Source organism: Chionomys nivalis, chromosome 13, assembly GCF_950005125.1.
Source record: "Chionomys nivalis chromosome 13, mChiNiv1.1, whole genome shotgun sequence".
NCBI classification, from domain to species: Eukaryota; Metazoa; Chordata; class Mammalia; order Rodentia; family Cricetidae; genus Chionomys; species Chionomys nivalis.
The window spans coordinates 57,785,789-58,042,178 of NC_080098.1; the positions used below are offsets into that span (position 1 = coordinate 57,785,789).

General features: G+C 42.4%; 1 protein-coding gene and 1 non-coding gene across 5 annotated transcripts; both read left to right on the forward strand.

The window, feature by feature from the left end:
- Positions 1-106,379: 106,379 nt before the first annotated feature.
- Positions 106,380-241,310, forward strand: Hivep1 (HIVEP zinc finger 1). 4 transcript variants are annotated; one of them, XM_057787314.1, is made up of 9 exons: positions 106,380-106,481; positions 109,775-109,917; positions 178,584-178,637; positions 205,269-211,216; positions 214,659-214,789; positions 215,464-215,639; positions 218,891-218,992; positions 237,745-238,250; positions 239,692-241,310. In XM_057787314.1, the coding sequence occupies exons 2-9, from the start codon at positions 109,878-109,880 to the stop codon at positions 240,814-240,816; spliced, it is 8,082 nt and encodes a 2,693-aa protein (XP_057643297.1). In that variant the 5' UTR covers positions 106,380-106,481; positions 109,775-109,877; the 3' UTR covers positions 240,817-241,310. The 4 variants fall into 4 exon arrangements, with proteins under 4 accessions (XP_057643297.1, XP_057643296.1, XP_057643298.1 ...); XM_057787313.1 differs by lacking the exon at positions 106,380-106,481 and adding an exon at positions 106,751-106,891; XM_057787315.1 differs by lacking the exons at positions 106,380-106,481; positions 109,775-109,917; positions 178,584-178,637 and adding an exon at positions 178,693-178,959.
- On the forward strand, positions 184,784-184,928 carry LOC130886287 (U4 spliceosomal RNA). Its single transcript, XR_009058260.1, has one exon. It is a non-coding gene; the product is annotated as a U4 spliceosomal RNA (small nuclear RNA).
- Positions 241,311-256,390: the final 15,080 nt, after the last annotated feature.

Sequence of the window (256,390 nt, forward strand, 5' to 3'; positions counted from 1 at the left end):
CTATATTCACCAGTGAGGTGAGCGGGAGAGAACAATGGGATGAAATCAAATGGGCTGTGGACAGCAGAAAGTCCTCCTAGCGTGTTCTTCTCAGTAAGCACTAGGCAATGGGCATCTCTCGGGACAATTGGTATAAACACCTAAAGAGTGGCAAGGGAGAACCTGCCACAGGAAGCAGAAGTGGGCGTGGGGGGACCCACTGTTACACCAAGGCTGCCCTCCCCCACACAGTCCACCGGGTGTTAAGCCTGAATGTGAGAAACTTCTATGCTTTGAGTTTTGTCCTCACACGGTAAGGGGCATTGATGATGTCTACTGCGCATCCAACGATGAACTGATTGGTACCAAAATCCCAATGAAGGGTTAAGTGGTACCCACTAACAGCATATCCTATGGCCAGAATCAAGAGTCTCAGTTGGTACTGCCCTGGTCTGCAAAAGGAGGGGCAAAGTGAGTCCTGAGGATGAAAAGGTTTTAAGCAACAGAAAAAAAAAAAAAAAAGGAAGAAAATTCCAAAGAAATAAGATGAAAGGAAAGCGATCCCCAAAGATCGGTGCGGGCGCGGTCTTCCCTGTGAGCCAGCTGAGCAGGGTAAGCTTCCTGTGAACATTGAACACGGCGGGGCCAGTGCGGTCAAGCTACACCTATCTGCTGAAACACAAGGAGCTGGAGAGCCCGTGAAGGAAATCAAGGACACAGGATCTCTTGCAACTCATATAGCAAAGGTCTGTATTGCTCTCTGTACCCCCTGATTTAAACAAAACAAAACAACAACAAAAAAAACCTTTCAACACCCAGAAACCAAACAGTGTGCTTCTAAATGTATGGGTGAAAAAAAAACCCACAAAGAAAATATGAACACCCAACACATGAGCAGAGATGAGAAGTGAGAGGGTGGGGAGGAGCAGAAATGAGGGATAGCTGACGGATGATGGATGAGACAGGTTGGCCGTCAGAAACAACCTAGAGGAACCGGTGCAGACACGAGTTCAGTTGTGTAGTTCGTCACCATGGGAGGCCACCGTGGGAAGCAGAGGCAGGCTGAGAGTTCTGAGAGGAAGCGTTAGTAGGGGGAAGACAGAAATAGAAAGAAAAACTAGAGGGGGTGCTAACCAGAAAGAGACTAGACCAGAGGAGGGAGGTGGAGGTCTCGGGCAGCTGTGAGATGCCCAGCTGGGCCCTGTTCCTGCTACCCGGTCTCCCCTGCTTTCTTGCTGGTTAGTGGGCATTGCAAGTTTAACAATGCAAGGAAAGTTCTATGTATAACTGGCCCACAACTTTAGATTTGTTTTTTGTTTGTTTGTTTGTTTGTTTGTTTGTTTTTGCCTTTTGGGACCCTAAGTTCTCTTTTCAAGACTTGCAGGTGCTTGAAGATTACAAGTATTACTACAAGACATGAGAGGGGAAAATCTGAGTGGTTTAATTAGAACTCATCGTCAGTTATGTGAGCTGTATGTGGTGCTTTATGTGTTTCTGTGGGTGTGTACACATTGGCGCATGGTTTTATGTGCACACGTATGTGGAGTCAGGTGTCTTAATCGCTTCTTATAATGGGAGAGATGTTTTTTTCACTGAACCATCACAGAGGCCACTGACTTAGCAAGGCTGGCTGACCAGTGAGCTCCAGGCATCTCCATTCTCTTGGTGCTAGGATTAGAGACTCTCCTGACATGCCTGTTTGTTGTTGTTGCTGCTGTTGTTTGATTGATTGGTTGGTTGCTTGTTCTTTTGAGATAGGATTTCATTGTGTAGTTTTGGCTACCTGGACCATAATATATAGATCAGACTGGCTTCTAACTCACAGAGATAATGCCTGCCTCTGCCTCCTGAGTGCTGGGATTAAAGGCATATACCACCATGCCCGGCTGCATCTGGGTTTTTATTTGGTACCAGGGACTTCAACTCAAGTCCTCATGTTTGTATGACAAGCATTTTACTGACTGAGCTATTTCCCCAGAGACAATTTTTTATTTTATAATTTATTCTGCACCCCATTTCTTCTACATGACTTTTTTCAACTCCTATCAAATACCCAGTTGCTCAAACCAGACTAAAGACTTCCCTGTCTGTGAGTAAGCAAGCTCCTCTCTATGCCTGGATGACTGGAGATCCATTCCTTTTACTCAACAGTGTAGCGATGGCTGAGCTTTAAAAGTCAGTGTGGTGAGGTTGAAACATTTACTATATATCATATGCAGTAAATAGTATAGGCATGTGCACAATTGCACAACTTTTCTCTTGTATTTAAGTACGTGTATATCTAGATATATGCAGAGGTTACTGTGGTTGTGACATCTGTGTGATTCTAACCAGAGTGAGGATGATAACACTATTAGCCTGGTGACTACAGACAACTCCCGAGCTGAAGGAGGCACTTAGTCACCAGTGACTACACACAACATCTGAATCAGTGAGTTCAGGCACTCCCATGGCTGTGCATGCACATGCAGAGACAGAGCTACACACACACACACACACATACACACACCACAGTGTCTATTTTCAGCTCATCTGCAAAAATTTCTAAGAAACGTCTCAAAACTCAGGACATAGCTGTTAGGAAATCACAACATCTTTCTTTGGAGATGGAATGTAGCCCAGGGTAGCTTCATATCTGTGCTCTTTTTGACTGTTTCGTGGGTGCTGGGCTTACAGGTGTGTGCCACCATGCCAGACTTTTAATGTTTGTTTGTTTTTGTTTTCTTTGTCTATGCCTATGCCATGACTCAGTGGTGATGGAAGTGAGCTTAGGTCCTGCAGAAAGAGCCATTTTCTCAAGCATATTTTCTGGGTCTAACCTTTCTACCAACCTTCCTGCATCACTGCATAGGAACAGGCAGAAGGGCTGTCACCCCACTTTCCTAAAGTTGCTCTGGACTGGGGAAGAAAGAGCATCAGGCTACTGCGGAACATTTTCTGTTTCTGCTTACTATTCCATGTGCACTTTCTGCTCCCATTGGTGACACGCACGGAGAAATGTGTCTCAAGCACAACTTAAAACATCTCCGCTGGGGCTGAGGAGAGGGCTCAGCAGCTGCGAGCACTTGCCGTTAAAGCAGAGGATTAGGGTTCGGTTCCCAGCACCGTCTGGTAACTCATAAATGCTTGCAGTTTTCAATTAAGTCAGGAAATCTGATACCCTCTGACTTAAGGATATCAGGAATGAATGTGCTCCACAAACATAAATGCAGGCAAACACACGTATGAAAATTATAAAAGTAAAACTTGATCTATTTTACAAATCCATGCTGCCAAAAGAGATCAGATATAGAATTTGAGTAAACACCACCATTATTAATAGGCACACATTACTAATTATTAGCACACACTAATAATTAGCATTATTCTCATTTAATAGGCACTTTAAAAGACTAACAGTTATTCTCAAATATTACAAAGGTGGATCAGCAGCTTAGAGGAGGAAGTGAGAGATGACTTAGCTCATCAAACCAATGGGAAGCTGCTGAGACGGTGCTTAGCTTAAGCAGAATCCTGAAGTGTTACAAAGGTCAGGGAACGCAAGCTGAGTTAGCCAGCTGTCAGTCTTTCCTCCTCGCAGAAAGAAGGAAACAATCTAACTATTAGATGAAGTCAGCATTTTTTTTATTCTGCTCTTCTGTGGTTTCAAAACTTTTGGGGAATGGTTTGCCTTTCTTTTTCCTAATAAAAGGTTATCTTTGTATAAAGTAAAATGCAATTGCCTTGATTTTTTTTAAGTTAAAAAGGTTACATTTTCTGCTTAAATTTTAAGTGGAGAGAGTTTCCTTTAAGAAAGATTTTGAACCTTGGGGAAAAAATTCTGATGTAAACCAATATTTTTATACTTTAAAATCTGTAACTGAACCCATTTTGTATTTAATCCTGGGGTGGAATGGGTTGCTAAGGCCTTGAGTTATGAGTTTATATAAGCCCAGCTAAGGCAATGATTAGAAATGAAACAGAAATTCCAGTAGTGTTCTCCAAAAAAAGAAAAGAAAAACTCCAATAGAAAAAAAAAATCCTCCTAAATAGTCAGAGGTAAACATAGTAATGGCGAGACATTTTGTATATACAAGACAAGGCCATGTAATACACAGAGGAAAAACACAAGAGTATAAATAGCAGAGGCATGAGAGACAGAAAAACCAGCACTGAAATCCCTCTGTTCTTACTGTAATTTTCAGCAAGTTATTTGTCTCCATTGAGACTTAAATTCCTTGTCTGTTAATGACATAACCATAACTGCTCTGTGATATTGTAAAGATTAAATAAATGAAAGACTTTGGTATTAAAGTAAAGCGGATGTTGGGGCAAAGTCAGTTTTCTTCTTACATGATAAATAGGGAGTAGCTACATAGTTACGGGCTCGCCCACGTCCTTCCACACACCCTTGGCGTTTTTCTTCTCTTATCAGTTAGGACTGCATTCATCCTCAACCACCAGGCAAGCATCCTAGCGATTTTCTCACGTAACGAGACACGAGTTGGAGCCATTTGAACTTGAAAATTAAGCCCTTCCTGATCAGTTTCTCCTTACATCTCCTTGGCTATTATCTGCCCAAGTGACTGGGCCAAGGAATTGAGCATTTAAAAGTATTTCTTGGTAAGGGTGCTCGCACAGTGAGAACAAATTCCCACAAGCTGTCTGTCCTCTGATCTTCCCCTGTGGGCGAGGAAATAGGCAGCTATACACACATTTAAACAGGAAATTGTCTGTGCAGAGGGATTTTATCACTGGTTTTTCTGCTGCCCCGATGTCTGCGCTGTTCATAGTCTTTTGGTTGTGTATGTGGTGTGTGTGTGTTTGTGTGTGTATAGTGTTTATGTGTGCAGTTGTGGGGGGGTATGTGTGTATGTGTGTGTACCATATAGCTTTGCCTTGTATATACAAAAGTCTCCTCCTTACCTTGTTTTCCTCTCAATATTGAGGAGCTTTTTCTTCAGGGTTTTCTTTCAACGTAAGTCACACGGTGTGTAATCCACCTATTTTGAGTGTATAACTTACTGGATTTTAATTCACTGACAAAGTTATGCATTCATTGCTACAGTCACCACAAAAGATTTCCTTCATAAGATCACAGTTTTCTCTTTTCCATTTTACCGTTCAGAAGACATCCAGTGGCCAATCGCCTGTCTGCGAGACTTGTCGGCTCGTGGGGCCTTCACGAATATGGAGCTGATGGTATGTGGCTTTCTGTGACTGACTTCCTTTGCTTCCAACTTTCCAAGATTCATACATCTTGTCACAAATGCTTACTAAATTTTTGTCAAATAATATTCCGGTGTGGATTCCCATATTTTGTTTATTTACCAAGTGATAGACATTTAGATGACTTCTACTTTTTAGATGTTAGCTTCTATGAGCATTCATGTGTAAGTTTTATATAGACATCTATTGGGTCATACAGTCAGTTGGCAATTATGTGTCTAAATTCCAGGGATTTCTGTACTGTGGTACAATTATTAGAAGATGTTTCTCACCATCTTTTGCATTATCACTTGCTTAAATATTACATTTAGTCTGATGAGATTCTAGTGCATTCACTCTCTCTTATGGTTGCTATTTGGGTGATATGCCAGATTTTAGTTCTTTCATATTCAATCTGCTGTGTTTTTGACTCTAATACAGTGGTTCTCAATCTGTGCATCATGACCCCCATGGGAGTCACATATTAGTTACCCTGCATAGCAGATATTTACATTACAAATCATAACATTAGCAAAAACAGTTATAAAGTAACAATAAAATCATTTTATGCTTGGAGTTACAACAATATGAGGAATTGTATTAAAGGGTCGCAGCATTAGGAAAGTTGTGAACCACTTCTCTAATGTATGTTTCTTGCATATGGCATACAAGTAGATCTTGTGTGTGTGTGTGTATTATTTAATATGTAGAATTTAATATTATATATAGTTTTAAATCTCAACTGACAATCTCCATCTTCGGTTGGATTATATAACCCATTCATATTTAATGTAATGATTTGTATTTATACTATATTACATATGTCTAATTTCTTATTGCTATTATTTGAGCATAGTTTCTTTTATTTCTTCAAATATATTTCTATTTGCTTTGAATTCTGACATAGAACTCCTCCTCTTAAATGCAGGTTTTGATTCTTATATTTTTTCCTAGTTGATTGATTAAAAAGTCATACTTTTCCTCTTTCTTAGCCTCTGAACATTTTATTTAAAACAAGACATTTTATCGAACATCTTGTAGGAACCCTGATTACCATCCCTTCCCCTGAATTCTTAGTATTTTATTTAGTTGGAGTTTTGCTTGTCTAGTTATTTAACTGAATTGCTTCAGCAATCTCTATTTCCCCTGCCATGTACTAGTGTGATATTTCTCTTCAAAGGGCCCAACCAGGAGTGCAGACTCACCCTAGAGTGGCATTGGTTTAGTGGGCTCTCTTCAAGTTATCTTGAAGATAACTTTGTCTTTCTGATGAGTTTCTACCTTGCTTGCTTCTGTTGGTATCACAAGCCCATCTCTAACCCATGTCTCTTTTCCACACACCTTAGATTATCTATGATTGGATTCAGACCCACTTGTAGAAACAGTCTCTGAGGCCAGACAGGCAATGATGTGTTTTGATATGCAGGAATAGTCTTCTGGCAAGTTTTTTTCCCTGTCTCTCACTCTCTCAACTTCTAGCTGGTCTATAGTTTAATCTGTTGGCCATCACAGGATGTCCACTGGGGGATGACCAGCCATCCCCTAATCATTTATACCATCTATTTCAACTGTGCTCTTGGGCCCAAAGAGGAGGTCCGCCTCTCCTCTCAGCAGAGCTACACAGTGGGGAATGCTCTTCACCAGAGGCCGATGGTGGCACACTCCCCTGGAATGGCACTCCCGTCTTACAAGAAGGGGACTGGATGCAAGAAGTTGTTTCTCGGGTTGCTTTTACTGGCTACAGATTTTTAATGTAATAGGGTTTTGCTCTTTGTAAATATTTCTAGAATGAGTCAGAGGTGGTGGATGAGTTCAAGGTACCAGTCCTTTCCAGAAACAACAGGATTCACGTGTAAACTCACAGGGACCACAGCTGTGAGAGCCCCTTTCTCAAAAAATAAGGTGGAGTGCAGCAGAGGAAAATACCTGATATTAATCTCTGGCTTCCATAGATGCACGTGAGAGGTAGTCAAACATACACTCACACACACACACACACAAACAGAGAGAGTGGGGGTAGGGAGATGTGGATTTTCAAAATAGGTATAAACAACCAACAGACACATGAAAAATGTATTAAATCAAAGCTATATTGAAATTCCATCTCACCACTGTCAAAATGGCTACCATTAAAAACTCATGTTGGCAAGGTTGTAGGGAAAGGAATATACTTACACAGAACAAAGACTCCTGCTCAACCATGATTCTCATGGAAATTCTGCTCAAACAGCCAAACTACAGAATCAGTTTATATGTCTCTCAGTAGATGAAAAGAAAACTGGAACCTATAGAAAAAGAATGCACATGCACACACACAGAATCTGTGGTATATATACTTATGCACATACACATGGACACACATGCGCATGCATGCACATACACAGAATCTGTGGTGTATATATTTATGCACATATATACACATAAATATGACATGAAGGTAAAGGGGGAATTACTGGAGAAGAGAAAAGAGATTGACAGGAGGAAGATAACAAGAAAGAATGGGGTATGAACATGCTAAAGAAGTTGATATATTTGACCTGAAAATCTTACTATGAAGCCCAGCATTTTGTATGATAATTACACAATAAAAAATATTAAAAATAGGCCGGGCGGTGGCAGCGCACGCCTTTAATCCCAGCACTCGGGAGGCAGAGGCAGGCGGATCTCTGCGAGTTTGAGGCCAGCCTGTTCTAGAAGAGCTAGTTGCAGGACAGGAACCAAAAGCCACGAAGAAACCCTGTCTCGAAAAATCCCCCCCCCCAAAAAAAAATTAAAAATAAAGGAAGAATGGAGGGCCAGTTGTGTTGGCACACATCTATAATCCCATGTCCCCAGGATTGAATATCAGAGGATAACATGTTTGAGGCCAGCCTGGGCTACAGAATTAGTTCAAAGCCAACCTGAGCTACAGAATTAGCTCTAGGCCAGCCTGGGCTACAGAATTAGTTCAAGGCCAGCCTGGGCATTTTGGTGAGATCCTGATTGAAAGCGAAGTTTTGCTTTTAAGGTCTCAGGCTGGAACTGAGAAGTGGAACACTTGCCTAGCTTATTCTAATCCTTGGGTTTAAACACAGGTACCAGAAGTTAATGGAAAAGGAAAACAGAAAAGCAAGCAAATAAAAAATGCATAGCAATTACTGTCACAGATTGCACAAATCTTTCTGTATTCAAGGGAAAAACAATTGACTATTAGACTTTTCAAAGTCTTTGGAACATTTCTTTCCCCCAGATTTTTCTTTGTCCAAAATAATCTATTGGTTATATACATAACCTTCGGCTCTATAGATAATGTCTAAATGTCTATAGATTCCACCTTGAATATCTGTATCATATTGTCTGAGGATATGAAAGACCCCAAGAGTCCACTTTGTCAAACGCAAATCACATTATATTTGCATTAATATCTCATTTTCTAAAACCTTTAAGGTTAAAAGTAAATGATATACATATAAGATCCCAGGAAATAATTAACTAGAGTAAGAGTTGTAGGTGTTTGTGGGTACTCACTTAGGTAATGTGCACTGAGGAGGTTAGCATCCGTCTGAGCTGTGCAAGAGGGGCTCGGCACATGGCAGTATGATTTATAGGTCATCTTCACAACAGCTGTACTTAGAGGCGGTCCAGGAAGTGCCCAGCTGTGAACTGTGAGCTATATTGTTATTTCCTAGGCAGTAAACGGGAGAAAACTGCAGATGAGGCAAGCTTCATGTCAGGTGTGTGATGCCTTGAACAAAATAGGACACATAGGAACTCCATTAATGGAAGATTATAGAAAAAGGTAAGAATTTATAGCAGAAAACGAGCCAAACTGTGGTTGTCTCTGTGAGTGGAGGCAGCGATTAACTGGGACCAGCAGAAGAGAAATGTCAGGAGAGGGGATCGTGTTCGTTCACAATGATAGTGGTTGGGGATTTGTAGAGGGCTCAGCAAGAGGACCTGAGTTCAAATCTCCAGCAATGGGAGGCAGAGACTGGGGCTCTGGGAGTTTGCTAGTCAGCCAACTTAGCCAAAACAGCTAGCAAACCTTCTCTCAAGGGGATAGGGAGTGAGCAATAGAGGAAGGCATCTGAAGTCCTCATCTGGCCACTGCACACCACATTAACACACACACACACACACTCACACAGTTGTGGCTGTGACTATGGGGGCATGACCATTGGTCAAAACTTAAAATATATGCAATCTATCGTCACTTTCACAGAAAAGAAGAGATTGTATACTCCAATGAACCCCAATCTACTTAATATTTATCAGCATGCTTGGGAGGAAGCTCACTACTGTCTACAATTTCACACTGATTCTATAAAACACATTAATTCCATAATATGCGGTAGCAAAATCAAGTCCGGTAATGTGCTAGTGGTGGGATCCTGGAAGCATGTACAGGTCTTTAAATTTCATAATGGTTTTGAGCTTTTAATACCTTATCCGAAGGCAGAGGCACTGGGAGGAGAGCTTTCAGAAGGATAGCCAGACAGTGGACCGGAGTGCTGCATAAACTTTATTCCAGGGAATGGCATAAAATATTTCAGACCAGCAGAAGCATCATCATGGTTTGCAGTGGAGAAGGCTGTGAGGATATGTCACAGTTCAAGCTGACGCCACGTTTGAGAGGATTTGACTGAGTAGGGGGACAGCTTCGCAGCTTCAGCTGGAATTTTGTAAATAAGGAACTGACATATTTATCTAATATTAAGCTAAAAATCGCACACAGAAAATTTGCGACATGAACAAATGCTCACAAAGTGCTGCTGTTGGTAAGATTTCACATATGTGAATTTAACATATATCTTGAAAGACAAAATTAAGCATCAAACTCATGAAAGAAATTGAAAGTGTTTGAAGCATTAAACATTTTAATTGAATCTAAATATATGGCCAGACTGAATTTTTAAAACATCCTTTAAAATAACTGATAAAACTTGTTAGATTTAACAAGAGAATAAAATGTGTAAGCTGAGCATAAAGCCTAAAATCACACTTTAAAACCCACCTTGAAGGCTTTTTTCTTTTCCTTCCAAAAGCTCTTATCTGTGGAAAGAAGCCTGGCTCCCACAATATTTTTCAAGGAATAGTCGGTTCACTAAGATAAGATGGCGGTAGCTTGCTTTGCAACAGATTTCTCAAAGTTCATAGAAGGTAACCATCAAATCCTCAGCCAGACTATCTTTTAAAGTAGTAGATCTGCATTTTATAACTAAGACAGACATCCCAGGACTTTGATATGGCATTTAACTCTTCTCGTTCTGACCAGACCTAGCGGTGGCCCAGAAAACACCTGTAGACAGTGGTCCGTGAAAGCATTATTGTGTCTCCTCGAGGAAAAGAACTGACCTACTGACAAGGGCAGCGTGAAGAGCTAATCTCAGAAGCAGCACGGTAGATGGAAGGCTCTTCATACAGAACAGGACTCGCTAGATCACTAATGGAAAGGCCCGAGACTCCCTGCTACATGGTGCTGTCAAAAGACAGCCTGGTCTACGTGGGGTTTATCTATCCACAGCTTAACTAGCCCACACTCTCTCCAGGAAGAAGCCGAGGAAGTAAGGCTGAGCCGCACTCTTCTTCCTGTTTAGCTTCCTTCCGTGGACTTTGTCTGTTGTTGCTGTCGTTGTTTTAGATGACAGCATGAGCCTGGGAGACACACGCCTGTGGGATTTGTTGTTAAACAGTCTTTCTGCTCTGAGGACCCCTACTTCTGCTTCCACAGTGTTTTTGCAGAGAATCCAGAAGAGGAAATCCTTTTTAAAATGTTTTAAGTCAGCATAAAATGATTTTATATTGTAATAGATTTTATGTTGAGGTCCTTGGATGTGTGTCGTAGTCCGTTCTAATCCCTCCCCTCCCCCTCTGCCCCCACCTTTGCCCTGCTATAGCTGTCTCCTTTCTTTATCCCAGTTGTCACTCACTTAAGATTCACACCACGTGCATTCCATGGCCTCCCTTATGGGCTCTGTCCTCTCATGATCAAGTTTGAGTTTCATGACCTGTGCACACATACGTATGCGTATATACTGGACATAATTTTAAATCTAGGTTCTGCGTGTGAGGAAAAACACATATGGTGTTTGTCTTTTTGAGCCTTGCTTATTTTAACATAATGATTTCCAGTTCCAAACAGTTTTTTTTTCAAATGTCATGATTTCATTTTTCTTTATTGTTGAATAAAATTCTATTGTGTGTATTCTGTATCTATTCTTCTGCTGATGTATGCCTAGGCTGGCTTCTTCATCAGCTGGCTGCTGTGAATAGCAAAGCAATCCGCATGTGTGCAAGAAGCATAGGGGAGAAAATTCTCGAGACACAGTGAAGGTTGAGTACCCTTTGTCTTGCAGCTTGGAACACAAAGGATTTCATACCTTAGGATTTTTTTTTAATTTGGGAATACTTGCATAAACATAATGAGTATGCTAGAAATGTGATCCAAACACAAACAGACTCCGTTTGCAGAGCAAATGCACCTTATAGACATAGCTCGAAGGGAATGGTGAACAGTGATTTCAGTTCACCCCTGTTTGTCTATTGCCTATTATGAGAACTAGACTTTGGAATTTTCCACTGGGGCATCATAATGGTCTCAAAATGTTTCATATTTTGCAGCATTTTGGATTAATCCTTAACAGACACTGGGTCTATCCTGGAAAGAGTTGTGTCTTGGGTTATATTATGAAACAGGTGATTAATTGTTACATCAGTGTTGGTGTTAGGGAGTTCAAGGTCACATGTGTAAGTCACCAGCGATATCTTTACAGCCCAGGAATGGTGGACTGGGCTCCTTTGCCTTTATTTTCCCAACACTTATCCTTATGCACCCAGGCCACTTTTACTTCTTCTGGCTTTGTATTGAGGCAAAAGCAATTAGACCTCGGAACTACTCTTATAGTGAATAGAGATCAGAAAGTGGTCCCTACCTGTGGGGGTCACCAGCCAAGGCCAACTATCAAAGCCAAATACGAGCATTGCAGAGAGAGAGAGAGAGAGAGAGAGAGAGAGAGAGAGAGAGAGCTGAAAGAGAAAGCAGAGACCTATTTATTTATTATAAATTTCTGCCTCGAGAAACCTGCTTGCTCTTTGGGCTGAGGAGGGAGGAAGACTTGATTGGGGGAGGGGGAGGGAATGGGAGGTGGTGGCGGGGAAGAGGCAGAAATCTTTAATAATTAAATAAATTAATTAATAAAAAAAATTAAAAAAAATAAATAAATTTCTGCCTCCTCCCCGCCACTGCCTCTCATTTCCCTCCCCCTCCCCCAATCAACTCCCCCTCCCTCAGCAGCCTGAAGAGCAGTCAGGGTTCCCTGTCTTGTGGGAAGTCCAAGGATCTCCCACCTCCTTCCAGGCAGAGACCTATTTTTAAAGCATTCTAAGGAAGCATCATTTTGAACTGCCTTCTGGAAACAGTTGGGGGAAGAGAGGTTGAGGGAGTAGGGAATCTGGGACCTCTAGAAACAGCCACGCTCCGGGACAGTAGATACAGCTCGTTATTCGGAGCACATTTCACATTTTAAAATGCCCACAAAAAAGCCAATTTAGATTTTTCAGGCATTTTAGGTGCAGGAAATCTTTACTTATTGTAACTCCTATCTCCTGTTAGATTTAAATTAACTCTACATATGCTCAGGGAGGCCTAGACCAAGTTACAGTGTTGAGTCATCAACCCACAATGCTTTGCTATTTTCCTCATCATTTTTGTGCAAGAAAAAAAAAAAAACTTTGTGGTAGCTGTTTTTAATTCAGTGTGTTCCAAAGCATATTTTGTGGTATGGGGGAAATGATTTTAACAAGCATTACTTCTAGTACACAGGGTTTTTTTTTTCTTTTTTTAAAATTGTTTTTATTGAGCTATATATCTTTCTCCTCTCCCCTCCCCTTTTACCCTCACCTCATGGTCCCCATGCTCCCAATTTACTCAAGAAATCCTGTCTTTGTCTCTAGTAGACAGTTTTCTAGGAATGGCTGAGTAGCCCACTTGTACAGCTTGGTCCTTATTCAACGGTCTTGCCCCTCACCCCCAAATCACCATTCTCCCTATCAGCACATGTGCTTTAAGATGGAGGGACTTCCTCTCCGAGTTTCCCAATGGGATCACATTGATTTGTAGGAAGTAAGTAGACTTCCTGGACCTGGTCATAGTGATAAGTTTATAATCCATAGCCAGCAGTACCTTAGCAAGCCCAGAGTGCCAAATATCTTCCCTTCCATGAGCTTTGCAGGTGTGAAGAATTAACACTTGTGCCTGTTTGAAGCATCCAAACAGAACCTATGGGCGCCTCATACGTAGTCCAGTTTAGGGTTAACTATAGAGGAGAGAATGGCAGGATTCAGTTGGGGTGATGTGCTAAAGTGGGTTGTGGCTAAAGATGCCTTTGTCTGTCAGCTTGCACATAATTAAGTCATTACATTAATTTTTGAACACACACACACATCATTGCTGGGCATGAAACCCAGGACCCTATGCATGCCAGGCCAGTCCCTATCTCTGGACCACATTAATAGCTCCCATGGTTTCATTGGATTTTTCCTTGCTGTCTGTCATTGTCTTTTGTTTCTCTACTAACTGAAAGTAATCATGTCATACTCAAAATATTGCTTTTGTACTCAAAACTCCACCCTTTCAAACATTTAAGATCTCGTCTCCCTCTATCTCTCTTCTCTCTCTCTGTGTGTGTGTGTGTGTGTTTGTGTGTGTGTGTGTGTGTGTGTACACATTAGGAAACCCTTGAAATTTTCTTGGAAGAAAAGGATCTAGTCTACAGTAGGACTGGCCTCTATAGCTCAATGTTGACAAGTGTGATCCAGGGTCCCTTCATATCAGAATTGTCCATGATTTTTGGGTGCACACCAAAAAAAGTCCCCATAGCTGAAACCTTCAACCATAGACGGGTGGTGAGTTTTAACTAACTCCCAGGAGACTGATGTGCAGAAAGTCTGAGAGCCCTTATCCTAGATTGACCCTATCTGATGTGGGATTCCCCTCTGTATGCTGTGAATACCATTGGTTAATAAAGGACTGCTTTGGACCTATAGCAGGGCAGAATTTAGCTAGGCAGGGAAAACTAAACCGAATGCTGGAAGAAAGAAGGATGGGGTCAAGGAGAAGTCATGGAACTAACACTGGAGACAGACGCACCGAAAATTTGCTGTGAGATGTGTTAGTTTGGGATATTAGTTAGCCAAAAATAAGTTTGAGCTATTGGCCAAACAGTATTGGCAATAATATGGTTTCTGTGTCTGGGGTCTGAAACGAACAAGCAGCCAAATGGCCTCCTCACAACACTTACCAGTAGTAGCATCCAGGAAATTATCTACACAATGTTTTCTAGCCCTGAAAAAAATCTATTTTCCTAATTTATGGGTCACATAGCTGCTTGTAAATATAAAAGTCATGTAGGTAACTGCATCTCTCCTTGTTGGCATTGAACAAGACACCGGGGAAAATGAGGGACTTTCAAAAACAAATTCTGTACTTTATGATTCATTTCGAATGTTTTTCTTTCTTTTTTTGAATGTTTTTCTTTAATTGAGCTTTCTTAATTTTGGTCTCATGTTAGCATCTTAAAAACACCACCATGTAGGCCACACTCCAAAAGCATGAGTCTGGTGTCTCCCAGGAAGCAATACAGACATTGGTATGGAATCACTGGTATAAATGGGCTCAATAGACGTCATAAAGAGTATTTCTAAGATTGCTGAAGCAAAGTTCATTATCAAGAGCTGAAAATAACATGAAAGAAGACAGAATCCATTGAACTTGGGTTCTTGTTCATCTCCTTTGCCCAAATTAGTAGCATCATTGTCATTCTTTTTACTTTTACAATCCTTCTAAAATTTTCATAATGTATTAATATATGTGTATTTAATTTGCCATGCCCTTTGAATCAGTGAAAAGACATAGGAAAAGAGCTACCCTTTTCTCTATGCTTTGCAGAACACCAAGGGAGTTAGATGGATAAGAATCCTGCCAGGCGCCTAACGACTTTAATGAGATCAGCAATGTAAGACTTCTCAGGTAACAGTATCGCCCAGAATACGCAAGCAGATCCTTTCCCTTGGTGGATGAATGTCACTGCATCAAAGCCAGACTGTGGCTGGGTTAATTGATTCAGAATGATTCTTGTTGAGCAACTGTCATCTCTAAGGGAATATTGATGTGATTTCCTCACTTCTGTCACGTTACATCAGGTAAGAATTATGCTGTATAATGGGCTCAGGTGCTCATCTGAATTGTCTGCCATAAAACCCTCATGTGTGAGATGCCTGTGAATTCATCTCATCCCAGGGATGAAAATAACGGCACAGAATGGTGACAAGAGCATGAAGGGGTCACTCTACCCACTACCAACAACAAAATATCCTGTCTAAAAACTGTTATTGGTTCCTCGGTTTGTCAATTAGCAGCCCTGTGCTCCTATGGCAAACATCTCAGGCGTAGTGATGAGCTAATGAGAAAGACAAGATAGAATATGGTGGTGTCCTGTTGGTGTGAACGGACTACCTCAGCTGCCAATGTGGAGCCAGATGTATATCAAGGTGTAACACTATACATGCCTTGACTCAGTCATTTCTATTGCTGGGAATTCAACCCAGAAGAGATAATACCGGCTATAAAAAGATTACATGTACATGTAAAAAATGAAAAGATTATATACCCAAGCCTTCATTGTAGCACTGATTCCATTAATAAAATTTAAGAGCATAAATACAGCAAAGGATATCTAGGACACAGATTATAAAAACATCAGAAGGGCTGATAAATATCTAGCATTGAGAAGAAGCTAACAAATACAACTAATTTAATACAAATAAATATTATAGGACCATGTACATAGTCGTGTTATATTTATGTAAGATTATAGACATACATACATACATACATATGTAGAGTGGAGAAAACCTCAAAAATGATTTAATTGAAAACAATTTTTCAAACAGGGTCTTGCTATGCCTCCAAGACCGTACCCAGACTACAGGTCACAGACATGCGCCAACATGCCTAGCCCTTTATTGTACCTTCCCATGTTGCTTGATCTTTTCTTAAGCCAGGTACATTCAGCAATTTCACAAAACTAATAAAGCTATTTGAAAAAAATTAATGTGATAAGAAACTCTGCATGAGTATAAATGACTGAGGGATTCGAAAAGGTCTTAGGATTGTGCCACCCACCTCTCCGCGATGATGATAATGGTGATGAATGAGTCGATGGCATAATAATCACGCATGGCCAGAAAACACTAATTTACAATTTGGGAGGCGAGGCAATAGCAACACTCGGTGCCTGGAGACAATAGTAATAAATGGAATTGAAATTAAATAAACAAGCGCAGGAGAATTTGCAAGCAGATCACTTTCTGGGAAAACGCTACATGACATTTGAGAAATGTAACGTTAAGACTAATGCACAGGATTTAACACCAGTATTCGGGGGAGTTTGTGTTGGCCTGCGGAGAGCTGTGCAGAGGAAATGAACGCGAGAGGTGATTTTAAATGTGTGAGGCAGACAGCTTGTTGGAGAGGAAGTCAAGAAGAATATTTCACAGAGTCCAAAGGAAGGAAGAAGACTATTTTGCCTTGGGAGTTCCAGAAAGGAAATGTGAACCGAGGCTCCATTATCCTTGCTGTCAGGGCCTCCAGACGGGGTCTGTCAAGTAGTCACACGCACCTTAAAATGCTTTGGCAGGTACACGCTGCAGAAACAACAGTGAAAAAAAAGATCACCTCCAGCAAAATCTCACTGGGGAATGCCTGGGGAAGCCTATGTTCTTTATCCAACCGCAGAGATATGGCTGTGTCCACAGCCAAAGCTGGCAGGAGTATTCTCAGTTACAGTGGGGCTGGCTGACAGGAGGCAGATGCTGTACCTGTTAATACCGTGTCAGCTTATCCGTGTCAATCAACTCTGTCCTTCACCAGTCTGCTCCAAGACCCGGAGATTTTTTGTTGTTGTTGTTTTTTAATATGCCTTTCTGTATTGCATGACAAAATTACAGCTCTAGGCAGGGGATAGGAAAGTAGTTCCTGGGGCTGGGGATCAGCTCAGCCAGGAAGCCCATGTTAAACAAACAAACCCTACCAGGCATGTGACTGACCTGATTTTGAGCAGGTCTTATGCAGGAGGGGCTCGCAAGGTCCCACTGAGCAGCTATGGCAGTTGATGGCTACAAAGGAAAAGAGAGTCGTTTTTCTTCAGGGATTTGGCTCCTGCTGCTGGCTCTTGCTCTGGTGGATAGCCCCATATCCATGCACATATAGGGGGCACTAGACTCGGTGGGTTTTTTTTTAAACAGCCCAGTGTTAAAAGGACATGAAAGACATGAGGCTGGAAAGGGGATGATTGTGAGGAGGCATGTCCCAAAGGAATTGGGTCATGGAGTAGGGATATTCAAAATGCATAGACATGTATGAGAGGCTCAAAGAATAATTTTTTTAAAAGTCAGGCATGCTGAAGGGATAATGGCAGGTGGAATCCTGGTGATTACTGGCCAGCTGATCCAACCTAGCCTGATTGAGAAGATCCAGCTCAAGGAGAGACCCTGCTTCAAATAATCAATGTGGATGCAATGAGGATGTTTTCTGGCCTCTATTACCACGTTCACACATGTGCAAGCTCATCCACACAAGTGTGTGCCTGTGTACATGCACACACACACACACACACACACAGAGAGAGAGAGAGAGCTTTTTTCAGCCGCTGATGAAATGAAGACAATTCAGAGCTTCCTTATCAGAGAATAGACTACCGATGAATGAAGACAGAGCAAATCATTTGGGTGTAATTCTATAATAAAAGGCAATCTTCTGGCTAGGGCTTCCCACAGAACAGTGGCGGGAAGGTGTGCGTTTCAATGTGCAACAATTTAATGTGATAATCAAATGTCAATAGACAAATTAAAAATTTGGATCCAAGAACAATGCTTTCTGTTATTATAGGCATAACTAGGCATTGTCAGCCTTCCACTCTGGTTAATAAACTCCTCCACAAGGGTTGAATTAAGCCCCTTTCACTTTGGCAAGCAAGGGTACCCGTGAATCATGCTAGGTAAACTCAGTAGAGAATGATAGAATAGAGGAGACCCTTGGCAAAGAAAGCAAATACCCAAGAAGTGGGAGGAGGAGTTGAGAGTCAAGTGCTAATGGAAAGAGGGACACCAAAGTGATGAGTTAATGTTTGGGGACTGAACTTAGACACATACATAGACACACACACACACACACACACACACACACGTCAGCCACTCATGCCATGAATTCAATTAGCGAATGATTAGAAACAGTCAGGAAAATACTACCCTAGCTAAGCTCAGAATACTTCAAAAATAATTTTGTAAAGAGTATCATTATCCCTTAAAAATGCATTATAACCAAGAGTGGCATTTCTGCTATATTAGCTATTCTAAGTCATCTTGGCATGCTTTAAAATTTATGAAAGACTGGATGTTCTGGTGCAAACCTGTAAAACCAGCACTCAGGGTGCTGAGATGGGAGGATAGTCATGAGTCTAGAATATGTAGTGAGTTACAGGCCAGCTAGAGCCATATAAGAAGATTGTTCATTGATATCATAAATGAATGAATGAATTAAAGTATAGCAGAGAAGGTGTCAAGACTCTACACAAACACTACATCATTTTCTAGAAGGAACTGGGCAGCAAGATGGATTTCAGTGTCTTACAAGGGTCCCAGGTCAACCCGCCATGCCCATGAGGGATGACTAAGTGACATCGTCCTGACCATGTTGTTTTTAATTTTCCTGTGAAGCAACTTTGAGATGATAATCACACTTCCTACACAAAAGGTCCAAGAAATTAAGTTTATTGATTTACAGAGTATAATTCTAAAAGCTTGGGGTTAAAGAAAATGAGACCATCCAAGATTGGCATTTTCTTTAGGCTTATGTTGGCTGTTATGTATGTTTCAAAATTAATCCTCTTCTTATATTTTTTTAATCTTTAGCCCAGATTTTTGTTTGCTTGTTTGTTTTTTGAGACAGGGTTTCTCTGAATAGCTTTGGAGTCTGTCCTGGAACTTGCTCTGTAGACCAGGCTGTCCTCAGACTCACAGAGATCCGCCTGCCTCTGCCTCCTGAGTGCTGGGATTAAAGGCATGCACCACCACCTCTACCCCAGCCTTTATCCCAGATTTTAAGTTTATTTCAAGGAATATAGATGTCAATTTTCTCTAGACTTCAAGTAACTCAGCAATACCAGAAAGTAATTGTTTCTGTTTTCTTATTATGTCTCCTTATTTCCTGCTATATTACCTATAAAATTGGATGGGTTGGAGAAGAGGTTAGGTGGTTTTTAGCCACCCTCCTCCTAAACATAGATTTCATTTAATTAACAAATATATGTGTTTTTATACATATATATATATATACTGAATAACCTGAATAACACATGTATGCTAATTAAGTTAATGTAAGCATGTACACACACACACAGACACACGTAGCTCTGGCTATTCTGGTACTCTAGATTCAGTCCAGGCTGGTCTTGAACTCTCAGCAATGTTCTTGCCTTAGTCTCCCAAGTGCTTGCGATTACGGGTGTGTACCACCACATCCAGCTAACAGATGTTTATTGAGTTCTGGGTGTGTCCTAGCCATCGGCACTTGGAAATGTTTGGGAACAAAGCGAGACCCTAATCACTAACATCTCAATACACTGTGAGCTAGTTTACTCGAATCCAAGTTCACTTTTTGTAAAAGTCTGCTAAAATGTGAAAAAAATACAATCACTTCAATCTATACCGCATCGAGGAGTTTGTTCCATTTCTGATTGCAGAGATGATGACCTGAACAAGCTCTTTTGGTTAGCTACACATCCTAGGCTCCTCGTCACCTAGATCTGGATGGCTCCCCAAAAGGAGGAAGACATGCATAGTTCAGTGCATCTTCACCTTCACGGTATCTTAGTGGAGACTCGTGGCATCCTTTCTTTAAGGAGGTGTGGAGAGCCCAAGGAGCACTCTGCTTCTCGGGATTCTACTCAGGGGAGAAAAGAAGGCCCGGCAACATCCCTTCATTTAAATGTTTCCTAGAAGCCAGCAAGTTCCCCACTGACTGTAGAGCTGGATAAGGGGTATATTACCCCAATTTTTCTCTCATTGGCCCTCTATTTTCGTGGTTAACTGACAACTATCTATAAATGAGAATAATTTGCCTTCAGGGTCCATCGCTGGAGGAACTGCTCTCAAGACCTTCCCAGGTTCAACCCAAACCTTCAAACTCTTAAATCCCTTCGCTAACACACAGCATAGCAGTTGCAAACAACATGCATGATTTCCCCATGTTAAGTTATCTTCGGTTACTTACAAAACCTCACATAACACACGTGTGTTTTCAGCAGTTGTTATACTGTATTTTTGGACAATAATAGCATGGAAAAACCCTGCAGATGTCTGGTACTGACAATTATTTTTCCAAATACTTTCAGTCCTTAGCTGGTGGGATTTGCTAACAGAAACCCATGGATTTGAAGCTCCAACGATGCCAGATTCAGTCCTCATGTAACATAACTAGTTCACGCAAAGGCAGACCCCACGGTGAGGTGTTGCATTCAGACAGGTTACTGTGGAAAGAGCGCGAGACGCAGTGGCCACCATTCTACCAAGCTCACTCATCATGAGAAGCGAGGTCTCCTCCTTCATTCAGACCAAGGCTGCCTGAGACATGCTCTTACTAACAGAAAGCTGCTGAAGTCATACCTGGCCAATTTGCTTTGCAATTTGATATGAAATGTCCCCCATGTGTGTCCGTGTTTAGACCCCAGCTGTCATGGCAGTTTGAAGATGCAGAAACATTAGGATGTGGGCCTTATTAGAGGAAGTAGGTCATCTGGGCTTCTTCTTGAGGTCTGTCTTATTTCAGGCTCTTCTCTGTCCCTGTCTCTGCTGCCTGGTGCACAACTTCTGACACATCTGTCCCCTCCCCAGTGGTATACACGCCTCACCACAAGCCCAGAAACAACCAAGTGACCCAGGACTGAGGACTCCGAAACCATGAGTCAAAACAGACCATTTTTGACTCATGGTTTTAATCACAGCTCTGCAATAGTGGCTGATACAGTAAGGCCCCTGGAGGCCAACAGCCACTTTGTAAGGAATCTAGACTCATGTACAAAAAATAAAAGAAAAAAAAATGAGGAGCTATGTAAAAAGAAAGAGATCACATCAAGGGACATCTAAGTGTCAGATACCAACACAAGCATTTTGAGATCTTCCAGTCCTCCGGCTCTCAGTTGAATGTAACTGAGCAAGGGACCTAATGTCACATAGCTCTAAAGACTGCCTAGGCCAACCCTGATGGAATTTCTGACCTACGAAACTAAGGAGAGACGATAAACCGTCACCACTGACCATGACATGGCACGTGCATGACGGAAGAAGAGCCACCCAGTTCATGCACCAATGGTCCGTTCCTGGGCATCTGTTCCCCACAAGGGTGGATCTCCTAGCGTAGCAGGCCTGCTGCACTAGCCAGCAAAGAGAAACCACGTGCAAAGAAGTGAAGGCTCCCTGGTCGCTGGAGGGCAGGTTAGTGTGTAGTGAAACAACAGAGTCGCAGGCAGAGAGACGAGTGAAATCAGAGTGGCAGCACCTACAGTGTCTGCTGCCTGCATCCCTTTAATTGGCCTACTGTGGTTTCTGTTCCAAGGCAAATCCTTGTGTCCCTAGAGATTAAAACGTGTTTTCTCTGCACACCTGACCCCTTGAAGCCTTTAAGCCATGCATTTCTTTCCTAAAACATTTAATCTGTTCATTCCATTGGCCAAAGGGAAACAAATTTTAACAGCATTAACACTGGGGTGTGTGTGCATGCATGGATGTATGTGTGTGTGTGTGTGTGTGTGTGTGTGTGTGTGTGTTGGGAGAGAACAGAATTCTAAAGAGAAGCATTAATCCTTTCTCCCAAGCCCTTAAAGTCTGTAAACAGGCAGCAGCCCATGTGGCCACAGCTAGCACCCAGCCACACGAAGGAACCCCCCTGTGAATGTGCCTTGTGCGGTAAGAGCACTCCCGTCTGAGAAGGAATGCTGGGATTTTCTTTGTTTTTCTGTTGGTAGTGATGAGGTCACCCAGAGGACCCAGTCTCTCCCCTTGTTGCCCTGGTAATCAAAAGCACATAATTAACTCTGGCTAGTAACAGCAACACATGTGATTCTGTGACCCAAAAACAGGTTTTTTTGTTTTTTGATTTTTTTTTTTATCCCTGAGAAAAGCTCATTAGACCATATTAAATTCAGAACAGCTTTCAGTTCACACAGTGGGCACTGGGATGATCCTAAGTGAGGGTTTTAACCTAAGAATTCCCTAAACAGAGAAGAGAGTTGAAACTTTTTTTTTTTTCAAAGTAAAGAACTCACTCAAATAGTGATTGGGCTTCTGAAATCACAGAAAACAGGCACTGAGTATGTGGTAGGGAAGCCATGGATCTGGGATGTGGTTGGTGTCTGGGGAGAGGAGAGAAAGAAAAGGAAGGAGGGAGGAGAGGGAGGGGGAGAGAAAAGGAAGAGAAAAAGAGGGGTGGGCAAAAGGAGGATGGAGAAGGCAGGAGGGGACCAGGGCTGCTGTTGTGGGATATTGCTACACTGTGTGAAAATGTATGGCTGTGATTGGTGTAATAAAAAGCTGAATGACCAATAGGTAGGCAGGAGGTGTAGGCGAAGCTTCCCAGCACAGAGAGAGGAAGTAGGAGGAGATAAAGGAGGCACAGAGAGACTTGGAAGGAGTCGGGACATACAGAATGAAAAAAAGGTAAAATTCACGGGGCAAAACATCGATTAATATAAATGGGTTAATTTAAGTTGAAAGAGCTAGTGGGACAAACTTAAGCTAAGGCCGAGCTTTCATAATTAAGACTTCTTTATGCAGTTATTTGTGGCCCAAAGAAAAATCCCAAATACAGGCTAGGGAACAGAGAAAGGGGAAGGGGAGGGGAAGGGGAGGAGAGGGAAATGGTGCCGATCACTGCTGTTGGATGAGCAGAGCCACATCACAGCTGATGTGCTGTTTCCTGTCACCTGAATAGTTGGCTCTGATCACTTTCGCCAGCCATAAGCTGGGATTTTTTTTTCTTTCTTAAGGTTCTGCAATTCTGAGACCTATTCATTCACTTCTGGGACTCTTTTCTTGCTTTAAGAAAATTCTGGAAAAGAAAGAAAGGAAGAAAGTAAGTTCTGAGTAGCTTGAAGTGGTGGCGCACACCTTTTATCCCCGCACACGGGAGGCAGAAGCAGGTGGTTCTCTGTGAGTTCGAGGCCAGCCTGGTCTATAGAGTGAGTTCCAGGACAACCAGGGTTACACAGAGAAACCCTTTCTCAAAAAACCAAAAGAGAGAGGGGGGAGGGAGGGAGGAAAGAAGGAAGGAAGGAAAGACAATGATGAGAGAAGTAAGCTGATCAAAGCCCATGCACTTTCTTAGAAGAGAAAACTGATTGGGTGGGTTTGGTTTTTGTTTTTAGGTTTTCTTTGGTCGTTTTGTTTTGTCGTTTTGACACAAGGCCTCACTGTGTAGCCCAGCCTGGCCTTGAAACCGTGATTCTCCTGCTTCAGGCTTCTTAGTACACACCTGGCTGGCACAGTGTGAGCTCAAAGCCAACCTGGGCAGCTTAATGAGACACTGCTGTCTCAAAAAGAACAGTTAGAATTAGTCCATAAAATAAACACAGTGGTTTTGAAATAAATATAATTAGTGAATTAGCTACTTTTTTAAAAGTATGCTCTGCTACAGATCAGTAGTAGAGATGTGCACAAGCCTCCATTTCCATCATTTGAGCCCCGTTTTCCCAAAAGAACAAAGTCTCTCAAATCATTCCAAAAAGGTTACCTATTGTGTAGACAGAGAGGGCAGCTGTGCATAGGGAAGGTACTGGCAGGTGCTGCATGAGCCTGCATCCTAAGTCTGCAAAAGGATGCTGATGGGTTCTTCGGGGACTCAGCAAAGGAGAAGGTGGTTTCCTGCATCTTGTGTTTGAGATTGCACGACCTACTGCCAATTTCTTTAGATCCAGCCTGTGCCATAGTCTCTGGTTTCACATACTTCGTCCCTTACTTTCAAATGCACCCTGGAACCTGCATAAGTACTCTCCCTCACCTCTATAAATGAGTGTGCTATATTCGAAGAGATATTCATTGCCGGGTAGTGCTCTGGGCTTCTCTCTCTCTCTCTCTCCCTCTCTCTCCAACATCATGGCAACATGTGCATGTAAATTCTGCTAGTGTCTCAATCTTTTTAACCTGTGGACCCAAAATGGGGCAAGAGTTCTGTGAGTTGCATTTTGTGAAATTAAATTCAAATCCGTCTCGATGCATTTGGAGAATTTAGGGGGCAGAAATCCACAGACTGTATGTTGGAATCCTGAGTGATAAAATGGCCAAAGAGAGCTTCTGGACTCCATACCCCTCCCCCCACCCCCCACCCCCGAAGGCAGTAGGCTGCTGGGAGCTTGTATTTCAGCTAGAGAGGAGAGGAGAGCGAGGCAAAGCTCTGAGAATAGCAGTCAGATGGCTGCAATGGGCCCAGGTGCTATGGAGAGACAGTGAGGGCAGAAAGTGGGGCCAGGCAGCCTGCTAACTCAGCTTCTTGCTGACGTGCTGGAGAGAAAGCCTTGGAATCTCCAGCAACAAGACTGGGGACAAGCCGGTTGTCAGAAGCCAAGGATAGCCCTGGTGAAAGGAGAGCCAGTGAGCTCTCAGTCTTGCTGTGATCCTGAGTCTTGGCAAACAGAGTTTTCGACTCGGCTATCAGGTATATGACCATCCCTCTGTCTATTATTCAAATTATATCAGGATGCTTAGAGTTTCCTCCCAATTTTAGAATAACAATTCTCTTGATTCCCTGAGTTTCTCAGGGTCTTTTTTTTTGCAGAAAGAAACAACCTGGGAGACCTGGGCTTCCTAGAAACTTTAGATTTTCTAATGTGTTCATAGTTATTGGGGAAAGTTACCGATTTCTAGTTAAATTGATATCTCAGATGATAAGTAGTAAATAAATTTTAACATGCATTCCAAATATTATTCTGGAAATACTTATCTAGATAGTTTTTATTTTGCTATGGTTTTACTTAACATCGTCTTTTTCCTTTAAGATTATTGGAAGGTAGTAGTCAGTTAAGATGTTACTTCAAGTCTAATTTGAATCTTGGGGGGAATGATAGGTAGTTTACATAAAAATAGCATTTAACTGAATCTTTAAAAATTTATTAGCATATACTCATTGTATTAAGTAGGGCATAGCATAGCATGGCTATAATGCCAACATTCAGTGGGCCGAGGCAGGAGGATTACCATGAATTTAAGATCAGGAAAGGCAACGTAGAGAAACCCTGATTGGAAAATTGATACACACACAACAACAACAAGCCAGAAACAGTGATGAGTTGCTTTGTGACTTTCACATCCTGACATAGCATGCACGTTGTCCACATTCACCCTGTGAGCGTCTCCTATCCCTCGACCCCTCCCGTTAGTCTCCTATTCCTTCACAAATAGTACTCACATCTAGAACATAAAAAAAACTCAAGATACTAAACACACAAACAAACAATTCAGTAAGTAAATGGGAAATAAAGAGAGCAGACTGTCCCCAAAAGATGACCACCAACAAATGGCCAGGAAATACATAAAAAGCTGTTCAACATCTTCAGCCATCAACAACACACAAATTAAAACTATGTTGAAACACTATGCATGCCAAACATTTAGAAAATAACAAAAATGCTGGCCAGGCTATTTCAGGGAGAAAAAAAAAACTGTAGTAATTCTACTTAATAAATCTGGTGACCACATTTGTGCACTGTGAGTAAAAGAGGGGACTTGGGGGCACTAAATTATGTACAGATTTGAAATTTCAATATAACGGCAGTCTTGGGTTGACAGAGGTCACTTGAACTCTGCAACTTCAGAAACCCCAGCCCACAACATGTCTGTCTCCAGCCTGTGCCTTATAGGCATCGCCGCCAACTCAGGTCTGTTGGGATGTTGACATCATCCAAAGATCTTTCTGTTTATTTCCTTGGCTTCACATGGTCTTGATGGCAGTCTTTCAAATGACACTGTTGGGTGTCTTTGTGAGCCCATCTCTTCGGCGCTCATTTTAGAGTCCCCTTTGCTTGTTTTGTAGGGGTTGGATTTTAGGTCTCTAATTTCATCCAAAAATAGATGTTTAGAAAAATGTATAAACTTCTCAAATTAGACTGTGTCAGAGCCTCCGTGATACTATGTTAATTTCTTAGTTACTTTGCCTGTTTTCTGCATGCTATAATGGAGTTCTAAAAGAGGAATCAAAGAATAGCAAATGTGTCTTTCATATAAGAGTCCCTTTTAATATATTTATTCGTTCTTAGAGAATTTTGCAGATGTATACAGTACATTATAATCATATCCACCCTCATTTCCCTCCTCCGACTCCCCTCTAGAAACCATCAAATCATCCCCCTCCCAACTTTACATCTTTTTATAGGCACATATTCCCAGCAGCTGAGAGTCCACGAGTGGCCACACCCTCAAAGGAAAATGACTCTTCCTTCCCCTCTAACAATGGGGTGGGGCCTTTTGAATTCCCACCCCCCCACTCTACCCCACCCTCATCCATGCTGGAATTCTAACTGGCTTGATCTTGTGCACGTCATTTGCACCAGCCCTGTCTTGTTCCAAAGACAGTGCTTTATTTACATATCGCCCCTCCATCTCTCAGCTTTCAGAATCTTCCTGCCTCCTCTTCCACAGTGTTCACTGAGCTTTAGTGAGAGGTTGATAAAACTGTCTACTTAGGGCCCAGCACTTATTCAGTTTCTTTCAGCATTGTTTCTAGTTAGGAGTCTCCACAGTACCCTCTGGCCACTGCAAAAAGAAACTTCCCTGAGCAAGACTGAGAGCAGCTCAGCTCTAGGGAATAAACAAAAGTATTTAGAAGGCAATTTGACAAGACCATTTATCAAATAGCAATAGTAGGTCTCCTCCTGCCCAGGGCCTATGGTATCCCAAGCCATAGGCTTTTGATCAGGTTATATAATTCCAGGCCCCTTTCTGTGGAGCAGCCTCAGATTTAATCAGAAACCAGTTGGTTACCTCATAACATGCATACCACCATTATACCAGCAGGTACATCTTGCCTGGCAGGTTGGTATTGCAGTATCCAGGGTCTAGCACTTAGTAAGACCATTATTGTCCTTTTTCCCTCAGTGGTCTGCGTAGAATCTTCTGGAATTAGGAAAACCAGCCAGCAATAAGAAGAAAGTTTCCTGGTGAGTTTAAAATTGAATTTTTTTATGTTCTGCAACCAACAAGTATGCAGGGTGTTTGCCAATAGGGTCCTCTCATCTAGTTACGATGTAAACCAAGAGCAGTGATAATAGTCTGTGCTGGTTTGGAGACCTCTGAGCCTTCCTGACCAATTACTGCTAGAGCATTATTCCATGGCTTCCAGTAACTGTTGTCTTCTTGGAGAATCATCCACAGGAATCCTTAGGCAACCATTTAATTTTGACTATAGCCTTCAGGTATACAAAGGCCTTTAGAATATTCTTGAATGTGATACACAATTATCCTAAAAACACAGTCATTTCCATCAAAATTGGCGACTCATAGGAAATCAGAAAAATTAACCATGGCATGGCAATGCATGCTTATATCAAGGCCAAGCTCAGTGAGCTGAGCTCTCATCTCACAAGAAAGTACGTGAGAAAGAGAAAGCATAAAAAAACAGGTAAATTAGTCAAAATTATTGTCTTAGTGATATATAGAATATCCCATGAAGGATCCACTGAAAGTGTTTATTTCTGATTTTGAATTTAAAGTTGTAGGTTCATTTTTTTTACTGAGCATTTTTAGATAGAATTTAAAATATTATGGTATATAGTGTTTTGGGCTTTGTAAATCTCTTCCTAATAGTACTAGAAATTGGCTTAAAATGTACTATGATAGAAAATAAAAATGATTATAAAAGCAATATAAGATGGATAATGCCAGTAATAGAAAATGAGGAAAAATGTTGAACAGAATAAGCAGAAATAACAGAATGAGCTTTTAATATATTAATTCTATTCAGCCATTTTTGAGAAATGAATGGAAATAAGTTATGCAATTTTTAATGGATTCATGGTTGTAATGGAATTAACCAGTTCGCCATTCTGGATATATCAGTTTCTTAATAGCATGATGTATGCAGCCATTTGCTTGGCTTTTTTCCTCTAAAATATTTGAGGTGTCATGTTGTACTCCATATGTGTGTGCAAGTGGCTGATCAGAGGTGGTGTATCTGTGTATTGGAATATGCATCAATTCAGGCATATGTGCAAGCAAGAATGATAATTACTCTTGTGTGTGTGTGTGTGTGTGTGTGTGTGATAATAGATGTGAGGTCGATAATGAATACTATCACCATATTCATTGTGGTTTGTATTATATAAGTTAATAACTATAGTTAAGGAATACTAAGGGAAACTAGCTTGGTGTATACAAGGGCAAACAACAATAAAAGAGACCCTTTCTCAAACACATCGGAGGACCACACACACACACACACTATACATACACATCATGCGAAAGAATATTTTTAAATTTCAATTTCTGAAAATAATACTTCTCTGTTAGTTTATGAGCTTGTGGTTTGGTTTTATCCTTGCTTTTCAGACCTTAGTGTGAAGACCCAGCTACCTGCTCCTAAGGGAGTTATTTCACCACAAACACTGGCGAATGCAAGGAGATGATGACTCTCACTGCCTTATCCTCCTTCCGTTTTTCCTCTGACGCTGCATCCTGCCACAGGAACACTCTCTACTCCCAACTAGAATTCCCAGATCCTGGCCCACCCTGCCACCTCCCCTGGGTGGCACATGTCAACCTTCTATTTCTGCCAGCTATCCTTCATACCCTTCCTCCACTATCCTCCTCTTCCACCATCTGCACCAAGTCACCTTTAGCCAAAGGGTTTCCTTACCCCGTGACTTAGGGTTTCCTTACCCCGTGACTCTGTGTCCTCAGTCTGGCAGTCCAGCCATTTCCGACTCAAGGTGGGTATTAACTATTTGTCCCAATGCTGGTACAAAATGCCTCTCAAATACCATTTAAAGACTGAAAAGTTTATTTTGGTTTACAGCCAGATAGGATACAGCCTGTTGTGGTGGGGAAGACATGACTTTGGGAGTTTGATGACTTTCTACCCAATGGGCTGCTAACACCCTCCAGCACCATGAAAGCCAGACAGCAAATAGGAAGCTCATAGATCAGTTTCTGTTTGGTTTCATGATTCTCTGCAATGAAGTGTCTGGTGTGGTCAGAAATAGAGTCTTATCATCTAGTTCTGGTAGGCAACGAAGAACAGTGGTGGTAGGTAGCCTACATTGTTTTGGGGGCCCCTGAAGCCTTCACGATCAACAACTCCTAGGGTGGTATCCTGCTCCTTCCCTGGCATTTTCACTTAATAGCCTCTGATTTCTGGGGGCAGCAATATAAGTAAAATACCATGTAAGGTATTTACTTTATTTTTTTAAAGATTTATTTATTTATTATATATACTGTATTCTGTACCAGATCTCATTACAGATGGTTATGAGCCACCATGTGGTTGCTGGGAATTGAACTCAGGACCTTCTAAAGAACAGGCAGTGCTCCTAACCTCTGAGCCATCTCTCCATCCCAGGTATTTACTTTAAATATACATTGATGATTGATTGATTGACAAGGCAATTGATTTTTGTGGTGTTGTATGGGTGTAGACCACAGCATGAGTGTGGGGGTGAAGACCCATTCCACCAGATGGGTCCCATGGAAAACTAGGGTCATCAAGCTTGGCAAGGAGTGCCTTTACCCACGGAGTCATCTCACCAGCCCTTAAATTATAGTTTTAAATCAGCTTACAAAGTTGTCGGTTTCTGTAGTGTTTTTCATTCATGCTGAATATTGGTTAATCTTCCCCAGGCTTTAGTGGGAAACATACTATCAATATTTTGCTACATGGACACATGATCACACTCTCTCAAATGTTTATATTTACGTCCAAAAGTTAGTGCCCTTCTCAACCTTGGTCAGAGAAGTTTATTTTTTCAGTGAATAAAATTAACGCAAAGACTCAACAACTGGTCAAATGTCCTGAGAATGGGTGACTAATAGAGCTCTTAGTCCTGTCTGGAACATCTACATCACCTCCTCCAAGGCTCAAGGAACATTCTAAAAGAGTTGTAGGATGGGGAGAAGCGCTGTGAAATGCTGCCAGCTCGACAAACATGGCCACTATGTCCACAGACTCTCAGAACTGGTGTTTACCTACACAGGACCGATTCAATATTGAGCCCATCAACAATCATTCTATCACAAATGTAGGAGGGACTTACAAGGCCCCACCCCTACCTGAGGAGCAGTTAATGGTTGCTATGGCACTGGGAGTTACATTATCAGTGTTGGAGTCACTGGAAAGGGACCCTTACTCGGGTAAATACCATCCCCGGCCCCCAGTGCTCATGAAAACAGCTCTAATTAAACATAACAGGGAAAGTAGAGGAGGACTTCTTGTTGTTTGTTGTTTTCTTATTCTTGGATTCTTGGGGGGGGCCGCTATCCAGACCCCAAATAAATCAGAGACTGAACTCCTACTTATAAATTCCTGACCTTAGCTTGACTTGTTTCTAGCCAGCTTTCCTTAACTTAGATTAGTCTGTCTACCTTTTGTCTCTGGGCTTTAACTTCTCTCTCTTTTTGTATATCTTTTCTTTTCCTTCTTATTCTTATTCTGTGTCTGGCTGAGTGGCTGGATGACTGGCCCCTTCTTTTCTTGCACCTTCCTTTTCTCATTCCTTGATCCCCCTTCTCCTAGACTTTTCCTTCTATTTATTCTCTCTGCCTGCCAGCCACGCCTATCCTTTATCCTGCCTCGCTATTGGCCATTCAGCTCTTTATTAGACCAGTCAGGTGTTTTAGACGGGCAAAGGATCACAGCTTCAGAGTTAAGCAAATGTTACATAGAAGAATGCAACACATCTTTTCATCATTAAACAAATATTCCACAGCATAAAAGAATGTAACACAGCTTAAAATAATGTTCTACAACAGGGAGCTGGAAAGAAGAAAGGGTTCAGTAGGATTGCAAGAAGGACGAGGGGATATTGACGGAAGTTTACTATACTATATAGATACACACACACACACACACACACTGGGAAAGAACGATTTAACAAATCAGAGTCAGGCTCTGTGTAGTGGTAAAATCAACAAGGCACAGGTGGGATCTGTTGAGTGTGTGAGCAGATGTCAGACAGTGTGAGAATGAGGGAACACACAGGGTTTCCAGAACAAACTGGCACAGCCCCTGAAGACTCACTCAGTCCAAGGCCGTGACTCACTGTTTTCAGTAGAGAAGAACTGGCTGGGTGTGGTCGGGCACTAGCCTAGGCCAGTGAGAACCTGATTCTGTCTCCAGGAAAGGAGCTTCTTGGCTGAGGCCGTCCTTTGCTCCCTAGAATGTTCCAAGGTCGGTATTCTTAGAGTTGGAATTCTTTATTTTTTTTTATTGAAATGATCATTGTGAACTTTAGAACTGCTTTTAAAATAATGAGTGTGGTAGTTTGAATAAAAATGACCCCCATAGGCTCATAGTGAGTGGCACTATTAGGAGGTGTCGCCTTATTGCAGGTAGTGTGTCACTCCCAGAGGGCTTTGAGGTTTCAGATGCTCAAGCCAGGCCTAGTGTCTCTCTCTTCCTGCTGCCTGAGGCTCTGTATGTAGGACTCTAAGCTCCTTCTTCAGCATCATGTCTTCCTACATGCCACCAGGCTTCCCACCATGATGATAATAGACTAAACCTCTGAACTGTAAGCCAGCCCCAATTAAATGTTTCTTTATAAGAGTTGTTGTGGTCCATGGTGTCTCTCTTCACAGCCATAAAACCCTGACTAAGGCATTGTGATAAAAATACGATTTCAAAAGATTTTATGTCTAGAAACAAAACTGCTTAGATTCAAGGAGTTTATTTCATATCTTAAGTTCTAAATTCAAAATGGGGAAATATGATTATTATCTCCAGAGTTGCAACAGCTAAAGAAAATATCTGCATGTTCACACAATAGCATATACACATTCTCACAGTTTTTCCTCACAAAAAAATAAATTCATTTTTAATTTTATGGCTATAAGTGTTTTGTCTGCATGTATGTCTGTATACCATGTGTGTGCCTGGTGTCTGCAAGGCCAGAAAAGAACTTTAGATACCCTGAGATTGGCGTTACAGATTGTGAGCTGCCACGTGAATGCTGGGGATCAAAACTGGGTTCTCCACAAGAGCAGTCAGTGCTTTTAACTCATAAGTCATCTTTCCAGCCCCTTGGAAACCCTTCAGTGTTAACACAGAAACAAAACAGCAGCGGCACAAACTAGAGAGTGGTCACCTGATCTAGTGCTTAGCGACGCTCACACACACATTCATGCCCAAGGTGTATTTCCGCTCCATCCTCCATGCTGACCACAGGATGAACGAGCACAACAAAGTTCCAAGCCCTCAGACCCCTTCACAAGAGAACATGCTGATGTGTTTTCATATCGCAAATCCCATCAATCCAGATGACAGAGCATAAGCCAACTGGATGTAAAGAATTGGAAAGATCATTACAACAGAGAGGAGTACACCAGAGAATCAGCAAGTTACCTCTTTAGAGAAAGCAAAATAAATGTTTGCCATGTGTATCTCATTAATGGTGTTGTGATTTTATAAAATAAGCAATATTTTCCCTTAGAGTCAATGTGTTTACAACATAGTAACATGTATGTCATAATACTAGGAAACTACATTATCATCCTCTATGAATGTACATGCACACACACACATACACACACAAAACCATTTATTTTCATACAGTCTTTTCATTACTCACATAATCAGTGACAAAAGTACTTGATTCCAAGCAGATCTCAAAAGTGAAATGCTCCCGAGTCAGCGTTCCGCCAGCTGCGGTTGCAGCCGTGGCTGCGGTTGCAGGCGTGGTTGCAGGTTGCAGCTGCCGTCATCTTGTTCTTCCCTTGTGTATGACTATGTGAGTGTGGACTATGTGTGTGTCCGGTATAGGCCACAGCAGGCCATCCGGTGTCCTGGTCTACTACGCTGTGCCTTCTTCCCCAGAGACAGTATCTCCCACTGACCCTGGAGCTAGGCTCATGGCCAGCAAACCCTGCAATTCTCCTGTCTCCATCCCTCCTCCGTGCACAGGAGGTCTCCAACTCTGCCGATTTTTCCAACACGGGTTTGGGGTTTGTGGTCCTGCTGCAGGACACATTCTAACACACTGGGCTGTCTCACCAACACTAATATTTATTAACTTTTATTAGGCCCCCATTGGTATCTGACATTTATTTCATGAGAAAAGTCTCCCATGGCCCCAACTCCAGCAGTTCATGAGAACTGTTTATTCCAGCCGTGATCACTGTCCCTAGAGAGCGTACCCATCCTTTGCCTACCGTCATCTGTACTAAATCTCTAAATTCTTTATTTTACTCCTGAACAGTGAGGTTGGTTTTTGTTGTTTTTAAATAAAAGGTTGCTCTTTTAAGAATGACGAGGTTAAATTCAGTTTATGAGCACTACTTAACACATAAATATTTTGCAAAAATAGACTATTCTGATGCAGCTTTAACATATGCTTCCCAAAGCCCTCATAAAAATAGTATTAAGAAATTGTCGGTGAGGTGTGTTTATAAGAATAAATATTCCTCTCTATAATACACTGTTCTTTGAGATCCATAAAAAAACGAAGGAAGTGAGGGTATAGAGCCTAGAACTTCCCCAAGCTTGGCATGTTTAGGACCCCAGGACGTTTTCATGGTCAAAGCTGTTCAATAATAATGTCAAGATTTTATGTACTTTTGTAAATTGCATTGTTTGGTCTACTGAATAGAGAAACGCAAGCTCTCTTCTCTCCAGCAAAACACTAAAGAAATTTTAGACTGTAAAGTAATGCTTTTCTTCTCCCTCACTGTTTTGGTTTTGGACATTATCTTTCATGAAAACACAACTGTTATTAATCCGGTGGTTTATTATTGCTATAAATGAATTTATTGCCTATTGAAAACATGTCATCTCTGGTTGAATTTCTAGAATAGTAACTATTGATAGATGCAATTTATATTGTCTTTGGGCTGTTCGTCTTTTTTAAGTCCATAGATTTCCTGAGAGCAAAACCTTGGAAGATTGTTTAACTACACAAATGGCTGGGTATGTTTCTGTCGATTTGGAGATCTTTTCAAATACAGATGCTTTTTTTTCTAAACGGTGTTGCAAAAAGATGTTCTAAATGACTCAGAGGGGGAATAGTCCCTGTGGAGGCTTGTAGGCTTGTAGATTGGTTATCAGTTCACTGCACCTGGCCCTGTCTCTGCCTGAGTTTCCCTTCGACTTCCCCTCTTGCTGCCTCAGAGACAGGAGAGGCTGCAGAGGCGAGGGCTCTCGGGTCTCTTGGAAAAGGCTTGTCCCAGGTCCTAAGGCTGTCAGGGCTCCGTCGGTTTCAGCAAGTCTTCCAAAGGAGTCCCACTGTCACCCTCTGCCTATCTAAAAACGATCATATTTGATGAATGGAGCCAAGGCAGTCATTTCAAAAGACATATCTGATTTCAGATTACATAAGAATGATCCGGGATGCCTTCTAAATGTAGAGCGTTTCCCAGACCCCACCTTTGACCTAAAGAATCCATGACATAGAGATTAAAGAAAACAAGCACCCCCAGGATTCTCTATGAGCACTGTCTCCGGGAAACCACAGTCAGCACCCAGAACTGTAGGGGAAGCCATGACCAAGACAGCATCTCATGCCTGCTTTGAACTCAGGTCTGGAGGGAGCCCAACAAAGCAAAACAACCCTGAACAAAGGGACATGGTTCAAGAACTTGAGAGCCCGGGGAGAGTCGGTCACAGGGATGGTGACAGACTGAAGGAATGGGGTAAAGAAATGAAAGAAATCCTAAGCCAATAGGAAAGCGCCGGAAGTTAGGGGTCCAGAGTGCTAGACTACCAATATTTTTGACCCAAGATTTTACTGCGAGCCATTGCTAAGCTCCATGTAGATTGGGTAAATATCCCAAAGTCCAGCATTAGTGAAGATCCCAGGGAAACATAACAGAGGGAAAGCTCGAAGTCTAAAAAGTAGAAACTAAATAAACACTAAATAAACACACATATGAATAAGCACAGAAGAGCCACGGGAGAACTCAGATAGAAGTTCTGAAGTGAGCAAGGTCCTTACCTGCAGGTCTTCAGAGGCAGAACTCCTGCTCAGGTGTGCCCGCCCCTCCTGACCTGGTAGTTCGGGAGGCAGAGAGCTGGAGGGAGACTCTCTGGGTCTGATCCATCAGACACCATCTGTTGGCTGAGCATCTAAACAACAACAACAAAAACCAGCTCAGCCAGGAGCAATCTGGGGCCATGGGGTCTCTTTCGAACTCTTTTCTCTGTTTGAAGTACCACAGGTTAGTCAGTGGTGTTTGATGAAAAAGACTAAGGCACAGCCAGGGGCTAAATGCAAAGTGTCCCCCCCCCCCCCCCGCATGTCTCTTGTTTAACAGCAAGTTGCTTTAAGAAGGGTTTGAGGTGGTAGCTCCCTCTGTTCCTTGGTCCCAGAGCGCACTGTGAGTCACAGTGCGTTCATATACCGCCAGTTTTAAAGCTAACACTAACACATTTCAGCAAAGGCCTGATGAGTTTGAGCGAGGTGGTGTTTAGGGTAAAATCTAGTTTACTGAGTTGACTTTTGGTCACCAAAATATTTTCCACTTTCACTTCTTTCTACTGCACAAACAAGATTAGGGTGCTCAAGCGAGTCTTGTACAGGTTTTGCAATACATTTCCAAGTACAGCTCTGTGTGGCAGAGAGCACTTAAAGCACCGTGGGCAGCTTGATGAAGAGGAAGGAGGGGCTCTGTGCGGTTGCATCCACAATGTCTTTGCAAATCCCCCCCCGCCCCCCCCCCCCCCGCCGCACTTCCGCCCCCAACCTCCGGTTCTGAAGGGGAGAAGGAAAAGGAAGAAACACACCATGCGCTTTTCAGAACCTAGACTCTGGTATTGAGCTGCAAGCTCGTCTCCACCGGCCTGGGCACTGCAAGAGCTGCAGTTCAGTTCTGGGAGCCGTGTGATGCTTTCCTCTGGGTCGGATCTGTTTAAGACGCTACTTGCCCAGTGCTTTCAGCGCGAGCTCTTCTGAACGCTTGACTGCACGTCCTCGATACACTGTTTCTCTCTCCAAATCAATGCTTAATGTACTTTACGTATTTGCAAAGGCATCTGCCATTTCATAAGCCAACGCATCATCGGCTAACTGGTTGGTCGGAGCCATTAGCATCTTACTTTATCCGTTTTATCTTTTGTGTCTGTTACCTCAAAGGTCCATCGCGGGTGGACCTGTGCCACAGACAAGGGGTGTGGGCAGGTGCTCTGCATGAGAGCCTGCTTGAACTTGAATGTGACTTTGGTGAGTGAAGCCCTCTCCAGATCATGCGTTGAAGATGAGGCCGGCAGTACAAAGGGACCCCAGTCGGTGTTTGACGTGTGGGAGAGAACATTGATGCCTGGAAAACCCCGCAGCTGTTCTGCCCTGTGATCTGAGGATGAGGGAGAAACTGACTCCGTGAACTGTCACGGAGAATTAGTCCTTGTTCACTCTGAACTGAATTTCCTTTACTGTGTGTTTGTATTTGATATATATTTTTATATTAGGCATTTGAAAGGCAGGGAGAGATCGCCTCTATCCACGGGTCCCTCTTAGTTCTCGGGTAAAATCTGGGAACTTAGTCTCTACAAGACTAATTATCAGGAGAATCTACTCAAGCGTTATTACATTTGCATAGACGTGAATATCTCCTCAGGAGAATGAAAGTTGAAAAGACCTAAAGACATATCCCTTTTATACTTTGAAACAAAGATTGATAAATTTGTGAAGAAAGGACAAAATAACTGCATCTTTGGTAGAGTCGTAAATTCTAGGGATGTCACCGAGGCTGGTGGGAGATGGAGGTGACTTTGTCAGGCTGGTTTATTAAGCTTTCTCACAGTCCCAAGTTGTAGTCTTTGGTAATAAAGGCCACTTTCCCAGTTTGATATAGGAAGACATGCCTCCCCAAAGAATCTTGCTTGCTTCATGTAAATGGCCCTTTTAGAAACTGTTGAAGTGACTTCGCTCTGATTTGTTCATTTATCTATGGAAAACCTAGCCTGCTATATGATCTATTAATTTTCTAATGAATGTACAGATTTGATTTGTGGAGTGGTCTAGATCCGGGGTTACGGCTACATCAACACTATGTCTATGTATTTTATTTCCTTATATGCGTATTTGTGAATTCATAATTGGCTTGAGGGTAAAGACAGTTGCGCCAATTAACTTACCTTTTGTGTTTCTAGATCTCATAGGCAGAAGGAGATGAATATATGTTGAAAGAGTGTTAAATCGTAATGGCTGTCACATGGAAGTGGAGCGAGTTTTAAGTAAAGCCTATACACTATCAATCTAAAATTTAAAATATTAGGGAACACATTTCAGAAGAAATGGAGAAGTTAAGATACAGCCGCTATAAACTAGCTGTGAATTAGACATTGAGCTTCTTGTGAGGCAGAATAAGGAAAATCTGCCTGCATATACTGGACTAGATCTGGTGATAATGGTCCTAGATTTTAATATATTTGGGTTACTAATAAATTGTTTATGACTGTATAATTTCACTATACAACTTTTCTATCTACAATTATACATCTTGGAATAACTTACACTGATACCACAGACAAAATACTTTTTGTCTTTATAATACACCAGGTACATAAGATAAACAAATCAAAGACTCATGAAAATAAAAGTTTGTCTTACCTAAAGTGAAAATTCCACTTACATCCAGCTCCATTGGGTTATTTACTTCCTTGTTTGAGATTTTAAACTCTACATCCCAAATGGACTTGGGGCAAACCAAAAGTCTACCTCTACCTTCTACTCATGAAATCAATAACAACAGACAAACAAAAAAATCACAACAAACAAAATCGCCCAGCCTGGTGCAGTTGAGTTGGCTAATAATCTTTGGGAAAGCGAGTGCCCTCTGCACAGTCTCCCTCAAGGGGTGATGTAGAATAATTCCCGAGTGTGTAGAAGCCAAACTGAGCTAAAAGTTCAGTTGCTGATTAAGAACAGGTAGGTAGGTTTTGCTGTTGTTTGGTTTGGGGTTAGGCGGTGGTGCTGGGGATTGACCCCAGTGCTCAGGCGTGCCAGACAAACCTATATCACTCTGTCAGTGAACTCACCTAATTCTCTGGGACTCCAGGTTTTAATCATCTTTCCTTGAATCTCTGACATGTGTGTTGGTCGACTCCAACCTCATTTCATGTAAAAATGATTCGTATGAAACCTGCTTCTTACCAATAAACAAAGACCACTGTACCTCTCCCATAAGAGCTGAACGCAGATAAGTGAGATTCCGTATGTGGGCTACACAGTAAGAGCACAGAGTTATAATTATGGTCCTATAGCTTCCAGTGTGGACATCACTGAAGTCTGGGTTGGGAAGATGCTTTCTTATAATCACACTGGTGTAATGAGTCAAGCCCACGCAGGTGTGACTCATGACACTGGCTGCTGAGAGTCACTTAATTTTTGGTGGTTTTGCTCTGTAAATGTATTTAATTTTAGAAGTCTCCTGAATTCAGTGGCTCAAATAAATCTGTATTGCAAGACTTATTATGCAACTTGATATCATTTTTTTAAAAGTGTTTTTTCAATAAGAAGCATGAACTCATGGGGACGATCTATAGATTCACTATCCACGTGTTTGTTATCATCACAGATATCAACACAGGTCTATGTGTTTACTTCATTTTCCAGAATATTCTTTTCTGTCTTTATTTTCATTTTATCTGAGTAAGCATATTTAAATAGCTTAATGGTTTAAGTGATTATCCATGCTTTTGAAGCTTTTCTGGGAATAAAAAGATATATACACACACACACACATATACATACATACATATATATATATATATATAGTCATCTGGTTTGACCATTGTCAAAACAAAATAAAACCCCTACTCCTCACTAAGTTGTTCAATGGGCTGCACCAGTATGTTTAGAAACAATTGGCAGCCATCAGGTTTTAGATTAGGCTTGAGGCTAAGACAAGTCAGCGAGGAGATTACTAGACAACATTTGGCTTCAGACAAGATGAAAAAGCAAACTTTCTCGTTCAGTGGTTCTCAACCTTCGTAACGCTACAACCCTTTAACACAGTTCCTTGTGTTGTGGTGCCCCCCAAACATAAAATTATTTCATTAGCACTCCATAACTGTCATTTTGCTACTGTTATGAATCCTAATATAAATATCTGATATGCAGGAGATCCGATGTGCAACCCAGGGGGTCATGACACTCAGGCTGAAACCCGCTGTTTCAAGAGAAGGGCAAAGACCATGGAGTTCTGAGCCCATGCTGTCTGTGATTCACAGGAAAAGAAGGCTGGTGGCAGCTGAGGACCTCTCGCTCCTCAGGAGCGACTTCTTCCCTCCCGGGGTGCCCTGCTGACGTGCTCAGAGCAGAAGAGCTGTGGCACCGAGATGGTAGAGCCTTCCGTGAGGAAGAAGGTGTGGAAGACTTGAGAGTTTGTAATACCCAGAGGCTGAAGGAAAGACAGCTTTCCTGGCTGTGATGAAATCTAAATGGACCTCTCCTCTGTGGGAAGAGAAAGTCATGAAACCTGGGTACCTTGAACTATGCATCCTGACCAAGGTTCTTTCCCTCTGGGTCTCCCAATGTCTTCTCTGCTTCCTTATTCCTTCTACATATGTGGGGAAGATGGGCCAATACCCCACTGAGCCAGCAGTTTCTTCCAGCTAGGGGGTAACAACTAGTGTTGCCAAGGTTTTTGTTGCATTTTTTAATGTTAGGTATTTTACTTTCCTTCATCTATTTGCTGATGTCTGACAAAGAACCTAGTTTCCTTCATAAAAATAAAATTAAATCTTACCCAACCATATTTCTTTCTGCATTTTTAAATAAGGGGGTGCCCCCGAGAATTGGTTCCCTTCACGTGTGTGTAAAGAAGAGATTAATACCAGTGCTTAAACATGCTTACAGCCTGTTGCCCAGATGTGTGATGCAGATTTATATTTCTTAATTGGAGTTATTAATCTTGATACTCTGTAAGTCACAAAGGGTATTTCCTTGGCTATAGCAAAGGAAAAAAAAAGCATTGTTTACAGTGTTTATAAGTCTTAGCCTCATTTATAAAGATCACAAGCTTATGAATGGCTAATATTTCTAAGAAATCATCTCATTACAAGTGGTACTCACATTACCCTTCAACATATCGACTATGAGAATGTGTGTGTGTGTGTGTATTTCTAGAAGTTACTGAAATGCAAATCTTAAAGGATTAGTACATTATCAAAGTATTAAAGTATTAGTACGGTAGATACAGAAATATTCCATTCATTCTGTTCTTCTTCAGCCTCTATAAAGAGAATAATAAACATGGCTTGTGGCCAGTGGATGTGAGAGCAAATGAAATATGTCACTTGCAGTCAAAGGCAGGAAAGACTTTGAATGATCCTTTAGTCTTACTGAGTCTACAAAGTTGGCCAATGTGTCCCAGGGTGCAGAGATTGAAGCTGCCTCCATGGCAACCACACCTCAAAGCAGTATCTCCAAAGCAATAGTGAACGGCATAAGAGTGAGAAATTCACCTTAACTATGTGAAAAGTCTGAGATATGGGAGATGTTTGTTACTGCAGCAAAGCTCAGCCTGTCCTGATTAATACAGCCACGAGTTAAGAGTGTTGAAAGTCAACCAAAAATCTATAGTTACAGTCTTCTACCATCCCGATCTTGAAGTAAATCTAATAGCATATATTCAGGATCAGCAAACTTATTATATAAAGGTCAAACAATAGCACTTTAGGGTTTGTGGGTCTGATAGTCTCTACCACAACTTCTCATCTCTGTCTTAAAAGATTTCAGAGAGCCTTGATAATTTTAGTTAATAGCATTTGATATTCTCATGGTATTTTAATGTTTGAATAATATTGTATTTATAAACAAATACTGGGCAGGATTTGTGCATGGGTCATGGATCCCTGACCTCTATCACATGGCACTTACTGTTAAATGTAGTAACACGGTGGACGTGTTTCTGGGATTTTGTTAACAAAGTACAACTGGATAGTTTGCTATTGCATTTTATTTTTTAATTCCCTCGTGGTTCTGGAAGCCAGAAACCCACTTTCAAGTCATTGACAGAGGCGATGTCTTCCAAAGGCTCTAGAGGTCCTTCTGTTCCATGACCTGTCAAGAATCTCTTGGCATCCCTTGGTTGGTGGACATGTCACTCCAATCTCTCATCTGTAGACAAATCCTCTATTGCCAGTCCTCTGCATACAGTGTCTCCAAAGTTGTTATGGCTGGCTTTGAACTCACTCTGTAACCCAGGCAGGCCATAAATTTGCCATTCTTCTGCCTCAACATCCTGGATATGTTAGATTCAGACCTGCACACCATGTTGACTGCCTTCCCTCCTCTTCTTAAAAAATCCAGACTACAGGGTTAAAAGTCTCCCTCACTTGCTTCTGGCCTCATCTTAACTAACTGTATTGGCAATGACCTTATTTCCAAATAAGGTCTAGCACTAAGGGCTAGAATTTCGTTAAGTCCTTTGGGGTGTATAATTCAATCTATAGCTCTTGGTATCTTTCTTTCTTTCTTTCTTTCTTTCTTTCTTTCTTTCTTTCATATTGGGAATGGAACCCTTGAACTCATACACACTAAGCAAATGTACCACACCTCTGCACCCAAATCTACAAAATTATAAGTGGTTTTTATACAAGCTCATAGGTCTGTCTTTTCAAGACAGGTCAATTAATCAGTTTTCTTGATAAGATTAAAATGTCAGATGTTAAAAGATCAGTTAAATGAAAACCCTTGCCCATAATTAAATAAACATCACTTTGCAACGCACTTTTACAATTCAGTATTATTGTTCAGGATCCTACTTCCTCCAAATCATTGATTGATGCTTTGAATGAGAAAATGAGATTTGATTTACATATGTTATTTCTTGAGACTGTTATTAAAGCACAGAGTTGATGAAATGATTATTCCCTAGCATCTGAATGTAGACATCTATAAGCATTTGTTGAAGGGAAAAACCCACAATTTCCTTGACAGATTTTGGAACCTTAAAAGTCTGAAAAGGCAGGCAAGTAATAGATCTACTTAGTTTAGCCAAGGCCTAGAGGGTGATCAGAAGACAGGAGCACCAAGACCCAGGGAGAAGGGGGAGGCACCTGAGTTGGGTACAAAAGGTGGTGATGACTTGAATGGGATGCAGGAGCTCAACTGACATAACCAGAGGCAGGAAACCATGTAGATGCATGAGCTGTAGCTATTTCGTTTGAATTAAAACAGTCTCCCCTGGAGGGAAGAGGCAAGCTGCTAAAACTCAAGAAGCTAAGAAAGCTTCATTGCTCTGGAAGCTTCTGTAGTTACAAGATTCTCAAGCCTGACCCTCAAGATTAAAGGGCAATCCTCAAGGTTATAGAATCAGTAAACAATTGCTAGGCAGGAGGAGACTCTCCTACAGAGTGGCCAGCAAGTCGCTCAGGGAACAGCATCTGGACCGCTTATATGAATCAGTTGCTTAGAGCAAAGAACCCTATGAGGAACCTCTGCTTCTCTGAGAAATCCCATCACTGGTTCACCAAGCCAGACCTGGGCTTGTTTCTTTCACCCATTATCAGTGCTTTATTTGAAGTGAATAGACATGAGCTCCCACCTCCCCAGGAAAAGTCTGGAGGCAGGGTATCAGCATGATGGGAGGGAGGCATCAAGAAACACATGGAGCAAAAGAGGAGCCATGATTGCAGAATGGCTGAAACTGCTACAAAGGGCTTTGAATGCCACCTTGAGAAGAGTTCAGATGTCAGTCGTGAGCTTCCGAGCAAAGGGCAAAATCCGAATATGTGGCATGAAAGACAAGATAGATGATGCTGTCAACTGGGAGAGGCGTTACAGAACAGGCAGTGGGCAACGTGGCCAGGTTGTATATTCAAATCACAAAGCAGTCAAAAGGATTGCAGTGGGTATTGGGCAACTGGAATTGTAAGATATCTTAGTGCACTTCTGTTGCTATAAAAAACACTTGAGGTTCAGGCTTTGTGCAGAGAAGAGGATCTTAATTTTGTAGACCAGGCAGCTCCATCTGTTTGGCTTCCAGGGAGATTGTCTACTGTGCTGCCTGGAACTGACATCATACAGCAAGAGCCTGGGTACAAACTGCAAACAGAAAAGGGGGAAGAGACCAAATTCATGGTAGCCTGGTTTTCTAAGACCCCCTCTTTCAGGAAACTAGTCTGCTACTCTAAGAAAGGCATGGGTCTCTTAGGGGGTGGGGTAGTATTCTCATCACCTAATTACTTCTCTTTAAAGACCACGCCCACTTCAGTTCCCTTCCAACAGGGACAAAGCTACCAGAACATGAATCTTCTGAGAACAGACCGCATCCAAACCCCACAGAGACAGAAAAGCCTGAGGAAGAGAAATGAAATCCAGGAGTGAAAGGAGAAAAAAAGCAGACCCAAGCACCAGGAAACAAAGTATCCAATTCTAGTTGTAAAGTTTCCAATTCTAGTTGTTACTGTTACAGAGGATGCTAATTTGTTATTTTGTCCCTGGATCAGTAGTGCTACTGAGCTTTCTACCTATGTCAGAAATGCCTGAGAAAAACCAACTTACAAAGAGAAAGGGGTTATGTTGGCTCTTAGTTTCAGAAGACTCCATCTGCTCTTGTTTGGGCTGTTGCTCTAGGACCTGTGGGGAGGCAGGAAAGTGTGGCAGAGTGACGCTGTTCCTCTGGTGACTGGGAGTTGAAGGGGTAAGTAGGAGAAAGCCAGAGATAAAATACCCCCTTCAGAAAAACCTTCTACCTCCAGTCTGTCCTATATATGGGATGTGTATATGTGTATATGCTGTGTATATGTGAGTGGTGCCTGCCAGTGTGGCGAGTGTTTTACACTACTTCATTTGCTCACCTGTTAATGTGCATCAAGTTAGTTCTGTCTCTTGTGAATAGTACTGCCCTACCCATGGATGCCAATTGTGTGTTTATTAGGGGCTGCACCAGTTCTCATTCCCAGGTACAATGTACACAGGCTCCTTTACCCCTCACCCTCCAGACATTTCTCTTTTATGTTCTTGATAATGGCCACCTGATTAAAGCAAGGTATATTCTCAATGTGGTTTTAGTTTGCGTTGCCCTGAGCAATGATACCAAGCACCTTATACTTCTTATAAGCTCAGCACTTGCTACCAAACTATCAACTTGAGTTGAATTCCTCGGGCCCCACATAGTAGAAAGAGAAAACCAAAAACTGTTCTCTGATCTCCTCACACATTCATGGCACTTATGTGTATGGCTCCACATATATAAACAAATAATCTCATTTAAAATAAGTTCAAGTTTAAGGCCAACCTCTGGGCTTGTCTCCTCACTGTGGTGGCTGCAGCTTTCCTGCTCACTGCATACAGCACTGACCATGGCTGCAATGGCTTTGATTCAGATGTGGCCCAGGTCTAACTCTCAAATATGAACATGCTGTCTCTTGAATTAAGAAATTCTGTACTGCGGAGAGCGGAAGAAGCCCTGTGTGAGAAGTCTTGGAGGAGTCTGTGCTGTTGACTTGAGCACAGGCATGTGGAGGGCCCCAGAGCTTTAGACCCATGGAGGAATGGCACCCCAACCCGCATTTATGAGGGGATGAGGCTCAAAGAGAAATGGCAAAGCCTTCCTGAGGTCCATGTGTGGATGGTGGTGGTGTTTACAGAAAGTGTCCATCATAGCTTTCTCCTCCTCCAATCAAGGTTAGCTAACCTTGTCTCCTTGATACAGCTGTAACCATTAAGTCCTGACTCTGTAGGAAAAAACCTTGCTGTCTTGTTCAGCTGTATGTAATAACCCCGCCTCCCTATTCAGCAGTCTGCAATAACCTGCCTCTCTGTCCAGCTGTATGCAATTAGCCCGCCTCCCCATTCAGCTCTATATGATAAACACACTTTGTTTCTGGGGTGCGGAGGTTTCTGCAATCCCAGCTTTCTGTCTGTGTGTCTGACTGCCTGTCTTTCCTTCAACCCCTCACCACGCCAGATATGTCCCTCGTGGCATGCTGGACATGGCAATATACAAATGGCTTCTAAGTTGTGATGGCTGTACTTAAGACACATTCATCAGAAAGCATAATTTGAATTCTAAATTTGTGTCTCTTCTGAGGCTGGTGATAGACTTTGCATTTCTTTCTCATGACCCAATGCAACAGTAGGTACCAGCACCCCCAGTCAGTCATATGACCACAGAGGACCAGCAATCCACAGTATTCTGTGTTGCTAAGTGATGATATTCTTTTTTTTTTCAAGACAGGGTTTCTCTGTGTATTCTTGACTGTCCTGGAACTTGTTTTGTAGACCAGACTGGTCTTAAACTCACAGAGATCCACCTGCCTCTGCCTCTCATGTGCTGGGATTAAAGGTGTGTGCCACCACATCCATAAGTGAAGATATTCTGAAATTAGATGTATTAAATGTGTTTCAAATTGGGTTGTTTTCAACTTATGGATTTATTGATATATAAATCTATTAAAAGGGGACATACACCTGTACTCAGATACTTTATATCCAGAAACTTAAGCAGAAGAATCATTTATAGTGTGTGTGTATGTGCCTGTGACCTCCTGTGTATATTTGTGTGCACCATGTACATACATTCAGGTACCTATGGAGGCCTTAGGTGCTGGGAGCCTAACTGGGTCTTCTGTAAGAGCAGCATTCTAATTAGCTTTTCTGTTGCTGTGATTGAACAAAAGCATTTTGGAGGGGAACAGATTTGTTTGGCTTACGCTTTCAGGACACATTCATCATTGAGGGACGTCAGGGCAGGAACCTAATAGGAAGGATAGCAGAAACCCTGGAGAAAGCTGCCTACTGGCTTGCTCACTGGCCTACACTCAGCTAACTTTCTTGTACAGCCCAGGCCTGCCTGACGATGCCACCCACAATTGGCTGAGGCCTGCCAAATCAATCATCAACAGAGACAATATCTCACAGACTGGCCAGCATAAGCAATAAGTGCTCTTACTTGCTGAGCCAGCTTTCCAGTCCCAAGAAATATAGTTTGCACATCCATACATGATGCACTGGGGCACTTCAATACATCTGTACATTATGCGGTGGCTGGATCCGGGCATCTGGTATACCTCAGGTATGTACCATTTCTCTGTGCTGTTCTAATCCTTTCTGTGTCAGTCAGCTTCCCATTACTGTAACGACCTTAAAGTGGGGAAGAGTTTTTAGCTCACAATTTTGGAGGTGTCAGTCCACCTTGCCTTTGGACTTGGGGTGCCACTCCACATCGTAGGAAAACACAAGGAAACGAAAGCTGTTCACCTCATAGCCAGGTCCCTCCTCAGTCTCCACCACTTCCCAATAGCACCATGCTAGGGGATGAGCTTTTAACACACGGGGTTTTAGAGGCAAACTAACACACCTTTTACCTCTGTTGTGAAATATTCATATAAGTGTTGTCCCTGTAGCTATCCTACTGTGCTAAAGGATATTTGAAGTTACCCTTCCTGTCCAAGAGCACCCCTGCATTTTAACAGCCTATATCCTCTCTTCTTCCTGCTGAAGGAATTTCATATACACTTTTATTTAGTAAGTTTTTGTCATGATTTCCTCTGATTTAAGTTCATAGAAAATGTGATGTGTACTGGTGATTTAACTCAGTGCAAAATACTTACCTACCATGTACCAGGCAATAGGTTTGAACCTCATCGCTAAAACACATGATATGTATATCTATATATCTATATATAAACACTATATATATACTAGTATATACACAATGTACATATACACATGAGAATATTATTCAGCCTTTTAGAAGGAGAGCCTGCTGTTTAGAAAAACATGAATTCTAGGAGTATTATGCTAAGTGAAAAATTCATAAAGAGGAACACAAAAACTGGTTGAGTACGCTTATGTGTGGAACCTAAAACCATCCAACTCATTAGAAGGAGATGGTAGAGGAGATGAGGAGGTGGTTAAGAAAGGGTATTGCCTTTGCAGAGGACCCAAATTTGGTTCCCAGCACAGACATTGGATGGGTCATACCTACAACTTCAACTTCAAGGGATTAATGCCTCTGGCCTTTGTGATTTCCTGCACTTATGGGTACATACTCATACCCGTACACACATAATTTAAAATAAGAAAAATCAGCTAACTAATTAAAAAGTAGACAGCCAGGTGGTGGTTTGTGGTTGTTGGGGGTAGGGAGCTATGGAATATGAGGTTAATCAGTCTTGTAGGATAATCAAGTTCTTTAAATCTCATGTACAAAATGATAACTGTATATATATATATCAATGCACACACACAAAGTTGAGAGATTTCTTGTGCTCTCAGTACACAGAATAAAATCATGATGATCAGAAATGACAAATGGGTTAATTAGCTTGATCTAGTTAACCATTTACAGTGCATATATAACAATGTACATCAAAGATATACATAATTTCGATTTATTAAGCATACCTTCATGGTTGAGCTGGGGAGATGGCTCTGTGGGTAAACACTTGCTGTGCAAACATAACGACCTAAGTTCAAATCAGCAGCACCCCTGCGGAAGATGCCCTCTCATCTGCACGCACACATTTTTAACCTCCTGCTGCTGCTGCAATTTACGTGTTGTAGGGGAAGGGACCCGAGGATTGCTGGATCTTGTGGCTACCAGCCTTGTTCCAAGTTTGGCGAGAGACCCTATTTCCAGGGAATGGGGTCAGAGAATGGTAGGGCAGGATGCCAGTGTCTTCCGCTAATCTCCATGCATATGGACATGTTCACCCAAAGACATGCGGAGCACATAATATACATACACACACAAGTGCACACATACACCTTCATCAAAATAGGAAAAAGTTCAAAAAGTAATACCCTTCATAGAAATACGTAGATGGCTTATTGTATTTAACTCTCTTTGAGTTATTGTTGACAATAACCAAATGCCTGCTTTAGACTGACCATTAAGCATTTGTCCTTCACAGGCAGAGTATGTAGACAAATCTGTGTGTGATTTGTTATAGACAAGAAGGCCACAAAAATAAAACTTATTGAGTAATGTAACTCTTTTCCAAATTATTTAGCTAGGGCTCTGAAAGAGCATCCATTGGGTTAAACTAAAATCCCATTATTGAAGGCTTCATTCAGCACAATGACCTATTCACTCAGCAATAAATATTTAATAAGATCCACTTGCATCAGTTACTATGGTGTCCAAAGTATAGCAATATTCATATCCATATAGCTTTTGTAATAAAACCACGCTACCTGCATGATATATACTAAAGCCCACACATTTCTTGGTTTAATTTAATCTCCTACCAGTCTCAGTAAAATGCATTATTGAAATATTATGCCTCATACTGGATGTCTGCTGTGTATTTGCTAGACATGACAGGGCCATTGCATACATGAACTTGCATGGTGGCTGGAAATGCAAGGACTAGATCGAGCCAATCAAAATCCCAGCATTGATGGGGGGATTTCCCGAGGTTCCACCCCTGACTGAGAGGCTATTGACACTGGCGGCCACTGGAGGAGAGAGAAGGCTTTGTTCTGAGATATGACCCCTGCGCGGGGGCCTGTGCTCCAGGAGACAGTCCTGCATCCACGCACATACAGGCAGTACTAAGTGGACCCAGTGGATCTGAAAACAAAGTCTCTGTGAAGTTGCAAAGGAAAAGTGGTAGGTGGGAGATGGAGAGGAATTAGAGGGTAGATTTGATGAAAATGCATAACAGGCATGAATGAAAATCTCAATAAAAGCTGCTTGATGACGAAATGTTTCACTAGCTAAAGCTAATCCTCCTCCTGTGTACCCCAGCCTCACTCTGCACTCAATAGTACCCCTTAGGGTTGGCTTCGTGTAGACTTGGCTAAACAAATACATTAAGTGCATACAAAAGAAAGGATGGCTTTGCCCAATTTTTCTGTAAATTACCTGAAGGCCATGTACAATTTTGTAAAGAGTTCTGGGAGCTTCTGCCCAGCTGCACTGCCCTGGGTGGCAGAGATACCTTTCTCTTTGTTTCCTAAGGACTAAGCTTACTTAGCTCCCTCCATCTTATCTCTGCCTCACTCCTGAGGGCTCTTATGTAGCCCTTGGTTCCCACTGCCTTACTTTCATGCTGCCCCGGGTTGTTGGATGAATCAGAAAAGAAATGTTTCGTATAAATCATGTCCCATAAAAGTGAACCTTGAGAGATTAACAAAGTAAAATGTTCCTGCCAGCATCCCGTTTACCACCAACTCAAGGCGCTGATTCAGGGTCCTGGTTGCTGTGGACGTGGACTGAACGTCTGCATCCCTTACAGCTTCTCTTCTAAGACCTAACTGCAGCAACCTTAGGAATGTGCTTAAATCATGAGACCTCTGCCCTCAGGGACAGGATTAATGGCCTATGAAGAAGCCTGAGGGCCCAGGCCGGGCAGCTGAAGTGGAAGCTTTAAACGTTTGGTTACATCTGCTTCAGACAGCAAGACCCTGCCTCGAAAACTAGAGCAAATGGGAACTGGGAAGATGGCTCAGTTGCTAAAATGTTTACTAAGTCATCATGAAGGCCTGACTTCATACCCACAGCACCCGTGTAAATAGCAGGCATGGCCACGCATGCCAGTGATGTCAGCAGTGGGGACAGCAGAGGCCCTGAAACTCACTAATCTAGCCAAAGTGACAAGCTCCAGGTTTAATGAGACCCTTGGAAAAAACAAGGTGGACAGAGTAAAAGATACCCAACACAGATGACTGGCCTACTCTCTCTCTCTCTCTCTCTCTCTCTCTCTCTCTCTCTCTCTCTCTCTCCCTCCCCCCTCCCTCCCTCTCTTCCTCCCCCCCCCCCCGCCCTCCCTCTCTCCCTCCCCCCCCGCCCTCCCTTTCTCCCTCCCCCCTCCCTCCCCCTCCCTCTCCCTCCCTTCCCCCCCCTCTCTCTCACACACACACACACACTCATACCTATGCATGGGCATTCACATGTACACATGCACATATGAATATATACAAGTAAAAATACATACAGAGAAGAAAAATTATATAAAGTGATTTGAGTTATCCCACTTACTCCCTCAACCATTCAAGGACATGTATAGGGAGCTATGTTTGGGGAATGTAGCCTCACTGAACATGGAATCTGCCAGTACCTTGACCTTGGACCGTCTCCTTCCAGAACAGTATATAGTATCCTTCTGTTATTTATAAATGACCGAGGCTAGGCAATTTGTTGCAGCCTCTCTCGTGGATTAAGATACTGGATATCCATGGGCTTGAGGCAATGGATGAAATACCACTGGGGCAAACTGTGTACGACATCTATAGTAACAATTCCATGTGACAAAATACGCATGACATCTATAGTAACAATGCAGTAAAAATGATGGCTCTTGAATGCTGATTCTTAGGTGGGAGAGGGAAAGTGTTAAAGGAGGTGACTGGTCCAGTGCTTGGGAGGAGAGGAGGGGAAAATCTGGCAAAGCAAGAAGGCTTCCACAAGGCAAGGCAGTCTCAGAATCCTGGGAGAATCCTGGGGCGAGAATGAGAAATAAACAGACTCACTGTTGAGCAACATCTCTAGACTGTCGTCATTCCTGCTAAGAGGCTTACACTAAACCCAGCTGGGCTAGCCCCAGGGAGGGGGGAGGGCAGCGTGACACATGGGAAGAGGCTCATTTCTTTTGACATCCTCCTCCACGTCACTCTACAGCAACTCATGGATAAAGCATGAAGTCTTTCCTCTAAGTAGGAGTTGTATGATTTCCTAGATAACAGAGAAAAAGCAAACCAACTTTGTAAAAAAAAAAAAAAACAACAAAAACTCAAAACATACACGCAAATACTATTTTATTAACCTAGCATTATTTTATTAAGACAAGTCATTCACTGTAAATTTGAACAGACCTAAACCAAGCAGAGTATGTTGGGACACACCTGTGATCCTTGCTCTAGGGGGGCTGAGACACAAGGACTGTGAGCTTGAGGCCAGCCTGAGCTACCTAGACTACTCAGTAAGACGCTGTCTCAAGGGAGGAGGCAGAGAGCTAAAGAGAGAAGAACTGGAAACTGGTGGTAACAGAACCTCCTTGTGTTCGTGGGATCGGAACACAACAAAAGCCAAAAATTCAGTTAATTTGAAACTTGACCTGTATCAAAGGATGTAGGCATTCTATACCATGAATTCCAAATTGCTCATGGGCATAGAGACACTGAATCAGAACTATTTTTGCATCACAGCCTGGGCCAGATGCCAACTGAAGATTTTGCTAAAAGATGGTGTGTTGATCTGGCTCAGTCAGCCACAACAAAGTGCTATAGACCAGGTGGCTTAACAGAGGTCCACAGCAGAGAATTTAGCTGTGTAGCTTTCATGAGGATTTCTTCTTGACCGTAAGCAGCCACCTTCTCACCAAATTTCCCGGCGGCAGAGAGGCGAGGGGAATTCCTTTCTCCTTTTCTTATAAGATTACAATCCTACCAGATTTGGGTCCCACAATACAATCATTTAATCAGAACTACCTGCTAAAAATCCTGTTTCCAACTACCTTGGGAAATACTGCTTCAGCATACACACTGGAGAGAGCCACACCACCGTTCAATCCCTAAACAAGTTAGATAATTGCTCACCATTTTGATGGTTTTTCAAAAGCAGTTTCAAGTTTTCAGTAAAAGCAACACATAACTGTTTAAATAGTACCAAGAAGTCAAAATAATTGGACGTACCTTATACTCCCATACACATAGATAAATTTTTGAAGTTTCACCCCACTTCATTAAAAACCTAGAGCTAAAAATATATTTGATATCCTGAGACTAAGATGCAACTTCTTGACTCTTTTAAAAACCTGTATGGCTATGGGCACGGCTTGCTTCATCCCTGGCACAGCCTTGCATAGCCACTGAACACCCTGGGGCCAGATAAGACTTTAGATGGTGTTAGGGGTGTGGCTCAATGGTAGAGCATTTGCCTAGCATATAACAGGCTCTGTTTTAATTCTTACCAGGGAAAAATAGACAAGAAACCCCTAGGATAGGAGACAGCCCCTTCTCTATTCATCTCCCATAAATACCTAGGACAAAGTGTAGCTCAATTTGGGCTATCTGGTTTCCTAGTCTTTTCAGGAACTTTGGAAAACTATTCTTTAAACTGTGCCCACATTCCCCACCTCTTATTCAAAGTTAAACAGCTTTTTTTGAGCCAGCGAATCTCATGGGATGTTAGTGTCCCTGAGCTGTCACAGAGACTCAGATCACCTAGGCTTGTGGCTGTCCCTGGTGTACATCTTCTGACTGATAACTCACATCCTATAACAGACACCAAGAGCCGTTAAAGGTAACTTACTTCATAGGGAAATGTGCTATGGCCTGTGCATTTAGCTATTACTAAGTCCTCTTGTGGATAGCCACTGCAATGTGGATGCTGACATTCAGCTTCCTATGGGCCAAAAAGGCTGGGAGACTTAAATAAAATTGAGTGGACTCAAGTCATGAGGCCAACCAAAGAATGGATAAATAATAAACATATTGATGAAAATAACCATAAATATTCCTTCAAAAATTCTCATACACTTCATTGTTTGCTGGAATTCTTCTCATTATCTTATTTATTTATTTATACAAATGAGTACATAATATGAAAGCCTAACATTTCCTCGGCTCTAGCTATATAACCATAAAAATAGCAATTGAATGCAAACAAAAATACACCGTCAATAAGCTGAAAATTAAAACGGATCTGCTAGCTGTGCATTAAGATGATTATACAAGGTGACGCAGAGTTGCCTTTATTCCTCAATTATGAAAACCTTAATTCTTTCATGTTTCAGAATTAGATATTCATAAAGCACTCAATTATATTTGATATAATAAAAGTAGGTGTTAAGTAACATTTTAGATAAGATTATATGCATTGAAAATATACTTTGTCACATAAACTAAACTATAGTGTTACAACTACCTTTTATGACTATTGGCTTCTTTAAAAATTATGAAATAAAAAAAATATAAATGCCAAAAGATAAATCTCAGAGACCAGTTTAGTGTATTTTTTTTCTGTCTCATTTTTTAAGGGTTTTTCTATGAAACCTAGGCTAGCCTGGAACTCATGCTTAGGTCAGGCTGGCACTGAATTCTGAATTCTCCTGTCTCAGCCTCCAAGAGAAAGTGTGCACGCCGCCCCATGCCACTCTCTTCTCTGTCTTTCATTTTCTTGGTTTTTCAAATTTAAATTGTTACTTGACAATTTCATAGGGTATACAATGGATTCTGATTACCCCCCCATCTCCCTTCCTATCCTTATAAACCCCCTTCTTCTCCCCACCTGTCCCTTTCCCAGACTTGTGATTCTCTGTGTTCTTTGTGACCTATGTTTAACCAGGGACAGCTATATGACAAGCAGATTGGAACCGTTCCTTGGCGCCTGGTTGGGTTATCAGTGGGTACATGCCTAAAGGTAATAATTTCTCCTGTCCCTGGATCGATCAATAACAAATAGCTCATCGGTGAGGGGCAGAGTCTTCTAAGGCCCTCCGCACCCATGCCTGACTATTGACAGGCCCGCTGCTGACGTGGGCATCCACAGGGGCTGTGAGTTTCTGATTGTAAATGCCTGTCTTGCCCCAAAGTCATTATTTCACGGCCCTCTCCTTGTCTTCCAACTCTCACATCCTTTCCATCCTCTCTTCGCAGTGCTCCCTGAGCCTTGGAGGGGATGGCACTAATGACTTGTTTATGGCTAGCGCTCATCTATCACTTAATTCAGCACCTTTCGCAGACACAGATCTCTGCACTCACCACCATTTTCTGGAAAAATAAAGCTTCTCTGTTTAAGACTGAGGGCAGCATTGATCTATAATGACTATTATTAATGATCACTAATGGTGATTAGCATTAATCATCATGGCTACATTAATTATAACTATAATATTTAAAGAGCAGCTCAAGGCTGTATCAGTTTAGTTAAGCCACAGTATTTTGTTCCCCACTCAAGACTATGAGCTCCCCTATCATGATTTTGTTTTGTTGTTTTTAACCAGGTGTCTAGTAGTAGGCATACATGTCCTCTCACAGTCTGGGTCTCAAATCCAATCAGAGAGCTCTTGGCTACCCCTCCAGCAGTAGTGAGCCTATTGTACAAGTGGGCCCATAGTGTTTCACAGATTGCTCTTAAAGACTGAAGGAGCCACAGCTGGCTACTTTTGTTCTACTTGGCCATCTGTTGCTCTGGTAAACTCCACAACCAAAAGCAAGTTGGGCAAGAAAGGGTTTATTTGGCTTACGGTTCCAGATGGAGAGATGTCCGGCCAAGAGCTCAAGTAGCCACTGAAGCAGAAACCACAAAGGAGGAATACGGTTTACTGGCTTGCTCCCGCAAGGTCAGCTACCTTTCTTCTACGACCCAGACCCACCTGCCCAGAGAAAGACAGCACTGCCCACAAAGGGATGGGCTTTCCTGCTTCGATGGGGCATGAAAATGCTAAACAGACATGCCCACAGGCCAATCTCACTGAGGCAATCCCCCAGTTGAGACTCCCTGAGATAGGGGGGCGGGGGGGGGGAGGCTGTGTCAGGTTGACAGCTGGAGCTAATTAGGGGACTCCCCTAGCAGCCCGCAGAGCACCTTCCAGGACTCTTTCTTTGAAAATGCACAATTCTGGAGGGAGAAAAGGAGAGCTGCAGGTTTATGAGCTTATTATACTCCATACCTACCCCAAGGTTTTCAATAGTCTAGACTTGCCTGGGGGTGTGTGACTTTCAGCATTGAAACTTGGAAGGTGCCATGCAAGTGAGGTCGTTCTCTCAGACAAGGTTTTCTTCTGCTCAAACATGTGTACATTTTAGGCAGTAGCTCCTCTTGTGTTCTTCACCCGATTTTTCAAATTTTGGTGAAACTACAGTGCATCCCCTCTTGTCCTCTGTAATGCTCTGGACTGAGAACTATGTCTTATCAGAATCTTGGTGTCATTTCCAGGGCCCTCAAGAGAGAGGTTACTCAGAGGTGGGGGTCTGTTCATAATCTTAAGCCAGAAGCAGGGAGGATCTTCCGAGTTTCACATGTCAGTGCTCCTGAGGACAGTGAGGATGCTGTCCCAGTTCTGGCAGCAAGCCATGCTATGTACCACGTGGATCCCACACGGCCTTGTTGCTTGTAAACCATATGCCCAGATCCCGCTAGCTTTACCAGTCACACTGGAATGTGTTGGGATCAAAGAGATCTTGAATCATACAAAAACACTGGATTCACCATTCAATGTTTAAAAATAAGTCATCTTTCTACATGACACCAAATAATCATATTATTAAAATATGCACATAAAATGTAATGCTCATTTAAAAAATATCCCCTTGAGTTCCTAAGCATATGTTATCTGCCAAGTTAAGAGTAACTTCTCATAGGTCATTTTAGGCCTACATAGTTATTATTATTTGCGAAGAACTCTGTTTTAATATCTGGAAAAAGTAATAATCTTGAGCTAGAGATGATTTGAAATATGCTGGAATCTTCACTACTCTGTTAAAAGCATTAATGGTGTAAGAACAAGCCACTTAGGATTGCTTTGGAGATGAGCTTTCTAAGAACTGTCCTAAACAAGACCACAACATAACAAAGAATGCTCCCTTGCCCTCTCAGACCCAGGCAGTCAACACCTGTTTTCATTTTACATCCTGAAGTACCCTCCATGTTCTCCCAAATACTTTAATTATCCCACCAGATAACCAGATGTTCTTGCCATAATATAATTTCTTGTTCCAAATACAAAATTTATCCAAAAGAGAGACGACGGGCAATGCAGGAAAGTTTACAGGTCTCATTTCAGAGTATAATTTAGATAGATACACCGAGACCTCAGGGTTCCCGTTCCCTGTCAAGCTAAAGAGAAACTGTCTCATCTTAATTAGTAGATGTGAAAGTGAGAAACACCAATGACACAAATCTACTTGGAGGATAATGTTTTCTCTCTCTCTCTTATTATTGCAAATTTTGTGTTTCAATCAGCTCGTTCCAACTCTTCACGGTTCTTTTTGGTTGATTTTTCAAAAATAATAGGATCTGGGTTTATTTTTGTCTTAAGTTAGTTCATTTCTTTTATTAAAAACAATTTCACTTTCTTGGATCAAAGCAAAGAAAGACTACTTTCTTGTCTTTGATAAATGGAAAAGGTGATTCAGTAGCACAGCAACCATGGAGAATTTGTGCTTTTCCTGGAAAAATTGTTATTAATGTCTTCTGCAACCTGAAGACTCCCTTCAAGAGGGGCAGATTCAATAGGAAGAATCCATTTCTAGGTTACTTAAATAATGGCTCTTTGATGTTCTGAGAGAAAGCACTGCAATGGATCTTTCTTCTGTTTTTGGTTTTTGAGACAGGGTCTCACTCTTTGACTCTGACTGTCCTGGCACTCACTGTGTAGACCCGCCTGGCCTCACCCAGAGATCCACCTGCCTCTGCCTTCTGATTGCTGGGCTTAAAGGGGTGCCCCACCATGCTTGGCATGGGTCTTCTTTTTAATCAAGAAACTCAAATGTAATTTCAGGTCCCTTAAATCACACAAAGCAGGAGCAGAGTTCCTTCATCTCTAATTTTAATGCCTATAAATATCTCAAGTCAGGATAAAGACTGGAACTAACTCATATCCCCAGAGAGCGGTCCTGGTTATAATCACCCTTTATATTCATCTCCACTTAAATATTTTATTATAGCTGACAGGAAGTGAAAAATATATAGCGAATACAAATGGCAGTGAAGAAAAGCAGAGAGCAGCTATAAAATCAGAAACTGGAAAGATGCAGGCTGTCTGGAGAGCATGCAGATAACCCTTGTGCTTGCTCTAGGTGTATGGCAGTTTTTGAACTTCTGGTGGGTGTACAAAGCTCCTGTATCCTACAGAAGAATCAGGCTCCATTTGGCTGCTTTGAAGTACTCCTCAAAATCCAAGGCAATGGCCCAGTTCATCTTTTGCTGGGTCTTTATCCTGCTGGGATGAAGAATACATGAACTCCACTGAGCATCCAGGTTAAGATTTCGGAATTAAACATATTATTACACATAGTGGAATGGCTACCATAGAGTGAGTTATTTAAGATTTATAGACAAATGACCCCAGTGGGGTTCCAGGAACCAATGAGTCCAGTTCCAAGTGGTGGCCTGCAAGTATTTTCCTACACAATTAGCAATCCCTGTGAGAATTAGGCTTAGCTTACAGTGTATGTGCATGACGTCAGCCACAGCTAGCCTTCTCGAAAGGTCACACTTAGCATCATCTTACAGAAAACCAAGGCCCGTGCTTCAGTTTCCAGATTCTTGTAGACATAGCCACACTAACAATGGGGGCAAACAAGCTCCTTCTCTTCATCCCAGTACTGGTCCTCTGAAAGAAAAGTGCATCCTAAACTGTCATTAAGCTAAGACCCCAAAACTCTCCCTAGCAAGGGGAGAAAAGACACAGAAGAGGGGAGGAGTGCAAATCAGTGTTCTAGCATGCTGCCCAATTTCACTTTGCAGACTTGAAAATAAATTGCCTTGCAGAACACTGATGCTCCTGTTCATTGTGACAGGAAGTTTCAGGTTCTGTGGCCTCATGACAGCCATGAAAGGTGCTGGTGACATTCATGGGAGACGGTCAGGATGGAAACCACCTGTGGGGTCTCATGCTTATAATCCTAGAACTTGGGAGACTGAAGCAGGAGGATTGCCAAGAGTTGACGGACAGCCTGAATGGTGAGTCTGTGGCCAGCTTCATTTAGAGAGCAAGACCCTGCTGAGGAAGGTTTGGAAGAAGAGAAGGAAGGTGGGAGAGGGAGGAGGAGAGAGAAAGAAGGACAAGGATATAAAGTATTTTCTTTATATATATTTCTTTTAACAAGCTTATAAGTGCTAGTAATGGCTGGCGAAGTGACTGTATCCATAATTGTAGAAATGAAGTATGGTAAACGAGTATAGTGTTCTTCCATCTCCCAGAACTGTCCTGATATCACATGCAGAGTGTGTGTCTTTGACTGGCTTTGGGCCCTATTAAATACATGAATCATGGTGACTGGAAGCTTGACCTTTTTTCAAATGCACAAATGACTTCATTTATATTGACATAGGGCAGAAAAATGAGTGGGGGCCCCTTCTCAGCAGTGACCTGACCACATTTCCTGCCCTTGCTACTTCCACCTGTGAAGCGCACAATACTGAATTTTCAATCCTGACAGCTATGGTTTTGCTTTTCTGTCTAATAGTTTGCTTCTTCCCTTTGGCAAAGTGATCACGTGGAGCCGGATTTTCTCATTTGCAGAATATAAGAATTACAGAAAATACCATACAAGGGTTTTTCTAACTGAAATGTGTCCACAGAATTATTTAACACCATATTGGGGTTGAAAATATTCAAACACGTGTGACGGGTGAGGCTTGAGTTGTTCATCTTTGTAGGAACATGAGACACAAATAAGGGAGAACGAAGACTAGAATGACCTCTATGGTATTGAATGGTTGCTAAAGAGAAAGAAATTAATATGGATTAAGATTCTATTATAAGAATATCTCCCTGTTAGTTGATTAAGTAGGGGATTGCGAATGCTTAGTTTGATTATAAAATCCATACAGGGTAATGAACAAAGACTGTGGTATGTACATGTGCATAGACTAGGATCCAAGCCTCTAGTTCTAGCTATGGTTCAGAAGCTCTAGAAACAGTGACAACCCAGTAGCAACTAGCAAGCCAAGAGCACAGATACTGTTCTAAGCATCAGTTCCTGATAATAAGACATCCAGAGTGCGGCAGAACTTAAAAGGCAAGCCCAGAAGTCCTGCGATGCCGAAAAGAGCAAAGATAATGAGAGGAAAAGAAAACTCCTTGGAGGTGTGCCCATATTTGAAGTTTATGAGGGCTGAAACATGTGATGACTGTCAGATACAACCAGCGAATCAAACAAGTACCCACTAGTCCATGTTTAAGCAGCCAACAGGGAGTAGGAAATACTCTTCCTCATGATAGAATCTCAATTAGTAATGGGAAAGAAATGGAGATTAGAAATATCCTGAAGGCATACAAAAGAAAGATTTAAAGATGCTAACATTAGTGGGCAAAACCATAGGAGGGATAAAGATCTACTCTTAACTCATCAAGAAGGAAAAATCCCATGTTTATAGTGAAAAACCAGTAAACACCAACGTAGCCAAGTCACTGAAGTTTACATCCACAAGAAGGCACCCCAACGCATAGCATCGCCTGACATGATACCTAAAGAGGACATAGCATCGCTTTGGCACTCACTCCAGAAAATAGTGGATGGTGTACAATGAGGGGCAGTATACAAAATGACCAGCAAGTACTTTTAATGAAAAGTCTTCAGCTTGGCCTGGGGAGGTGGACCAGGGGGTAGGACGCTCATACCCCATACATAAGCACTGAGCATCAATCCCCAGAGTCACACCAAGAAAGTGTCAAGAACTTCAGTTGTCAAAGATTGAAAGGGATTAAGATAGGACAGTGTGGTATCACATGGCTCTATGTTTGGGTCCCAAAAGGAAATCAGACAGCAGTGGAAGAAACTGGAAGCTGGAGACATATGGATAAGGTTTGGTGGTAATTCTATTGTACCACTATTACCTTGTTCCTTTCCATCATTATACTGTAGATAAGTAGGATTTTTAGAGAAGAGGAGGTTGGAAATGTGTCTCAGGAATTTCTTTCATGTTTTCTAAGTATAAAATCTTTCCAGTTTTAAAATGAACAAAAATAACACAATTATAAATATCTACAGATTTTTAAATGATGATACTATTCAATTAACACATAGTTACTGAATGAATTCCTTGTGCTGGGCAGCTTGCTAAAAGACATCTATCTAATGTTTCTACACACATTTATATTTATTTTAAGTATTCCGTATCACTGATGGTAAGGTGGGAGTTCTAATAGTCAAAAAAACTCCAAAGAACAGACATTTTTATTTGTAACGGTGACATGGTCATAAGAGCGATATAGTAAAACACTTTTCACATTGATCTAGTAATACTACACATTTTCAGTATAAAGCCCCCACAGAATCACACGGGGGACTTTGTAAGTTAACCCTAAAATTTATATGGATGATGAAATACCTAAGATTGTAGAAAGATTAGTAACAGATATTAATAAAGATAATATACTTTCAATGTATAGTATTTAAAACAGTGTGATGGAGAATAAGAAGAGATTAATGGCTTGTGATAGAGAACCAACCAGAACACATTCATCTCTCTCTGTGAGACTTTAGCATTGCATGCTGAGGGCTAGCTATGTAATAATTGGTACTGGAATAATTAAAATATTTTGGGAAATAGTAGGTTCATTTACTAACTAAGCAAATATTTAAATTTCTGTATATCTTTAAAATGTATAGCAAATTCCACCTGCATAAAATTGATTTCTAATGAAATAAAAAGTTAAATAGGCTTTAGGTTTATAAAAAGTATTAGGATAAGGCAGGTGAATCTCTGTGAGTTCGAAACCAGCCTGGTCTACAGAGCTAGTTCCAGGACAGGCTCCAAAGCCACAGAGAAACCCTGTCTCGAAAAACCAAAAAAAAAAAAAAAAAAAAGTATTAGGATAATACAAGAGAGAATTGGGAACTGAGAAATAAGACTATGCGTGGTGGCGCATGCCTTTAATCCCAGCACTCGGGAGGCAGAGGCAGGCGGATCTCTGGGAGTTCAAGGCCAGCCTGGTCTACAAGAGCTAGTTCCCAGATGGGCACCAAAGCTACAGAGAAACCCTGTCTCGAAAAACCAAAGAAAGAAATAAGACTGTACATAAAAAACCAGAGGAGTGGTTGGAAAGATGGCTCAGCAATCAACAGTGTATACTCCTCTTGTGGAGGACCAAGTTTCATTAACAGCATCCACTGTGGATGAGCCTCAACTTCTGCTAATTCCAGTTCCATGAAATTCAAAGGCCTTCCCTGGCCTTTGCTGGCAGCTGCATTTATGTGCTAGTAAACACACACACACACACACAAATATCTCTTTAAAATTTTGGAGGAGCTGAGCAGGTAGTGGTGAGCACCTTTAATACCAGCATTTGGAAGACAGAGCCAGGTGAGTCTCTGAGTTCAAGGCCAGCCTGGTCTACAAAGGAAGTTCCAGGACAGGCTCCAAAGTTACAGAGAAATCCTGTCTTGAAAAACCAAAACCAAACTAAACCAAAATGAAACAAAACAAAAAATCTGGAGGAAATATTTGAGATACAGTGAGAAAATTACAGACTCACTGGACATTGATCGTGCATTTGAATTTTTTATGACTTATGGAGGGAACTGGGCAGTGGTGGTTAACCCAGCACTCAGAAGGCAGAAGCAAGTGATTCCCTGTGAGTCCAAGGCCAGCATGGTCTACAGAGCAAGTTCCAGGACAGCTAGGGTGGTTACACAGAGAAATTCTGTCTCCTCAAAAGAAAGGGAAAGAAAGGAAAGAAAGAAAGAAAGAAAGAAAGAAAGAAAGAAAGAAAGAAAGAAAGAAAGAAAGAAAGAAAGAAAGAAAGAAAGATCTACGGCAGGGGTGGGGGGAGGCTAGAAACATACAGTTTTCTACCCATCTGCCAGTTGCTCAAATTAGAAAGCCAGGAGTCATTTTTGCTATTTCTCTTCATTTTTCATCACTTTGAGAAAAATTATGTCATCAATTCAACTTTCAAAATATCTCTCAAATCTTCTCACTGCCTTCTACGGTCAGTGCCAAGACCAATGTCCTGAAATGCGCACATCTCACAGAAAAGACACAATGAGCTGACCTCTGTGCCACTCCTGCCCTGAGCACCCAACCACAAGGGCAGCTATGTGATCTTCAGTGTTACTCATTCTGTAGTCTGTGTGTGCATTCTTTCCTATGCTGTTTAAGGATACTGCCCCACCATGACCTTCAAACTGAAGTTCTTGCCATGAAACACCTTCGCTTCTCCAGATTCCACATAAGCCTCACCTGCTTGCTGAACTAGCTTTTCTTCCTTTCTGTCCTTGCATCTATATCCAGTATTCATTTCTCATCACCAATTTTGTCCTCACTGATTCTTCTCATCAGTCATACCTCAGCTTAAACTGTCTCTCTCTCTCTCCTCCTTCTTCTTCCTCCCAACATTCAATTCAGTTTTCCCCACCTACCTATGATCTGCCCTGTCAACAGGCCAAGGCAGTTTCTTTATTCATTAACCAGTGAAAGCAACACAGAGACAGAAAGACCTCCCACACCACAGTTGCTAATCAATGCTTCCTTGACCACACTGTCAGCATTTTTATCTCAGGTAACAATTACAGAAACATGTAATTACCTACTCCTTTGAAGATATGCCTATTTAATGTAGATTTCTCCTATTATATAGATTCTAAGAAGGTAGGTAACATGTCTGCTTCCTTCACAACTGTGCTCCTAGCACCTAGCCTTGACATATAGTGGTTATACAATAGATGAGTTTTGTTGGCAGAGGTTTCTGTCCTGCTAGTCTTACAGCCTTTCAGTCACAAAGAAACACACAAAGGTCTACATTAATTATAAACTGGTTGGCCTATTAAGGCAGGCTTCTTATTAACTCTTATAGCTTATATTAGCCCATAATTATTATCTGTGTTAGCCATGTAGCTTGGTACCTTTTATCAGTGAGGCATTCTCATCTTGCTTCCTCTATGTCTGGGTGATAGCTGCAGATTGAATCTTTCCTCTTCCCACAGTTCTCTTCTCATCACCACGCCTATACTTCCTGTCTGGCTACTGGACAATCAGAGTTTTATTAAAATACAAGTAACAGATCTTTACAGGGTACAGGACGCTTGTCCCACAGCAGAGTTTGGTAAATATGCTTGTATAATTGGGTCAAGAAATACTTCAAAAGGATGTAAATACCTACTAAGGTAAATACTAATAGGAATAACTATTGTTTGTTCTATTTAATGACAGAAACCATGTTATATGGTTAGCCCTCTAGGGAGATGGAATGACTCCCCAAACAATACAGCAGGATTGCAATGTGGCTTTCCACCATAACTGCTCTGCTGTTAATGGCTAGAACAATAACTTGTAAATGCAGACACTAAGAATAGCAGCTGATCAATACTGAATAAACTCATGACAGGTTTATGTGTTCATTATAAAATACAACAATTAAGTCAACTTGATCTTTTCTTTTTTCAGAAGTATGTGGCTTTGAATTTAGAGCTTCATGAATGTCTGGCAAATTCTCCAAGTTTTATCCATGGTCAGTTGGTCCACATAGGGTCAGCAGAAAGAAGCCAAGAGATTTCCAGTAAGTAGATGGCTTGAGAGTTTGGATAAAATCCAAGCCCCAAGCACTTACATCAGAGTCATCTAAAGAAAGCCAAGAAAGAATGAGATTATAACCAAGAAAGGCCAAGTCTAATCAATAGATCTCCATCTGGACAAATATGCTAAAGGAAAGAATGGCTTAAATGGAGCTTTAAAAGGAATTTAGCAGAGTAGAGGGCTAGATTTTACCAATGTTAATCCCATACTGCCTGATAGATCACCAGAGGACCTAGCTCTGAAGGCAAAGGTGACCTCTTTCCCTGTTTGTGCAAATCTCTCTTAACATTATCTCAGATTCTTTCCTCGAATTCCACATATATGTGCAGACTTCCAACTACTAATAAGACTTTGACATTAGAAATGAGTGTCTAGATTGCAGACAAATGATTACATTTCAAGTCTTAAATCTTAAAGTAGCCATCAATCTTTTATAAATCTGAATAACATTTATCTCTGAGAAGCTGAACTATGACTGAGGAAATAAATACAACAAGATGGTAATTTCTAGGCTTTGTCATTTCCTGTGTCTCAATGCATAGACTTAGAAAAATAGAAAGTCAGGAACAGGGTTATGAGGAAATGGCTACTACCATCTTAGGGCACACTCTGAGGAGATGTCTTTGTAACTGTGCTAATTGTCAATCTTCCCAAGACAGGGATGGTGAAATATATGAGGGAAGGGAGAGTTAAGGGATAGCAAGACAGGGTAGGGTGGACGTGGTGAAAGTATGACACAGCGGTGTGAAGAAATGTCATAATGAAAGTCACACACAAGTACCATTACTCTGCACCTGTAACTAAGTTTAAAATCCATGAGAGGCAATGCTTACAAAGTGGGGTTAGCAGTAAATAATGAGCCACAATGGAACTTATCTCCCTGTTGGCCACTGGGGAAAGATGGACAGATGTGAAAGTTTCCTTTACACTGTGTGAATATATGTCACTGGGATCGAGTTAATAAACAAGCCACATGGTAAAGCTAAGCACCTCCCCATGGGCAAGTTGACTCAGGATGAGGAGTAGGGTCCCAAGAGCCTGTAAAAGAGTCAGAGACAGCCCCTGTCTCACTGTTAGGAGTCCCACAAGGGGACCAAGCTACACACAACTGCCACATATGTGCAGCATACCTAGGTCGACCCCATGCAGGCTCCCTGGACATTGTTTCGGTCTCTGTGAGCCCCTGGGAGCCCAGGTGAGTTGATTCTGTGGGTTTTCTTGTGTTGTCCTTGGCCCCTCTGGCTCCTACAATCCTTTCTCCTGCTCTCCTGCAGGATTCCTTGAACTCTGTCTAATGTTTGACTGTGGGTCTCCATTTGTTCCGATCAGCTGCTGGATGAAGCCTTTCTGATGACAATTGGGCTAGGCACCAGTCTGGTCCTAGGAGATGGCCAGTGAAGGCCTGTATTTGCAATTGGGGTCAATCTCCATGTCTTTACTTCCTGATATGAAAGGTGGGGTTACAAGTATGTGTCACCATGTTCTGTTTTAGTGTGTGTGTGTGTGTGTGTGTGTGTGTGTGTTACCACAATTAAGAGCAAAATGTTTTAGTCTAGTGTGATAACAATGTAATATAATCCAAGTGCTTGGGAGTTGGGAGACTGAAGCAAGAAGATGGCCAGTTTGAAGCCAGGCTGGGCTACATCAAGAGTCTCTATCTCAAAGCAAAAACAGAAAATATTTTCACATGACATAGCCCTCTTCCTCCTTGTAAACAGTTAGCAGGGCTAAGTGTACTCACGCTGCTGTACAAGCGATCGCTAACCCATCTCTTCCATCTTGCAAGGCAGATACAGATCCGTTGAACAACAGCTCCCTGTCCCCTATCTCCAGACCCTAAGCAAACATCTATTTTCCACTTCTTTTTGTTTGCCTACTTCATGTACCTCGTGTATTAGTGGAATCATACAGTGTTGGCCTTCTCCTGACTGGCATGCACTGTGCTTTTAATGATAACTCCCCCTCCCTCCACGACCTCAGCTCTATCTCCCTGTGGCTGAGAAGCAGCAACTGTGAAGACATAATGGCATAATCATAATGGCAGCTCTCTGTCCCTTTGATACACCAGTCAGTGATGCTTTCCAAGGGAGGACCCAGGACTAGATAGGCCCAGCAGATCTCGGAATGCCACATCAGGAGCAAGTGTTAACACTTGGGCAATCAGACCTCTCACCCTCTTAGAGCACCCTGCCTCTCTCTACTTGTAAAGGCGCTGCACTTGTGGTATAAAGGCATTCTCTCCCAAGGTGGTCAGAGAGTCCTCAGATGAGAACCCCGGTTAAATAGCTTCCCCTTTCACAATATCTCCCAAGAGTTCATCCTCAGAAGGTACACAGGCTGGCATGTGTTTCTTCAAGGAAGGTCGATGATGCAGCAGTATAGTAGATGCCCTTGCAATCTCCTTCATCAATCTGAGCTCACCAACATCTTCCAGGGATTATTTCTCAGTACCTGATGGTTTCTCTCTCAACTGCCCCAAGTCTTTGAGAGCACAGCCGTGTCAGCTTACCTAGCCTGCATGCATGCCAGTCATCCGCGAATACATGTGGGGGATGTTATCATCTCTCCATAGGGGTGGGAGGTAGATACCCCACCTGCCCTGGGCGTTGCTCCTCCCTTTGCATTCCTTGACTGGGAATGTGGAGTGTCCCAGTGTCCGCATTTGTGTTTCCCAGGATGACTCAGTGAGCCTCTTTCCCAAGTTTTCCCTTTGTCTCAAGTCCCTGAGGAATCAGTCAACAAACACGAGAGTGGAATTTCAGTTCTAGCCATTCCTCCCTTTCTTATTTGGAACAGAAGTACACCCTCAGAGCAGAAGTCTGTCCTTGGAGCAGATGTCTCCTTGGAACGGCCAGCGAGACATCGTTTCGACAGGAAGGTCTTGGGTAAACACGACTCCGAGTTAAACACCTAATCTGCCATAGCATGGAAACCCTCGATTCCAAAGGAACGCGCCAGCCTTGCTCGACAGCCCCCTGGTAAATGCTGCAGACACTGAGTCATTTCAAACAACAAACAGCAGAAATTAAATTTGGACTGCAGTGTACATGTCATTGTTGGCTCTCTACAGAATAAATGCGGTACAAGCTGAGCAGACCTAAAAGGCAAGTCATTTCCTCTGTTTCTGCTGAGCCACCTGTAGGTCTCTGTTTACGGGTCCTAAGCGTCACCCTTGGAGCACAATCAGGGGGTCCACAATGGGTCTGCATGCCTTTCCCATTTATACCACTATTGAAATAAATGAGGCATTCACGGGAAATAAAACAGTAAATGCATGTTACACATCGGTTTATGAAAGAAGCAGCGCTATTCATCCAAAAGAGAAATACCCACGCTGAACTCATTAGGAAACGATGAAAACATGGTTTTGTCGTGCTTCTAAGCAGCGGTTCCAGTGGAGGTGAGTGGAAATTAATCAATCATAGGCAATCAAGCAAATGCCCTGCTGGACATTTCCCCTTAGGGAGCAGCAGTCTACAGAAACATGGCAGACAGACTATAGAGTGGGAGAGGAGGAGGGGCTTCGGAGGCTTAGGCGTCCTTAAGTACACAAGAAACTCTAGAGGGAAAAGCCAAGACTTAAGCCTAGTCCAGGGCAAAGGATTCCACAGCAAATACCTGAATACCTGCACCTTTGGTTCCTCAAGGAAGTGCATTTCTGGAGGCGATGGGCATAGCATGAAGGAAGAAAAGCAGTTCTACCAGAGGATGCTTCTAAGTGATAAAGAAGTTGGTTTTGAGTCAAAATTGCTTGAAAAATTACCATGCTATCATCTGTACTGATAAATATCCCTTCCATGGCAACTATGGAAGAGAAAGCAGGGAGCGGGGCTATCAAAATGAATGATTACCTTCCATTTCACAGAAGGAAGGAAGCTTTGATAGAAGGGAGAGGGGGGACCTTTTTTCCTTTAGTCTGGACTGTTTCCATCTTCAGAATGCCACCCCAACCGTTCATTCTGCATGTCTGCCTTATCTGTCACTAGGTGTGCCTGTGGTGCCTATTTTTAGAATGGAAGATTCTGGAGGATGAAAGTCTGATTTATTCACGGATCATGCAGTAGTCTTTGTGGGACAGAACTAGAAACAAGCATCTTTGTGCTGATCCTAGGAGCGATGGGCAGTTTGCCACGTTAGGTGTGGCACTGTCACCAACATCCCAGGAGCCTGCCAGAGGACAAGGATGCTGGGTACCACAGGCAGTGCCTTCTGCAGGTATGGATGACATCTTGAGATGTTTACCTCTTAGGGAATGTTGAATCTGACCTGTCAGTGAAGTCCAGCACTATCATTAGAGGATATAAATAAATATAAAAACATATGCCAGGTCTGCCATCTTTCAATACCAACATCTTAAAACGTTGACCTTTTTAAAAACTCAGTTTCAAAATGGTCAAATATTACATAATGTGGCATATGACCGAAGCATTTTAGGACATAAAAGTATTGTTTCGGCTTAGTGCTTTGTGTTTGGGTAGCATGTAAAGCTTTGGATGAATAAATATGGCAATAATATTTTCTCAATGACTCACACTTTGTTTAGGGACATCAATTACTTTTACAGAAAGTGATAACTAAATGTAGACAACTCACCTATGAATCTGTATATCTTTACATACAGCTAGGTCTAATACAAAAAGTGTGTGTCCACAACCCCAGAGACCCTAGACAACAAAGAGGACTCTAAGATGGAGAAAAAGACAAGATCTCCTGAGTAAATTGGGAGCTTAGGAAGTGGGGAGGAGGGGTTGAAGGGGAAAGGGAGTGGGGAAAATATATAGCTCAATTTAAAACAATAAAAAAAATTAAAAGTAAGCCGGGCGGTGGTGGCGCACGCCTTTAATCCCAGCACTCGGGAGGCAGAAGCAGACGGATCTCTGTGAGTTCGAGGCCAGCCTGGTCTACAAAGGGAGTTCCAGGACAGGCTCTAAAGATACAGAGAAACCCTGTCTCGAAAAAACCAAAAAAAAAAAAAAAAAAAAAAATTAAAAGTAAAAAGAAAGTGTGTGTTCATCTTTACTTTGACATAGGCCTAAACATGTCTGTTTTAACACAGCGGTGTGTATAGCCATGTAAAAGGTACACAACTCTTCTGATATGTAAGAGAATAATATAGATGCATATATGTTTGTCAGTAGTTACTTTTCTTGATGCTCTGACTAAATACTTGGCAAATTGGCTCTCAGTTTGAGAGTACAGACCTCATGGCAGCAGGAGCATCATGGCAGCAGGAGCAAGAGCTGCTGGCATATTGGTAGTGTAGTCAGGAAGCAGGAAGAGGGATGGACGCCCTGCACCCCACTTGCTTTGTTTCTTTGTGTTAAGCCTGGAACTCTAGGCCATGGAATAGTGCCCAAACTCAGACTGGGAGTTCCACCATGCACCAAAGAGAGATTCCCCACTGAAAATGCCCTCAGTCTCACCCAGATGTTTGTCTTCTGGGAATTTCTAAATTCCATCAAGATCCACCGTTGCGATCCGTGTCTTTTTATTTCTTACTTTCTGCAAAATTATTAACACATCTACTCTATCAGAGTATAAGTTCACTGAGCAAGAAGGGCCTTGTTCTCATTTTGGGAGAACATGCATCTGAGTTTGTGTGTGTAATCAGCTTTGGGTGCCTGTGATAAATTCCTGACATAATTGTTTTGTTTAAACAGAGTTTATTTTCATTCTCGATTTGGAAGGTTTCAGCTCATGATTTGTAAAAGCCGTTGTTTTTGTGCCTGATGTCAGGCAGTACATCATGACGTAAGATCCTGGAGGTGAGTTTCTGGTTTAAGTGACTGAATGATTTGCCGAGATACTTGCTGAAGTGAGAATAGACATGCCCCGCAGAAGCAAGGATTTAAATATGGTAATGAGCTCATTTTTCACAGATAATAATAAAGATAATGTTGCATAGGCTGCTCCAAGAGTAGCCCTAAAGCTGGATTAACCCAAGTCAGCACTATTAAAATACATCTTTGGCATCTGTCTCGCTGTTATGAACACAGAATGAAATCTTTCATACACACACACACCACATTCTTACACCACTCTCATCTCAGAGAACAGTCTCTGTGGTTCCGTGCAGGTGGCTACAGGCGCTGTCAGAGTAGGAAGCAGCTGTGCTGAGCTCTGTGTCTTTGTCAAAGGTTGTCACCTCCTCTATGGTCAGAACACCACTGTGCCTGTGACCTTCGTCAGCTTGCTGAAGTAATTGCCGGCCACTTCAGGTCTCTACAGAGTTCTAGTTCCTTGACCTGCTTCTTGATGAATCTTTAATATTTCTTGGCCTCTAAGTCAGAAAGGCAATGAAAGTTGGATCTTTCTTTCATGAGCCTCCACTAAATGTGGATCCTCTGACAAAGGACAGGTCCCAGCCCCAGGTTCAGCTCTGCTCAGTGGGCTGAGAGTTCTGAGTTCTGAAGACACAGTTGCTATTTCCTTGCCTCCAGAGAAGGATGAGCTGTGTGGTTTGTGTTCTGGTCCTTTCTAACTTAGCCATTTGCCAAGACTGAAGTGTTCAAAGATGTCAATTTTTGAAAACCATATTTTTAATTACACATTGATACTGAAGATGGTGTTTTTAGAGAAGACAAGTACATTCAAATATAAGTTATTTTTCAGCCATAGTTTCTGCCAAGAAGTTCATGAAAGTGATTATTTTCATGCTAAAATAACTCTAGCAAATGGCAAGTGAATAGCACACTGGTTTTATATCACAAAGGAGTTCGTATGTGGCATTTAGGATGCTGGACAGCACACAAGCCCCAGGAGGTCTTTACACAAAGATCAATGAACATCTTTCCCTTTTCCTTGTTCTCCTCTGCCCTCTCCCCCAAGACAAAAGAAGTCAGTCAAGGGGACCACACTCAAAACTGAAGCCCTGGCTCTCACACCTCTATGTCTTTGAACATAGTCTGAGCGTGCCTGTGGTTTCTGAGGCAGTCAAGACGTGAGTACTCTAGACAACAGTGACATTAGCCCTTTCATTTGGTCCCGTCTATGCCATTTCTGACTGAATATACCAAGATACTCTAGTGCTCTGTGTTTTCTGTCATTACTGTCATTTACCCATCAACCTCTTCCTGATCGATACGTAACATCCTATTCTTCCCATTGAACTCATCCATGGCCCTTGCTATCCCTCAACTTCATAGTCATATAATTGACTAGTCATATCCTGTGTAGTTCTTATCAAACACTATTGTGCCTATTCCTTGTGGTTATTTCCTAACTGGCTCTTTGAGTCCCCAGAAAGTAGCCAAAGACCAAACTCATGTCAGATTTTCAGTATACATCCACTGAATGGAATGAACTGAACTGAACTGAAGATATATTAGTTATTTTTCTCATTGCCGTTATCAAACTCATGATAGACACAACCTAAGGGAGTAACAGTTTATTTCAACTCATGATTTCAAAGACTTCTAGCCATCTACTGGGAAAGGCATGGTGAAGGAACTCACGTCACAGAAGACAGAATGCAAAGAGACGTGGACTACATCTGGGGCTAGCACAAGATACAGCCTAAGGGACAGCCTGCTCCACAGTGACTTACTTCCTAGAGAGATCCTACCTCCTATGTTTCAGCACAATCAATAACACCATCATATTATGAATGCATCAAGGATAAGTCTATTAATTAGGCCAGAGCCTTCATGATCCAACTGATACATACAGAGGCATGCCGTTGTAGGAGGCTGCTAGTTTGTTTCCCGACTGCCTGGCAGCTCAGACCCAAAATAACCACATGGAAACTGTTTTAATTAAATCACTGCTTGGCCTATTAGCTCTAGTTCCTTCTTGGCTAACCCATACATTTTAGTTTAATCCATTTCTCTTAATCTGTGTATTGCTGCGTGGCTGTGGCTTACCGTCAAGGTTCTGTCTGGCATCTGTCTCTGGCAGAGCTACATGGCTTCTCTTGATTCTGCCTTTTTTCTTTTAGTATTCAATTTAGTTTTCCCGCCTAGCTCTACTCCACCATATCAGAGACCAAGGCAGTTTCCTTATTCATTAACCAATAAAAGCAACACATAGACAGGACTTCCAGCACCAGCATGCTTCATTATGTCCATGGCGATTAGACTCTTGACACAATCAAGTGGCCATCGATATTAACCATCCCAGAAAGGTGACTTGAGTGGTGCTTCCTTCTTCAGAGCATTTCAACAACTCATGGGGAGAGGTGACAATTTCATCTGCTGATGGAGGAAGGTCATTGGTTAAATAATAAAGAAACTGCTTGGCCCTCATAGGTTAGAACATAGGTGGGTGGAGTAAACAGAACAGAATGCTGGGAGAAAGAGGAAGTGAGCTCAGATGCAGGGCAGCTCCTCTCAGAGACAGACGCCATGCTCCCCTCACCCGGGCAGACGCGATGAAGCAAGCCGCCAGGTCAGACATGCTGAATCTTTCCCGGTAAGACTGGTGCTTCACAGATTACTAAAAATGGATTAGGCAAAATATGAGAATTAGCCCATAAGAGGCTAGAGCTAGTGGGCCAAGCAGTGTTTAAAAGAATACAGTTTCCGAGTAATTATTTCGGGTGTAAAGCCATGCGGGCAGCCTGGTGCGGGGGACACAGCCCCGCCGCTCCTATTAAAACAATCTGTAGACCAGAAAAAAATGGTAACAATGAACACACTCGTGCTTCTGACACATAGGGAAACACATATGGCCAAACAGCATGACACCAGATAGTATGTAGTAGAAAGAAAAGAAAAAAAAAACACAAAGTTCAGGAGACTAAGACAAGAGGATCTCAACTTCAAGAACACCTTGGACTACACAGTGAGTTTGAAGAGAGCCTAGGCTACACAGTGGGACCCTGTCTAAAAAATATAAATAAATAAGTCAATAAAAGGCAAAACCAGGAAAGAATTGGAAAGAGTAATCATTTAAATATCAGTGAAAGGCAAAACATCATCTACTTATACCAGGTGAAGTCTGACAGCCTTTAGGTTTTACAGTAGGAGGCTCTTTCTCATGGGGATGGCAGGAAAAGCCTTGGGGCAGCTGACTCTTATCTCTCAGGGCAGAAACAACAGCTCTGTCACCTTGGCCTTTCCTTGCACGTCCCTGAAGTACATTTTACACTATGAGTTTTCTGTGGCTTGTCAGCTTCCTGTTCTCTTCTGCTACACTGATGTCCATGTGGTCGTCTTTATTTCACATTTACCAATTAGACACTTAGTATTCTCTCCTTTTAAAAAACACATTTTGTTATTTGTTCATGTGTGTGCTGTGTGTGTGTGTGTGCGAGTGTGTGTGTGTGCACACGCGTGCACGTGTTTGCACTATGTCCTCTCCTGCCACGTGGGTCCAAGGAATTGAGTTCAGGTCATCAAGCTTGACCTCCAGAGCCTTTACCTGCTAAACCATCTCATCAGCACTCAGCATTTTCTATACATCGTTTTGAACAGTGAATTCAAACATAAAGACAACAGGACTTATCCATCACTTTATACATGCTGCTTAAGAAAAAGTTTAAATTAGTAATAACTCAAGTAATTTTACGCTTTAAAAGCAATCATACTTTAGCACTTTCTGAAAATGAAAACTTCTAACTAATTTTAAGCCTTTTTAGTACCTTTATTTTACTCACAAGTTTGTCACGGATACATACACACACATGCACACGCCCGTGCACTCACACACAGAAAACATCTAAACAACAGCATCAATATTAAGACTACTTAGCCATTTGTCTTGTCATACTCTGTAGTAAGAAACTACTTGTTTGTTTCCCAGCCACCAAGACCCAAAATAATCACACAAAACTGTATTAATTGCCACACTGCTTGGCCTATTAGCTTATGCATATTTTTAGCTAACTATTACATCTTTTTTTTTTTGTATTTTTTTTTATTGAAAAAAAAATTTTCCGCCTCCTCCCCGCCTCCCATTTCCCTCCCCCTCCTCCCACCCCTCTCCCCTCCCCCTACTCCTCTTCTCCTCCCTCTCCAGTCCCAGGAGCAGTCAGGGTTCCCTGCCCTGTGGGAAGTCCAAGGTCCTCCCCCCTCCATCCAGATCTAGGAAGTTGAACATGCAAACTGTCTAGGCTCCCACAAAGCCAGAACCTGAAGTAGGATCAACACCCCGTGCCATTGTCCTTGGCCTCTTGTCAGCTCTCATTGTTCGCCATGTTCAGAGAGTCAGGTTTTATCCCATGGTTTTTCAGTCACAGTCCAGCTGGCCTTGGTGAGCTCCCAATAGATCGGTCCGACTGTCTCAGTGGGTGGGTGCACCCCTCATGGTCCTGACTTCGTTGTACATGTTCTCCCTCCTTCTGCTCCTCATTAGGACCTTGGGAGCTCAGTCAACCCATCTTTATTATTCTGTGCATCACCACGAGGTTGTAGCCTACTGGCAAGGCTTCAGAATTTATCTCCTCCAATGGCTACATGGCGTCTCACTGACTCTGCCTACTTTATGTGTGCTTAGAATTCCTGCCTTATTCTATTCTGCCCTGTGATATAGGCCCATCTTCTTTATTCATTAACCAAGCACATTTACAGCATACAGAGGGGAATCCCACATCAATACTCCCTAGACAGTACAGTACAACGACTACTTATACAGCCCTGCCTTATATTGAAGATCACAAGTATCCTCCAAATGATTTAAAGTCTAGGACAGTGGTTCTCAAGCTTCCTAATGCTGCGATCCTTTAATACAGTGCCTCATATTGTGGTGACCCCCCACCAACCATAAAATTATTTTTGCTGCTACTTCATAACTGTAATTTTGCTACTGTTATGAACTATAATGTAAATATCTGATGTTTAGGATATCTGATATGTGACCTATATGGGGGGGTCATGACCCACGAGTTGAGAATCATCAGTCTAGGAATTTGGTATCTGCTGGTATTCCTGAAACCAGTCTGCACAGATACTTGAAAACTATTATCAAATTGAAGAACAAAACCTTAAAATCCTATATGATGTAACTATTTTCCTCATTAATGTTAGCACATTTTATTCAGAATTGATCAAACTCTTAGATAATTTAGATTTTTCATTTATATTATAAAGGTGACTCTTAAATCCTGTTCTTAATTGTTTCATAGCAGGTATTAAGCTTACTAAACTTGTACTGATTTTGCAATTTTGCTATTTGACAATTTCACCCATGTATATAATGTACTCTGATTACTGTCTACCCCACATCCTCCCTCCACAAGTCTCCTTTCTGGATTCACGACTGTGAGGCCTTTTGGTGACCCACTTATAACCAGGGCTATCTGGGTGTCCCCTGGACTGGAATCCCCCTTGGGAGCCTGGAAAGATCATTAGTGGGTGTGTGACTGACAGCTATGACTCTACCTCTATGACTGTCAGTAGCAAATAGCTGAGCAGTGAGGTGTACCCCCCCACCCTGAAGTACTTCTCCACCTCCACCTGTGCATCTGATAAACTTTCTCGTGAATGCTTTTCCAATACCGCAGTATTTTTTAAAGATTTTATGTAGTGAGTCTTTCTCTGATCCGCCAGCCAGCTCCCAAATAATAACATGGAGACTTCTTAATAAGTATGAAAGCTTAGCCTTTAGCTTAGGCTTGTCCCACTAGCTCTTATAACTTGAATTAACCTGCTTTTATTCATCTACATCTTACAATGTGGCTTTTACTTTTCTTTCATTCTGTATGTCCAACTCCCTCCATGTCCTTTGCACCTCAGTTATCTCCTCCTACTTCCTCTCTCTGCCTGGGAGTCCCACCTATACCTCCTACAAAGCTATTGGCCGATCAGCTCTTTATTAAAGCAATCACAACAGCATATCTTAACACAGTGTATAAGTATGCCACAATAGTTTTATTCATTTTATTTTACATGTATGGTGTTTTGCTTGCGTCCATGTCCTTACACCACTGGTTTGTAGTGCCCACAGAAGCCAGGAGAGAGCATCAGATTCCCTGGAACTAGAGTTACAGATGGTTGTGAGTTGTAATGTTGGGACTGGCAATCCAACCTTAGTCTTCCTATGTGCCTCCTCCAGAAGAGCAACCAATGCACTTGATCAATGAGTCATCTCTCCAGCCCTGCTACAATAGAATTGTTATAAACTTTTTGCTATAAACGTAGTGAAAATTTCTTTACATGTCACGTGCTTTTGAAAACTTTGAATGCACACTTGAGTTACAGTTGTTGATAAGACTCATGTTATTTAATTGGGCAACAATGTTCTTCATTGCCTTGCTTGCACATCTGAGGAAAGAATTTACTGATATTCTGAGCCCAGGTCTCCTTTCTTACCTGGGCCTTCAAAGAGTTTTGGAAGGAAGCTAGTCACGTATTATCCTGGCCATAACACTTGCTGAAAGTTGAGTATTTCAGCCTCCCTCAGCCTCCTTTGTTTCTACTCCCTTGCCCTTATGTCAGACTTCAAGCCCAATGTGTCGGAGGGCAGCTAAGGCTCTGACTAAAGTTGAGATTGAGATACACCGGGTTTGTTGGGTAGACTTCTGTGATTTGCCCTCATTTCTGACTGCAGATTATGTCCTGCTAACTGTGTCTCTGTAGGAATACTTCCCAGGAGTAAGCACACTCTGCTTGAAATATGTTTATGAATACAATATGCTTGAAGTGTGATGAAACTGACTGCAACATTGTAAGCAGAGAGTGTGATTCTCATCAATGCCTAGCCATGAAAAACACTGAGGTTTTTTGTTGTTGTTGTTGTTGTTTCCAGTACCATAAGCAAACAACTGAGATAATGTAAAAAGAGGAAACATTGCAGGAGTACCATTCAGTGGGAGAGCATTTGTTTAGTAAGGTCCTGGCCTTGGTTCAATCGCCAGCACTATACTAGAAGAGGGGAGGAGGAGGAAAAGGAGGAAGAGGAGGAGGGAAAGAGTAGTAAGAAGAGTTTATGGTTGCACAAGAGATCAGAGTCTTAGAATGCCAGTCACCTTGGAAGGTAATTCCCCCCCTCCCCGTGACTTAAAATTTTCCACTTGGACCTACGCCTTAAAGGCCTGTATGACCACCTCAAATCGTGCCAAGCTGAGGACCAAACCTCTATCACAGGGCCTGTGGGAACATTCCAGATCTAACCACAGTATGAAAAAATTAATAATAACCTTTGTGAGGTAGTTCATTACATGTCATCGTTAAACAACCATACCATAAACCATTTGTTGCAAATTTTTATAGAATATAAAATATTTGGACAGTAAGAGGCAAAATCTAACCAAAAGTACTTACCTAATACTGAAACATTTATCAAAGAGATAAGTGGTTGATAAGCCACAGGATTGTTAGATTTTTCCAGCTAATAAAAGGAGTGAACATATTATCAAGGTGAAAAAGATTTTTTAAAACTTTTTCTTGCCCTTTGTCACGAACTACAAACATCAGAGCAGAAAGAATGCATTCGCGACCATCAGGACACTTTATTGAAATAATTCAGTTGATTCAGAGTGTCTTAGGGCTAGCTAAGGTAGACAGCCTGAAATGCCCTGGGTTTTCTAATCCCTGGGGGAAGGAATGTGAGGAATGTTTGAAGTTCAGGTGGGACTAAAGAGTCACGTGACACTGACACCAGGGAGTGGTAAAGTAGTGGGGAACTCTTCTTTATCAATCATCTCAAGGAACCCTCAGTGGGCAAACAGCAAGTTCAAGGCTGCTTTGTCATTCTATGAAAATAATTTCAAAATCCGTTGTGCTATAAGGCAGCAGCAATCTCATGACAAATAACAGAGAATCAGGTTCTGGAGTGCTCATAGAAGTTTATTTTGGGGGACTTCCACGATGTCTGTGATATTTACCAGCTGTGCTTTCTCATTCGAAATAGGGATCTACTATGTCTCTCATTCTGCATTCCTTTGTTAAATGCTAGCTTGAAGATTTATTGAACTGGGTTCCGAGAAAAATCTAAATACAAACAAGTTCAACAAGTTCTTCTGCTTAGGGACGTTTTCTTAAATATAAAGATGATTGGTTTTCATATTCAAGATGTTTTTGTTTGTGTGGCGTGTGTGTGTGTGTTTGTGTGTGTGTGCTCACGCGTGTGCGCTCACATGCAGAGGCCAGAGGAGGACACAGAATGGCTGGAGGCATTTATGTTGAATGTTCTCCTTGATTGCTCTGCCTTGACACTTGGCCTCTCATGGAACCTATAGCTCACAAAGTCTGGGCTAGAATGGTAGCACCAAGCCCCCGTGGTCCTTCCATCTCTGCCAGGACCCACTCCTCACCAGCACTGGCATTACAGGTATGCTCGGCTTTTTAAGTGGGTGCTGGGATTCAAACGCTGGTCCTGATGCTTGCTCAGCACCTGGTCTTACTGGCCCATTTCCCCAGGCACATACTTGAAATTTCATGTTTGTATTAGAGGGTTGGGAAATTGATCTTCTTTTTTAAAAAAAGTCTACCAATGGTTTCAATATCATTATTAAACAGTATAAATATCTCCTGTTGCTAATAAAGTTACTGTAGCATGTATGAAACTCTGGAGAATGTCTGATACCCTTCTAGGGCCTTGCCTCTTCCACCAAACTGTTTTAGTCTTCGTATTTTGAAAGCTATTTAAAAATACCTTTTCATTATTAGGGATTTTTTTCTGGATTATTGGAATCTATTTTCCAAGGTAAGCTTTGAAATCATCTGTTCTACATAATTCAATATTTTATTAGAGCAGGCTGGAGAGATGGCCCACTGGTTGAGAGACCCAGGTCTGATTCCCAGCACCTTCTTGGCAGCTCACAAGCATCTATAACTCTAACTTCCTCTTCTGGCCTCCTTAGGTACTGCATGCAAGTGGTATACTGCCATACATGTAGATAAAACATCAATGCACATAAAAAAATTTAAAAATTTCTGCTAGAAGTCTTGTAATTTGTAATTAATTAACAAGAACTGTTATGTTAATAACACTGAATCTTCTTGGCTAATGGAGGCAGTTTGTAGTTGTTTGTATTGCTTGGAAATGCTCCAAATGTCTTCACACGATGTCTGGGCATTTATGATTAAGAGGCTATCAAAGTCATTTATTTTTGTTTTGGAGAAACTGTTTTATAAGGAATGCATCTATGTGTGTTTCATAAATGGCCATTCATTCAACTTTTATATTTAAATAATTTTCAGGTGCAAATATTGGTACATTCTTGACAACTTTTTAACTTAATTTTCATTATATTGGCTAATATTTACCAGGCTGTAGTAATTGTTTAAACTAAGCATTTGTGAATTTGATAGTATTATCCTGTCAGAATGTAGGAAGTGAGGAAGAAAGAGGAAGGAATGGAGACAGGAAGAAGAAAGGGAAGAATAGATTTTTTTTTTTTAATCTCGGTAGCTATATATTTATGTGTATATATACATATACATTCAATACAAAAACATATTCTCCAGCTTCCCTAATACTTGACTAGCCCTGAATAATAAACTAGACTGTGTGTTTGGGAGGACACTTATTGAATGATGAAATTTTAAAAACAATATGTATCTATTTCGGTAACAGACTTCTTACTAAGCCATCGTTTGTTCTGAGAATAAACCTTACTATGGTAGTGACTCATTGCTCTGTTAATGTATCTGGGCTGCTGATTTTCTTTAGGGCTTTTTCCTCCTCTATAATCACCAGCGAGATTCAGCTGAAGCCTTCTCCCATTGTGATAATTTTATCAGGTTTTGGGATGAGGTTAAAATAAACTGGGAAGGTTTCCATCTTTCTTTCTACTTGCATATTTTAAATTGCAAAAGAAATCTGTAATTTCAGAGTCGAAAATAACATCCATAAAATCATCTGGGTTTGGCAAATTTGGGGAGGTAATTATCATCGTTTTCAATTTTATTCAGGGTGGATCATCTACATATTGAGCCAGTTAGGGTTATTTATATATTCCACACAGACCATCCACTTCATCAAGGGTTGCAGGGGGAAATGGCTCCTATTGTTCACCCTTGCAGCACCGCCAGTTAAAAAAGGTTTGAGTAAGAACATCCATTGCTTATTCTAGCAGCGTGACTGCAAAACTGGCTGGCCTGCACTGTAGCCTGTGATACGCAGACTGTTTTTATTTTATTTTAAAAATTACATTATTTTATTTGTGTATGTGTGTGGGGAGGGAGGGAGAGAGGGAGGGAGGGAGGGAGGGAGGGAGGGAGGGAGGGAGGGAGATAGCATGTATGTGGTAGGCAGAAAACATCCTGTAGAAACTGTTTCTCTCTAACATCTGGATTCTGGGGATCAAAGTCAATCCATAAAGCTCGGCAGCAAGAGCCTTTACTTCCTGAGCCATCTCACCGGCTCCCTGTCTTATTTAGTTTTCGTTTTGTTTCTTAAAAAGATAAAAATCTCAATATATTGCGATTATTTGAAAAGACTTGCTGGTTAGCATCAAGGAGGGTCAACACTCCGGTATATTACCTAGCTTAACAATCGTGTACGTGTGCGAGACATTGTGCAATATTCTAGCGTGTGCAACAGATTGTGTGAGGATCAGGGTCCTTGGGGGCAATTAACATGTGCATCACCTAAACTATCTTTCATTTCTCTGAGGGCAAATATTCTAGTTATTTTGAAATGTACAGTGCCCTGCTAACTGCGGGGTATTAGAGCTCCGTGCTCGCGAAGCCGTGTTCCTCCTCATCTTCTACCTCTCCTTACTCTTCTCTGATGGCTAGTGTCAACTGTCAACAAGACAGACTCTAGAATCATCTGATCAAGGTGGGGCCCTGCGTGCTAGGAAGAGATTGTCTTGCTTGCCTTGAGGAGGGAGGACCCATACACACTCCCTGACTGGGATCCTGGCTTGTATAGATGGAGAAAGAGGGCTGGGCGGCAGGGCAGTTCTGCATACATCTCTCTGTTTTCTGATTGTGGATGGGTTGTGACCAGCTACTTCCCACTCATGCTGCCTTGACTTCCCCACTACGATGGGCTGCACCCAGGAACAATGAGCAAGATAAACCCTTTCTCCCTAAGATGCTCTTGTCAGAATATTTAAAACAGCAACAGGAAAAGAAACTAAGATGTCGTTCCAGGATCCAGTAGCCTTTATGCTCTTCCCTACAGCAATGGTATCAGCTTTCTGAGATTCTTTACATAACTCCGTGCAGTACTGGTCATTCTGGGTCTACCTCATTTAGTTTAGCATGGAGCCTTTCAGGTCCGTCTATGCTGAGTCAAATGACAAGATAGTGTCCCGAATGGCTCAATAATATTCTCTCTCTTCCTGCGTGAGTGCGTCTTTTGTCGCATTCTACTTACAGATTCATTGTTTAGGAGCATTGGTTGATTCCACATGTCGGTTGTTTTGAATGGCGATGCCGTGAATACAGGAGGGCAGATGCTTCTGACATGCTGACCTCATTACTTCATAGTAGAATTGCTGGGGTCACATGGCAGTCAGTTTTCAGAGGAATTTCCATACCGGCAGTATTACTGTAAGTCTCTATCAATTAGCGTCCCCATTTCTTCTCAGCATTTGCAGCCCATCATCTCCATCAAGGTCACTAGGCGCAGTGTCATATACCCATAATCCCAGCATTGGAGGTAGGGGGCAGACTCAGGGAGATCCCTGAGGCTCACTGGCCAGTCAGGCTAGCCAAACACATGAGCTCCATGATCCCATCTCACAGATGAAGGCTGAGAGCTAGTGAGGAAGACACCTGACACCGATGTGCAGTACGGCTCTACATATATGTACAAGTACACATGTGTACAAACTAACAAGTGTATAAAGATGCATTTCGTGTATTCAGGAAAATACCACTGATATCAAAAGTTATCTTTCGGTTTCATCAATAGCATCACAATGCTATGGCAACCCAATACTAGCCTCCACTCCAACCACTCTTGAAACTATGATTCGCTTTTTTTTTGTTTTGTTTTTGTTTTTGTTTTTCGAGACAGGGTTTCTCTGTGGTTTTGGAGCCTGTCCTGGAACTAGCTCTGTAGACCAGGCTGGCCTCGAACTCACAGAGATCTGCCTGCCTCTGCCTCCCGAGTGCTGGGATTAAAGGCGTGCGCCACCACTGCCCGGCTATGATTCGCTTTTTAAATAGTCAAAAATTGTATTTTATCCCAGTTTGTTTCTCAACATCTTTCCCCGCTCTACTTCAAACAATCTTCCCCAATATTTTCAATATTTATTTATTATTTGTTTTTTACAAAACTATGGAAATAATTTTTCTATAACAAGATAGACATATGAATTGAAAGCTATTTTTTTTAATTATCAGTGAACATAAGGCTTTATGTGTCAGTTGCCTCTTGGATAGAGCTATGATTGCTATTGTTAGTCCATAATTAGTCAAAACAACAGAACCATGTCACAAAACTTTATAAATAATTACTAAACAAAACTCAGTGATTAGAAATAAAGCTTGATGAGATGAATGAATGGGGTCATATTACATATTACTTTTATGTATGCATAACTAATTATCATTTGAATAAGACAGGACTTTTGTCAATTGGGCTCATATATTCCACATTGCTAAATGTAAGCCCCGAGGAGCTTTGTTCTTATACAAAAAGATGGAAGGTTCAGCAATGTTGCTGGCAAGATCAGCACCTTCTAGATCATAAAACCGAGGGGCAAAAGCAGTTTGATCCTATCTTGATAGTGCTAATACATTGGCTCGGTTTTATTAACGGCAAAGTATTGGTGTGCTGCCTGGTCATTAGAACTCTCTAGTTTGGATTCTACTGGTATCTGTGAAGTGATCAGCGTCTCAGTCAGGTTTTGCTGTGTAACAACAGAATGTCAGTGGCGCATGACAAGAACTTTGATCACAAAGACATCATTTGCAAATGTCAAGTAGTGGTCTTGGTCGTCAGTGTTTTGGGACATTTTTGGTCTGTATATATTTAGCTAAATGTTACTTAGTCTCAATTATTTAAAATAATAAAATTACGATTCATTGAGATGTGATGAGCATGGGGAATTATCATGAATATATTTCATTCTCAATAGAGATTTTAAAGTTCTTTTCTTTTAGAAATGCTTTTAAGAATTTTCTAAAACCAATGCCCTTTGAATGGAGCTAGTGAGATGTTCTTTAAGCTATATAAATTTTTTTTAAGTTACATGTTATGGATAGTTAAAGTACTTGCTGTGTACAAGTCTGACACACAGGTACTCTGCGACACATGTGACAATGTGGGAACACCCTCATAAACCCAGTGTAATTTTCTTTTTCCCAGCAAATGCACAGATAAACAGAGGTGCATTTGCTTTAGATGTCAGGACAGTGCAAGGTGAAGCTGCCATGGCTCCCTGGTGTCATGGTATTGTGATAGAAATAGAGAGTCCTCCATTCCAACGCCACACCCACTTATGCCCACATTTATCAGGCCAAAGAAAGTCAGAGCACCAAGCCCAGTGTCCATGGGACAGGATGAATAAATATTCGTATCACAAGTGGGGGAGGGTCGTAGTGGGGTGCTTCTTGAACAGTCTAAGACACTATAGCTGCTGATTGTTCTAACAAAGGGTAATTTAACAAGAAGCTACAGACCCCTTGCCAGGCTTCAGCAAAGCACTGCCTACTCCTCTCCAGAGTTCCCTTTCTTCCCACCGTGGAGATCAGAAACTACCTGAGTCACAGACTGAGGGCAAGATGGATGCCAAGATTCAAACCTCCCTGGAGAGAAGCATCTGCATCTCAAAGCACTGAGATGTCAGAGCACCCCGATCAATTCAAGGCATTTTGTTTGGTTCAGTTTTTCTAATGGAACAGGATAAGGCTTATGGACATTTTCAAAGGAGAAGCCTAAGTTGGATTCAGAGTTCTAGGCCAGCCTGGTCTACAGAGTGAGTTCTTGAACAGTCAGGAACACACAGAGAAACCCTTTCCCCACCCCAAAATAAAACAAGGTCTAGACCATAGGGAGGAACAGGCAGATGGCACCCATCATGCAATGGTTTGACAATGGTAAGCTCAATCTACAATTACACTTCCCATTTTGATCTGTTCCCAATTAGCAGTGTGAGCTCTGACCTGTAGTATGCACTTCTCAGCGTGACTCTCTTAAGGACGGGATTTACTACCTCGTGTATTCACAGAGCTGTGCAGCTAACACAATCCAATTTCAGGACAGGGTTTCTCTGTAGCTTTGAATCCTGTCCTGGAACTAGCTCTTGTAGACCAGGCTGGCCTCGAACTCACAGAGATCTATTTGCCTCTGCCTCTTGAGTGTTGGGATTAAAGATGTGCGCCACCACCATCCAGCCCAGTTTCGCTATCTTAATCCCATGCCATGCCTCTTGAAACTCATCTTAGCCTTTGGCAAACAGTAAAGTTTCTGCTTCCAGTCCCTGCATTTGGCTTTTTGACCTTTCATGCAAATATGTTTCTTCCACACTTGTGGCTCTTCCACCGGATGAGTTTGAAAAGTTCTTTCTTATAGCCTTTTACAGAAAAATAATATTTCCAAAATTAATCTTTATCTTATTTTTATTTGTGCTTGAGATGTCTTACAGATAACAAAACAAAGATTTATGTTTAATCCAGTTTGGGAGTTGTTTTTTTTTTTTTTGCCTTGGGTGTAGAACACCCATGCTTGATTCTTTGATTATTTATTGATTTTATTTAGCGGGATCACTATATAGCCCAGGCTGGCATTCAGCTTAGGTTCCTCCTGCCTCAACCCCGAATGCTAGGGTTATAAGCATAAACCACACCTCCATACTGGAATTCTGATATAACAAGATTTCACTTATTGCTGTCACCTAGTTTTCTTTCTTCTTCATTATGACATGTACCATTTTTTTCTAAATATTTTTTGTGCTGAACAGCTTTCCTTCTTTCCTCCTTTCCAGAAGTTCCTGATAACAAGCAAGCTTTTAATAATTATTTGCTAACTATTTGGAATATACCCATTCCGTTCAATTTCCTGACGTTACTTTAAGGGTGAACACATATTCATTCATCAGTGTGGGTAAGGCTGGCTTATAATTTGATTCTCCTATTCTTTTTATGGTTCTTTCTCGTGGTGGAGGGCACTGAGGTTCTCAGGGCCTCATTAAGTGAGAAACAGGCCCCTTTTCTGCTCCTTTTAAAAGTTTGGGAAGACTAACAGTATCTTTTTAAATATCCTGGGATTTTATTTGTTGGACGGACTTTAGACTATGGATCTGTTTCCCTAAGACACAATACTGTAAACTTCTGTCTTCTTGTGTGTGTGTTTTTTTTCCTAGAAATTAGGACATTTTGCTGACACTTTCAGAAGCGTTGAATTGCTTTCATTCATGTTGCTATGATCATTGTCATTTTCCAGACGAGCTGGACTGTGCTTTGTGAGTCTTGCTTTACTGATCTTATTTCTTCCTTTGATTTATTTTTAAAGAAATCATTTTTGGCTTTGTTGATATTCTTTATGTTATGTTTCTATTAATAATCTACCTTTTATTTCAATAAAAGATGCTTCTATTTTCAAGATTGGGGCTTAATTCATTGATGTCAGTCTTCTTCATTTAAATAAAGTATTTGAAGCCATACAGCTCTGTGTGCCATGTTAACCATATTTATAAGTTGGTGTGTGTGCTGGCGAGTTTTATGTCAATTTGACCAAAGTATAGCCATCTGAGAGAGAACTTTGATTGCAAAAACAGGCTGTAGGCAAACCTGTAGAGCATTTTTTTTAATTAGTGATTGATGGAGGCAGGCCTAGCCCATTGTGGATAGTAGTATCCTTGGGCTGCTGGTCCTGGATTCTGAAAGAAAGGAGGTTGAACAAGCCATTGGGAGAAAGCCAGTAAGAAGCACCCAAGTTCCTGCCCTCTTTGAGTTCCTGTCCTGACTTTCTGAAGTGATGGACCCTGGATCTGGAAGAGTAAGCCAAATAACCCCTTCCTCCCCATCTTGCTTGGTCTTGGTATTTCATCACAGCAATAGTACCCTAACTAAGACAATATGTAACACCATATTTTTTATTTTCTAACTTTCTTGATAGAGTCATTAGGACCAGTGTGCTATTTTGAACTAATCCAGTAGACTTGTTTCTTAACTTCCTCATTTTCAGTCATATGAGGCTTTGTTTTTGTTTTCCTATTTTGAGGATTTTGCTACCATGTGTTTGCATGGAGTCACAATTCATCCAAATGTGTCAGGCTGACCTTGTGACCATTGCCATATCCCCAGAGTGTTCCTGCGTATTTGAAGGACTTACATCATCGATGTTTGCACATTAAATCCCTCTCACTCATTGTGAATGTTTAGCTTTCTATATACTGGCTGGTGTTTGGTCTGCTGGTTTTATTATTAAGAGAACTAAAAACAAAACAAAACAAATTAGCGAACAGAAAACCCCTTTTAGTGTGGTTTAGTTTAGTGGGAGATTAGTAGGGTCTGCTTACTTTGCTCTACATATTGTAAGGCAATATTGAATGGTGAGTTTAAATTTTATCATTGATGTGTACCATTTCACAGCTAGTAAAAAGACTAGATCTTTTCCTTAAAGACTAATTTGACAGAAAAGGGCTTAGGAATGCCGGTTTGGGGGAGCTGACAGTGTGCGGCCTATTTTTCTATTGTTTCGTTTTCAGTCACTGAATGCGTACCCCTGATTTCATCTGTTTAAGCTGCTTGCTGCCCCCTTTATTCAGACTGACGTCTTTATCTCTTAACTGGGCTACTCAGCCTAATTCATGTAGCTATTAATATTTTGTTTCACGATCTCCATCTCATTGAGTGCTGTATTAACTGCGTGATGTGCTTCATGGCCCCTTTCGCCATCTCGTCCCTTCCTCTGGACTGAGTCTGAGAGCCACTCTTTGTCTTCCCCTCTGTTAGTTTGAGAGCGATATACTCATTTGATTACTCTTATAGTGCTTAGTCTCAAGGAAGAAACAAGTATTCCTAACTTATGAAAGCCTAGAACCAACCACTTTATTCTCCTTAACGGAAATGCAAGAACTTAGAACACTCTCATTTCACGTATCTTAAGAGTCTTCACTTTTGATTATTGCATGTTTCCGTAATAGGCACAGTTTGCTTAGAAATTATATGGAGATGTAGATCAGAGAACTTCTTTTTCCGATAGTCTATTTTTTCTTTCAGTTAACAGACAAGTGGGTGATAAAAGGAGATTTCCTTTATTGCTCCACCTTAGTTGACTTTTTCTGAATAAACAGCTCATTTCAGGAATTTGCTATTGTTTTCAGTTGGCTCTGCCCTGTCATTGATAGTCGGGATGGGTTACTTAGAAACCTGACTATACAAAGCTGGAAACCAGTATTTCTCTCATTGCATAGTCTTTTGCTTGTATTATTTTTCAAATCCTCCCATCAAATTCTAGATTCTGTTTCTCTACTTGCTAGTCTTGCTACTTGCTCTGACAAACAATATCATAATTAGGTTCACTTTCTATAAGGGAGTGACTAGAGGATGTGGGACAATCCTACTGAAACCACCTTATGGCTGCCAGGCCCAGCTAAGCCCACAGCCAACCAGGCACACAAATGAACCCAGTAGAAAGACTAGAAGGACCAGAGAAGTCCGCCTTACAGCATTAGCCCACACGACTGTAGCCTAAGCAAACAGTTATTTCAGGCTACTGCATTTTGATGTTGATATCGAGCAAAGGCGGACTGATAAGTCCTTGCTTATTCAAAACTTTTACTCTGAAGAAAGGAGAAAGGAACAATTCAGATGGTTTTCAGGTTTGGCAGATTAGAATTCTAGCTGGTGGCTGGGGGCTGGGTGGGTAGGGAGGCAATAATAAGTGAGGAGAATATCACCCACATGCTAAAGCTGCCCTGTGTTGATGGCCATTTTTCTCAATTAGTAATTCTTGGAACAAAGTGCTCTCCAGCATTTTAAATCATTAGTGAATCACCATGGTGGTTTCATTTTGTGGGATATTGCTGGCCATTGTCTTGTTTTACTTAATGTCAAGTTCTTTGTTTGGTAATGCAGTAGCCAATTATAATACTAAAATTGCAGAAAAATGTGTTTTATTTACAGCCCGGGCGGGGGGTTTCTCTGCATAAATAAAGCAGAAATTTTACGTATTAGTGGCCTGTATGGTAGAAATTTGGACAGTATGCTGGGAGGGAGGAAAAAGCTCCAGACAGCTGTGTTTAACAGCTATGGGGGGAAGGGAGGGCGAGGATTATAAAAATGAAAGCTGATACTTGAAGTATAAAACTGAGATTCTAGAAACAGGACATGGAGGGGGGAAGATTTGTGTGATGTTTTGGTTATGCTGAAGACAGGAAGTTTCAGGGCTTGTTAGTCATCTTCAGATTTGCCAGGATAGAATAAAATCAGAAGGAAGTGACACTTTGAAACCACACTAAGTAAGGTCTGAGGTCTGCGTGGATTCAAAATCAAGTCATAATTTGGCTTCACTGCACTGGTCTACAAAATCATAAAATACATTGCATTAGTGCTATCCAGTATAGTAACGTTAACGCTACACATATTTTAATGGTATTTCCGATATTTCCAAAGGTGTGATTTAAACCAGCATTTACATTAAAAACATATATGATTTAACTAAAGGAAGAAGCACTTAGCTAAAATAATAATCAACATAACAGTATTCCCCAGAGATCATATCTAGGTATAAAAAGTACCACTAAGTCTGCATAACTATTAATGATAAAGCTTGATATAATTTTGCGTGTGACTGTCCTCAGCCTTGACCTATTTTTTTCTTTTGAGTGACAGGTCTGTTATTAAAGAATGTCAAGTTAAAGCGTTGTCATTTCACATTAAAACGAAGATCGCTGACCCTTCCTTATTTCTTTCCCCATTACCATGGTCCCATATCCTGAGAAGGAAAAGGAAGGAGTCTATGACCACGCAGAAGAAAAAAAGGCTGAACAAAAACTACATTTTCCCATTCTATGATGAGGGGAAAAACGGTTTAACTAACACATAATTGGGCAAAGGCAAATTCTCAGGCTGGATAACCTAGACACAAGCAGAACATTACACAAAGCAAATTCACCCCCACCCCTTCTTAAACTCATACAGATAGCTCCCCCATCCAAACTGTACATGTGTCTGCCGGCAGGCGAGTACAGGTAATTGCCTCCAGGTGTTTGCCTGCAGGAAGTCATTGAAATTCAGTGCCAGCTACAGCAGCTTTCTCGGCAGCAAAATCTAACCTGCAGGAACCTCGCAGGCACAGGTACACTTCAGAACAGCAAAGACAACTGGCTGCAGAGTCCTAGGCCCACTACGCCAGGCTGACAAGGAACAGACAAAAAGGAGGAAGTGCTCATTAACCAAAATTTAAGGTTAAAAACAGATGTGCCCCGGCTTTTAGAAAAGTTTTAAAAATGCTGCTCCTCTCCCAGAGAAGATATAAATTAAGAGCGTAATTACGCTTCTCTTGAAGTGTGGCTTCCACACACAATCACGCTTTAGAATAATTTCTTGCTGAACAATAAGACTCATCCTCTGGGCCCTGGGACTGGATACTGCCAGACATTCGATTACAGGCGGCAGACCAGCAGCTTTTAGCTTAATTCTCCCACTCAGGTGACGACACACATTTTGAGAGGCACAAAGAAAGCTACAAATGCAAACTAAATATGAGTATACAATGTAATCAAAGTTTAGTAGCGAGAACCAGGTCAGGGAAAGAATCTTCAGCTGACTGTGCGGAAAGCTAAGCAGCCCCCTTTTCTTATCTTTTAAAAAGGAATTTCAAAATGGAGATTCATGAATGGGCATTGGGTTACTCCGGAAGTTGCATTGCAGGTGAGATAAAAAGCCAGCCAGCTGGGGGCCGGGCGGTGGTGGTGCAAGCCTTTAATCTTGGGAGGCAGAGGCCAGCCTGGTCTATAAGAGCTAGCTCCAGGACAGGCTCCAAAGCTACAGAGAAACCCTGTCTCAAAAAACAAACAAACAAACAAACAAACAAACAAACCCACCAGCTGGACCTCAAGACCCTCTTCTGGTCTCTTGGTAACAGATCCTACAGTCTACCAGCGTTGAAAGGATGACTTCTGAGAGTCAGACACACAAGAGGGTACCATGGTCAGTGAGGTTGAATTTACAACTACGTGCTGAAACGTCATTTTTTAAATCCTTTTGTAGTCTGGAATACACAAACACATACACTAACTCTTTTCGGAGTAATTTGACTAGTCCATGAGGACAAATCTGAAAACACTGACTGTAAAGACTTCAAAAGAAGTGTAAACCAGGCCAGCTTGCAGGGAATTTCCCGGTCAGTGCAGACCGGCTTCCAGCTCTGACTCAGCTTTTGGGGTGCTATTCCTAGTGAGATGGAGGTTACCAGGATCTCACATAAGAGGAAGAGAATTGGAGAAACAGCAACAGGAAAAAGCAGACAGTATGAGGAAGAGTAAAAATCAAAACCTGCCATTAACATTCCAGAGTAAGATGTTTACAGGAAGAAGAAAGGGGTGTTTAGAAAAATATTAGGCAGGTGTCCTTAGATATTAAAGATAGAATTGTAAAAATGAAGAAATTCAAGGAATGTGTTAGAAGACAACGTAGAGAAAATTTTCAAATGAGAAGTGAAAGTAGAAAATTAGACAAGAAAAGAAAAGAAAAATGGTGACGATGCCCAGGTGGTATAATGTCTGATTGCTTCCTGAAAGAACCCAAAAAAAGGTGGGTAAGAAAATGATGGAGGTATAACTTGAAAATATTTTCCCCAAATGAAATAACACTATATTTTAAGCCAAACTTTGACCAAGGGAGCCCGAAATATAATAATAAAAATTTAGGTATGTCACTGTGAAATTAGAATATGTGGATGAAGAAAACTGACTCTGAGCACTGAGAAAAAAGGCATCTCACACGAACAATGGAGATTCAGAGCATCCGGGAACTACTCAACAAGCCATGGGTTCCGTCCCTACAAAACACTGGGCAAAAAGTCTTCCTATCTTAGAATTCTCTCTTCAATGTAAGTGTAAGTTAAACCTGAGCATCAGATGAAGGTAATCTTGAAGGAAAGTCTTCAAGAGTTTTGTTTTCCATGAATCGAATCTTTTTCTGAGAAGGCCCTGGAGGGAGGACACACCCAAAACAAGGGGATAAACTCCGAAGAAAAAAGGCATGGGTTTCAGGTGATGGCTGTCTGGTAGGGGAAGAGAGAAGGCAACTGTCAGGATGGCTGTGAAAGGGTACCCCCAAAACTAGCAAGTCAGACCTTAGAAGCTTGGATAGAAAACTAGGCGTGTTTGCTCACATTTGTAACTCTAGCACCCAGGGGAAACTGAGGTAGGTGGAGTGGCACTTCAAGACCAGCTTGGATGACATTGTGCAATTCCATCACAAGCAAAACCAGAGATGTTCCATAAGGCAAGATTAATATTATATGCTTCAAATTTAAGTGTATTGATATGCTTAGCTAATAGGATGAATTAATAAATGCATACTTATCCAAGTAAAAATATAAATCAAGGGTTTTCTTTAGGAAATTGAAATAAGAGGAAATCATAGTAGGGTGTGCGGATTGGCTTGGAACCATATCCTCAGCGACATTCATGGTCATGGGGATGACACTAAATACTGACTGATGATTCAATCAAATGATGCTCCACAGGGGCACATGGATGTGTGCTGGGGATTGAGAATGTGGATGAAAGTGAGATCAAAGCTGTTTGAGAGTGAGACGTCACCGACAATATCTAATATTCAAAAGTCAAAATTCAGAAGGATGCTTAGGTTATATTGAACATATGCAAATATACAATGACTGGCTTTAAAGAACTGAAAGCTTTTGCTTCTTGGAATGAGAGACCAGAAGCTAAGAGATAGCATTTCATATCATATCTTACAATGACATAAGTCTCTAGTCCAACCTCCCTAGTGCTGTGACACTTTAATTCAGTTGCTCATGTGGTGGTGACCCCCAAGCATAAAATTATCATGTTGCTAACATAACTATAATTCTGCTACTGTTATGAATCGCAATGTAAATATTTGATATGTAGGATATCTGATATCTGATCCATGTGAAAGGGTCATTTGACCTCCAAAGAGGTGAGAACCACTGCTCTAAACCTTCAATCATCTGAAGACAGGGACATGGAAGACACAGTGTAGAATGGTAACCTCTCTGACATGTCTGCGTTCAACTTGAATAAAGGAATATCTATTTACTACAAAATGCTTGAGGATAGAAAGAGTTACAACAGAACAAAAAACTTTCTGGGATAGCAGGAAGCCTTTCTGGGATAAAAAGTACAATAAAGAAATGAACAAGATAGGAAAAATTCTTGTATTCTGTCTTTGAAGATTTTATTGGATCAAACTGCATTGAAAGACAACAGTTTTTTTTGTTTGTTTGTTTGTTTTTGGTTTTTTTTGAGACAGGGTTTCTCTGTGGTTTTGGAGTCTGTCCTGGAACTAGCTCTTGTAGACCAGGCTGGTCTCGAACTCACAGAGATCCGCCTGTCTCTGCCTCCCGAGTACTGGGTTTAAAGGTGTGCGCCACCGCTGCCCGGCCGAGAGACAACAGTTTTATAAATACCTTTTTAAATGGGGATGGGGTGGCTCATTCAGGAAGTTGTAAAAGCTTGAGGACCTGAGTTCAAATTCCTAGTACCCATGTAAAAATCTAAGCACACACCTGTAACCCTAGTGTTGGGTGAGCAGAGACTGGCAGATTCTAGCAGTTGTGTGGCCAGGCAGCCTTGCTGCAAAAATGGATTTCAAGTTTTGTGAAAGACCCTGCCTCAGGAGATAAGTTAGAGAGAAAATGAGGAACATGCTCTATGTCGCCCTGACACATATGATAACTCAGGTATATGTGCATCTGGAGGCACACACATAAATACACACAATTACACAAATTCTACATATATCACACATGGAAAAGGAAAATAAATAAAGCTTCATTGTTTTAAGCAGTTTAGGTATAAAGTACTGAGAATCCATGTTGACAGAGGTTTCTGTCACACCAGGTCCCACAGCCTTTCAGTTCCAAAGAAACATACAGAGGCCTGCATTAATTATAAACTGGTTAGCCTAATTAGCTCAGGCTTCTTATTAACTAACTCTTACATCTTATATCAACCCATTATTCTTGTCTGTGTTAGACATGTGGCTTAGTACTTTTCATCAGCAAGGCATTCTTATCTTGCTTCCTCTCTGACTGGGTGATGACTCCAGATTGAATGTTTCCTCTTCCCAGGATTGTCCTGTTCTTGTCACCCCACCTCTACTTCCTGCCTGGCTCTGGCCAATCAGCGTTTTATTAAAATACAAGTGGCAGGATAAAAGACCATTGTCCCACAGCACTAGCCCAGCTAGCTCAGTCAGTAGAGCATGAGACTCTTAATCTCAGGGTCATAGGTTTGTGCCCCACCTTGGTCACCAGATAATGGCAGAAGATACAAAATAATCCCACCCTAGTTCAGAATTACATATAATAAAGGGTTATTTATTTAGGGGAGGCTCACAGATCACTGTCCTAGATCACAGTCCTCTGCAGGAATGGGGAACAGGAACAGAGTGCAGCAGCCGGAAGTGAGAGCCAGAAGCAAGAGAGCGAGCACAAGCTTTACAGCTGCATTTATTGTATAAGAAACCATGCCCAAGTGGGCTGGTATCTTAAAGGCTATTGGCCAAAGGAGCTCCCACAGCAAATCCATGTGTACCCCTTTCTCCTAGCTCTCATTTTACTCTTGTGATAACAGTTTTGAGTTGATACAATTGATGAAGCAGCATTGATCCATTATTACTACTAGTTCCTGGTTTAGATTAGAGTCGCCTCTTGTGTTACACGGCTCAACCAAGTGCATTCAGTGTATCGTTTCCACTGTCTCATCTAGAAAATTATTTTAATTCATTGTTTGGTAGTTGATCATCATATTAGAAAGATTAAACCAACATGTAGATTCTGGATTTGTGACTCTGTTTTTATTCAAGATTCAAAGCAATCATTGAAGGGACCGTGTGTGTGTGTGTGAGAGAGAGAGAGAGAGAGACAGAGACAGAGAGACAGAGACAGAGAGAGAGACAGAGAGAGAGAGAGAGAGAGAGAGAGAGAGAGAGAGAGAGAGAGGGAGCATGCACGCATGTGCGTATACTACATTTTGGAAAGTTTCTAATCTATAGGTGCTGACCATGTCTCAATGTTTTCTCAAAAAGCAATTCAAAATATTTTTTTCCTAATTTTTACTAAGATGTAATGCTCTGGCAAATAATCACACAATTTTTGAACAGATAAAGTAGAAAGAGACAAAATGTACACATTGAATTTGTTCTCAAATTGATTACTTACAGTGAGAGCCAGCACATCCAGCCTGTGCTGTAGGATGGAGAGAGGCCTAGAACAGAAAGTCTAAATGCTGTGACTAAAGACTACTGAAGCTTCCTCTAGATCAGAGGTGTTATGTGGTTTTCACCATACCACCTTAAGAGGAAAAACTGTCAATTAATTAAGGAGCCCGTAAGAAAATGGATTAAAGATGGCCTAAAAGTTGAGTTTTATAATTAACTTTTTATTATCACAAAGTACATGATTATAAAACTTGTCTACAAACCATAGATTCTTTAGCCTAGTTTGTACTCTACTGATATGATCCCAAATCATCTCTTTAGTAGTAGGCACTAAAGAGCAAAAGGGTTTCACCCAAACAGACAAAAGTAGATAATCAATAGAATATTACACATTTCCTTGGATGGAGAGGTCATAGCTGATATATAGAATTGGTTGTTAATTAGGAAGGAAGACAAATGGGAGGGTATCTATAATAGATGCATGAATTGTCTATACCAGAATGAAGAAACAGAAGATGCCGGTCATAGCAACACTGAAGTGATAGGTGAGTAGTTAATGTTGTGAGTCCACAGCATCCTCTACTAAAGACCCCTATGCTAGAGTGTGTTTCCAGGATAGCAGTACTGGTAGTGGGAAGAACCTTTATAGCATGGGGCTTACTGTAACAAAGTTAGGTCACTAGGGGTGCTGCCTTGAAGGAATGGTACTTGAGGATCCAGCTCTCTCTCTCCTCACTTATTTTTTCTTGGCCACTATGAGAGGAGCAGCTTTGATCTGCCAAACACAGTCCACCATGATGCTGTCTCACCACAGGCCCTAAAGCAACAGGCCAACCTACTGTAGAATGTACCCTCCAAAGCCCTGAGCTAGATTGAATCTTCTCTCTTTTTAAGTTATTAGTTGAGTGTCCTGGTTAATCATGAATCATCCTTCTGGGGGGAAAAGGAACATTCGTGATCTTTTGGTTGTTTTCTTGAGGGGTGTGCATGTGCATATGTATGTGTGTGTGCGTGTTTGTGTGTGTGTATGTGTGCCTTAGCTGCTTTGTATAAAGGCCACTGCAATCCATTTGAAGTTAAAGAATCAATGGTTTATTGGTGCTGCATCAAAGATCAGCAGTAAGAGCCACAAAATCAATGCAACTATGTAGCTATCTGAGAGGAGGCCAGCTTTCTGCATGGCCATATAGAGCATGGAAGAAGGCAGGGTTCAAATGTCAAAGGTGAAAGCAGGCATTGGTCACAGGGGCAATGTGGAGGCAAAAGGGAGGGAGGGAGGGAGGGAGGGAGGGAGGGAGGGAGGGAGGAAGGGAGGGATAGGGGAGAAGGGAGCGAAACACAACTGCAGGCAAGATGGATGGAGCCACGCAGGGGAACAAGGTCCTCATTAGGGAAGTGGCTGAAGAGAAGGCTGGACATGATCTGTTGGATCACACTGAGGTTTGAAATCTAGCTGCAGAGCATGGGCTTTGTAGTGTGAGGGAAGGGAGTCACAGGATCAAAGCATTATTGGAGGAGATAATTAGGGTGGTGTGTCTGGTTAAAAGAAGCTAGGCATGTTTGGACTCTGGCCTTCTCTGCCAAGTTGATGTCATGGTGGACAACTGCCTTCTCCCCCCAGATACCCTTAGATGTTAATATTGGCAGCACCAGAGGGCCTTGGGAGCAACCTGCTACTGAGCCTTTTATGAAATGTAATAGAGATGTGTTTGCTTTTCATCTTTAGCTATCTTTTGAAGAAGATTGGGAAAAAAATTTACAATGTGTCACATTAGGTCTGTACAAATTTTCTAAATGCCAGAACAAAGCCTGAAGCTGGAGGGTGAGAAGGGAGGGGAGGGGGGGCTGGTTCTGAGAAAAAGCAGGCTTGGAAGGCACTGCTGGAGCTGAGGTCAGAACTGCAGGATGTAGGCGGCTGTAAAGAGATAATTCTGATTGCAATTAGTCAAGAAATCTAAATTCAAGAAGCCAGGTGTTGGGGCAATAAGGTAAAAGAAAGTAGTATTTCTCATCTAAAGATGAGAACACTTGTAAATATTAATAGAAATAATTATAAGTGGATTTGAGGGCAGATGTCTCATCACGTTCACATAATCTAATGTATGTAATCATTCTTGGGGTTAGGAATAAGCTCTTTACTTCAAATGAAGAAGCAAAAAAGAAAAAGGAAACAGCACAGAGGAATGGCAAGTAGGTACAAGTGAGGCAATAAAGGCTTCCTTAAAAGGGCACCTGGGGGCTGGAGAGATGACGTAGCCACTAAGCAGTTCATGCTTGTAGGGATTATGGGTTAGGTTCCCAGCTCCCATGTCGGGTGGATTGTGATTACAGCTCTAAGGGATCCAACACACACACACACACACACACACACACACACACACACACACACACACACACACACACGTCACAAAGGCTAAAGGGAAAGGTCTTTAATTAGATATTTATGCAAATAGTTACTTCCAGATCACTTAATGAGCACACTGTGCTCCTCCGTAGAACCTCTCTAGGAAGCAGGTCATCATTACAACCTATGTTACCCATGAGGACAATGCAAAGTGTTTATTAACATATTTCAACTTAGGTTGCCAATCAGCAACGTATCTGGGTTGGAATTTGGCCATGGAAGTGGCATTAAGATATCTTTCTCTTTTCTGTAACATCTAGAATAACATAGTAGACTGCTTCTTTTTACTCAGTTGTTACCCAACTGGTCAATAGTACATGCCATGGTCTTAACATTGCCATATATTCTGCCCCTTCCCCCAAGCAGGGAAGCTTCAGGAAAGTGTCAATAGCAAGAATACCAACCACACTGTTCAACTCCATCCTGTATTTCCAAAACACCTCAGAATTTCTCAATCACTTTTTAATTTTATTTTTAGTATTTGTATGTTTGTTTTTGTAGTGCTGTGTATCAAACCCCGGGGTGTGCACACATTAGGCAAGTATTCTACCTACTGTGCTACATCCCCAGCCCCTGATTTCTCAGTTAAATACTTCCTATTCTTACTCAGGCTTCCCAAGAGTTTGAGAGCAGATGCCCCGAAATAATTACATGGAAACTGTATTCTTTTAAACACTGCCTGGCCCATTAGTTCCAGCCTCTTATTGGCTAGCTCTTACATATTGATATAACCCATTTCTAATATTCTGTGTAGTACCACGAGCTGGCTTACCAGGGAAGATCTTAATCTGCGTCTGTCTGGAGTGGGAGAATCATGGTGACTCACTGACTCGGTTTCTTTCTCCCAGCATTCTGTTCTGTCTACTCCGCCTACCTAATTTTCTGTCCTATCAGAGCCAAGCAGTTTTCTTTATTAATTAACCAATGAAAGCAACAGATAAATACAAGACCCACCCCCATCATTTCCCCTTTTTCTGTTTAAACAAAAAAGAAAGGCTTTAACTTTAACATAGTAAAATTACATATAACAAAATTGACCTTAAAATCCATACCAATGTAAATTATTCATATCTATATCAGACTCCAAGGTGATAGACTGAGGATTGGCCTTTGAGGGTCATGAATCATGAGCCGCTGTCATAGTATTTTTTGGTTGGGAAATGTCGTGTTTTAAAAATTAAGACAATCTGAGATTTTTTGAGAAGAAATCTTAGAGGTTTTAATGAAAAAAAAACTTGCGTGAATTTTTTTTTTTATTGTATCCAAATGGCTACAGGATTATCAGTTACTCACACTAGAAACCCCCAAAGAATGCATGGTTATTGAGACAGTAGAAAAATATTTTTGGAAGAACCATTCCCCTCTTGTACACCATTTTGCTAAAAGAGGACTATGCCCTTAGAAGTGTAAAACGTCGGGAGAGGTATCAGCAGGCAACTTTTGCCTTACTTTCCTGGAAGTCGCTTTATTTTGTTCGCTGTGGTGGACTATGGGACTTTCTGAGAGAACACTGTCAGGAAACTGTTGTACCATCCCAGCCCGGGAAGGGGGAGGGGACTGTTGTGACTCTCCTGTTACTATGTTACTATGTGAGGGATGGAATTTTACAACCAGAAGGATCCACAGCGGTCAGGAACCACAGTTGTATTAGTAGCAAGTCGAAGACAAATGTGTGCATGTCTTGTTACTCTGGCTCTGAGCACTCCATACTGAGACTGTGCCAACAGTTGCTGCTTGCAACAATATTTTTTATAATTACCAGCCCTCGTGTGTGCACTCCATTAGTAGCCAAAAAACCAAAACCAAAACAAAACAAAAAGACCTTTCAAATAAGATCTATACTGTCTTAGGTTAAATAGCCATCTGGCAGGCTGAACCCCCCCCCCACGCCCTAACCTTATTTAGATGTCTTATTTTAACCCTTGTTACATTTATTTTTATCATCTCCCATGAATAAACTTCCACCTCCTCTTGCAGAAATTAAAATAGCTGAAAAATTTAAAAGTATTAGAAACAGATAAACACTGTCCACGAGCCATGACTGTCTTGTCATTAGTGGCTAGCCTCTGTCTTCCCTCCTCCAGCTCATCTCTCTAATGGAGTGTTAACACTCGTTTCATTTTGTCAGCTCTTTCCATGAAACTCTTGTTCTCCAAGTTGACTTTGATTTTCTTGGCTTCCTTTATACCAATACCCAAAGACATTTTGGCATAATTCAAATTACCACAGTGGAGGGAGGGGGGGAGCCAATGAACCCCAAGTCACAAATTCATAACCGTGGCTTCTCTAAACAGAAGAATTGACAAACTAGTACAGAATAATACAGTGGAGAATTAGGCAGATGGAAAAACTGATGGCTGAATGGTTGTTTGCCTGAAGCAATTCAGTTGCAAAAATCTGATTCAATGAGTGGGCATGTGGGATCGGCTTTGTAGAACCCAATATTGAGAGTTGGAAACTGTTGGCCTGGGAGGTTTGGGAAAGGGCAATCTCAGCGAGGTCTAAAGACACCGGGAGTCTTACCTATGGATGTATATTCCAGCAGCAGTGTCGACTTTTCAGCCCATCTGAGCAGATCTTGTCTGCTGGACCTGGGATCCGAGGCCCTGAGGGCATGGGGTGGACCACAGTCTTATGTTGCAGACAACCTCACTTTAGTTTTAGAGGAAGCATCATCTAAGGAAGGTTGTTTGAGTTTAGAAAGACATGGTGAGAAAAACATGATCAGAAACATGTAAAATAAATGTAAGTAAGCACATGCTAAATACTACCAGAACAGCCCTTTTCCAGAACTTTCTTAGGACAGACCAATTTAAACACAATTGCCTGGCGCATACTATAGATTCTACTTGTGAAAGCAAGGCAGAAAGCCATATCCAGATTCGGGGTTCACTGACCAGATTGGGTTCTAAAGCTATGTTCTAACATCCGACAAGAATAAACATCTCATAAATTTAGTGAAAATGTGAATGGTTGTCACAGGAAGCATGGGATCACATCCAAGAACAATCCAGGGAACAAATGCACCTGAGGTAAAAGGCCCTTGCCTCTCTTCCTGGAGCCTCTCTTATGGTTCTGCAAGACACTGCTCACCATGGGGCATTCTGACCACGTTCCGACCCAGCAGTGCAAGCACTAGGAAGTACTAATTGCTTCATGCTTTCCTTCCATTCCTCACTAAGAATGGGTTTGCTTTTTAAACCTCTTAATCCAACAATTAGAGCAGCCAGAGAGAAAAGGTGAGGCGTGTGGGTTGAATTAGGTGAGATCTCCACACACACACACTTTAAACTTTTATCCACAGTGGTTTTTTCTTACTTTTTAATGGACAAACGCTTCCTCCATTCCTTCTTTTGGCATCTCTCCATTTCTCTTCCATTCGCACAAAATGCTAAGCTGCTAAAACTCTATCAAAACACAGTAGGGAGAACTTTTGTTTCTACAATTGAGAATAAAGATTATAAGCAAGCAAAAGGCAATACAGTGGCTGGTGAGAACCGGGACAGAGCGTAAAGGAAAGCATTTGGGAGGAGCAAGACAGTCTGCGAGTTCTCCACTCGTGTTCTCTCAGTACTTTGCTGGTGACACTGTATACTTTGGGGCTATTCTGAATTCCAGCGGCCTCCTGTGCAACCTGCGTGGAGCTCTTTAAGCTCTGTTATATAACTTTGAGTCCAGAAATGGAAGTTTAGACAATGTTTATAAAAGGATGATGTGAGAGGAAAGAGCTCATTTATATTGACGGGGAAGATGAGCGGCATGAGCGGCATTCAGATTCCAGCGTTCTCTCATCCCACAGACATTTGTTCCCACATTGTTTTAGGTGGGAACTGAAACAATGGGGGACCAACCAGCTCCACTCATTCCAAGCCCTGTATTCTAGTTTTGTTTGTTTGTGACAGGGTTCTCTGGGTAGCCCTGCCTTACCTGGAATTAGCTCCGTATACCAGGCTAGCCCCCGGACTCACAAAGATTTGCCTGCTTGTACCTCTGGAGCTATGGGATTGAAGTTGTGCATGCCTACGTCCCGTTTAGGCCCCTGTATTCAAGGGTTGAGAAATAATATACATGGAAACCAATTAGATAATTCTAGTATGTTAGATATTACAAAAGAAATTAATGGCGTGATAAGACAGAGTTTGTATATGGGAGGAGATAGGCAGCCATTAGATAGGATGATGTTTAATTTACATGTATTCAGGGAAATGAGAACCCCTTGGTCATTTGGCAACCCATAAAAAAGATTTATTTACCATTGCACCTGTGTACACAGAGGGCTTTCCATGAGGAGGCTGATGCCCTTTCTGAAGAATGTTAAGGTGTAGAGTACACAACACTATTTTAGGAGTAAACCGGGTGTGGTGATACACACCTTTAATGCCAACACTCAGAAGGCAGAAACAGGAGGATCTCTGTGAAAATGAGGCCATCCTTGTTTCCCTATGGAGTTCCAAGGCAGCCAAAACTACTTAGAGAGAACCTACTTCAAAACAACCAACCAACCAACAAAAAGAGTTTCTTAGTAGTAATTTTTCCCAGTAGCAAAAGTCTAGAAGAAAGTCCTGATCTTTTTGAAAGCAGGCAGCACCCCCTTTCTAGGTTGCACAAACTCCACTGTTCAGGATCCTTTAAAAAAAAAAAAAGAAGAAGAAGAAAAAACTCATCGTGGCCTAAAGATTAAACAATCTTTAATCCCAGCACTGGGACAGAGGCCAGAGGATCTCTGTGAGCTCTAGGCCAGCATGGACTACATAGAGAGACAGTGTCTCAGATGAAACAAAAGAACCTCAAAACAAAACTCTTGCAAGCCACAGGGCTGATTGTGTCTTCCACTACCCTTGTTCAGGAAAGCTACTGCCCGCAGAGACTGTATATGGAAACGGGGACGTTATAAGCAATTGAAGTTAAAATAATATCATAGATGCGAGCTTTCATCCCATAGGATTAGTACTTTAGCACATAGTTTAAGGGTGTGGTCCATCTCAGAGGGGAAGACACTGAATCTGTGCTAGTGGCAGTGTGCAGCCAAGACCCCTTGCCATCTTACTGCTCTCAGAAAAGAAGCCAATAGAAGGTAGGTAGCAGGGCCAGCTATGAAAACCTTAGGCTGCTCTTAGTCACTCACTCCACCAGCAGGACTTTTCCTCCTAAGGGTTCCACATGCTCCCCAAACAGAGCCACCATCTGGAGACCACTACTGGGGGGGGGGTCTCATCTTCTATCTACTGAAGTGTCCTTATAGGGAGAGTGACCAGAGCTATCACCTTTTCTTCCCTTCCTCTTCCATGCATACAAACCACAGCCAGAGAGGCCACATGAAGACTCAACCAAGCAGGCCGCCATCTGCAGACCTGGAAGACAGATAGCAATAGAAAGGAATCTGCTACAAACTTCATCTTGGACTTTCACCCTCCAGAACCGGGAGGGGATAAATGCATACTGCCTAAGATCTCCAGTCTCTGATAGTTTGTTACATTGGAGGCCAGAGTAGGCTGCTACAGTGTCTTAGATTGTTCTACTTATTGCTACATAATGAGATCACAGGTCAGCAGGGATTGGTTATGTAGAATGCTGTTCACCGGTTCCTCATGTTTCTCCAGGACTCAGTTCACAGGGAATTTTGAGAACTGCATGTAGTATATCTGTCAATCACAACTACCCTCCTTCTAGACTGTTTAACAGATAGTGCACCAAAGAATATTCACGAAACAATTGTACTTAACATTAAACTAGGCACTTTCCAATGGAGCCAAGCAGTGTGGATCAAACAAATGCGGGGGACACTAGCCTTCTCAAAATTAGATGTGTTCAAACCCAAACACAGCTTCCCTTCACTACTTCCAGCCTCAAAGATCCCAACAGTTACACATTTATGACATCATGCACCGATTTCTTAAAAACCTGAATAGCTGTAGATTTCTAAACAAGGACTTCTTTTCTGCTCCGCAGATGCAGAATATTATGAAGTTATTATAGTCCATTTCCCATAAAATACAGCCGTGATGGCTTTAACCATCCGAATGTTCTCTGGCTCCCAGTCATGAATGTACCATGCACTAACTCCATGGCTTCTGGAAGGTTACTTAACATTTTAGAATGAAGGAGAAGTGGGAAAAGGAAGGGGGTTACCACCCTTCCCGCTCTCAAGACTGCAGCTAGGGTGACAATTGCTGTAGTCTTTGTTCCCAGCTCCCATATAGATCCCAAATCCATCAGCCACAACAACTTTTGCTTAAAAAGACCATTCTCCGTCCAGATGTCTCCAAACGGCTACCAACTGCTTGCAGTATCATGTCTTGATTCCTTCCAAACGATGAATGAGTTGGCTCTTCTCGAACTGCCTGGTGCCAATTCATTCTGACTACCTCACAGCTACTATTAGAAGAGCCTAGCCGGACAGCCCAGGTGCATGGCGGCTCCCATCTGGAAGAAGCTTCCCTCTCCCTCTCAAGAGTGTCCTAATTTGGGTGTCAGTCATTCCTTCCCCAGTCACCAGGACTGTATTGCAGCAGAAGGAAAATAACCCGTCACAGTTCTCTCCTCACCTGGCGCTGACTTCTCTGGGCTTGAGAAGGGTGCTTATCTTACTGGCACATCTTGAACTTTCCCTCAAAACTCTACTGAGGATTCACCCTCTTCTGGAACTGTTTTCCATAGACCTTCCCTCCACCCAAAGATCGCTCAGCAGTCATATAAATAACCCTGTGTAACTTTAATTGGCGCTGTTTATAAGCTGTGGCTTCTATCTTTTCTCCCTCCAGGTATTTTTCCGTGTGTTTGTGCTGTCTCCATTAATTTGTAAACTCCCAGAGGGCAAGGCCTCAACACGGCCTGGTGCTGTCATAAAGGGCATGTGCCCGGGAGGATGAACGAGAGGCAGCGCCTTTCCTTTATTACTAGCCCCCTCTGTTTCTGATTTTCAAATCATTTTTCCTCCGTGATGACTGAGACCGGAAACTTCAAATAAAATATATCTAGATTGAGCTAGGGTGCAGATAAATAAAATAAAACCAAGAGTTACAATCTTTTCACAACAGAAGGGGGAGGGCGTGCAGGTATTTTGACCCATAGGGGAATCGGTAGTGTATTATTATAGTTTCTCATCTTGGGAGTTGTATTCTTGTCTCTTGAAGGCTGCAGGAATATCTCAGAGAGAAAATAATATCCGCTTCCAAAGCTGAGCTCTAAAAACTGAACAGAGCCTGGAGAAACATCCAGACGATCTCATTACAAGTTTGTACTGTGAGTGGAAGGAAAAAGAAAGTAATCTGGGAGACCTCCTTCTCAGAAAAAGCAGCACTGTTCCGAGACCAGGATCACTTAGCTGGGAGAGCCTTCTTCAGCTCAGGTGAGGAAGGGAGTCCACCGAGGTCCTTTCCTAGCCTGGGTTAGAGCTGGGGATTCCATCCTCTGGCCCACCTGCTGCACTGGCTGCTAGCTGCACCCACAGTGAAGAATGTCTGGCTGTCACCAGGCGCTGAGCTCAAGGTATAACCCACGTAGGCGGTTCACCAGATAACATCAAAGCTACAAGCAGGGGCCAGAAAAGGGGGGGTGGGGGGGGCAGCGCAGCGAGGGAACCAAGCGCCTCCCCCAGCGTTTCCTCTCACGCCCACTTCCAACCTAGGAGGCTTTTGGTTTCTGCTTTTGTTGTTTTTAAAATGAAAAGTTGAACCCAGGAAGCTTGGGAGCAGACTTTTTGCTCTGCAGTTCGGTAAGTTTTCTTCCCTCGGTTCTTTTGTCTGCTTGGCTTGGGAAGAGCTGGGTCGTAGGGGACAGTCGCTGCGGAGCTTGAGGGGAAGGGTTTGTAGTTGGGTCCCTCGGAGTGGGAGGCAAGTGTGGGGGGGAGGGGACTCGTTGGTGGACGGGAAAGCCCAGCAGGCAGGGTGGAGGGGAGGGACTGGCGGCGTGACCCAGGGCCAGCGGGAGGAACCTCCGGGATCTCCGCGTGGCGGTGGCGCTGGTGGCCGCACGGGGCGGAGGGCCGGAGCCACGGGGCCGCGCCAAGGGGGAGCCCGAGCCAGGCAGCACCAGGTGGCTGCGTGGGAACCAGGGTTGGGAAGGAGCGGGCGCAGCGCAGCATTGACGGGGATCTCCCTGAACTGTTCAGCCGGAGAAATATGGTCAGAGTCCCCACAGGACCCCACTTCTCCCAAGGGGAGCAACATAGACATTTACATGGCCCGCTGGGTAGAGACAGAGGGGCCCCTAGGAACCTCTCTGCCTCTCCTGATCTAGAACGTCACCCGGATCTCCCTTGTTCCAGGATTTTTGACAGTTCAAGCTTAAGTTTACCACTCACAGGCTAGTCGGGTTCACACATCCAATTCCGTTTATTTGCAATATTCCGAGGACCTATTATTTACAAAACAAGCCGTAACAAGCTATTTATTATAACATAGCTGCATTTCCCCTGCATTCTGGCATGAAAGAAACCGTGTTTCGAAAATTCAGAAAACTTACCAGGAAAGTGTTCTGTATTATCTGTCTCAGAGACAAGTTTTAATACCTGTTTGCTGATCAAGAAAATATAGTGAAATGACAATTCAAAATCAGATATGCAGTTTGTTCAAACGTTCAAAGCATTGCTATATCCTGAAGACACTGGGTCCGTGGGTATATGTCAGCTGTGTTCGGTAACTATTGAGTCAAAAACGCACCCTGGCACTTAGCTTTTGTTTTCCCGTTCCTAGCAACACAAATTCGACTTACAAAGAATGTGTCTTTACCCTAACACATTAGTTCACATCTGCTTGTATGTGTAGCTTTAGATTCAAACAGCCCAACTGGGGGAGGGGCGCTACATTGCGCGTTTTGTGAATCCGACCCATTGGGTGTTTCATTTAATAATCTAGATGCTAGCCCAGTGAAATATTAAAATGGCACTATTTCATTGTAGGGCTAACAGGATGTTACCCACCATCTGAACTTTCTAGTTGCATGATCTTTGCTCTATGACCAAATTTACTTTTTCGTAGGCATATTTTCCCCTTTGCAAAACATTATTTTTGGCTCTAAGCTTGCCATTACTGAGTATTCCATTTTTAATCATTTCCATTCTGGGGCTTTGAGCTTTTCTTAGCTCGAATGAGTTAGAGGTAGGACTTCCTCAGGGGATTTTAGGGGTCAACCGTTAGCAGGAACGGCCTAGACATCTTTATGAAAGCCCAAGGGAACAAAACAAGTTTGCACAGATGGTCAGCTGTTAGTAGGCGTATGGTCGTTTAGCAATGAATATTTTTGTTTTGCGTCCTTTTTTTACACGTTTTTCTTTCCAACTTTGAGGTGGCCCGTTAAATCAGTCACTTCTGCCTGCTTTTTAGCGGCTGTGTGGAACTTTTAAATTTAAACTGCTACCAACTTTTATGTCTAACCTTGAAAACCTGCTTCCTTCCCCAGACTCAGCTCTGCTGATATTTCCAGAAGTTTCCAGCCCCCTTTTTCTAACACTTTCTAGCAGCCGGGGGTCAAGCTCTGGTTTGTAATAAATTAGTCTGTCTTCCCTTTCACTCCCCCAGAGTTCCAGAAACCCGCTGGGTGGCTCCGCCCCGCACCCCCTCCTCTGCTCCCAAAGTTCCCTAGCGGGTTAGTCCCCAGTTGTCAGGCAGGCAAGGAGGGGTTAACTGCGCTCCCTACTTGGGCTCTGGGAAGCACCGGCTCTCTCCGGAATAACCTTGGCTTTCCTCGGTCTTTTAATAGAACATCCGCCACCAAAATAGTGGTTTCAGTTCAGGGCTTAATAACACGTCCCCGCTGCGACCCTCCAAATCAACACCCCGCCCCCTATCTCTTTTTTTTTTTTTAAAGTTATTTTTCAAAAGTTAATGAGTTTAAAGTTTCACAATGATTTCCCCTTCCCTTTACGTGGAGCTGAGGAAACCCCCTTGGGGTCCCCCCTCCCTCCCTCCCTCCTTCCCGGGTCCTCCTCCTCCCGACAAGGGCCAGGGCGAGGGGCGGGGCTGGGAGACACCATGACGTCACCGGGCCGGCCCACATCCTGCTCTAGAAAGTCAAAAGACGGTAAAGAGAATCGGGCGCCGCCCGGCCCCGCCCCTCCTCCCGGGCCAACCGCCCCCTACTGCAGCCCGGCCGGGCTTCCCCCGGCCACGGAGCCCCGCCTCCTCCACCGCCCCGCCCTGCCCCGCCCCTCGGGCCGCGCCTCCTCCCGCGTCCTGGGTCCCCGCGGCGGGGCCTGCGGCGGGCGGGCGGGCGGGGCGGCAGGGGCCCCGGGCCGGCTTCACGCGAGCCCGCCCTCCCGCCGCAGCCCCCGCCCCGCCGCCCCCGGGGATCCCCTGCCGCCCCGCCCACGCGCGGGGGAAGCCGCCGACCTTCGCCCTGGTCGCCCTCGAGCTGCCAGCCGTCCTCACAGACACCCGGGAGAGGTAAAGGCCGGCCGCTCTCCCGCCGCGTCCCACCCCGTCCCTCCCGCGCCCTGCTCGCGCCTTGGTGACGGTCGGCTGCAGGACCGGGCGCGGCAGGGACGGAGCTGCCGGAGGAGGTTTTGCTTGTGTCCCGGTTGTCAAGTGCAGCGCAGCTCCCGACGAGTGCGGGCGGGGTGCGGGCCGGGCGCGGTGGTGGTGGGGGCGCTGCACCCGGGAGAGCGCAGCGCGGGGGGCGGGGGCCGGGACCACCTCCCCCTGGCGGGCGGGCGGGCGCGGGTATGCCTGTGAGTGTGTGCGCGTGTGCCGGCGCCGACCTTGCGGAGGGGAATGCTGCGTGCGGGAGCCGCTTGCCACTTCAGCGGGTCCTGGCCGCACGGGCGGCGGGAGCTGTGGTCCTGCGAGCCCAGCAGGTACGGAGGGCCGGTCTCCCGAATCGCCACCGCCGCTTCTTGCAGGAGGACTCGGCGGGGCTGCGGGAGACCAGGCCGCGGCTTCCGCACCTCCCGGCTTTGTGGCTCGCTTTCCCTTTCGTTCTTTGCCCGGAGTGCCTGTTTACTCCGGGCCACCTGGGTAGTTTCTCTCAGGGTAGGGCGCGCGCCCGCCGCCGGTGGATCGGGGGCGGTGGGCAGGGGCGCGGGGCTGCTGGGGCTCGCCGAGGGGTCGGGCTCTAGCAGGAGTTGCGGCTAGAGAGGGGAGGGGGCGGCGGTGGCGAGGCTGGCGAGGAGGAGTCTCAAGGCTGCCGCGCTCGCCTGCTCTGTCCTCCTCCTCCGGCTCTCCGCATCCACTCCAGGCTCCTTCCGGAGCTGGCACTTCCATTCCCCCCTCCTTCTGGCATGCGAAGCGCTTTGTTCAGTGCAGCGTTGCAGAGGGGTTTTCCCAGGCTCCGCCCTCCACATTCATTCATGTTTTTTCTCCTTGCGACTGTCTTTACGCTTTTTGATCGTGTCCTGTTTTTGCACCTTGTAGTATATATTTCTTTCCCGAAAGAATGGTTGCTCACTCCTCCTTGTCGCTACGGTGCTGTCGTCTTTGATAATAACCACTTCTCCACCTCGGATTTAAACGTGGGCTGGACAGCTAGGGACAGGGGGTGGAGGCTGCAAAACCGGGTCGCCCAAAGCTGTTACAGGTTGGGAATTTGCATATTCTACATTTGTGCTTGGGAAGCTGGTGGGGGGTCACGTGATCGGCTTACAATCAGAGTTTACGCTTTGAAAACTTCCTAATATTGTGACCGCTTAGAAGCGTTAGTTTTAATAAGGAACGGAGCCTTCATAGGCTTTATCTTTAAATTCTCTGTGCAGTCGGAACCTTCTTGAGGAGCACTATCTTTTGTAGGTCATTAGCTGGTGCTGCAAGGGACATCATCCATCGTTGACCATCGTGTTTCATATTCTTCCTCCTGCATTAGGTTGTGATCAGTTTGCGCTATGCCTGAGCCGACTAACAGCCCTGTTAGGAATACAGCCGCAAGCACGTTAATTGTAGCCGCCTTTTCCATATGCGTTTTAGCTAAAGTGAAAGGATACATTTCTCAAACCTTATTCTGGGTTATTAGACACATTCTTTCCCTTAGAGGCGTTTTTCCCGGGAATTAATATTTCAGCATTTTCGTGAGGCAGGCAAAGCTTCTACATTGTTTAGCTTAGTCCTTATAACAACCCCTTCTGAGGTGGATAATGTTTCCTGGTTTTACAGCTTGGGAAATCTGATCTTTTCAGAGAGGTTAAGTACCTTGAACAAGGCCACACAGTATGGGGTAAAGCCTGGTCGCGAACCTGTCTGGTTTGATTCCAAAGTATGTCCTCACAGTGATTTGCTGTGTCACTCATCCCTTTGGGAGGGGGGTGTCTAGAGGAGGTAAGTGTTATCTTCTATGAGGAAATGGGCACGGAGTCATGTGGCGCCACATTCCATAGTTATTGATCTGAGGCAGATTTCATAACCTCCCAAAACTATTTTGTTTTAAATATAAAACGGATGAATTAGAGCTGTTGTCCCAGTTGTTAGGATTAGATTAGGTGATAAGTAGAAATTCTTCAGTAAAACTAGTACCCTAGTACCCACTAAATGTTCTCTTGTGCTGTGTGTAGTAATAGATACAAGAGCTTTTAAACAAAGCATCCTTAGTCTATTCTTTCTGTTTGCTTAGTAATTAAATTTTATTTCACCTTTAGTGCCAACATAATGGGCTTTGCTTATCAGCGTTGTTGCAGGAAGTTAAAGCTAAAATTTTAACAGATTGTTGGGAAAGAATCTAATGGAAGAGAAGAGAACTCGGGTTGCTGGTTTGGGCATATGGGTGGTTAGTTTTCAGGCGCATTCAGCCTTTTGACATTGCAACATAATGTCATGGCTCAAGAACCTTGCAACAGAGTTACACACACACAAAGGACAAAAGAAATCTTGTAATGTTCTAAGTAAGTCTGCCATTTTGTATTGGGTGGAATTCATAGAGATCCCCAGTCAAACTTGGCTACTGCCCATGGGCTGTAGGCTGGACCTGCCTGCTGGATAATTATATATTGGCATGATGAATTTCAGATTGCTTTTGAAAAGGCACAGTCAGGACAGACAAAGTTATGCTACAGTAACAAGTAATTCCCAGGCAACAGAGACTTAAAACAACAAAGGACTGTTTTTTTTGCTAAGGCGACGTGATCATATTGTGTTACTGGAATTGCAACCCTTTAGTAACCTACACCAACTGGAACAGTACCTGACCTGTGCTAGAGGGGACAGAATGCTCTGGAAGATCTTTCTTTGATAACTGAGTGTGCCAGCATGGATGTGAGGCATGTCTGTGGCCTACTCAAAGGTCAGCATGCAGCTGCTGATCACAGGCATGTGTAGTCCTGCCAGTGAGCCTGGAATGAAGGTGTTGCCATCACTGGGGAACAGCCACCATAGCAACTGTGCATGTTAGCTGAGTCAATGAAAGAGACATGACCAAAGCATTGGGCTTCCCTTAGAATGGGCATATGGACTATATACATCCTGACTCTTTGTCACCTTATACTAACTTTATCATTGTAATTCCAGTAATGCTTTCCTAAGTGAATATTTTCACTCTTGTCTAGTGTATGTCTAGTGACTCCTTTCCCTCGTGTAGTCAACAAGAGGATCTGGGGAGTGGTATGATGACCTCTCCCAGGCTTAGTTAACAGCAAATAATGTTCGCAAAGGTTACTTTTTCTTGTGGTTAGATCAGCACTGCTCTAAACCCTAACTTTTGAAGTATCCTTTTCTTTTAAAGGTAGTGGGATTTACTGCTTTTATCTTTTTCTTTACAGCACGTGGATTAACTGATGTCCTACAAGTACATGGAGCCAGCCTTTTGTAACCTGATCTTCCAACAATTTCTAAGAAGAAAAAAGAGCTCTTAAATCTAAGAAAATGCCTCGAACGAAGCAGATTCATCCCAGAAATCTCCGAGGTAAGCTCTGTGTTCAGGGAAGAAAGGCTTCCAGTGATCTCATCCAGCATGTTGTTGGCACCAGCAATGGCTGAGAGTTCCTTAGACTCTGAGCCTGCTTCCCAGCCAGCTCCATTTTGCTTCATTCCTCTCGTCTTATGTAGTAGCTGTCTCTTACATGTTGAATGAATGAATTCCACAGAATTACAGTTCTCCAGTGACCTGTTCTAGGCTGAGATTTGCCATTTCTGAGCAGGGACTGTGGAATCTGAAATGGATGGTTGATATGTTCTGGTAATTGAATCACTTTTATCTTCATTATAAAAAAATCCTCTATCCTTTTGTATCTCTGGGAGATTGAACGCTGTCTTCAAGCTTGGTAGGCAGGTGCGCTATCAGTGAGCTTTCTCACTGAATTCCATGTTTATTGATCAGAGATTTAGTTCTGTAAGTTGTATCAGGATAAAGAGGTGAAGAAAGTTAGAATTGACATTTACACAGTATATTATTTGCAGAAGTCAGAACAAACTGACTCATTTTTAACAAAGCAGCATCTTGTTAATATTTGTGTATAAGGCTAGGGGTCTAGCTTGGGGCTAGGATATGGGTTTACCCCATTGGAGGCCTTGGGTTCTATTCCCAGCACCAAACAAAACAAAGCAAAGGATACATATTAAACATATTTCATATAAACACTAGAAGGTAAATGTTTTTCTCTTTAAGGTAAAGATATTTAGTATCGGGAAAGGAAAAACATTTTACTGTATTTGAAATGATTTGTATTGTTTTGATGTGTTTCATTCACTGGGAATAGCAGTTATCTTTTCTATTTGACTCCCCTCTATAAAAATTCAGCAGAATTGGACTTGTACGATGGCTCAGCTGGTAAAATGCTTGCAGTGCTACTAGGAGGACCCGAGTTCAGATATCTAGAAGCCATCTAAGACGAGAGGCAGTAGTATAGGCCCGTCATCCCAGTCTGGCAAAATGGGAGGTGGAAACAGAATCCTCATAAGCTTGTGGGCCAGTCAGTGTGGTATACCTAAACACCAAGAGATCTGGTCTCAGGCGAGGCAGAAGGTGAGAACTGACACTTTGCATTGTACAGATGTTGCTTAAGGTATTGCTCGTAGCTACAAACATGTGCACATATATTGTCTGTAGAAGACAAGGGCTGATTAAAACTTCTTCATTCATATCCGCTTCTCACTGAAGGAAGTTTTACAAACTCTTAGTTATATAAGAATATAAAATATAAAATAGATATTTGAAGCAAGCTGTTGTTAACAGTCATAATTAAAAAATATTTTATATGTTTATATACGCACATGTGTGTGCAATTACCTCAGAGGCCAGAAGAGGGTGTCATGACCCCTGGAGTTACAGGCAGTTGTGGTTATCCAGTACCACAGAGGATAGTAACGGAACTCCCATCCTCCACAAAATTAGCAAGTGCTCTTAACTGTCAAGCCATCTTTCTAGCCCCAAATCATAAAAGTTTAAAAAATAATTGTTCATTAATTTTGTCACTAATGATAAAAAGATTTGTGTGCTAAATTTGTTGTGCCTATTATTTATTTATTTATTTATTTATTTATTTATTTTTTTTTTTGGTTTGATTTTTTGAGACAGGGTTTCTCTGTGGTTTTGGAGCCTGTCCTGGAACTAGCTCTGTAGACCAGGCTGGTCTCGAACTCACAGACATCCGCCTGCCTCTGCCTCCCGAGTGCTGGGATTAAAGGCATGCGCCACCATCGCCCGGCGTGCCTGTTAGTTTTTACGCAAAACAATTAGGTCTCAGAAGACCCTTTGATGCTGGAGCATGTGCAGCAGCTGGAGGGTTTTCAGTTGATCGGTGCTCTGAAGTGGTGCTGAGAATGCTGTTTCACACAGCACATGGTGCCAAATGGCAGAAGCATGCTTAGGGCCATTCAGAACCCTGGGAATTCTGTCCAAACCCCAAATCTTCTTTCTTTCTTTCTATCCATCCATCCATCCATCCATCCATCCATCCATCCATCCATCCGTACAAAACTCAAGTCAGAAACTGTAACAGCAATTTTTAAAATCAAAAATCTTAACACTAGCAATACAACACAATGCGCAACACAAATTTGATACATACATGCTGTGGTTGGAAAATATTAAGTTGTTTCATGTTTCCAGAGGAGCAGGAAACTATGGACAGTTTAACAGGGCAGTTTATAACATATAATTGTTTGGAATCTGAGCCGAGGTATTTCAGGCAGGCTTCCTTGAGCGTGTGATGGCCGGTTTGGTATGAAGTTCACTTGTTCTGTATCCAGAGCCAAGGCTGCAACAAGTCCATGCTGCAGGATCAATGAGCATTGCTCCCCCTCCTTGATTTTGCATTCATCATGCATTGGGTTTTCAATTAATTTTTGGTCTGTGCTTATTTGGAAATCTTTCACTGTTACCAAAGTTTTTTTTTCAACCCCCACATTCGGTTTTTAAGAATTAAGCAAGTGACCCACAATTTAAGAGTCTGAGCTGAGAGAGTTGTAACACAGTGGTATTTGCATATCTAAAAAACAGTAAAAAGTACAGCATAAAAGGTGAAAATGCCGCATTCATCCAAGCCCCTTGTTGTGCATGGAGGCTACAGGCTGTAGGCCTGGAAGCTGCCTTGGGTGATCAGAGTGTGATGAGTGACCCTGATGGCCTGGGGCACGGGTACCAAAGTAGACTTCCTGAATACTGTGTAGTCAGGCTGTGTTTAAAAATGTTTTTTATTCAATAATAACATTAACATACCATGGTTACTTTTTAATCTTATAAATGAAAAGAAAGCTTGACTTTGGCTCCTGCAATAAAAATTAGCATAAAATAGAAATACATTTTACAATTGTCCAAAAATATTTTGTCTTTGTACTCTTATTCTTCCAGTTTTCTATGTTTCTTTGCTTTTAATTTTATTATTTATTTGTTTGTTTGTTTGTTAAAACCTGAAGGCACACTCCTGATGGTGGCACACGCATTAATCCCAGCACCGGGGAGGCAGAGATTGGCCAGAGCTGTTAACACAGAGAAATCCTGTCTCAGAAAATCAGAACAAAAAGTTCTAAAAAGAAAGTAAAAAACAAACAAAAATGCAAACAGAGAGCACGTACTTTGGTGAGCTCTACCTAGGGTTAGCATCAGTGCTGCAGTCTCTACCTTGTACTCATGGGAGGTTTTCAGGGCTCTTTACACAGAGCTGACTTCTTGGAGCTGTCACCTCCTGTGATGACAGCACTCTCCAGGATCCCTTCTTAGGTCTTGCCTGAGGCCACTCTACAGCTGTGTGTGTGTGTGTGTGTGTGTGTGTGTGTGTGTGTGTAGACAAGGAGGATAGTGTAATAAGTACACAGCCAGTGACATTGTTTATATCAATGTCGTTCTGTACGCTGTAGGATCTGCTTCTGCATGTCTGCTGTGCAGCAGGTTCCCAGGACCAGTGTCCTCACAGTGATGATGGTTTTTGCTGTGCAGTTGGGTAACAGATAATCTTTAGCTCTGTAATAAGAAACAGACTGTAAAGCACACACCTTCAACGTCAGAGATGTCTTAACAGTTAGACAGTTAATAGTAAGTGTTCTCAGCAGAAACATACTTGACCAGTCATCATAAGATGATATTTGGACATATGATCAATATTCTGAGCTACTTGAATCTTGAAACAGTGTTGGTTTCCTGTCTAAAAATGTTTCAGAACTCTGTGCTGGCAACACAGAGTTGCTGCTAACTCCCCTGGACTCGTGTTAGAACTGACGAGTATAGTACAGTGTTTAGTGAGGTGGGGATTTAGATGAGCAAATTGAATGTAACATTTGGGCATCACAGAGAAACCATGGAACTTGAAAATGGGTGCTTCACTCTCAGAATCTGAACTTTTCGAAGAGTGGACTTTATCTTGTTTACAGCTGCAGGCGAGGCCCTCAGGGTAGTGATGCTTGCCAGGATGGGCATTTGGAGGCCTGCCTTTAGGTTTTTATCTGTTTTGAGAGCCATGTTCCAGTTTGTGTGAAGGTAGCAGATAGGTTAATAGTGGCCTTAGCTAGCTAATGGAGTTTAGAAATTTGTTAATGAATCCTAGACTTAAGGATTAATTTATGACTTCTTAGCTTTACAATTGTGTAAAGGATTCACGCTCGGTAGATGCCCTCTCTAGCTGGGACTGGTGGCGTGACCTTCACCTGTAACTACCTGTAACCTGCATCTGTCGTTGCAGCTGACTCAGGAAGCTGATGCTCAGTGATTCCTGAGGCCAAGAATTCAAAGTTAGTCTGGGCAAGTTAGTACGTCGCTATCTCAGCCAATGAAAGAAACCCATCTATTGTTAGTAGAGACTGTTGGTTCTTGGCTATTTTCATAGGATGCTCCTATGATCGCTTGCTGCTGGGCAGTGGCAGTGAGTCTCAGCAGTTAGTCAGTTTGTGATTAGGAAGGACACAGTGGACCCTGGAATGCACAGCACTGCTGAGGAAAAGCAGTCATTAGTCGGTGGAATAAATGTACTTTCTCGGTCTTTTTCTTTTCTGTGTTGAGGGCTGAATGTAGAACCTTGTACATGTTAGCCAGTGGTCTACCACTGAGCTATATCCCTTTAAACTCATTTTTAAATTAAAGTTGTTCCTTGATGGTTTCACATTTTATAATGTAATCTAATCACACACCTCCCACCCATCTTACCCCTCTTACCGTCAACCCTCCCTCCTTCTAATGAAGTCTCATAACTTTTTCTTTTGAATTTTGTGTTTGCCAAACATATTTTCAACGTAGGCTGTTTTCAGTTTAGGATAAGGGTATAATTCTGTTCTGTGTCAAGGTGTGTCTGTGTATGCTCAATCTGAAATATTCCTTAGCTCATAAATATTAGAAGTATACCTTCTGTACTATTCAGATATAGAATAAATGAAAATAAGAAATGCATATTTTCTGAAATTAGGATATTTTTCACTGTTTGAAGAGGACTTGAAATGTTGGGTCCTGGCCCATCACAGTAGATGGTTACTTAACTTAGACTGTGTAGTAAAAGGCAGACTGGAATTACAGTTGCCCAGGAGGCCAGGGACAAGGGCCCTCTGCAGGGTCTGCTTCCTGAGGGCAGGAGTCCAAGCCCTTTCTGCTCACTGGGCAGGGCCTGCCTGAGGGTGAAACTTATAGTTCTGCCGGGAATTCTGAGTCCAGAGAGGCGGGTCGTAGGGAGTGCAGAGTTCTCACAGCTTTCCTATTTAGGGGTGCACACGTGCGTGCGTGTGTGTGTGCGCTTGTGTGCATGTTTCTGTCCCTGGGAACAGTTTGGAATTGGAAATAAGATGATGAAAGAAGCTATCAGAATTAATTTTTAGGCACAGAAAGTAGTATTTTAAGTACTGGATTGTTCTGAAACAGCATGTGTGCATTGCTTGGCTCTTACTATTAGGCCTGTGTGGGCTGTGCTTCCCAAAGGGGCAGGCTTTATACAATTTTGCTCTCAGAAATGCTTTAGTAGGCAAATCTGAGAAGTCTTGATTTGGCAAAGGCAGAAAGTAGGTTTGAAGTACACGTGAGCTGAGTTACACAGGATTCAGTTTCCACATTCTTGTCATATAACCCCGGTAGAATCTTTGGTTTTGCCCTTTCCGAAGTGCACGTTATATGTGGTCTATATAGCATTCTAACCCTGGCTGTGCTCTGTGCAGTGATGGAGAACTGGGGAAGAGCACAGAAAAGAACATGTTGAGAGGAACAGTCTGAGTGCTGTCCTCGGCGCCCTGGAGAGGGCGTCTTCCAGCCTTGTGCTCTACGGACCAAGCTAGGCAGAAGAATAGACAGTGGTTGGTGTGGCAGATGTCAAGACCCGAGATCCCACGTGTGGTCCTAGCGAGACAACTGTGAAGTGAAGCCATCTGGCCCACAGTCCATACTCTGAGGATGGAGGGCCATCCTTGTCACCTTCCTGTTTTTTCCTGTGACCTCTCTTAGGTGCCGAGGCTTGAGGAACTGGTAATTCATGCGATGATCTGTGCCGGTTGTTTCAGACACAGGGCTGTTTGGCGCTGTGCTAGCCACTATGTGATTCAGAGCTGTGGAAGCACTGCTACCCGTTTTTGTTGTATCTGAGTCTAAGGTTTCAAAACCTCACCTTTAAGATTGAAAGTCAATGTGGGAAATATGAGATATTAGCCTTTTTTGTTTTGGAAATGATATTTTGCAAATTTGGTGTGGCTGTTTTTCACTTTTATTGGTTGCATGCGCTTGACTCTGAACACCTCATAGAGTGACCTCTTTTCACTCTCTGCGAATATGCTTCATTAAACTCTGCCAGACAGCATTTGGGGCCCCTGAGATCCTGGCAATCCTTGACGTGTGTTGGACATCTACCGCTGGGCGTATGGGGCCTGCCCTTAAGTGTGGTTTGTATGCCCAGCGAGACCCATTGGAAAAACCTCTTGGTAACTGCTTCCCCCCTCAGCACTAGGACCCCATCTGGCTTAGACCTGTGCGGACCCTGTGCATTCTGCCACAGTCTCTCAGTTCATATGTGCACCAATCCTGTTGTATCTGGAGGACACTTTAGCTTACAATCTCTCTGCTTCCTCTAAATAATTCCCCAAGCCCCGAGGGAGGGGTTGGATGGAGATGTCCCATTCAGGACTCGGTGTTCAAAGGTCTTTTGCTCTTTGCACATTGTCCGGTTGTGGATCTCTGTGTTAGCTCCCATATGCTGAAGGAGGAAGTTTCTCTGATGATGGTTGTGCTCTGTATTTATGGTTGGTGGTGAAGGCAGAGAGTTGGACTTCTTGCTATGACCCCGAGCTGTGTGGTCTTGTGCAAGTTGTTTTCTTTGTCTGTAAAGCGCAGATAGTGGGTAAACTAGACCAGGGCTGGCTACAGCAGTGCTCGTCACGTGCCTGGTACAGGGTAAGCTCTTGACACAGAAGCCACCTCCTAGAACCGGCTTACGTCAAGCCTCTGGGCTGCATGTGTTTCACAAGCAGAGGATCGGAGTGCCCACAAAGAACCCTTTATTGATTGCACTTGTTGCTACACAGGCCTCTTGTCTGCACTCACGGGAAGGTCATTCTGGATCCAGAAGAGGGCATCGGGGGCAGAAAGCCACCTGGGAGAGGACGTTCAGTACACCCCATCTGTGTTCCTACTTGAACTCACTCTGTTCTTGCGTTTTTTTTTGTTTGTTTTGTTTTGTATTTTTTTTAAAACATGTTAAGATGTTAAACAACATTAGTCTCCATTCAATATTAGGAAATGAAATGTCTCAGATTTTATTATTATAAAATATTTCAGTGTGACTCTTCACATGGGATTGCAGTGCCATTTCTGTCCCCTGTTCCACTCCAGTGTAGGAAGAGAAACCCAACCTGCTTTTCAGGGTCATCTAGCCAATGAGAATATTTCACTTGCTGTCAGCGATGTGTTTTTTCTAAAAGCTTCCTTCATGAACGCAAGCTTGCCTTGTTAATGTAAGGATTATCTTATTGAATCCATGAGTAGACTCTGTCTCATTCTAATGACTGTCATGGGGAATTCTGTTTACACATTGTTTTACACATTTGAAGGTTAGGTCAGCCGTTCCACACTGACAGCGAATGATTTGCCAGGTCAGGAATCCTGTAGGGAAAACAATCCCTTGGCTTATTTAAAATACTTTTCCGTGTGTGACTGAAACTAAAAAGGAAGTAAGTAATAATTTAAAAACCAGTTTTAGATGATATATATGAAAAGCCATTGGTATTTTGAGGAGCTGGCACATGAATGGCTGGTATTATTTAATTAGCTCGGGATAATACAGGAATGGACTTAATATAGAAAATCTCCATTTCGTCTTGAAGGTAATTATTTTTCAGTTTATGTTGAGAGTATATTTGATGCTTTCTGAATGCTTCTCAACATTAACCAGTTTTTTTTTTGAAAGAAAATATAAAATGTAATAATATAATTAACCGCAGTAATGGTTTTCTTTTAGAGCTTCTTTGCATACACTGTGTTCTGGCTAGGTATCATTCTCATTTTACTATAGAGTAGGGGGTAAGGAATGGGAATAAAGTCTCTGCCTGTACAACAACTCCTGAGCCCCACAACGAGAATGCAAAGATTTGAACAAGTCTGGGTAATGTTTGTTCTTGCGTTCATTATTTTATGAATAGATGAAGTGATTTACTTTTCAATTTGTATTTAAAACATTTGGCAGTGTTTTTTTGCATCTTAATTAAGGGTGCTCTTCTGATGTGAATTAATATGCCAGGTGCAGTACATCACCTCCTTACAGCTAGAGCTGACACTAGAGATTCCTCGCTGAGCTTGAGAATTTCTGTCCACAAAGGATCATTCACAAGAGTGCTCGGTTCTTCAAGAAGGGCCTTTTGACCTTAGATTTCTTGACTTATACATTGTACAGTTGTACAGGATTGCATTATTATTATTATTATTATTATTATTATTATTATTATTAAGACTTATCTTAGAACATACCCTTAGCTGGCCTGGAACTCAATATGAAGACCAGGTGGATTTTGAACTCATGAAGATTCCCCTGCCTCTTCCTCCCGAGGGCTGGAATTAAAGACAAGAGCCACCCTGCCTACCATATTACCTTAATTTTTACTCTTCTCATTGTAAAGATTCAACCAGGTTTTGAGTTGTTTCTATGATGCAGTCCATTCTAGAGAGTGCTGTGAGGCCGGAGGCGGCGCTGCTGTGCAGGAAGAAGTATTCACGGATGCACAGCACTCACAGATACGATTAGAGCTACAATGTGGTCAGCGTAGGAGTCCCTAAGTGTGAATGAAACCATTGTGGTCTTGACATGTGCATACGTATTGGGCTGATATGAAGCTTGATTTGTCTGGTACTAAATGATGAGTACAGATTTAATGGAGGTACTGTTTAGAAATGTGCTTCCACCTTCTTGTCTTATGATTTTGAGATTTGGCACTGAAGAAAACCGTCAGATCAGCACATGGCTGCCCCCGACCTACAATATTCAGGTAAGAGTGGTCTAGACATAGAGTTAGAGGAGTATGCTGTATTGCAGAAGTAAATGAAAAAGCACCCACACCCTGGAACCTGGAAGGTAGTCTTTCAGTCTCAGTATTCGTCAGATTAGGGAAGACCCTGGCTCATCTTTGGTTCACTCAGCCTTCTTCTACAGATGAGCGGAGGGAGTGATTGATAGATGAATCCATTTTGTGCCGCCTACTGGTTCCCTGTAGATGATCTTTGTGGTGTGTTCTTTCCAGTGTTTTGCTTTATTTGTGCATTGAGCTGGAATGTTGCCATGCTGCCCAGGATGACCTCAAGCCATAGACTCAAGTGATGACTCTTGTATGCTTCAGACAAACCAGGTGCCTTGGCTCCAACTGTTTTTAAATTCCAAGGCTTCCTTTCTCCTCTGCTGTCCCTACTGCATGCACATGTTCCTCGGTAGCCGTATGTCATATTCCTACAACTTTCCCCAGACATGCAGGAACTAGGTTTTATTTCACTATACCAAGAAGTATGGCTGTCATGGGTTGGTAACAAGAAAGAGGCTGTTCAGATGGTTTTCTGGTGTTCAGCTTAGCTACCCTTTCAACAGGTCTATTACAGGGTTGTATGCCAAGTGCCTTTTCTCATTTGTTCTTGTTTCAACTACATGAAGTAGGTGTGTTATTACCATGTTTTATAGCTGAGGGAAGCGAGGCTGGAGAAATTGTCACTTGCCCAGAGTGTCACAGCTTGGATCTACATAGCCACCCCCCTGGCTTCCAACATGCTCAGGCGTCCCCACACTGGCTGATGTTGACAGCTGCTCTTTCCTGGTGGGCGGGTTTGTGAGTGCTCTCCATCTATGGAGTGAAGCGTTAAGAATAGCATGCAGAACCAGTGGCCGGGAGGTCAGAGTTAGAGGATTATAAACTGTTTTCCTTTTACGTCTTTGCTGCCGAGAATCCATTTCAGATTTGTTTGTGACTTCAGGCTGAGTTTGCCACAGACAGTCCTGGAAATTGCCAAACTCTGCCTAAGACTAATCAGTCCTTAAAGATGTTTGTGCATGTGGTTTGCTTAGTTGTACATGGTTGGAAATAGACATGTCTTGTCTAAAAGTAAGGACAATATTTATCTGAAGGTTTCAGCAGAATATTTTGAGTTTCAGAGGTGAATCTATTAAATATTTAAGTGAAGCCGGGCGGTGGTGGCGCACGCCTTTAATCCCAGCACTTGGGAGGCAGAGGCAGGCGGATCTCTGTGAGTTCAAGACCAGCCTGGTCTACAAGAGCTAGTTCCAGGACAGGCTCCAAAACCACAGAGAAACTCTGTCTCGAAAAAACCAAAAAAAAAAAAAAAAATTTTAAGTGAAATGTAACTGCCATTTTAAGCTTTTTTTTTGTATGATATGTATCACAGAAATTAGAACAAGCAGATTAGGTTCATTGTTGGGGGTCTCCCACATTGTAGGTGGCACTAGTTATAGGTGATCAGAGTGTCGGGGGGTTATATTAGTTTTCTATTTTACTTCTTGGTATAGTGAAATAAAACCTAGTTCCTGCCTTCCTAGTTTTCAGTGTAGCATGTCTGGGAAGAGCTGTGGTAGTACGACATACAGCTGCAGGGGAACATGTGCATGTAGCCGGATGGCGAGGACCAAGCCAGGAGTAATGGCGTCCTGGAGCCCTGTGACGGCTTCCTTGGAGCTGTCCACTTCAGGTTTTTCTGGTGGGAACTTGATTGAGGAAACAGCTTTGACACAGATTTTTAAAGAAAGGAAAGACAGACTGGCAGAGAAAGTAATTCCATCAAGCTTTAGGAGAAGAAAGAACGGGGTGGAGGATCAGTCTGGGATCCTGGGATTGGTTTTTTTAGTTAGAGTGTATTTCTTAATGTAGTCGAGTTCCAAGGACCCAAAGGATAAAGACTTCTTAGATTTGATGTGTGTAGTTTCTATTTTTTGGTAAAGATAAAATTATTAAGTTAATATTTTTTATTCTATTAGGGTAGGTATATTCAACCTTCTATAAGAAGTTAGAGACCAGGTGTTTTTATTTATACACTGTGACATTAAAACAGAAACAAAGCAACTCTACCTTCTGTGTAGGGCCAACTGGCTTATGGATGTCTCGGGAAGAAGATGGAAGGTTGAAAGAATGAAGCAATCTTTTGAAAAGCGTTAGGAAAACCTCTTGCAAATGAACAAGACAGCAGAGGTGTATTTCTCTGGTCTCCTGTTTATGAGCAAGGAACGAGCCGGTCAAGGTTGAGTGCACACAGAGCTGCTCTCTGCCTCACTCCCCGGTGGCTGTCATTTGGAGTGGGGGTCAGAAAACACCTGACCAAATCCAGGCTCTGTCTGTTTCTGAAATTGTTTCCTTAAAACATACTTGTGTCTGTTACCTCATGTTCCATCTAGGGCCGTTTTCATGAGGTGGTGGCAGCGATGAGTGCCTCTGTTTGTCTGACTAGGCTGAAGTATCTGCTTCTAAGTAGAGCCAGTGCTAACACACAGCTCAAAGGCTGTGTGCAGATCAGTAACTGCTGCGGTGGATTTTCTTCTGTGACAGCGGAGTCCTTGGTGGGCCTCAAGTACGGTGGCTGCCAATGGCCGCGTTGACTCCCATCACCCAGAAAGCCCTGTGTGGAGCTTCGGACACCCTGCTCTGTGCCGTGCTAGTTCAGGACATACAGACTGTGGTGTTCAAGCATGAAAGTTCAAACATTGGTGCGACTAGCTGACCAGTGAACATGGCCAACATTCAGCTGACAGCAAGGCACTGTGCGACTGTATAGCAAGGGGTTTGGGTGCCTTGCTTCACCTTCTGGCTGCTACTATGCTCCCATAGGCTAGTGTCCAATGTGTAAGGATCCACATTCGATTCGTACAGCATCTTGGAGGAGCTTGATTTTGCACTAGGAATGGATTTGATGATAAACTATTTCACAGGGAAGTTCCCTCTTCCAGTCTCCAGGTAGTAGAGTTATTGTCTCAGTCACACTAGTGTGTAGTGTGTATTTGAGTTTTAGTAAATTGTGATATATATAGTCAGTAGTGCCTAGTAAGTTTAAAGAATGGACAGCCTTTGGCACAATCGTGTGTGCTCACCCTCCAGGCGATCTTCAGCCATTGGTAATCTGACCTCAACCCCAGCTTCAGCCTAGATAATGGCTGCCATGTTTCCTACTTTACATGGCCTTCTCTGGAAAGGGGATCATGAGAAATTATCTTTGAAATACATTTAACTTGTGTTTGACATAATGTGTTGAGATTCTTCCACATATTAATGCACACCAGGATTTTGTTGTGGAGTGGTATTTTTTTATACACAGCCTGCTTGTGCATCCATGAGCTGACGGACACGTGGTTTTGCCCAGCGTCTCAAATCCACAAGTCCAATGGGATTTAACCTCCACTCTACCTGATATTACTGTAGCTCTTTTTTGGTTTACTGTGTATGTTTTCCTGTTCTTTAGCTGTTTGCTTGTATGAGACTAAATTAAATCCTTAGTAGGCAGCCCATTTGGGCAGCTGCTTTGTCATACAGCCTAATGGTGGCTCGTCAGCTTCACATCCATGAACTGTGTTTGTACCTGCCATTTTGCTGTTTTATTTCTGTTACTTTGTACTTCATTGGTTTCTGTTAGTGCTTGTCTTAATTTCCATTTTTATGCTCTCTGTGATTTTTCTAGAGCGCATCTTCATGCATCAGTGTCTGGGAATGATGCAAACCAATAGCCCAAATCTCCTTTCTTCCCTCGGCTTCTGCCGTTGTTATCAGTTTTTGACCTGCGTGTTATGAAGCCAGCTGGACAGGGTGAAGCGAGTGCTTTCTCCAGCCTGATTTTAAACACATCTTAACAGAAGAGATGAAAAGGCGAAATATTTAATAGCCCATATGGGTCTTCATGATGGCCGTTCTTGGCACAGTTGTTTGAACTCAGGCTGTTGTCTGTGTCCCTTCCACTTAGAGCAGGTCTTCCCGAAGCCAGGACTCATCCTGCACATTCTCTGAACGCCTTTATTTCCCCTTCACCTCAGAAGAACTGGATTCATGGATTTTGGTATTTCTCTCTGTGCTCCGGGCTTCCCATTGTCTGAGAACTTAGCTGTTTGTGTTGTCAGTTTTCTTTTGCTTGCTCTCGGTGAGATAAGTTGGCTTTCCATGAGATATTTAATTGGTTAGTTTCCTTTGCCTTTCAGCAGTTGAGTGTGATGTGTTCAGATGTAGCTCTCAGCGTGCTGTCCTTAGATATCTAAATTATGATAGCTGTTTTTAATAAAGTTTGATAGTTTTGTATATTTAGTGTGTGTGTGTGTGTATGCACGAGCATGCACGCGTCAACCACACACATATGGAGGGCAACTTTTGGGTCAGTTCTCATCTTCCATCATGTGTGGCCTAGGGAGTGAACTCAGCCGGTCAGGCTTGGTGACGGGTGCTGACCTCCCGAGTCATCTCATTGTTCCCTCCCCTTTTCCTTCGAAATAACTTTAAAATTAGCATATAAGATATTATATATTATTGCAGCATTTTCTTTTTCTTTTCTTGTTTTGACAGGTGTGTAGACCAGGCTGGTCTTGAACTCACAGAGATCTGCCTGCCTCTGCCTCCTGAGTGCTGGGATTAAAGGCTTGTGCCACCACCACCCAAAATGCTGTTGCAGTATTTTCAAAGTGCTTTAGTAGCATCTCCTCCCCCTCACCTACCTCACTCCCCCCATCCCACTGCTCATAATCCCCTCACAACTGTCTGTTCCGCATTAATATCCTTGTATCCTTTTGTCCACCCCCATCCTTCCTCACCCATCCCTCCTCAGGCTCCGTCTTCTCTCATCGCTCATTCAGTTGTCCCTCGGTATGTGAAGGAGACTGTTTTCAGGACTCTTGTCTCTAGATGGTCCAGCCCACTGGAGGAAGTGGAGTTCCCGCCCATATCCTCCTGTTTCCTTAGTTATCTTAGATTGCCTACAGTACCGAGCACAATGTAAGTCTCTGTAAACAATTGTTATTCTGTACTGTTTAGATAGTAATGGTAAGAAGAAAAGTTTCTGTGTTCCCATATATTGTACAGCTGCTGATCTCTTGTGTGTGCACTTGTGCACATGCATGCCATGGTACCTGTGTGGGGGTCAGAGGACAACATTAGTGTGGGCCTTTCCATCCACCTTGCCTGAGGCCAGGTTTCTTTGCTGTTTATACTGTACTATCTTCAGCATGCTTGCTTGACCATGGGATTCCAGGGCTCCTGTTCCTGCCTCCCGTGTTACCTGAGGACCGCTGGGATCATAGACTTGCACGGTTACTGTTGGCTTTAGGGTGTCCTTCGGATTGAAAGTCAGGTCTTCAGACTTGGGAGACAGACACTTTAACCTACCGAGCTATCTCCCTAGCCCTGTGTTCAGTATTTGCTTATGTTTTGTTTTCTTTTTTCTTTTTTTTTTACATTTATTTATTTATTTATTTATTTATTTATTTATTTATTCTGTATACAATATTCTGTCTACATGTATGCCTGCAGGCCATAAGAGGGCACCAGACCTCATTACAGATGATTGTGAGCCACCATGTGTTGGCTGGGAATTGAACTCAGGACCTTTGGAAGAGCAGGCAATGTTTTGTTTTCTAATTTTATTTTCCTTTGAAAGCTAAGATTCTGAGGAATCATACTGTGTATTTTTCTGTTGGCCAGAGATTGGTTTATAAAGCTTTTACTGTCCTCAACTGGATCCATGTGCAGGCCAGGAACACTTTGAACTACCTGTAATTCTGATACGTGCTTTGACTTTTCTTTTACCAGACTCTCTGGCGTCTTTGCATGTGTTTATGGGAGCACCATTGTGCTGTCTGCTGCTCATGGTTCATGCAGGCCTCTGGTGGGCCTGGGCTTGGGGAGAGTTTATCTAGCACACAGTGCCTGCCTCTCCTTCCAGAGCTTCCTGTGAATCCTTGGAATCTTGTTCATGCTGGACAGGCATTCACACTCAGACACAGAGAGCCTTTGGCCTTCCAAGTTCACTTGTTTGTGTGATTGCCATTCACCTGCCTGTGTGTCCTGTCTAGTGGGCTTGGCAGTAGCTGTGGACTTGCTGCTTTTGCAGCCTGCCCTGGCTTGAACTATGGTGCTGACTGAGCAGATGGTAGGGGGCCAGGAATAGCCTCAGGGAAGAAAGCTTCAGGCCCCTGCTGTGCTGATCTCACCCAAGAGGTCAGGACTTGAAGATGTGCGTCTGAGTTTGCACATGAGTGTGGTAGGTGTTCAAAGTGCAGAGAATGGTTGGCTGGGACCATTTTGTCCCTTTGGTTGTGCTTCGGGGAGAGGATGTTAAGACCTTACTTTATCTGTACTGGTTTAGCCATGTCTATGGTCCAAACAGCCCTCTGGCAGGCTGCATCCTGAACCTTAAGCAGCTGTGTGCAGTGTGTGCTAATAAGCCTCTTGATAAAGGCTCCTTGCAGAACCCCATTAAGTCAGCAGCGAATCTACATGCTGGTTGAAAGATGTAAATTGTGAGGTGAATGCACTATAAGATCCTAGTAGGCTTTACTAATACTTAAAATCTGTACTCATGATACCAGTATTAGCCCACTGAGAACTTTAAATACGAGCTGTTACTGAAAGAATGGTTGAATTGGAGAAAAAGGAAAAAGGAAGTACTTGGAGTTTGAGTTGTGGGTTTGGAAGCAAATGCTGGCTCTTCAGTTTAATAAGCTTTGTGGACAGCACAGTGTTGTTCTCTCTCACGGAGTCTTAAGCTGGGTGATAAATCAGCCCTGTAGGTTATTACCGAGATTACCACCCAGCACATAGTAGGTCCAGGCAGTCCTTGGACTCCTTAGGAGATTGATTCTAGGACTGTACAGATCAAAGTCTGAATGCTCCAGTTCCTCGCAAGAAATGTAGTGTTTCTACGACCCACATCTAACCTCTGATAAATTTGAAGTCGTCTGCAGATGGACTAGTGTCCCACACAATGTAGGTGTAACTAGCTGTCATGCATATTGCTCAGGGAGTAGTGAGGGGCAAAAAGGGCCATGAGGACTCAGTAGTTTCAGAGTGTTTGGTAGTTTTTGTCCCCCCTTCCCCCCGCCCAAGTATTTTCGGTCTGCTTATGTTTGAATCTGTGGATGCAGAAACTATAGGCATAGAGGGCCAGTCCTGTCCGATGAGGGTTAGCATAACCTTGTGGCCAGCTTATGGTTGTGTGGGGAGTTTTGGTGAAGTTTCACTATCAGATTTATCTTCTCGATTTTGCCTGGCCTTGCTTCTCTCCCTTTATTTTATTTTTAAAATTTTGTTTTTATTTAATTATTTTTATCTTTGTATATGTATGCATGTCTGTCTGTCTGTCTGTCTGTCTGTCTGTCTGTGTTGTGCAGGAGTTGTCACTTACCTTCTTCTCCAGGGATCCAGTGATTAGGTATCAGGTGGTCAAACTTGGCAGCAAGGGTCTTTACTTACTGAGCCATCTTATTGCCCCATCCCCTTTCCCCTCAGTGCAATAATTTTGTCTTTCATACACGTACGCGGAGCACACAGTTTTTGTTAGAGTATGGTTTGCTTTAGTACCGTTTCTACACATTGAAGAATTCCTAGCATCCATGGTGAATTTTTCTGACATCTCTATGTCATAGTCACATAAGAGCTGACAGAGTTTTATGTGAATGCAGTCTTGGTGATGGTGAGCCAGCTCATGTAACATGGCTGTCCTGGGAAGGGCTGGACTGGGGAAGTGGAATTTATAGTTGGGCATTCTCAGGCCATCTGTGGAAGGAAGAAAACAGGCTGGGAGCAGGGTTGTCGAGAGTTCATCGCAGGCCTGTCCTATGATATGTGGTTACTGTGGAGGAACTATAGCTCACTGACTCTGGCTCTTATGTCATCTTCACTTTTAGGAGGACAGGATGGGCCTTGGTGTGTCCCAGCTCCCCTCTTAGCAATTCGATTCTTAGAACTGAGCAGAATGTAGTTGGTCTCAGTGTTGGGCAAACCCTGGCAGGACTTACCATGTCCAGGCTATTTTATAATGCTTTTTAATACATTTTTGCCATCAAGTTTCTAGGCACTACCTCTTCCTGGGAAGCCTTTGATTTACCCCAAAGAATGTGTTTGTTGCGTAGTGTATCAGTGCTGTTCTTGGAAATCTAGTCCTTGGGCAGGTACATGTTTACAGTGTAGACATTGAGAATCAGTGTTCAGAGCTCTTTCATCTTCAAGGGAAACCAGAAGTCCTGGTTGCAGGAAGAGGACGGTACTGGCCACACTTGTGCTTGTATGCCGCCTAGATAGGGTCAGCTTACCAGTGCACATCTGCCAGTCCGATTCAAGCTGTAATTAAGTATGGATCTCATGGGTGCTAAATGGTCTTTTGGCACCTACATTTAATAGAGCAGTGAAGTGTAGAGTTGTGTGTGTGTGTGTTGGTCTGGATCTCATTAAACACTGATGTCAGTGTGGCATTTAAGATGGTTTATAACAGGGATTAAATTTTTTTCCTAAGACTTTAAAAAAAATTTTTCTGATGATGTCATCTGTGAAAAAAATTAAGAGACTTTATTATATGAAGTGGAAGTTTCAACTTTGCATTCATAGTGATTTGCTGTTTTCCTTATTTGATCACAATGTTGGATAAATAGTCTCATAAGACCCTCCCTGTGCCTACCAAGAGCTCTGGAGGGCACCAGAATGTCCCTGATATGAACTGAGGCCTCAGTGCCCTGCAGTTCAGTAAGAAGGATAAGACAAACTCCGAGTTATACAAGCTGAACTGATTGCTAATTGCTCTGTACGGGCAAGGCTGCTAGCAGAGCGGTGACAGACCACACATTTGCCTGAGGAGGTCACTCCCAACTCCAAACACTCTTTAGTTTTTATGTCCATATTAACCCGTTCTCCAAGTCCGAATCCCCAGCGCCTGTGTGTGGAATTTCCCTTCATTTGTGGATGTTCCCAAAAGCAGGAAAGCAGAATTCAGGGAGTGAGGTGTGTGGCTGAGGAGAACAGCATGGTGCAAGTGGATGATTCTTCAGCTTGAGACCCAGCTAGACCAGGCTACAGGCTGCTGCACGAAGCATTTTGACCTGACATGCTAGAACAATCTGGAAGTGCAGAGCACGAGAGAAAATACCGTGGAAAAGGTAACTTGGTTAGGCTGGAGCTGAGAACATATTACACATGAGAGAAGTATTATTTGTTGGGATCACACACTAAGTATATGAAGAGCTACTGACAATGTCATGGATGTGAATATCATTATTATTCTTATAGAAAATATGTATGTATGTCGGGACTTGTACCTGTTAAGGGTCATTTGAGTTTAATCTATGAACATGAAAACTGTTCATTAATTATTTTTATTTTTACTTATTTTTTGAGACAGGACCTCACCGTGTAGACCTGGCTGATCTTGAACTCACAGAGGTCTGCCTGCTTCTGTTCTGCCTTCCTGGTGATGGGATTAAAAGTAATTTGAGTTTATCTTTTCAGTAAAATAACAGGCTAATTGATACAAAAATAGCCTAGTTCAGTCTCTAGGACCCTGCAAGTAGCACTTCTGTGGGTGAAGACCAGGTAACCTTTAAGAGCGACTTGCTCTTCTGGTTTATGGGGTGACTGGCACAGAAAGTATCTGCAACCCTACTTTTCTGTTTTTAATGAGACACAGAGAGTGGTTCAGAGAGACCAGGTCTCATTAGCAGGTATCCAGGCACACTGCATTTCAGCAAACGGTCATCCATGGGCTCTTTTGCTTGGCATGTATCCCTTGGCCTGTGCCAGTTCAGCCAGTTGGTGGTTTCCAGAATCTTCTAAAGTGACTCTTTCCTTCTAATATTTGCAATTTCAGAATGAGTCTTAATCCTACATAAATACTTATACACAGTGCTGGAGCTTTTGCAAATCATGCTGAGCTTTAGCTGAGTGGGTGTTTGGAAAAAGGAAGCTCGGCCCACCCTGCAAGGCGAAGATCTGCGGAAAAGCAAAACAGAATTGGGCAGTGTAGATCATCATGGACCTCTGCAGAGAGCATGTCCTCAGGCTCGGAGACTTAGAACTTGGCAATAGAAAGCACAGGGGATACAAAAATAGAAGATCTACATCTTCAGTTGATAGATGAAGTTAGTATTAAAATGTAGCTTATTCTGTTACATTAGTTAATTGCAAACTAGCTGTAAAGTAACATAAATAATGAAATTTATTCTCTGTAATAAAAAGTAGAAATGAGAATAGTGTGAAGATAATTTTTCCTTTCCAAGATGTTTGCTATTTTTCAAAGACTACTTTTATTTTATGGGAATGTTATCTGCTTGAATATGTGTACACCAAGCAGTGCCCATGGAGGCAGAAGAAGGGTGGGATTCCCTAGCACTGGAATTTAAGGATGGTTGTGAGACACTGTGTGGGTGCTGGAAACTTAATCTGGTCCTCTGCAAGAGCATCCAGTACTCTAACCACTGAGCTATCTCATCAGCCCTGGCTTTGATAGTTTAAGGATTAGAGTTTGTGCTGCTGAGATTGTGTGGAGTAGGTACGTTCCTTTGTGGTGGTGTGAGTTTAAAGGGTTATATTTCTTGAAATATAAAGGTTCTACTTCATGAAATTTATCCTAAACTGAAGCTAAAACATGATTACCTTGAGATTTCCATTTCAGGGTTATCTGTAATGGTCAGCACTTGTGATGACTTAAGTGCCCATTAATGTAGCAAAGGACATAATCCTGTATGCTAGCTGACATACACATGAAAACTTTGAAAAGACTGTGAGGAAAGGAAAAATGTCTTCCAGGTTCCTTCTAGGGTGGACCATTAAGATTGGCTAACCGCGTTCAGCTGCTTTTCTAGTGTCCAGAATCCCAAAGTCTTCCGCAATTGTCCTACAAATAAACCGCTCAGGTCTGTCGCACCAACAGCCTGCTCCTTGCTGCCAACTTGTGCCCTGGTTTCCTGCTGCAGTGATAACACACCACGACCAAGGTAGCTGTGAGAAAGGAGGCTTACTGTGAGCTGTGGTTTCCAAGGAGTGAGCATCTGTCCCCGTTGCCAGGCATGGTCGCAGGAGCAGCTGAGAACTCACATCTTGAAATGCAGATGGGGTGTGGAGAGAGAAAATGTACAAATGATGCGAGTCCCTAAGCTTTATAACAACCGACCCTCAGTAACATACTTCCTCCAGGAAAGCCACACCTCCTAAGCCTCCCCAAATAGGGCCACCAACTGGGGACCAAGCATGCAAATACCAGAGACTGTGGGATACATTCCATTTTAACCATTTGACATTTAACATTTGACATATTTAAAAACAACCAGGTAATACAAATTACACACTTGTATGATCTTCATGGGAATCCCCGTTAGAGTGGCAACAGTGTGTAGCTTTTAGCTTGTTTCAGAAACTAGTTGAACATTTGCCGGGTGACAAATGTTGGTTGGTCAGGCTGACTCTGTGCTCTGCCTCGGGCCATGTACAGAATTCCATATACAGAGCTCCGTAGACAACCTCATAAGGGTGCATGCATGCACGCGCACACACACACACACACACACACACGCACACACACACACAGCTGTACAGTTCGATGAAGCTTCTTTCTCTAGCAGCTTGCCTGGGCCTGGGACATGATGACCAACTCTGGGCATCTGGGTAGATGTAGCAGCGCAGACAGGCGGCAATGTGTGAATGACCAATCACCGGAGGGGAGTTAGAGGGACGATGAGGTGCAGGTTGTGGAGGTTGGGGAATTATAGAGACCTGGGATGCATTTAGCAGTGAGGAGCAGTAGGGGGCACGGAATAGGTGACCAGGGTTGACTGGGTTATGCAGCGGGAAGGGAGGAGGCAATCTCTTTATGAAGCTCTTTCATCTTTCAGAGTGCTACCTGTGCCATTTATCTCGCCAGAAAGGCCCTGTTCTGGTTGTCGAGCATCTTGGGTTGTCTGAGTTAATAAACAAGAGGTGCAGAATCCACCAGTGTTTGTTTGCATCGGTTTCTTATGTTCTCACTATTGTGGTCACCCATAACGATCAATGAATGTTTTTGTCAGACTGTGGAGTGAATTAATGTCAAAAATTAAAAACTTCTAACTCTTAATCCATGCAACCATACTACTTTGTATAGTTCATTGTGATGTCGAAGGTTATGCTCAATATAAACACATTTGAGCAAAATACTGGTTGGTCATATTGGTTGGTAAACACATTTGACTGTTAGAAAAAGAGTTTAGAGTCCAAACAGCTGCGAGGAGTGTTTTGCTTTTTTGCTTTTAAACGTTCTTGATGTGAAGAATGAAATCTACAAGATAAATTCTGCTTATTACTTTTCTTCTGAAAAGTGTCCTGGGTGAGGTACTTAGGGAACATGGCGGTGTCAGGGACCATGATGGTGACTGGTAGATAATTCCTGCCGTGAAGAATACAGGCACATTCCTCACTGTTGATCACTTTCCTGGTGACAGCCCTAGTGCTGGCAGCTCGGCTAGGGCTTATTTCAGCTTTCATAAGGAAGCTCACGCAAGCCCATTTCTCAAATGCGCTTTTTAATATCTGAGAACTGTGTTTTGGTGTAATTGCTCTCCTTTTTTATCCTGTATGCTTCATGCATTTACAATCAGCCTGGAAAGGGCCATGGGTTTTACTAGATGGCAAAGGCATAAAGCATGCAGAAAGAATGAAGCTTTTCCATCATGGATGCTCAGCGCCAGCAAGGACAGAGATGAACCGTGGGTGCTGTCCCGTGCCTCTGCTGGGTTCTGTGGAGGTGACATTCCAGCTCTGAGAGTCGTTGTTGATATTTTCAAATGATAGTTGATGTAGCCACCTCAGGTCCACGATGAAGAATGAACTAGACATCCCGTGAAGTCCCCCTAGCAGGGCATCTGTCGAGAGAGATCACCGTTGCCTCTTGGTCTTAACATACATAAGAAGCTGGCTGTAAGCTCCTGGAGACTTCCTGACCATTTCTCACATGTTTATCTACACTCACAGTGACTGTTTTGATTTCAGCTAAAAAGAAAAATCAGCTATAATTTCAAAATGCAGGACTGCCCTTCTGTAGCTGGGAAGCTTGGCCAGCTAGGCTGTGGGAAGGAGCCTTGGGCTTTTGCCCATACTCATCTGGCACCCCTCGATGGTCAGAGGCACAGAACCCCATTTGGCTAAATGCGTACAAGCGCCAGTGGAGCAGCCTCATCCAAGATGCTCGGGACTAGAGTGTTTCACACCCCAGCCCCCCCTGGACTCTGGAGCATGGTAACCTTTACCATGTGCGTCCCTCGCCAGTGCCAGCCTGGAATTGTGCTTTCTTTGCCGCTTTGCCTTTTTTTTTTTTTTTTTTTGGAAATCCTGTCTTTTCTTTACCAGTTTCTTTCATTAAATATTTGCCAGTCTCCTTTGGTAAAAACCATAGCTTTTATAAACCAAAGATCATGACCTAAAATGAAAAAAAGCAATTTACTTAATTGTCATGGCTCACTGCTATGTGGACACTGTCTTTGTAAGTAAGCCTCCCCGTGGGGTTAGGTTATGAGTCCTGCCTTAGTTTTGGTAAAAGTGAAATTCGTTCATTTTCCAGTCATTCTCCTCTGACAGACTTCATGTCCTGTGACATCTTAGACCTCATGCCAAGTTGGCTGAGTAACGTAGGATGGGCTGGTTTGTAGTATGGGCAGGGCTATACTGGCAGAGGTTTATAATAAAGAACCTGGGTGACTTGGGGTTCTTGTAAAATGTGGGTGGGTATCCTGCTTGTATGTGTTTCTTTGTGTGCCTGGTTCCCCCTTTCATAACTTCCCTGGTACGGGAGTTAGAGATGGTTGTGAGCTGCCATGTGGGTGCTGAGAATCAAACCAGACCTCTGGAAGAGTAGCCTGTATTCTTAACCAGTGCTATTATCTACTGAGCCATATCTTCATTCTCTGACTCGGTGTTCTTGATGGCAAAAACTCTGGATTTTTAAACTCAGGGAAAGAATTTATGGGAAAAAAAAATAATTTCTGCCACCGTGACCCTCCCAGGTGGATCTCTGTGTCTAGAGACAGCGAATGACCACAAGAAGCTTTGCAGCTGATACATACAAGATCCTTGCTAAGGGGTAGCTGGGCTCCTGGGTGCTACATAGTTGTGGAACACCAGAGCCCTCAGTGTGGCATGTGCTTCACCTGGCTCTGCTGGTTGGAGATGAGGGGAGAGAGCTTGACTTGACTGTCTGTGGAGCTCAACCCTGTGGATCCCCTGGCTGTGAGGAGAGACTATTATTGCTGGGCAGATGTGGGGATTGAGCCCCAGGTCAGATAAATGTTTTCTATTACTGGGCCTTGAGGCTGTGCTATTTGTGTGTGTGCATGTGTGTGTACGTGCGTGTGCATGTGTATGTACATGTGTGTGCATGTGTGTACATATGTGTGCATGTGTATGTACATGTGCATATGTATATGTGTTCATGTGTGCCCATGTGTGCATGTGTATGTACATGTGTGTGCATGTATGTGTCCATGCATGTGTTGTACACGTGTGTGCATGCGTACATGTATACCTACCTTCAGAGGGGAATGGTCCTTCCATCAGAGCCCTCAAAGACCTTTGATCTAGAGGAACTTGACCTCGCTGTTTGAAGAGACTGCTGTGTTTGGGGCTTTGCATTTCTGTGAGGAAGTGCAGATCTGTTGGTGTTCACCGAAGCAAAACTTTCTTGAAAAATAAGAAAAAATTTATGCTTTCTGTTTAAGACACAAAACTGTGAAGAATTGTTGATCTGGTTCTTGATTTCGTTCTGATGTTTATAAAGAAATGTGGATTACATGTATATTAAAATATGTTTACCTAAATATAGTAAATTATTTATTGGTTTCGGGGCTTTTGAAACTGTACTTTCTCTGTAGGGAAAACGAGGAAAGCAGAGTTAGTAGATCAATGCTGCTTCTTTCATACGTGCTGTAGCAACTTGCACTCAGACAGCAGTTCCAAACATCCACCAGCAGGAGGATGGGTCAATAAATTGATACATGATTTATATACTGTATGATTATACAAAGGGTACAGTTTAGGGGAAAAAGGCAAAGTTCTGCTGTACAACACAGCTTGGATACGTTGTGAGGGAATTCTGGTGTCCAGAGGAAGCTGGATACAGACTGCCAAGACACAGAATAAATCAGTGATCACCGTGTGAAACAGTGGATAGACTTGACTAGCAAAACTGACGTGGAGGACTGTGCACTTTGATTCCACGCACATACATACAGGTCAGAAAGAATCTAACAGTGATGATGCTTGGGAATGATGCTTGAGTAGCAAAGCGATTTAAAAAGCCAGGACATGATTTCTGTAAAATCAGGAAGTGGTCATCTGGGAGCATGAAGACCAGTGATTACAGCAGGCGGAAGATGAGCTTGGGGAGCCAGTATACACCTCTGTCTATCAAGGTGGGGCCACACAGACGGCTTGGCTAAAATTAAAGAGCTCTATGTGTTCACATGTACATTTATTCCTATGTGTAGTATTGCACAACAGAAAGGCTTGATAGAATACTATAGTGTAGTTATTTTTCCATGCCAGAAATGATAACGTCTTTATAAAGAAAAACCAACTGGAAAGCTGGCCGTCAAGTCTGTAAGATGCACTTTGAAACCTTCAGCAGAAGGTGGAAGTACCTCCCCTCTTTGAAGTCTAAGGTTCTTACGTTATTTCTTTTTTATACACATTTAAAGAGTTATTAGCTTGCTGGGCAGTGGTGGCGTATGCCTATAATATCAGCACTTGGGAAGCAGAGGCAGGCAGATCTCTGTGAGTTCAAGGCCAGCCTGGTCTAGGGAGCAAGTTCCAGGACAGACCCCAAAGCTACAGAGAAACCCTGTCTTGAAAAACAAAACAAATACAAAATGTTGTTAGTTCTTTGACAATTTCATGCATGTATATAATACTCTGATTACTCCCCCAATCCTGTTATTTCTGTTGTCCCAATAATGCCTTATTCTCTACCACACTTTTCTTTCCCAGATTCATATCTTTTCTTAATTTATTTTTTTTCACTTTTTGTATATTAGTTTTTCATGTTTTGAGAACTTGACCATGTATATATAAAACATCCTGTCTTTCATTCCTCCATTTCTCCCCTTCAGCTCTCTCCAAGTCCCTCCAACACTGCCCCTTCCAGCTTTATGTCCTCTTTTCTTTTGTGACAATCCACTAAGTGCTGTTAGTGCCGTCCATATGTTTGTGTATGGGGGGCACTCATTGGACCTTGAGCAATCTACCAGTGGTGATAGAAAAAAATAATGATTTTCCCGTCCCCAGACCCATTTAGTTTAACTAGAGCCATATGTGTGACCATTGGATTGAGAATAACTCACTGGAGCCTGGAGCAGTCCCTGGTGGGTACATGTCTGAAAGTGGTGACTCCCCCTTTCCCTGAATCTTTTCTAAAAAGATTAAATAATACTAAATAGTTTATCAGTGAGGGATGGAGTTCCCTGAGCCATGACGTATTTGGATACTGGCGTCAAACCCTGGGCTTCTCACTTTCTAGGCATGTGCTATACCACTGAGCTAACCCCAGCCCCCTTGCCTGGCTTTTGTGCCCCTGTTCTCCTGCAGGCACCTATAGTTGTTATGACTTCATGATTTCAACCCTCGTGCTAACCCAGAATGCATTTCATGGCCCTCCTTATCTCCCATATTTTACATTTTTTCTATCCCTTCCTCCATGTGTCCATGAGTCTTAGAGGAGATGATATAAATGTCCTCTTATGACCGAGTGAGCATTCATTCATCATTTAGTCTTGGTATCTCATCCATGAGTCTCTGCGTTTGCTTCTTCTCACAGGAAACAGAATCTAAATCTTTTTCACTTTTAATAATTGTTTTAAATTTAAATTTTATTTTTCTGTATGGATCTTTTGTCTACGTGCATGTCTGTTTGTGTACCATGTGTATGCCTGGTGCCCAAGGATCCTGGAAGAGAGCGTCAGATCCCCTGGAACTAGAGTTACAAATGATTGTGAGCTGCCATGTGGGTGCTGGGAATCAAACCTAGGACCTATGGAAGAACAATTGGTGCTCTAAACCATTACCTGCCTGTCCTGAGTGCTGGAATCGCAGGCACGAGCCACTAGTTTAGGGTGTGTTATTCTCTTACTGGAGTTTTTATGACTTTTCTTAATGCAGAAAACGCAAGTGGTTTTCAACCTTGGAAAAGTCATGTCATAACGTTTTTACTGTCTTGGGATGTGACTTCTGGAACAAGAGGATTGCTGTGATTAGCTGACAGGAGGGAACGCTGCTCAAGGAACAGCTCCTGGCAGCTTTCTCAGTCCCCACTGCATCCTAACAACTTAGTGTCAGGTCCTTGGTAGTGGAGTGCATTTCAAGGCCAGGATAGAGAGTATTTTGAGCTCAGGCATCTTTAAGGATAGTCTTGGTAGCCTGTACTTTTCTTTCTTTCTTTCTTTCTTTCTTTCTTTCTTTCTTTCTTTCTTTCTTTCTTTCTTTCTTTCTCTCTTTCTCTCTTTCTCTCTTTCTCTCTCTTTCTTTCTCTCTTTCTTCTTTAGTTTGGAAGTGCTTTGAAAGTATTCGAGTGCAGTGGCCAAGTTTAGTTATCTGTTAACCATTAGCAGCGTCACTTCAGGAATCTGTTGCTTAATTCGTGCTTTGTGCTGGAAAGTATTTCTATGTACTACACAGCCTGTGGAGGCTGGATGGGGCCTTCAGTCAGAGCACCCCAAAGGGAGATGTAGCTCTGCCCTAAAGTGGGTCCTAGACCCACTTTTCACCGTTTTTGTCATAGCCACTCTTTGTGGAGAAAAAGTAATTGTTGAAATTGAATTTCTGCCTTACTGAGAAGAATTAAATACTGAAGAATCCCCTTTTGCTGTGCAGGATTGTGATGTGGGATTCCTCTCTGTATGTTGTGAATATGTTTTATTACCGTTGGTTAATAAAGAAGCTTCTTTGGCCTTTGGCAGGACAGAATAGAGCTAGGTGGGAAAACTGAACTGAATGCAGGAGAAAGAAGGCAGAATCAGGCAGATGTCATGTAGCTACCGAAGGAGAAGTACAACAGAGCCTTACCATTAGGCCACAGCCTCATGGCAATACACAGATGAATAGAAATGGGTTAATTTAAGATGTAAGGGCTAGACTAGCTAGGAATACACCTGAGCCATTGGCTAAACAGTGTTATAATTAATATAATAATTAATAAAACAATTTTGTGTGATTTTTTTTGGGGGGGGGGGAATCTGGATGACCAGAAATGAAAGTTCAGTCTCTTTTTACAGGATTGTCTTTGGAAGGCCACAGATCACAGAAATAGGTAATATGTTTGAAGCGGTAGGGTTTTGTTTTGTTTTGTTTTTTTGTAGGATGCTATTTTCCTTGTGGAAGAATCATGGTGCAAGCTCTGCTGGGTTTGGCCCCTTTTCTCCATGTGCTGCTGTCCTATGATCAAGTGAATGGCTGTTTCCTGCTTCCAGAGCATGGCCATCAAGCTGTCTAGAGAGATGCTGGCAAGGGGGGATTTCCTGCCTCCCAGGCCCACACGCCCCCCAGTTTCCTTTGGAGAGAAGTTTCTTTGGTCACCGTTAGACAGAAGTGATGACGGCTTGGATTTTCTTGTTCCAGCTGTGCATTCTGTGGACTTGCCTGAAAGAGGAAACCACAGCAGAGTTATGGTATCAATAAAGCTTGAATCGTGTTCAGCAAAATCATGCAAACATAGCAAGATTGTGCTTTTTTTCTTTTGGTTTTATGGGAACAGAGTAGAATGTGGTATTCAAGTAGCTTCTAGTCAGTTTCTTCAGGTGATGTTTCAGCAATGTGAACTCAGGGCTTGGCTCTCGAAAGGGGCGGGCTGAGGGACAGCCCCTTAAAGAAGCAGAAAAGGGATTTTTATTTCAATTACCTGGAAAAAGCATCCAGTTGAGAGGCCATAGATATGAGGTCTGTCCTCCCCTGGTGTTCCCTGAGCTGCAAGTGGAAGCTCCATCTTCTGTATCTTTGTTTTTAGGAAGCTAAGTATCTAGAGAGAATGCAGATTGCTAATTGCTATTTTGTGCAAGGATGCCCTTTCCTTTGTCTCCTGCTAGACCTTGGTGTGGACTTGCTATAGCTCTATACATACACACATGTATAGATAGTAGGTATAGGAATTTGTATTACAAATATACCTGGTTTGTTCATCTGTTTCCTTGGTAGAACAAAATAATTATTTTTTTTAAATTGCCTCTGTAGTAATAATTTTGATATAGTATTCTATTTATTCATCTTTTATGTGTGCATGTATATAGCATGTATGCATAAATATGTGCATGCATGGGAAGGACAGAGGGCAGCCTTATGTTCTTGGGTGTCATTCCTTGGCATTGTCTATAGGATTTTGTTTGTCTGTTTTATGTGTTTTATGAGGTAGATTCTCTTGCTGGTCTAGAACTTCGAAATAGACTAGTCTGCCTGGCCACCGAGCCCCCGTCGTTAGACTCTCTCCTCTTTCTCGTGCCGGGCTTGCAGACATGCGTGTCCTTATCTGACCGTCCTGTTACGAGGATCCTAGAATGGAACTCGGGTCCTCGTGCTTGAGTGGCAAGTCCTTCGCCTGGGTTGTCTTCCTGCTCTGTTTATTCATGTTCTTATGCCTTTGTTTCTTAAGAATCAACAGAATATGCTTTATTCAAGCTCCCGTCATACAGTTGCCAAGATTATATCTTGAGCCATAGGATAAAGCAAAACAAATTTAAAAGTATTTGAAATAAATGTTTGGAAGTACTTAATTTGACCAGAAAACTGTCCCTAAAACTAAAATTCAATAAAAGAAAGGCAATATAAAAGTTTACAAAGATATGTATAATAGCTAAATTCTACTGTACAATTCATTAAACAAATAAAATATTTCAAGTAAAATAAAAATAAAATCCAGAAAATAAGAATACAACGTATTTTAGCACGATACGTGACAAAGCAGAGCTGATGGGAAACTAAGTTAGTTAAGTCTTGCTCCTTTATGCGAGGGAGTCACACTGGAAAAGTGTTACTATTTCAGATGTCTGATAGACTTCTTTAAAGAAACTTTCAGGACTCAAAGTGCTCTCTAGAGCACCTCACTTAGGAGTCTAATTTATTTAATGTTAGAAGATTCTTTAGTGCACTTAAATTAGTTGATTTAAAAAGTCAACATGTGCCTTTTACATGGTACCATACTTCATAAAGACAAATTCCAGCCTATCGTAAACACTGTATGCATTCTTTTTATCCTCTCACTGTCTCCCTGGTCTCATGCCCTCCCCCATCACCTTCCTACCTGCCACCTTCTGTGAGTACACATAAGCTTTTATTTTAACAGAACAGGGTCTTCACATTGTACTTACTGAAGCAAACGTGCCCAGACTGTTAGTTTTAGGAAACATAACTCCCTTGCCCCTTCCCTCCCTCCCTCCCTCCCTCCCTCCCTCCCTCCCTCCCTCCCTCCCTCCCTCCTTCCCTCCCTCCCTCCCTCCCTCTTGTTTTCCTGTATGTGTATTCATGTGTGAGTGAGTGCAGGCATGCAATGACATGATGTGGAGGTCACAGGACTTGGGGTGTCACCCCTCGCCTACCTTGTTTGACACAGAGCCTTTCTGACATTCAGTGCTGCATATGCCAGGCCAACTTGGCCTACAAACTTCAGGGATTCTTCTCTGCCTACCTCCCATCTCAGAATAGGACCGCTGGGATTAAAGTGCACTTTAACACATCTGGCTTCTACATGGGCTCTGGGGATTTGCACTCAGGTCTTCATACATGCGTGGCAAGCGATTTACTCTCCGAGCCACCTCCCTAGTCCACAACTAGCTTTGTTGTTGTTGTTTCCCGTTGTTTAATCTTTGAGAACTTTGTGCGTGTTTACCTCCATCCCCCATCTGCTCCCGGATCCACCCACTTTCCCCTGCCCACTCAAATTTGTCCTTTAGTCCACCAGATCAGCCATTGTCAATGGCACCTCTTTCTACTTACCTGAGCCTCACCGTTTTATATTGGGTCAGGTCAGAGGTGGTGTCTTGCTTGTATTTGCCCGTAGCTGGAATGGTCTGCTCATCCTTGACTCTCTGAGTGTTGCCAGTGTATGGCTTGTCTTGCTGGTGGCTTTCCCACCAGTTTGCAGGGGGACCTTTCCTCGGAGACTCTGCACTGTTTCTCAGTGACTCTCCCAGCCTGCATTCTAGTTTTCTTTATCGTACATTTTTATTATACAGAAGATACATACATACATACCGTATATACATGCAGTTTGTCAGTGTTTTTCTTGTCCTGATTATGCAATTGCCTACATATTCTTCTAAAACTTGTAATTTGTTTGTTTCTTCTAGTACTTAGCATAGATTCTAAACAACTTCCTGTCTCTGCAGCAGTTTCTTAAACTGCATCATATCTTAGCCTTTAGTATTTTCTCCCTCCTTTCAGGGCTGTATCAAATTATAGATTGTATGGAGAGGCCTTGAATTTAATGGTTAATTTTGTGTTTAAGATTTCAGATCTTTTATACTTAGTCTATTGTGAGGTAAGTAGATACAGGCCTTTTGTCAGGAACATTCACAAAACAGGAGGTCACCATGTAGAAACGTCTGGTGTATTCTTTCATTCCTAGTTGATCTATTAATGTATTGCTGTCCCAATATTACCAACAGTAGTTTCTAAGTGAGCATTAAATTCTAAAAGGGATAGATTTGTCTTCATTATCTGCTTAAAAATTTCTTTATCTTTCCATTAAATTCCCTGTGTTTTGATTCCTAAGTTTCTAGTTTTATCACCTGATCAGCTGGGCAGATGTGTGGCATGTTTATGTGCACAGGAGTGTCATGTGACAGTACTTCCCATTTCCTGGAAGGTCTCAGCTCTATGGGTGCTGCTTGCCCAATCACACCCTTTGCTGGGTTGTAAATCGCACTTTGAATGTGTGTAGAGAGATTATCTCTGGTTCCTGGGGTTTCTGGTGACTCTGGTGTTTGTTCCTGAATGCCAGTGTCACTGTAGTGTTTGTTTTGATCAGAAATTCCCAGAGCATTGCTTGCCACAGTCACCTGTGAGGCAGGTCTCAGCTGCTGGGAGAGTGTGCTTAACTTGAGAAGAGGAGTGGGGACATGAATGCAGGATAGGGCAGGGGGATTTATGGACACTTGGAGCATCCAGTAGTAGACAGTTGTTTTTAGTGTTCCAGTCAGCACTGTCCGACGGGCCTGTGCTCGACTCTGCCCAGGTAGGCTACGTCTGCACAGCCTGGAACAACTGCTCTGACATTGTCTTGCCCATACACATTTCTAGACTTTTCTTTAGCTAGGCGTCTCCATTTTATCCAATTCTTCAGCCTTCTTTGAGTTTTAGGAGCCAGGGGATTCAAGGATAGAGCAAATGGGTCATAGTGGAGTTGAGGCTGACTGTGGGAGGCCCTCAAGGGTGTTCGTGAACACAGCATATTCTAGAGGTCTCCTGCTCTGACATTTTAGATAAAGAAAGGAAGCTGTGCCTGAATAAAGGACCTTGCTTCTTAGACATCACAGGACGTTTAATATTGAGAAGAGATGGCTTCCATCTTTAGTATGCCAGCTCTGCAAACACTGGTTTTCCAGTCAGAGCTTACCGTTTTGTTTTTTTGTAAATGTAATCAAGTTGTTCTTTGTGATTCCTGGGATGTTTATACACATGCAAAGCCAACCTAGTAATAATGGTACTCGGGTACATACTATTTTGAAATCTGATGTTAAGTTCAAAGTTGAAGTGTTTGTTTTTTAAAGCTGTCTGTGTAGACTGGATTGCTAAGCCACACCTATAATGCCGTTACTTGGCAGTTTGAGGCCAGCTTGGGCTGCATAGTAAGTCTGTCTCAGCAAGCCAAACCAAAACAAACAAAAAAAAAAATTAAAGAAAAAAGTGCCATTTCAGTTCATTTGAATGGCTTTAGGGAATGAAACCAGGTATTTTCATTTTGAACATTATTTAGGAAACATGGTCCTCAGTGTTTCTGACTTGATATCAACTTGTTTTGTGACATCTTCAGTTCTGGATCATCTCTGAACACAGTGGCGACGCTGTCCCTTATATGTGTGTGTGTGTGTGCATACGTGAATGCGCGCGCGCGCGCGTGTGTGTGTGTGTGTGTGTGATTGTTACCAGTCTGCTGAATTCAAGTAAAGAAATCAAGCTGTATAATGTTGAGTGTTATGCAGTGAGCATGTTGACTACTCAGTATATTTTAGTATGTGTTAGTAATGTAAAATGTAGAAACTGTTCACTGTGCTGTGCGACTTTAGGCTGTGGAGTCTGACCAGCTCCAGGTATCCCGGGGAGCAGGATAGCCACGAGTGAGGTGTACGTGTGGGAGGAGGCGGTTTCTTCTCTCAGCCTAGTTATAGTCATAGCATCTGTTTTAGTTTCCGGATATTCAAGAATGTGAGTACTACTGAATCAGGTACCGAAGTGTAGAGATCTTTTCAGAGTGCAGATGTTTAGTGAATTTATCATGGGAGTCCTGGCTTCTCCTGCAGGTGGAAGGACATGCTGGTCCACACCTCATATTGGCATCCAGCCTTCCCCTCCCTCCTCCGAGATGGACCATCATGTGCACCCCACAGCAGCTCTTAACTCCCTCTCAGCTCTGACTGCTGGGTGTTTCAGAGCTCGGGGTACCAGTGTGGGGTTTTGAGTTCCGTGTCATCCTAATGATAATTTTGCCACAAGCCATAACTCATTTGAATGGCTTCATTTTTGAAATCTAACGCCTTGGATGCTTCGGTCTCCTATTACTTATAACAGGTGTCACAAGTAGCAAAAAAGCTTTCAGTTGGCTGACTCTGATGATGATGCTTCTTACTGATGGGTAGAAGGGAAGGGAAAGAGTGACCTACAAGTAACTAGAAGTTATTTACAGACATTCAATTAATGAATTCCTAGCTAATAACTTATTTTTCTCTGGCAAAGTTGAGTTGTTTTGTAAATGTGCTTTATTTTTCTAGAGTGCATTATTTGAGACCTCAATAGTTTTTACTTTGCAATGAGGAAATGTTTCTTTTGTGACATTTTGCTTCTTTTAGATGTTACTTATAGAGTTGGAATTTGATGAATTGGTTTGAAACATTAAATGAGGGAGGGAAGGCAGAAGGTTTCCACCACTAGAATGTTTGAACCTGATTTTGCTAGGCTCAGTAGATGCTGTGTTGTAGGCTGGGTCAGTAGGCTCAGCCCGGGACTCAGCCTGTCCTTCCTTCCATGGACCACACTACCTGCTGAGAGCTAAGGCGTTCTTCATCAGCCACCCTAGCAAGACCAAACCATGGGGAGGCTTCAGGTCTCACCTGTGTATACACTGTCTGCATGCTACAAGCCAAGCACCGATGCTCTCATTTGACGTCTGCGGCTATGGACATTGGAAAGATTAAAGCTGACTGGAGCTGGCAGCCAGGCTGTGTCTGCTGGGTGCATGGCTCCTGGTTGCCGTTGTTTCTGGGCTTGTTTGGTTCTTATCTGCCTCCGCTGCCCCTCCCCTCCTCAACTTCTGATCTTACAGCTCCATCTCCTTCTTCTCCAAAGAATAGTTTGTTCCTAATAAGGCCTAGCATGATGGGTCGACTCAGTCACTAATATATTTTAATATTCTGCTGTTACCTGCCCATCCTTTTGTTTATGTTACAATTTAACACATAATGCCTTTTAAAAAAATATTTACTTATTATGTATACAATATTCTGTCTGTGTATATGCCTGCAGGCCAGAAGAGGGCACCAGACCTCATTACAGATGGTTGTGAGCCACCATGTGGTTGCAGGGAATTGAACTCAGGACCTTTGGAAGAGCAGGCAATGCTCTTAACCTCTGAGCCATCTCTCCAGCCCCCACATAATGCCTTTTTGTTGTTGTTTGAAATCATTTTAAATCCATTTTATAATTCTTTAAGATACTTACATGGTTCAAAGTATAATCTAGGAAACAAAATATTGCTAAGGAAACTAGCTTCCATCTTCTGTTTTTTCCCTCCAATAAGTGTCCACTTAAATTTTATTGCTTCTTTTCTTTTCTTTTTTTTTGTGGAGTAAATGATAAATACATTTTGAGAAAGGTTGCATTTCATAGCCTAGCTTACTCTGGAACTGCCTTTCATTTCTGACCCACCTGCCTCACCTTTAAAAGTGGTGGGATTACCCATGGTGTAAATCTACATCTGGATTATTATTCTTTTTGTCTTTACTTTGTGTGTGTATGTATGTGTGTATACAAACAGATATGCTGACTTCACAGGTAAAATATAACTGGGGTGTTATTTTATGTTATATCTATATCTATATATCTTTTTCTCCGTGAGTGTGTGTTTCATATTTAATTGGGAGGAGACCTGTCTAGCTACATTTGTGTACTAGCGTGCACATTCAAGCTGCTCTTTCTCTCTAGGCAGAGAGGAATTATGGGAAAGGGTCATACATGACTGGATATAGCTAAAGTTGTGAAGAGGCATAGAAGCCTTTGTTGTTACTTTTTAACTTTTGTAAACTCTTGCTTAGCTGCTTCCCAGTGCCCCTCCTCCCCCCATAGTTACATTTGCCTGTGATGATACTGCAGCCGTCCTAGGAGAGAGCCCTGTGACTTTCTGAAAAGCGGTCCTTTCACATATGCTGGCCCAGATGAGTGGTAGGAGGAAGTGCTGTCTCTGGTTTCAGAATGAGTTCAAGCCCTGTGTGGGGACTTTCCAAATGAGGAGGTGCACTGGGAGGCGGTTTACCCTGTCGAGCCAGAGCTCAGCAGCTGGTGCAGCCGGCCCGAGCAGGCCTCTAGGCTGGAAGCAGGCTTCGGAGATGCTAGCGCTGGTTTGTGCATGGCTTGGGATGAATAAAGAAATGTCTTTCAGGTGGAAGCAGAGATAGAGCTTACCCATCGAGATAAAGAGTGTGTTCTCTTAGTTTGTATTAATCCCTGCCGACACATACCTAAGAAATGCCATGCAGCTTCTCAAAGCATGGGAAGTATGTGGAAGGACCTCAGGTGGCTTTGTGCAGCGCCTTGTCACCAGTGAGGGTTTTAATATTTAAAATATGAACATTATTAGATGCCTATTGTATATGAAGCAAGTCCAGTTATCTGATCTCTGTGCTTGTGGTATTATTTGATCAGTTTTAAAAAGTTAACATTTCTGAAGACAGTGGCAGGTGCTCATATCATTATGTGTCTTCTGTGACACATCAGTTATCTCAGGAATCAGAACCATCTTTTGAAGCAAACCTAAGATATCTTTTTTTGTCAGGAACCAGAAATGAGCCCCAGTTATCCCGGTGCACACCCTTGTCATGCTCACTGGACTATGTCACCGCAGCATGCTCACTTCTCTTGTTCTCAAGCTCAACACAAGGGATCCCTTCCAGTAGAGTCACTTGGTAACCATTTCTGCCTTAGTAGCAGCCAGTGCTGTGCTATAGCCTTTGGTGCTGAAATGCCTGGGGATGTTCCCCTGAGAAGACCTGGGCTCAGAAAACTTGACTTTGGGGGGTGGGGGGTGGAGTAAAAATTTCACCACCACATCTTTGAAAAAAATTTTTTTTTCTTATGAGAAAAGCCATTCACTTCCTATAGCTGGGCTTGGGCAAGTCTTTGTATTTCACAGCTTAGAGAGTTTTTTTTTTTCTTCTTTCCTTCTTCCTTTCTTCCTTCCTTCCCTCTTTTTTTTTGATTTTATTGAGACATGGTTTCTCTGTGAAGACGTACTTCATTTTTATCTTTCTCTCTGTGTGTCTGTGTGTGCATTCACGTACATGCACACTTGCACACCCAAGGAGGTCAGAGTTATCAGATGCCCTGGAACTGAAGTTACAGGTGGTTGTGAGCCACCTGACATGGGCGCTAGGAACCAACCTCAGTCTTCTGCAAGAACTGTCCATGCTCTTAGCCACTGAACTGTTCCTCCATTGCCCGCCCACTCTACAGTTTACTGTTCCCCAGATGAGAAGACTTTCTGTGCAGCTGCTTTAAACCCATCTCCTTTGAGCCATAGAAGGAGTATTTGATGTTACAGAACCAAGTGTGTGAGAGGCAAGGCCGATAGCTCCTGGTCTGTGATGTGCTGTGAGCACATGCATATTTGTGTTCTGTCTAGCCAGATTGTACTCACTCTTCAAAGTCGTACTCTGAGCGCCAGTTTTCGGCTCATTTGACAGTTGGGCTTCCTGTTATCAGGTCTGTGAAAAGTCAGAGCAACGGCAGCAGACAGAAGCAAACAAGAAGGAAGAGAGGATCATGGGAAGGGAAGTTCAATGAGTCCACCAAGTACTAAGCATAAAAAAATTCTAAAGCCTGGAGCATTGGTTCATGGAGTGATGAGGCTCCACAGAGCTTAGAAAGAGCAGAAGCAGGTTTTGACTGAAGCCGGGGTGACAGTAGGGTGCTGTTGTACTTTCTTCAGCCGATGTATGTCTGGAGAGAAAGGGACAGCCAGCTTCCTTTTTCAGCCCGAGCAGCTCCCCTGCAATGAGGAAGGCCATGGGAATGTAGGAGGAAGCCATACTGGTGCCTGTGGCTTTCAGCTTCAGCACACATGCGGTTCGGATGAACATCTTGATATCTGCATGGTGCTTGTTGCCTAGTCAAGAGCAATATTATTCTTTCCTCTGATCAGGACTCTCACTAGAACAAGAACATTGAGGGGGTGTACATTTTCAGTGATTCCCCGTGCTGAAATGTGAGCGCCCAATGGTTAGTACCAGGAAAATGGGTCGTCTTGCCTTTCCCTGTTTCAAGTAGAGATAACTACCCTTGAAAACTAGGAACTTTCTTGCTCTCACAGCTCATTGCTCTCAGCAGTGCAGAAAACGTGCCTACTCTGAATTCATTTACTTTATCAATTTTGGTGGCAATCTGAAGTACTCTGTAGTGTTACACTTCCCTCAATCATTTGCCTGAGGATCCTGTGAAAAACTAGCTTGATATGAGGGTTCATGCTCTAGGAAGAACAGCATGCTGTCCCTCCCTCCCTCCCTCCCTCCATGGGTCGATGTAGAAGGAATTATACTGTCCATCAGATTATATACTGAAAGAATAGTAGTCATTCATAAATGTATCATAGAAGTAACAGCTAGTGATGGTAGTTTATATATTTGTGTTCCTGTCGCTCCATGCACATCTGGACATGAACATTTACACATACTACATGAGTGTGACAGTGTAGAATACACAGCACAGCTGACATGGTACGGCAAGCATTTCTATAGTGACTAGTATTGTCTATGCCACAACAATGACTGCACTGTGTTGTCACATGACTGTTGTAACTGGCTGTGTGACTAGATGGCTTCTATCGTATCTACTTGATACTATGGATTCTTTGTCTTTTTTTCCCTTCTCTAGTTAAAAATCATGATTTACTGGAGTGTATTTTTGATTAAAAAATAATTTTTCTTCTTCATTAGAAGTTTGTTTTTTGGGGGCTGGGCTAGATTCCATGGTAGAGCATGTACATCCAGGATCAGTCTCCAGGGTCTGAACATCTCCTTTGAAAACCTAATTCAAGATTCTTCATTCTGTTATTGTTTTGATTCTGCAATAGTTTCAAGAAAAATTCACCATTTAAAATAACAAATTAGGGTTGTGCCTGTTTTCTCTTTGCAGAGTTGGAGATGAGCCCAGGGCCTTATGTATTCTAGGTAGGTGCTGTACTTCTGGCTGCATCTCCAGTTGAACACCATTCTTATTAGCCTCTGTCTCCATGTTTTATTCCCCTTTTCATGATCCTGTCTTTGTGTTAGGGCTGCTCTGCAGGGCAGGATGGGAATTGTACCGTGCTTGCTGCCTTCTGGGAAGGTATAATATTTGATAATTGCATAAATTGTTATAGAATTATGCTTACAATGAACACTGATAACCAAAGTTATAGTATTCTATGGAATATCTATTTGAAAAATCTGGAAAGAAAAGAAAAAAAAACTATAATTAGAATAATTGCTTTTGAACTGGAGAGATGGCTTACTTAGTTATAGTTGGTAAAGTTCTGGTCTTGCAAGCATAAGGACCTAGCACTCATGCAGAAGAGCTAGGTATGGGGAGTAGGCCTTCAGGCTGATCCTTGGAGCTCATTGGCCAGCCAGTCTAGACAATGGTGAGCACCTGGTTCAGTGAGAGACCCTGTCTCTGAAGATAAGATGGAAAACTATGGAGGAAGATGTGTTACCTCTGACCTCCACACACACGGACACGCAGTGTGTACACATATCCACACACACCAAAAGTTAATTGTTTGATAGTAAATATATTACTCATTCATTTACTTGTTTATAAATAAGCATCTCTCTGTATAGCCCCAGTAAGTCTAAAGCTCACTGCCCTCCTGTCTCAGCCCCAGAAGTGCTGGGATGGCTGTTTCTAATTAAAGTAGAAAATCTGAGGTTATATCTGAGGAGTTGCCACAAATCAGAAGACACAGCATGGAATATGTCTGAGAGGCATGCAGTGTGGAGAGCTGGAGGTTCAGAGCGTTGACTGCTCTTCCAGAGGACCTGGGTTCTATTCCCAGCATCCACATGGTGGCTCACAAGCATCTGTAAGGCTGGTCTTAGGAAATCTGGCACCATCTTCGGCCCTTTACAGGCACTGCATGCACATGGTGCACAGACATGCAGGCAAAGCAGCCATACACAAAATAAAAATAAAATGAAAAATAAGCTAGCTATGTAGTACGAAGAACAAGCAATCACTAATTCTTTGAGTATTTGATTTCTGGACTGGACTATTTTTTGACGCTATTAAATTTCAGAGTATAAATTGAGTTATTTCTGTCAGTATCCTGGATTTGAAGCAGAACATTGTGATGGTTATGAGGCCTGTCTGTGCTTATTAAACAAGTTATCCAAGATAACCAGTGACCAGCATCGGTGTTTCTAGTCCATAAAGCCCAAGACAAGACAGGCATTCTCTAAGCCACTATTGTTTGTAAGAGGTGCACAGCGAGATACAAATGGGGACCATGCATCCTTGTACTGCACTGTGGCACATCATGAAGAAACGAGCCTTTTGTTACACATCTGATTGCTGAAGTCATATGCAAGGCTAAGACTCGGTCTGTCGTTCTGGGAGATTAGACTAAACCTTGGAGCAGTTTCAGGAATGTGTTGCCCTTGCTACAGTGGAAAGCTCTATACCCATGTACCTGCAGACATTAATTTGACCCCATGTATTTACACACACACACACACACACGCATACACGTATGTGTGCTTTGTAAAGAAGGTAGAAAGAGAAAGACCCAGGACTTGGAGGGTGTTAGTAAAGAGTGAATTTGATCAGAATAAAGCATATTCTTATTTGCAAGAGAAAAAATGAAGAAGAAATTTGAATGCCTATTGTTGAATGGAAGATGCCAACTTGAAATGGCTACATACTGTGAATCCAGCTATGTGGCATTTTGGAACAGGTAACCTATGGAGACAAACACATCAGGTTGTAGAGAGGGAGAGATACATGGGTGGAGCTCAGAGGATTTGGGTGCTGAAACTTCTGTATGATGGCTACAAGAGCTGCCTAAGTGCTAGTGAAGAGAACCTCTGTCATGATCTGGAGAATGTGCACCAGGAGGCAATGTGAGTGTCTACTCTGGCTTTGGTGCTGGTGATACCGGAATTAGCTGCTTTGGCAGGTGATCCTCTGTGGTGCTAGATGTCTGGAATATTTAAATACTAAATTTAATGGGGATATTGTCATAGTTCACATTCATACAGTGAGCACAGTTCATGTCTTGGGGATATTCTTTCTGTAGCTTTGGAAATGATCAGTTTTATCATGACTAGGTTGGGATTTCATACCCTTGTTTTGCTCTGCTCTATCTGTTCTGTGAGTCTGTATTGCAGATATACATATATATGTATATATATACATATATATACTTTTTTTTTCTGCTGTCAAGTCATTCTTACATTCTTTGAAATTGATGCAACAATGATACTTTAATCATTGCATTTTAAGTAAGTCCATGAAGGTAGCTGTTTTATAATGAATGAAATGCAGGCAGATTTGAAATACTAATTTTGTATAATTTTTATTATTGATATGTTTTTCCTATCAGCAGAGCTACTGTCGTGCAGAAGATAGGTTCATTGCTGAAGAGAGAGTCTTCTGTTTGAGCTGATTGGCAGTCCACTGCCTCAAAGTCAAGTCCCTTGTCTTCTTCCATAGTGCATGGTCAGAAGATGGCCTGGCTGCTCATTTGTAGGTCCCACAATCCAATGTGAAAGGACTTGAGAGCATCTCAAGTTTTCTTCCCTTCCTGTTATCAAAGACTTGCAGGTAGGAAGTCCGCAGGACATCTAATCTGCTGCTTCATTGTTTAGCAGTGGACCTCCTGTCCTGGAGACTCTACCATGTGACTGGTAGCATTTCCCAGCATGCTCAGGATTGTAAGGATGCTTCTCTATTGAGAATTTGGTAATACAGCTCTTTCTAAGTTGACTAGAATGGTGGATAGAAATTTTAGTTTGGGGGGATGGGTGGGAAGAGAATCTTCATTTCTTTAGGACCCTTCTTAACAATCAGTATTGAGATGTAATAAATGCTGAGTTTAGAGTTTAAGTCCCTGAAGTTTAAAGTTATAATTCCCTGAAGCCAGCATGTTGAATTATCCTGTCTGTTTCAAGTAGGCCAGCAAGCAGGAATCTAGGAAGCCAGGCAGTTTACATCTGCCTGAAACTTTGCCTTTGTGCTCTGGAGGACTGTATGCAGAGATTCAGAGCAGGAGGTCATCGTAAATTAAAGATGGTGCTGTAATGCTAGGGCTCTGACCCGAGAGCACAGGCTGGGGTCAGTACTGCCAGAGGCTTGGGAGATGTGTACAATTTATCTGCATTAGCATATGAATTGCAATACTTACTGGGAATACTAAACAAGTAGTTTTCTTAAAATAGCATTCACCCAGTGAGTTATGTGCTTAGAGAAACTGATAAAGTCAGAAGCAGATGATGGTGTCGCAGGGCTACTTCTAGGTTGCCTGTCTCTTTCGGAGTTGACGCATGAATAAAATCCTATAATTACTAACCTTATAGTTGAAAGGAATGCTGTAAAACATTCATTTAGAAAAGATTTTTTTGGGCATTTCTGATGGTAGGTTTATAAAAATGAACAAAATCTAGCTTTTGCTCTTAAAACCTAGCCTGGAAGATAGTATCTGAACAAATACCCGCCTTCTGGGTGCTGAGTTCTGGAAATAGAGCTGTTGGGTAGGAGCTGGATGATCCATGTACTCTTGTCCTGGGACGACAGACTGGGCATGCGGGCAGTTTCCTCCAGCTCTGTGAGGTGACTGTAGCTGGGACTGGTAGCACAGCCACACTGGGTGGCCTTGTCAGCTTGAAAAGGAAGAGCTTCCTAGTGTGCCGAGAGTACGTGTGTGATTAGCAGCTCACTCTAAGCAGCCAGCAGCTGTGTAAGTTAATAATAACTGGGCGTTCTGAGTCTCAGTCTTACTTTTTGGGGGGCATGTGGTAGGAGTGGGGCTGTTAGAAGCAAAGCAATTAGTAATTTCCATGGGGTTTGGTCCAGTTGTGCCTCTGTGTCGTCTGACCCAGGGTAAAGGTCTGACTCCTTTGTCATGCTGCATCGATGCTTTGCCACTTCCCTCCCATGTCCTGCTTTGAACTTGAACATCAGAAATACCGGCTGCCTTCCCCTTGGTTTCCCTCGCATCCTGGTCTTTGCTCTGCCTCTCTTGATCCTACTATGGTCTGACACCTCTGGCCACTCCTGGTATCCTCTGGAGTGCTGGTTGGCCAGGCTGGGCATAGCTACTTGAGATGCTGCTTCCATGGCCCCAAGTGACCCTTCTGTCTGCCCCCACACGTCAGAGAGTCCAGCATGTCGATAGGATTCATTAAATGCTTGTGGAATAACAAAATGAAAAGTTTGTTTTCTATTTTACTTTTAATTTTAATTTTTTTGTGTGTACATATATGCGTAGATGCATGTGTGCGTGCTCGCATGCATGTGTGTCTCATGGGGGAGACTGGTTAAACAATATTAGTTCTTTCCTCCCACCATGTGAGTCTCAAGGATTGAACACAGATCATTAGACTTTGTGCATTCACCTGCTGTGCCAGCTCAAGGACCCTAAATAAAAGTTCTAAGTCGCCCTTTTTGTAGGTCAATTGAAAAAAACATGTTTATTCACACCTATGCACGAGTGTGCATGTGTGCATGTGCACATGCATGTGTGCCTGTGTGTGCACGTATGTGTGTGTTCGGGTATTTAAATGAACTATTCTGTTGTATTGATTTCTGTGTATGTATTTCAACTTGTTTTCTCTTGGGAATAACCTTTTAGAGGTTATTAAAACCACAATTTGAGATCGCCTGATGCTTTTTCAGTTGTAATCCTTATTTTGAGACAACCCGGTAATTAATAACAATATACAGAAATTGATATTTTTGTTATATATATGGACTAAATTCTAATGTGATCATTAATTTCTCTCAGCTGTTATTAATACAATACTATAGATGAGGCGCCTGCCATTGTGATCTCTGTAGCCACACAAAGTAGAACGAATGTTGCATCTTTAACTGGAGGATCCAAGAAATAAACCTATAACATTTTCAACTATTTTGTTATAAAGCAGAATTATTCAATCTGCTTTAAATACAAAGTGTTAACAGCTAAAGGGATTTCTGACCAGTTTGTGATTCCTGTGAGATTCTGACTAGATAATTGACTGCTTGTTTCAAAAAAGCGATTAAAAATAACTTGATTTTTTTAAAAAAATAAATTTCAGTCTCAAAGGAGGCAGTGTATTCTGAATATGGTTGCTTTGGGATCATTCTAATGGATGGTCAAGGTCTCTCGTCTCTGTCTTTGTAGCCAAACTGCAGGCTAGCTAAACTCTTAAAGGACTCTTATCCTGGAATCCGGATACAAAGGGTCTTGCTGAGATACTGGATTGGGAGTTGGGCCTCAGCAAATTGCAATGGGCATTGGATCTTCTGTCAGGTTATATAAGTGGTCAAACAAATGGATTTTTAACTGTGACTTTCCTAAGTTCAGAAAGATGCCCTGGAAGCCAGAACGAGGAATGCACAGCTGTTCCTTTAAGAAGGGAATTAAATCTGGAGGGAAAGCAAGCTGTTATGACTGCTGACATTTGTGGCCTCCTTTCATTTGCGTAAGAGGTGGACTGGCTTCTCTGTGGCTGCGGTTGCCATGGAGAGGTAGTGGGGGAGGACTCCCAGGACTGCAGCCTGCCAGCCAGTGAGCAACAGAGCTGCTTCTGAGTGTGACGTAAAGGGGCTGGGAGCTCAGGTGTGCCAGCACACAGATAATGAGGATGGCTGACCTGCCACGGCTGGTAATGTGACTGTGCACACACCCCTGGGTGTGATGTGTGTGTACAGCTGCCTGAGGTGCCCTCTGTGACTGGAGACGCTTGTGCTGTTGTGTGTTCCCACCCTTTGATGTGATTCTTCCACTTGACTGGAGCTGATGAAGAGTTTAAACAGTTAAACCAAATGTGAACCCTGTTTATACTAAGAAACTAGTTAACTTCACCTGGCTTGTTTTCATTTGATAACGTCTTGAAGCATGGCATATAAATAATACATACATTCAGAAAAATCTAATATAGTAGGCTGAATGGTAACCAGAAAAGAATGCATTACTAGCTGGAAATATTAACACTTGGGTGTCTAGAGCATGCAGCTTTCTAAAGCAAGAGTGACAGTGGAGAGAGCTGCGAAGCATGCCGAAGGGGAGAAGCTGGGTGTCCTGAAGGTGAATGTACTGCATCTTGAGATCAGTTTTGATCATTGCTATTAATATTTTTGAGGGAATAATTTAATGTCAAATAGAAAATCATTAATGGTGTGAATTTGTAGTAGCTGCTCACTATGGCTTCTGTTGCTTTGAGGTAAGATGCTTGTTGGACAGGAAGCTACATTAATATTAATTCATGTTTTCTTGTGGATTGGTAATTCCTTAAAGATTTTATCTTATTTTCAATTATGTATATATGCGTATGTTTCTGTTGAGGTACGTGCATGGGATTGCAGATGTCCAAGGGGGCTAGAAGTGTCAGATCTCCTGGAACTGGAGTTATAGGCAGTCGTTAGACATTCAGTTTGAATGCTAGGTACTAGCATTAGGAACCGCATGGGCTCCTCTGCAAGAACTCTTAACTGTGGAGCCATCTTTCTAGCCCCATGGTTGGAAATTTTAAACCAAACTCTCAAGTACTATTTAAGAAAATATTTCTAAGTAAAAATATGCTTCTTGTTTGAGGGAACACATCTTGGTTAAGTTTATCAAAGACAGTGGAGTTCATTTGACTTTTAGTTGTCTGAAGAAATCTAAGTGAGGATTGAATAATTCTGCTTTATAATAAAATAGTTGAAAATGTTATAGGTGAAAAAACAAACTGACTAGTTAACACACACTACAGTTTAGTTTAAGAGCAATAACTTACTCTGCCAAAAATAGGAAGTGGGAGAGAAGAAAGAGCAGGAGCAAGGGGGAAATAGTGTGCATCTCTGTGGTCCTTGGTATGTAGGAGCAGGACAGTCATGAGTTCAAGGCTAGCCAATATTATTTAGTTATAGTTGATTGCACACTCTGTCTTAAAAAACAAAAGCTGGAGATGTCACTTGGGGATGGAACACTTAACCAAGCGTGTGAGAGACTCTTTGATGCCCATTCTCACCCAAAGAGATACATTATAATGAAGATTTGCAGAATGTAAAAATGTAACATTTACTTGGAAAGTATCATTTCATCTTAAAGTATCTCAGAAATTTCAGTAAATATTGAAGACTATATATGTAAAACTCTTCTTTAGATGACAGCCTTCCTTGGCATCTTGGAAAGTTCTGGTTTTTGCTGAGATGTATCTTAAAGCATTTCTTTACATTGAAAATATGCTATCTAAAGTTGTAAGTGTTTATAAATTATTATATGCCGATGTTGGTGAAGTCTGTTTTAATTTTCTTAATTTTAATTCCATGATACACCATTGAGATTTAAAAGGAAATAAAATTAATTCTCTCCATTAAGAAGTATTAGAAATGACATTTTGGAGTTTTTATGTAGGCCATCATTGGTGGCACCCAGCTTCTTGCTAGGTACTATTCCTAATGTCCTTCTGCTTTTGAAGTCTTCTTGCTAGGTACTATTCCTAATGTCCTTCTGCTTTTGAAGTCTTCTTGCTAGGTACTATTCCTAATGTCCTTCTGCTTTTGAAGTCTTCTTGCTAGGTACTATTCCTAATGTCCTTCTGCTTTTGAAGTCTTCTTGCTCGGTACTATTCCTAATGTCCTTCTGCTTTTGAAGTCTTCTTGCTCGGTACTACTCCTAATGTCCTTCTGCTTTTGAAGTCTTCTTGCTCGGTACTACTCCTAATGTCCTTCTGCTTTTGAAGTCTTCTTGCTCGGTACTATTCCTAATGTCCTTCTGCTTTTGAAGTCTTCTTGCTAGGTACTATTCCTAATGTCCTTCTGCTTTTGAAGTCTTCTTGCTAGGTACTATCCTAATGTCCTTCTGCTTTTGAAGTCTCATGCAGCTTTGTGAGGTAGGCACTCCCTTCTTTCCCAGTTTATCAAGGAGGAAGTTGGAGTTTGTTCCAGTGTCACTGAGACAAAGAACGGTGCATGCACATTTGCAGGTACACGTCTTCACTGGCAGTGGGGACGCTTTCATTGTGGGTGTTCACTGTGTTTAGGTGCCTCCATTGCCTTTGCTGAGTGAGGGAAGGAGCTTGCCTCCTCATGGCTTACTTTGCTCATCTTGTGTCAGTGAACACACACGAGCACTTTAGTGTTGAGCGGGCAACCTCCACGGGATTAGCTGTTGTTAGCATGTATTATTACAAATGATGACATTTAAGAGACTGATCCCCACATATTAATTGCCTTATTTGAAGACAGTTAAAATTTGGACTAGAGAGTATGTAATGTCACACTGAAACCTCTTCATCCGTCATTCACTTACTGATTTTCAGAAGAGTTTCTGTCCTTTGCAGCTAGCCATGTGAGCTGGGCTCTCTCCTGGAGGCTGGCCTGCATCTGGTGGGATATTGGGCAGAACCATTGACCTGTTCTTGTCAGACACCAGTTAAAGCCTCTGTCCCTCAGTTGGAACAAATAAAAATGTCTCTAGACTTTGCCAAATGCCCTTTAGGGGACAAACTTATTTCTGGCTACCACCACAAGCACAGTTATGTAGTATGGAGCCCGCTTGTTTGTTTCCCGGCTGCCCAGACTCCTGAAATAACCACATAGAAACTATATTATTTACAACACTGCTTGGCCCATTAGCTCTAACTTCTTATTGGCTAACTCTTACATCTTAATTTAACCCATCCCCATTAATCTGTGCATCACCATGAGGTTGTGGCCTACCAGCAAAGTTTCAGTGTGTCTGACTCCGGCGCCTCCATGGGTTCTCCCTGACTCGGCCCTTCTTTCTCCCAGGATACAGCCTAGCTTTCCCCACCTGGTTCTGTTCTTCCCTGTCGTAGACTCAAAGCAGTTCTTTATTCCTTAACCAATAAAAGCAGCACATAATCAGAAGGACCTCCCACAGCAGAGTTATGTAGGCGGCATAGATTAATAGCATCTTAGGACAGTGAGTTGGGATGAAGACATTGACAAAGATGGGAAAGATGAAGCTTTCTCAAGAATGGCATGAGAGAGGAGGCTGGCTTGTACTGGTTGGTGTGGCCGCACACAGTGTGGAAAGGAGGGCAGCTTGGGGCATAACTGTAGCAGAGACACTCAAAGAAGGTCATCTCAGGAGATGGATGTGGACTAGAGTACCTAAGATGCCTGACTTAAAGAGGCATTTAGAGGTAGAATCAAAAGACTTAGGGGCTTCTATAGCATTGTCCTCCTGACAAGGAATAGAGGACACTGAGCAGTCTGTAGGACTGACCAACCATCGGAGGGAAGACTGCTGCGAAGTCTGCCTGGGCCTCACAAGCATTTCATTGGAATATTAGAAACTACTGAATATCTCAACCTTGGTCTTCAGTCATTCACTGCCATGTTTAAAATTAAGTTTTGATTTTCCAGGTGGCAGATTACCCCTGATCCTGGGAAAGGAAGTAGGCACAGCCTCTTCTTTTTATATATCTACTTAAAGTAAATAACTTGGACATCAAATAAGTATTTTGTTCTCAAGTCATCATTGTTAGGTTTATAGGTTCACTAAAAAGATCCTTTTTCCCTGGGCTTGTGCATTCCTGACTTCTTAACATCCAGAGGCAGGGAGATAGGTGTCTGAGACACTACCTTAAAACAAAGAGAAAAACAATACTGAAACCATACATACCCAGACAAATAATATCAAAGATAGAAAGGATACACCCAAAATAGAAAACTTAAGGTCTACCTAAGACCTCAAGTCATAATGGACAAATGAGAAAAAATTAAATATCATATTATAGGGAGTAGATGAAGTTCTGTGTGAGGTGTGGGAAGGGAAGGCTTTGATACCTCTCTGGAATTATCAGCAGACATTTCTGTGAGTTGGGATGCAAAAACAGGATAGATTCCCACCATGGAGTTGGATGACTTCAGCGAGTAATGAAACACCCAGGGCAGGAGGAGATGGTACTGCTGATGCTTCTTACGGGGGCTGCAGTGAGGGTCAGGACAGGGCTCCACAAGGCACAGGATGTGGAACCTCACACTGGGAAGATAAGAAATGCCCTGTTAGGCAGGGTGCCTTCCTGATGTGCATGAAGAGTGCAGACATTCATATGTATAGTACGTTATCTGCACACTCACACCACGGGTTCCTGTGCCTGAGCTAGCCCAAGTTAGTGCTGTGAGGCTGTTTCTGCAGGCTGCAGCACACTCTTTTAGAAAAAGACCAAGGGCGCATAGCCTTCCTCTGCTGTGTTGGCTCTCTCTTCCTCTACTCCCTAACCCCTCCCCACCCTTTCCACCATCGTGCCTTCCCTTCCCTGTCTCCCACCCCACCTCTTTCTTTCCATCACCCCATCCTCCTTTCTTGTTCCCTTGTGCTATGATAGAACTAGTGTTACCACTGAGTCATGCCTTCAGCCCCTAGGAAGAAATCCTCCCGGTAGCTGGAGAACAGCATGTGATAGCTCCATCTATTTCAGAGCAGTGTACCTACACTGGTTTTGTTTTGCTGGGTTATTTATAGCTCGGGGACTTAAGAAATAGTGAGCCTTATCAGCTATACTATTATCAAAGTAATGACATCACTTATCTCCTTCCAGTGCTGCCCAACATTAAGTTCCATGTCTTTCCTTGCCCGGGCATTTGCTAATGCATTTTCCTCGCGGTTTGCTTAATGTGGCTTCTGTGATGCACTTAGGCTCCCAGACCAATGAGAACGACTGATAAATGGCTGGCAAACCATCTTGGGTTTGGCTAGTTGAGATAGGCCCATGTGTATAAAGTCCTAAATCTAATTACTGTTACTTGTGGCTCTGAGATGACCACGTGTGTCCTTTTGTAAGCCACAAGAAAGATTGTCTTCATGGCTGTGATGACTCTTGAAGCGCAGTCCTTGGAGTCCCTTGGCTTAGGGAGATTAGTTTGAAATTTTCATGCATTACGAATTTTATCATAAATATTTGTTTAGAGGCACTTAAATGCACTAAGAACATTCAACACTCTCATAATTTTCCGTAAACTATTACGTCAAGATAACAGTGAAGATACAGAAGACTGTACAGATCACATTAGTTGGGATGATGGCTTCATTTCTAAAAGGGTGTGTCCATATTATATATATAGCACATGTCTGTATATAATACATATGCACATACAAAATATATCAACTGTTACACTAATTATTTAGGCTAATGGCTTGGAAAGATGATGTTAGACACAGAACAGATTTTTTTTCCCTTAAAATGTGACTTCATATATTTTAGTAGGCAGATTTGGTGATAATGTTTTATAAATATTAGTTATTTGAAAACCAGTTTAGGGGCTTTGTCAGAGGCTGGCCAGTAATAAAACCTGGCCCTTTATTTAGCTATTGGCTTTTAGTATTAAGAATACATGGTTGAAAGCTTCAAGTTAATGAAGTTTTAAAAATAACTTTCTGTTTTTAGCAAAGTGTATCACTTAGTAGCTAATATTGTTTGCATTTTAAGTTATGGCAATTGTAGAAAATTAGCGATCAGAAATAAAGTCTATTTATAGTGATCAAACAAAGCAGCAAAACCCTGTGACCTTGCCCTTGAGCCTCCCGTGGAAGTCCAGCTGTTTGCTCATTCATCTCACTGAGAGGGTGGCAAGGGCTATTTAGACACTGGAGTTAATTTTAAACTTTTTTAGTTTGAATTTTTTTTTTTTTTACTGTTGTTGTTGAGTCTGTGTTTTTCTTGTTGTAGAATTTTAACTCTTCCCTGCTTTTGAAGAGCCATGCACTGTGTGGGACAATAAGGAGTTGCTACAGTTGTCTGGATTAGTAGGCACGCACAGGGCCATGTGTCCAGTGCGGTACTAGGCACCATGGGGAAAAACACTGTCTGCGACCCTCCCTTGGGGACTCCGGGTCTGGTGTGGGTCCTTGCAGTAAAATGAAATGATCACTGTGGAAAAGAGCCAGCAGGTCTCAGGAGCTGTCCAAAATGGTAGAGTTTTGGCTGGCTGTGATCGCAGGTTCCCACATGAAAGTAACATCCGTAGTTGGTGACTGAAGCTGTTAGGCCCAGTCTGGTGTTTTCAGCTTCTTCCCACTTCTACCACCTACATGCAGTGTTTCACATCCTCTCTGGTTCTCGTGGTTGAGGGGGTTATCATTCGGAAAACATGCCAATTGGGTTATGCTGAAGTAAACGAACACAGCTCTTAATTGACTTTGGATTGTTGACTGACACTTTGACCAAATTAAATGAATATCTTACAGTAGTTATGTATTTATTATGATGGTTAATCTTGCTAACTTGAGGTTTAGGATCACCGTGGAAACAAACATGTGGGCATTTCTATATGGGATTTGCTAGATGAGGCTAATTGAGGTGGGCCTACGCACCATAAATGTGGGTGGTGTCAATCTGTGGTCTGGGGTCCAGGGCTGGATAAGAAGGAAAAAGAGGCAGCTGAGCGCCATCATTTATTTGTCTGTTTCCTCATTGCAGCTGCAAGGTGACCAGGGACCAGATCACATTCCTGCCTCCAGGCTTCTTCTATGCTTCCCACCCTGGTACACTGCACCCTTGAGCTGTGAGCCAAATAAAGCCACCTTCCCATGGGTTGCTTTTCCTTGTGTATTTATCATAACAACGAGGAAAATGACTAACGTGGAAGGAAGTCTTTTCTGTTAGAGGTTACAATACCACTAACTGGGCAGAAGAAACAGATACCACATGCATAGTAAGAAAATGCCGCTTCTCAAATACCTGCAGCTCTAAGGTTAAAGTGAATGTAAAAGTCACACCCATGAAAACATTGTCACCTGAACACTTATGAAATTCGATTTTATGAAAACCTACATGGCTTTAGAGGATTGTTGAGTCCCGCCCATCTAATCAGAACCTTTTGAATTTCTCGGTGATGTTTTAAATTTTCTTGTAAGAATATTAAAGCAACAATAAATTATTTATAAACACATAAGTTTATACAATATAAGTAATACTATTTCAAATAGCAAAACTTTCAACTTCTGTAGTAACAAAATATAACAAAGTACAAACTAGAATCCATTAAAATAAATGAGAAATCTAACTCAATTCCCAGTCAGCATTCAAATGCTCAGCTGTGAGCTGTGCATGACATTTCTGTGTCAATTTTCATTCTGACATCTCTCTCTAGAGAAAGACCCATCCCCTTGTCTTAAATTCCAGGTTCATTATCACATGTGAGCTCGACTTTACATACGTAACTGATCCTTTGTAACTTTTTAGAATTCATTTTCCAGTTAGTCATTGGCCTATTGATTCCAAATGCTGAGAGTAACCCCCACCTCTTCTATTATCCTTAGCGCGTGGCATCCCGAGATTCTAACTAGATGCCTAAAAGGTAGCTTCGAGCCTTCTATAGCCTGTGTTGGTTCTTGTACATACATTTACCTATAGAAAGTTTTAAATTGTAAATTAGGGACAATAGGAAATTATAATCACTCCTGAAATAGAATAATCATAAAATATACTGTAATAAAGTTACTTACAGCTTAGGAAATAGCTCTGGAATATTCCTTCTAACATTGGGTACCTGAAAGCAGAGGAGAGAAAGCAGAACCACGGTTGAGGGAGGACTGCTGTGCTCCCCTGTGTATACGTTGTATGAAGTGCTGAATGCAGCGTGGAGACTTGGTCCCCTGTCTGCAGAGCTTGTAGATAGGCAGCTTTGGTCCCTGGCCTGAATCCTGCATGCTAGGTACCTGCTTGCAGCCTTATGCTTCCATAATGCCGTGTCCTCTCCTGCAACTCACCTCCCCCACTCTCTTGAAGGAGCCTCTGCACTGCCGAACTCCCCATCAGTCCTGGCATACTACTGTGTCAATACGAAGGAAGAAGAAACCAAGAAGTGCTTAGATCAAAGAAGAAACTTATAGGTTTTCTAGAGTGTTCCCTGGCAGATAACTGACCTGCTCTTTGTGATGTGTATTAGAAAACAGAAGGTACTGTTTTGTGTCAGGTGGTGTTGGTCAGTAAACATAACTACATAACATAGCATGAAATACTTCAGTGACTAAGATTCTGGATTGTTTACTATTTATAGGATGGGCCTGGGCCTGGGGGCCCTTTAGAGAGCTAACATTCTGTCTTATAATTTATTTATAAATTCATTGTCATTTTTGCTTGAAGCTGTCGGTTGCCTCTTGAAGAAAAGTATGAGCCTGGGGAGATGGTTGAGGCAACAGGGGACCTGAACTCAGTCCTCTGAATACAAACAAGAGAAAGCTAGAGATGATGCCCGGAGATTACAGTCCCAGCACCAGGGAGGCAGAGATGTGTTCCAGGAAGTGGCAGGCCAGTAAAGGACCCTCTCAAAAAAGGAGGGGATAACGATTGGCAGCACCTGGGGAAGGACATTGTCCACGGCCCCTCCCTCCAGGCTGTCCTCTGACCCACAATGCTTATCCTCTCAACACTAAATGTCAGCTCATTTGTGTTTTTGTTTTGTTTTTTTGTTTTTCCTTCTTACCTTGGTCATTTTCAACTTTAAAAACCTTTTGCCCCAGGTTTTTATCATTAATATAAGGGTTTGATCCATTTAGGTCACTGTTATCATTGTCCAAGTCCCAAATGAGTAGATACTGAGTTCTGTATTATTCTGATTTTACACCAGTAAGAACTGACCATTGACCCTGGCAAGTCCCTGCTGTAGCAGATGGAGGAACTGAGACAGGAAGGACTCGGGTCCTTTGTGTCATGGAGCCAATGGGAGTCTCTCCTGCACTGCTGCTGTGAACAGAAGGAGTTAGTTAGAAGTTGGCCATGCATTTTTCCATGCCATTCTAGAAACTGTCACTGAACATTGTATACTACATGTTAGTTAGCTCCCGGTCTCTAAACAAATGATAAAGCTCTGTAAGGGAGGACAGGTTTACATTGACTCCTGGAGAGCAGGCAGAGCTGCCTGTGCTGACACACTTCCTCCTCCTCCCGCTTTATTCCATGTGTATCTCCAGCCTAGTGAGTGGCTCCATCTCACTCAGGGGTAGTCCTCCCTCAGTTCTGCCACGCCTTCCAGTCAACTCTAGAAACACCGCCACAGACAGACCCAGAGTTAAGATCCGGTGCCTCATAGTCAAGTTGGCAATGAAGATTACCTGTCATACTGTGTGTAGTAAGTGCTTGTATAAAATGTATTTTATTTACTGAATGTTGTTTCTTTTGTATTAGAGCCCAGGGTCTGAAGGGAATTCACTGCCTGGCTCAAGCGCTGTGTACCCAGGCTCTGAGGGGGAAGTGAGGTCTATGCTAAGCTTAGCTGCAGGGCCTTGAGATGGGTGATGCCTTCTGTCCTGTCTGTCCTCCCCCACCTTGTATGGGGTCACAGTGTGGGTGGGATGGTGTGCTACAAAGAAACAGGTTATGTGTGTCACTTTCTGCTTCTTCCTTTTTTTCATACAGCCCAAAACTAGTTTGTGTTAATAAGAATTACATTTGGGGAGGAATTTTTCAACCAAGAAAAATGAAAGCAAGCAAAAACCCTAGGATTTTGGTGAGCTGGAAAAAAAATGTGTCTTTAAAACCTCACTCAAGCAGGGTATGGTGGCACACGCCTTTAATCTCAACACTGGGAGGCAGAGACAGGCTGATCTCTGTGAGTTCAAGGCCAACTTTTGATCTGTACATCAAGGTCAAAGCCAGTCAGGACTGTGTAGGAACCCCTGCCTTAAAAAAAAAAAAAAAAAAAAAAAAAAACAGAATAAATAAAATCTCATTGAGAAGAATGATGACAATGTAGCTTAGGTCTGTATTGGAGCCTTAACCTGACTGGGACATGGTCAGGTTCTGCTGCAGTCGCTGAGGTTGCATGCAGTAATACATGTCTTTGTTTTGTAGGCGGTGCATCATGTGACTTCTGGGAAAGGCTTCACACTGCTTAGGATGTTTTAGTAGGGGTGTTCCTAACTCCCTTACTTTTTAAATTAGCACTTACTTGAATTGAAATGGGGATAGGTCAGTATGGTAGTAAATGGAAACGCTCTTTAAAACCTAGAAGGAAGAGTGTATCTGTGCGATTTCATGCGGTTTTATGTTTTTAGATATTAGATTGTAAATGTCTAAGAAAAACAAGTGGGAACTGATGTTAGCAGTGGCTAACTTGGGTTGACATATTTTCTTGTTATAGCATATATTGTTCAAATTTCAAAAGCAAGTTAAATTTCATAGTTAAATAATTCAAATGCAGTGACAATTAGAAAAAGTACAATAAAGAATGGGTCTTTACTCTGGGCCACTTTCCCTGGTGTGATTTTAAATGCCACATTAGTGGCCTATATGTCCTTTTGTGTCACACACAAACACACTCAACATACACATCCATTGATATTCTTCCACAAGTAGAAGTGTGCTGACATACTGACCTATTCCTTAGATTTTCTTTTTTTAAGGCTTTGTATCTTGGGAAGTTTTTCAGTCTTCAGGTTCTTTAGTAGAGGCTGTGACTCTGCCACCGTCCCTATTCATCCCAAAGGAATTAAGTTTGTTTCTAGAAAATATCTTCTATTCTTTTTACTGGCGTTGTTCTTGCCTTGAAGTGTGCAAACCTGCCTCCTAGTGGCAGTTCAGAGGGTATTTCCATGCTGTTGTCCCAGGTTGGTGTCGTTTCTTTGGGGGTTGGGAACGGGAGGCTGGGTGCAGGGGTCTTATTAGATCCTGCCGAGTGCTGGCCAAGGGGACACTGACTCCCCCAACCATTTGTAGGTCACTTCCTGCTTAATGTTTTTAACGTAATGATTCCATGAATAATACCTCGCTAAGAGTTTCTGAAATCAGAACAGGCTCCTTCTGGTTCCTTTTTAAGTTGAGCATTATGGAACTTTCTAAGTGGCCACAAAATAGACAGTGATAGTAAATCTGCCCTGGCCGTTGTCCAGCTGTGACTGATGGCCCCTAGCCTGTCCACTCCCACTCACTCCCCTGGCTACTTCCACCCTATCTTGGCTTCCTTCTGGTTCTTAAATAAGCACCAAAACCTTAAGCCTTCACCAAGACCACCAAAGGAGTTCTTTCATGCGCTCAGATGCTCTGGCAGCGCTGTGGTTTCCATTTGTCTCCAAGTGGTTCTCAAACCCTTTGTTGGGATAATTGGGTTTCATCTATTTTGCCATCCTTTTGTGCTGTGAGCACATCTCCCAGTTTCCTTGTTTCTTTGTAGATTATTTGCTAGGGAAATTGGGCTGTCTGTCCTGAAACTTCTACTGTTGAGTGTTTGAAAAGCCAGATACGTACCTATGTGTCATTGAAGTTGTTCCAGCCAGCGGCTTCCAGTTTGAAGCTATCTCTAGCTGTCTTCAGGCTATGTTAGGCTGTGTTTTCAGGTTGTGGCTCAGCATAGCTCTGCTTATGACTGCGACTTGCATGGATCACTGGTAAATGACCATAGGTACAAAATAGAGAATGCCCTTTGCGTAAAACTTCACAAGAATAAAGTAACTCAGCACCACGCAGTGTTAACCAAGGACACAGAGCACTGTCGTCTCTGCTCCTGTAATGGAATACCAGCAAGTGTGTGACTTGGGAAGGAAATGGGTTTGAGGGCTCTGGAGTCTGGGAGGATGAGGACTGGGTGTTGGCACCTGTGGAGGCTATCTTACTGCACTGTAGCCCACAGTTCTCAGGAGAGTGGGAAAGAGCAAACCTACCCCTGCAAGCCATTTTGTGGTGGCTTAAATAACATGAGTGACCTACCATTAGCCCCCTGCCTCCCATTGCTCTTCACTGACGGTCGTTTCAAACAGGAATTTCAGTGGGGGCAAAGATATTCAAGTCATAGCAGATACCAGCCCTTAACCACGATAGAAGTCATATGTGCATTGATTGGTGCAGTCATTTGTGGAACTGGTTCAAGGAATGGAAGTGGCTTTAATGAGAATGTAATGAGCTGCTCTGTGTCTTGTGGAGGCAGGCCTATTGAGAGTCTCTGATGTGCACACAGAAAACACAAACTGCAAGTTCTCCACAGATGTGGTTCTTGCTAAAGGGATCCCAGGTATCAGTGAGAAGGTCAGAGTCTAGGAGGAGCCCATCTGGCTCTTACTGTGGGCTGCTTTTCGTTCCAGGTGAGTTGTCGGAAGCATTGCTAACTAGACTCACATGTTCATGACTCTACAGTTTCCATCATTCGTTTGCCTTTCTGATTACCTTCCCCTTGGTTGTAGTGCCTCTGTCATATCTGGGATCTAGGCTGGCCCACAGAGGTACCCTGGTTGACTGTGACTGGTGACATCAACCCCATTCTTTATGTTTATCGTCATAGCTCAGCATGTGAGGTGGCACAGGAACCTGGGCAGATGCTCCAACATAACCACTCATGTCTTCTCTCCTACTGCGTGATGGGGCAGAGCTTCCTGAAGGAAAGTGTGCCCTCATCACTGTTCCAAAGATGGAGGAAGGTGCCAACACAGGAAATAAACCCAGTGGCAGGGAGCTAAGAATGCTCATTCCTGAAAAAGAAAACCAGTTGCAGAGTATTGTGAGACCCACACTTCATTCAGCTAGTTCTCGAAGGAGCATGGTTTACCTTCTTCCCCACACAGTTTTCTGTACACGTGGAAACTGCTGTTTAAACCCCAGGGAGTGACTGCTGCCATGTTTCTTCTCGCACACACCACCTCCCCTTCCCCACTCAGAAATGTGTCTGTGGTGCTCTGTGCTCGGGACACAGCCGAGTCCCGCTGTGATATGAGGAGTATGCTACTTGCAGGTACACCCCTCAACTGAGGGCTCCCCATGCTGATACACTCCTCAACTGAGGGCTCCCCATGCTGATACACCCCTCAACTGAGGGCTCCCCATGCTGATACACCCCTCAACTGAGGGCTCCCCATGCTGGTACACCCCTCAACTGAGGGCTCCCCATGCTGGTACACCCCTCAACTGAGGGCTCCCCATGCCGGGGGATTAAGAGAGACTAGGATACTGTTTGGTGAGATGAGGAAGTGCACACGTCACATTTACAAGATGGTCGTAATTGCTAACTAACTTAAGACTCAGTACCTGGAGGAGGGGTGTGAAAAGATGTTCATAAAGCCTCGACTCCGCTGAAGAGCAGTTGGCAAATTATGATTTAGAGATTAAGAAAATGCCAAAGAGTTCCCACTGTTACTCTTCTAAGTTATCAGACTCGTTCTCCCCATTTTCCATGACTCCTTCTGTAAGAGCCTCTGCCCCCCACTCCACCCCAGCAGATCAGTCAGCCTTGTCTTGGACTGTCTTGTGCTAACAAAATGAGCAAAACCCCCGGGATACCCAAATATGGCTTACCTGGCTGGTGGGACAACTAAACAGCAGGATGTGAGCTCCTGCTCCCCATGGCGAGTTTGTGGCGAAGGCCCTGGGCATGGCAAGAGACTGGGTCAAGGAGAGCAGGAGTGTGTGCTACAAAACTTCCTGAGGAGATGCAACCAACATACATGTGTACTCATCCCAGACAGGGATCCCATGGCAGAGCAGAGTACAGGCACCACCAGAGTCCAACTTAGTGAGCCAGTGAGTTTTATTGGGGTTACTTAGAGAAATGTGAGTAAGGGGGTACTTACAAGAACCGATATGACTCAGACAGCTGCTTCACCAGAGCCCACAGCAATATGGGTGACAGCCCACAAAGCTGGGAACCTGGAGCACACTGCAGGCAGCTCGGCAGCTTGAGTTGGCCTAAACCTCTTTCAGCCCGCTCACTTGGTTTCTGCTAGTTCCAGGCAGCTGGTCTGGTCTGAGAGTCGTCTTTGCAGCTTGGCTTGGCTGAGAGTTAGTTGTCTTTGCAGCTCAGATGTCTCTTTTCTGAGGGGGACTTGACATTATTGCTTACTTTGGCAGGGAGGGGCCTAGAGAATCTGATCAGTTTCAGGGACTCCTGAAGCCATGCTGAGTTGTTTACCTTCCTGCTTAGGGAGCTTCCTCTGGCATGGCATGGGATGTTCCGATCTTGGTGAAAATATTGCACAACAGCCAGGAACTTTGACCATAGGCAGTCTGTTGGCTGGCCACCCAGGTACACAAACCTAAGTTTCTGCATTTTAGCCTAAGCAAACAGATCTTTATCTTAGTCTTTTATCTTTGATTTTGGGGCATTTTCAAGAAATGAAGCATACAAGCAGCCGTCCAGAAAAGCCAGAACATTATATTGTCAGCTTTGTTTAGTGAAGTCCATACTTCTTGAGTCTCTGCATTCTTAGAGGTGTGTGTGTGTGTGTGTGTGTGTACATACATGTAGGCATCTATGAGTGTGCCTGTGCTCACAGAAATGGCCACATACCTGTTGGAATACATTCCTGACTAGCTTAGTAACCCATGTTCAATGGACCCCGGCATTAGTGATCACAGTAAGGATGGTCTGGCTTCGTATTCCTTTCCCGTCCACTGTAGTTACCATGACTACTTCCTTCATTTGCTGTGTCAGAGATCCTCAGCAGTGAAAGCGGAAATGGGTGTTGTCGGATTCTAACCCTGCCCAGTGCACAGTGGGCAGAGTGCTCTTGATTATTGAGAAACTGGTGGAAACACACAATGGAAAACACACTAGTTCTCAGTGTCTTTATGCGACAGCTGATTGTTTTGCATTTTAAAAAGGCGTTGTGTTTTCAACTACAAAATGACTATCATAGGGCTGACACTAGTGAGAACTGCTGAGTCTGTGTTTTGGTGTAACCTTATTGAGAATGCGTAGCTTTGTGTTTTAATTTAATTGGAGCTCCTTAGGTTTTAGGTTCTTGTGGAGCCTCCTCCATCTCCCTGAGTATCCCCTGGCCTCGGTGTTAGCACTGATAATGCAGATGGCTGATGCAGCCATCCCTGCCCTTGATGACAATGACAAGAGCCAGCTGATAAGACTTTCCTACAATACCTGTAATTTAGAGACTTTTACTTTCCAAGATTGGCACATGTCGGAATCGCCCAAGAAATATTTTAAAACGCTGGTTTCATTGGTACAGGATGCAGCCTTGGCATCAAGATAGCTTATAGGACAGTAATATCAAGTGACTTGAATGTACGGTACTGGTGCCATGTTTCAGGGATGCTGTAAAGAGTTAGCAAACCAGAGCCTGGAAAAGTGGCAGGAAGGCCCAGCCTGCGGGCATAGCTCTTCCTCTGGCTCCTGCGACACCCAGACAGCTGGGGTTGGGGGAAGCTGGCCCAGCTCTTACACCTAGAAAGTGCATGCTTAGCCCTAAGAAGTTCCTTGTCTTCTCAGTATCTTCTGTGGGGTAAAAGGTGCTGGAACTCCTTGCCAGTGTGATGACACATGACTGTTGAAGGAAGATCCCAGCCCCAAACAGTGGGCGCTTCCTCCAAGATCATGGATTAGGTACAAACCATACCCAAACACCTATTTTCACTGAAAGATCCTTTATTTTATTTTATTTTTTATGGATTTATTAGTGCATACGAGTTGACTTTACCAGCCCCAGGACTGGAGTGCCCACAGCCTCTGGCATATTTGCTAGTCAAACACTGATCCCTAGTAACCTCGACTCCCCTAGGAGGCCTCGCCAATTACTTTGTGCTACCATTCTCCCCTCCAGATTTCAGTCGCCTCAGCGCCCCTGTGCGATGGATAATGATTATACTCCTTTGGGTCCAACCCTAGTTCTCCCTTTCCTAGAGATCCTTTATTAAGCAGGGAAGAAAAGTTAAATGGCTGCTTTCTGACTCAGGCAGAAAACAGCAGCAAATCACCTTGCAGTTGTGCTTTTTAAGAGGAGAAAAGGTCTGTGTTAGAATGGCCTAGGATGTGGCCTAAAGGAGATAGAAGACGAGGGGGAAGGGGACAAGGGAAAGGGGGCAGGGGTATTTGGCCCCAGAGGGACAAAGGACTGCCTCTGACGGGAGAGGAGGCAGGTGTGGCACATAGGCAAATGGTGGTTTATAAAGGTAAAGGGGGAAACCCCAGGTTAGGTTGAGGGGTTTGATTTTAATTGGGCATGTTAATTAGGTGAACCAAATGGGGCTTCTGATTGCTGGACCTTGGTGGTCAGCCTCAGGAGGGGGAAGTGGCCAAATAAGGGACTAGACCTTGGGGGCTAAGTTTTTAGCAAGGCAGAGGGAATGGGGGAGAAGGGCAAGGCCTGCCAGATCCACATGCTCCTGTGGGCTAGGGTCTCTTCATCTGTAATCTCAGTTCTTGAGGAACTAAGGTAGAAGTGTAGAAACTTCAGAAACATAGTGAGACCTTGCATCAAATAATAATATACTAATATAGTAAATAAATAATGAAAAAATTTAAAACTGTCTTTCCCCACCCACTGTAAATAGGACAGTTTAATCTCAGTGGCCTCCCATTGCCTGCTGATCAAGGCCAGCAAGTGGAGAGAGCGACTGCAGTCTCCGCTGGAATAATTAGGTATTTTTTCAGGGAGCAAAAACAGATGGCTCACCAGAGTGTGTTGTGTGTTTGTGTGCATTTTTACCTGTCCCTGACTGGCTTTGAGATCAAAGTGGTCAGGCTGTACATTTAGCTTGCCATAAATTTGAAAGAGCATGGAGCCCATATCTGCTTTTCTCTCAGATTATTTCAGGGTTTCCTTAGTGCCAGCTCTAAGGCAGACCTGGTGAAAGGTGTGGTGAACGGACAGAGTCTGGTGTGGCATTTCTGATAAGAAACTTCAGTGCAGTGTGGGCCACAAGGGATCTTCTTTTCTGTTCTGTGGCTCTCTTTGTTTTTGACACGGGAATGGCATTTTTGTGTCCCCTCAGCCCGTCTCTACCTCATTCATAGCCCTCCATGTTCATAAAGCCTTCGAGACTTCACTAGAAATTAATAACTCTTCAGAACCCAGATCTCTGGAGTCCTCAGACCGCTGGCCCACCCGCTTCTTAACTTCCTGTCCCAGAGGTCCGCATCTCCTTCTTTCCTCCCTTGCCCATCATGTACAAGTGGTAGTCATGGAGCCTGGTAACTTCGCGTCACTGAATTCTTTGTCCTTGATGGACAGAACACCCTCCTCATTTATTCTCTAGTGCTCTTCAGGGACTAAGCTGTGTCCAACCTAAATGTCATTACCGCAGACTGGAGCCAGCAAACATTCATTAACTTCCCAGTTGCAGAGCCCTGGATTTGAGACCCAGTGCTTTTATGTCCTTAGAATCTCTTAGCTCTTCGTTCTCATCAGTGATGGGTCTTGTTTTCATCGTCTCTAAGATTCTTGCACCACACCCTAGGTCTTTCTCTTTGTAGACTCTTACAGTGAGGCAGTTGAATGGGAACTCTTTCCTGTAGTGGGCTTTTCTTTCCAACACTTGCCTGCCTTCCATCCTTCAAGGGGCCTCTCAGAGAGAGTACCTCAGGTGTTTTCAGTTTGAGCACACTGGCTGAGTTCTTGCCGTCTCTCTTTAAATCTCATGTGTTTTCTGTTTGAGCACACTGTCTGGGCTCTTGCTTTCACTCTTGAAATTCGCCCTCCTTTCTCCTGTCCTTTCTCACACCTTCACTCTGCCTGCCTTCTCCCCATGGCCCTCCAAAAAACGTCTTGGCAGGACAGGAGCTAAACAACCTCTCATTGAGCCTGTGTTTCTTGTCAGCCCTTACCCCTACTCCTCTCTTCCACTCTGTGGTTTGACATTTCTGCCTTGCCAGCTTTCGTTAGCTATCTTGTGCCCCGTCCCCCAACTAGTACCTTCCATGCTCCCTGGTCTCCCACATGCTTTGGGAAGCACCCTTAGTGGTCTCTTCAGCTGTGCCATCCAACTGTGCATCTCTACAAGTTTGGCATCGAACTACCCCCCTGTTGATGTCTGTGTACAAAATCCTTTCAGATTCTTCTACTTTTTCTGGCCATTCCCTTGCTACCTCTGTCTTGAGTTTTTCTTCTCTTATTTATTCTTTGAAAGTTGAGGCCACTTTTCTCTTGCCAGTAATTTTTAGCTGAAGTGTAGGTTATCCATCAATACAATTTTCCAAAGTTTTTACAATGTGCACTACTAAAGTGTCAGATTCAGTTAGGTATTCTAGAAGCCTACAAGATGGTTCTGCAGTATTGTGTCATTGGGAGGTAGCAATTAGCCATCGTTTAACTATTTATGCATTCAGTAGATAGTCCCTGAGCACTTACTGTATTGCAGTGACACTATTAGTTATTTAGTTTTTTTCTGTTATAAAATGCTTTGAAGCCGGGCGGTAGTGGCGCACGCCTTTAATCCCAGCACTCGGGAGGCAGAGGCAGGCGGATCTCTGGGAGTTCGAGGCCAGCCTGGGCTACAAAGGGAGTTCCAGGACAGCCTCCAAAGCTACAGAGAAACCCTGTCTCGAAAAACCAAAAAAAAAAAAAAAAAAAAAAAAGCTTTGAATAAAAAGCCCTTGTTTTTCTCCTTTCCTAGCCTTGGTTAGTTTTTTCTTTTCTTTTCTTTTCTCTTTTTCTGAAGGGGTCATTATTAAAGTATAGCCATGGTTTCTAAGATCTTGTGGTCAGATTGAATCCTAAAGATTTCTGTTTCTGCATGCAGGAATTCTGTATTGTCTTAACCACCATTTCTCTAAGGATTCTCTGAATTCAGTTTCTTTCCATTTACTTTCTAGATTTATGTGTCCAAACTGCTTTGCTTGCCCTTCTCCAGAATAATGCTTGCTTCCTGCCTCTTTGCCAGCCTTTGATGCTCCCCAGCCTGAATGCCTTTACCTGTGGACATTGTCACTTTCCACAGTACAGGACGTGTGTATTCATGTCTCTCAGTTTCTTGCATGCAGCCCTATACTCTGGTATACAGGAACAAATAAATATATTCTGGATATATTGAGCCATGGATAATAGTTAAATATCCTTTATCCAAAACGATGAGGACCAGAAGACATCTGAAGTTGGGGATATTTGGATATTTTCATCAACTTTACAAGTTGAGCAGTCTGAAATCTGAATAAAGATATTTAAAATGCTCCTAAAACTTGATATTTGAGCACTGATGTTTCAAGGTTTGTAGCACTTTGTATTTTGAGACTAGGGCTGCCCAACATGGGTATTGCTACATTCTAGAAATTATCCTGCAATTTTTCATATGATCTGTAAATTTGTAATTTAGGATCTATGGCCATTGTAATTTAGCACATTGTTAGGATTCATTTCTATTCAATTTTTTTTGTATTCCTACTCATTATAGATAATTTAATAATTGAAGAAATTATAAATAGTAAGATAAAAACATTAATGCACTACTCTCAGATGTGTGTGTCTTGGTGTGTATGTGTGGTGAACCTGCCTGCCCATTGATACCAAGGTTCACGTTTGTCTTTGTAGCACAGCATCTTCCTCTACAGAACACGTCTTGAGTATCTTCCGTAAGTATTTTTAAGAACCATTTTAAGAAGCTAAATGATGACATATGCTGTGGAAGGCTTCTTTAGCTCATCTCCTGTTACACACGTGAGCCCTCCCCCATGTCATTGTTAACACATGTGCTATGGTAAGCACTGTAGCAGTACTTCATGTTATACAGTTGTGACAGGAGGGTCTAGTTGCTTAGTTTCTCTCTGTACTCTGTTGAGTAACTGTAGTTTAATGAGGAAAAGAGCAAGGCAGACCTGGCAGTAGAGTGAGGGAAGTTGCCTTGGAGTAAGGAGAGAGTTAGGGTGGGTGTGGGCTGGGAGCCTCCAGATAGACTTTCTGAAGGGCTTTGGGTTGAACGGACATCTTATTTGGACTCATTTCTCTGGCTATATCTGTTAAGAGTGTTCGGTTACTGTGATGTTGCATACTCGTTTCTATTCAGTACTGAGGCTTTTGTTATGAGTAAAGACAGATGTGATTTAATCAGGAACTCTTGATATTACGTGAGTTACTTTTTATCCTCCTTATCCTGTTGTTAGTATGAAATTATATAGCAGTTGGGCATGTCTAGTGGCTCAGAGCACCTGTGATTCTTCTCTTTTGGAATTCTTTAGAAAATGGTTTATTTTTATTTATTTATTTTTTATTTATTTATTTTTTATTTTTAAAGAATCTGTTATCAAAAGTCCCTAGGCCTAGAGCCTTAGAAAAGTCAGTTCTCTGTCTGTCATTCTGATTTTCTCTGTGATGCCACCTGGTCAAGCTTTCTTCTTGCTGTGTCCATTTTGATAACTACCACAATGTTCTCTGGGTTTTTCCAGTTTGTCACATTTGTTCACACAGAGTTGGATTTGTGGTTTTTCTCACGTATTTCACTGTTCTGTGGTTCAGAACATCAGTAGTCTAGAATTGCATTTTCAGGGTTCCCATAGCTGGTTCTCTCTCTTCCCTACAGACACAGGTCAGTCCTGAGGTCGTGGAGCTATGGCACTTGTAAGGTAAGAGAGGTAGCTTATAAAGGCAGGTACTAGTTGAGGGGTTAGCAAAGGCTAGGCTTGCTCCTTCTGCTGAGGAGTACGTGCAAATGGTTGGTGTGCCTTGGCATTTGATGTTACCCATGTCTGTCTGGTGTTGATGAAGTAGCTGTGGCAGTCCGCAGATGGTATCAGGGTGTGTTTTGACAGATGACGAGGGGAAGTAGGAGCCATTCTGTATCCAGTAGTAGTAGTAAAAACAGTGTCCACCTTGCTCTTCCCTTTTCTTTTTCAGTCAATGGCAGAAAACAGGCGCCTTTCTAGGGCTTATTGTGTTCTACTTTTTAACATTTTACTAGTTTATGGGAGAGTACATTAGGGTTTAGAGCCAACGCTAGTAGCAAGAGGCTCAACATTAGAACTGATGTGCACAAAACTGAGCCATCATGCAACAACCCCCAAATGTGCCACTCTGTGCACATTAAGTCTGGATCCACGGTGGTGGGGAGGTCAGGCTGGGGGCTGTCTCAGAACTGAAGGCCCTGTCTTTCCAGTCCTTCATTACCCTCTTTTCCCACGTAAGGACCGCAGTCAGATGTTACTGCTGGAGACTGCATGAGTTGTTTTCTTCTCCAGATTGTGACCGAACCCTGACATTAGCAGCTGATGGGAAGAAAAGTTTGTTTTGTCTCATGGTTGAGCACGGCCACAGGCCATCATGGCTGGGAGTGGCAGGACCGCTGGTGACATTGTGTCTGTTGTCAGGAAACAGAGACAAAGAATTTTTCTTTTTTAAATTAAGCCTGTGACGACACTAGTCCATGCGGTGATGCTGCCCACCTTCAGACTGGGTCTTCCCACCCCAGGAAAGCCCATCACAGACTTGCCCAGAGTTTGTTTCCTTCGTGGTTCTAAGTTTCATCAGTTGACTTGGTGAGGGTGTGGTCAGATGCGGTGGCAGATGCTCCTGTCATCATAGCATTAAGCTTTAGCTTGACACCCAGCAGTGAGTCCTGAAGTGGATGTCCTGGGGCATGACTTCATTTTCAGTACTAAAGGATGCAAAGGAGAGAGATGAGGAAATGTTTGCTGTTATTATTGCTCTCTCTCTCTCTCTCTCTCTCTCTCTCTCTCTCTCTCTCTCTCTCTGTGGATAGAAGAACTGCTTCTTGCTCTGAGTCATAGTGAAAATATATATTCCATTGAATATTGACAAATTATCTTGTATAATCCACAAACACAGAATACATGTCCACAATCTGAAATTTCAGAGATTGTTTTAAAAATGCATCATGTTATAAGGAGCCTTGTAAAGCACGGGTTAAATATAAAGAGGGTTTTCTGTGAAAACTGACAGCAGCAAAAGCTTGCCTAGCTCGCCAATTGAAGATGTTGCTCACCTGTTTATTGAACTGCGGCTGCAGGCAAAGCTTACTGCACCAAATGCAGTTCTAAGTCAGCCCCCAAATTTGTGTAGCATTGTTATCAAGATAAAGGCAAGTGAAAACTGGTGTTTTATGTTCAGATGCCAAACTCATTTTTGTAAGGAATTATATGAAATGCACACAGATGTGGCCAGCCTCGGTATCCTAAATAACCACACAAAAGTTGACCAGCTTCAGTAGGCTAAATAACCACATAGATGTGGCCAACTTCAGTATCTTAAATAACCAGTCTTTAAGTATTTGTTAAATCATAAGTTTTTGTTGCTTTGAGCTACAGTTAGTCTATTAATAAAAGTTCCTTTTCTTCAATAATGTCAAATTATGTATGCATAAACTCTAGACACCCCAGCCATTACTACAGTGAATACATATAATATACACACATTATTATTTATTACTAAGGTTTAGATGAACTGCTGGCAGAGTAATAATAGTTCTTTGGTTAAAAAACCACGTTTTTATGTTTCTCAAGGGCTGTGTGTTTAAGTCACATGATTTATTTATTTATAGCTTGAGTATTAGCAATGTATTTAATGCTTTATTTTGTTAAAAATGGCCTTTATTCTTTTGTCACTTGTATTTATACAGATTTCAGCCTTGCCTCCTTTTCTTTCTCTCTCTTTTTTTTTAGAAAATAATAATTCTTAATTCTGGTTCTACTTTTTAACACCATTCTTAAATTTGTTTATTTTTAATTTTAGCTGTTACACAAAACTATATAAGTTATGCATTTGTGGGGCAACATGATGTTTTTAGATATGTGACCATTGTGTAATGTTCAAGATCAGGCTAAAAATACCTATTTCCCCAAATATTTATCATTTGTTTGTGGAAAATTCTCCCAAGTCCTTTCTTCTTGTGCTTGGGATATGTGTAGGGTCTTGCATGCATTAAACAAGCTCCAACTCCAAGCTCCCCATATTTTGCATTGAGAGAGAGAGAGAGACTGTGTCTGTGTGTGTGTGTGTCTGTGTGCCTGTGTGTGTGTATGCCTGTGTGTTTATGTGTCTCTGTGTGTCTGTGTATGTGTGTGTGTGTCTGCATCTGTGTGTCTGTGCCTGTGTGTGAGTGCCTGTGTGTGTGTGTGTGTGTGTGTGCCTGGCCAACTTTCACTTTCGGCTCATCGTTCATGACAGATAACTCTGATCTGTAAACCAAGAACAGTTCCTCTATTTCACAAGTCTCCAAAGCTCCCTTCAGTTCCATTCTGAGTCTGATAACTAGCAAGAAGCAAACAGGACAAGGCTTTAGGGGATGTGTTTTCCTTAGTTGCTCAGGATGGGACAGTCATGTGAGGCCAGCAGCTCACACTAGCTTCCCTCCTTCCTTCTGCGGCCCTGCTGTGACTGGATGGCCAGTGAGTGATTGTAAGAAGTTTGCTCAGTGAATTGAAGAAGATTTGAGCTCTGTCATTCTGACAGGAGTGGATAGGGGAAGCTGCAGCAGAGGCCAAGGGCCCTGTGACGTCTGCTTCTTTGGTTTATTTAGAACATGGTCCCTGAGCCTGAGTCTTCCCTGGCCAGCTGTGATGGGGTCAGTGTTGGAGACTGTTCTGGGGCCAGTGGTGTGGCAGTGGCAGAGGGCAGAGGCTGTCGTATCCTTGGCACAACACTGTAGAACATTTGTCTAAATTATACTTTGATGAAATACTTAAAATGTTACATGGTTGTTGACCATGCTCAACTAAGTACAGGAGCCAGTACCCTGGGAATTGTGTACTGTGCCTTTTATACTAAGCACTGGGACTGATGCTGTACTTGAACAAATTACCACCACCGTCGCCACCATCAAATTTGTATAGTCTTACAAAATTCAAATTAATTGTTACCCAAAACTGAACTTGGATATATTCATAAAACCTGGTTTGCCTAGAGCCACAGACTGGTGAACAGCAGACCCCAGGGACACACTTTCTCTTCCTTCCCTGTCCAGAAACAGCATCCAAGTTCATTTGTTTGCTTTTGCAGTGGTGGGGACTAAGCCCAGGGCCTTGTGCAAGTGGCAAATACTTTAACACTGAGTTACTTTTCCAGGTCTACCCACTCCAGCTCTTTTTACTTCTGGGTGCAGCTCTGCCTGGCCCAGATGTTTTTTCTATACCTGCCTTTCCGAGCCTTGTGCTTATTCAGTAGTTCCATGATCTTTTTCATATGCCATCTCTTTGGTACATCCTCTTACCTTTTAGATATGCTATGGCATCATCAAGCACAGACAGTGCTCTTTAGTTTTTCATTACCTCTGTCTCATGTTTGTTTTAAGTCTTGGTATTAGGTTAGTTCATTTTCTGTTACTATGATGAAATATTTCAGGCTGATGCTTCCTAAGTGAACAAGGTTTATTCATTTCACTATTATGGAGACTAAAATTCTGAATAGTATAATGCTGGCTTTGCAAGAAATAGTTTGGATTCAACCAAATCAGCACATGGTGGAGCCCCTCATGGTGGAGCCCCTCATGGTGGAGCCTTCTTGGTGGAGCCCCTCATGACAGAGTGCATCTTGGTGGGTCTCTTCATGGTGGGCTCACATACAAAAGGCAGAGCTCCCTGCAAGACAAGTCAGAGAGGCTAGGGAGTGTCCAGGCTTTTCTTTACAGCATCTCTTTCAGGAACTGACTCAGGTCCCATGAGAGTTCCCTCAGTTCCTCTGAGGGTAATTCTCAATCTCCTAAAGACAACCCCCCACCCCACATACTAAGTATTCCCACTTTTTAACTTTCCAGGACCTTTTAACACAGTACCACTAAAGACCAACCTTATAACACAGAAACCCTTGGGGGACACTCAGGTTGTATCTAATCACATCACCATCTGGGTTAGTCATACTGATCCTAATCTAGTGAGCATCTGTTTTTAACAGATCCGGGTGTTCCTTACTTCATATGTAAGGAAATTATTATTTTTAGCTATACTTTTTAATCTTCAAAAATACTTACTAGTTATACAATTAAGTATATGGAGTGCAGTAAGAAGCGGGCTCTATCTCAGAGCACTTGCTTACCTGTCATGCATAAAACCCTAGGTAAAATGGGTGTGGAGGTGAGTACTGGAAATCACAGCACTTATGAGGTGGAAAGAGGGAAGATCACAAGTTTAAGGCTATCTTCCACTGTTTGAGGCTAGCCTGGGCTACATGAGACCTTGTCTATTAAATGAATAAATGGATGAATGAATAAGCAAAAATGAAATAATTTGTATTATGGAGACATTAGTTAAAAGAAGCTCTTGTAACGACAAATTGATTAAAGTTGCAGATTTGAAGGGAATGTCCTATTTGAAGGGTCTGTCCTATTTTAAGAGTAAATTTTTTTCACAAATAAATTCATTTATTGTGTTAGATGTCTGCTGGTGCTTGTAAGTAATGTGTTGTTTTGGCCATATTTATTCTTTATTTGTTATGATTGATGTATGCTTTTTCTTTTTTATTTCCCCCAGACAAAATTGAAGAAGCACAAAAAGAACTTAATGGGGCAGAAGTTTCCAAAAAAGGTAAAAAGAAACCAGCCCTGTGTGGACTCGGTTCTTGCAGAGATGCCCACATGGACCTCTCAGAATTGAAGCCTTTCCTCTGGAAGTTGGTGCTGATGTGTGTGGATTTGGGCAGTCTCAGTACCTCTCCCTGCACCATTTCTCTCCTCCCCGTGTCTGATGCTGGGAATGTGAGGAACAGATGCAGTGCCTTTGAGAGCATTGCTGGACCCTGCCATGTAGTAGACAGTGTGGACACCATGACTCTCATGTGTGTTCCGGTGCAAGGACAGAAGTCAGGGACATTTCAAACTGTCTGAAGTTGAAGAGCAATTGAATATATGTAAGAGAACATGTTTGATTAGAGAAGATCATGCAGATTTTTAACAAAATGTTATTTATTTCAAAGGGTAATGATGACTTTGTTAACTAAAAAATAAACCTATAATACAGCATACAAAGTCCTAGTTTTTGTAAAAATGATCAAGTCAGGATAGTGGCCTCATATATGTGGATATGTATATGTATAAACACACTTATTGAATTGGAAAGAATTTGGAAGGATTTCTTTAGGCAAATGTGCTTAAGAAGTGGGAGTAAGCGAGATCACTGCATTGCATTTATGTTGCTCTGGTTATATGGTGGCCTTAATCAGTGTTAAAAATCAAAACAATATGCAAATATTGGTCTCATGGCAGAAAATATCTTGTTTTTTTTATGTACTAGAACCTGTAGGACATGAGAGCTGCATGGGCAATGGTGACATGTGTCCCAGCACTGTTAGTGAGGTGGTGGTGAGCCTGCAGGACGTGAGAGCTGCATGGTCAGTGGTGCATGTGTCCGTCCCAGCAATATCTCTTAGGGAGAGTGAGGTTCTCTTAGTATTCATTTTCATCATTTAGTGTTTACATTTCCTTATTATATTTTCTAATTTGAGTAAACTAGTTGACAGAATAATTTAGCTAAATAGGACCCCAGTGGAAACCTTTATTTTTCTTTCTTTTCTTTTCTTCCTTCCCCCTCCCTTTCTTTTCCTTTCTTTTTCTTTTTGTTTTTCCTTCTTTTAAGTCTAGACTGAGTACTGACTGGGCAATTTCAGAGAAAAGAGTTTTGTAATCTCTCCCTCTCCCCCTCCCCCTCCCTCCCTCCCTCCCTCTCTCCCTCCCTCCCTCCCTCCCTCCCTCCCTCCCTTCCTTCCTTCCTTCCTTCCTTCCTTCCTTCCTTCCTTCCTTCCTTCCTTCCTGTTTTTCTTTCTTTTATGTCTAGACTGAGTACTGACTGGGCAATTTCAGAGAAAAGAGTTTTGTAATCTCCCAGTTCCCGTTTCTTGGTGCAGCGTTGTGCCTATTCATATGTGGTGTTGCAGCAGCATTAGTGTCCTCCTTAATCCTCATCCCCCACCCCATTTCTGTTCCATTATAACTCTAACAGGAATCTGACCCTTGGTGATTCTTGCATAAAAGCCAGACTAGAAAGGATGCACATTGCCACAACCATTCTGTCACCTTGAAAGGTTCCCGACCACCTTTGCCCTCGTTGCCACTCTGCGGTATCTAGTGGGGTTAGGAGAGGCCCCTTCAGATACTGCTACAGCCATCTCTGCTCACAGTCAGGACTGGGGAGAGCAGCTCCAAGCAGAAGAACGAATGTCACGTGTGTTGCCTGCTTTTCTCCAGACCAAAAAGTTCTCACAAACGTGAACTAAATGCCGAGAAGAGGGAGGAAAGAACAAAGGCGGGCGGAAAGAAGCGGGCAGTGCGCCCTGGCATAATTGGGCAGCTCTGGTTGACAGGTGGCTCTGGGCAGACCCCGCGTGAATAATGAATGAGGGCAGTTCCTTCTCTTCGCTGCTGGCTTTGGTTTTTCACACAGAAGTTCTGAGCAAGGGAAAGAAGACAGCTTCCCTTCTGCCTGGAAGTAAGAACACCAGTTCCTCTCCTTCAGCGTGAGAAGCCTTCCTGTAAGAGCAGCACTAAGGTCTCATTTTCTTGGTGGCTTATCTGTTTTTCATAAAGGAAACCACTTCTTCCATGAAAGGAGGCCATATGAGCATGGGCTACCTGGTTCTAGGGATGGCGAGGCATCATGATGTCACTTTGTCTGTGAATTATGTGACATGAAAAGCTGTTTTGTTTGTTTGTTTTGCTCGACATGGCAAATGGTCCTAAAATGCTTTGTGTCCATCAAAGAGCCCGTGGTTCTTCCCTGACTGTGGGTTGTCCGTCCTGCTCACACCACTGCGGTCAGTTCTAGTTCGGATGCGTCACTAACTGACGCCTAGTGGGAGCAGTGTAGCTGCAGCTCTTTCAGGACCAACCCAACAAAGACCTGCTCGTTGACCAAATTACAAGGTTTTTTCTGTTTGTTTGTTTTTTTTTTATATATTAAGGAAGGGTAAATATGTCAATATAGACCCTGACTTTGCCAGTCATAAATCAGTAGAATGTAAAAGTGTCTTAAATTGGGCTGGAGGGATGGTTCACAGGTTAAGAGCACTAACTGCTCTTCCAGAGAACCCTGGTTCAATTGCCAGCACCCACATGGCAGCTCACAACTGTCTGTAACTTCAGTTTTAAGGGATCTGGCATCCCCACACAGATATACCTGCAGGCAAAACATCGATGCACATGAAAATAAATAAATCTTAAAAAAAAAAAAGAGCAGGGTACCTGACTTTGTCAGTCGTAAACCAGTCGGTTAAAGAAATGACTTAAATTATGCTAATACACTTATTTTTTCTTTTTATCTCCTTATGGATAAAATCTAAGCAACTTCGATTTATTTTGACTTTAGCTTGGTGGTGGGTGTGCGAGCGCGACACTAGTGCCGTCCCCATGATGTCCTGTGCCCTCCTCGGGAGCTGTCTGCTCCTGCTTTTTTAATCATTTGGAGGAGAACGTAATTGGATCCTTATTTCCCACCTGACAATAAAGCAGAATCCAAAGAGATTATATTTAATATGTGCCTACAGCCGAACAACAGAGATATTCACGTGATCAAATAAGAAGGGAATTGTTTCTAAGCATAACATTTAAATTCGCTATAAATTAAGTGTACTTGTTCTTCCCGTCACTGTGCTTCACAGCATTCATCAGATAGGATTTACATAAACTGCTCTCTCCTGCAGGGTAGTGGAACACAGCAATAGATCCCTTAGGAGGGGTGTGTCCTATTTCTTTGCTTAGATGTTTTGTGTTGGTGCTGGATTCGGTTCTGGACAGTTCTCGATGCGACCAGTTTGACCTCCTGCTGGGCTCCCAGTGTTCAGGCCTATATCTGCACACCTCGTTTGGTTGTGTGCTGTTTCTTGGATCAACTTTAATACTTCACTTTAAAATCATGTTCTATGGTATTTGTCACATGTCTGTAACACATGGACAGTATGGTGACCCCGGGACACCCCGCTGGAAGACCCTCTTCCCAGCTCTTAGCACTGTTTCTAATTTGAATGGATGTAATGGATGTTAAACACTCTTTTATCCTTCCTTCCTTCCTTCCTTCCTTCCTTCCTTCCTTCCTTCCTTCCTTCCTTCCTTCCTTCCTTCCTTCCTTCCTTCCTTTTTTTCTTTTTCGATGACTAAGCTTAAAGGAAAAACCTGAACTCATCTGATTTATTTGATGACCTATTCCTTAGTTGCCCTGCACCCATAACCTGGTGGTGTGAGCCCGGAGCAGCCAAGTTCTGTTTGGGCTTTTTACTTAGTAAACCAGGTTATAGTTAGGCGCTTAACATCAGGAAGCAGCGCTGGCCACACTGGTGTCCCGGGAAACTGAATGCTGACATCAGGCATGTCTTCCTGCACGTGTGTTCTGCCTGCTGCAGTGCTCTCCAGGATACCCAGCTCCCTCTCTTGTCAGAGCATATTGGGTGATAACTCCTCAACTGTATTCCATCATTTATGATTTTGTCTGGAGTTTCATTCCCCTCCTTTTCCCTTCCCCCTCCCTGTCCTCCCTGTCCTCCCTCCTTCAGTCTATCTGTTCCTCCATCATTTTTATCTTACTCAGATCTAGCTTCAGATTCACCAGGCAGTGCTGTCTCTGTCTCTCAGGTGCAAGGATTACAGACATGAACTTTTGCCTTTGAATACACATAATTCTTGACTCATTTGCTTTCCCTTCCTCAGTCCTCGTCCAATCCCACTCCCTTGCACACTCTGGGACTTTAGGCCTGAACAAACACCCAGCTTTGTCATTTGGGTGTTTTGTTTCTAGTAAGACACATCTTCCCTACCACAAGATGTAATTCCCCTGCCCCCCATATTTTCTTCTAAGAGACTTCCACATTTCAGATTAAAAATACTCTTCAGAGTTGATTTTTCAAAATACATTTAAGCAGCTGTGATTTGGCTCAGCAGGTAAAGGCACCGAGTGCCAAGCCTGATGGCCCGAGTTCGAGCCTCACAACCCATATGGCGGAGGGAAGGAGAGAACTGATTCCTACAAATTGTCCGCGCCTCCCTCCACAGATAAATAAATGTAAAAATACTTTAAAACCCGCTTAATCATTTCACATATAGTTTTCCAATTCATTTTTTCAAATGAGTAACCATTGCCAATATTTTTCTTTTTCATTATTTTAAAGATTTTTTTAATTAGTTGAATTAATTTCCTAAGTGTCACATTGTTGGGGTATCTTATGTTTTGATGATATGTGTAATATTTAATCAGTTGGGCAAAGGCGCATTGCCATCTGCAGCTGCCTTACCCTGTAGGCGGCAGCACACCAGAGCCTTCTGCTGCTCTCCACTGTCGCTTTACAGCCTCCGAGCCACGCTCATTTCTCCATGTCTATGACGTGTCCTCTTTAGATTGAGCGTTTGAGTGATGACATACAGTAATTGCCTTTCTGTGCCTGGCTTACTTCACTTAGCACCATGATCCCCCTAATCTGGTGAGGAAATTACAAATCCAGTTCTTCTTATTGTCGAATGGTTCCCACTATGTGTATACTGCATTTCCTTGTTCACTTCCTTAGCTGTTCTGGAAAGTGCTGTAATAAACATGGAAGTGCAAATGTCTGTATTATAGTCTGGGAAACATTTATTGAATCTTCTCTTTTTGTGACTCTTCAATTTTGATGTATACCTGGGTTCATTAGATTTTCTGTTCTGTTTGTCTGTGTGTGTGGATACTGAAGTGTGTGGGGGCCGTGAACAGCGGTGGAACTTTCAAGTTTTGTTCAGAGTGCTTTGAGAGTAGAAAGAAGGTTTTCACACAACTATTTAAATTTTCATATTATGTAGAAGTAAGTCATTTTGGATTTTTTTTTTTTTTTTGAGTTGGAAGAAGCAAACTTGGCATCTTTGCCAACTGGCTCCTGCTCATAAATATGGGGACAGTTTGGGGGGTTTGTTGGCTGTTAATGTCTTACACTTCCTTCATAAAGATCTCATTTATGAGTACATTTTGGGATTGGGGGAACTTTATATTCTTAGTTTTGCCCCCTTCATAGAATTTACTGTATCACGGAGCTGTATCCCTGGCCACAAATTTAACTTTTTTTTTTTAGTTAATTGGGATATTTATTTAATTCTGTTTTACTAAAAATTATTTTTTAGTTCTTGCTGGAAAATAAAATGCTGAATAACTATAGATAGATTTCTATCTAATAATCCACTTGAATTATTTCTTATTCTGATAAATTTTTATAGTGATATGTTTCGTCATACTGGTTGGGAATAATCAAAGTTTTATTTTTGCATTTTAAACCAATGCTATTTTTTTTCTTCTTTGCCTTATTCACTTGGATTAAATAAAATGATGACGAAACTGTAGTGTTTAGGTCAGTGAGGTGGCTCAGCAAATGACAACGGTTGCTGAGCCACAGTGCAAGTCTGGTGACCTGCACTGAGTCCCTAGAACCCACAGAGAAGTGACAGGAAATGACCGGATTCCACAAAGCTGTTCTCTGACTGCTACAGGCATACCATAGCACAGCCACCCACACAATAATAATAAATCAATAAATGTCAAAGTGGCGACGTGGTCTTCCCTTGCTATTTAAAGAAATACCCATATCTCACTGTTCGATGACTTGCTGTCTAAAAGCAACCCTTCATAAAACAGAAACTATAGAGAAAATCCATGGTTTTTATTCTTTTGTTGTGTTGTTTAAATCTGACTTGTATCTATTAGATGTTTACTCTTTTAAAACACGCTGGTGGTGCTTTACGCAGTGGCGGTGTCTTGGCCAATGAGGTTTATCCAAGGTGCAATTATTGCTAATCGAAAGCGTTTCCCGGTACCCTGCAGTGACAGACAGCTTGCAATATAGTCGACGTTGGCAATTTTTGATAGTCTCTACAGAGACTGAATAAAAAAGATGTTGCTAGATTCAATTTTAAAAATATCTTACTGAAAAGTTCTAGGCTTTATAGAGCTATAGCGGTCTATACTTTTTATAGAGCTATAGCGGTCTATACTTTTTAAAGTTTGCTTTCCCTGAAAGATTTTGTCTGAGAGTTAGTTCTGGTTGAGGAAAGTGATCTGGCGGCTGTACGTTTCTGTTTGTGTAAGAGTGTGTGGGTTGTGGGGGTTGTGGCGTCTGCAGGTGTGTGGGTGTGTGGGGTAAAGGTATATGTGGGGTATGTGGGGATGGTGTATGTGGGTGGGTGTGGGGGGTATGGGTTTATGTGGGGTGTGGGGGGTATGAATGTGGGGGAATGTGTGTGTGTATGTAGGAGGTGGTATTTAATACTTAGATGATTCTTTGTTGTGGATTCTAGAAACATTCCGATTTTTCAAACAGTGAGGCAGAGTATTTTTCTACCATGTTAGCCAGTCCTAAGAAGCTGTATTTTCTTAGGATTTATTGCTGCTCTCTTAACCTTTAAATTTGTTGTTCAAGATTAATCCACAGCATCTCTTATGCTGCTGCTGGTTCTGTAGTGATGGCTCTAGTTTTCCAGGAATGCAGTTTTATTTACTAATCCTTTCCTGACATCTCCAGAGGATTGTGTGTTGCTTTCTCCTTTTCAGTATTTCAATTTCCAGGTTGTTGTTGTTTTTTTAATGTATGATTTCATTTTCATTGTTTCATTATGTTTAATTCTTACTGTCTTTTTCCTTCTTTTCTTTCATTGGGGAAATTTTTATTCAAATTTTTGATATTATAAACTGAACTCCCTTTTATGCCTTTATTTTCTGTTGAAAGCATCAAAGCTCATCACTTCAAACTGTTGTTTTTGAGGATTGTAACGAGTTTGATGTTTTGTAGTTTTGTAAATTTTATGTTTTTACATTTGACTCTTTGCTGACTTTCCCTTTCCCACCAAGACTGGAATTTTATTCACTTTTCATGATTTCCCACTTAAACACATTGTAATATTATTCTTTTTTTAGGAAAACTATTCAGGATATGTAAAGTTCCTGTTTTGTGCTTCTTAGTTCTCTTATAATCAAATTTTCTCATATCCTACAAAAGTATTTCCTTTTTCTTATGCTAGGAATTTAAAATTAAATTCACCATTTTGGGAAAAATGAAAAAGCTGAGGTTGAAGATATTAAATCGCCCACTTCAGCTGTGCAGTGAGGAGACAGCATGGGCGTTTGCAGTTGGTCTGGGCTGTGTGGTCCTGATATGCATGTTTGAGTTTCTAGGACTCCTGAGTCACCCCTAAGTACTGTTCAAGTGATGAAACTGTTGCAGCATCCACCTCCAAGTGTGGTGACTGAAGAATTGGGATTCGGGTACCAGTGAGATGGGCCAGTGGGTGAAGGTGCTCGCTGCCAAGTGTGAGGACTTAAGGTCAGAACCCACGTGGTGGAAGGAGAGAACTAACTCCACAACTGACCTCTGACTTCCACTCTCACAGCATTCGTGCATACAAAACAAAGAAACAAACAAACAGAAACATTACAGTTAAGATCCAGACATGGGTATAGGAAAGATGGATTTTCTTGGCTCAGTTTTTATTTGTATTTTTCCTTCATGTTGTTCTTTCTCAATAGGCTCCGCAGTTGCCACACTGTCTGACAATCCTTTCAGCAGAACTGCTTTCTTTCAGACACTTCAGAGTGCAACTACAGAAGTTTTATTTTAAAAATAGTGTCCATAAAGCATCTTTCTGTATGTGAGCAAAAAATAGGACTGGCAGGAGTAGGTGGTTGGTGTGAGTGGACAAAGATGGGGAACGATGGTAGGAACTGAACAGCATGCAGAGCTGGTTGACAAATAGGAGGTTGTTTGTTTGTTTTTTTAACATGGCCAGAATTTATGCACTGGAATATTCTTCTGTTATTAGGAAACTTGAGACAAGGTTGCATATCTTGAGGTGACAACCAACCAGAGAATAGGAGACTCGACCCTGGATTCCAGTAATTGTAGATAAGAAAACAAGAGTCTTCTTCCCCACAGCCCAAACATTCTGTGCCGCTTTAAGACCTTTACAGTACGAGTGCATTTCCAAACACATCCTATGTTTTTAAAGGTGACAACTAATCTGGCCCAAGAGTGCACTTTAATGCCAGTGCTGATGTTATAAAGACAAGTTATAATGGTGTTCTCCTTAATAAGTATGCTGAGCATAATAATTAAGATAATTAGAGCATATTTTATCAACAAGAATGACAAAGTCTTCATGTAGGACAGACATTTGGGTGGCATAATGGAAAAGCTGGACAGATACCATTAAATTAAAACATATAATTTTAATATAGTTCATGGTAAGATGGAAATGTTTTAACCATTCTTGGGAAAGTATGCTTAGTAAAAACACTTGAAAAACCCAGCTTGAGTATTTTAAACAAGAAGGACATTAGCAATTTACATAGTGAATACTCATATTCATAATAAGAAGACTAGGGCAATTTCTTAGATAAACATCTGGACTCCAAAGTACTTTCAAAGGGTGGGCCTGCTTTTCCATTTTAGTATCATACTGAAGCTAGTATATGTCTATATATTACTGGAAAGTGTGGTCTTTAGGTTTACAAGTAATTATTAGGAAAAATGAATTTTAGTGAGCATGTTTAATGAAAATTTACTTTAAATAACAATGTTGTAAATCCTATTTTTTTAATGTTAGACACCCCCAAAATCATTCATGTTTCTTATAAAGTTGTTAGTTCCTTTATTTCATTAAGTGTTTGTTTTGGGGGGGGGGTTTGGTTTTTTTGTTTGTTTGTTTGTTTTTTGTTTTGTTTTGGTTTTTTTTTTGGTTTTTTAAAAACAGGGTTTCTCTGTGGTTTTGGAGCCTGTCCTGGAACTAGCTCTTGTAGACCAGGCTGGCCTCGAACTCACAGAGATCCGCCTGCCTCTGCCTCCCAAGTGCTGGGATTAAAGGCGTGTGCCACCACCGCCTGGCTTAAGTGTTTATTTTGTATCAGCATTCTATTGGAGTCTTTGAAACCTTATAAGAAAGGAACACTCTGAACCCTAAGGGAACCCTCAGGCCTTTACCCAGCACTTGTCCAGTTGTCGACACCTCCACTGCCACAGACGTGGTTTGTGTGTGAGCCTGCTGCCAGAGACACTGCCAGGATAAAAGAGCAACAGATGGTGACCCTGTTATGGAAAAGAGTCTATCCAGCTTCCCGTGTACATTGCCCAGATACTTCCCATGTGCACTGCCCAAATACTTCTCCTGTGCACTGCACAGATACTTCTCCTGTGCACTGCACAGATACTTCCCCTGTGCACTACACAGATACTTCCCCTGTGCACTACACAGATACTTCCCCTGTGCACTGCACAGATACTTCCCATGTGCATTGTACCGCTGATTCCAACTTGGAAAATCAGGTTCATGTTCTGTTCTCATATATAAAATATAATGCACTGATCTTGGGTTATAGGAAAATTACTATTGATTTAAGTATCTGTGCTATATTTGTAAAGGTATTATATTATCAAGCTTATCAGTAGTTTTGTATTTAAAAATGACAATTTTCACCAATCAGTACAGATGAGCTGCATAATGATAGGAATGAATCAAACCTTCCATGTAAAGTAACTGTCTTTAACTAGTCTATCCTCACCGTCTTAGAGTATAACACCCCGAGCTTTGTGTGAAGTACAGGAGGCAAAAACTCCTTACAAGTTTTCTTTCTTTCTTTCTTTCTTTCTTTCTTTCTTTCTTTCTTTCTTTCTTTCTTTCTTTCTTTCTTTCTCTCTTTCTCTCTTTCTCTCTTTCTCTCTTTCTTTCTTTTTTCAGTTTTTAATTTGGTGTGTGTGTTTTGCCGGTGCGTATGTTTGTATGTTTGACATGTATGTAGTGCCAACAGAGACCAGAAAAGGTTGATGTATTCCTTGGAACTGGAGTTACAAACCGTTGTGAGTTGCCATATAGGTTCCAGGAAAGAGCAGCCAGTGCTCATAACTGCTGACCGCTCGCTGCAGCCCCTCCTTTTCATTTTTAAAGGTGCCACTGAGTATCTGTCAAGCTGGTAATTAAATTAGAGAGTTAGGTCGCGAACATGACGTGAATTTCATGAAGCAGTTCATTACAGGGTGCAGTGTGTGCAGTTTGCAGTGTATCATTCAGCAGACTGCTGTTGACTGTGAGCTGCACAGCCACCCTGCTTAGCATGAGGCAGGTCACTACCCATTACATGACACAGTGCTCTCCTGTTTGCCTAGCAGGTGTGTTCTGGTTGTATAGAAATGAAAATGTTTGAAAAATTCCATTTGCCTTAGATTCTTTTACATTTTACAGAATGTGTTTATTACTATAGCTTCATGTTTTAAGAAGAGTAACCAAGATAAGGATGTGTGTGGCCTGAGCTGCACCCGGACAGCACCCCAGGACTGTAGGACAGCAGATCTCATGTGCTCACTCACTCCTGGGCCAGTGACCGGGCAGCTACAGCTAACTTCATAACCGCACACCTCAGTATTTTTATAACAAATGTTACAGGTTGACTCAAAGAGAGAGTGTGTGGCTCTTTATCTGCTTGTGCTTTTCTCTAGCTTTGCAAGCGTAGCCTCTGTAAAAACAGATAAAAGAAAAAGCAAGCTCAGACCTGGCTCCTTCCATAGGGACTCGCTCAGTGTTCCTCAAGGAAACAACAGTACCGACAGCAAGAGAAAGACCCACAGATGTGTGAGAAGTATAACGCAAGGGGAAAAGAACGGGAAATAGAAATGAAGGAGGGAGATGGACTGAGGTCAGAGAAGCAATAGAGATACAGAAAATAAACTTGGAAAATGCAAATAGCAAAGTGCGTTGGAAGTGAAATGCCATTTTATCAAAGCCACAGCGCTCTTTCTTGTTCCGCTCCCCAGAGCATTCCACAGACTCTGTTCTTTGTAGGAAGGTGGCATATTGGATTAGAATTTTGGACTTATCACCAAGGCTCTGATACGAAATGATTTCATTCTGGGAAAGATTGGAAAGCAGCAGGTGCATTTGGGTGGATGGCCAGGATAGGCATGAGATGCTGGGGATGCTGGGAAGCTAGTGTGTGTTTTAGGGTCTGGGCAGTGGTTGTCTGTCCAGGCCGAGTGCACAGTGCTGAGTCCCTTGTTTGCTGTGATTTCCCCCATCTACATTTCTCTGATGAAGGTCAACCAACAACAAAATAGAGTCCTTATAGCAAGGTACTATCACAAAAGTCACTTGAACTTATGAATTATGTATTTCTAGAGTTTTCTATGTAAAGTTTTCAAGTGTGGTTACTCACAAATAGCTGGAGCTAGAGAGAGCTAAGCTGTGGATGAGCACTGTGCCCTGTGGGGAGAGACTGTAGGGGCTCCGTCCTCCCACCCACACCATCCACCACCCCGTGGATGGTGGCCGTGGCTGTTTCAGCTTGTGGGGTATGGCTCATCAGGCCCCCCACTGAGCATGCCCTTAGCCTTCTCCTGTCAAGGCGGAGCTCCCTAAGGTGACCCTCGGGTCTTCATCTCAGTTCTTCCTCCCACCCTACCGTTCCCTGCTGTGGGTCTCATCCTGTAATCCCTCCAGCTTGAGCTTGCCTGTAGTCATCTCCCAGAGCCCATAGGTGCCTGTGCATTGGGAAGGTCTTTAACGGTTGCTGAATCCATAAAGATGGGTGGGGAGTGGGAGAAGATGGATTCCTGTACCTAACAGGCAGGGCTCATAAACAATGCACACGATTGCTTTCATTTCTCAAGTGTAGTTAAATAGCTATTTATTTCTCGTGGTACACGTTGCCTAGATTGCTTATCCGAAGCAAATTGTTTCTTTTAGTATCTTCAATTATCTGGCACAGTGATGCTTACAAACTGTTGGTGTTCGTCTCAGTAACAAAAAGCTTCATTCTTTAACCTCTGATGGAGTCTATGGACAGCTACAAATTGCTTTTTCCTCAAGACTTTGTTTAAGCATAAAGAATGAGACTCTTCTTCTGTACTTGTATTGCGTAATATCAGCATCTTTCTAGCTTGGTGGGTGGGAAACCCTGACGTGAGGATTCCACATTTCTGACAGTTCAATATTGTAAATGTGCAGGAAATTCCACATTTTCCTACCTTTGGAATAGACAGTATCTTATACAGTTTATAACCTTCCTTGTGACCAGGGGTCAGCGTTATGCCGGTAAACCACTGAAACTCAGAGAGCAAACACTCTTTAAGCAGTTGTCAAACTGGTAGCCATATCCCCTGCTGTAAGAAATGTCGAGCTTCCAGTGGTTCTGACTGGAGGCTTTCCGGGTGTCATCTGATAGTGATCCTGAGAGCACCTGCTGCTTGGAAAAATGACTATCTCATGTGGCTCTTGTGGGCTCGGCCGTCGGGTGAGAGAATCCTGGAGCTGGATGAAAGCAGCCCTAACTTGTAGAGATCTTTGGACTTCCCTAAAGAAATCACTAAGGTCTTCGAATCTTTCCCATGAAAGTGAAACAACCAGAAAACAACTGCAAAGACTTTCGGGCAGGGAGATGTAACTGTTTCTCATCTTGTTTTAATCAAATGCAGAGTCAACCTCCTATTCGTGGATTTTGTGAACCTGCAAAAATACATGAGAATAGTTTGGCTTAGACTTCGTTTTGTTTCTGTTTAAGTTGTGCATCTGTGTGTATGTATAGCATGTGTGTGTTGGTACTTATGGATTCCAGAAGAAGGCATTAGATCTTCTGGAGCTGGAAATACGGACTCTTGGGAACTCCCTGACAGAATGAACTCAGGCCTTCTGGAAGAACAGGATAAGTTCTTAGTGCTGACAGCTCTACAGTGCCTCTCTTTCTTCCTTCCTTCCTTCCTTCCTTCCTTCCTTCCTTCCTTCCTTCCTTCCTTCCTTCCTTCCTTTCTTTCTTTCTTTCTTTCTTATTTATTTATGAAAGGATCTCATTATCTAGCCCTGGCTGGCCTGGACTTGCTATGTAGATCAGGCTGGCCTCAAACTCATAGCAATTTGCCTCCTTCTACCTCCAGAGTGTTAGGATTAAAGTATGCACCACCACAGAGGCTTTACCTGTTGGGTTCCTTCCTTCCTTCCTTCCTTCCTTCCTTCCTTCCTTCCTTCCTTCCTTCCTTCCTTCCTTCCTTCCTTCCTTTTTACCTGTTGGGTTTCTAATTTGCGTGGTTCACTCTTCAAAATCAGAGCGTGTGAGAAACATAGAAGACAGAGTTATTTCATAGCACCTGGCATCATTCATAGTGATCTGCTACTGCTTTGCCAGGCGGGCTGTGGCAGAGCTGAAGAACCTGTCTCAGGGCGCACAGTTGTGTAACTTTCTCTTTGGTTCTTATGGAAAGGATGAGATGGTTAGAACCAGCACTAGGTGTTGCCCACTCTCACCTTGGCAATACCTTTAAAAGGCAGGTGGGTAACGTTGTAACTGTGGCAAAGTATTGTTAGGATCCAACATTTAGAGATGTGGTGAGTGACAGGAATTCCCCCACCAGGGACGAAAGAGGATGCAGCCGCTACCACAGGCATAGCTACTGATCCTGTCATTATTTCTCTCCTCTTCCCTGGGCTGATCCGTTGCCCTGCTTTCGACTAGCCCATAGTTATCCTGTGTTTGAATTCTTTGTACTTGACTATGTTTCATGTAGTTTGTGTAAGTTGGCATTCTGTCATGTTGACAGAATGTCGGATAATAAGCACCTAGGAAAGGTTTCTTTTAGCTCGTCCTTGTGGGAGATTCCGTCCATGGTTGATTGACTTGAATGTTCTGGGGCCTTGAAAAGGCCCGGCTTGGTGGTAGTGTGAAACCAAGGTGGCCGCTCTCTTCGTGGCAGCTGAGAGGCTGAGTGTCCACAGTCCCTTTCCAGGGCATGTCTCCAAAGACCTAAGACTTGTGTGATCGGAGCTTTTACCACTACCCAGTGCCAAGCTGGGAATAACCTTAAACAATGCGCCTTTGGAGGACTTGTAGATTCAGTCTTTAGCATAGTTTAGGCTTTTTGGCACATTCACCTGTGAGTCACTTTTTAGCCGGTGGTTTTGCCTTATGTGAGTTTTCTCTTTGAAGGTTTGCTTTTGCTTAAAGAACAGTGTTAAATTTCTCTGTTAATGTGTGTCTGCTATGTTTCTTAGTGTTTTGTCTGTTGTTTTGAATTTCTCTATTAATATAGCTGCTGTGTTGACTTTATTAGCGCCTGTCATGTAGTATTCTTTGTTAATATGTGTCTGTTATATTGAATTTCTCTGCTAGTGCTTGCTGTGTTGACCTTTTCTATCAGTGTATGTATCTCCTGGGTTGAGTTTCTCTGTTAATATGTCCCTGTTGTGACAATTTCTTGAAAGTGTCATTTTTTAGGCAATATCTACTTCACCTTCAGTCTGAAGAAGTCCAGCTGGGGCGGGAAGGTAGAAATCTGGCATGAAAGTTCATTTCCCCTAGGGCAGTTTGTAATATTACATGCCAACTGTTGGTCCTTCAGAGTAATCCGGGTTTTCAAAATTCTTACCAATACACTTTTTCCACTAAGAATGGTGTCTTTGACTTTTACACTTTCCCACTGTGGAGCACAGGTGACATTCTCTCTGTTTATCTTGCTTGTGTTTCATAGAGTGCTTTTATTTTATTTTTTATTTATCATTCTACATACCAATCACAGCTCCCTCTCCCTTCCCTCCTTCTGTTTTCCCCTCACCTTCCCCCTACTCATCTCCCTATCCACTCCTCAGAAAGGGTAATTCCCATAGGGAGTGAGCAAGTCTGGCACATCAAGTTGAGGCAGGACCAAGCCCCTCCCCCATACTTAGGCTGAGCAAGGTATCCCTCCATAGTGAATGGGCTCCAAGAAGGCAGTTCATACACCATACACTAGAAACCAATCCTGCTATCACTGCCAGTGGCCCCACAGACTGCCCCAGCCACACCACTGTCACCCACATTCAGAAGGCCTGGTTTGTTCTGATGCAGGTTTCCCAGCTGTCAGTCCAGAGTCAGTGAGATCCCAGTAGCTCAGCTCAGCTGTCTCTGTGGGTTTCACCATCATGGGCTTGACCTTTTTGCTAATATAATCCTCTCTCCCTCTCTTTGACTGGACTCTGGGAGCTTGGCCCAGTGCTAGCTGTGGATCTCTGCATCTGCTTCCATCAGTTGCTTGACGAAGTTTCTATAATGACAATTAAGGTAGTCATCAATATGGTTACAGGGGAAGGCCACCCTCTCCACTATTGCTTAGAGTCTTAGCTGAGGTCATCCTTATGGATTCCTGGGAATTTCCTTAGCATGAGGTTTCTCCCTAACCCCATAATGGCTCCCTCTATCAAGGTATCTCTTTTCTTGCTCTGCCTCTCTGTTTCTCTCCCAACTCAGCCTTCCTGTTCCCTTATGTTCTCCCCACCACCCAGCACTCCCAATTTACTCAGGAGAGCTTATCTATTTCCCTTTCCCTGGGGGATGCATGTATATTTTTCTCTTAGGGCCCTCCTTGCTGCCTAGCTTCTCAGGGGTTGTGAATTGTAGCCTGGCTATTCTTTCTTTTACGTCTAATATCCACTTATGAGTGAGTACATACTGTGTTTGTCTCTCTGGGTCTGGGTTATCTCACTTAGGATTTTTTTTCCAGTTCCATTCATTTGCCTGCATTCAAGATATCATTGCTTTTTCTGCTAAGTAATACTTCATTGTGTAAGTGTACCACATTTTCTTTATCCATTCTTTGGTTGAAGGTCATCTAGGTTGTTTCCATGTTCTAGCTATTATAAATAGTGATGCTATGAATATAGTTGCATTATTCAAAATACCAAATAATCCAATTAAAATATGGGTACAGATCTAAACAGAGAATTCTCAACAGAAGAATCTCAGATGGCTGAAATACACTTAAAAGAATTGTTCAACATCCTTAGTCATCAGAGAAATGCAAATCAGAATGACTGTCAGAATAGCTAAGATCAAAAACACTGATGATGGCTTAGGCTGAAGAGAATATGGAATAAGGAGAGCACTCCTCCATTGCTCGTGAGAGTGCAAATTGTTCAGCTACTTCGGAAATCAATATGGTGGTTTCTTAGAATATCGGGAATCAATCTACCTCAAGACTCAGCAATACCATTCTTGGGCAGATACCCAAAGGATGCACATTCATATCACAGGGATATTTGCTCAGCTATATTAATAGCAGCACAGAGTGCTTTTAAAGCTGAACATAATGGACAATGAGGACTACTGAGAACTGAAGAACAATGGCAACGGGTTCTTGATCCTATTGCATGTAATGGCTTTGTGGGAGCCCAGGTAGTTTGGATGCTCACCTTAATAGACCTGGATGGAGGTGGGTGGTCCTTGGACCTCCCACAGGGCAGAGAAACCTGCTGGCTCTTTGGGCTGAGGAGGAAGGAAGACTTGATTGGGGGAGGGGGAGGGAATGGGAGGTGGTGGCGGGGAAGAGGCAGAAATCTTTAATAATTAAATTAATTAATTATTAAAAAAAATCAGCAAGAAAAAAAAAACTGTAACTCCCTTTTTTCTATCTTATTTCCACAAAGAATGCCCACTCTTTTGTAAACAGAGTTTGTTCCTGGCCACACAGAAACTATATTAATTACAACACTGCTTGGCCTATTATCTCAGGATTCTTTTTTTTTTTTTTTTTTTTGGTTTTTCGAGACAGGGTTTCTCTGTGGTTTTGGAGCCTGTCCTGGAACTAGCTCTTGTAGACCAGGCTGGTCTCGAACTCACAGAGATCCACCTGCCTCTGCCTCCCAAGTGCTGGGATTAAAGGCGTGCGCCACCACCGCCCGGCTATCTCAGGATTCTTATTAACTAACTTTTACATCTTAAACAACCCGTTTCTATTAATCTTTGGCAGCTACATGGCTTCTCTTATTCTGTTTACTTTCTCTCTATATCTCTGTTCTGATTTTTTGCCTGGCTTTACTCTACTAAGCCATTGGCTGAAACAGCTTTATTTATTAGCCGATAAAAGCAACACATATACAAAAGGACATCCCACATCACTGTTTACCATCAAAGACCCCCAAAGGCCTTCCATAACTGACTAGGGTCTGACATCCTTTGTCCGCTGACATGTCCTTCAGCATATTATCTTTTCCAGTTCTAATCTAAACTTCAATCTGTCAAGTAGGTTCTAAGCCCTGCTGCATTATTGCTTGCTTTTCCTGTCTACAGTGTCTCTGTTGTACCCTGTGGTCCTCTAGACCTTTAGTATTCAACAGTATAAACACACATAAAGTCTTTACTTGTTTTGGCTTATTGGCTCTCTCACTACATTTATGGTAATGGTCTTTTCTCAGGTGACTGGACATTTTATTAGAAAACTATGGAAGTATCTTGAAGGCTAAATTGAAATCTTTCTTCAGAGAAGATCAATTTTCCTCTTGCAGGCTTCTAGGAAAATAGCAGTCTCAGATGATCCTGATAGTTTCAGGGCTCTGACTCGAGGAGCCTTGAGAGGTGAACTGCAGCATACAGAGCACAGATTTCCTCCAGGTCGTTGTCACTCCTAAACCAAGGACCCTAAAGCTCCGGAGAGGATACCATTCAGGACTTAGCATGCACACCGTTCATAGTGTGCCCCACAGTCTGCCTTTCTACTGTTGCTTAGACAGCCAGAACCACACAGACTTAAGCTCCCTTTTGATTATGCCCACCTGTCCTGGGGAAAAGGACACTAATGTTCTGAGTTGTTGGGGGGACTTTAATTCCTCATGGATCTTGACTTAGTAACTTCTTTATCTTTCTAGTGCTCTGTTACCTCCAAGCTGAACGTGCTGGTGCTTTGCTTAGCTAACCAGTTCTTCATTACTTCATTTTCCTTTACCAGAAATCTCACATAGAAATTGTTTACACATTACTCTATCAACCTTTCATCTACTACAGGTACATTTCTCAGTTTTTTACTATATATTTATTTGCATAAATTTACATGCCTAGAGATTGTAGTTTTAATATATTTAAATCACTTTTCTTTTGCTTGCTTTTTAAAAACTTACTATGTTTCCAGCATAAGATAAGCCAAGACTTCACCTGTGCTTTTCCAGCCATCTCTCTGGTTTTATTTCTTATATTGAATCTTTGAGTTTATTTATTGCACGATATTTGCTTACAGCCTACGTTTATTTTCTCATCTCATATATGAGATCAGATTCTTATATTGAAAATGGTGCCATCCTTTCTCTAAGGTTGTGAACTCTGGCTTTATAACATATTAAACTTTTATAAGTTTCCATCTCACGACTGATCTGATATGGGGGGTGCTGTGTCTTGGCCATGACTTTGTCTTTACAGGTCTTGGCAGAACGCTCTTGTCTAATGGAGGTTACTTTTCAGAATGCCGTTTTTTAATTTAGGTTTATTTTTCTGAATAAACACTATGACTTGTCATATTAGAAACTGAAGGATTTTTTTTCTTGAAATTTTGTAAATTATGGAAATTTGAAAAGAATTGAGTTGGCACCTTCACAATACTGATTTTTGCCAGAGGCATGAAGTGCCACCCCCCACGGTTTTGAGACTGGTACCATGCTCCAGGTACATCATACCACAAGACTGTTGTATTTCCTGCATGTTTTTAATAGATGGCATTAAATTTACTTTTTTGAGTTTTCAGATTTTTGCTATAAATAAAGCATTTTCTATTTTATTTTTGACCAGTTTTGGTGCAAGTGAAATGATTGGTTTTTGTAAGTTTGGTAAGGAGGAACCACTCAAGGCCTTTGGTCAGTTCTTTGGGATGTGAAGACTATCCCCACAAAATGTTGCTTGTCCTTATCACTTCTGGCTTATTGTATAAGCTGGTTGCTCTCAAGAAATGGTTAAGAACAGGAGTGGTTCTGCCAGAGTTCCTCTTGTCCCAGTCATGCAGTGAGAGGTCACTGGGCTTTGGTTCTGAGCGATGGTGAATGGCATTGTGGTGGCACATGGCATTGTGGTGGTGAGTGGCCCTGTGGCAGTGCATGGCTTTGTTGAGGTGTGTGGCATTGTGGTGGTTCATTGCATTGTGGTGGTGCGTGGCATTGTTGTGGTATGTGGCATTGTGATGTGCAACATTGTGTTGGTGTGTGGCATTTTTGGTGGCACCTGGTTTTGTGTTGATGTGTGGGATTGTGGCGATGCGTGGCTTTGTGGCTGTATATGGCATTATGGTGTGTGGCTTAGTGGCCGTGCATGGCTTTGGTGTAAAGCAATTATTCATCATGGTTTCCTCATTTGCAAGTTTTGTTTTGACTTTTCTTGTTTCCCTGGTGACTTCCTTTTCCTCTTTGTCTAGCTAGTTAGAATTGCTTGGCTTAATTTTCCAGCTATCTCCTGCTATTTTTTTCAGGTTGAACTTTGCTGTGGTCAGGAGACATGCTGTGCCCAGTTAACTTTAGCAGTGTAGTTTGACCTTGGCAGAGATAGTCTGCTTCGATTGCTCTAGACAGTTAATTTTTATTTTCATTCACTAAGATGATGATTATTATTAATGTGTGCAGTACAGGGCATTGAACCTACTACCCCGCTTCATGTGAGGCCTTCAGTCTACCACTGGGCTACACCCCTGAACAGGCTGAGCAGTATAAAGTACTCACTGCCTGTCATTCTGTCGTCGTAGAGTGCGCTCTACCTAGGTGTCAGAGGGCTGTGTTCTTTCTAGAGGTGATAAGAGATAATCTGTTTTCTCTCTCATTTGGCCTGTTGGCAGGATTCGATATTGTGGCTATATGCCTTAGTTCTTCCCAGACTGATTTATTGTCTCACAACTAATGGCCACTCTTGGTTTCTTCAGACTTCAGGGTTCAGTGTTTCTTCTCTCCTTTTATTTGTTTATTCATTCTTTTGTGTTCAGTTATTTCTGCTTTATTTTGGAGGAGAGCAAATTGAATCCAGCAGTTTGCATACACTAAGCACACACAGTTTGAGTCAGCTGTGTTTGCTAAACAAAACACCCAAGACATAGTTTAAAGGATGGAAATTTTGTTTTGGTTCACAGTTGCTGGGTGGTCCACCTTCATTTCTTTGGGCAGGAAGTAAAGCAGAGAATCTTGGAGAGACTATTTATCTCATGACAACCTGACAGTGAAGAGCAGAACCCCACTTTCTGAATACCTGCTCTGCAGTAATCCATCTGATTATGAACCCATTAATTGATCAATCTTCTGATGAAATTTGAGCCCCCATAATCCAGCTTATTCTCCAAGGTTCCATCTCTGAGAACAGTTGTTCTGGGCCCAGACCTTCGACACAAGAGTCTGAGAACTCCAGGTCTTGTGCTTTCACTCCGAGGAGTAAATAACCCAGTCCTTCTGCGGCTTTGTAGGCAGCAGGGCCAGGCCAGGTCTCGTGGTCCAGTCTCTTTCCTGGCTGCTGTTTAGCCAGAGATTCTGCTGTGAAATTTGAAAGATTCCCATTTCCAGTTCAGGATAATTTCCTCATTCCAAAGTTTATAATCTCATCAGGCTGCACAGCCTCTCCAGCCCTGAAGGAAACGTCCTCGGATGTTCCAGGGATTGGGGTGTCCTCATTTTGCTGGCCATTATTTGCTTTCCACGTGGCCATGTGGAAAATACAGCATTTTGATAACATCTTTAGCATGGTGGACTTCAAAGCAGTGGCAGCTTTGCCAATCTTTTGAGAATTCCTTTTTCTGTTCACTTCCAGAGCTCATTTATGTGCATAGGTTCAGATTAAAGGCTTAACATTTTGGTACAGGTCTGCTGGCAAGGAAGTCCATTTTCATTTTTTCTGATTCTTTGTTTTGCCTTTGTTTGTATGTGAGGGTTATATATGTTCATGTGTGTATTGCTTGTGTGTATTGAGGGCAGAAGCTGGCATTGGTTTTCTTCCTCTAGCACTTTTGTTGTTTTTCTGAGCTGGAGCTCCTGATTCTGCAAGACTAGCTGGCCAGCCCAGAAATCCTCCTGTCTCCACTTTCCACTTTCCACAAACATGGACCACCACAGCCAGCATTTTCTTCTTCCCTTTCCTTCCCTTGCTTTGCCTTTCCTTCCCTTTCTTTTTGCTTTCCCTTTCCCCCTTCCTCCCTCTCTCCTTCCATTCCTCTCTTCCTTCCTCTTCTCCCTCCCTCTATTCCTCCATCCCTCCATTCCTTCCCCTTTGGCTCCCTTCCTCCCTCCTTCTCTCTCCTTCCTTCCTTCCTTCCTTCCTTCCTTCCTTCCTTCCTTCCTTCCTTCCTTCCTCCCTCCCTCCCTCCCTCCCTCCCTCCCTCCCCCCCTCCCTCCCCCCTCCCTCCCTCCCTCCCTCCCTCCTTTCCTTCCTTCCTTTCTTCCCCTTGTATGTTAAGTCTCAGACTCAGGTTTTCATGTTTGACTACTAAACACGGTGTTGACTGAGCTGTAGCATCCCTATTGCATGTTTTAACCTTCAGCCTTGAAAGCTAAATTGTTTCTCAATACAAAGTTTTGGGTTGATAGTTTGATTTTCTTTAAGTAGTGTAAAAACAGAGTAGACAGAGGTTGGGAAGATGGGTGAGATTTAAGAAGCCACCATCACATTAATATTTCTTGACCACATTCTTGGTGTGAACCTCCATGACTTCCTGTTTTGTTCTGCCCAGATTCCCACCTTTCAGGGCTGAGCGTGACCTGCTGGTCCACGGTGTCCTCCACTCACAGTGTGTGTGCAGCAGAGCTTCCTTGCTGTTTTCTATATGTGTCTTAAACACTTCTCTAAACACATGTTTGTGAACCTCCGTTGACTTGAAAGTGCCTCCCTCTGGCCTGCTTCAGGCCAGGAGCAAGTCACAGATGTGCCACCTCTGAAACTATGCCTGCCATCTCTGTCTCCAGCAATCAGTCAATTGTCCTCGTTGCTCCGTAGCGTCCTGATTCTGTCTCTTCACCATAATTTGACATTCTAGTTCTCCTCTTGGGTCCGCATTCTCCTCTCTGCTGAGGGTACATTTCTGTCTACAAGCACAGCCAGCCCTCTTCCCTTGAGGAGTTTCTTCTCCCCTGCCCTGCCAGTAACATCTAGGGTTTCCCTTCCGAACTGTGTTCCCTGGAGGCAGTCTGCTTCCACTGGCCCAATGCTCTCCCCTCCTCCACATACGTCCCCCATGAAGATGGGTTTGACCTCCAGAGCCCATGGACCATGTTTTCAGACATGAGGGCATCCTTCCCATTCCCATGATCAGCAAGCCTGGTGACCTCGCCTTGATACCATCCTGTGTGTTTGGCCAGAACAGCTGTACTGTGAGAACTGCCTACGCTCTGGTCCCCAGACACTTCCCTATCATAGGGTTCATTGTATCTTTTGAATTCTGACCTTGTTTCTTGTGATTCCCAGCTCATCCTTAAATGTAGCAATTACCCAGGCTCTGGTGTCAGACCTCTTCTTCTGTCCACAACACCTTCTCTGTGGCCGGCCATTTGTTTACTTTTACAAAAGCAGCTCTCACTATGTATTCCCAGATCTCTGCCTCTAGCCCAGACCTCTCTCCAGGGAAAGAAAAGAATGTGCATTTGTACTTTATGTATCTTAATTTTCAGATTGCTGCATAATCTTTGGGATTATTTTAAATGGGCCAGTAATGTTATGTTAACTGGCTCTGCCATGATTAGCCTAACCATTTTCCTGTTGAAAATGGCTTGCCCTGAATTTCCAGCTCTGGTTTTCAGTTCATACACGCATACTGAATTGAGGTTCTGTGGCCTGCCAAGTGAAATGATTCTGCCCATCCCATGTCCCCATATAAAGACCTTGGCAAACTGGTCATAGGCTCTGCCTTCTGCCTCCGTGAAAAGTCACGTCATCACTATCATTTGTACTGTCGCTGTCACTCCGACACAGCCTGAAGGACCCTCTGCGACCCTCTGCACATCAGCAGCACTTTCTCCCTGTCCAGGTACCTATGACAGAATCCTAGCAAAAGCAAGAAGGAAATGCAGCTTGAATGTGTCCTTTAGTGACAGCGCCTCCATATTTTTATCCAAAGAAAAGCTATGAGAACATGAAAGACAGACCAAAAATAGCTTTCAAGGAAACAGAAGTAACCTTAAGTTAATAACATCATAAATGTTAAAAAAAAAAAAGAGCTCGAACTTAAGAGAATAAAATGAGATGAAATGGGAAACTAAAAACTAAGAGAATAAAATAACAACCTCACTCCAAAGCTAATAAATGAAATCAAAATTGTTAAGAGCTTAATGTCTTAAAAATAGAATTGTTGGCATAAAGGAAAAGCACTCGGGAATTACAGAGGAAGCCAAACAGAACAAACCAAAGAAAGAAAAGGAGAGTTGATATGAAAGCAGTATAAATCATTGTGAGGGTACTCACAATACATGGCTGACATTAAGTAAGAGAACCTTACCCCACAGAAAACAGTATTAGAAAGTATATTGGGAGCTATACTAGAAGAAAAGTTTTCTTGAGTAAACTAAGCTGACAGAAGGTAGCAGAGAATGTATTACTTTGAAGGGAAGAAGTGTTTATTAGATGATAGTATAGATGCAAGTGGAGCCAGCGTTGGGGGCGCACACCTATAATCCCAGTACTCAAGAGGCTGAGGCAAGAGGATTACTGAGCTACAGAGACCACATATCAAAAACAAAATAGGCCAGCCTGATGGTTCAGCATTTAAAGGTATTTGTTTCCAAGCCTGATGAATTTTATCTCTGATACACACATAGTAGAAAGGGAGAACTAATTCCTTTGAACTCTACATGCTTCACGGCACATAGATATTCACATACATATATACATACATACATACAGTTTAAAAAGAGGGTTTGGAGAGATGACTCAGTGGGTGAAGGGCTTGTCTCAAGCATGAGGACCTGACCAGTCCCCAGCCACCACAGAAAAGCTGGATGTGGTGGCACATGCCTGTGATACCAGTGCTGGGGTGGAGACAAGAGGATCCTAGAGCTTTGCCAGCTAGACAGTGTAGCTCAAATGACAAGGTCTGGGTTCAGTGAGAAACCCTGCCTTAGAAATGGGTGGAGAGATGTAAAAGAATACCCAATCGATGCAAGCTCTGGTCTCTACATTGTACCTATGGGTGCACCTGCACATATAGGTATACAATACAGGTGTGTCCACGTGCATAGGTGTATAACACAAGTACACACACACACACCAAGACATACAACACAGGTGCCTCCACATGCATAGGTGTACAACACAGGTGCACACACACAGACATATGACACAGGTGCATCCACACATGCACACATACATAGGCATACAGCAAAGGTGAACTCACACTTATAAGCATACAACACAGATGTGCACACGCTTATAAGCATACAGCGCAGGTGCACAACCACATAGGCATATGACACAGATGCACACAACAGTAGCCATATACTAAAGTTAAAGATACAAATGAAGAGTTGAAAATAAGCAACTTTACAAACTGGGTAGAAATACGACATTTGATAGAGGGGTCAGATTGTATCTGAAATAGGAAGATGTAGCTTAAAAATATTTTTCCAATCCTTAACTATAGAAGATTTTTTTTAAGGAAATAACAAGGAAATATAGATATTTAGGAAATCTATTATTTTCTCATTCTTTTGAAATAGTCTTATGTGTGACCCAAGATGGCTGCAAGCATATACTTCACTTGCCTCATCCTCCTGAGCGCTAAGGTTATAGGCTGCGTGCACTTTATAACCATCTTTCATTTCTGTACAAAACCAAAATTTTATTACTTTTATTTAAAACAGCATGATTTTGACTTTCACCTACAGGTGTATTTCTTTGCAATGGTAGGCACCATTTAATTAAAACAACAACAACAACGGAACAGCCTGACATGGTGATATAAATAAATAATCCCAGTCTAGGGGACAGCCTGGGCTACATGGCAAGATCTGATTTAAAAATATGAACACTTGAAAACAGCTTATTTCAAAAAGTATGTGAAACAGTAAAATTACTATACATACCCTGTTGTATGTGGCCACTTGTTTGTTTCCTGACCTCTCACACTCCCGAAATAATCACAGAAACTATTAATTAAATCACTGATTGGTCTATTAGCTCTTACTTCTTATTGGCTAAATCCTACATCGGAATTTAATGCATTTCCATTATTTTATATTTTACCTACTGGCAAGGTTCCAGCATGTCTATCTCCAGCAGCAGCCCCATAGCTTCTCTCTGACTCCGCCTTCTTCTTCCCAGCATTCAGTTTAGCTTTCCTTGCCTACTTCTATTCTACCCTGCTATACGTCCAAAGCAGTTTCTTTATTAACCATTGGTATTCACAGCACACAGAGGGGAAGCCCACATCAGTACCCAGGCAGGACTATATGTGTCTTGGTGTAGGCAGGGTTTCAGGTCCATGGGCCACCCCTCCTGAGTGACTTCTCATCCTTGCCAGTTGAGTTATTTTCAGAGCCTAATGGCTTTCACTTTGGTGACAGTTCATCTCCTGGCTTCTGGGAAATGGGAGGGGAAACTACTCTCCTTTAGAGTGATCATCATTTCTCAGTTTGTCACCCTTGTCTGTAGCTCAAAGAGTATCACAAGCAAGTCATGGGAAGCCTTGTTATGTGTCTCTTGAGGGGAAGCCAGTGAGGAAAATGTCACTTCATAAAAGAGTGCCGAGAAGGATACAAAAGACGTGCCGGGCACCGCTCTACAGAAAACAGCTGGTTCTTCTATGCTGCTTCACTGCAGCACTTGAGTGATGCTCCTGCCTTCCCATCATGCCCCAGGGAGTGAAGGTGTCTACAGTGGAGTCACTGTCTTCTCTTCACTCAGTGTATGTATGAGAGCACATGCACACATGTCACAGCAGGAAAAGAACATTGTATGTAAACTTGCATCATCGTCAAAGGCCAAGTGGGTACTGTAATATGAATTTCAAATATGTGCGTTGTGACAGTGATGTGAAAGTAATCAATTAAAACCTTGGCTTTTATAAAATAATGTTATATAGAGAAATAATTTCTGTCTGTATGCCCAAGGATCCAACAAATGGTAACTAATCACTTCCTAAATACATAATAGTTTAGAGAAGTTGTAGGTAGTTTCTGACTTAAACTGATTTGCTTCCAAAGCACTTTAAAATAAGGTCAGTATCTTCTTTACTGTTCTGTGAGCAATGGGAAAGGATCTAGCTCCATGACATGGGTTTCTCCAGAATGGAGCAGAGTATTTCAGAACCACTCAGCATGACCTCTGTATTAGTGTTTCTGTAGGTTTTTGATTGGAAACCTTCTTAAAATGTCCACACGATGGACATGGCTCTGTTAAAGGAGGCTTTTGCTCTCTTGATCATAACTGTAGTTGTTAAACAATCATGACATGTATATAATTTTACCAACCGGTTTTCTTACTTTTTTTTTTTTTTTTTTGTCGTAACAGAAATCCTAGAGGCTGGCATTAAAGGAGGCTCTGAGTCTCTTAAAGGTGTGAAGCGAAAAAAGATTGTTGCTGAGAATCACTTGAAGAAAATACCAAAATCCCCCCTGAGGAATCCTCTTCAGACCAAACATAAGCAGAACACAGAAGAGTCCGCGGCGTTCAGTGTCGTCCAGGATGCATCAGATGCTCATAAGAAACACAACTGTGCCCCTGCTAAAACTGGGAAGCAATGTACCAAGCAAAATGGAGAAATAGCTGGGATGACTGCCGAGGCCTCAAAATCTGAAGACTCGGTCTCCCCAAAGAAGGCCTCATTTCCCCACCACCGCTCGGAGCTGCGGAGATGGAGGTCCGAGGGCTCAGACCCAGCCAGGATCAGTGGCCCTGATGGACAGCAGGACTCCAGCTCTTCACCCAGTAAAACCAGGACTGACAATAGTGAATGTAGCTCTCCTTCCTGTAGCGCCACGCCCCTTTCCTATACAAGTACCGCGTTCGATGTCTTACTGAAAGCAATGGAGCCAGAATTGAGCACCTTGTCACAAAAGGCCTCATCTTGTGCAATTAAGACAGAAAAACTGAGACCAAATAAAACTGTATGGCCCCCTTGTAAGTTAAAGAACAGTTCCCCGGATATCTCTAATCCTGCTTCCCAGGAGTTGGTTGCCGAATCACAGTGTTCTCCGTGTACCTCATACCCCCTACCTGAGGCCTCTGCTCAGAAGAATGAGCAAGCTGCAGCTCAGCCTGTCTCTCACCTGTATACCCCACACGACAACCTTGTTCCCAAACCTAGCCAACAGAATCAGCAGCTTCAGGAGCGTCTGGGCTTAACAGGATCATTGACAAATCTGTACACCCACGAGAACACTAAACTTGAACCGATTTATAACATAGCAGTGCCGTCAAGTGTAGGTCTCATGCCTCCCTCCAGTAAAACTCAGGTTACTCCTCCACACCAGCAAATGGATTCTGTGTCACCCGCGTCAGTAAGCCCTACCAGCTCCACACAGTCGCCCCCAGGGCCCATTTACAGTTCAACCCATGTCGCTTCTGTTGTCAGTCAAAGTATGGAACAAATGTGCAATCTTCTTCTGCGAGATCAGAAGCCCAAAAAGCAAGGCAAATATATCTGTGAATATTGCAATAGAGCGTGTGCGAAGCCCAGCGTGCTCTTAAAGCATATCCGCTCCCACACTGGAGAGCGGCCCTACCCCTGTGTGACTTGTGGGTTTTCATTTAAGACTAAAAGTAACCTGTATAAGCACAAAAAATCCCATGCGCACACTATCAAACTGGGTCTCGTCTTACAGCCAGAGGCTGGCGGTTTGTTCTTATCCCAAGAGTGCCCCAAAGCACTTAGTATCCATTCAGACGTGGAAGACAGTGGGGAGAGTGAGGAGGAAGGGCCTGGAGATGGGAGGCAGAATGATCCAGGGGTTATGGACCTACAGCCTGTGCAAATAATGAAGAAGACATCCAATCCCGAAGTTTTACCCAAGTCTGTTTCAAGCAATTCAGATAATGTGGTCAGTGGCTTCTCTTCACAGGACAGACCTTCTGAGTCACAAGCCCTGACAGAGTTACCAAAAGTTGTGGTCCACCCAGTAAGTATTTCCACACTAAGAACTGACAGTCCACCGGGGACCAGTCCCAAGCCGGAACTTCCTAGCACTCAGAGGCAGAAGGATCTTCATGTTGCAAACACACTGTCGCATCCAGCCAGGATATCATCCCTAGAGACGGATGAGAAGTCCCATCAGAAAGAGGATGTGACACAGTCGGAAGGGAGGCAGGAGGTGCACAGCGGAGCAGCGCATGCGCAACTCCAAAGGCAGCAGGCCACAGACGATCCCCAGGAGCAGCAAGGAAAACTGCTGCTGAGTCCACGGAGCTTAGGAAGTACTGATTCTGGCTACTTTTCACGTTCTGAAAGTGCTGATCAGGCTGTGAGTCCCCCGACTCCTTTTGCCAGAACTTTTCCCACCGTGGATCCCGACCCAGCTAAGAGCGGTGGACCCCCGGGGCCTCGAATTAGTGCTCCAGCACCAGCTGCTGTGGCCACTGGAGAGAAGTCATCAGTTATAGCAGGACAGATGCGTCCACCCTTGGCCACGAAAACTCTGGAGGAAAGGATTTCAAAGCTGATATCTGACAATGAAGCCCTGGTTGATGACAAGCAACTGGATAGTGTGAAGCCCCGGAGAACCTCGCTTTCCAGACGGGGAAGCATCGACTCCCCCAAATCATACATATTTAAAGATTCCTTCCAGTTTGACCTAAAACCAATGGGACGGAGAACAAGTTCCAGCTCTGATATACCAAAGTCCCCATTCACCCCCACCGATAAGTCAAAGCAAGTGTTCCTCCTGTCCGTTCCTTCCTTGGACTGCCTGCCTATTACGAGAAGTAACTCCATGCCAACCACAGGATATTCAGCAGTCCCTGCAAATATAATCCCGCCCCCTCCCCCTCTAAGAGGAAGCCAGTCATTTGATGATAAAATCGGCACCTTGTATGATGATGTCTTTGTGTCGGGACCTAACCCGTCCATTCCCCCAAGTGGACATCACCGGCCCCTGGTCAGACAGGCTGCCGTGGAGGACTCGACAGTCAGTGAGAACCACACGCTGGGCTCTGGGCCGTCTGCGGATGAGAGCTGTCAGGGATGCCCAGCCACCAGTGAGCCCGGGCCAGTGCAGAGCAAAGTGCTCCCAGCCCCTCACCTAGAAAAGAAAAAGTCCCACCAAGGACGAGGGACCATGTTTGAGTGCGAAACCTGTCGAAACAGGTACCGGAAACTGGAGAATTTTGAGAATCATAAGAAATTTTACTGTTCAGAGTTACATGGGCCCAAAACAAAGGTACCTGTGAGAGAGCCTGAGCACGGCCCTGCCCCTGGTGGGGCCCAACCCCAGGTTCTCCACTACAGAGTTGCTGGCACCACAGGTGTATGGGAGCAGACGCCCCAGCTAAGGAAAAGGCGGAAAATGAAAAGCGTAGGTGATGATGAGGACCTGCAGCCTCGCGAAAGCCGGACATCTCCAGAGAACACGGAAGCCCTTCCGCTGCAGCCCGCCCTGGGCTCTGCTCCCAATCCACCCAAACATGTCACTGCCACAGCAGGTGACCAGGTGCCCAGAGGCATCCAGCTGCAGAGCTCTCCTGTTCAGCTTGTGGCCAGGGTCCCTGAGCAGGCCCTACACCTAAAGCAATGTCCTGTGGTTGAACAGCAACTAACTTCTGCCGCTCCGGACAAGATGGAAGTGAAGAGACAAGGGGGTGGCATCTCTGTCATCCAACACACCAACTCCCTGAGCAGGCCTAGTTCATTTGACAAGCTGGAGCCCTCAGAAGGAGGCACCACCTTTACTTTACAGGAGCTGGGCCGAACTGGCATGCCTGGGACTCTGAAAGTGATAGGACTCTCCCCAGAGGAAGGTCACCCACCTCAGATGGCACCGTCACAGGCCCTTAGAGGAGAGCCACGGGAAAGTTCTAGAAAGATGCCAAGTGAGCGGTATGTATTAGGTCAGCCCTTGAGACTGGTCCGACAGCACAACATCCAGGTCCCAGAAATTCTGGTCACTGAGGAGCCCGACCGGGACCTGGAAGCCCAGAGCCACGACGAAGAAAAGTCAGAGAAGTTCAGTTGGCCTCAGCGCAGCGAAACCTTATCAAAGCTACCGACAGAGAAACTGCCACCCAAAAAGAAAAGGCTCCGGCTGGCTGAGATAGAGCATTCTTCAACTGAGTCAAGCTTCGATTCCACTCTCTCTCGGAGTCTCAGCAGAGAAAGCAGCTTATCCCACGCATCCAGCTTCTCAGCCTCCTTAGACATAGAAGACATTTCTAAAGCAGAGGTATCCCCCAAAATGGATTTTCCCAACAAAGCTGAGTTCCTTCTGATTCCACTGGGCACGAACACACTGAGTGTCCCTGGAAGCCACAGGGAAATGAGGCGCGCTGCATCCGAGCAGATCGGCTGCGTGCCCACAGTGATGGAGGTCTCTGAGTTCCGAAGTAAGTCATTTGACTGTGGGAACATCACTCCTTCCCAGGCGACACCGGCAACACTTGTTGAGTCCCAGCCTTCTAGCTCCTCTTCTGGTGTTGGGGGCACCGGACATGTGCCCCTTTTGGAAAGAAGGCGAGGTCCACTGATCCGGCAGATATCTTTAAACATAGCTTCCGACTGTCATCTGTCTCCTGTTAGTGCATCATCTTTCCAAAATATTGTTCTTCCTAGCGTGAATGCAATGGCGTTTCAGGGTCCAAGGCTTCCCGATGCATCTTCCGCTGAGTTTCCCGCACGAACTGTGCACTCCCAGGTCCTGACCAAGGATCTTCAACCAGAAATGTCAAGTTCAAGCTCTATGGACACCTTCCCTCCTCAACAGCTCTTTGGTGTCCATTTATTGAATAGAACTCCTACTCCCCTTAGTCATCAGAACACACAACTGTCTCTGCCAGCGTCCGCACAGGGCGGCAAACCAGGTACACACCCCAATGTGTGTGCGTCTTCTCCTGGCGAGGGGAGCTTTGCTCCTAAGTACCAGCTTCAGTGTCCAGCATTCGCTTCCGGCCAGGGCTGCTCTTCTAGTCCTCTGCATTCTGTACCTAATCCAGTTCTTCCAGATCAAAGCGGAGCAGATCCATGTGTGGCTTCAGTAGCTCTAGCAGCCAAACTAGTCGATCCTGTGTCTAACTCCTGCCCTCTGCCGTCAAAGGAGCTCAGGCCACCAAACGATCAGGGGCAGAAGGGACTGCCGTCCTTTGTGCTGCCCGTGCCCCCACAGAGTAAAGTTCCTGTGTACTGCTTTGCCACTGTCACATCCCTGCCACAAATCTTAGTGACCCAGGATCTGTCCAACATGCCAGTTTGCCAAACTAATCAGGGTATAGTGCCAGTCAGTGAAGAGCAAAATTCCATGCCAGAATCACAGAACCCTCTCCAAAATGCATTGCCAGCACCAGAGAAGGATCTTACCTGCAAAAGTGTTCTTCCAGAGACAGGCCAAAATGCTTCTGTTTCAGGGTCCGTGACCACAGTTCAGAAGATGTCTGTTGGAAGACTCTCCCCGCAACAAGAAGTCTCAGCCTCAAGTAAAAGGATGCTTTCCCCAGCAAACAGTTTAGACATTGCCATGGAGAAGCACCAGAAGCGGGCTAAAGATGAGAACGGAGCTGTTTGCAACACAGACATTAGACCCTTGGAGCTGCCGAGTTCAAGGGCTGGCGAGAGCAATAAACAGAAGAAGCCAGTGCTGGTCAGGCAGCTTTGTACCACAGAGCCCCTTGAAGGAGTGACCCCAGAGCAGGACACGTGCCCTGCACCAGAAAGGAGCTGCCAGAGTGCTGACTTGACACCGGCTTTACCAATTGATAATTTGTCATCGGGCGCCTCTAAGTTTGTGGTCACAGACCATGTCAGTGAATTGCAGGAGCTTAAAAATACCAAGTTGTGTACATCAGTGACTCCTACAGTGCAAGATTCACCTGTCCCTTCAGAAAGTGCCTGTGTTTTGCCTTTGAAATCTATTGACAACAACCAGGAAGAGGAGCTACAAGGTTCTAAACAGCAAGAGAACAAAGCAAACACTCCAGGGCCCTGTCAGCTTTCAGTCCCTGCTGTTTCACTATTAAGCAGTTCAGACACTCAGCTGTCATTCCCCAGTCTCAAGACTGCAACTAGCTTTACGTGGTGTTATCTGTTAAGACAGAAGTCATTGCCATTGCCTCAGAGCGACCAGAAAACTTCAGCCTATACTGGATGGACAGTGAGCTCCAGTAACCCAAATCCACTTGGTTTGCCTACAAAAGTTGCTCTTTCTCTTCTTAATTCTAAACAGAAGACTGCAAAGTCACTGTATTGCCAAGCAGTAACCACCCATTCACAATCAGATTTAGTGGTCTATTCAAGCAAGTGGAAAAACAACTTAAGCAAGGTACTTGAGATATCATTTATCTTCGAATGTGGTTTGTGCAAATTAGTTTCAATAAGTCTTGATGCCTTTAAGTGTCCTACTTACAATAAGTATTTTAATTCTGAGTGACAAGTTGTACTGTGTGATTATTAAAGGGGAGGCGACATTCTCCCCTGGAGTCACACTGGGAAGAATCACCTACAGTTTTGGCAGTGATTCTGTCTGTAAATATTTTGCAAGCAATAACTCCCCCGGGCACTGACTATTGGGTTGTTTTTGGTTTTCCCTTCAGCTGACTCTACTCAGTGGGTGTTAGAATTTTGATTTTTCTCTTCATTGATGAGTTGTTAGCTGAGAGAAGATTATGACCATAATCTCTCAAGGCTAATTTGGAAACACCAACCTGTAGGTTACCAGAAGTGGCTATGTTCTCTTGTGAACTACACAAAGTCCAGTAACTTGTCCTATCCTCCTATCAACTGATCTGCTCTCACCACGCCCACTTCAGTATTCTGAGTGGACCCCTGAGAGCCATTCATAACTGCCAAAATATGCATAAAAGAACTCATGCCCTTATGAGTTGATTTGATCAAAAATTATGGAATAATTTAAGGTCATGACATTATAATTTGGAGTAATAGGTGGAATTCTCATTAGAATTGTTGCCTTTTTAAAATGGGGAAATCGCCGGGCGGTGGTGGCGCACGCCTTTAATCCCAGCACTCGGGAGGCAGAGGCAGGAGGATCTCTGGGAGTTCGAGGCCAGCCTGGTCTATAAGAGTTAGTTCCAGGATGGGCACCAAAGCTACAGAGAAACCCTGTCTCGAAAAACCAAAATAAATAAATAAATAAATAAATAAATAAAAATGAAAATAAAATGGGGAAATCATTTAAGCAATTACATAAATAAGAGTATTACCTTAGGCTCTGGGCATTCAGAATTATTGATGAACTCTTGACTTCTTCAGATTCACAAGCACATAGTACTGATCCATAAGCATTTATGAATCTCTCTGCATGAAATATTTGTGATACTAGCATGACATAGACGTCTGCATGGTCCTAACTTGACTGTTCTGTGGAGTTGTGGATCCAGAAGGCACTCCATGGTGGTGTTCCTTAGCTGAGTCGATGATGGTAATAGTGATGATAATGATAGCAGCAATAGATACTTTAGACAAGTGAGGCTTTCTTAAAAAAATTAGTAGATCTTTAAATTATGTGAAAATGAGAAGAAATTGTTTTAATTAAAGATTGCAGGGACTCTGGCATGGACTGGAGGTTTTGTCAGTAGCTTAAAGTCGACAATATGGATACAGCTCAAGGGCTGTACATGGTTACAGAGGGCCGTCTGTGCCAGGGAAGGAAGGTACAGCCACAGATTCAGAGATTTGTTGTTGTAACTTCTTAGACCCCAAGTTCCCTAAATAGGAACTCTAGATGGGCCATCCCTCCCCTTGAGGATATAAGCAGATCTAGGTTTATGTTCCTAATGTCCCAGTGAGCGTGGTCCTCCCAGGCTGGAGCTGTAACTCAGTGTTGGGCATATGTAAGATCCTCCTTTCCATCCCCAGAATCCAAGGGGAGAGTTACAAAGCCACAGAAAAAGTTCTGGCATGATGTACTTAGATTTCAAATCTCTTGGGGGAAGCAGCAGGTGGAAGGTCTGTCTGGATGACTGTCAGCTTCAGGAACGATTGTGACTGATCAGAGGGAGGAGAATGGAGAGACAGTGAAGAAAGTCCACTCAGACAGAGCTTCAGAGGGAAATGGTAGCAAGCACAACTCAGAAGTATGTGTTCCTGGAGTTGTTAAGTGCCATCGTATAGAGGGGTGGGGGGCGCGAGTCTGTGCTCTGCACATTTTTCTCACTGGAGACTTGAATCCATGAACAAGTGGCTCAGGAGGCTGGGGCACCTAGCTGACTGCTGTGTATAACCCATATGGTAATACTGTCAGGATTGCAAATGGAAAGAGTATACAGGTGATGCCCGGAGCGCGCAGGCGCACTAGAACTCTTGTAGTAACTGAGCCGTTTAACCACCTGATGTCTTTAGCAAGTAGAAGCTGGATTTGATGGTAGAAAAGTGAGCAGAAGCTACAGGGCGTGAAAGCTGAGGCGTGCTCTTGGAAAAAAAGAGCTTGCCTAACATGTATGGGTTCCAGTGTCCATCTCTTAAATGCCGTTTCCCCCGCCGGGGAGCGGGGAATTTGATATGGAAAAGAAGGTAAGAAAGACCATTGCTAAAGGGGTAACATCAAACAGGAGTGTGTGTGTTCTACTTTCTAGAGAATCTGGTCTGCTTGCTTGCTAGGGAGTGGAAGAAAACAGATGAGCGTGTCCATAATCACTACTCTGGCCTCTGTGAACTGGCCAGCAGCGTGAGCTCCCAAAGACTCTTCCAGTGGACCCAGCCACTCCTCCATGATGCACTTTCTCTGGTCCAAGGAAGTCTCTTCAGTCTTGCTGAGTCCCGCTGTAGGAAAGGCACTTGTCCTGGCGGAAGCTGTGGTTCTTGTAAAGGCCAGGCCAGGACTGGTAGCCTTTGCTGTTAACACTTGGCTTTGACAAAGTGGCATAGCCTCGGCTCAAGGTGGTACTCTCTCTAGGATAACGACACATGTGTTGTCATTTTGATGTCTGCTGTCTTTTCCAAAGACTTTATTGCTGTCAGCCCACCTCTGTCTTTGGCCTGACCTGACTTTCACGCTAACCAATGTTTGGTTTTTGACAACTATTTTAGAGACAGAAACCATGTTCTTCAAAGAAATGGAAGAGGGGTGGGATGGAAACTGGGAAGTGGGGCTTCTGCTCCACCTTCATGGCTCTCCCAAGTTGGAGGGGTTTTAGTGGTGCCTTTGAGGAACCTGAGACTGTATTGTATCTAGAGGTAGCTAGTGCTTTTCCATCTCCAAGGAAATAACTACTTAAAAGGTAGACTTAACCTGGCAGTGGTGGTACACACCTTTAATCCTAGCACTTAGGAGGCAGGGGCAAAAGGATCTCTGAATTCAAGGCCAGCCTGATCTATAGAGTAAGTTCCAGAATAGCCAGGGCTACACAGAGAAACCCTGTCTCGGAAAAGGAGAGAGAGAGAGAGAGAGAGAGAGAGAGAGAGAGAGAGAGAGAGAGAGAGAGAGAGAGAGAGAGAACAAGAAAGAAATAGAGTGAAACTATTACACGTGGCCAGTGAAACATAAAGACTTTTTAGTCTGTTAAAGAAGGTTTTCTGTCAAGTTCCTGGGCCACAAGGGAAGGTGGTTGGTTCACTTAGCTGTCTTGGACTGTGGTGGGGACTGGAGGAAAGACAGCAGAGGCCTTGACTCCCACTCCGTCTTAGGCACACACTTGCTGAGCTAACCACTGGTCTGTACTTTGTTATGTTAATTGCTAGTGAACCATTATGGTGTTTGTGTTTCCAGCTTAATGGACTTAGTTTCTCTTTTTGTTTTCCCCTTTCAGAGAGTAGGTAGTCAAAAGTCTGCAGTAGTTGAATTCAGCAATAAAGATGACTCTGAAATCAACAGTGAGCAAGATAAAGAAAACTCCTTAATCAAAAGTGAACCACGAAGAATTAAAATATTTGATGGAGGGCAAGTACATATTTTATTCTTAAATGTAATTTATCCTAGCCTTTTAAATGTGCATTTGCTGTCTTGTGGGTGAAGGCCTGCCAGTGAGGATTTTATTTAAAGGATTCGTAGCTAAGTGAGTCTTCCTGACAAGACATGTTAGTATCTCTTAAGTAATTCCATTTTGATAGAGGAAATGATGCCTAGTAAGAAATGTACTGTGAGAAGAGCTTGAGAGGAAACCTGGTTCCCACATGGACTTGTAGCATGGAGTGGCCTGGGAAATCTAAGAGAGATGTGCCTTGCCTTTTGCTGTCTTCCTGTTAGCTCCAGAATAACAAACAAGCTGCAAGAGCCAGTGGCTGGCAGAGTTTGAGAATAGTTTAGGGTTTACAGTCACTGCGTTGAATTTAACAATGAAAAAAAAATGAAAAAAAAAAAACCTTTCAAACTGGCATCTTTAATTTGTGGAAATTTTAAGAGTTAAACATTACATTGAATAACTACAAGTAGAACCAGCTGTCAGAACTTTAGCTGTGATGCATAAACTGGGAATCTTCTTTCTTAAATGTACATAAAATCATTGTAGAGTGTGTATAAAAGTTGTGTTTCATTTTTTTAGGTTGCGTTTTCATCAGTCTTTTCTCAAAGACACAGTATCCAATTTCCCTGCTCATTTTTCTCCTTTAAATTAGATACAAGTCAAATGAGGAGTATGTATACGTCCGAGGCAGGGGAAGAGGAAAGTACATATGCGAAGAATGTGGAATACGGTGTAAGAAACCAAGCATGTTAAAGAAACACATACGCACCCACACAGATGTCCGCCCCTACCATTGCACCTACTGCAACTTCTCCTTCAAGACGAAAGGTAGGACAGGGCTGCTGCCACTGCCGTCGTCCTGTGCCTCTCGCGGGGAGGCCAGGTTGTCTCTGTTACTAAGGCACATCTTGCCAGCACTGGAGTGTTTGTTCCTTATGTTTCTAGACCCTTTGAGGAAAATACATCTAATTACAGGGTTTTAGAATATACGTAAGTAAAAGTAATGTTTTAAAAGGATCAGCTGTTTCTTTTTACCTTTTATTCCCTGAATTATAGTTCCTTACCAAGGACTGACGTGTTTTCAGAATCCTCACTTTGGGGCTGAAGAAGGAAATAAGCTTTTGCAACCACAAGTAAATTCATTTAGAGTCAAAAAGATTCAAGAAGAGTTTTAAATAATAAACAAAATACATTTTCATAATCATTCATTTTATTTGATTTTAGCCATAAATAACTATCTTTTATGATAAATTTTAACCCAAATTACATTAAATTTCAGTTTTAAAGTTTTTAAACTTTTCTGCTACTAAAATTTTTAATAGACTCTCAGAAATAGTCATTAAGATTGTATTTGGCATGCTTCTGTTTTATGTTTACTTAAAGCATAGCCCTCAGGTGAAGTAGTTTTACCCTGCACAGGTTTCCTGTTATGTGTAATGAATATGCGATTATAAAATATTTGCTCATGTTCACAGATCATTATGTAACAAGTCATTAAAGATAGTGGTTTCACAAAGTAGGGCTTCCTTCAGCAACGTATCTAATCACGGGGATGTCCGACTTACATAGCAGTGTCCATAAAAAATGATCATTTTATTGAAACTATCTTTGTTCCATTCGAGTTCACATTTGCCTGTGTTGCTTGCTGCTGTTTTTGCACTGGCTGTCTTTATCAGTCATCTCTGGAGCCCGTTTTGGTGCATTTCTGGCTTAGATTTATTGGCATTTAAAGAAAGTTGAAGCTGTATCAACTGAGTGTCTTTATGTTAGCTCAGACAACAGTGATTTCTTAAGAAGGATCTAGAGAAACAAAATACTCTTCAGAAAACTTTGAACAGCTCTGGAGAGTTTAGCAAGCCTGGGGGAGAGAGGAGTCCTCAGTCATGATCTCTCTGCTGGTGATATAGGTCTTCCTCCCCCTGGAGATGGTCAGGGAGGCAGCAGTTAGGTCAGTCCTCAGTATCGCCTGAAGATGAGGACCTTTGAACCCTTCACTGCTCTTTCTTCAGTAGACACTGATTTAAGAAGTATCTGTTAACTTGGTTGTGAGAAGAGGAACATGTTTACAAGGCTAACCTTAATAAAACCTGGAACGAGTACATCCTACGCATGTAAACACATAGGTTTTGTCTTGTTAAACTATTCAGGGAGTTAATCGGTAACTGAGAGAATATTAAGAACTTAAATTCCCAAATCCAACCACGTACAGTTTTATATTAGTTTCTTAGTGCATACCTTGCTCCATCTGTCTGTCTGTCTGTCTGTCTGTCCGTCTTGGGAACCAAAGCTTTTTGAAAGTGAACTACTAGTGAGCCTTTTAATTTACCTTAGATATTGTACTACTATGAAAGCATTTGGGCTTAGACACAGAGATCTCAGCCACAGTAAGGTGGCTTTTAACCACTTGCTTATTGATTTCTTTACTTTTGAGTGGGGAAACTTTGACACTTCCAAAAAAAGTAAAGGTTTATATAATAAATACCACTTTGCCTTGTGTGTCTTAATTACACTTAACATTCTGCCATATTTCTCATGTAATGTAAATGTCAGCCACAGGCAGACCATGTAAGCCCGGTGTTATCTGTGGGGGGTACCCCTGGCAGCAGCTAATACCTCGTAGTGACCACGTGCTGCTGCAGGAGCATCTTAGACTTGAACTTCTTAAACACTTGGCTTTAGGGTGCTGTGTGGTTGTTTGACAAGAATATACCAGGTAGTGCCTGAATCGGCGTGTACAACTGTGACTAACTCCACAAATTCTGCATCTACCAAGAAATTGAAGCTGTATAAATCCAACAGATTTGCATGGGCTTTCAATACAGGCCACATTTAGAACAAGGATTCCAACATTTTAAACACTTCTAATTTTTCTCTGTGCCAAAATTCAGTATGTAAATTTTGCTCTGTGTTTCCTCAGAAGAAATAGTTTTGCCCCTGTCAGCACTATCTTTGGTGTAGCACCGCCCACTCAGGATGTCTGGGGTCCCCGAGAGACCCTTAGCGGCTCATTGTCATCCATGGTCACTCCAGACAGGTGATAGCCTGCACTGCTAGGCTCATGAGGTGACAGTGTGGAGCGTGCTCTCTATTCTGTGCCCCGCACAGTGCTCTTGATGATGCCCAAAAGCAACCCAGAATAGTCATCAAAGGTCCAAACTTTAAAACTGTAAATGCCTGGGTACCGGAAATAAAAAAGAAACTAAAAGCTAACATGGTAGGGAGATCATTAAAACATCATAGGGGAGTCAAGACAATATTCATGCCTTTGGGTCTGGGGTTTAATGCCTGTCAAGGCCTCTGAAATACACCTGACCCTCCTTTCCATTGATTTTGAGCCGTATGAGAAATAAACATGTCCTGAAATTGTTTTGGTTTTTTTTTTTTTTTTTTTTTTTTTTTTTTTTTGGTTTTTTTCGAGACAGGGTTTCTCTGTGGTTTTGAAGCCTGTCCTGGAACTAGCTCTTGTAGACCAGGCTGGTCTCGAACTCACAGAGATCCGCCTACCTCTGCCTCCCGAGTGCTGGGATTAAAGGCGTGCGCCACCACTGCCCGGCCATGTCCTGAAATTGTTAAGGTTCCAGGTTGAAAACTCTTATAAAGGTCCTTCTACAACTTGGGATCCTTGGGACTCTGTGGAAGACCATTATTACAGAAGATGGACTTCAAATTAAAATGTAAACACAGACAGGGAAGTGAGCTGCTGTGAGAGCCAGCAGACACAGCTAGTGGACAAGTTACTCTCCAGGAACTGCAGGGCAAAATGCGCTCTGAAGAAGGCATGGAGTGTGCACATTCTTAGGAAATCAGAAGTACAGAATAGTTCCCAACAGACAGAAGTAGCTACCATCACAATAGACAAGACAGATTTGAAAACAAAGTGCTATCTATCAGTAGCAAATACAAAAGTCATTGCAACTAACTATAAATTCTAGTGTTTTCTTTCATACAGTCTTAGTTGTTGGAATTGTTTAAGCCCTGTGTATATGTTTGTTTGAAGCAAGAATAGAGTTGTCCGGAGTTGACAAATGCAATGGCAGAATAATACTGCATAAGTTTATTAAACTTTCTTTTCCTTTAAGGAAATCTGACAAAACACATGAAGTCCAAGGCACATAGCAAGAAGTGTGTGGATTTGGGCATCTCAGTGGGTCTGATAGACGAGCAAGACACGGAAGAATCAGGTGAGCCTTCACCGGTGGTTTTCAGAGTGTTTTCACAGCATGTCTGTTTTCTCACCTCCCCATCCCCCATAGACTCCTGACCGGTGTTTTCATCTGCAGTTTTCTACCTGCTTCTCCTGCCCCACTATGGAAGAATTAACATACAGAACCAGAAGCTTACTCTTAAGTGCTTGATTAACCTTCCCAAAGCATGTGTCTGGTCATGCTGGTCTTTGGCAATGTTTTGAACTGACAACTCGCATTTGCCAATATAAAGTACAAGTCACTTGAGAGTCCTCAGAATACTATCTGCTTCCTCTTCCTTTTCTCATTGTCACCTAGGCTGACCCTCGAATGTCCTGTGTAGGGGACCATCTCCCTGGTTCATGCCCCCCATAGCACCCAGCACCCTGCCTTCCTCACCCCTGTCCCAGCCTGCACTGGTCACATTGTTGCTTTCTTTAAACTACAACAGGACCCTGTACTGTTGGGAAACAGTGTCTACTTTTCCCTTGCATGGCTCCTGCCAGAAACCTTTTCCTTCTCTGACCTCCTTGTTCTTAGGTGTTTCTTCTGAAGGCTTTTGACCCATCTTCTTTGTGTGATTATTATTCTGGTTCCCTCTCTCCCAGTTGAGCTGCTGCAGTATGCAGTGTGGCATGAACGGAGCCCACTGCCTAGCTGTCGGCTTCTCTAACATTCAGCATTTAGCTCAATGCCTGGAGGTCACCCTGCTCCTGGTATTGGCAGATGCTAGGAGTGTGGCTCACCTCAGTGGTACAGTGCCCGCATGGCATGCTGGGGCCCTGGGTTCAGTCTCTAACACCTCCCTAATGAAAAGAACAAGAACGCAGCGCTGTAAGCATTTGAGGATAAAACATTTTTACCTGTTGAAAACACTTACTGTTTTGAAATAGTATTTTTCCCTTAGTACTGTTAACAAGTGTAGATAATTACAGTTTAGAGGGAAAAACTTTTAGTCTATTTTGTACAGAGTATAGAAGTATATTTCTGTGAAGTTTCTGTTCTTTTTTTTTTTTTTTTTTTTTTTTTTTTTTTTTTGGATTTTTCGAGACAGGGTTTCTCTGTGGCTTTGGAGCCTGTCCTGGAACTAGCTCTTGTAGACCAGGCTGGTCTCGAACTCTTAACTCAAGAATTTATCAACTTATTTAATCCAGCTTTTCAACCAGTAATGGACAGAGTGAATCATCCTGAATTAATTTCTTAATGTGCAAGAGCAGTGACGTGGTCTGGGTAGTAAGAGCAATTCCAGTTTAAAGAGGAAGGAAGAATGTGTAAGGACTGAGTGAGGATATGTACCCACCAGTGACTAGAACAGGTACAAAGTAAAGGCTGTAACAAGCCATGCTGCTGCCGTGCACACTGCTGAGTTTTGCTTCAAGATGAGCCTTAGGGGAATAGGTTACATGTGCAGGGTCTTCTGAATTCTCAAGGGAAGCTGGTACTTACATCCTAAACCCACAAAGAAGTGTAGTTCTGTGAATTACACCGTGCTAGGTGGATTTACTCTATCCCACGGACCTATCTACCCACTCCTGGGTGGATTGACTCTAACCCACGAACCTGTCTACCCATTCCTAGGTTGATTGACTTGCTAGCCCACGGACCTATCTACCCACTCCTGGGTGGATTGACTCTAACCCATGAACTTGTCTACCCATTCCTAGGTTGATTGACTTGCTAGCCCATGGACCTATCTACCATTCCTGGGTGGATTGACTTGATAGCCCACGGACCTATCCACCCATTCCTAGGTTGATTGACTTGATAGCCCACAGACATATCTGCCCATTCCTAGGTGGACTGACTTGCTAGCCCACAGACATATCTACCCATTGGCTTTCATATTTTCTTCTCATTCTAAAGCTGAACTTACGCTCTAACTCAGTTTATAGCATGGCTCCCTGTTAAGACAAAACAAGCTCCTTTTACCAGTTGGGTTTTTTTTCAGTTTTTGTTTTTTCAGATTACCGTATTTATGGTAAGTGTACTTAGCTTTATCTGCTTCTATCAAATAGTAAAACATAGTGTGCAAATACTAAATAAATCCTGAGTGCTGTGTCATGGGGGGGGGGCTTACAATTCTCTATCACTGTGCCAACAATAACAGTCTTCCCTTTGACTTTATTGTAGGCTTACAATGTAAGTAAAATAAAATAGGTAGTTGTTTTAAACTGTTTATCTTGCTTTTTCAATCATTCTATTTTTTTCCATTTAAAATCATTTTAAATACATCTGTGCTCATGCTTGAGATGGTGTTTATAAATATTTTAAATGCATATGTGATCATAGCTGATAAGTAAATTTTTCAAAGCACTTCATGCTCCCTTGATTTGTTCCAGCAGCTTTCCTCCCCTACGACAGACAGGACGATTTCCCTTCAATTCATTTAATACATATTCTATATAGATGGGCGGTATATGGTTTTCTTCATGCTGGTGGTTTTAATTTGCAGGAAAAAAATAGCACTTTGATGTAGATACAAAGCATAGTATCTATTCTTACAATATTGTTTTCCAGAAGGAGCCTGTCATTTCCCCCTCCTGTCCAGTATATCACTGTCTGGATTCGACAGTTGGACAGTCGGCACAATGGACAGATAGGGTTGTGTTTTCTTAATGACTGATGTTTGGCCTCAGTCTTCCTCCAGAGCTCTCACTCCATTAAGATGGTGATAGTTACAGACGGGTGATAGGGTCTGCGTGTGGAGGTACAGGTTGGGTATGGCATAGGAGGAGGAAGTGAGGTATGTGGTTCTGTCACTTCCTGCCTTAGTCCCTTGAGTCGGGGTCTCCCTGAACCTGGAGCTACACTGGTATCCAACAAGCCCTAGCCATCCTCCTGTCTCTGCGCTCCCCTCCCCCGCAATGGCATAAAGGTTAAAAGTGTATACATGTCTGGTGTCCTAGGTAGGTTTCTGTTGCTGTGATAAAACACTGACGAAAAGCAACTTGGGGAAGAAATGTTTTATTTCAGCTTTACAGCTTATCATCCATCGTAAAACTCAAGGCAGGAATTCCAGAGAGAGATCTGGATGGGTGGAACTGAAGCAGAGGCCAGAGAGGAATGCTGCCAACCTTCTCCCCATGCCTTGCTCAACCTGTTTTCTTACACAACACTGAACCAGTTGCCCAGGGGTGGCATCACCCATAGTAGCCCTAGCTCTCCCACATCAACCATTAATCAAGAAAATGCCTCCGGGCTTGCCTACAGCCCAATCTGATGGAGGTATTTTCTCAGTTGAGGTTCCTTCTTCCCAGACAGCCCTAGCTTGTGTCAAGTAGACAAGAAAAGTAACCATGTCTGGATTTTGTATGTGCTCTATCATCTGACCATAGGTCCTCATGCTTGTATGGGAAGCTCTCTGACTGCCTGAGCTCTCTCTGGCACTGTAGATTGAGATTTTGCTCACTAGCTTTCTAAATGTTGGGTGAGCAGGTGTTGTAATGTGAGTGGCGGGGCTGCGTCCCCGGCACCCGGCCGCCCGCATGGCTAGCTTATGCCCCGAAATAATTACACGGAAACTGTATTCTTTTAATCACTGCCTGGCCCATTAGTTTCAACCTCTTATTGGCTAGCTCTTACATATTGATCTAACCCATTTCTAATATTCTGTGTAGCACCATGAGCTGGCTTACCAGGAAAGATCTTAACCTGCGTCTGTCTGGAGTGGGAGAATCATGGCGACTCCTTACTCGGCTTCTTTCTCCCAGCATCCTGTCTGTTTACTCCACCCACCTAAGGGCTGGCCTATAAATGGGCCTAGGCAGTTTCTTTATCATTTAACCAATGACCTTCCTCCATCATTTCCCCTTTTTCTGTTTAAACAAAAAAAGGCTTTCATTTTAACATAGTAAGATTACATATAACAAAATGGTTATCAAGCAAGAATTACAGTTACAATATTTATATCTATTTTATCTTTTATTATAACTAAGGAAAACATAACTCAGGAAAACTATAACTATAACTAACCATTCTTCAACTCCATCAAAGACTCCAGAAGGATATAATATTACCTAAGTAAACAAGAAATAAGAAACTTCAAACTTTAGAAATGACAGAGACATCTCACTGCCTGGACAGTCACCCAAAGTTCTTTTGTACCGTTGGGGCATCCATCTTTGGCCTACAGGCCCATAGTATCCAGCAGACATTTTCATCAAGCAGGAAATTTTAAAGACAGTTCAGTCACTTTTTGCTGTGTCCTGTAGAATGTCTCGCAGACTCTTTTATGAGTCAGGAACCCCGAAAAACCATCTCACCTTTAGGCAAGTTCAGCAGTCCTCTTTCTGCAGGTTCTCTGTGTCCAGTTTATGCAACAGTCCAGGCAAGAGCAGTTTCTTGCCCAAATGGCTATCAAACTCCATAAGGAGCCTCTTCGATGCCCATCATCCTCTTGAAGTAGATTGGTGCTGCCAGGAGCAGACGTGTCTCACTGTCATGAAAAGCCCTAAGTTATTGAAACATTAAATGCCATATTCTGCAGTCTTTGAAAGATATGAAGAATGCCTTTCTAGCTGAAATATATCTCTATATATCTAGAAAATCTAACTAACATGACTACAAGCTTGACAATTATTGATGATTATCCATTAACAACCTATATTTCCTAATTATACATTACATTCTTAAGTGAACTACACAATCACAATACCTTAATCAAGAGCAGAAATACATATACATTTAACAAAATTGACCTTAAAATCCATACCAATGCAAATTATTCATATCTATATCATTTCCCCCTTTAAATGTAAAAGAACATTTATAAACAATATTTGGGAACATGGGCGCAGTTTTTTTGTCTCCAAACTGCTTCCTGCTGAATGGGGGCGCTGTATTCAGATCTTTCATGGTGTAACCTGTGTGTCAGGGTCATCTCAGTCGGCAGTTGAGTGAAGTAATTTTCTGAAGGTGTTCACAGCAACCTTTCAGGAGGGCGTGGTCTATCATACCATATCGGGATAGACGCAATCCACAGAGTCTTATCCTCTGCAAAAACAAAAGAAGACCCTCTCCAAAGCATTATATCCTTAGACCCATATTCTGAAATCATAATACCCTTATATCCATTCTGGTTTAGCTTGGCAGCCCATATAATGAAATGTCTCTCTGCAGTTAGCTCCTTTACAGTCAAAAATTTTAAAGAAAACACAATAATACAAAGAATCCAGACTCTCTGTGAATTTTCCATTTTTACATGGCTTATTTTTCTTTATTTCTTTTAATCTATAACTATCTGTACTCTGTCTCTTTAAAGACTTTACCCTTTTTTTAAAACATTAACTTTATTCTTTATATATATATTTTTCTCTCTCTCAAGCCTACGTACATTCATCCAACAGTGTCTGAATCAGTTCTATTGTGAATCTGTAATTTTTTTACTATCCAGGAGCACTTTGTTTTGTGCTTTTAAATCGCTAACAAAAACAGGTACTGCTTGCTTGCCCCGCCCAGTCCAACATGGCGGAGCCACTCGTGCCTCTGATCCTTGTACATTGCACCAGTAGCGTGGTAGAGCTGCTTGTGCCTCTGAGCCGCAGCACAAAATGACTTCCTTTTAGGCATACAGTGAGTCTAGTTGCCATCAAACAAATCATAGCACTTTACTCCAAATACTCTATTCAAAAGCTCTGTCTCCTGCAGTAGCCAGACAGAGATTGCAATGGCAGCACAGCCCAGAAAGCCAGCATTTTAAAATAGCCATTTTTTTTCCTGTTGCTGAGTCAGGACAATTTCTTTGCCGCACGCAATCCATAAACAGCAAAAAGCTGTCTTAAATTCTCTCTGTGTCCTTTTTAAGCCCTCTCAGGTTTTACGTGGAGTTCATTAGCACGTTGGGTGCCACTCTGTTGAAATAAGAGCGGCATCAGGGCTGCATCCCGCCACCCGGCTAGCTTTACCCGAAATAATTACACGGAAACTGTATTCTTTTAATCACTGCTTGGCCCATTAGCTCCAGCCTCTTATTGGCTAGCTCTTACATATTGATCTAACCCATTTCTAATATTCTGTGTAGCACCATGAGCTGGCTTACCAGGAAAGATCTTAACCTGCGTCTGTCTGGAGTGGGAGAATCATGGCGACTCCTTACTCGGCTTCTTTCTCCCAGCATCCTGTCTGTTTACTCCACCCACCTAAGGGCTGGCCTATAAATGGGCCTAGGCAGTTTCTTTATTATTTAACCAATGACCTTCCTCCATCAAGCAGGACTCAGAAACTTTCAATGTAGGGCTCTTTGTCTGGAGGCTGTGCCAGTTGTTAGCCTCCCAGTAGCCTGGAATATGCTGGATATTCTTTTTCCATATCCTTGGATGGTTCCTCCGTCTCTCTAGCCTCTCCAGATGTTTCCCAGGGTGGAGGCATCTGACCTTCTCTTTCCTCTGCCGTTGCTCACTCCCACAGGTCATCTTCTCCAGTCTTTTGTTTATTCTCTGCAAACTTGCAACCCATCTCTGCTTGGCTGTCTAGTAGATATTCAGATTAATGTATCCCACACGCCCCCTTCCCCCATTTCCCCTTATGAGGAGGCACACTTCCTCCCTGTGAGTTCTCTCAGCTGTGCCACCACAAATCTTGAAGTTGTCTTGATAGCCATGCTTTTCCCATTTTTCCTCTAATATATCTGTAAAACCTCTTGGTGCTTCCAAGAAAATGTCTTCCGGGGGCTGGAGAGTGGCCCAGCAATTACGAACACTTGCTACTCTTCCAGAGGACTAAAGTTTAGTTCCCAGCACTCACATCTGGTAGCTCTCAATCACCTGTAACTCCAGTTCCAAGGGATCTAACTACTGTCCTGGCTGCTGTGGGCATCTACACATATAGTACACACTGTGTGTGTGTATGGGTGGGGGCACACAAATATCTTCACATTTTTGTTCACTACCTAGTGGCAGTAGATAGTAAACAGTTGTTGATTGAATTAATGATGAAGGAGAAATGCCATATGATTGAATAGGAAATACTTGGTTATTAGTGCTTGAACAAGTTGTAATCAAATGGTAATTGTAATATACTATTTAATAATTTAATACCCGTCACTCTCTGTAATGTTTCAGTTACAAGTCCAGATTAACATTAGATATTACAAAGGTGATGGTATGTGTGATTTTTAACTTGTTGGGTTTTGGTCACTGGATCTAAATACCAGATGTTTTAAGTCTCTAACATTGCATCTTCTTGTCTGTGATAATGCTCTCTCCAGATTAGTAGAGATATGCTCCTTTTTTTCCAATAACTTCTACAGAGAAAATTTGTTCTTTTAGACTGTTGGCAACATGGGGACATTCAAAGCTGATCAAGTCAGGGCCTGTCCCTTCCCTTAGTCCATTCTGTGGGAAATAGTGTTCTCTCTAACTTAGTAAAGAACAAGATTCCAAATTAGTCTTTATGCATTTATGCATCTATACATAAAATTGGAGTCACCAAAAGACACCAAATCTGCTCTTCACCCGAAGGGGAAATTCTACCTGTCAGAGAAAAAGGGATCAGATCCCTTGAGCTGCTCTGTTAATAAAGGCACCCACCTACTTAGGATTTCCTCTGTCATACTAATCACTACTAGTTTATCACAGGGCAGTGTTAAACTAAAGTAGCAGTACCAGCTATCAGTGTCCTCACTACCTTGAAGAATGCGAACCCCAGGTCACAGGTGAAGACCCAAATGATCTTTGCTCCACATTTCTAGAGCAATTGAGAAAATAAAATTATGCAAGACTTAAGCAAATAAGCAGGATTTGTGGCTCTAAAGAGACTGCAAGGACTTCAGTTGATGTTAAAATAAAAAAGCAAATCAAAAGAAACAACATACATAATTTTAGCTATTTAGAATAAATACTGACAAAGGATATCTAACTAGCAGTGATCTTTAGGTGTGAATGCACGAAGCAGTTGATCTTCAGTGCCCCAGCAGAAACCCTGAAGATGTGAAGGATCACATCAACGAGAAGTCAAATTTAAATCTCAAATAGATTTTCCCCACTCCGAATTCCCTTTGCACAGTGTTCCAGGTCCGCCACCCCTTCCCTGGTTGTGGCTCACCCTGCCTGTTACATCCAACTCTGTCATGCCTAAGTCCTCTTCTTCTTTCAGTTTGGGCACCTTTGCCCCAAAAGACTCTTGTTGAAAAGGCTTAAGTTATTTAGCCCCACACCAAGACATTTTCAATAAAGCTTTGGAAGGGTAGGGCTACCATGCCTTCCTTCTGGGATACCCTGGGCCTTGCCCTTGAGCCACATCCGAACCCCTCCCCCCCATATCTAAGCCATGACAAGGCTCTGGAGGACAGATGTGTTTGTACTTATCTGTGCAGTGAAGAGGTAGTGAATAGGTCCCAAAGGCTCAAGTACAGATCATCATCGTCGCCGCCATGCAGCCCCTCGCTCGTTGTTCTCAGGGCTGTGGTTAGGGTGTCCTTTCCTCCCTCCACTACTGAAGGTGGAAGTCAGGGCTTCATATAAGCTAGACATATGCTGTACCCTCAGTCTACCCTTCAACCCTCAGAGGCCTCTGTCCTGCCATAGACCTGTTCCTGCTATGAGAAATCAGACTGATCTTAGTCAAAACTGAAGTAACCCAGTGAGTTCCTTCTTCCCCTGGGTTTGTGCCTCGATACAGGTGAACTTTGTCATTTAATTCTGACAGCAGATCGCAGCTGTCCACTGTGGAATGCAGTAGTTTAAAAAAGCAGCCAGATTGAGCCATATATCCTTTCAGAAGCCAGTACCAGGAAGCCCGAGTCTGGAGTATCTGGAAAATTGTGAAGTCATCCTGAGAATGGTGGCACACTATAGTCCTTGCTACTTGGCAGGCTCAGGATAGGCAGATCTCCTGAACCCAGAAGTTTTCAGGCCAGCCTAGGCAATAGGGATAGCCTATCTTAACAAAATAAACACAATTAAAAATCCATAAGCAAAAGGTTTTCTGTTTCCCTAGAAGGTGGCAGCAGGCTGGTAGTTAAATCAGTCATGGGATCCTGCAGTTTTTAAAGAAGGATGGACTGTAAGGTGACTACAGAGTTGGCTCAGTGGGTAAAGTGTTTGCTTTACAATAAGAGGACCTGAGTTCAAATCCCCAGAACCAACCTAAATGCTCTGAGTGGCAGTGCGCACCTGTAATCTCAGGGACTTGCTGGCCAGCTAGTGTAGCTAAAACAACAGACAGTGACAGACATTGTCTCTGACTATAAACAGTCCAGGAAGAAAACTGACACTGACCTCTGGTAGGTGAGCACAGCCACACACATGTGCACAAATATATGTACACCACACACACACACACACACACACACACACACAAAGAAACAAGAGAATTAAGAATGATCTGGCACATTTTGTACACACACAAGGGCTGGGAAGACACGTGAAAGTGCACCTCCATGTTTAGATCTTGATTATTACAGACATGGGAAATGGCGCAAGTCTTTACAAACCAACAGGACAGAATCCAGGAGGTTGGAGTCTCCCAGAAGCCCCAGAACAGAGCTTTTCCATTTAAAAGGCACTTTTAGGGTCCTGGCTATCAAACTGCTGCTTTCTTTAGGACATAAATAATCATTACGAAGAGATGTCTGAGCTTTTCTTCACTAAATGAAGATGTGTTAGACACTAAGATGCACCTGCATGGTTTCTGCTCTTCATTGTTTAAGCACCATCACCATTTGGTAATCTCTTGGTCAGCTGCACAGCTCTCTGGGAAAACTTTAGGTTTATAAGTATGCTTCCATTGAGTTACTCCTTTACAGTTGCCTTATTTTGTTTGTTGTTGAGATTTACTTTTTATTTGTTTAGATTATGGGTATGCATGTTTGTCTGATTGTAGGTTTGTGCATGTGCTTGCAATGCCCTTAAGGCTAGAAAAGACACTGGATCCCTTGGCGCTAGAGTACAGGAAAGCTGCTTAACGTGGGTGCTGTGACTTGAACTCTCGTCCTCTGCAAGAGCAGCACACGCTCTCTGGCCCCTGGGCAGGTTTCACTGAAGGTTTTTCGTTTACATTTCTCCCAACTGAGCTTCACTGTCTTGAAGGCTTTACTATCTGAGTGTTCTGTGGATCCTACAGCTGTGTTCTCTTGTGCCTGTGGCTCTGCCCAAGGTATCAGTTGATAATTTTTCTTATGCACATTCTCCATTGACAGCATTCATGAAGGTCTCGGTGACATGGGGTGAGGCAGGCCAGAGATCCTGAGCTTCATGACTCTATCTGCCTTAGCACGAGTGGGCTTCCTGGCTTCCTCTTTCTTCCTCTGTTATATGAATCCATGATCACATTCTCAACGGAGCAAACTCAAGGGTGGCGAATCAAGCAGAGTTGAATATACATTTTTGTCCACCAGCCATTTTAATTTGGACATTTGAAATTTAGAAATCGTTTCCACTTAGCTTAAAATTAGCAATGTAAGCTGTAATTATAGTATATGCTTATGAAAAGTTGGGTCCTTTCAAGCCCTCATACTGCACATTCCTATATTCTTGCCATATAAAATTATATAGCCTCGGGAATTTTGCCTTTGTGTTTTGAGGGTCGTAAGGAATAGGTCTTAGTTTGCACCTTTGTGTTAGAAATGGGGCCACCAGCAATTTGCTTTTCAGCCTTTGATCCAAAGAATGTTTTCATCAACAGAGTGCTAGACTTCAACACAAGGAATGTTAATGTGTGCCCTCAGCTGCCACCACAGGGACAACAGCCTCAAAGGGCAAGTGCAGGGAGAACCATGCTTTTCAATGGAATTTTAAGTACTGACCTATATGCATGAGATAATGACTCAGACCACAGCTCTGAAAGCCTGTATCATGTTTACCCTTAGAAACAATTAGTGAATTTTATAAAAGTACTAGCAACATTTTCCTTCTAAACGAGGCCTATAGACTGCCAGCACTGGAATTCTTATACAAACATCCATTGCTTTTAAGAAAAGTTTCTTTGTAGGGTAAGTAGCCATAATGGCCCTTAAGATGTATACTTAATGCAGTGTTGATAGCAATTATTTATGAACAACACAGCAAGGGTGGTCTTTTGGTTTATTGCCGAAAGCTAACAGATCTGCAGTCTGGCCTGCTGTGTTCATATAGGTTGTTTTCATAATTTAAATAGAACTCTTATTCACAAGCTGTACAAAACTGTTCCCCTGGTTGCTGTTGTTTGGCTTTCAACCCAGTATTTCCTAACCCAGGAGGAAAACAAAACCAGACTAGCTCTAGTAACAAAAGAGCTGGGGAGGGGGCCCTGTCTTTCGCTGTTGCTGGCTCTGGCTCCAGCTCTTCCAGCAGGTGTCACTGTCTGGCAGCAATGGGGGCAGATGACGGCTCATCTGAGCAGGCTTGGGGAGAAGGTTGTTTTCCAAACACTTCCAGGAAAGTCTTGTTGCCAGCCTATGAGAGCATTCCTTTTGGAGAAAAAGACATTGCTACTTTAAAAATTACCTTTCCCCTCTGAAGTTAAATTGCACGTGCAAGAAAGAATAGTTTTGTGATCTAAAAATTGTGTCATGTGTCAGAAACATTTACAATGAATGAAGAATGTATCTAAAGGAACAAATTGCATGGAGCTTTATAAAGAGCCATTTATTTATGAGTTTGTTAAGCAAATGTGGGTGTTCTATGTGTTTTCTACAGCCTCTAATGGCTACAGGAGGATAAAGTATAGCATTTATCTTCCTGGGGTATTAGCCTGTGTTGTACACACTAAAATGAGGAATAGCTGCAATATGATAAAAAGAAAGCAGTCTATCATGTTGGAATAGTGACAGGAGACTGGGGTTTGCATGCTGGCTTTGATGCTTTACAGCCATATGCATAAGGGGGGTTATCTGTTAACTGTCATAGCATGGTGGCTTGATTTTGACTTGGTAATATGATACAATCAACTGGACACCAGCAGTCTTTTTCTGTAAAGAGCCAGGTAGCACATATTTCAGGCATGCCTGGCCATAGTCTCTGTTATCTGTCACCATTAGCAAACTCCAGTTGTACTGTACCATACAAACAAGCCTGGCTGTGTCCCCACAAAACCTTTATAAGAATAGGCAGTGAGCGAAATGTGGTAGTGACCAGAGTTGTTAGGCCCTGGTAACCAAGGTCCTGAGAGTGCTGTCATAGTTACTATGTTAAATAGCCCAAACACTTTCATAAATTCATACTTGGTGAGGTTTTTTAGAGAAGTGGTCAAGTCTATGACATCTTCTCTGGCTCTGATAAAAGCCACAAACAGGGCTAGAAAAATGGCTCAGCAGTTAAGAACACTGCTCTTGCAGGGGATCCAGGTTTGATTCACAGTACCCACATGATCGCTCACAGTCCTCTGTAAATCCAGTTTCAGGGAAGTACTAAGGCCTCTTCTGCCCCCCCCCATCAGCACTGCATTCACACAGTATACATACACAGTGCAGGCAAAACACTCATGTGCATAAAAAAATTCAAAACATTTTAAATTAAAAAAAACAACAACAACAATCAGCCACTTCTGTGGACACAACCTCTGATTCAATGCCACCAGGCTTCTCCAGGAGCTTACCAGGCTGTTTGGGGTCCTGCTGTGAAGCTCTGTCATCAGAATGTGACAGCAGAGCAGGTGTGGTTACCTGTATGAGACAAGACTGGGCCCACTGACATTCCTGGTTGAACTGTGAAGAGCTTATAAGGTTCAGCTGCCATATATGAGGCCCTTCTCCCACCCAAGGATATCTGGGAGGTGAACAGTTGTTGGGGTTGGGTTGACTCTTCTTAGTGTTATAGCCGCCCATATATATCCTGGAAATAACCCAGTTCCAAGCAATCTGGACTTGGGGTGGGATTATTTTTGTGGTCCGGCTCTCTATGGCTCCTAAGGCTTTGCTCGGATGTCTCCAGGAGCCTGTACCTCTCTAGGGCTCCTAAGGCTTTGCTCGGATGTCTCCAGGAGCCTGTACCTCTCTAGGGCTCCTAAGGCTTTGCTCGGATGTCTCCAGGAGCCTGTACCTCTCTAGGGCTCCTAAGGCTTTGCTCGGATGTCTCCAGGAGCCTGTACCTCTCTAGGGCTCCTAAGGCTTTGCTCGTATGTCTCCAGGAGCCTGTACCTCTGCTCAACTATGCTGCTCACCATATCGTTTTGTTTAATTTCAAAATACTGGCCTTGTTGGACAAATAGGTGACGATCCACTCTTCATTTGTAGATTTCCAAAATGTTGACAGTGGTCTTTCCCTTTGGGAAATTCCAGACACTGATTCGGAGACAGAAATGCCCTTCTCTCTGAACCCTGGGATGAGAGCTATAAGAAAAGCATGCTATCTCCTTAGGTTCTCTCTGCATTTCTTTGTTTGGCTCTGTCTAGGGAGACCAGCCGGAGAAGCCATCCTGTAGTTACAACAAACCCTGGCAACTCACTCTTAAACTTTGATAGTTAGGAATATGTAGCATTATTATGAAATTAGGTTCAATTATTAGTTTACATTCTCCTTGGAGACTGTGTTTCATATAGTCCGCTATGCATAATCAAATAATTATATGAGGCTTTTCATGTCTCTCCCTATAAACAAGGAGCTTGTGTGTATCTTTAATAAGCTAGCTTAATGACTATAATCTATTGTTGACCTTTCGGATCATCCTGTAGTCAGTTTTAAATGTAGCTGAATGGAAGTATTTAGCACAGACAGCGAGGATTGAATCTCGAGTCTGACACTTGTGAGCAGTAGTGCAACAATAAAACTCATTAACTGCATTTTCACCTGCTCTAACCCTTAATTAGTGCTTGTTTTAATTATGATCAGGTGGTATTGCTTGTATTTAGTGCTAAAAGCTAGGTTCTCTACTAGTATAGATGGTTGGAACAAGAGTGGAGCCACGCTGCTTTCATATGTACAGTTGGGTAAGAAATCCAAGGAGCAGAACACTCTTGGATGGCTTAAAAAAAAAATGTAAAGCATATATCTAAGTTAGGGCAGGTACTATAATTTTCAGTGCCTCGAAATTAATTAATAGAAGAGTTAGACTTCATTTTAAGAGTTGACTTCTAGTAAACAGTGGCAACATGCTTCCCAGACAAGTCTTGATGTGACCATGCAGGTCTAGAAGATCTAGTCAGGTTTATGAGACAAAATCAAGACCTAGAAGCAATGACAGTATTTTTAGCTTTTTTAAAAAAATATTTTTCTATTATATGGGAAATTGTAAAACTCTCATGAACACTCTTTACCCAGCCTTCCTTGTGTTCTAGCCTCCTTGACCATAGCACATTTGGACACTGGAGTTGACCTTACGTTATACAGGTCTAAGGTGGCATCTGCTAGGACTCTGCGCTGAAAATTTAACTGCCTTCCCTTCAGAAGTACTGAACCCCTATGGAGGACTTTGACACCCTGCATCCCCTGTCCAGCGAATGCTGACCTTGTCAGTGGCATCACTGTGGCGTTACTAACCAAACTTTTCTATGGAGTTACTATCGTCATCCATCTGCTTGTGTCTGTGGACTCAGAGTCCACTTCATTCCTCCAGTCATCCCCAGGCACTGTGGCTAGATCATTGTCTCACTCAGGGTCTAACATTGGCCCTAGAAAGGAAGGGCCCTTCAGGTCTGATCCAAACTGATCATCTCTTCTAAGTAGTTCCTTTCTTTAGGACCCACCCCCAAGAAGTTCTAGCTCCAGAGTCATGCCATGCATTTCTCTTAGAACCCCTGGTTCCTTTTGCTGGAGGAACCAAGACCTAGCTGCTGGCTGGTGTACTCATTGCTACCTACTGCCACCTTTTTGTGCCTCCATCATAAGGTTTAATTAGGCAATAGATGTGTGCATATCGGTGTACCCCCCACACACACACCGTTTGTATACATACTGAAACTTCCTATTTCATTCTGCCCCATATTTATCTTTGCTTTTTATGTTTCCTTCATTTTTGACTTCCTCTATGCACAGTGAGAAGCCAGGGGTACCTCTGTAGTCGGCATCAGCTACAGTTGGCCATATTGTTTCAGCTCTAGCATAGGTGGACTAGGTTTGGAGGTTCTCCTCTGTGCCCCAATGAGAGATTTGCAATCATAGCCTTGTAATTTTATGTTCCAAGATGGACATCTTATATTGCATGCTAAAGTTGTGTAAGTCATTTTCATGCTTGGAATGGACTCGCTTTTCTGGCTGTGTCGTCAGTGTCAAGCAGGCACAAGATTGTCTGGGAGTAACTCTGGCTGTTGTCTGTCATCATTGCCTAGAGCTTTCATGTTCATCTAAAGATACCGTGTGCTTTGCGTGGGGGTTGGTTTGCAAGAATGATGTCTGTTCAATATTTCAGTTGATGGTCTTCCTTTGGGGCTGCAAGTCAGAATCCGTCTTTGCTCTGGGCCTTCCTGAGAGCTGACTTTCCAAGCTCTTTAGCTTAGTTAGCACTGGATGCAGAAACAGAAGATAGTGCACACTTCTGTTCTCACTGGGTTCCTTACGTGTACCATGTTTTTGGCTTCCTGGGCTCTAGTTGCTTAGGTTCTCTACCCCTTCCCAGGCTCGGCAATAGTCTTGTTCTTCCCACAGAGAAGCAAGTTCCGTTTCCTCCTGTTTCTTTCCCCATTGCAGTGAACATCACCAGCATCTGAGGTCATCAGTGCTCGCCGTGTTTTACCTCCCTAGATCAGACTTTTGTTTCTACAGTGGAGAGATGGGAGAAGGGTCCAGGTGAAGTTCTTCGCCTCTCCTGAGGCTGCTGCTTCTCTCCCATCTTGGGGCCAAATTGAATACTCACCACTGAGTGTCTAGATGGGCTTCATAGTGTAGGTACCTAAAGAACCCCAGAGCTGTTAACAGTGTTAACAGACACATGACTGGAAACAACTTGGATTCTGTCAACCATTTTTGATTAACTCTCCTGCCCAGTATTCTGTTACCTTTATCCCTAGTAACACTCTTCTTGTCTGCTTCCTTGCAGACACTGTCTTGCCTTAGATTTGGGCTATTGATTGTCTTAAATTACAGTTCTTGGCTGAGTAAGGGTAAAGTTACACATGTAAAGTAAGGCCTACTTTTGTTTTTACAAAGCAGTAATTTTCAGGGTAGAGCAGAAAGTCAGCATGGGATGAAACCTTCCTCTTCAGCAGCCTCTTCAGGATATCTAGTTCCTTGTTGTCTTTTCTGTTTCCCCATTTTCTGAGGCACCCAGAGTTTCCAGGAATGTATCCAGAAACTACTCATTCTAACATGGGCCCTGAGTGGGATTCAACTAATTAATGTCGTTCTGTTTATTTTACTACATAGTAGTAGAACTTTGAAAACAAAGAAGAAATCTTTGCATATTTTATCTTTAACTACTTTAATTGTAAAAATAACACACATCTATGATAATAAACATTTTAGTCTTTTCCATCCCTTAGAAATCACCCTCCAATGCTTTGGTGCATAGTTCCTATAAGACTTTTCTATTAAGAATTTATTTTTGTAAGAATTTTTCTTTTTTTTTTTTTGCCATGCAGAAAGAATACTAGAATAAATGAATGCTTGGGAAGGTCGGTAAAAATATCTACTGCATATTTCTCTGTTTGCATTTTTTTTCTGTTTTTCAAAAATTAAGAGTGGGCTCCTTTTGCCGGGGTAACACTATCGAGGAACCAGTGAATAACTGCAACCTGAGCCAGTACTTCATGTTTACATGGGCACAGTAAAGAATCAGCAGCCATAATGCATAGCTTAGAACAGTTACACCAACATACCTCTTCCTGTGGAAGAATGATGCGTTCAGAGCCCCGGGGCTGAGAGGAAGTGAGATGAATGATGTGGGTGCTGTTTATACAGTGTTGGACGTCACAGCACTCCACCTGACAGTACTTGACACATCCCATTACCACGCCAACAAGCTACTCAGTGGTTAGCAGGCAGGTCTTTGTTCAGTGCTGGACAAAGGGCTGATCCCTATACCAGGCAAGACAGGGCAATCTGGGCACAATCTTATCCCACTATTCAGAATCACGCATAGGATAAAACCTACTATTTCTGGCACCCTCTGTTTAATTTTTATTTTCTGACTGCAATCCAAAATCAAAATCAGTGTCATAGTTTAATAAAAAAAATTTGGAGTATATCACATACAACTAAACCATATATGCTCTAACACCCATGTGGGAGAGAGACCAAGAAATAGTGCAGAGTTTTCCCATCCCTCCCTTAAATGTTGTCTTTCTACTTTGCAAGATTTTAAATAGTGACTTTTTAAAACCAAGTTTCACATGAATGCATGAGAATTTTAACACTATCATTTGAATCATCTCGAATAGTTCTTGAAAAGTGGTTAGTATTAATGATAGTATTTTTAGATAATATTCATTTTTTGTAAGAAATGGGTCATGTCATAGAAATAAGAAGACATATCAGTAAATTCTGAAAAAAAGGGGGATTGCAGTGATGCCTCAGTGATTAAAGTGCTCGCTACACAAGCACTAGGACTGGATCTCAGGTCCCCAGCACCATGAAAAAGCCGAGCATAGCAGCACAGCCTGTAACCACGGTGCAGGAAGTAGACACGGGCTGATCTTCCACAGTCACCAGCAAGCCAGTCTAGCTGAAGCAAGTTCGGGTTCAGCGAAAGACCCTGTCTCAAAACAGATAACATGGAGAAATGATTAAGGAAGCCACTATGCCAACCTTCGGCTCTCACATGCACCTACATGGGTGATATCACACACACATACACACACACACACACACACACACACGGGCATGGACTTTAAATATGAGCATTATTACTAAGAAATCATTTTAGACATGTTTTCAATACAGTTAAAATTTATTTTACTAACAATTCAAATACCATCAAAGTGTGATGGTATTTTATTTTAAGTATTTATTTTTAATAAAAGGAGGTGATGGTAGTTTATTAAGCATTATTACTAAGAAATCAATTAAAACATGTTTCTAATACAGTTCAAATTTAAACTGTTTTACTAACAATTCAAATACCATCAAAGTGTGATGGAATTTTATTTTTTAATAAGAGGAGGATACAAGCATATATATGGATGACATGACCACTCCATGAGTTAAGGGGGAGGTTCTTATTATAGATCTGAGGAAACAGTCAGAGGCATCTGCAGGAATCTAGAGCAGAGAGAGAAAGTGGCAGATTGAACATGGCCAACTGACTGGACCTGGCCACAAGGGAAGCAGAAGCAAATCAGAGGAGTGGGGGTTGGGAGGACACAGAGAAAGATAGCAAGAAGGTGGGGGGAGGGAGAGAGGGCAAGAAGAAGACAGACTGAGAACATTGAAAACAGCAATAGAGTAAAGATCATGAGTGGAGGGGGGAAGCCCATGAGCTAAAGAAATTTAGGACACAGGAAGCAAGCCTGTGATAGCAAGGGAGTCTAGAGACCAGCTTGCTATGGTATGCTAATGGGCAGTACAGCCAGCCATTTGTCCTTTCTTCCTTTGGGAATTTGGGGAAATGGAGTTTCCTTTGGAAAAAACAAGAAAATAGAAAAAAGTTTATGAACAGTTGATCTTTTTATATTTAATTTTTGAGGCTTTATTTTCTCCAATACCTCTCACATTCTGCTTGTCCATTTTTCTTTGAAGCCTCATTTCTCGTGCCTCCCTGCTACCCCAACCATGGCCCCTTTCTCTGATGTCCTTCCTTGAGTCCCTGCTACTAGACTGGCTGTTTCTTGTCATTCCTCTGTTGTGTGCTCTGGGTAGCCCCATCTTCTACATGCTTCAGTGTTGCCAAGCTTGTAAAAGTGAAAACATCGTGTTTGTGTAATTGTAGAGCATAACTATAACAAAGCCTCTTGTTTGTCATATTAGATGAAAAGCAGAGATTCAGTTATGAGCGGTCTGGATATGATCTTGAAGATTCTGATGGCCCAGACGAGGATGATAATGACAATGAAGAGGATGATGAGGACAGCCAGGCAGAGTCTGGGCTCTCAGCAGCACCCTCCGTCACAGCCAGCCCACAGCATCTTCCATCCAGAAGTGGCCTTCAGGATCCCGGGAGTGTAGAGGAAGACCTTAGAGTTCCCAGTTGCTTCTCAGGGGTACACACAGACCCCATGGACATTCTACCTAGAGCGTTACTCACCAAGATGACTGTTCTGAGCACAGTACAGATTGACTCCAACAGAACAGACTTCCTAGCAAAGGCCAGGCAGAATTCTGCAAAAGATGAGCATGAAGTAGTTCCTCATACAGACACTTCCCGGTCCCCAGAAGTTACCCCCAGGTCTCCTGGCCATCAGATGTCTGTGGATTACCCTGAATCTCATGTTCTGAGAAGTCCTACAGCTGCTAAGACTGTTGCTTCAATACAGGTAGATGAGCATTGGTGGTATTTGGTTTTTTGTTTTCTCTTATTCTATTAGGAAAGCCTAATAGATTAAAGCTAATAGATTAAAAAATTTATCCATGACCATATGAATATGTACCTTTTTGTTGTTATAGCCAATGACAGAATTCATTTATATCTATTAAACTCTTGTTAAGTATCTGACAAAAAATTCACATATTGTATCCATAGCCTGTGATGCCTCCTTTAAAAATAATTCTTTATTATTTGATTTTTAAAAATCAGAATAAAATATGTATGTGCCAGTTGTAAACTCACATCCTGCACTTAAGTGGTTGACTAGTTTTTCCACTAGTGTGGATATGGTGTGTGTACAGCATTTATCTAGATGTGTTTTGTTTGCTCCAGTCGGCAAAAGAGCTAGTAGACTTCAATGCAAAATTAACCTCACACAAAAATAACTCAAGCATTCATGTTGTTTGGACGAGCAAACTTCTGGGAGAGCTTGGGAAAGTTTCCTTGAAGAAGAAAGCTCAGGCCGGAACCCAGCTCCGGTAGAGGAAGTGTGCTGTATGCTTCCCCACGGCTGCCTCCTACCCAACAAATAATTCTCTTTGCCTCACAGTTCTCGTCCCTCTCCTATGTGTTAAATAAGGCAATAGACTTTATTTCTTAATGGGAAAAGATGTTTCCCACTAGAGAAAAATAAAAGCTTGTAATTTTACATCCTAGCCTAAACTAATTTAATCTGTCAGTTTAATACAGAAATTGAATTATATATATATGTGTGTGTGTGTGTGTGTGTGTGTGCAAATGCATGTATGTATTATCAAGAAAATGATAGTATTTAGATAAAATGCATGGGTGGAAGGGGGGACAGGTAAGATTTATCCCTCCCTACCATTGTGTTCTAACTACCTGTATCTCAGCATCTTCCACATAACTACCAGTGCCGAAATATTCAGTCTTCAGTAGATGTTTTATCAACTTCCGAATCAGTGAGCAAATAAATGAACAACTGCAGACCTTTGTCTTAATAACAGCTCTTCATTTCATGAGTGAATAATTTCTCGGTTAATTTTTTCTCAGCTGAGTTGGTGCTCACAGCCAACTAATATGGCAATTTCTCAGCACTTCCTAGTCTCTAAAATAAAGTGGTGCTGGTGCTGCCAGAAAAATAGCAGCAACATAAACATATAACCATGCTCATCTGTCAGTATAAAGTGATGACACCCAGGAAACTGGTTTGCAAATTACAAAATGCAAAAAAAAAAAAAAATTTCTGGTATGAAGTAGGAAAGAATTAAAAATGAAGATTTTTATGTTAAAAATAAATTTCAGGAAGCCAACAATTATAAAATACAAACATATAATCTTACCTCATTGTAAAGAACAGACCGAACACTAGAACTCTGCTTTGATGAAGGAGGCGCAGCTATCAAGGCTCATTGTCTCTTGTCTTTCAGGATTCATCATCTCTAAGACTGTCTCCTGCCGTGGCCCAGCTCAACCCTCAGCCTGCAGCCCGGATTCCTCCCTCCGTCTCACCTCACCCTGACAGCCAAGAACGGAAGCCGCAAATAACCTTGCAGCCGCCTCCAGGCTTGCCTTCCCCTCAGACACATCTGTTCAGCCACCTCCCCTTGCATTCCCAGCAGCAATCAAGGACCCCGTACAACATGGTTCCCGTTGGAGGTATCCATGTGGTGCCTACCGGCCTCACATACTCCACTTTTGTACCCATTCAGGCCGGACCAATGCAACTAACCATCCCTGCTGTGAGCGTTCTTCACAGAACCATGGGTACCCCTGGGACTACCATCACCGAAGTTTCTGGCACTGCTAATCGCCCCACTGGAGTGGCTGAATTGAGCAGTATGGTGCCATGTATTCCCATCGGCCAAATCCACGTGCCAGGCCTGCAGAACCTGAGTCCCCCAGCCTTGCAGTCGCTCACGTCCCTGGGTATGGAAACCGTCAACATCGTGGGCCTGGCCAACGCCACCGTGGGCCCGCAGGTGCACCCACCAGGCCTGGCCCTCAACGCAGTGGGGCTCCAGGTTCTGGCGAACGCGCCTGCACAGAGCAGCCCCGCCCCACAGGCGCACATCCCAGGTCTCCAGATCCTCAACATCGCCTTGCCCACGCTGATCCCCTCGGTCGGCCCAGTGGCTGTGGGCACCGCGGGAACCCCCGAGACTGCGGCTTCCAACAGCAAAGCGCAGGAGCTGCAGAAGCCCGCAGGCCAGGGACACAGCGCCGAGCCGCCCCAGGGCTCACCCGAAGGCCCTCAGGAAATCCCCAAAACAGTGCCCAGACCCTCAGCCGACCACGCAAGGCCTGAGGCCCTAAGCAAAATGGACACCAAGAAGGGGGCCTCTGTGAGTCACGTGTTGCCCGGGCGTTCCTCTGCGCAGGCGCAGCCAGCACCCACACCGGAAGCTTTACAAAAGGTAGCAACTTCAGGCCCTGCATCGCTTCCCACAGACAGATCAGCTCCCAGGCCCCCGGTGCCACACAGGCAAGCCATTGTGCACTTCAGCGACGTGAGCAGCGATGATGACGAGGACAGGCTTGTCATAGCAACCTAGTGGTTTATTTTTTATTGATTTTTTTAATAACAGGTTTTTTTTGAAAACCCTCCTTTCCTTAAAGCACATTTTTTTCTGACATAAACTCATGACTAATCTTTGTGCAATCATGAACTTTTGACCAATAATTGTGTTTTGTGTCAACTCCAGCCATTTTTGTACATGTTGTATAGACAATTGTGCCTTTTAGGAGTTTATGTTTAGAATCTGTACAGATCGTTGACTATATACATACAAATATGTTATATATGTATATGAAAACCAGGTAGTTGTGTTTAGTAGAAACCTGTCAAATAAATCAGATGATTAAATTATATGTTGTACTGTTAAATATAAATTTTTATGGCTGTGGGGCAGTTTCTGTGTATAAATTAGTATGTAAACCCCATATTTATTGTATCCATATTAGTCTCTGCAAATGGATCTGTCATTGTGTGCGACAGTAAACTGTACACTTCAGACAGAGTTTCTGTGTTATGAACTGTTCCAGTAAAATACTGTTTACTAACTTTAGTGGTTCTGCGGTCGTGCTGTCTTTAAACCTCTCTGGGAAAGTAGCTTCAAGACATGTGCCTTCCACAAATGGTCCTTAGTTCTGAGAAACAAGGCTTCAGTGGTCTCTTTCCCTGAGAAACTGGCTAGAGTCCAACAGTTGGGACTAAAGACAATGTTTTTCTAATTGTCAGAAGTAGTTTAGTAGCTGTCTACTTGTTAGAAGACTGAATTCTTAACATTGTCTATAAATGCCTAAAACGGGCATACTGAGCTTAAATGTGGCCTTGGAAAATGTAAATTAAGTGAAAAACAGTCCTGAGATCCACAAAGCTCCCTTCCAGGCTTTAACCCTATGTTCTTAGCCATGGGCTCCTGATTCTTTGGATGTGCTTTTATGTGGACACTTCTGACTACCACCAAACCCTAAAGGACCCAAGAATTATCGGTGAGAAGAACTTAGACCTCTAATTTAAGCAACTCTAGGAATGATCGCTCCTAACCTGAGAAATCCCACTCAGTCGTATAGGGAGATGCCTGCAGTGGGATAGCACAGTTCTCACTGCAGCTCTTTGCCTTGTTTTCCAAGGACTGCAGGTGCTAGGTGTGTGCGGAACATATTTTAAGTTGGGACTTGAATATTTAGCATGACTTTCAGGCAGTGTATCACAGGTTTAATTGTTCTCTTCATGAAGCCAGTGAGACTGTTGGAGGGGAAGATGCAAGAACTTTGGAAACACCCTGTTGTTAGTCACCCCGAAGATCATTTCTGTGGCTCTGGAAATGGCACCTGGAGCCCCACTTATCTGGCTTATAATTAGGTTTGCCAGCCTGCACTCCAGGTGACAAACAGGCTCCGGAACTATGGTACTGTGGGCATGTTTTGTTTTGTTTTGTTTTTTTCTTATGGCAGCACATTTTTGCAGCTTCAGTCGTTAAATTTCCACAAATAGTGCAAACTTCATTTTGAAAAGAATACTAGAAAATTCAACTATGGAAATTCCCTTGCTCTCACGGCGTAGTTGAAACCAAGTTCTATTACCCAATCTCTCACAGTCCTTGTTCTCCCTTCTTGTCATGACATTGAATTCTGCTTTTGCCTAGCATTTTAAAGTAACATATAAGCAACGCTGCCCCCAATAAGGACACTGTAGATGGGTCAATGAGTTCTCTAAACTCAAAAGTCCTGCTTGCTAATTTTAGCACTGAGGTTTTCAAATGCATTAAATAGAATATCATTAATTTGGAGGATTCCAAATGTGGTTTTATACTCAATGTTTTTTGGAAATTTAATAATGATCTGGGGTAATTTAATATTATTTTGTACTTCAGGTATTTCAAGATTCAACCTACTTTGCACATACCATTAATACTAATGACTTTCATATTTCAATGTGGCTTTTCAAGTATTTTCCTAATGCAGTTAGTCACCATCATTTAAATTAAGGTTTTCCAACTACTATAAGGCAAAAAAAATGCATTCTCAAAGTGCTGGCCAGTGATTAGCTGCAAGCTAGGCAGCACCAGGGACTCCAGTGTCCAGCCAGCCTAGCAATCCCAATGGTGAACAACAGTAATGGAGTATGCTGTGTTGCTGACCTAGACTGCCCAGAAGCGTGGGTGTCTGCAATAACTGCATTTTTGGTTCAAAATGCTTCCAACTTGTGGCAGTTTATCGGGATGTAATTCCATCCTAGCTGAGGATCATCTTGGTCAGATAGAACATATTCCTAAAACCTAAGTCCTTGTATTTGAAATAATTACACACACAAAATATGTGAGGGAATAGTCTATTTTGAGTAGTTTCTCCAGTTATCTTCCCAAGGAAGCTCTGTCCACTTGATATTCCCAGATATGAATGATTTGCGAATAATGCCCTCCGCAGAGCTGGTGACACTGCATTAGACTTCTGTCCTTTTTTTACTTCCTGTAAGACCCAGATTAGGAGAAAACTAGGATGCAATGATATCAAATCTCTATTAAATTATTGGTAAACTGAGCTGTAACTCAGTGGTAGAGCGTTTGCAGAGCATATAGTAAGCCTCGGTCAGTGGTTCTCAGTCTGTGGGTCACAAGTCTTGGTAAACCTGTCTCCAAAATAATTTACATTATGATTCATAACAGTAACAAAAATCAGTTCCAAAGTGGCAGTGTGGGGGTCACAACATGAGGACCTGTATTAACGTGTTGTAGCATTAGGAAGGTTGGGAACCGCAGCTCTAGCTAGTTCTGCAAAGACTTAAAAACAATATGAATGTTAATATCTTATTGCATGAATCTACCACCGTGCCACCACCAGCCGTGTTGGAAAAACACCTGAAGTTCATTTTTCTCATTTTCACAGATGACTTTACCAGTTAGGAAACTTTATTATACTTAACAAAAATCAAGGGCATTCAAGCAACTTGTTTTCATGCTCAAAACTTTAGCCACAGCGATAATTATTCCTTTCAGAATGATAATTAACTGACATTTAATGTGGAGATTTTCGCTTTTCATTTCTTGTTTTTATAACACAGCTATGATTTTCCTTTCACAGAAATGGTGTAAATAACACTTTTCATTAATCTCTGACCTGGAGTTTAAATGACATCCCTTAACAAGAATTAGGGAATGTGATAGGTATTTTTGTTTGAAGATTGTGAAGTACATTTTCTCTTTGATAAATGCTCAGGTCAAACTACACCATCTTCTTGACATTTCTACTTTGACCTTGAGTCTTTCCCCTATTACTTAATTTCTGAGCACTTTTCACCTGTTCTCTGAGAACCTCATACAGTGTATTTTGATCGTTTTCCTGGCCTCTTTCTTACCTTCCAGATCCACTCCCACTTCCATACTCCCCACACAAGTTTGTGTCCTTTTAATAACCCAGTAACTCCAATTTACACTGTCTATACTTAGTCTTTTACTTTTGACATCAAGATTGAGCAACACCAAAATGGTGATTTTCATTTTAAAACTATATAAATTTTTAGTTAAATCTTAAAACAGGAATCGTCCTTCAAAATATGATTGTTGTCTTATTTAATCTCCAAAGATAATTATTAGATATGTTTATGATATTTTAATGACAATAACTTGCTACTGTCATAAAAATGGAGAGAATGCATTTAAAGCAAGGATAACTGAATGGTTTTCCTCTATAAATTACATAATCTGAAAGTCTCAAGGACTTACTGCCTGTAAACAGTGGGTTCCCTATCTTTTCATACAAAGGTTAATCTATAGCCTTGTACATTCTGCGTGAAGCATTGTAAAAACCAGTGCATGCACAGCTATTTGGATGTTTTATAGTTTTTGAAATCAGGGTTGGAGCTGAAGTTTCTCAGGCTTTGAAAACTAAGTGATAATTACCAACCAATTCCAAAACTATGCAAATTACACTGGAAGATCTAGTTCTCAACCCAATGGAGCACCTGCTTGAGTCCATATAAACTAGAGAATCACACTAAGCCATATACAGCTTAGAAACCATAGGTTATGACCATATGAGACATGAGAGTTATTATAAAGTAATTAATTATTTAAGTGTAATGGGAACTGCTGTACTTTGAAGGAGGTGTAGGATTTGAGACTTTAAAATAATCTTCATGCCAAATGGTAGAACAAGAAAAGTCATAGAGACTAAGAAAAGTGGGAAAGAGAAGAATCACTTAGACATTGAATAAATATGCAGCACCAGCAACAGAGAAAGTACTCAGAGGATGCAATTGTAATACAAATTAAATGGCATTTGCCCTTCAGGAGCTTGAGCTCTATAGAAAAGTAAGTAAGCAAAATGAATAGGAACTTGAGTGGTCTAAAGTGGTACATGGTGCAACTGAGCAGAATGCAAATGAGGGAACTTCTGGCTGGGCTGATCAGCAAGTGCTTCAAAGAGGTGACATTAAACCTTGGCCCTACAGGGACCCTGATAAACAGAGAAAATAAACCAGTGGGAAGAACAGTACAGATAGGAGGGACACCTAGGAGAAGCAGACGTCAGACATAACCAGACCAAATACCATTTGTGATCTCATTTGTTCCTTTCATCAGGCTGGATCTTCTCAGGTCTTAAGCAAGGGAGCTCTGTCTCACAGATGTTATGAAAGTCTGCCTTGCTGAAGGAGGCTGCTCATTCATTCCTGGCCACTTAGACCCAAAATAATCACACAGAAACTATATTATTTGCAATACTGTTTGGCTAATAGCTTAAGCGTATTTCTGACTAACTCTTATATCTTAAATTAACCCATTTCTATTAGTCTGTGTATCACCACGTGACTGGCTTACTGGCAAGGTTCCAGAGCATCTTGGCAGTGGCTACATGGCTTCTCCTGACTCCATCTTCTCTCTCTCTCTCTCTCTCTCTATATATATATATATATATATATACACACACACACACATATATATACATATATACACACACATATATATATGTATATATGTATATATGTATATATATATATATATATATATATGTTATCGGCCAAAACAGTATGGCAAATAATAGAGTTTCTGTGTGTTTATTGCAGGACTGGGTGGAACAAGAACCTCCAACAACACTGCCTTGCTGGATTGAGCAGTGCAACAGCATTCTTTATATGTAAGCCACTTATTTGGGATTCAGCCAGGCATCCGACAAGGCTGTGATGGCATTCTGGAGAACAAAGGCTAGATCTAAGCTTGTTTAGGACGATGGGCGCCAGAGCACAGGGCACTCAGCAGGCCATTTTAGTAGAGAGAACAGAGCACAGGCTTAAGATCCAAAGAGCTTCCTCTCTTCTCCGACGGGATAATAATTTATGGCACTAACAAGACAGCAGGTAGGGAGGAGAGGAAGGTGATGCAGAGGAGGGTGGGAAGCAAGCAACCCCCTTTTGCCAAGGCCATGATATCATTTCTTTTTTAGTCAATAGACTTGGTGAAATTACAGAAGACATGGTTGATAACCCAAGTAAGTGTGCATCAGCAGGCAAAGAGATTTCATCACCTGAAGAGAGGGGATAAATGTCAGACAGAATTGAGCAGGAAAATAGAGTTTTAGCACTTGGCTTGAAATTATACCAATTATCAATTTAGTATCTTCTGTTCCTTTTGTAGCCCACCAGGAAATGTACAATCTTGGGGATGTTAAGAGTATGCTGTTTAGTCGTTAGATATATAGTTCAGTGAATAAAACACGTGCTACAGAAGCATGAAGACCACAGTTTGCATCCCCAGGAACACTCCCCCCCCCAAAAAAAAAGACATAATGACTACCTGTAATCCCAGAGCTTCAGAGGTAGAGGTGAGGGCATGGTCCCTGGTGTGAGTTAGCTAGCTAGACTAGCCAGAATTAACCCCAGGTTCAGCAAGCGATTCTGCTTCAATAAATAGAGAACAATTGCAGAAGACACCTGACATCAACCTCTGGCTTCCACACACAAGCACACACACGTGCAGGTGTGTACCCCAACATGTACACCTACACATATGCGAACAAACACATGTATACACAGATAAACAAAAACAATCCAATTTTAAAAACCAGGCAATTTTCTTAAGCTATCAGGATAATTCACACTAGATTTTTGTTCAAAGATTATATGTAAACTGCTCCATTTGTAGGCCAGTACAGTATAAAACTAGTCACACAACAGATACACTATGACGCCATCCCCATTTTATGGTTGAGAAAATTGCTCAGGCGTACAAAGCTAACTGAATAGTGGGCTGTCTGACATTTTCCCATCGACCTCTGTTGCTTTTCCAGTCGTGATTTATAGTGGTTGGGTTATATTGTGTTCATTTCTAAGTGAAAACCGGTTAGTATTCAAAAAACATGCCATTTCCTTCAGAAATGAATTTGTCTAGTGCTATGCATATTTGTGTAGATAATAGATTTTTATCTTACTTTTTCTTTTTTTTTTTTTTTTTTTTTGGTTTTTCGAGACAGGGTTTCTCTGTGGTTTTGGAGCCTGTCCTGGAACTAGCTCTTTTTTTTTTTTTTTTTTTTTTTTTTTTTGGTTTTTCGAGACAGGGTTTCTCTGTGGTTTTGGAGCCTGTCCTGGAACTAGCTCTTTTTTTTTTTTTTTTTTTTTTTTTTTTGGTTTTTCGAGACAGGGTTTCTCTGTGGTTTTGGAGCCTGTCCTGGAACTAGCTCTTGTAGACCAGGCTGGTCTCGAACTCACAGAGATCCGCCTGCCTCTGCCTCCCAAGTGCTGGGATTAAAGGCGTGCGCCACCACCGCCCGGCCTGGAACTAGCTCTTGTAGACCAGGCTGGCCTCGAACTCCCAGAGATCTGCCTGCCTCTGCCTCCCGAGTGCTGGGATTAAAGGCGTGCGCCACCACCGCCCGGCAGATAATAGATTTTTATAACCTTTTTCTAATCCCTTTCTCATGCTTTGTATAATAGGAGTTTTAAAAAATTTAGTGATGAAACATTTAATTCAAATAGCAGGAGGAAAAAGGGTATTCGAAAGTGACAATTCCAATCAAGCATAAGACATGTAAATTCCTAAGTACAGCAGGTTTCAATTATTAATCATTATATAACAAAATATCTTATGATGATGAAACTTAGGTGAAAAGGAAGAAAGAAAAACGTGGATTCATACTGTTTTGGGTCTTGCTGTGGTTGAAAAATAGCCTGGCCTATTACAATAATACTGTAATGTCCCTAAGTTTGATCCTTTCAGAAATATTTTTCAGAAGGAATGGAGCAAATTCTCAGTATTTATGATGAGAATGATCACTAAAACACTTATTCCTTTGAAACAAGAATCAGATTGTTCTTCTTTTAATGCACTTATTTAACTACAATAAAAAGAAAGTAATCAGAAAATTTAGAAGGAAACAAAGATAATCATTGTTGCCATTTATGAAAGAAGAGAGAGAGAGAGAGAGAGAGAGAGAGAGAGAGAGAGAGAGAGAGAGCTCCTGGCAAATGCTTCTCGCTATGAGCCAGTAGGGTCACCACTCAGACTCTTTCTCTTTCTTTGGGTTTGAAAAATGTGAAAGTGAATAAATTACCTTACTTTGGTTGTTCATCTACCAGTAGATTTAAAAATATATATATATCTTTTATGAAGACCAATAGACATTAGCTACTCTTTATTCTTGCTGGAGACAAACCACCTTTTATTCACTTGTTTTTAGTGACTTGAAAGTCAGTCTGTTTAATTGTTTACCTGTGCGTGTTGCCAAATGGGAGGATCTGAAGAAGCCAATCTAGACGGAAGACATCAGGCTTTACATTCCTGGAGGGCAGTCATGGAAGGAAAAGCCAGCTTTGCGATCATTCAATTAGCCTAGCAAGCTTAGTTTTCTTTGCTAACAGCAAGGCTTATTTTTGCTCAGTAGGGTCAAATGTTAAGACTACTTTTGATTTGCCGTTTGTATTCTTTGACATATTTGGATTTAGTTATTTTGAAACATCTTTATCCATTAGACAGCAAGGTATGTTCAGGACATTTGACATTCATATTCACTGGAAGAATCTTGCAATTTCATGCAAAGAGTTGTTATTAATAACCACTCATGCAATCATAATTATTGATTCAAAAATCCAATCTTCATTAAAAGCATATTAACTATTCTGATGAATAGTTAATATAACTCACATAATTTCACAGTCTACAAAAGTTGAGACATTTTGCATTCATGATGCTGATTACAAAAAAAAACCTTGAAAATATTCCACCGTAAGCATGAAAAGAAATTTGTTTTTTAAGAAAACAACTCAGTCCCCAACCACCAAAAAAAAAAAAAAAACCCTGTATATTTAAGGCAGTTAAATGTTTAATACAGTATTTTTCTGGCCTCATCCTGTGTTAGAAAAAAGTATAAAGCATTCAGTGTAGGGCACAGCAGCCTCCTTTGATGCTTAAGCAACCCAGAGTGCCTCAGGTCAGAGTTCCAAAGTCCCTTAAATGGAGATAATGATCCAACCTGACACCAGGACCCCAGGGGCCTAGCCTAGAAAAAAAATGTACTGTTTGTTTTGTTTTGTAACTAAACAAATTCCTTGAACCCTTTGTTATTCTTTTTCTAAATCCTTCAAAAAAAGAAAAGATGACAGGATGGGAGGCGGGATTTGGAAGACACAACAGATTCCGGCATCAAAACATGTAAAGTTTCTGCTGAGTCCAATTGTGTGTTCTTTAGAATCTCAGCTGAAATGGATACGGCCATGGCAGGTGCTCATTACTGCTTCTCCCTAAGGTGGGGAAAGCCTTTGTTGTGTTGTTTTAAACAACTTCCACTGCAGCATGAAGACTACATGCTGAACGCATGTATACATGATTTTCAGTGGTTCACAAATGAACACCTTCCAGATTCTGTGCATCTCCTTAATTCAGAGTATAGAGTATAATCAACCGTAGTTCAGTCACTGCTCGAGGTTTAAGTGGCCATAGCCTGTTTTCTTGTTAGATGCCATCTCACAAATGCGTGTGCCACCAGCGTGTGAATGAGAAAGAACACATTAAAAAACAAAGCAAAACAAAAATCTCTCTTTGCAACAACATCATTGGTTATGGATAATCTACGGTTATCTGTTCATCAAACAAAGACAAGCATTTGTCCTGATTCAGTTAAGTATTTAATAATAGAAACCCAGTGCTGAAGAACAGATTGAGTAAATTCAGATTCCAGGTGGACAGCCAACCAGCTGATTGTCCGAATGTGTGCTTTCTGTGCCTCGATTTTCTCATTTATTAGTCGGCAGAAAGAAATCCTTTCTTGAGGGGACTTTTGGGGAAATTGAAGCAGGAGTACTGCAGTATACTAAACAATTCTTAGGACCTGGCAATATGCGAATAAACATTAACACTGCCTTGATGCTTTATAATAGAACAGATACTGACAAATACTCAGGAGCAGCTTATCACCTGTCAGATGGCAGTCATATCTTCATTTGAAGCCATGTTAGAACACACACACACACACACACTTTAACATACTGTGCCTTATTCCGAATGTCCTCCCTCAGTATTTCAGAGAAAATCAGACAATCAGATTATATTAGTTGCTCTTTTGTAGCTGTGATAAAATGCCATGACCAGAAGCCACTTACAGACTGAAGAGTTTGGAGGGCTAATGATAAGCCACTAATGTCCCCAGTGCTCGTGGAGACCCACTTAGCCCATTGGCCATTGCTGTTTGGGTTATGCTGGACTCCTAACTCCTCATCACCTTCTGCCAGGTCCGAGGCTGTTCCCAATTAGAGAAGGCAGAATCTGATCTCTCTGCATAATTGGAAACTGATGAGTCAAAGAGATGTGCTTTTTGACTCTAAAGAATATTATTTTATTAAGTCCTGTTTATCAAGATCAGAAATATATATAGCTCGAGCTAACGCTTTCAGGCACTTATTTAATAAAAAAAAAAAAGAAGAAGAAGAAGAAGGAAAGTAAGGTCCAAAGAGAATAGAGAACTTCCACCTTTAAAAAAGATGCAAATAAAAAGGGATGATAGAATTATAGCACTTGCTTACCATATACAAGGCTCTATGAGCCCCACTACCACAAATAAAAAGAAGAATTAGGGGGAGAGAAGAAAAAGGAAGAGGAAGAGGGAGAGGAGGAGGAGGGGGAGGGGGAGGAGGAGAAGGGGGGGGAGAGAAAACGAAATCTGGCCTCGGCTACGTAGTCACGAGGTCAAGGCCACCTAGGGTACATGAGACTGTCTCCAGAAATAGAAAGAACCACATTCATGGTGACGTTGCGTATAGGTTTTAGATGCAGTGTATGGATTTTCTTCCTTCATAACTGATGGGCTTTCTAAGCTAAAGAGTCATTACCACATCTTTATAATGGGAATAATAATAGCAACTTTAGAAATTAGAGGAAATTCAATGAAATGTCATATAGCGTGTGTCAGAAAGCTGCCTAGCCTCTGAGAGGTGTTCAGTTAAACTTAGCTCTTACTATTGTTGCCATTTGGGGGGGGGGCACCAAAGCTAGAAATCTGAGAACAAATGGCAATGAACAACAAGCAACTATTTCTACTGCTCTGAGGTTTTTGACTCTGGAATTACTGTACATTTTTTCTAACAAGGTAGCTAAATGCTAACTATTTTTTATACTGTACCAAAATAAAATTTTGGGGTTTTGCTTTTAATTAATATATCTGTCAGGACAGTATTGAAAGTTGGGGAGATCTGATATAGAAAATGTGTATCTGTAATGTTAAATATTTTAAATAAGTGTGATTCCATTGATAAGCAATACTTAAAAGAACTTGATTTGCTAGGTCCTTCCTCCCTTTTCTTTTGAAACTGTCTCATTATGTACACTAGGTTGGTCTGAAGCTAAACATGTTACCATGTAGCCCATGTTAGTCTTTAACTCTCAACAACCCTCTTGTCTCTGTCTCCAGAGTGCTGGGCTGACTATCAGCACATAGCACCATTCATACCACCTATGTGTTTATTTCCTGTTACTTCAATTCAAGGTGCTCAAAATGATACTTCAAAAATGTAACTACAAAGTGGGAGGCTATATATCTATCAGCAAAATATAGGATAATTTCCCTAGTTTAGATCTTAAGTGTTTTCCCGAAAGATCAGGGAGAAAAGCTTGAGTTTGAACTGTAAGCTTCCTCCTCAATTAAATGTTTTTCTTTATAAGAGTTGTGGTGGTCATGGTGTCTCTTAGCAGCAATAGAAACTAAGGTAGTCAGTAAAAAGTCAAACGCTCCAATAGGAACATGTTAAAAAAAAAAAGACTATACAATTCATAGCAGAAAAAAATACAAATGATCAACAAATATTTGAAAAAATAACATGGATTTTAATGCAAATGAGGGGAATGGACATTGAAATGAGATTTGAAGCCCTATAATTATATCTATATTATCTATCTATCTATATAGCTATACTATCTATCTATATAGCTATACTATCTATCTATATGTACATCTATATTATCTATCTATATGTATATCTATATTATCTATCTATATGTATATCTATATTATCTATCTATGTGTATATCTATATTATCTATCTATATGTATATCTATATTATCTATCTATCATCTATCTATCTATATCTATATCTATCAATCATCTATCTATATCTATATTGTCTATCTATATCTATATTATCTATCATCTATCATCTATCTATCTATCTATCTATCTATCTAACTATCTAATCTATATTATCTATCTATCATCTATCTATCTATCTATCATCTATCATCTATCTATTTATATCTATATCTATGTCATCTATCTATTTATCTGGTATAGTTGTGGGATGAGTGGAGGAAGCAGTATCATGAGGTACATTGGACAGAGGGGGTCTTAGTTGATGGAGTCACTTGGAAAGATAATTTACAGCATTTATTAAAGTAAGACTGCAAAGTTGACGTTCCTGTGACTCTACTTCCCTATATTAACTGTAGAGTAATACTCACCAGCAAGACTGGAAAGCTCGGGAATGACACGTACAACCCTCAGAGTTTTATGTGTGTCCTGGGAGAGGCACTAAGGATGACACTGAGAAAATGATTGTCTTTTAGGAAGCACATGAATATTATGGTTGTTTCCTATCCAAGTCAGGGTCAAACTAGTAGGTACACGGAGACAAAAATGCCAGCGTTGGTAACTTGGAGCAAGTGTCTTAGGTTCATGCCCAGCTGTGCTTGTTATGGTCTCCCTCCCACATTGCCCATCATTCTTTTCCTCCTTACAAGCCCCTTCTCCTGCTATTAGGCTAAGCCATAGGCAATCTGCAGTGATGGAGTCTGGTTTTACCCAAACTCATGATGGTCAAAACCATGAAATGAGGAGATAGATTCCTCAACTTCAATGTTTCATAGATTGGCTCTACTTACTTGGAAACATGGCCCAAACCTTTGCAGACAATGAGTAAACTATTTCTCCTTCTCATCCCTGGGAGAATGGAGGTTGTTGAACACACGAACTCAAGTCTCTGTTTGTTCTTGCTATTGCTATACTTGCTGCTGTTATTACTATTATTCCATGAACTTGGCAAGTGTTTTTCCTCAAAGAGTAAATTACTTACAAGTTATGTCTTAAACATGTCATAATTTATTTTAAGAAATTTTAATTGGACCAAGATTTAAATAGAAATCTACAATGAGGTTGGACATTTTTCCTGACTATAGTTTCATATAAATAATAGATTATTGCTTCCCAAATGGAATATATCCTCACACTACATTTGTGTAATAAAATGAAAAACTAATAAGGAAAGCAACATGAGCTAATAAATAGTCATGATGTAAACTTTCCTTTGATAAAAACTATAAAATTTGACATAAAGGATTTTAGGGAGTTTTCTATCTCTATTAATACTCATTCCAAAGATAAACTTGCATTTGTAATATAATGAAAAGTAATGAGTATTAAGATGTATGCTTGCTTAAGACGAACCATTCTGTCACCCTTGGCGCTTCTTTCATTTAATCCTCTTATTAACTGTACTGCACAGGCAGTTACTACTGTTACCACTGTAACAGAATAGATGACACTGGGAACATTTGTAGTAAACAGAGAGACACTTCTCACAGTTCTGGAGAGAGGCACCCCCGAGATTGAGTGCCTCCCATCTGGTCAGGGACTCAATGATGCACCAATTCACAACAGAAGGCGATGCTCAAGGGAGCAGGAGAAAGAGTGAAAATTCACAGATTTATAGACTTTTGTAACCAGTTGCAATTAATTTGTGAGGGGGGGAGCCTTCAGGACCTAAGTAGCCCTAATATTGTTGCCTTTGGTGATTAACCGTCCAATACGCTCTAAGGAAGAAGGCATTTAAATCACAGCATTAAGACCCTAGAGCTTACATTTGTTTTCTGTTAATGGTAGTGAAGCTTAGACTGCATAAACGTTTGACCAAGGTCCTAGAAAATCGGGGCCCTCTTCTAGAGTGTATTTATATACTATAATTTGTTTTCGTCCATATTTAGTCCTAGACACCAGGCTCATCACTGGATGAGGTGAGCGTATTCATTTCAATGAAAGTTCAGTTGTTTTCTTGGCAATATGTGTTTGTAGTGCTTCACAAACTTTAATCTTCATCTACCTAAAATTAAGAATCCTTCATTTTGTAAACTATAATTATAAACATTCAATATTTTGATAGGGGAAAATGTGTCCATTCATATCAGGTATTTAGTAATCATTTACAGATTCCTTCTAAGTGTAAGCTTCTAAAATGCTTAACAAGTAACTATAAATAGGTGGAATTGTATAAAAAATGAACATGAGATCCCTTAATTTTTGTATTTCATAAGCACCACACAATTTCCTTTTGTCAAAGTTTCATTCAAGCCAGGTAGTGGTGGCACACGCCTTTAATCCCAGCACTCAGAAGGCAGGGACAGGCAGATCTCTGAATTTGAGGCCAGCCTGGTCTCCAAAGTGAGTTACAGGATAACAAGGACTAAACAGAGAAATCCTGTCTTGAAAACCCCATAATAATAATTTTAGACCATTCCAAAATGTGTTACCTTAAATCTTGACCTAAAATATTAGAAAATTACATGAAAGATGAATATTCAAATACATGAACATGTCTTCGCTTTCACATCCAGCAGCAGTCTTTTATTGTGAATAATAATCAATGCTGAATAAGCTGGGAAGCTATGTTGTGCAGATGAGCAAACATCACGTGATTGCACTGCGGCAGGCAGAACTAGCACAATGATGCGGCCTAATCAGGTTCCTGAGCTAACAAAGATAACTCAAGGCAGCAGCAGCTGCTTTAAATATACAGATAGCTTTATCATTCTGATTATAAATATGCTTAGCTTGGCTCATAAATGTCATCCAATCTGATACTGTAGAAAAGAGCTAAGGTAATACAAAAGATTAACCCCTGGGGACTTCCAATAGATTCTCAAGCCAGTAAAAATACGTTCAAATGCCAAACCGAGGACTCTTTCTCTAAAGTCAGGCCATTAAAATGCGATCCTTACATGTTTTGGATGCTGGTGGACTAACCCGAGTAGGAAAGGTGAGAGTTCACATTGCTACAGTGAGAATGGACTGTCACATTGTAAAGCGCAAGGCTTTATATCTGAGAAACCACCACCCGTATGTTTGGTTGTTTGTTTTTCTCTGTTGTCAGTGACAATAATGAGACAACTTGGAAGCTTTGTTTTGATCTGCGTAAGTGGGCTGGGTTGTCATCAGAGCCAGGAAAGACAAACAATGGAAGACCTTATGTTTTGTCTTTCCAGACCAGATTCCCTGATACCCAAGGGCAATTCTTCTGCAGTTAGTTCTCAGCCCCTAAAATTAAGAAGCTTGACAGCCCATACTTTGGACCCAAATCGCAAGGACTCCCTGCTACGAATGGTAAGGAGCAATAACAAAAAGCATAGACACAATTTAAGACGCTGGTTAATGAGGTATCTAGAATCAACTTTTGGGATTTGATATATGAAAAACCAACCAACCAAACAAACAAACAAAAACACAACTCCTATACATCATTGTCTTTGTTAAGCAAATGCATCTTCCTTTTATGAAAAAGGAAGAAACAGATCATGTGACAGCCCACATGCTCTGCCTTCTGGGCCAGACTCAACCATTTACGTCATGCTCTCTTTTCTCTCTGAAGAGACAGCTATTTATTACTAAACTAAAAAGAAAACTATTTGAAATCACTATGGAATTCAATTTCCTGCCGCTAGATCACATAATTAGAATTTTTGCTACTAGTTGGAAGAGGGCACTGTGGATTGAAACTGACGGTCTCCTTACTGGCTCTCTGATCTAGACTTTGATGAATGTCACCTTTTAGCTTCCCATTCCTGGAGCATGGCACGAAGAAGCAATTTCAGAGTGAGTTTCATCACATAGCTTTTAAATTTGCTCTTACATTTTCTTTCCTTTTCCATTAGAGGAAATGCCCCATTGGGACTTCCTCTCTCTGACCTTCCATTTCTTTCTTCTTAAAGAACAGTATTTGTCTTTCTGCCTCACAAAAGTCTTGTGAGGAAAAGCCAATAAAGAAACATCCTAGACTCACCTAGTGACATAAACACCACGGTACAAACAGACCATGACTTTATGCATGTCAGCATTTCTAAGTGATTCCTGATAGGGGTGATTCTGTGAGGCCTGGCTGTGGG

Bases quoted from the DNA above. Each gene is read 5' to 3' on its own strand.
- Hivep1 (XM_057787312.1), top strand. From the start codon at position 180,437: ATGAATGAGGGCAGTTCCTTCTCTTCGCTGCTGGCTTTGGTTTTTCAC. The intron at 214,790-215,463 runs GCAAGTACATAT...CCTTTAAATTAG, and splicing joins ATTAAAATATTTGATGGAGG to ATACAAGTCAAATGAGGAGT. The intron at 238,251-239,691 runs GTAGATGAGCAT...CTTGTCTTTCAG, and splicing joins AGACTGTTGCTTCAATACAG to GATTCATCATCTCTAAGACT.